The sequence below is a fragment of the Capricornis sumatraensis genome, chromosome 15 (genome assembly GCF_032405125.1).
Source record: "Capricornis sumatraensis isolate serow.1 chromosome 15, serow.2, whole genome shotgun sequence".
NCBI classification, from domain to species: Eukaryota; Metazoa; Chordata; class Mammalia; order Artiodactyla; family Bovidae; genus Capricornis; species Capricornis sumatraensis.
Genome location: NC_091083.1, coordinates 40202368 through 40490725, shown reverse-complemented (window position 1 = coordinate 40490725; position 288358 = coordinate 40202368). Strand labels below are relative to the sequence as shown.

Genomic DNA, 288358 nt, shown 5'->3' with positions numbered 1-288358 from the left:
CAATAGGCAGCAAAAAATAATAAATAACATTAAATCCTTAAAGAAAAAAAGAAATGGTTATCACTAAATTAATGTACTTTAAAAAAATTGATCAATAAAGTTTCTTTATTTCTTTTTAAATTAGTGTACCTTAAGAAAATATAAATTCTATTTAATTATCAAAATTTCTCAGAAAAGCAACTTCCAAAGGGTCATGAATGATACCACTGGAAATCAAATAATAGGCCAAAATGGAAAGAAGCTTGACGAGGGATTTTATGAATGACAAAGATGACGGTGGAAACTCAAAAGCAAATGAATGAGGCAGGAGCATGTCAGGGCTGGATGGTGGTCATGTTAGGAAGCCAGTGGAGGGTCTAGGAAAGAAGCTATGAGGCTGCTAATTCTCTAAGAATAAATGAAATGGGAACCACTACACAGAGAAACACACATGATTTAATAAATTACCTATAGTTTTTGTGAACTCACAGACTTCCACATGAAAAGTCCTCTGATTTTGTTTTTGATTCAATTCAATGATTGAAATTTAATTTTCAATCTAGATCAAATTGTTAATTGTAACTTTTAGACACTATGGGGATACACATGAGACATAAAACTGGGTTTCTCTGCCCAGAGCTTGATTTTATTGTGCAGTTAAGACATGCACATCAGCAGACCATCCAGCCTGACAAGATGGTCTGGCTTGCCCAAAAGCAGAGTTGATAACAAAGACTGCGTCAGAAAAACCTCTCCCCTGGTTTCTCAGCACCGGTAGTTTAGAGGACTTTCTTGTTGTTGTTGTTCAGCTGCTAAGTTGTGTCAGAAGACCAGGAAGAAAAGCAAACAGCCTTTGTAGGTCAAATTAAAGAGTCATTTCCCCATGACCTGAGATGTATTAATAAAGATGAATGGCTAACACCAGATAACAATTTTACATCATCAAATTATGTCTATTAAACTACATTTCATGCTTCTCAGTTGTCGAATTAAAGAGGTCTGTTAGAATAGCAATAACACACTCAAATTGGTTGAGATACGTGCTTCAACATCCATTTTATTAGAGTGATAACTTGTGAGGCTGAACTAATGACTTATTAATTAATACTTAAAACTCCCTGAGATGGAGCAGGCCAGGTGTCCCATGAGTAATCTTCAAGTGGTTTGTGGAACATGCACCAGAGGTGGTACCTTGTTGGGGCACTTCTTTCAAATGGGCTTCCCTGGGGACTCAGATGGTAAAGAATCCTCCTGCAATGCAGGAGACCTGGGTTTGATCCCTGGGTCAGGAAGACCCCCTGGCTACCCACTCCAGTGTTCTGGCCTGGAGAATTCCATGGACTATAGTCCATGGGGTCACAACGAGTCAGACACAACTGAGCTACTTTCACTCACTTGGTATGTTTATTCAGTCATGTCTCTGCTTACCTGTGGCCTTTCCCTAAAATACTTGTCCATTATCAGAGATTCAGTGGAGCATTACAAAGCAATGAATTTCCCAAAAAGAGTGATCTGTGGTCAAGATTACATATCCCTTCCTTTTCTGAAGTCTAGAGAGAGTAGGGGGAACAAACATCAGGGAAGCAGGTGGAGATCATGGTAAAAAGGATGAAACAAAGTCAAAAAAAGAACCAGAAAATGAGAAAAAAGAGGGGACAGAGTTTCCACGCTCTCTTTGAGTTTACCACTCTCCCCAAATTTCTGCATGTTTGGAGAGGGGGCTCTCCAAACCCTTTCCTTTTGAGTTTTTGTGGAGGCTTCATTATTTCGTAGGTATGTTTGATTGAGTCATCTGCTACTGGTGATTGAGTCAAACTCAGTTTGCTCTCTCCACTCCCAGAAAGGGTGGACTTAAAGGTCGAAACTTCTATTCCTGGTTGGTTTCCCTGACAACCAGCCCCCCTCTTTAGATGTGTTCCAAAAGTCAACTCATTACCATAAACGTTATGGTGGAAATGGGCTTCTTACGAATAACAAATAAAGACACTTCTCACCTTTATCATTCTGAAGTCATTCCAGAAACTGAAGACAAGAGATAGAATATTAGGGCAAAAGCTGCTCCCATTGTTCTTTTGCTTAGGAAATGCTAAAGGTCTGGGAATCTGTGGACCATGAACCATGAATGAAGATCAAATACATATGAGAAATATATTTTGATCACCTGAATGACCAGAGATATAATTCTTCTAAATCATAAAATTTCAGATGGCCAGTTCCCTGGTGGCTCAGATGGTAAAGCGTCTGCCTACAATGCGGGAGATCCGGGTTCGATCCCTGGGTTGGGAAGATCCTCTGGAGAAGGAAATGGCAACCTACTCCAGTACTCTTGCCTGGAAAATCCCATGGATGGAGGAGCCTGGTAGGCTACAGTCTATGGGGTCGCAAAGAGTCGGACACAACTGAGCGACTTCACTACACTACGACTAGTTTTTTCGTCATTTGTTGAAAAGATTTTCTTTATTGAGTCTTTTGTTTAGGATCATTCCACGATATATGTACCATTGTGCTTCTAGGCTGTCTATTTTGTACCATTTATTTATATGTCACTCATTTCTTGAGTGCTGTAGGTTGATATTAATAATGTCTTGAAGTCAAGTAGTGTAAATCTTCCAATTTTACTCATTTAGACAAAATTATAAGATTTTTCATTTTCATAAAAGTTTTGAGTTTATAAGCTATAAAAATTGTGTTTGAATCTTAATATTGCCTCAGAGCTATAAATCAGTTTCGAGAGAATTATCATTTTAAACAATATTGAGTCTTCCAGTTCATAACATGGTATTTCACTTTTACTTATTTAGTTCAATTCAGTTGCTCAGTCATGTCCAACTCTATTTATTTAGGACATCTTCAATTTCTCTCAGCAATATTTGTAGCTTTAGGCATAGAGATCTTGCACATCTTTTATTAGATTTCATATTTTTATACTAATATGAATATTGTTATTTTTACTATCATTTTCTCATTATTTGTTTCTGGCATAGAAATACATTTGACCTTTTTATATTCACCTCTATCTTGTGACCTTGACTTTGATAAATTAACTAATTTTTTTCTAGAAGTCAATTCCTTTAGATTTTCTATATACACAACATGTTTTCTGCAAATAAAGTCTTATTCCTTTTTCCCAATGGTGATATCTTTTATTTCCTTTTTTTACTTTAATGCATTTTCCTAGCTCAAATCTCAAAATATCCAAGCTAATTAAGCCAGAAAGAAAGAGAAGGCAAAATACTGTACAGTGGGTTTGTTGTTGCTGTTGTTTCTGCCTTTACTACCTGAACAATGATTTTTTTTTTTAAAGGACACCATTTCTCACAGAATCAAAATACATTACAGCTGGGACAACTCCTGCTGGTGAACTTCATCCAATGCTTCCTTAGACCCATGAAACTAAAGGCCAGAAAACAGATATGAATTATCTAAGATCACACAGCTGAGATGATGCCTTTATTTCTGGATTCCTTAGTGTTCAGTTTACAAACCCTTGGGTGTTCTCCAAAAGGTGAACCATGGAACACAAGTTCTCCAGGATATCAGAAAGTGTTTGGGGTGGGGCAGAGGTCAGAGGGAGGAGAGACAGTGTCTGTGATCAAATATGTAGGAAATGCTAGTTTAAGTCATGTTGTCTTGTCTCCTAGTGAGACTTCTCAGAAGCTTACTTATGTTGGGATCCAGTCAAGACAGCAGCAACCACATGAGGATTTCAGTAGAAAAGGGCTGACTGTGGTCCATGGGGTCGCAAAGAGTCAGACACAACTGAGCAACTGAACTGAACTGAAGGGAGAGCGGGAACTTACAATCCCCTGAAAGGGCTGGAGCTGCCAAGGTCAGGTGAAGGTTCCAAGAGATCCAAGGGTCATCAGAGTTTGAAAGCTGGAGATGCCACCACCATCTCCAGCCCTGAGACAAAAGTTCAGAAAGCTGTCTGGAAACCTTAGATCCCTTTGCATGTGATCCTGCTGCTAGCTGGAAAGACAACAGTAGAGCTTCTCTCCCTTCTGCCTTTTCTTTCTTAGATAATTGTCTTTCCAGGGCAGCATCTTATCAGAGCTCTGTCCTTTCAGTTCAGTTCAGTTCAGTTGCTCAGTCGTGTTTGACTCTTTGCAACCCCATGAATCGCAGCACACCAGGCCTCCCTGTCCATCATCAACTCCCAGAACTCACTCAGACTCACGTCCATCGAGTCTGTGATGCCATCCAGCCATCTCATCCTCGGTCGTCCCCTTCTCCTCCTGCCTCCAATCCCTCCCAGCATCAGAGTCTTTTCCAATGAGTCAACTCTTCGCATGAGGTGGCCAAAGTACTGGAGTTTCAGCTTTAGCATTATTCCTTCCAAAGAAATCCCAGGGTTGATTTCCTTCAGAATGGACTGGTTGGATCTCCTTGCAGTCCAAGGGACTCTCAAGAGTCTTCTCCAACACCATAGTTCAAAAGCATCAATTCTTTGGCAGTCAGCCTTCTTCACAGTCCAACTCTCACATCCATACATGACCACAGGAAAAACCATAGCCTTGACTAGACGGACCTTAGTTGGCAAAGTAATGTCTCTGCTTTTGAATATGCTATCTAGGTTGGTCATAACTTTTCTTCCAAGGAGTAAGCGTCTTTTAATTTCATGGCTGCAGTCACCATCTGCAGTGATATTGGAGCCCCACAAAATAAAGTCTGACACTGTTTCCACTGTTTCCCCATCTATTTCCCATGAAATGATGGGACCAGATGCCATGATCTTTGTTTTCTGAATGTTGAGCTTTAAGCCAACTTTTTAGGGACTCAGTAATGTAGTTACTGGGCTGCTAGACCCTAAATTTTACAGAGATCACAAAAGAGACTGATATATTTTGCTGCTATTGCTTTTAGAATTTGGAAGACCTGGCTAGAGGCCGGTCAGTTTCCCCTGATGAAGTCCACATCTCAAGCCTTTTCCCTACCAGGATCTCACACATTTGGCCATCGCACACTCATCCCAGTTGTCCAGGGTCAGGTGCCAAACAATGGACAACCCCTAGGTTCCAGAGCCCACAAAGTTATTCAAACTAACCAGTTCACAGAAAGTCTGTGAAACTTTGCAAACTGCTTTTCGCATATAAGCTGCCCCAACATCTCTAGTTTCCTGTCATCCTGGCATGAGTGCAACCTGCCACACAGTCCTGCACGGCAGCCTTGTCTCCTTCGGAGCTGTGTGTGACAGAATTTTGCTTTCATTCAGCTGAGAGCTTCTGTGTTTCATCCTGCAGAATCTTTCAAAGTGTTAGTTGCTCAGTGTCCGACTTTTTGTGACCCACCCCATGGACTATAGCCTGCCCAGCTTCTCTATCCATGGGATTTCCCAGCCAAGAATACTGGAATGAGTTGCCATTTTCTTCTCCAGGGGTTTTCCCAACCCAGGGATTGAACCCAGGTCTCCTGCATTGCAGGCAGGTTGTTTACTGTCTGAACCACCAGGGAAGCCTGTAGCCCACCAGACTCCTCTGTCCATAAAATTTTCCAACCAAGAATACTGGAGTGGGTAGCCGTTCCCTTCTCCAGGGGATCTTCTTGACCCGGGTATTGAACCCACATCTCCTGCATTGCAGATGAATTCTTTATCATCTGAGCCATGGGGGAAGCCCCAGAGAATTTTTAAATCTTATAAAAAGGGATAAGGAATGGTTCAGAGTTACCAAAATCAATCTGGTGAATCTACTTACGTGTATTGAACATCTCTGTATATCATGTTTCCTAAATTATTCTGGCCATATGTTTTTATTTTGGGGGCAAGACCTACTGATCTTCAAAACGTAACAAATGAAAGTCACTCAGTGAATTCTGCTGGCCAGAATACTGGAGTGGTATTCCCTTACCACTGGTAACCATTCCCTTCTTCAGGGGATCTTCCCAACCCAGGGATCAAACCCAGCTCTCCTGCATTGCAGGTGGATTTTTTACCAGCTGAGCCACCAGGGAAGTCCCCAGAAAGTATCAAGGTCCCATGGAAGTCATTGTGGGCATGGTTGGATGGTATCACCGACTCAATGGACATGAGTTTGCGTAAGCTCCGGTAGTTGGTGATGGACAGGGAGGCCCGGCATGTTGCAGTCCATGGGGTCGCAAAGAGTCGGACAGGACTGAGCAACTGAACTGAACTGAACTGAAGGGCTCATGCACTTTGAAGACCCTGTGACCTAAAAGGAAGCAGCAGTGAGGACTGTGGCCTCAGCTCTTTTAGCAGGGTCTTCAAGAGCCCAGACTGAAGCCAGCTATGTTGTGGTTGTACACTCCATGAAGGCTCCTCCCAGCCCATTCCAGCTAGTTGATGTGACTTCCTGACCACTATGCCTTCCCCTTGCAAAGCCAGCCTGGTTCTCTTTTCCCATCCGAATCCTAGTCAGTCATCAAGACACAACTCCAGTCCCTTCTTTTCAACAAGAAATTCAATGACGGGTTCAGCCTTCACTCCTCTCTTCCTTCTCTGAAATCCCGACATCCTGTCAGCACTTGTCACGCATCTGCCAGTGACATCGCTTCTACGACTTCCAGCTCTATTTAGCAGTGCTTGGTGTCATTCTCTTGTTCTCAGCTGCATTGTTATCTTCTCAAAGGCAGGAATTTGACCTTACGCCTCCTCAAACATTTCCAACAATTCTCAGCACATAATGGAGACACAGATACATGTGGACAGGATAAATTAATTTGTTAGCCACTTCACTTTCTAACTTTTCTTTTTTTTCCCCCTAGAATTTCAGCTGAAGCTGGACGTAGTTTGCATAGGGGCATATTTGTCATCCAGATGACAGTAAAAATGGAGTTCCATAAAAGCGACTATTATCAAGTGGTGGGAACGAATTTCCTTAGTAACATGTCTTAGTTCCTCTGGTGTTCTTGAACCATAAAGAGCAATGTGACACTTATCAAGTCCCAAATGACTTTCTTGCTTCCAAGAATTATTTCAGGCTTGGATTCCCAGCAATTCAGAAGCAATTTCTATTTCTGCCGTGTTCATACTTTGCATCTATATAGCCTTTTAACTTTTTTATTTTTACATCTGCGGTCCGTTCATTTCACAGCAAAGACCCTATGATCCGGGTTGAGCTGACACAACATTATTTTCCTCGCTTAATCCTTGAGGGACTGAAGCACAAAGGTACCAGTTAGCTGGTGGCAAATTGGGGCTTGAGCACAAATCACCTGCCTCCAAAGTCATTGCTCTTTTTAATGTGTTTCAAAATCGGGAGAGGTGTTTGAATGTGAACGTGTTTGTGTTTAATTAATTAAAGGAAATAATTCAGATAAGAAAATACCTGACTGTTTTTCATCACGTAATTTTTTTGGTAGAAAGATGACCATATATCCAATACCCAAAATGACTTTTATCCCAATCAAAACAAAAAAAAAGTTGTCTTTCTGAGTCTTCTTTGAAATCACCTTTAAAAAATTTAGAGTCTGCATACTGCCTTAGTCTGCTCAGGTTGCCATAACAAGATACCATAGACCTAGAGACTTAAACAACAAAAATGTATATTTTTACAGTTCTGGAGTCTAGAAGTCCAGGATCAAGGAGGCAGCATGGTAGATTTCTCATGAGAACTCTCTTCTGGCTTACAGACAGCTGCCTTCACCGTGTCCTCACATGGTAGAAAGAGAGAGACAGCCTTTTCTATATGGCTGCTAAAGCCATGATGAGATGAGGTGGTCGGATGGCATCATCAACTCTATGGACATGAGTTTGAGCAAGCTCCTGGAATTGGTGATGGACAGGGAAGCCTGGCATGCTGCAGTCCATAGGGTTGCAAAGAGTTGGACACGACTGAGCGACTGAACTGAACTGAACTGAATGCCGTAATGAAGGCTTCCTCATGGCCACATTCAAATCAAATTATCTCCCAAAGGCCATACCTCCTACTACCATCACATCTGAGGTTGGAGTTTCAATGTCTGAATTCAGAGTAGGGGACACAATTCAGTCCATAACACACACAGGATCATACTTTCAGAAGTCTATGTGAACCTACAAGTTGTGTGTGGCTGGCTGATGTAGGTAAAATGTATCTGGAGAGTAATTTTAAACCCGACTCCATTTGCCAAGATCCTTCTTCTGATCCTTTCTTCTCACAGGCACCAGAATTTAAAATCTAGGCCTGGTCCTGCCCTACTGTTGGAGAAAATTCCCTGCTTGTGTCTCTCCAGCTCCTCCCATTGCGTCCAACCCCAAACTGTGCTTCACACCGAAATGTAGTCAGTTCTTGCTATTTGCTGGAGTTGTGTTCTATAAAGTCACTATGAACAATGAATTACAGAATACTGAACCATTGCTCCTGGGGAAATACAGGGTTCAGTTCCCGGGAGCCTCTGGTCACAATATTTTCATTAGCCAATCAACAGGTCCTTGTTTCATGTGACTTTGTTTTAAAACACCTTATTTAACATATATCGTTGATTTGTTAACACTGAACACATAGCCGGCAGCACTGTAATTCATGCCTGAATGATGCTTATCCAACACTGCATGTCTCCCCAAGGCACATCATGGGCTTCTTGCCCTTAGGAAAGTGAGACGGCTCTTCAGTGCTGTTCTGAGAGCTATTCTGAACTGAAGAGTGTGCTTAGTCCCTCAGTCATGTCCAGCTCTTTGCAGCCCCATGGACTGTAGCCTGCCAGGCTCCTCTGCTCATGGAATTTTCCAGGCAAGAATTCTGAAGTGGGGTGCCATTTCCTTCTCCAGGGCATCTTCCTGACCCAAGGATCAAACCTGCATCTCCTATGTCTCCTGAATTGCAGGTGGATTCTTTACCCACTGAGCCAGTCGTTCGGAAGCCTCATTCTGAACAGAAAAATCACCATCAAAAAGCACAGAAATGGGGAAAATGTGGCACAGTACACAGGTCATGAAAAGGACCCATGTTCATAGTGTGAGAGCTGAAACAGCACCTCGTTCACCTCACCTGGCAATGTGCGTGTTGAGGGATTCACATGTCTTCCCTGCTCTGCACACATGTGTGAGTGATCAGGAAAACGGGGATCAAGGTGGAGGTAATAAGTTTCAGTGAGTCAGTGCACTTGCCTGTGTGGAATCCAGGCAGGGTGAGGGTCACTGTGCCCACAGCTCCCGATCTCTGGCTCCCAGCCCTGGTTTGTGACTGTCTGTGCTACAATAGAGTAACCCTGAAGGTTGGGGTCACACTGCTCTGTGGATCCGCAGGGAGCCACCATGTGTTAAGTAGCTGCTGAACTGAGTGGAACTTCATGTGATGGAGCCAGGTTGGCCTTTCCAGCTGGTACCCCTTTGGGCTCAGACAGCGAGGCTCTCACCCGGGGTCTGGAGCTCTCATCTCAGCTCTGACGACTGGAACTCCTGAGTCTCTCTCCTGACTCCATGCTTCTCAGCACGCTTACCTCCTAGGAAGGGTGAGGAACTGGCTTCTTACCCACAAGCTGAGGGATGCTGGTAGGCTCTTCAGATGGAGCTTCCTGCAGAGGTAGGTGTCCCCACTCCAAGGCCTCTGATGCTTAACATTCTCGTTAGAACTTTATTTCTTCAGGTTAAGCACTTCCATTCTGATAACTACAAAGGAGAAGGGAAACTAACATTTTAAATGTTAAAGGGTCTTTGCATGTGTTACCTTCTCTAATGCATGTGTGTGTGTGTTAGTTGCTCAGCTGTGTCCAACTCTTTGTGATCCTATGGACTGTAACCTGCCAGGCTCCTCTGTTCATGGAATTCTCCTGGCAAGAATACTGGAATGGGTAGCCATGCCCTGCTCCAGGGGATCTTCCTTACCCAGGGATCGAACCCAGAGCTCTTGCATTGTAGGCAGATTCTTAAACATCTGAGCCACTAGTGAAGCCCTCCCTAATCCATACCAGAATTCTATACAATAGGTAGAAATATCCCTTTAGAGATTAGTGAAATAAAGACAATACATTAGAGTCTGTGGTCTAGCTGGCATTCGTAGCCAGATTTGTCTGATCAGAGAGTCTTGGTTATTTTGGTCACCCCATGCCACCTTTCAAGTGCGTGTAAAATGAAAATGCTCCTTGCCAGGAGGTCACACAGTCATTATCAATCAAAAGTTATTTCTTTGATTCACTCAGCAAATGTTGGTAGAGAACTCACAATGTGCCAAGCAATGTTCTGGGTAGAAGAAACCGAATTTGAATCTGGCATGGTTCTGAGCTTCACAGGATATTTAGGATGTGAAATAGAAACTACATGTGCCACCAAAAGGAATATAAGAATGAGGAGGGGCTTCCCAGGTAGCTCAGTGGTAAAGAATCTACCTCCAGAGCAGGAGATGCAAGAGATGCCGCTTCAATCCTGGGTCGGGAAGATCCCCTGAAGTAGGAAATGGCAACCCCTTCTAGTATTCTTGCCGTGGACAGAGGAGCCTGACAGGCTACAGTTCATGGGGTCTTAAAGAATTGGACAGGACTGAGTACATGAGCTGTGAGACGAGCAGGAGATGTCTTCTTAGCCCAGAGAGCAAGGAGAGCTTCATGGAGAAGGGGGCCCATATCTGCCTGGGGACCATGATTGTGGGAAGAACAGGGAGGGGACATCACGGCAGGCAACTGGGGATAGACTGTGAGGGCAGCAGGGAGCACATTTAGTCCGACGGCCTTCCCCTTTGGAAGATGGAAGACGGCCACAACCAAAGTTCTGGAAAGGATGCAATAAGAGAAAAGGAAAGACAGTCAGATGAAACTTGGCAAATTTTCCTCAACCCATAGCACCATCCCCGAAGCCATCTCTTCCCCCTGCCTCCCTGTAGAGAGGGAGCTGCTTCTGGTTCCCAGCCCACGCAGGACCAAATGTCTCATTACTCTAGTGTCTCACAGCACTTACATCACATTCTTTCACACCCAGAGTCTGAATCACAGCCAGGACCTTCCTGCATGACAGTTCCCATGAACTAATTATTAATGTTCTTGGCGTGAAGTCTGGGTGGGCATTTATTTCCATTATCCAAGCCTGGTGATGAATTGAGCTTTGCGCAGGCTGTATAATTTCTTCGTTTTGCCATAAGTCTGTGCCTTCTGCTGGCATTTTAAGGAATGTATTTTTATGGAGTTGGGTGCTGTTCAGTAATTTTCCAGGAGGGCACATTGCCCAGGCCAGATGGGCAGATTTGTTTCTAGTTCCAGCTGGTGAAGTCCTGTCTGATAAGATTCTATCCCATCCTACTTGAACACAACACCCAGTTTGCTTGCAAAGTGGGTGGTGAAGAATTAATCAGCAGTTCATTATGGTGGTTTGGGGTGAAAGGGCCACCCACCCTGGTGGCTTCAATCTCCCTAATCAAGCAGTGCCACTGAAGGATATCTTTTTTAAAGAAGAACTGTTATCATGATATGGAACATAATAAAACAGGATGTAGAGAAACCATTCTGTCTCAAAAAGAATTCTTGGTGATAGTGACCAAGAATCCTGTATTTCTCTCTGGATCCACTTGTCTTTAGAAAAAGAAAGAAGGCTGGTATGTTGACATGTGATAAAGACGAATGAACTTTGGCCTTCTGAAGATGATCCTTTAATTTGTCAGTCCTGCTGCAAGGAAATCACTCATAATCGATTCCATCTTCAGTCATTGGACTGAGACTCCTTGCAAGTTGACTCCTCACCTGGGAGGTGTGAGCACCCAGAGAGAGAGGTGTGCAAAGTTTCTTATTCAAGAATCCTCAGATCCAGTATCTGGGATCGTCTTGTTTTACTTTTTTATTAACCTTCTAGAGGGAACTACTGAGAAGGCAATGGCACCCCACTCCAGTACTCTTGCCTGGAAAATCCCATGGATGGAGGAGCCTGGTAGGCTGCAGTCCATGGGGTAGCTAAGAGTCAGACACGACTAAGCGACTTCACTTTCACTTTTCACTTTCATGCATTGGAGAAGGAAATGGCAACCCACTCCAGTGTTCTTGCCTGGAGAATCCCAGGGACGGGGGAGCCTGGTGGGCTTCTGTCTATGGGGTTGCACAGAGTTGGACACGACTGAAGCGACTTAGCAGCAGCAGCAGAGGGAACTAAGGCCAGGCAATATTTCCACAGAAAAGTACCTTTCCATAGGACGTGGTAATGACATCATCAAAGAATAAAAACATCTGTCTTGTCATACAAAATGAAGTAAGTCAGAAAGAGAAAAATAAATATTGTATATTGATGCCTGTATATAGAATCTAGAAAAATGGTATTGATGAACCTATTTGCAGGGCAGGAATAGAGACACAGATGTACAGAAGGGATGTGTAGACACAATGGGGAAAGGAGAGAGTGGGATGAACTGAGAGAGTAGCACTGATGAATATACACTACCACGTGTAAAGTAGATAGCTGGTAGGAAGCTGCCGTATAGCGTAGGGAGCTCAGTTAGGTGCTCTGTGATGACCTAGAGGGGTGGGATAGGCTGGGGTGGGAGAGAGGCTCAAGAGGGAAAGAATATATATATACGTATAGCTGATTCACATTGTTATACGGCAGAAAATAACACAACATTGTAAGCAATTGTACTCCAATCAAAAATAATAAAAACAAAAACATTTTTAACCCCCCCTTTTTTTAACCTTTTAATTTTTGGTCTTCCTCTTAAAAGCACTGAATATTAATCATTTTTAATTTTTTAAAAGCTGCTTCCTAGACTTCCCTTTTCCTGCTCTAGAGTCCAGCCAAGTCAAGGGGGAAGCCTCTGGGCTTACTGCTTCTCCATGTCTTCCTATGGATAAGGATCCATCATTTCTTCCCCTGTAAACCCTCACTTCCTTCTTGCCTCTTCAACCTGTTGCAGCTAGCATAAAACTCTCAAAGCCCGATCAGCTCTTTTCCTTTTCACTTCAGGTAAGCGTCTTCTAGCGTTTATCCTGGAGGTGACACAAGTGTTTCCAAGAAAGACAGCCCTGTTGTTTCCATTTAACAGAGAAGAAAACCAAGTTACTCAAAGGCTAAGTGACCTGTCCTGCCTATGGCTTTAGAAATCAAGACTTGTACTTTTTTCCAGAAATTCTATCAGAAGAAAATAATCTGGACAAAGAAGTTTAACCTACTACCAATCAAGCAGAACAAATAAATGTTAGCATGAACCATAAAAAAAAAAAACAACGATAAGTTGGACTTTATCAAAAGGTTGAAGTTCTGCTTTTCAAAAGACTCTGTTAAGATAATGAAAAAAGAAACCACAGGCTTGGAGGAAATATTTATAAGTCATATATCTGACAAAGATATTATATCTAGAATATATGTAATGAACTCTCAAAAGTCAATAATAGGGAAATAAAAAAACCAATAAGAAATGCACAAAGATTTGAGTAGACACTTCAGTAGAAAAGGTATACAAATGGCAAATAAGCACATGAAAAGATGCTCACCCTCACTAGTCTCAAGTAATGGGATGAAAGCCTCAGTTGAAAGCCTCAGCCTGCAGTTACTGAGTGTTCTGAGGAGGACAAGGAGGAACGCTCACGCATTGCTGGTCAGAATGCAAAAAGATACAGACGCTCTAGGAAAAGGTTTGTGCACCATACACTTATCATACGACCCAGCGATTCTACCCCTGGGCATGTTCCCAGGACAAATAAAGACATGAGTCCACACAAAAACTAGTTCATGAATATTTATGGTAGCTTACTCATAAGCCCCCAAACTGAAATCAATTCAATGTCCAGTGGCTGGTGAATAAATAATCTGTGATAAATCTATAAAAGGGGATACTTCCAAACAATGAAAAGAACTGCTGTCCTCATAGCAACAACAAGAGTGAATTTTACAAGCTTTTTAGTAAGTGAAAGGAGTCAGATTCCAAAGGCTACATGTTTCGTGCTTACGTGTATATGACATCCTGGAAAAGGCAGAACTAAAAACAGAGAGAATAAATCAGTCAGGGGCTAAGTGGGGGAGGGGATGACCACAGAGGACACAGGGGACTTTGTGGGAGGACAAGAGATTTCCATCTCTTGGTGAGGTAGTGATTACCTAAGAGCGTGAGTGGTGGTGATGGTCTAGTAGCTAAGTCGTGTCCGACTCTTGTAACCTCTGTCCATGGGATTTCCCAGGCAAGAATATTGGAATGGGTTGCCATTTCTTTCTATGAGGGATCTTTCCCACCCAGGGATCAAACCCGCATCTCCTGTGGCTCCGGCTCGGCAGGCAATTCTTTACCCTGGAGCCACCAGGGAAGTCCCACCTGAGAGTATACATTTGTCAAAATTCATAGAATGATACATCAAAATAATGAACTTAACTGTATACAAATGATACCTCAAATTATTTTTTTTAATGCTAAGTGTAAGGAAGGATTTTGTGACAAATACTCTATCTTACTTTCATTCCTTCTCTATTAGATCCTCCCCCAGGGAGATCCTGTTTGTCAGATGTCGCCCAACAGCTCAAAAATCTAGAGGTAAATTGTGAGTTCTTTACTCACAGTGTGATGGGGGACGTAAAGGAAAAATCTGGCTGCTGTAGGATAGCATACTTTTTGCTGTGACAGAATCAGCCCAGAGAAGTGCTAAGGTTGTGGAGGGAGAATAAGGAAGCTCCCTACTAAGTCTTCCCCGGAGCTGAGGCTGTTGAACAATTAGAAGGTGAATGGGGAGGGCATCTGGTGTAGGTAACAGCAGGAGCCGCGCAGAGGGCAGCATAGAGCAAAGGAAGTAAGCCCTCTCCTCCTCCCTCTGCAGCTGCCGTCATGGGGATCAAACAACCCACTGGAGCTTAACTGACCAGCCCTGAACGCTCCACGAACAGAAGGAGGGCTGGTTCCCTGACCTCCTTCCCTCACAGCACAGACATTTAGAAAATGCTCACTAAATTCTGCCTGAGTCAAATCCCGATGGCTGAACATTGAAAATGTACCTCTACACGATTAAAATAGAAAATCATCTTAGGGAGACACCGCAGCGATAATTGTTGACAGTGAGACTCTTCCTTGGGCTCTAAAGTTAAATGAAGAGGGACGGGAATATTTCCATAGTCTCAAAGAATTTCCTTACAACAATTTACCGAAGGGAAAACAGGAGGAACTACAATGAAAAAAACTCTGTAGACACCACGATCAAGTGATGAGAGTAAGCCTCACCAGAAATAAGAACGATTGATGCCACGTTTCTTCAACATGAAACTCTGACAGGACAAAGCACACACAAAGTATCGCCCCACTGGTGGTTAAGATTTCAACATAAAACTTGGGGGACACAAACATTCAGTCCATAACAAATGCATCACCTAACTAATTCTAAGAGAAACATTGGAAAAATTCAAATCAAAGGCTATTCCATGAAATGACTGATCAATATCTTTCAAAAGATTCCATATATATGTATTAATATATGATATTTTTAATGCATGTACATGGAATCTAAAAAATGGTACTGATGAACTTATTTGCAGGGCAAGAATAGAGACTCAAATATAGAGAACAGACTTATGGACACAGTGGAGGAAGGAGAGGGTGGGACAAATTGAGTACCTTGAAATGTATACATTACCATGGGTAAAAGAGATAGCTAGTGAGAAGTTGCTATATAGTGCAGGGAACTCAGCCTTGTGCTCTGTGATAACATAGAGGGGGTGGGATGGGGTGGGAGGTGGGAGGAAGGTTTGGGAGGGAAGAGACATGTATATACCTATGGCTGATTCATGTTGATGTATGGCAGAAACCAGCACTAAAGCTCAACTTTCAGCAAACGAAGATCATGGCATCTGGTCCCATCACTTCATGGGAAATAGATGGGGAAACAGTGGAAACAGTGTCAGACTATTTTTTTGAGCTCCGAAATCTCTGCAGATGGTGATTGCAGCCATGAAATTAAAAGACGCTTACTCCTTGGAAGAAAAGTTATGACCAACCTAGATAGTATATTCAAAAGCAGAGACATTACTTTGCCGACTAAGGTCTGGCTAGTCAAGGCTATGGTTTTTCCTGTGGTCATGTACGGATGTGAGAGTTGGACTGTGAAGAAGGCTGACCGCCGAAGAATTGATGCTTTTGAACTGTGGTGTTGGAGAAGACTCTTGAGAGTCCCTTGGACTGCAAGGAGGTCCAACCAGTCCATTCTGAAGGAGATCAGCCCTGGGATTTCTTTGGAAGGAATGATCCTAAACTGAAACTCCAGTACTTTGGCCACCTCATGCAAAGAGTTGACTCATTGGAAAAGACTTTGATGCTGGGAGGGATTGGGGGCAGGAGGAGAAGGGGACGACCGAGGATGAGATGGCTGGATGGCATCACTGACTCGAAGGACGTGAGTTTGAGTGAACTCCAGGAGAAGGTGATGGACAGGGAGGCCTGGCGTGATGCAATTCATGGGGTCACAAAGAGTCGGACACGACTGAGGGACTGAACTGAACTGACTGAACTGAACTGAACACAAAATTAGCTACAGATTTAATGTAATCTCTTTCAAAATACCTGTAGCATTTTTCACAGGACAAGGACAAATAATACTAAAATTTAGATGAAATCACAAAAGACTCAGAATTGCCAAAGCAATCCTGAGGGGGAAAGAACAAAGCTGGAGGCATAACCCTTTCAGATTTCAGACAATTACCACAAAGCTACTTTAGTCAAAAGGGCATGGTACTTGCACAAAAACAGACATGTAGATCAATGGAACAGAATAGAGAGCCCAGAAATAAACCCATACATGTATGGTCAATTAATCTACAACAAAAAAATCAAGAATATACAATGGAGAAAACACAGTCTCTTCAGCACGGGGGTTTGGAAAGCTGGACAGCTCCATGTAAATCAATGAAATTAGAACACTCTCTCATGCCATATACAAAAATAAACCCAAAATGGTTTAAAGACCTAAATATAAGACATGATACCACCAAAAATTCCTAGAGGAGAACATAGGCAAATCATTCTTGGACATAAACTGTAGCAATATTTTCTTAGATCAGTCTCCCAAGGCAAAAGAAAGAAAAGCAAAACTAAACAAATGGGATTTAATCAAACTTAAAAGATATTGCACAGGGAATGAAACCATAAGCAAGACAAAAAGGCAACCTACAGAATGGCGGAAAATTTTTGCAAACAGGCAACTGACAAGAGATCGATATCCAAACTATACAAACCACTCATACAAACTCAATATCAAAGCAAACAAAACTCAATCAAAAATGCGCAGAAGACCTCAAAGGACATTTCTCCAAGGACACAGATTACCAATAGTCACATAAAAAGATGCTTAGCACTGCTAATGATTAGAGAAATGCAAATCAAAACTACAATCAAGTATCAACTCACTGGTCAGAATAGCCATCATCAAAAAGTCTGCAAATAATTAATATTAGAGGGGCTGCAGGAACACTCCTGTGCTGTTGGTGGGAATGCAAATTGGTATAGCTACTGTGGAGAACAGTAAGGAGGTTCCATACAGGCACCATTTGATCCAGCAATCCCACTCCTGGCATACATCCTGAAAAGATAAAAACTCTAATTTGAAAAGATTTATGCACTTCAGCGTTCATAGCAGTACTATTTACAACAGCCAAGACATAGAAACAACCCAAGTGTCCATCAACACACACCTGGTTTCAGATGTGATGCAGACCGTGAATGAAATAGTGCCCTCCAGCACACTGAAAAATACTCTATTTTATTTTTTGCCAAGTTCAGTGCAAATTCCTTTAAATCAATTGCTTCTTTTTTAAGCTATTAGTGAAAGTTTACTGTTTTTATTTTCTTGTGCTTGATTATATGTTAGAAGTATTGGTGGGAATAGATCTGAGAGGTTGGGAAAAAAAATGAAAAAAATTTGCCAAGAAGAGAAAGTTGTTTCTTTAATTGAACTTGGTTTAAAAAAAAAAAAAAAAAAGTAATTTAGCTCTGTGAAAAGGGCTTTTGCTTTCTCTGACCTGAATTTTATTTTAATAATCCAGGAGCAGCGTCATGGACACATGCTTATGACCAAGCTTAATTTAAATTTATTTCCACCAGCTCAAAGCACAATATGAGTGCTACCATTAGGGCTGCTGGTGTGATGAGCTCAGGAATGAACATGTTGGGAAGAGTACTCTGCTGTGATTCAAGAGGTCATGACTTTTACAAGATTTTATACAACTTTTATGGTCAATTAAAATAAAACCAGGTGCTTATCTCTCCTACTTCTGATTCTCTACCTCCCCAGGTACAACAAAGGTTGAAGTGACCTAACCTCAGTGTCCATCTCTTCCACAGGAATCCATATACATAAGCGACCTCTGTCAACAAGGGCTTTTTTTTTTAATAAAGTTTTTTTTTTTTTTAATGTGGACCAGTTTTTAAAGTCTTTTTTGAATTTGTTACAATATTGCTTCTGTTGTTCATGTTCTGGTTTTTTGGTCATGAGGCATGGGGGATCTCACCTCCTCAACTGAAGATCAAACCCACACTCCATGCATTGGAAGGCGAAGTCTTAACCATTGGACCACCAGGGAAATCTCAACAATGGCTTCTATAAGTAAGACTCATACATGCACAGAAAGCTGCTGCTGCTGTTCCTGATGCTGCTAAGTCGCTTCAGTTGTGTCTGACTCTGTGCGACCCCATAGACGGCAGCCCACCAGGCTCCCCCGTCCCTGAGATTCTCCAAGCAAGAACACTGGAGTGAGTTGCCATTTCCTTCTCCAATGTATAAAAGTGAAAAGTGAAAGTGAAGTCGCACAGAAAGCAGGCTAAGCATATTTAAAGGATTACAACAAAAGCTCTGTGATGTTTTTCCTTCTATATTTTGTATCATATGGAAAGAGGGGAGGGAGAGCTGTCACTCCACACCTAGCCTCAGACCTGGGAGCAAAGCACAGAGGTCTGGGGTCTCTTCTTGAATCCCACCAGGGCACGGAGCACCAAAGAGAGAATTGACGACTGAGCTGACCAAAGTGGGGAGGACAGGTGAAGGGCTGGACGAGTGTAGCTTGGGGGAATATGGTAAAGAGCTCTTACCTTTCTTCTCTTGGTAGTGTGGAGGTGGCAGGGGACAACCATTTGAGAGAAGGCAAAAGAGCAGTGAGCGCTTAGGACAGCTGCCATGTAAAATGGACTAAAGGAGGGAGCCCTGACACTGAGAAAATCAATGCTGGACAGTGTGGTGGCTCTGGTTGGAAGTCAGGTCTAGAAGGCTGCTGGCCAGTCAGATAGGGGAGACTCTCCTGCAGAAAACTTGGGTGGATTGAACCCAGGTGAAGGAGACGGTCCCAGAGCAGAGGGTGCGATGAGGCAGGAGGAACGGCAGGAATCAGAGAGCCTGATGACAGAGTGCTCCATCCTGTTTCCCATGAGCCACTCTGAGAAGTCAGGGATGATTTCAGCAGAGAACTCTTGCCAACCTTACTCATCCCCGAGGTGTGAAAGCTGAAGCCGCAGCTGAGTCATGCCGTGAGCAACAGCCTCCCATGCTGGCTGAGCCCAGCCTTTCTCACTCGATGCAGATCAGTGCCTCCCTGAGTTGGCATCTCTGTTGCCTTGCCTCACACATAAAACTCTGAGTCCAAAATCTGTCTTTCTTGTTCACTGACCATGTTTTTACACACATGATACATCTATATGAGACCTTAAGGTCTCATATTTGAAACTTGAGGTCAAACAAGGCTTGAATTACCATGTAGAGAAGGGCACCATCTCGCTCCCCCAATCCTCTACCAAATGCAATAATTGAGAAGTTGGAAATTGACCTGATGCATCCCTGAGCAAGGTACTCCCCAAACCTGAATGAATAACAGCGGAATAAAAACTGCTGTTAATAGCGATAGCCTCTTCATAAGGTGGTTATTCAATGGCATATAAAGCACTTTGAAAAACCTTGGGGTACTTAGGTGCTCAGTAATGGATAGCTATAAATCAGGTAATGAACACATACAGTGCAATGTATCCACCTCTACCTCACCTGTTGAGATGGTTGTCTTTGCATGCATTCTCCAGAAAACAGAGCTTGAGTCAATAGCTTTTCTGCAATTCTTCTATCAGGGAGTATAATCCCAGGAAAGCAGAAGTGAGGGCAAGGAATAGATCAAGGAAGACCCAGTGTGAGGGCTGCACCCCAGAGATGGCCAGTGTTTCATGTTAAGATCAACTAATTGCATCACCCTTCTTCTGAGAGGCCATGAGGGCTGTTGCATCTTAAGACAGTCTATAGATAGGAGGTGAAGTGTGAAGCAAGAGGGAAGAAGATTTATCCACCAAATTTCTCAGTTCCCGCAGATCAAAGGTTCGTGCCCTGGGGCATTAATTACCCTGCACTTTGGTGTGTGCCCCTGTGAGTTTCAAGCAGGTCCTGATGTATCTTGAGTCTCAATGGCAACAGGGAAACCCTAGGTTGTAGACAAGAGGCTCAAGCCATGGACTTGAGACAAGCTACTGTCAGGTAATTTTTGCATAGGAAGTATTGTGTGAGGCCATGACAATTATGAGAACCTACATGAAACTGGTCTCCAAGTGAAAGCTGGAGAGAAAAAAAAGGCCAAGGGTCTGGAGGTGACCCTGGGATGATCTGAAAAGGAACTAAAATTTCCTGACCTACCTAGGTTTTGAAAAGCCCTTTTAACATATTGAATTGTATTTCTTCACTTAAACAGTTCAAGAAATGGAGCTAGAATCCCAACCTTCATGGACCCCCTAATGTTCAGCTTCTGTTTACTTGGCAGCTCCCCTTCAACTGTATCAAATAGCTGCCAGTACAAAAATCAAGAATTAAGTACTAGAGGGGACCTTCACAAATCAAACGTTTTGTAAGAAAAAGCCTTTATTCTGTGAATAATTGCCCTTTAACGATTCTGTATTATTATATTAGATTTTCTACAAATAAAATGCTCTTGTACAATGCCTTTCTCTGGAGAGACTACTTTTGTTCCGTTTGCTATTAGATTTTGTAACATTGGAATCCTTAGTCTCTTCTGCTGGAATGTGAAGGCTACACAATCTCTCCAACTCACATATTCAGTCTCAAACTCCGCAAGAGAAGAAGTAGCTCCTTATATATCTTATACTCCTCCACAGCATCTCTAGAGAATAACAAGTTCCAATTAATATCTGTTGAGTGGGAAACAACCAAAATACCAGACAGTAGGAGAATATTAAACAAATGGTAGAGCAGCCACACAATGGACTCTCACAGAACGCAGTTGTTGAAAAAAAATTAGAAGTTTCCCTCTAATACATACCTGCAGAGAGAGAACACAGTTATTTTTTAAATATATTTTTATTATTTGTTTGGCTATGAGAGGGATCTTTTTTAAATTGTGGCAAGGGGGATCTAGTTCTCAGAGGGGTTTGAACCCATGCTCCCTGCATTGGGAGTATGTATCTTAGCCCCTGGACCACCAGGAAAGTCCCAGAAGGTTATTTTAGGTGAAATAAGCAAGTTTCAGAACTATGTGTAGAGAATAATCCCATTTTGCTTGTATATCCATGCACACCTGTACATGGATATGCCCATTTAGAAATACAGAAAGTAAGTGTATATATTTAGTTATTAAAGGCTGTTTTCTTGAAGAATGAGATTGGCAGAGGAGAAACAACTTTCTCTTTTTACTTGTATTGCTTGTGGGTTTTTTTTTAAACATTTATTAATTATGCAATCTAAAAGAAGAACAAGTAAAACAAGCAATGCTTTGAATGAATCATGGTTGTTTGATGACACAGTAGGAAAAAAAATAATCTACTGGGTACAAATGATTCCTTAGTTTTGACACTAAATTAGTCAGGTATCATCCTTTATTTAATCCTGCAGGGAGAAAATGCTAGTTTCATTTTTTGCAGTCCCTAGGAGAGCCATTGGAACTTCTGCATTCTCAATTTCCCCCAAAATAACAGTGTTCTTGGCTGACTTGCTTGGCCATACATCATTGTACTTGTAGCATCACTCTTTCTTCTGCAGAGAGTCCTGCTTGCAACTCTACTAAGGAAATTTTAAAAACTCCTTAGCCAATACTGGTCATCAGCTATACATAATCAGCATGGTCTTTTGCTTTTTAAAATTTTTATGTTTTCATTGCCCAGGTGTACTCTACATAGAAATATTCTTGTATATTGCAGACAGTTCAACAGTAACATAGAAGTCAGATGTACTGGCATAAATGGTCTCCACACCATAATGAACCCCACATAGCAAAGCATGATAAATACCTACTAAAACCCTTTGAAACAAAGGATCAATTATTTCAGGCTCTTTTCATTCCTTAGATCTTTTGTGATGTCCCCCACAATGCTTAGAGAATTACTCAGAAAGAGCAGAGGAATGGGAGGAAATATAGGTGCTTTCTGGGTTTGCTTCAGCAGCCCTAACACCCAGCATCTCCAACATTTCCTAAACACTGTTGTCATCCAAGAAGAACCAGAATTTCATCTCATCCATCATCCCTCTCTGTATATACTTCCTAATCTCACTCCTCCTCACACATTCCCACCTACACACACACATACCACTTTCATTCTCAGGCTACCAACTACAAACAGGGTGGTAGGTACTTACCTCAGGCATCAGAGAATCTTTTGGAAATATTTAGGAATGGATAATGTCAACGAGGGCTTCCCAGGTGACTCAATGGTAAAGAATCCACCTGCCAATGCAGGAGATACAGGAGACACAAGTTCGATCCCTGGGTCAAGAAGATCCCCTGGAGAAGGGAATGGCAATCCACTCCAGTATTCTTGCCTAGAGAGTTCCATGGATTAGAGGAGCCTGTACTGTCCATGGCGTTGCAAAGAGTCAGACACAACTGAGTGACTGAGCACAAACACAGTGTCAAGGAAGGCAAAGTCCTGTCAAAATAAGAGAAGGGTCAAAGATAGCTCCTTGGAGCTTTAGCAGAATGCCAAGGAACCTCAGATTAGAATCAGAAGGAACACTTGGCTATGCAAGATACTGGAAGAGAACACATAACCCATTAAAAATCTTAAGTAATACGAGCCAATGAGAATTTGAAAAACATACTCATCAAAATGAAATCATTATTTCCTCAGATTTTTTGACATACCTTTGCTTTTCTTAAGGAAAAAAGAATGAAGATGAGTGCAGCTATAACCCATAAGTGGATTTCCCCTTTTATGGAGAGGAAAACAAGGAACTTGAATGGATAAAAGAAATGTACATTTTGATTTTTCACTATCTTCTGAAATATTTACCATTTCTGTTATGAATACAGGTAACAGATAGCAGTCATATTGTTAGAATCATGACTTTGGAACCAATAGAAATAATAGATATACTTATCCCATATTAAAGCTTTTGCAGAGATCTCAAAATACTGTTGACATTCATCACTATTCAAAATTATAGTAGTTTCATGTTTGGGAACACATGTAAGAATTAAAGATTTTAAAATTTAATAAAAAAAATAAATAAATAAAAAAAAATAAAAAAATAAAAAAAAAATTATAGTAGTTGATGGACCTGCCACTGGATCTTGTCATTTCATGTGTTAATAAAGAATCAATATTCTGCTATATAAAAACTTTTGTAGTATTTTGACACTTGTATTTCAAAAATAATTGGTTTCTTTTGTAGTTTCATATATTTTATGCCTCAAGAGACACTATTTTGAGAAAGAATCCATGGACTTTAACTAATTGCAAATACATGAGAGTTTCAGCTGGGACCAGAGGAATCACTCAACTGAGTACAGCCAACACTGTCCACCCACATCATAGTAAAAATGGAATGGTTCTAGTCTGAGCTGCTGACTTTCAGAATGGTTTGTCATATAGCAATAAATAACCAATAAACACCCCTTCCTGGATCACAGGCTTGTCACGGTGAAGGAACTTGTGTAACTCGATGACACTATGAGCCATGCTGTGCAGGGCCACCTAGACAGACAGGTCAAAGGGAAGAGTTCTAACAAAACGTAGACCACTGGAGGAGGACATGGTAGCCCACTCCTGTCTTCTTGCCATGAGAACCCCATGGATAGTATGAAAAGGCAAAGAGATATGACACTGGAAGATGAGCCTCCCAGGTCAGAAAGTGTCCCAGAAGACAATTACCAAAAACTCCAGAAAGAATGAAGCAACGGGGCCAAAGCAGAAATGATGCTTAGCTGTGGATTTTTCTGGTGGTGAAAGTAAAGTCCGATGTCATAAAGAACAATATTGCATAGGAATCTGGAATGTTAGGTCCATGAATCAAGGTAAATTGGATGTGGTCAAGCAGGAGATGGCAAGACTGAACATTGACATCTTAGGAATCAGTGAACTAAAATGGACCAGAATAGGTGAACTTAATTCAGATGGCCATTATATCTACTACTGTGGGCAAGAATCCCTTAGAAGAAATGGAGTAGCCTTCACAGTCATCAAAAGAGTTTGAAATGCAGTACTTGGGTACAATCTTGAAAATGACAAAATGATCTCTGTTCATTTCCAAGGCAAACCATTCAACGTCACAGTAATCCAAGTCTGGCCCAACTGCTGATGTGAAGAAGTTGAAGCTGACTAGTTCTATGAAGATCCATAAGAACTTCTAGAACTAACACCAAAAAAAGATGTCCTTTTCATCATAGGGGATTGGAATGCAAAAGTAGGACGTCAAGAGGTAACAGGAATAGCTGGTAAGTTTGGTCTTGGAGTACAAAATGAAGCAGGGCAAAAGCTAACAGAGTTTTGACAAGAGAACATGCTGGTCATATAGCAAACATGGTTTTCCAACCACTGAGAAGATGACTCTACACATGGACATCACCAGATGGTCAATACCAGAATCAGATTGATTATGTTTTTTGCAGCCGAAGATGGAGAAGCTCTATACAGTCAGCAAAAACAAGATTTGGAGCTGACTTTGGCTCAGATCATGAGCTCCTTATTGCAAATTGAGGCTTAAATTGGAGAAAGTAGGGAAAACCACTAGGCCATTCAGGTATGACCTAAATCAAATCCCTTATGATTACATGGTAAAGGTGACAAATAGATTTGGTAGACAGAGTGCCTGAAGAACTCTGGACAGAGGTTCATAACACTGTACAGGAGGCAGTGATCAAAACCATCTCCAAGAAAAAAAAATGCAAAACGGCAAAGTGGTTGTCTGAGGAGCCTTTACAAATAGCTGAGGAAGTAAGAGAAGCAAAAGGCAAGGGGGAACGGGAAAGATATACCCAACTGAATTTAGAGTTACAGAGAATCGCAAGGAGAGATAAGAAGGCTTTCTTAAATGAACAATGCAAAGAAACAGAGGAAAACAATAGAATGGGAAAGACTAGAAATCTCTTCAAGAAAATTGGAGGTATCAACGGAACATTTCATGTAAGGATGGGCAAGATAAAGGACAGAAACATTAAGGACATAACAGAAGCAGATGAGATTAAGGAGAAGTGGCAAGAATGCATGGAAGAATTATACAAAAAAAGGTTTTAATGACCTGGATAACCATGAAGGTGTGGTGACTTGCCTAGAGCCCGACATCCTGGAGTATGAAGTCAAGTGGGCCTTAGGAAGCATCACTATGAACAAAGGTAGTGGAAGTGACAAAATTCCAGCTGAGATATTTAAAATCCTAAAAGATGATGCTATTAAAGTGATGATCTCAATATATCAGCAAATTTGAAAAATTCAGCAGTGGCCACAGGCCAAAGAAGGACAATGCCAAAGAATGTTCAAACTACCATTCAGTTATGCTCATTTCATGTGCTAGCAAGGTTATTCTCAAAATCCTTCAAGCTACACTTTAGCAGTATGTGAACTGAGAGCTTTCAGATGTGCAAGCTGGATTTAGAAAAGGCAGAGGAACCAGAGTTCAAATTACCACGTATCTGTTGGATCAGAGTAAGCAACGAAATTCCAGAAAAACATCTATTTCTGCTTCATTGATTACACTAAAGCATTTGACTGTGTGAATCACAGCAAACCAGAAAATTCTTAAAGAGATGGAGCTACTAGACCACCTTATCTGTCTCCTGAGAAATATGTATGCAGGTCAAGAAACAACAGTTAGAACCGAACAGAGAACAACTGACTGGTTCAAACCAGGAAAAGAGTGTGATAAGGCTATATATTGTCATCCTGCTTATTTAACTTCTATGCAGAGTACATCATGAGAAATACTGGGCTGGATGAATCACAAGATGGAATCAAGATTGCCAGGAGAAATATCAACAGCCTCAGATATGCAGATGATACCACTCTAAACGGCAGAAAGTGAAGAGAAACTAAAGAGCCTCTTGATGAAGGTGAAAGAGACAGTGAAAAAGCTGGCTTAAACCTTAACATTAAAAAGTAAGGTCATGGCATCTAGCCCCATCCCTTCATGGCAAATAGAAGAGGAAAAATTGGAAGCTGTGACAAATTTTATTTTCTTGGGCTCCAAAATCACTGCAGATGGTGACTGCAGCCATGAAATTAAAAGACGCTTGCTCCTTGGAAGAAAAGCTGTGACAAACCTAGACAGGTTGTATTAAAAAGCAAAGACATCATTTTGTCAACAAAGGTCTGTATATTCAAAGCTATGGTTTTTCCATTAGTCACATACTGACTGAGAATTGGATCATAAAGAAAACTGAACACTGAAGAATTGTTGCTTTTGAATTGTGGTGCTGAAGAAGACTCCCGAGAGTCCCTTGGACTGCAAAGAAATCAAGCCAGTCAATCCTAAAGGAAATAAATCCTGAGTATTCACTGGAAGGACTAATGCCTAAGTTGAAGCTCCAATACTTTGGCCACCTGATGTGAAGAGCTGACTCATTGGGAAAGTCCCCAATGCTGGAAAGGGTTGAAGGCAAAAGGAGAAGGAGGCAGCTGAGAATGAGATGGTTAAATAACATCACCAACTCAATGGAAATGAATTTCCACAAACTCCGGGAAATAGTGGAGGATAGAGGATCCTGATGTGTTACAGGCCATGGGGTTGCAAAGAGCTGGACATGACTGAGTGACTGAACCTACTGCTGTGTGTTTAACATTTTTCTCTAAAGCAACTTTTCCACTTAATTTTTAGTCTTCATAGCACTGTGCAAATAGAAAATAATTTCGCTTGACACAAATGGAAACTAACCAAAAACAAATACAACAAAATCACAAAGAATGTTACTACATTTTGGCTAGATATGTTGTCGGGGAAGTTTTTTGCTTTTTGGTTTTATTTTAGAAAAGAGAAATGAGTGCTAGAGGAGTGATTAAGACACATCACCTTCAAAGTAAGACTTTCTCCTTGATGAGGGCAGAGAGACCAAAAGAGAAAGATGTAATTCCATGTCATTGAATTCCTGTCCCTTTCTTCTTTATAATCAGAACTCTCCATGGGTGATCTTAGCCCATACTTGGAGAAGCACTGGTCAGGACAGGATAATCTGATTAGACTTACAGAACAATGAAATCTTTGTAGAAGTGAGTGCTTTCAGTTCAGTCCAGTTCAGTCGCCCAGTCGTGTCTGACTCTTTGTGACCCCATGAATCGCAGCACACCAGGCCTCCCTGTCCATCACCATCTCCCGGAGTTCACTCAAACTCATGTCCATTGAGTCAGTGATGCCATCCAGCCATCTCATCCTCTGTCATCCCCTTTTCCTCCTGCCCCCAATCCCTCCCAGCATCAGAGTCTTTCCCAATGAGTCAACTCTTCGCATCAGGTGGCCAAAGTATTGGAGCTTCAGCCTCAGCATCAGTCCTTCCAATGAACACCCAGGACTGGTCTCCTTTAGGATGGACTGGTTGGATCTCCTTGCAGTCCAAGGGACTCCCAAGAGTCTTCCCCAGCACCACAGTTCAAAAGCATCAATTCTTTGGCGCTCAGCTTTCTTCACAGTCCAACTCTCACATCCATACGTGACCAGTGGAAAAACCATAGCCTAGTGAGTGCTTTATCTCCTAATATTAGGATGAAATAGCCACACCACAGACATTCCACCCAGACAATGGCTATGAAGAATCTGAGATGTCATGGGTCAGCCAGTTCCTCACATGCATGAGAAAAGCATGGCCTCGTAACACTAGACACTTTGGCCAGTGTTGCAGTGAGTCAGGGGCACAGAACCTGGTATATGAGAATGATTTTGAATAATTTCACTCCTGCTCCCAGGGGACAGAGAGCACAGTTCTCATGATATATCGATGTTCAGATCTCATCTGTTAAATTAAGGAGCTAGTAGAAAAGGCATAGTTCTGGCTTTCTGTGAACCTATGAGTTCAAACGTTGTAACAAGGAAGGACCCCAAAGGATTCATTAAGGAGCAGTAAGGAAAGAGGCAAGGAATTATGTAACACTGACTCACACATTGAGGAAAAACATCTCCTTTTCACTCTTCTTCATTCTTCTGGATTGGTCAAGGCTTTGCATCTAGCCTGGCACATATATCAATAAATAATAATTATAATTAATAATGATTATGCTAATATTAATGGGACTTCTCAGATGGCTTAGTGAGTAAAGAATATGCCTGCAATGCAGGAGACACAGGCGACATGGGTTCAATCCCTGGGTGGGGCAGATCCCCTGGAGGAAGGCATGGCAACCCACTTCAGTATTCTTGCCTGGAGAATCCCATGGAGAGAGGAACTTGGCAGGCTACAGTTCATGAGGTTGCAAAGAGCCTGATACGACTGAAGTGACTGAGCAGGCACTCATACTAATATTAATAACATTCATAAATAACTGAGAACTTAAGAACATGGGCTCTGGATTTGAATTCTGTCTCCTTGCACATTCCAGATTTCCTGCCCTGGCAGCTAATGGGCCTCTCTGAGCTTCAGTGTCATCTTTCATAGAACACACATTCAAAAGTATTTACAGCATACTTTGTTTTGAGTTTTAAAGGAGAGAATACAAGAAAACTATTAAGAATTCTACCTGGTTCATAGTAAGTATATAACACAGTAACATTATTGCATATTAAGTTCAGTTCAGTTCAGTCACTCCACTCGTGTCCGACTCTTTGCAACCCCATGGACTGCAGCATGCCAGGCTTCCTTGTCCATCATCAACTCCCAGAGCTTGCTCAAATTCATGTCCATTGAGTCGGTGATGCCATCCAACCATCTCATCTTCTGTAATCCCTTTCTCCTCCTGCCTTCAATCTTTCCCAGCATCAGGGTCTTTTCCAGTGAGTCAGTTCTTCACATCAGGTGGCCAAAGTATTGGAGTTTCAGCTTCAGCATCAGTCGTTCCAATGAATATTCAGGGCTGATTTCCTTTAGGATGTGCTCAACAAGTTAACTGATGATGGCAAGGATGACACCGATGGGGAGGTAAACCAGTTAGTTTGTCAGCACCAAATCACAGTAAAGAAGAGAAATAAGCCTTCCTTTTCTAAAATAAAATTTCCCCATTCCTCCATGTGACAAAGGTAGAACACTGACATTATCTTTTGGTTCATAATATTGCTTCCAGGGTACACACTTAGATAAAATATGACTTCTGCTGTTGGTGTTTATCATATACATTGAGATGTCATCTGAACCCAGGCTGATGGATGAAATTCACATGCAAATTTACTTCTGCATGGAGTCTCTGCTCACCCTCCCCCACCCCACTCTGTTACTCAGCTTCTCTCTCCTCATTTCCATGAGCTGGAAACCTCTACAAATACACGCAATACAACTACACTCTGGTTCCAAGAGTGACTCTGGCATTTGAACAAGATTCATCCATGGCATGCTATTTTGGTAAGAAATCATTTTTCCCAAACAGCACTATGAGAAAGTGAGGCTAGAAAGAACTTGCTGTTCTCGCTCACACTGGCACAGTGAGATGTCTGCTCACCCTGCCCGTGGGCTCAGGTATTCAAAACCTATGGTACGATTTTTTTTCTCTCTCTTTTGCTTTAAATGGCACTGCAACTTTGCCTGCTGCCAAGTTTGATCTAAAATAAACCTCAACACGCAAAAGGATGGCACAATTTCCTTAGGTCCTTGTGTGAGACGAGGTAGGTTAATGAGTTGCTATGGTGATCCCTTTTTAGAGTGAAATTGAATAATGGTAAAGAGGATCAGGCTTGGAGTCAGACTTAAGTTCAAATTCACATTCTGCCTTTTGGTATATGCTTGACTAACTTTGTGTAAATTAATTGACCTTCCCTGGTACATGTTCTCATGGATGAAAAAGAGCCTAACAATACTACCTTGGAGAGGTATTATTTTGGCTAATAATACAGCCCCTTGGTGTAGATATTATTAGCACCTTATAATAGATAAGTTATATAATCTGCCCAAAGTCACACAGCTTGTCAATGGCAGAGCTTGGAGGCCCAGCTCAAGATTTCTGGGGATCAACTGGGCTTAACTAAATGGTTTTCACATAGGGTTCCCTCATATAGTTGCATCAGACAGTGGCTGCACTGGGGGCATCTCAAAGGCTTCCTTACTCTCCTGTTGGCTACTGCTTGCTGGTGGCTGGGACCTTGTATTGGCACCATTGGCTGGACTACTGAGTATATGGCCTCATCACGTGTCCTGGCTTCCTCACAGTATGGTGGCAGAGTTCCAAGAGCAAGCATCCCAACAGAGGTCAGATGGAGGCTGTATCACTTTCAATAATACAAAAAGCAGTTGGGCAGCATCAACTTCTACTCATTACAAGCAAGTCAGCAAAGCTGGTCCATATTCAGACGGACAGACATCCAAATGCAAACTGACAGTAGATGAATATCATCCAAGTGTTGATGGAAAATAGATTTTAGAATTTTATATACAGCTAACATCAAATTACAGTTTTCTTTTCTAAACAGATGCAATCTAAGATGTCTGAAATTGGTCATGAAATTTATCTAGTAGAACATTCAGGTCCCTCAGTTTATTGACTTGTCCCTTAGTAGGTTTTGCAGCTTGGTCTGGAAATATGATTTCTTCATCAATACTAGGAGGTAGACTAAAAGTACAACAATGAAGAGTAGAGGCAGAAAATAATAAAGATAAAGGCAGAAAGTAGTAAGATGCTGTAATGGCTAATTTTATGTGTCAACCTGACTGAGGTAAAGGGCCCAGAAAGCTGGTAAGACATTGTTTCAAGGTGTGTCTGTGAGGGAGTTTCCAGGAGAGGTGAGCTCACCCAGCATGGGTGGGCATCATCCAATCCTTTGAAGGCCTGAATAGAAAGAACAAAAAGACTGAGGAAGAGCACATCTGCTCTCTGTTGAGCTGGGACCTCCACTTTCTCCTGCCCTCCATCCTTGGTGCTCCCAGTTCTCAGGTCTTTAGACTCAAACTGAATTACACAGGCAGGTGTCCTGCTTCTCTAGTTTGCAGATAGCAGATTCATGGTACTTCTTAGCCTCCATCATCTCAGCCAATTTCTGTAATAGATCTGTTTATATCTCTCTGTTTATGTTTTATATATTTTCTCTGAAGAATCTTAACTAATACAAGTGCTAAACAAAACAAAAATGCAATATAGTTAAGATAATTAAAACTCACAATTTTGAAAACTAATAAAATAGATGCATCTTTGGCTGGTATGATTCAAAAAGATAGAGAAAGAGAATAAGAGGAGAAATACACACCCATGAGAAAAAATTGTAATTAACAAATATAGAAAACATAAACATAAGAAAATACTACATACAAATTTATATCGATGATTGATACAATATAAAGTAAAAAAAAAAAAATGAACCATCAAACTTGGCAGGAAAACTAGAAAATCTGAATAGATCAATGATTACAGAAGAAAATGTTACTGTAGTGGAAGATTTATTCCCTGGAAAGGGAGTAGATCCAGGAGTATTCCACTAAACTTGTAAGATCAGATAATCCTCATTTTAAATACATTATTTCTGAGTCGTGTCTACCCATTTCATTTGGTAAGACAAGTACAATTCTCAATGCATAAACTATAAAATGGTTGCAAAGGATGGGCAAAACCATAGGCCAATCTCACATATGAATATGGATGGGAGAAATTTTACATAAGCTTACTGACTACGTATTAAGACAAAATGATCATAACTGAGAGTTACCCAAGAAAAGTAAGAATTATTCAATATTAAAAAGCATTCATGTAGATTACTATATTTACAGTTTAAAGAAGAAAAATCCTGTAACAAATGCCACAGATGCCAGGAAAATATTAGGAAAAAAAATGAATTCTTCACAAACCATAATGAGAAAGATATTTATTTAGGTTGGTATGAACGTAATTGCAGCTTACCATGAAACTTATATCATTATACCTAGGCTCAAACATATTTTCATTAATCAAAATAGGAAACATAACAATCACACATTTTTGCCAATGAGAAATAAGTTTGTTTATTTCTGTAGCATAGAAACCCATGTTTAGGGATTTGACAAACTGTTGGAAAACATTTTCTGCCTCCTGCTGTTTGGGAAAGCATTTTTGCTGCAAAAAGTTGTCAAGATGCTCGAAGAAGTGGTGGTCAGTTTGTGAGAGGTCAGGTGAATATGGCGGATGAGGCAAAACTTTGTAGCCTAATTCATTCAACTTTTGAAGGTTGGTTGTGCAATATGCAGTCAGTCATTGTCGAGGACAAGAACTGGGCCCTTTCTGTTGACCAATACTGGCTACAGGAGTTGCAGTTTTGGGTGCATCTCATTGATTTGCTAAGTATACTTCTTAGATGTAATGGTTTTGCCAGGATTCAGAGAGCTGCAGTGAATCAGACCAGCAGCAGACCACCCAATAGCGACCATGACTTTTTTTGGGTGCAAGTTTGACTTTGGGAAATGCTTTGGAATTTCTCTTCAATCCAACCAGTAAGCTAGTCATATCTGGCTGTCATAAAATTCACTTTTCATTGCACGTCACAATCCAATTGGGAAATGGTTTGTTATTGTTGCATAGCGTGTGAGATGACACTTCAAAATGATGATTTTTTTTTTTTACAATTTTTGGTCAGCTCATGAGGCACCCACTTATTGAGCTTTTTTACCTGTCTGATTTGCTGCAAATGCCCAACAGCCATAGAATGGTGGATGTTGAGCTCCTGGGCAACTTCTTGTTTAGTTGTAAGAGGATCAGCTTCAATGATGGATCTCATTTGGTCGTTATCAACTTCCGATGGCTGGCCACTGTGCTCCTCATCTTCAACGCTCCTGTCTCCTCTGCAAAACTCCTTGAACCACCACTGCACTGTACATTCATTAGCAGTTTCTGGGGCAAATGTGTTGTGGATGTTGCGAGCTGTCTCTGCTGCTTTACAAGCAATTTTGTACTCAAATAAGAAAATCTCTTGAATTTGCATTTTGTCTAACATCATTTCCATAGTCTAAAATATATACAAAATATATAGCTAGTAATGTCATTAGCAAAAATAATAAATAAATAAAGCAATAAATGAGCATTAAATGATGTCTAACATAACCACCTTTATTCAAGAATGTGTTCCAATACCAAATGGCAAATTTCAACAATGCAAAAAACCTCAATCACTTTTACCAGACCATTTCAACAGACACCACACTAAATGTGGAAACATCATAAGCAATTCCACTGAAGCAGGAACAAAGAAAAGATGCCAGCTGTCACTACTACTATGCAAAACTGTTCTGGGGTTTCAAGCGAATCAATTTTTAAAAGGGGGATGAGAGACAAGTAATTAATACTTTCAATTATATATTCATCCACCTACAAAACTCAATAGAGTCCACTTCAAACCATACAAATTTTATGAAAATTGGGTAAGATGTTTAGAAATATGAATGGCACACTAAAATTGAATGACTTCCTATAGAGCAATACAGAGTGAGCTCATTACATAATCTGCATGAAATGCCCATCCCCAGCTTCCCTGGTGGCTCAGTGATAAATAATCTGCCTGCAGTGCAGGAGACCCAGGTTCAACCCTTGGGTTGGGAAGGTGCCCTCGAGAAGGGAATGCAACCCACTCCAGCATTCTTGCCTGGAGAATTCCATGGACAGAGGAGCCCGGTGGGCTACAGTCCACGGAGTCACAAAGAGTTGGACACAACTGCTCGACTAACACTGGGTTGGCTGCTTTGTATTGAGGCTGCAACCCATGTTCACCCCACTATAAAGCCCCTACTCTTCCTGGACACTTTGATGTAGTCACCTCCCTTTACTTCCTTCACTTTCTCTACCACACCTTAAATCATCATCTTTCATTTCTTACTGGCATTTTTATCACCCTCTGCTGCTGCTACTGCTAAGTCGCTTCAGTCATGTTTGACTCTGGGCGACCGCATAGACGGCAGCCCACCAGGCTCCACCGTCCCTGGGCTTCTCCAGGCAAGAACACTGGAGTGGGTTGCCATTTCCTTCTCCAATGCATGAAAGTGAAAAGAGAAAGTGAAGTTGCTCAGTTGTGTCTGACTCTTCGTGACCCCATGGACTGCAGCCTACCAGGCTCCTCCATCCATGGGATCTTCCAGGCAAGAGTACTGGAGTGGGGTGCCATTGCCTTCTGCGGTTATCACCCTCTACTAGAAAGTAAATACTACCAGCCCAATGCATAGGACATGTTCCACAAATATTCGTTGAATGAAAGAATGGATGAGTCTGGGTATGCTTGTGTGCAAGCATACTCAGTTGTGCTCAATTCTTTGTGACCCCCTGGACCATAGTAGCCCATCAAGCTCCTCTGGAATTCTCCAGGCAAAAACGCTGGAGGGGATCTTCCTGACTGAGGGATCGAACCAGCATCTCCTGCATTGGGACGTGGATTCTTTACCACTGTGCCACCTGGGAAGCAAGCCAGAGTATGTCCGACCTCAAATCCACTCTTCTCACCAGACTGAGTTGCCTCCTAATGGAGTCCACACATTTTTCCTTTGTCATCCAATGTGGCTAAAGGCATCAGTGACAAAAATGCTTTTTGAAATGGTGATGTCTGAGTCAAAATGGCACCACATAGCTTGGCGATTTTTGTAAACATTCATATCCATGGAGGACAAGAGTCACAAAATGGAGATTTGAATCATTAGCAGAACTGGCAACATGATGAGATTTGATTTTCTCGTCTATGTAGAACACATCATCCCCTTACTGAAGACTCATTTATGGCTATCTGCTGTTCTTGCTACCTTAGTTCCTTGGTGGATAGATTGACTACAGATTCGTACAAGAAGAACAGCTTTGTGCTGTCCAGCTTGAAGTCAAAAGCTGGTTTAGAAGGCTCAGAGCACTCCTGGATCCGATCCCACTGGAGGTCACATTCTCCTCTCCCTACTCTGTGGTTCAGACATATCATCCCTGACCTTGGGTGGCATCACTCAGCCTTCACCTGTTCTGCTTGAGCCTTGGTCCTTCTGCAGCTCCTCCCTCCATCACCTGCAACCCTCTCTCCCTCGAAACCCTCCTTCTCTTGGCTTTGCTCTGCCTCTCACCCTTTCCCAAAGCCACCTGTGGCCGCTGCCTTGGGTTTGTCTTCCCTCCCGCTCCCGTTCCACCCCCCTTTACTGGATACTTGAAGCACTCACACATCACAAGGTAGGGGAAGACAGGCGGGCTTTCATAAACACCCAGAAAGATCTTACTTGGATGTTTCTTTTATGGTGTCTCAAATGCACCCATTGATTTGGGGTGGGTGGTGGTGGAGGGGAGATTCTGCTGGTTGTTCTGACCCCTGCAGAAAACATCTTTCAGCCTGGCAAAAGATGGATATTTTTTCCCATCTCCAAAGTCTGTCACATGGAAGCTTTAAAAATAAATTGGATGTCAGAATGCTGAGTATTTGATATGCTTACCAAGTGCCATGTTCTGTGTTTATTTACTTCTCACAGCAAGCTCATAAAATACGATTTATTATTCCTATTTTATGGTGAAGGGAATGTTCTGAGAGAGATTAAGCAAGCGGTCTGTGGTGTTTCGCTGTAAATCTTTCTTTCCCCAGATTATGGAAGGCAGTATGTTGTAAATTCATAAAACCAGTCTCCTGGCCTTCCTCCCATCCTGCCCCCACATTCCAGCCACAGAATCCTGGTCTGGAAGGATCCCAGGACCAAAAGCCTCATTAATAATTTACATATCAGATGGGTATCACACTGCAGCTTCTCTTGCATATCAAAAAGAAAGTTTGAATGGCCAAGGAGAATACAAATGAGCAAGACAGCCTTCTCATTATCAGATGGAAGTTTTTTTTAATGCATCCTGCAAAGTTTTTAATTATGAAATATTCCAAGCATGCAGACCACCTCTGTTCTGCCTACGCGCATGTACACACACACGCGCACACACACACACCCCTACACACCACCATGGTCACCACCAGAGGTAACCACTATCTGGAAGATGCCATGTGCATTACCCGAACATGAACATGAACATGCTGTTGTGCTTTCCAAAACGCACACGCACGTTTTTGGGATTTATCCTCACTGAACATATAAATCTACATATTTATTCATTTTATCCTTGAATAGTAATAGTGATGATTATGATTTTTAGTGCTTTCTGCCAATCAGGCTGTGCTTCAGTATTTTGTATATATTGTCTCATTTAATCCTGACAATGGTGCCACGAGGGAAACACCAATACTACATTCTCCAGGGGAAGAAGCTGGAGGTAGATGGTTAAGTGGGTCCTTGGAGGTCACAGCCTTGACCATTGATTCATCAGGATCTGACCAGAGCCCAAGACCCTAGCCTGCAGGCCATTCTGCCTGCTCTACCGACAGCCTCAAGCTCCCCGGTATAGACACAAGTGGATTTAGGGAGACTTTTAAAGGAAGGAGAGAACCCAGATTGGCAGCCTAGGTTCCCCCTTCTCAGCTGTTCCATCCAGCACACATCTAGCAGAAAGCTTTACTCCTTTTTTTAAACTGAAGTATTGTTGCTGTACAATCTTATGCAAGTTACAGGTATACAACGTTGTGATTCACAACTTTTAAAGGTTGTGCTCCGTCTATAGTTGTTCATGCTCTGTACACTGTACCCTGATAGCTCATATTAGACCTGAGCATTTGCACCTCTTCCTTCCCACCTCTGTGTTGCCCCACTTCCCTCTCCCCACTGTGATCACTAAGTTTGCCCTCTATAGTGTTTCATTCACTAGCTAGCTGCATGTTCTAGATTCCACATGTAAATGAGATCATACAGTATTTGTCTTTCTCTGCCTGACATTTCACTTAGCCTCGTGTCCTCCAAGTCCATCCAGGTTGCTGCAAATGGCAAAATGTTGTTCTTTTTTATGACCAAGTACTATCTCATTGAGGCAGCATTACTCTTAAATGAAAAAACAAGGGCTACTAAAACTGCAAAACAAAGGTTGAAGGGAGACATGCATGCTTAGCCATCAGCCGTGTTTTGGTGGAATTTTCTTTTCTTTTAATCTGAAATCATGTGCAAAAGGGATACTGAGACCAGAAGATATAGCAAGAGTCGGGACAGAGGAAGCCCTGCTCTGGGGGTCTGTGTGCACCCTGGTAAAGGGCACGACAAGACGACCACAGTTACATTAGAAAGTACCATCCTTTCAGTACATGTGCCAGGCTGGCCTTCCTCCTTGACAAAAATATCTCTTCCACCCCCATAAAGTGCATGAGATTCCACCAATAGAAATCCTTCCAGGTCATGAAATGTTTTAGGTCATTAAGGTTTCCTCTAACAACCTTCAAATATCCCTCTGTATGAAATATGGGACGTGTTTTTTCTACCCTTTGGGCTTTTGTGAAGATCACATAAATAACTCATCAAAGGTGCCAAGCGCAAGTGCCTGTCACATTCATGGATGCTCAATACATTTTGATTCCTTTTCTTATTTTTGAATACAGGAACTCCTAGGGGGAAAAAAAATAAAACCCACTCTCAAATGACACCTGGGAAGGGAGCATGATTGAGAGGGGGTGGGGCTGAGTTACTTGGCAGAACAGTGTTGCCTGAGAAGGGAGGAGTCTAGGATGGGAAAGTCCCATTCATCTTCAGGATTGTTGCCCAGGGCAGACCTGACCTGAAAACCCATCCTTAAGCCTGGGTACCCTTGAGGGTCATGTGAATCCCTCAGTGGGGTTTTCAAAACACAGAAGTCTGTGCCTACCCCCAAGCATTTCTGGTTCAAGAGGCCGGGATGGGGCCTGGGGATCTGCATTACTCACAAGTTCCCAAGGGATACTGATGCTGCTGGCTTGGGACCACACTGAATCTCCTTCCCATAACTCAGAGATTCTCTGTAGCCTTTCCCTGGATTTTCCTTAGAAGCAATTCACTCTGACAGAGCAGACAAAAGATAATTTCAGGCAACCAGAGTGAGCCAAAAGCAGATCTCAGTGATAGGAACAAGCCAAGATACACCCAAAGCTTTCATGTGATGTATTCTCTTAATATGAAAACTTGGCACACAGATTTTTATTTTTAGATTTTAGGCTGGATGGGCAAATTCCCCTCCCTTATGTGTTTGAGCCTATCACTCTCTTCCTACGTTTATTTTTCGATGGGAACGTTTTCTGAGCAGACAGCTCACTTTCTGAGGGCTATCAGGTATTAGAGGGCCTGGTGTTCTCATCTGACACAGCTCTTCTGGGGTCTGTCCTGGGCATCAGGCCTTCTTTGTACTGTGCCTGCATCATTTCAGAACTGGACTCTATTTCAATCTTCTCAGTTTATACAAGCAAACTCACCAGCAAGAACACTGAGAAAGAACCACGTGGCAGTACACAAAGCCCCAGAATTGATGTCTGGAGAGGACCCGGGTTTGAACTCAGCCTGTGCCACTCTTCATCAAACTTCATTAAGCTTCAGACAACCAGACCTGGGGCATACATCAACCCCCGCCAACCTCAACTTTCCTCTCTATATGGAATGGATATCAAAATACTTGCTGTCCCATAGAAAACAAACTTTGAATTATTGGAAAGTGTAGGGGTCAGCTATTGTCATCAGAGGAGGGGAGGATGTTGCAGAATGGAAAACACTGTAACCCTAGACGTTCTACAGGCATCTCAAGAATTAGGCAAAAAAGTGTTCCTTTTTATAAAGGGAGGAATGAATAAAGCTAGAAAGAAAGATGTGGGGAAGTGGGGTGAAAGGGACATGTAATGGGGACAGCAGATCAGAGAACTGTTCTCCCTAAGGACAGGGCTAGAGTCTCTCAGCCCTGAAGACCACCTCCTGCCTCTCTTTTCTTACTGTTGTTCCCATTTCTCTTTTTCTTCTCACCTCTTAAAATAAATTCTTCCTGGAAAAGAAAAGTCATGCTAGTTCCAAGTCACTCTGGCAGAAACAGGTTTGAAATATTAACTTGAATCATGCAAATAAATCAAATTTATTTATTACCCAGCTGAGTTGGGAGACTGACATATATATATATATATATATATATATATATATATATATGTTTCTTTCCTTATTTCTACATCTGTCATGTCTGTGGTTTCATGGTACAATTAAAGCCCTGAGAATATGCTTAGAAGGTGTAGTCTCTCCCTTGGCTGCCCTGAGTGAATACAGAGCTGTATTCACTGTGGTGTATCTTCCTGCCAATTGAGGCTAATAAATAAAACTTGTCACTTTCACTCCATAACCCAGAATTACTCAAATATGTCCTTGTCAAAATAAACTATGTTGAACAAGCTCTGGTTTTAAAAAAATGTATTTTTTTCCCCTTTAATCAAGAAGAATTTCCCTTCTGGAACATTGAACAGCAGCAGTACAATCAGAACCAACACAGAGAGGCACTTACCTTTCATGCAGCTCCTTGGGTCCCTCTCAAGTCCCCTCTCCTGGAGCCTGATCATTTCTCTGTGATCAGGTCAGAATTTTTGTGAGTTTGACTAAAGTCTTATGAGATCCAGAGCTCAAGGAAAAAAGATAAAATGACCTTCTTTAAAAGTCACACGTTAAAACAAGGGTTAGTGTGAATGTCTCATGATTAGACCTGGTAATGTTTGAGAGTAAACATCAAAAAGCGATGTGACCAATACATCATGTTTGTTCCCACTGAGATTCTGAAGTATGTGTTACTCTAATTTTGTTTAGCCAGACATTGAAAGCAGAGTCAGTAGGTTATGTCACAGACAACATGACTTTAGTGCAAAGTGGATGAAGTATAAAGCTTTTGTGCAAAGTGGATGAGGAGAATACATGAGTGGATGAGGAGACATGTACATGTCTGGCTGAGTCCCTTCGCTCTTTGCCTGAAACCATCACAACGTTGTTAATTGGCTATGCATGCATGCTATGTCGCTTCAGTCATGTCTGACACCTTGCGACCCTCCAGGCTCCTCTGTTCATGGGATTCTCCAGGCAAGAATACCAGAGTGGGTTGCCATGCCCTTCTCCAGGGGGTCTTCTCGACCAAGGGCTCGAACTTGTGTCTCTCTGTCTCCTACATTGCACTCAGTTTCTTTACTATCTGAGTTGCCGGGTCTCCCACATGACTGCTATGTCTGTCCTAAATTGGATATAGGAAGCTGTGGATAATAGGACTTCATAAAAGTCAATTCAATTGATTTAATGGGAAAGGGTGAGATATTAGTGGTTATTGGATGTCTCAGGGAGAGTCTTCAAATGTAGGAGTGTACTAAGTTCACTCTGGAAAAGTCATGCTATACCAAGGCAAGATGGCAGTTTGCCTCCTCTTGTTCCACTCTCAAGCATTCCGAACTGTCGGGAAGACAGTGTGATATCCTGCAAGGGAAATGCCCCTTGACAAGTCCAAATTTAGACACCAAATTTATGCTCAGAAAGAGGCCGTTCCTAATATCTATTTTCTCTGAGAATCTTAAGAAAGGGGTGTCTTCTGGCAAAGCAACTCCAGTCCTGCACACACGAAAGCTAGACATCTTTGAGGACACAACGCTGATGAGAGAGAGAGACCTAGAACTCGACTTAATGTGGGATATCACATTTGTAGGGGAAAACCAGGTCATCCACCCAGTGTAGGCTAAAGAAGGGACTACAGTGAGAAGGCTCCAGGACAGGGAGTCCAGATGGAGTAAAGAATCTGAGACAATGAATGCATGTGACCCACAAGAAGTGCTTACTCAGATTCATGGCACCTCTGAACTGTCGAAGTGAAAGTACCTTGAAGGTTACAGAACTGTGATGCTAGTCCATGGTATCCCATTTTGGGTCAAACACCAGTCTAGATATTGCTTGTAAAGACACTTTAAGCCATGATAAGATTTAAATCGGTGGGCTCTGAGTAAAGCAGGCTCCCCTCCGCAGTGAGGGACCTCATCCAATCAGTTCAGTCACTCAGTCATGTCTGACTCTTTGCAACCCCATGGACTGTAGCATGCCAGGCTTCCCTGTCCATCACCAGCTCCTGGAACTTGCTCCAACTCGTGTCCATCGATTCATTGATGCCATCCAACCATCTCGTCCTCTGTCGTCCCCTTCCTCTCTTGCCTTCAATCTTTCCCAGCATCAGGGTTTTATCCAATGAGTCAGTTCTTCACATCAGGTGGCCAAAGAATCCATCCAATCAGGGGAAAGCCTTAATAGAAGAGAATGAGGTCCCCTGAGGAAGAAGGCATTGCATCTCTGGAATGCCTTCAGATTCATACTGCAGCATCAAAATTTCCCTGCTCCACAACCATAAGAATCAATTTTTGCAATAAGTCTTTCAGCCTCTCTCTGTCTCTTTGTCTGCCTCTATCTTTCTCTCTCTCTCTCTCTGCCCCTGTTTCTCTGTCACTCAGTCTGTTTCTTTCTGTTTGTCTCTCTCTCTGTGTGTATGTTTACACATTCTATTGCTTGTTTCTCTGGAGGAATTAAGTCCAACAACCAGAAGGTTAATATGATTATATCTATCTGTTCCGTCGCTCAGTTCTGTCCAACTCTTTGTGACCCTATGGACTATAGCCCACAAGGTTCCTCTGTCCATGGAATTCTCCAGGCAAGAATACTGGAGTGGGTTGCCATTCCCTTCTCTGGGGGATCTTCTCGACCCAGGGATGGAACCCAGGTATCCTGAATTGCAAGCCGATGGTTTACCATCTGAGCTCTAGTTTGCTCAAATTCATGTCCATTGAGCCAGTGATGCTATCTAACCAACTTATCCTCTGCTGCCCCCTTCCCCTCCTGCCTTCAAACTTTCCAAGCATCAGGGTCTTTTCCAATGAGTCAGCTCTTCACATCAGGTGGCCAAAGTATTGGAGTTTCAGTTTCAGCATCAGTTCTTCCAATGAATATTCAGGATTGACTATCTATTTAACAAATTAGAAAACTGGGGGCTGGGGAGGTTCAGCAACTTCTCAAGGGCCACCTAGTTAACTTGGCAGCATACCTGGGGTGTGGTTCTCTGAGCTGTGTGTTCTCTTTCCATTGTGTAACTCTTAAGAGCCTCACACTGGAATAAAAGAGTTGTATGGTTTAAAATCATATGATAAAAACCCTACTTGGTATTGTAGCTTTTCAGTAATTAAGAAGTTGGGGTATCAACACGAGACCCGTGGAAGCATAGCTGAAGCCCTGAGGAAGAGCCTAGAATTTTTAAGAACTTAGGATACAGTAATGGAGAAGACAATGGCACCCCACTCCAGTACTCTTGCCTGGAAAATCCCATGGGTGGAGGAGCCTGGTAGGCTGCAGTCCGTGGGGTTGCACAGAGTCGGACACGACTGAGCGACTTCACTTTCGCTTTTCACTTTCATGCATTGGAGAAGGACATGGCAACCCACTCCAGCGTTCTTGCCTGGAGAATCCCAGGGACGGGGGAGCCTAACAGTTGCCGTCTATGGGATCGCACCGAGTCGGACACGACTGAAGCGACTTAGCAGCAGCAGCAGCAGGATACGGTAAAGGAAGCACCAGCAAAACAGAAACAAATAGATGATTCACAGCTGGCATTTAGAAGTCGACGGTTTGAAAGAGAAGATTAAGTTAGTTCTTTGTGTCACACCTTACACAAATTATATCCTGGATGTGATATGAGTTAATACAAAATTAAATAAATCATAAATGACTCTAAAGGAAAATATTTCTTTCATCCAGGCAAAAGAGCTGCTTTTTTCAGTCTATAAGTAAGGCAAGATATCAAAAAGAAAAAAATCCTCTAGATTTGATAAATTAAGAAATTCAATTTCTATCCATTTCAAAGCTAAAATGAAAAGGTAAAAATCCTTAAATGGTTATCGATCTTTTCAAATTTTCTATATGAGTTAACTGAAAATTCATGTTCTCATATAAAATTGCCATTTCACTTACAGTTTCAAGTTATTAGCATAGAGTTATACACAGTTTTCTCTAAACATTTTCAAATGTCTGTATTTCTCATCTTGTGATTATTTTACAGACTCAAGTGTATGTATTTATTTTATGATAAAGATAGCATCAGATCAGTTGAGAAAAGAAAGATGATTAGAAAATAAAACTTTGATCAAGATAAAACTGATTTATGTTGAAAGCAAATATCTTAAATATATGGTGAACATGCACTTACACATTCTAGTTGAAAAACATAAAATATCTTTAACTAGACAGATTTTATATGATAAACTTAAACTCTCATGCATTGTTATAAACAAAATTTTAAAATAAGCAACAATGGTGAAAATATATATTTATATATATATTTGCAAAGGGCTAAACTCCTTATTATATAAAGAATTTGTTCAAATAAATATGAAAAATATTCTGGCACACTCACTAAAAAAAGAACAAAAGATATAAATGGGAAATCCATAGAAGAAAAAATTATGATGGCCAATAAGTACATCTTTAAATATTCTGTTCCAGGTTAAAATGTTCACATCAGAAATAAGCAACTGAGATCTCATTTCCTATCTAGGAAAAATGGAAAAGAATAGTAATATGCCACTTAGGAAGCAATATACATTCCCATACACTACCCAAAAGCATGTAACTTAGTATAAATTTCTGTAGGAATATGTGATAATCTGCACCAAAATCTTTGACTTAGCCATTTCAGTTTTACAATTTATCCTAGGGAAATCAGCTATGTTTGCAAAGGTAATGCACAGGGACATTTCAAAATGCTGTTTTTAACAGAAAAAAGAATGGGATCAACATAAATACTAAACAATGGGAAATGGATAAGCAAATTATGACTTATCACAAAGATGGAAACCTGCAGTTGAGTTGTAAAAAAAAAAAATCACACTTTGATAGCATCTGTGCGTGTACCTGGACTCTTCTCAGAGCCCCACCCCTGACCTTAGACTCACTCTTCCAGACAGATTCCCTGCATACGCCCTAGCACAGGTTCTCTTTCGAGGATGTAATCCCAGCTGAGAAAATTGTATGTCATTTCCCCTCAAGAATGCGGGCTTCATGGCTCTCCAGAAATTCACTTGTCATCTTCAAAAAAGACCCGCATTAAAGTACCTCCATTAGATGGCTTTGTACCTAAAACCCTAGTTTAGGCAGACTCTGCCTTATTTCTGACTGAGTTTTTAGGTGGCATCAGTTCATCTTACTTTTTTTTTTTTTTTTTTGCCATAAAATTCCTCCTCTTTATTCTACATGACATCTAATACTTTCTTAATTACATAGCTATTGAGTGACTGCTCTGGGCTAGCCGGGCCCATTAGCTGGAGCCAGCAACTGAAATATCAGAGGAAGCCTTTTAAGCCCCGAGTAAATGGGAAATTGCCGTTCAGGAAAATAATCCATTGTGACCTATGCAATAAGGCAGCAGGAACTTGCCAGGTCAAATCATCCACAGTTTACCCTCCTATTTGTGGAGGAGGTGCAGTGCAGCCATGAAGGCTTTGGAAGTCTCCAGCCATGCATCCTCTTTGCAGAGCGAGAGTAGAGTAAAGGCCACGGCCAGCCGTGATGAGGCTTCCATCTTGAAGTTTCCTCGGGAGACTTCAGAGTGGCTGATCAAATGTCAGCAAGACATAAGATCTGGATTTATTTTTACTGTCACAGTGATGGATTTTTGCTTCTCTTTCCAGTGGCCCTTATTATCAAGAGCACAAACCCAATTTGAGAGAGGCAGCAAGGCCTTGAACTTGGAATGATTGCCATCAACCCAACGTGCTTTCTCCCATTAGTGAGTTTCCTAGAACACTGACCTTACCATGAATCACACCATTGTCTGCCCTTCCCTCCTATTTGAACTCTGGATGTTCCAGTATTGACTGGTAAATTCTCTGGCCACAGAGGAACCACTCAGCCTAGCACACATTTACCTAATAAACACAAAGCACAGGGATTCAACAGGCCAGGAGCTGTTCTCAGCCCTTCGCCATTGTCAACTCACTCAGTCCTAACCACTCCTTGTTAGGTAGACTTTATAGGTCCCACCATCTGGGGTTAGTGGGTAGTTTATTTCCTTATATCTTGTTCAAATATCACACCCAGCTGCAGATTTGCTTCCCTGCTGCTAGTCTCTCCATTTTCTCCACCATTCATTCTGTTTCCAGAATGTTCTTCTGGCCCCCAAACCTTCAGTAGCCCCTCTCCCCCAACTGCCTATACAATAAAAGTTATATTTTATGAGCCTGGTTTAGAAAACCTCCTGTCTCACTCCCCATCACATTCACTGCCATAAATCAGCTTCCCTACACTCAGCTGCAATAAATTATTCAGCATCGCTCTGAAAAAGCCAGCCCTGTAATATCAACATGCCTTTTCTTTCTCTCTTGGGATGGATTTCCCAGGAAACAGACTCTGAGGCAGAGATCTGCAGGCAAGACGTCCCCTGGAGAGTTCTCTCAAGGACATTTGTAAGGGAGTGTATTCACTATCTATTACGTAGGAAATTACCCCAAACTCTGCAGCTTAAAGCAATGAACATTCATTGTCTCATACAGTTTCTGTGGGTTAGGGATTCAGGAAACCTTAGAAGTGTGGTTTTGGCTTTTACAAGGATTCATCAAGCTGTCCATTGGTGGATCCACTCTGAAGCTCATTGCCTTCCCAGTGCTTGGAAGATGGCAGCTGGCCTCCTTGAAAGAGTGTAAGAGTGAGAGGGAGGGATAGGGTGTACTTGAGGCTGAATCAATCTTCCCATAAGCTAATCCACGGTATAATGCTCCACGCATGGCTTCTGTGAATCTGTGAGTTCCGAGTCTTGTCCACACACAAAGGAAGGGGAATTCAGCTCCACCTTTTGAGGGAAGAAATGCCAAACAGTTTCTGAACAAACCTTAAAAGCCACAGCAGAGAATGAGGGAAACAGGCATGGGCAAAGGGAGAGGTTAAAAGGATTCAGTCTCAACAGAGACTCAGCTGACCCTAGAAGATGTTCTGAAGCTTAGATGGTCCTTCAGAAATATCACAAGTCGAGAGTAAGAAGGCAGCTTTTTTATGCTTGCCTCTCCCAGTCATGGCTGCAGATTGGCCCCTGGAGGGGTTTGCCAAAGTCTACATAGTGACTTTGTCACACTATGTAGACTACATACTATCTTTTGCCCCCAAAGACTCCTCTAATGCCTTAGGATTTGATGGGCCAAGCAGCAGGACTATTTATGTCAGAGTCTAGACCTGCTGTAGAGTCCTTTCCTCTTCTGCCGTTGGCGCCACACTGGCAGTCTCCCATGTCATCTAGAAAATGGGTCAGAAACACATGATGTGTTGGACATGCTACTCTAGAATCTGAAAAGTCCTACCAGGAATCGTGCTTCCTTCTTAGTGATCAAAGTTTTGCGAAGACCCAATAATTTGCATAGAATATCCTCCATGTTCCCAGCCCACTGTACCCCTAACAATGTCACTGATGTAGGAGGACCTGAATCCTTTGTAGGGTTTACCCGTTCATCTGGGACACATGACTCTTACCAAGACCTCGGTACTCTTGCCCATCCTTGTTAATTTAGTCCAACCAACATACAGGATGTCCAGATGGTAATAACTAGACCACTTTCTCTGGAATTCTGCCATGTTTTAAATTATATTCTAGGCCTGGTCCTTGGATTTGTATGCCTTCCAGCTGCAGGATATGACATTTCCTTCACACAATGGTAAGGAAGTCCTCTGACTTTCACATTTTGCCTTAAATCTATGATTAATCACTCCTGACCTTTTATTAAATTTTTCCAACAAATCACTTGTACTTAGCAAGAGGCACCCAATTCCATAGTCATTGTAATTACTACTTCCCCTGTGTCTCTCAAATGCATGACATGTCTCACCTGCCACAGCTCTCTGATCTACAGAATCACACTGCAGGTGGCCAAGGAGAACACAGACTCTTATTTTTCAATTTATTTACTTATAATTGAAAGATAATTTCTTTACAGGTTTGTGTTGGTTTTTACCAAATATCAACATGAATCAGCCATAGGTTTACCCATGTCTCTTCCTTCTTCCTCTCTTCCACCTCCCTCCCCATCCCACCGGTCTAGGCTGTTACCGAGCCCTCATTTGAGTTCCTTGAGTCATACAACAAATCCCCATTGGCTATGTATTTTACATATGGTAATGTATGTTTCCATGTTACTCTCTCCATGTATCCCACCCTCTCCTTCATTCCCCACACCACCTCTGCAGCCATATCCATGAGTTTGTTCTCTATGTCTGAAGAACACAGACTCCTATGGGGAAAGATGTGGGGGCCTCTTCTCCACTGCAGCCTAGCTCTTAGAACACAGCTTGGCATTCCGTCCTCCCTCAAGGTGTGCGTGCATACTTAGTCATTCAGTCAAGTCATACTCTTTGTGGCCCCATGGACTGTAACCTGTCAGGTTCCTCTGTCCATGAAATTTTTCAGGCAACAATACTGGAGTGGGTTGTCATTTCCTCCTCCAGAGGATCTTCCCAACCCAGGGGTCAAACCACGTCTCCTGTGTCACCTGCATTGCAGGCAGATTCTTTACCCACTGAGCCATGCAAATCTGTGGATAACTTCACTGACTGTGACATCACACACTTCTGGTATCCTGTCTAGATTATGCTATTCTATCTTTCTGAAATATTCCTACTCAGCCACTAAATATGGTCTCTCTCTCCTCTTTCGAATACTTCAGTCATTCTAAGCATCGAAGTACTTCTCATTTCTTTCTCCTTCCAGAAAGTGTTGACCTCTATCCTTCTGTGACAGTAAAATACCACATATATCATTCTTCAATGGTTTCTCATAAGATATCTTGTGTCTTACCTTGATTCTCCCAGCACAGACACCAAGACAGGACTGGCTGCAGTTAGCTTCTATTCCAGAAGGATAGTGACGAAAAGGGGAGAAAGAAATAGAGAAAAAGAAAAGCCAAGTGAGTGCATTAATAAGTTAGTTATTTCCATGGGAAATCTGAACTCCATTCAGCTGGGAACTTTGTGAGATACTGTGTCCAGGACACCTCAGAATCAACTCCTCAGAGGCTGGGGCGCTGGAGGGGCTGAGGCATTGTCCGCCAACTTCTACACTTTAGAGTCTGAAAGTCACCCCAAGGGCATTCATTCCCTTGCCTATCAGACTACAACATTACTAGTATTTAATTTTTTAAGTGAATAAAGCTCATATACCTAGAAGTTAAAAATAATTCTGCTTACAATTTTTTTTGAATATCTGGAAAAGTAACAGTAAAATCATTTGTCTACTATATAAATAAATGTGACTATGGATATAAGTATATATATGATTTATATATATCAGAAAATATAGGATTCAGCTGAACCAAAGCTTAGCAGAAACTTTATAGTCATACACCTAAATGAAGAAAAAAAGAAAACCAATTAGATAGAATTAGAAAAAATGCGATACTAAGGAAATCAGAAAATGAAATTAATAAAATTAAAATTCATTAATAAGTTAGAAAATATAAGAATAAGTAGAAAAACTTTAAAGTTGATTTTCTTGGAGGGGAACACAGTAAAGTATTTCCCTCCATCCAGGAAAAAAAAAAAATCACAAGAATGCATAAATAGTCAAAACAAGAAACAAGGTCAGGTAAATAATACAAATGAAAAAAATTAAAAGACTAATAAAAGATAGCTTCTTTCAATCATAAAATTTTTAAATGTAGGGGAAATGGCACCTTTCTAGAAAATAGAAATTATCAACAGTGACCCAACAGTGACCCCAAAAGAACTAGAAAAATCCAAAGAGACTAAAAATCCTGGAAACAATTGAGAAAAATCTCAAAAAATTATGTCCTTTCTAACTCAAAAAATTGAAGTTCTGAGCTTTTTCACAGAGGCATTCTATCAAATCATTAAAAAATAGATACCTCAGCGTGTACTTATATTGTTTCAAATCTACTTACAAATAACAATGATGCCAAAACCCTATACATAAATCCTAATAAAATCTTGCACTGTAGAAGCTGGAAGCACATTTTAAGAGTAACAAGATATGGAGAAGTGGTGCATGTTTTAGGTTTTCAAAGATGTTTCAATATTAGGAGATCTATTATTATATTTCAACATATTAATAGATCCAAAGAAAATATGACTCTCTCTGAGTCTGAAAAGCATTTATTAAAATTCTATATTTATTCTTAACAGTAAACAAACAGTCCCTTAGTTAAATAAGACTAGAAAACTACATTCTTAATATTATGTGTCTCCTGCAAACATTGAGACTTCTGTTTAGTGGGGAAATAATAAAGTGTGGTGTTGGAGAAGACTCTATTTTAGAGTCCCTTGGACTGCAAGGAGATCAAACCAGTCAATCCTAAAGGAAATCAATTCTGAATATTCATTGGAAGGACTGATGCTGAAATGCCAATTCTTTGGCTACCTGATGTGAAGAACTGAATCATTGGAAAAGACCCTGATGCTGGGAAAGATTGAGGACAGAGCAGAATGAGAAGTGGTTGACAGAGGATGTTATGGTTAGATGACATCACCAACACGATGGACATGAGCTTGAACAAACTCTGGGAGATAGCGAAGGACAGGGAAGACTGGCGTGCTGCAGTCCACATGATCAGAGAGTTAGACACAACTTAGCGACTGAACAACAACATCAATAAAGTGTGACTAGACGAGGATGTCCACAATTACTGCTATTATTTGTTCTGGAGGTCCTACTCATTACATTTAGTGGGAGAAAGAAATAATAGGTGTTTTAAAAGTTGGAGAGGAGATGGTGAAATTATTATGAATTATGTATTATATACTGTATACCCTGGGAAACCCAAGACAATAAACTGAAAAGTTGTTACAACCAGAATTCAGCAAGCTGCTTGGGTACATAAATATACAGAAATCAATACTCAGTCTTATATAAACAACTACCAAATGGAAAATAAGAGGAATAAAAGAGAATTTATGAGAAAAAATAAATTAAAATACTAATAAATATAGATTATAGAAAAAGCATGCAGTATACGAAAGTAAACAACAAAATGTATAGGATTTACATGGAAAAAACAGTAAAATGCCACATGAGAACATGAAAAAAATGCATGCCCTGTTTTGTGATAGAAAGGATCAGTAATAATTTTAATTAATTAAAAAATATACAGAAAGATTTTTTTAAAAGAATGAAGTCTAAATTATTTAAAACTGCTTCTAAAGTTTGAAGGAAAAAAAAAATGTAAAAATAGCCAGAATGTGAATGAAGGGGAACTATCCCAAGGAGATATAAGAACATACTATTTATAGGTGCAAGACAGCCCTCAAATGCAAGACCACAGTGAAACAGACAAATGTTACAAAGTAAACCTAAATTTTACTGATAAAGACAATACTGCGTGTCAGAGATGGGAGAAATGAATTATCTATGAATGGTGCAAAACATCCAAGCAGCTTCCGGGTAAGATATGTGTTTGTGTCTCTGCCTGTGCTAAATCAATTTTGGACAGATTAAAAAACAAAACCAAACATAAAAGCAGAAACAAAGTCCCCAAAGCACTAAGCTAAAACATGGGACATTTTTCCTAACCTGGAAGTGCAGAAAGTCCTTTTAAGCATAAAGAAAGAAAAGAAGGAAACAGGAAGGGAGTGTTAGGAGGAGGGAAGGATGGAGGAAGTTCAGCATCACAAAAACATTCTTTAAAAAGCCAAAGTGCAAATGACAATCTCTGAAAAATAAAAGCTGCCACCCATATCACAAGAACTATCTTCCTAAATATGTAAAGAAATCACCAAAATCAAGTAGATAAGTGAGCAAGACCTCATAGAAAAGATGAAGAAGGGACATGAACCACAAAAACCTCATAGAAAAGATAAAGAAGGGACATGAAACAAAGAACATAAGAAATAGTGAAGTCCCTAAATCACATGAAATGATGTTAAACATCATTTCCAATAGGAGAGGGACAAATTCACATGCCATGAAATTTCATTTTCTCAAATATCAGATTGGATAATTCATCACGTTTGACAACAGACTTAGGGAGGATTTGGAGGAGCTGGCCTGCTGGGGGTCATGCAAATGAAAACATCTAATGAGGTCCTGCTGCCTCTACTAGAAGTCAATGGCACATACCCATTGACTCAGAAAATCACAGCTAAAAATTTATCTTTAGATATTTTACAGATATGAGAAATGATGTGTGTAAGGATATTAATTGTAGGACTGCTTGTAATAGTGAAACAGCCTGAGTGATTATCAGCAGAGGCAGGTTCAACAAATGACAGTTGAGCTGCATGGTGGAAAGTTACACCCCTTCATTAGAAAGAATACGCCAGGTCTGTATATTACTGTGTAATAGTACCTCTAAGACCTAGCGTCAGTAGACACAATCAAGATGCATGGCAGCATGTGCCGTTTGGAAAATATTCATATAGGTAAAGTATGTCTAGAACTAGAACAGAACTGCGTGCATACTCAGTTGGGGCCACTCTTTGTGACCACATGTTCTGTAGCCCCCCAGGCTCCCTCTTGCCATGGAATTTTCCAGGCAAGAATACTGGCATGGAATTGTCATTTCCTACTCCAGGAGATCTTCCTGACCCAGGGATTGAAACTGCATCTCTTGTATCTCTTGCACTGGCAGCAGATTCTTTACCACCGGTGCTAAGAATATATAAAATTTAGCTGTGAGAATACATAAGAAACCTCCAACAGTGTTTACATCTGGGAAAGGGAACAGGACTGGGAAATAGTTACACTCTCCCCTGTATAACAGTTTACACTTTTTATATTTTGTTGTGTTTTAGCTATCCAGAATGGTTTTTAATTAAATAAACAAAAAACTAAATTAACCTCAAACTGTTTGATGATGTGGCTTTCTTCTAAGTAGGAATGTGGCTGCTGGTGTCAAGCAGAGAGTGGAGGGTGAAAGTCAGTCGGTGTCACTGTTCTTCTCCAAACTAGATGGATGTTTTATAAAGGCAACACATCTCAAGCTGAGAAGACCCTTTTGTTTACTTGCTTCTGAATTGAAAACGATGCCTTCAAGTATCGCTCTAACTGTAAACACCATCAGCGGCTCTAAAAATATTTTCTGAGTAAATGCCACTTGTACCTTCTGGCATTTACTCAAGGCATCTTTTTAAGCAGCTGGGAATCTTGTTAGCAAGGCTCTGGATTAGGGAGCAATAGAATAAAAGAGCAAAGTAAATGGAGGCTCAAATTCTGGAAACAGCACAAAGGAGAAAAATCAGCTTCCAAGAGAGGCCATGATAGTTTTTATTGAGCATTAGAGATGGACAAGGGGCTTCCTAGGTGGCGCCAGTGGTAAAGAACCCGCCTGCTAATGCAGGAAACATTAGAGATGCAGGTTCAATCCCCGGGTTAGGAAGATCCCCTGGAGGAGGGCATAGCAACTCACTCAAGTATTCTTGCCTGGAGAATTCCATGGATTCTCCACTAGCCCCTTTTCATAAGATAAAAACAAAAGTGACTAGAATATTACACAGGGCAAGAGAAAAAAAATTTTACCACAATTTCAAGTATTTCACACACACACATATACACAAAATCTTTTGGAGCAAGGAAGAAGAGTTGAGACAAATAATCCTGAAGGCATACCAACCCAACAGTTATCAAATCCAAGGTGCCCTGACCGTTTGTGCCCAGTGCACCAGGAAAGTGGTAGTGTCATTTAGAAGAAGAATTCAGTGCAGAATTAACCAGAATGTATTCAGAAGAGAAACAGTTGAGCTGCTGACAGTCTCAGCCTCTCCTTCCAAATACACACACCTCTACATCATAAGCATCTTCCTCTTTAAAAATCAGCAGCCCTGCATGGATGAACCTAGAGCCTGTTATACAGAGTGAAGTAAGTCAGAAAGAGGAAAAACAGATATCACATATTAACGCATATATATGGAATCTAGAAAAATGGTATCGATGACCCTATTTTCAGGGAAGGAATGGAGACGCAGATGTAGAGAATGGACTTGTGGAGACAGTAGGGTAGAGAGAGAGTGGAATGAGTGGAGAAAGCAGCATCAGCGAATATAAAAACACGACCATGTGTGAAACAGACAGCTCGTGGGAAGCTGCTGTATAACACAGCGAACCCAGTCTGGCCCTCCATGATGACCTTCGGGAATGGGATGTGGGGAGGGAAGGGAGGCTCAAAAAGAAGAGGGTGTATGTTTAAGTATGGCTGATTCAAGTTGCTGTGTGGCAGAAACCGACACAGCACTCTAAAACTTAAAAAAACTTAATTTTTAAAAATTAAAAAACATTTCCATTTTTAAAAATGAAAAAATAATTTAAACTTTATAAAATTAAAAATCAACCGCCCAAATGCCCACATGATTGCATCCAGGAGCCATTTTAAGAATGAGCTTGTCACCAAAGCCTTTTATCCACTGCTCCACCCAAGCTGATTTCTCCTGTTGGTTTCTAATACTTTTATGGTCATGCATGAGCGCTCAATCAGATGCTACTTTCTGTGTGAATTATCATCTTTAGGGGATTAGAAGATGTTCGATAAAAGAGATAGCCTTATGCTTCATCTAAATTGAATGGTTACTCCATAGACATGTCCATTCACCTTGCAGAAGACTCAAAAATGTTACATTATACTTTTTCTTTGAAAATTATAAAACAAAAACCAAATACCACCGTTTCCTGAAGACTTTATGAGAAGTGAAACACTAAAGGTAGCTGAGGTGGGTAAGAGGTATGAGTGCCCTCATATTCTCTAAAGTTCTCTTGATGAATTCATTAAACTACAGCTCCTATACATAAATGGGCTGTATTGGTCCCGGAGACAAAATGCTGGGACTTTTCTGGTGCTCTAGTGGTGAAGACTCTGCCCTTTCAATGCAGGGGTGAAGTGAATGTCGATCAGTCGTGTCCGACGCTTTGTGACCCCAAGGACTGTACAGTTCACCGAATTCTCCCAGGCCAGACTACTGGAGTGGGTAGCCATTCACTTCTCCAGGAGATCTTCCCAACCCAGGGATTGAGCCCAGGTCTCCTGCATTGCAGTTGGATTCTTTACCAGCTGAGCCACCAGGGAAGCCCTCAAAGCAGGGGACATGAGTTCAATACCTGGTTGGGGAACTAAGGTCCCACAGGTCTCAGCCAAAAAAAAAGAAAAAGACAAAGTACTCATTTAAATGACCTGGAGTCCCTTGAATACATGGAACTTTGCTAACTATTTTCTAGGCATCAGATCTCATTCTCAAAATGCCTTGAAAGGTAGATGTTATTAAAAGTCCCACGTAATCTATGAATAAACGAAGGCAGGGAGAGTTTACGTCATGGTGTGAACCTTTTTTAGAACTTTGGTTATCCAGTGTCTCTGCAATCTCCCTAAGTTTAGGAAAGTCTGTTGTATGAATTCAGATGGGAGACTACCTCACCACCCATCAGTAAAGACTGAGTTAGCGGTGATCATTTCTATGCAAGGACCCTGGCATGCTTACTTAGCTTTCCTTAATAGAAAAAAAAAAAGCATATATATATATATATAATTCATAAATAACCATGATAGCTTTCTAATGGGATTACTTTCAGGTGCCTAGTTAAGCATGCAACAACTTTCAGATCCTTGGAACTGGATTAGGAAAGAACTATCTCATTTCTTGTTTTATGTTAATTTTCATTCAGTGCTTCCTTGTTAACTTCCAAGATTATTATTTTTTCCCCCCACAGCTGGGATGTCAAAGAAAGTAATGTGATACAACCTAATGCTGGAACTGCTAAGAACCTGAAGTTAGTAGTTTGTGGTATGTCCAGCAGATGTCACTGTATTTCCCTTTATTGTTAAAAATAAAATAATACATGTAAATCTGACTGTTCTGCTGTTCACCTTAAGCTTATACAGTGATGGATGCCAATTACATCTCAATAAAGCTGTGGAAAATAACCCTCAGCACCTCTGTGAGTTGGATTTGATGCCACAGGCACCTGAGTACTCATCCAAAGATCCATGGACCCAGAGGAAAATCATTCACATAGAGGCAGCGGTCCACACCAATGCCCTGGGGATAGCAGAATGGCAGTGAGAAGCAAGCGTGAGACCAGCAAGGACTGACATTTAACGTGACCACTCTGGCTTCTGTGCCAAGAGCAGGGTGCGGTGGGGCGGTGGGTCAAGGGCAGAGGCAGGAGGACTGAACAGGGGCTCGTGCAATAATCCAGATGAGAGATGATGGTGCCTCACATCAGAGTGGGAGCAGGAACAAAGAGCAGAGGTCAGATTCTGCACATATTTTAAATATGGAATGAGGAGAATTTCCCAATGGATTGAAAGTAGAATGTGAGAGAAAGGAAGAATGAGTTTTCATTGAAATGAGAGAGCACAGAAGTCTAGTTTTGGACATGTTGTGTTGAGCTCTCTCTCTAGGGCATCCCAGTGTTGGGCAGGCGACAGGGTAAGGGTCTAGGGTTCAGGAAAGAGGAGAAGGAAAGATGTAAGCTGGGGGGTTAGCATCATAGGGATACTGTTTAGAGCCGTGAGCCAGGTGAGATGAAGGGACTGTGTGTAGATGGTGATGAGAAGACCAAGGACTGACCTGGGCCTCTTCAGCACTGTCACTGCTATGACACCCAAGTCCAGGGTGACCATGGGGGTGTCCGGGGTGGTGGGGGCACTAGGGTCCAGGCACAGTGACTGCAGCCCCTCAGTAGATGCTTACGGGGCAGGATGTAGGCTGTGGTTCCAGCTAGTTTTCCTGTTCTTCTGTGCTTTCCCCTCCCTGGTTTCCCAGCCTTCCTGTCTGTTATCCTTTTAGTTAACTCCCTCCCTGTCTAAGTAAGCCACAGTCTTAGTTGCTGCTTATAACCAAGAACCCTCATCAAAACCTCGTAATTCACCCAAGTTTATTTTGCTAGTAAGCGGTGGGGCCAGATTGGAGAAAGACAGCATCTGTCATCAAAGGAAAGACTTGCTTTTTAGCACTAGATGTGTCATGCTATATCCCCTTAACTATAAATGGCTAAATTTTAGGGTGAAATTCCCCAAAGAGATGTTTATTATTGTAACATCATTCTTGTAACAAGTTACTGTCACTTTGTAGACTTCAGCAGGCATGGGTGCATGCTAAGTCCCTTCAGTCATGTCCAACTCTTTGCAACCCTACAGACTAGAGCCCACCAAGCTCCTCTGTCCATAAGATTCTCCAGGCAAGAATACTGGAGTAGGTTGCCATTTCCTCCTCCAGGGGATCTTCCTGACCCAGGGCTTGAACCCTTGTCTCTTGCGTCTCCTGCATTGGCAGGGGGATTCTTTACCACTAATGCCAGCTGGGAAGGCTTTAGAGATATGATGAAATGATTTGAGATATGCCTAAAGTTCTATACATACCTGTATGCCTCCAATCATTTTAGAGCTAGGGCTATGATATCTAAACTAGCATGGACTTAAAAGAAATTCATGTATCAATGAAATATCTGCTTTGCTACTTTTTACATTTGCAATAAAATAGGAATTTGTTACTTCATAAGATTTTACCTCAGACTTCTTTTTGTTATTCTGATGACCTGATTATCTGTCCTATTTACTTGATGGCAGAATAATGAAGGGGAAAAAGAAAGAAACCCTCAGTTCAGTTCAGTCGCTCAGTCGTGTCCGACTCTTTGCGACCCCATGAACCACAGAACGCCAGGCCTCCCTGTCCATCACCAACTTCCAGAGTCTACCCAAACCCATGTCCATTAAGTCAGTGATGCCATCCAACCGTCTCATCCTCTAGTTGATTGTTAAAATAATTGAAATATGGCTTGAAACATTAGTTCTATTTCTTTCTTTACATATGAAGCGTCTTTAGTTCTCATGAGATGTCCTACCAGAAAATCTCAAAAGAGAAAAGAAGATGTCCCTGTATCTCTATTACTCCCTTTGGTGATTAAAAAGTAAATGCTGTCAGATGAGTGAAAGAATAAATATATAAAGAAACAAATGTTTGTGTGTTCCACGCAAGGTGGTATTTCCTTTGTGGATGTATCCTCCGCATTCACATAATAGAACCAGGGACATCACAGGCACCTTCTACAGCAACTGTTCTTTTTTGCTACAAACATTTGTCTAAAACTTTGAGAACTGGAAAATGAAAGCTAGTATTTTAGGATGAACAAACACCCCCAAAGAACAGGACTGGTGTGACTCATGCATGTGTGTGAAGTCGCTTCAGCCATGTCTGACTCTGCCACCCTATGGACTGTAGCCCACCAGGGTCCTCTGTCCACAGGATTCTCCAGGCAAGAATCCTGGGGTGAGTTGCCATGCCCTTCTCCAAGGGATCTTCCCAACCCAGGGACCAAACCCATGTCTCTTATGTCTCCTGCATTGGCAGGCAGGTTCTTTATCACTTAGGCCACCTGTGACTCAGGACCTGTAAATAAGATCATATCAACAGAATGTGCCAGAGGATGCAGAGGTCAGTGGAAGCTGGCAGAACTGGTCAGAGCATGAGATTGGAAGACGCCCCCACACAGCTCTCTGTTTTGAAGACGGTGAAGATTCACCAGATGTTTTGGGGTTAGAAAAGGGACATCAAGCCATATCAGTTTTAGAAGAGCAACTGTGATGAAATAGTAAACAGACAGACTGGAGAATGGACCTGCTTACACCAGAAAGTGCTACAGTAGCTCAAGAGAGACATAAGTAAAGGTGCAAAGGTGAGCAGAGGTCTAGTGTATGACAGGGAAGGAAAATGCACTTCCAAAGGAGACTTGGGAGACTCCGCTTCTCAGTTCGTGCCCAACAAAGAAATGCTCTGTTTCCTTCAGAAGACACATTCATAAGAACCCCAGCCAGAAATCCACCCAAATGCTAGTCAATGTCTGAAAAACAGAACTGGAAACTAAACTGTGGTATATTAAACCAAAGGACACTCTACAGCTGCTACAGGTACCAGTGATTTAAGCAGCCGATTAAACATAATGTTGAGGGAGAAAAAGCCAGACTCCGTAAAGCATATGCTATACAATTCCACCCGGAAAGAGTTCAAAAGCAGGCAAAACCAATGACCCAGTTTCATTCCATTTTACTCCACTTAATGTTCTGTGGTGACCTGAATGAGAAGTCCAAAAGGGAGGGGACATTTGTATAGGGGCTTCCCAGGTGCCACTAGTGATAAAGAATCCCCCTGCCAATGCGGGAGCTGCTGGAGACGTGGGTTCAGTCCTGGGTTGGGAGGATTCCCTGGAGAAGGAAATGGCAGCCCACTCCAGTATTCTTGCCTGGAGAATCCCATGGACAGAGGAGTCTGGAGGGCTACCCTCCACAGGGTCACAGTGAGTTTGACACAACTGAGCACAGATGAGAGATATGTGTATGCATGGCTGATCCACTTTGCTGTAGAGTAGAAACCAACACAACATTGTAAAGCAACTATACTCCAATAAAAATTCATTTTTTTAAAAAAGCAGGCAAAACCAATCTATGGGGTTAGAAGTCATGGGAGTGGTAGCCCTCGGGAGAGGGGTAGCAGTTAGGATGAGGGAACATGGTGTTTTCTGGGGTGACTGTTAATGTTTTGTTTCTTCATCTCAGAGCTAGACAGGCATGTTCATTAACAGTGCTTGTATTCAACACCGTGTGTCAGAGTTTCTAAACAGCCTCAGTGATAAATGAGTCCAACACGATGATTTTCTATAACACAATAATAGTGACTTTCCATCTCCATCCTTCACTGGCAAGCATTAAATGCCAGGTCTTCCAGCTTGATCCTCAACTGGGCTGAGAAAAACCCTGTGGCCAGAGAAAACTCTTGGGCAGAGAGTAATGAATGATTGCAGGAAGAGGCCATCAGAATACACAGAAAGATGTGTATCCAGAGCTAAATATAATAGTGTATAATGAGGAACCTGAGTCTGAATTATCCCTAGCATTTATAACCCAGGAGTTAGTCTCTATAATCAAATAAATATGGCCACAAATTCTCAGATACTCCTTTCATGAAGAGGTCAGTTCTCACTCTTTTCCCTTTCAGACTGGGCTGCACTTGGTGAGCTGCTTGACCAATGATAGAATGTGGTAGAATTGATGTTCTGGGACTGAGGGCTGAGCTTTCATGTGTGAATGCTTTCAGCTATGACTCATGATATTTGATCCTCACTCCAGAAGCTCTAATTCACCAAGGAAGAAATCTGACTGTCCTGAGACTGCCTTTGGGGCTATGCCATGTGTCGGCGTTCCATTCCAGAGTCCCAGTGGAGCTCAGCCCTCCAGTGGCCCCAGCCAAGATGCATGAGTGAGGCCACCTTGGACCTTCCAGACTAGCCCTTCTGCTAGATGGGTACAAGTGACTACAGACAATGCCACATGGCACAGAACTACCCAGATGCACCTATCCTGAAGTATCTAAGGAATTATAAGATATGATAGACAGTTAATTGTTTTCAGCCAATGAAGACTGGGATTATTTCTCTCATGTGTGCATGCTAAGTCATTTCAGTTGTGTCCGACTCTTTGAGATGCCATGGACTGTAGCCCACCAGGCTCCTCTGTCCATGGGATTCTCTGGCAAGAATCCTGGAGTGGGTTGCCATGCCCTCCTCCAGCAGATCTTCCTGAACCAGGGATTAAACCCACATCTCCTCCATCTCCTGCATTGGCAGGCAGGTTCTTTACTGCTAGCGCTATCTGGGAAGCCTGGGATTGTTTCTTACATAGAATTAAATCCTTGGAACCATCAAGACCATGAATGCTGGTCTATGGCATGTGGGACCACACAGCACTATTGGATTCATTTAGAATAAACCAGCTTCAAAAATTTTCCTTTCCAACTTCAATTCCATTCTTTATTTTCTGAGAAGAAGGAAAGGTTGTAGCTTAATTTTTCTTGCTTTTGAAAGCAGTGAACACTAGCCCCACACTGTCATCAAGCTCCCATTTGGGAGAATAATTTATGGTCATTTTTTTCTGCTGTTAAGCTTTGGGTTGGTTTTTTTACTTAACAGATTGGCTTCTATGGAGTCAGTTTCATATTTCCTTTCTGTGACTCATTTAATAAAAATCTAGGAAGGAGTACACAGAAATATTTTGCCTGGTTCACAATCACTCATTCACTGTGGCTTCCTGAGTCATCACTCATTTAACTTCACATACAAATATCATAAAACTTTCTATTAGTCAGCACCCAGTGTGCCTGAGTGCAAGGAAGAAGGCTCCTTACTCCTCCATCCATTCAAAAGAGTTACAAGTTCTCTTTCTTTTCACATTCGCAGAGTGTAGGTAATTTTCCATTTGCAGACAAAAGCACTCCCTTGAGAGTGAAGAGGGTTTCTAACTTATTTTCCACTCCTCCTGCTACATCTGACATAAACGGAGGAGGAGCAACAGCAATGACAATAAAACTAAGATGCTTTTACAAAGGTTCAGTCCCACCTTGGAACTACAGGGAGTGGTTCTGTCTATGCCACATGGCAGCCCTGAGTTTCAAGGTTTGACACTCACCCTAGCTAACATCTGTGACAGGACCAGACCTCCCCGACTCTAATGTTCAGGCTGCTATCGTGTCTCCCAAAACCTGAAGACTGAACACCAGGATTCAAGGGACCTTTTTTTCCACTAGCCTCTTGGAAAACCATGTCTTCACACTGGTTTGGGTTGTAAATCCCCTACTGCTTGTGCCCTCTCTCTTGCAGGTGCAGCTGAGCGACAACCATGCTGTTCTTGCCCCATTGGTGGCATGTCACTGCACAGGATTCCAAATTTTGGCCTCTTCCCGTGTGTGTCACACTCTTGTAACATCTCATCAGTTTATTGTTGCATTAGCTATTCTTTCAGCACTTGTGTGCTACTGAAGCAGTCTTTGAATGTTTGTGAATGAATACATGAATCTATCAATAACCCACTGCTCCTTAGGGCAGTTTGTGTGTGTGTGTGTGTGTGTGTGTGTGTGTGTGTGTGTGTGCATGTGTGCATGCTAAATCATTACAGTCGTGTCCAACTCTTTGCAACCCCATGGACTGTAGCCCCTCAGGCTCCTCTGTCCATGGGATTCTCCTGGCGAGACTACTGGAGCGGTTTGCCATGTCCTCCTCCAGGGGATCTTCCAGACCCAGGGATCAAACCTGCATTTTTTATGTCTCCTACACTGGCAGGTCAGTTCTTTACCACTAGCACCACCTGTGAAGCTCTCCTAAGGGCAGTACTTGGCTAATAAATGGCAGCACTGGGATTCAAGCCCCAGTATGTTTGGCTCCCACACCAAATTGCCTCACAAACTGTCTTTGTCTTGTACTCTGAGCACCTAGCCCATATCCTAACACAGTGTAGATACATGATAAAAAATTTAATAGAAGAAAGATGGTAAATCAAGTATCTTTGCTTGATGACTTAATGCAGTCCTGTTAAGCAAGTTGACAGCAAAATCAAGGATAAGATCAGTGGATGCTTTAAGTGATGCTCTGTCAACTGCTTCTGTTTCAATAAAAAAGATCAAGAGTATATGCAATAAAGCTTTAAATATTAGCTGAAGGTGATGAAAGAGCACTGGGTCATGAAGCTTCAGAGCTTCAAGTCAAGTCCTAATCTCTGAAGGAAACTCATGCCTCCTCCGGGCTTTACATTCCTCACCTGGATGGTCACTGCTATCTCTCAAGTTCTGGAGTTCTATAGACCTTAAACGATGGCGTCCTTGATGATCTGGAATTTCTTGTGGCAACTGACTATAATGGGAAAGAGCAGGCAAAATGTACAGACCCAAATACTCATATCTGGAATCTTGTTGACATGGTTATGCATGCAAAAGGGAGCCGTGGGTTCTGGAGCAAATCTTCAAATTTTGTCATATTGTGGCCCCTCTACTGCAATGGCGGGGATGATATTCCAGCTGCACGGTGTCCAGAATGACAGCAGGCAGGTCTACATGGCCCCCTCTCAAAGGGGGCAGATTACATTCACCACGTGAGGGACTATTTGTGGCGCTGCCCTGACACGGAGAGACACATGGATTTACACACAGTGTAAAGGAACAAGTGTTTTCTTTCTACAAATCCAAGATACATGATTTAAAATAGGATATCATGAAAACAGAAGACAAAGAGGGCGACAGAGGATGAGACGTTTGGATGGCATCACTGATTCAATGGACATGCACCTGGGCAAACTCTGGGAGATGGTGAGGGACAGGGAAGACTGGTGTGCTGCAGTCCATGGGGTCGCGAAGAGTCGTGCATGACTTGGTGACAAAACAACAGCAACATCATCATGAAAATAGTTTTTTAACCTCTACATATATGCTAATAATAACAGCAGTAGCAACTATCAGGAAATTCGATAAACTTGAACACTTTCCCCTCAACTATTCTTGTTTAATCAAGGTCTTTTTGGATTTTCTCAAATTCCTTTTTATAAACAAACTTCATTTTTAGACTTGAGTGGCCCTCATGGTGCCATGTTTCAATTCTATTTTCCCAGAAAGCCAATCAGTAGGAAGTGTATGCCTTAAACACAACAGGCTAATGGCATTATATTCATGTATAAAAGACACTAATAAACAATTACACAGCTAGTGACATCTTTAGTAACCCATTAGGGAGTCAAATGATAGCTTGTGTCTTTACTGAAATGCAAACAAAGCCCGTCTTTATATCATATCTACAATAGTGTGAATATAATAATAAAATGACCGAAAGTTCAATAAGAGAAGGCCTGGAAAATTACAGTACATCATACCCTGTGATATTATGTCACAGAGTTGTTACAAACAACCATGAGAAATGGGAAAAGGTGTTTACAACACAAAGTTAACTGAAAACCACAGACTATGAAGCCAACAACAGTTGGATTATTCTATAAATACCTCTGTAAAATACGTATGTACCATATATAATGCACATAAGGATCAGAAGAAAGCACAACAGTACAAAATAATTGATACCTTAGGGTGAGATCATATTTCTTCAGTTAAAAGGGGCACCTTCTTGAGACATCCGAGGCAGTTCAGTGGCTAAGACTCCACTTCCACTGCTGAGGATGCCTTCAATCCTTGGTGAGGAAACGAAGATTCCACGTGCTGTGTGGTCAGTTCAGTTCAGTTGCACAGTTGTGTCTGACTCTTTGCAACGCCATGGACTGCCGAACGCCAGGCTTCCCTGTCCATCACCAACCCCTGGAGCTCACTCAAACTCATGTCCATCGAGTCCGTGATGCCATCCATCCATTTCATCCTCCCTTGTCCCCTTCTCCTCCTGCGTCAGGGTCTTATCTAGTGAGTCAGTTGCTCGCATCTGGTGGCCAAAGTATTGGAGTTTTAGCTTCAGCATCAGTCCTTTCAATGGATATTTAGGACGGACTGGTTGGATCTCTTTGCAGCCCAAGGGACTCTCAAGAGTCTTCTCCATCAACACAACGCAAAAGCATCAATTCTTCGGCATTCGGCTTTCCTTATAGTCCAAATCTCACATCCATACATGACTATTGGAAAAACCATAGCTCTGACTAGATGGACCTTTGTCGGAAAAGTGATGTCTCTGCTTTTTGATATGCTGTCTAGGTTGGTCATAGCTTTTCTTCCAAGGAGCAAGCGTCTTTTAATTTCATGGTTGCAGTCACCATCTGCAGTGGTTTTGGAGCCTCCAAAAATAAAAAATAAAGTCTGTCACTGATTCTATTGTTGTCCCATCTATTTGCCATGAAGTGATAGGACTGGATGCCATATCTTAGTTTTCTGGATGTTGAGTTTTAAGTCGACTTTTTCACTCTCTTCTTTCACTTTCATCAAGAGGCTCCTTAGTTCTTCACTTTCTGCCATAATGGTGGTGTCATCTGGATATCTCAGGTTACTGATATTTCTCCCAGCAATCTTGATTCCAGCTTGTGCTTCATCCAGCCCAGCGTTTCGCATGATGTACCCTGCATATAAGTTAAATAAGCAGGGTGGCAATAAAATGCCTTGACATACTCCTTTCCTGATTTGGAACCATTGTGTTGTTCCATGTCCAGTTCTAACTGTTACTTCATATCCTATATACAGATTTCTTAGGAGGCAGGTCAGGTGGTCTGGTATTCCCATCTCTTGAAGAATTTTCCACAGTTTGTTGTGATCCACACAGTCAACAGCTTTGGACTAGTCAATAAAGCAAAAGTAGATGTTTTTCTAGAACTCTCTTGCTTTTTCCATGATCCTGCAATTATTGGCAATTTGATCTCTGGTTCCTCTGCCTTTTCTAAATCCAGCTTGAACATCTGGAAGTTCAGGGTTCACATACTGTTGAAGCCTGGCTTGAAGAATTTTGAGCATTACTTTGCTAGTGTGTGAGATGAGTGCAATTGTGCAGCAGTTTGAACATTCTTTGGCATTGCCTTTCTTTGGAATTGGAATGAAAACTGAACTTTTCCAGTCCTGTGGCCACTGCTAAGTTTTCCAGACTTGCTGGCATATTGAGTACAGCACTTTGACAGCATCATCTTTCAGGATTTGAAATAGCTCCACTGGAATTCCATCACCTCCACTAGCTTTGTTTGTAGTGATGCTTCCTAAGGCCCACCTGACTTTGCATTCAGGATGTCTGGCTCTAGGTAAGTGATCACACCATCATGGTTATCTGGGTCATGAAGATCTTTTTTGTACAGTTCTTCTGTGTATTCTTGCCACCTCTTCTTAATATCTTCTGCTTCTGTTAGGTCCTTACCATTTCTGTCCTTTATTGTGCCCATTTTTGCATGACATGTTTCCTTGGTATATCTAATTTTCTTAAAGAGATCTCTAGTCTTTCCCATTCTATTGTTTTTCCTATATTTCTTTGCATTGATCAGTGAGCAAGGCTGTGTAGTAGGTCAAAAAAGCAAATAAATAAAAGGTGCCTTCCTTCCCATCACAATATTGTCTGTGTAATAATTTTATATGGAAGGGGAAAATGAAAAACGAATCCTTCACAAAGATTTAGATATGAAAAGACTGCTACTTGAGTTCAAAAAGCTGGTTTAAGACAATCAGTGAACAGAGTTAAAACTGAGGCCTTTGAAGCCCTGTACAATCGAAAAGCCCATCATCAAAGCTAGACACAAGACACAGAACAAATATCCTGCAATTAGCAAAACCCCTGTCATACTGCCCTTCTCACCTAACGATAACAAAAATGGCAAAGAAAACCATGATGAAAAAATCTCTCTTAGTGGTTGAACTTCATCTTTTTTCTTAAGAAATGATCCCTGAAGAAGCGTGGGGTTACTTAGGAGGAGACGCCCTCTCTGCTGACTAAATTCTGCACAGCAGCAATCGCTAACCTCCTCATTATTTCTGAAAAGTCACTTGGGACAAGCAGAAGACCAGTGAACATCTAGAGAAATGGTAGGTATGGGGCCAGGGAGCCTTCAGGTCCTACCAGCCTAACGAACTGTCCTAAGAGAGAAAAAAAAAAAGGAGGAAGGTGAAGAAAATGTACTCGGTGTTTTGTGTCTTTCTTTCATGAGTTGGGGTTTCTATTCACAGAGTTCCTTTCATTTCACAAGGTGAGACGCAGGAGACCCATGAAATGGATAAAGTCTTCTGACGAGATCCCTCCGCTCCTGTCTGCCCCATGAGGAAGCGTTGCTTTGATCCTCCACAAATAGCTTTTCTCATTTCTATAGAAAAGTGTTTGCTCCAGCCACAGAAACTGAACAAGGGCCCCCATGGACAGGCCCTATTGTGGGGTCTTCCCTTTCTTTTAAAAGCCTGTCTGGATAGGAGGATGACTGCCTGTTAAAATGTTTTCTAGCTTTTTTTTTTTTTTTAAAGATAGACTGCATTGTGCCAGGAAAATCTGGGTTATCTTTTATTTGTCAATTATTTTATTTACTTCATCAAGAAGTTAGCGATCTGCCATTAAGTGACCGCTAACTTGGCTTCCTTCAGGGATAATGAAATGGGGTTGCCAGAAGGAGGCAGGTCTGCATGAGGGGTGCTGACAGTTACTATGCAACCAGCCCAGTCTCTATACAAAATGGTGCCCTTTTCACTTTGCTGAAAAAAATACATACCGAGGATATTTGAGATTTAACACTGGCTAAAAATATCTTAGCAGTCTCTTCACTTCATGCGACCAGGAGCCATGACTGTCAGAGTATTGGTAATTGGCTTGGAAAAATAGAGCCCACATGAGAGGAATTCTGAGTTACAGACCTTGGGGCTGAGCTGGGGATTAGAGGCTATCTTTGCCCAGTGGCAACTAAGTGGCAGGCTCTCTTTCTATGGAATTTCTATCAATTAACCATCTCACTTTTGCTCATTTCCTTGGCTAATGAATGCTTTATTGCCTTATACCCGGCCCCATCTCTGAACAGCTCTGACTATCGGTAAGTCCTTTTGTTCTATATGACTATTTTTATGACACAATAAATGCAGGCTTGTGGATACATATTAGAAAACGTAGGTTAAAAGGAAGAAAAATATTACTATTATTTTAAACTCAGTCTTATCAAACTTTTTTTACTGTGCATATATGCATGTTTCCCTTTTGATAAAAATAGTATTGTGCTATAAAGACTGCTCTAGGACTTCCTTGGTGGTCCAGTGGTTAAACATGCACCTGCCGATGAAGGAGACAGGGGTCTGACCCCTGGCCCGGGAAGATTCCACATGCCGCAGGGAAACTAGCCTGGTGCATGGCAGCTACTGAACCCGTGTGCCCTGGAGCCTGTGTTCCGCAACAAGAGAAGCGACTGCAGTGAAAAGCGCGCGCACTGCAATTAGAGAAGGGCCACAGGCAGCAACCAGGACACAGCACAGTCGAAAATTAATCAACTAATTAAAGAAAAGACTGCTCTAAAATCTGAGATTCTAAAAACTGAGAACAGAGTGTATTATGAATATGTAGTCATGTCCTCATTGTAAGAAAGCTCCTTTTTCATATATCAGGTTGAAGCCAGCCCCCTAAAATGACTTCCACTCACTAGTCTCAGGGTTCCTCTAGACCAGCACAGGATTATCTTCTCCTTCTTCTACAAAATAGATTCTAGGCCTTGGTGCCGAATCTCAAGAGCTTTATTCAGAAAACGTGATATAAGGTCCTAAGCAAGTAATGTTACCATTTAGATGACTTGACATTTGTTTGTTTGCATGTGTGTTTATGGGTATGTGTGTGTTCATTTTTTAAAGAATTAGCCCAGCATTCCATAGGATAAGGCTGCATCTTACTACATCTTAGTTAATTAAAGGGAAAAGGGGAGGTCAAATTTTTTTTTTCTGGTAAAAAAAGAAGAGAAAAAATATTTCCTATTCATCTATATCTGATCTGAGAGTAACTTTCCTCTTCAGCAGAGATGATCATCCTACCCATCCAAGATAAGCAGGGGGCAGACAGAGGATGAGATGGTTAGATAGCATCACTGACTCAGTGGACATGAATTTCAGCAAACTCCAGGAGATAGCAGAGGACAGAGGAGCTTGGTGTGTTCCTCTACAGTCCATGGGGTCACAAAGAAACTGACACAGCTTAGAGAATGAACAATAACAACGACAGGGATGCCCAATGTCAATCTCCAGAATGGTATAACAGACTTGGAAGTGTTATGACAAGGCTCAGAAAGAACTTATCTTAGAGACACATACACAATTAACAAGGGTCAAAACAATTATCTACAACATAGCTTCTATTTCCCAGGCCCCTGATGACACTGACTATAGATTTCCACTCTAGCATCAGGCTAGCCCAGGAAGCTGAGAGTTTTGCAGTTAGAGTTGGACTATAAAGAAAGCTGAGCACCAAAGAATTGATGCTTTGGCACTGTGGTATTGGAGAAGACTCTTGAGAGTCCCTTGGACTGCAAGGAGATCCAGCCAGTCAATCTTAAAGGAAATCAGTCCTGAATATTCACTGGAAGGACTGATGCTGAAGCTGAAACTCCAATCCTTTGGCCACCTGATGCAAGCAACTGACTCATTGGAAAAGACCCTGATGCTGGAGGAGATTGAAGGCTGGAGGAGAAGGGGACAACAGAGGATGAGATGGTTGGATGTCATCACTGACTTCATGGACATGAATTTGAGCAAGCTCCAGAAGTTGGTGAAGGACAGGAAAGCCTGGCTTGCTGCAGTCCATGGATCACAAAGAATCGGACATGACTGAGCAACTGAACTGAACTGAAACCCAATTAAATCAGTGATAGAAAAACCTCTAAAAAGCATGTCCAATAAAACTGGAGAGCCATGCACTTTAATCACTGCAGCAGGTATTTGTGGCCCACAGTATTTAAGTAGATGAATTACCCTATGTCTTTATTCTCTAAAACAAGGTAAACATTATTTGGAGAAACTAAGGGAAACTCACGTTCATGTATGGGAAGAACAATTTGACATGACAAAGATGTAAAACTGATTTATAGATTCAATGCAATTCCAGTCCAAACCCCAGAAGTTTTTCCTATAGAAAACTGACAAACTAGTTATAATATTTACATGGAAATTCTGAATAATCTAGAAGAAAACAACCAAAGCTGAAGGACTTACCAGATATTAAGGTTTACTATGGAGCTGTAGTAGGTACCAGGTGGTGTTAGTGGTTAAAAAAAAAATAGAACCCAGCTGCCGAATGCAGGAGACCTGAGACTTGGGTTCAATCCCTGGATCAGGAAGATCCCCTGGAGAAGGAAACGGCAACCTGCTCCAGTAATCTTGCCTAGAGAATCCCATGGACAGAGAAGCCTGGCGGGCCATGCATGGTCCACTGGGTGGCAAGAGCTGGACACGACTGAAGCGACTTAGCACACACCTGGAGCTGTGATAATTAAGCAAGTATGAAACTGGCACAGAAACAAACAAATGGATCAAGGGAACAGAATGAAGTTGAGAACAGATCTGTGAAAGAAAAATCAAGATAAGCCTGGCTTTCAGATTCCATTTGCTAGGACCAGTAAGATGTCCATGAGATGTCAGTCCTTATCGTGGCTCCCTCATTCCATCTCTCCGGCCATAGACAAACCAGAGGTTTTCTAATATGGCTTCAAGAAAGAAGTCTGGCTCAGGAAAACCACAAATGTGTCCCTCTTAATGTCCACCCCACTGACCACTGGCTGGATCCTTGAGGTTCCTCTCCTCTCATCCGCAGGTCCAATGCTTACTTCCCAGACTTCAGAAACATCCAGGCTGGCACTCTCCAGGTCCTGCCATCCCTTGGGGGGCTAGAGTCCTGGTTGTCTGCATGCCCCAAGTTACCATCTTCCCATCCAAAAGCTGAGGAGGCCATCTTCTCTCCTTCTCAGATAGTTTATCTGATTTTATAAAGACAAACCAAATTCCATCTCAAAAAAGAGTATGTTGCTGCTGCATACTCAGTCGTGTCCAGCTCTTTGCAACCCCATGGACTGTAGCAGGAATACTGGAGTGGGTTGCCGTTTCCTCATCCAGGGGATCTTCCTAACCCAGAGAAGGAATCTTTGTCTCCTGCATCTCTTGCATTGGAAGGTGGATTCTTTACCACTGAGCCACCTGGGGAGCCCTAAAAAGAATATATCCAATGTTAAAAGGCTGCCCCCTTACTTTTATATAAAACTAGAGCCTTCTCACTGATTACCTGGAAGGAAGGAGTGCTGTCACCTGTGGAATAGAGGGCACGGAAAGCATTAGGGTAGCAGAGGCTGGCAGACACCCAGCATTTCTCGGGAGGACTTTCCAGCACTGTAAATAACTGCGTGTGGGACTCTTTTAATGAGGTCCTGACTCAGAGATGGACAGACAGGATGTGGCATTTCTGAACTCTCTGTGGCTCCTTCCTTTCACCTCCTCACACGAGGAGCTGCTGTGTCACTGACCCCGACTCCTTCAATGTCTCCCCAGCATGTTAATTCATCTCTGTTCCCAGTACTGGGTGAAAGTGAAAGTATTAGTCACTCAGTCGTGTCTGACTCAACGTGACCTCATGGACTGTAGCCCACCAGGCTCCTCTGTCCATGGAATTCTCCAAGCGAGAACACTGGAGTGGGTTGCCATTCCCTTCACAAGGGGATCTTCCCACACCAGGGGTCAAACCCAGGTCTCCTGCATTGCAGGCAGATTCTTTACCATCTGAACCCCCAGGAATCCCCTGGTACTGGGTAAGCTTGACTTATTTCTTACCCAGACAATCTTCAAGAGCTTCCAGATTATCCTTTCTACTTCTAATCACCAACCCCATCACTACCAGTTCTTAGATAATTAATCCATCTATCACCACTATAAATTTCTTGAAAGCAAATGTTGGTTTTATCAATACTCCACGCACAAACTTTTAGTGACCGACTCCTGTGGTCAGCTGAATTCAGTGCAAATTTCTGGGCTCTGTGGTTAAAGTTTCTCTCTCTGTCTCTGTCTCTATTTGTTTATCTCTATCCTTTCTCTCTTTTCATTCCAAGTGTGTGAATGCACATGTATACACTTGATATCTGACATCTTGCTTATATACACACTATATATAGCAAAGATGTTATGCAATAAAATCTGAAAGCTAAAACTATTTGCACAAGATCTTTTCAAGGGCTGGGGATGCTGTGCAAAAACTCAGGATGTATCAGGTATGAATCCTGGACCCAAGCAGCTTGGTGTCTACTGTGGTTGAAGAAACAGGCTGCCATGATCTATCAAAAGAATAAGTGATTCACTTCAGCTTCTTAGCTTTTAATCATCTGCATCTCAAATTCCATTTGTCTATTTAAAATCTGCCCTGATCTTCCTGACCCACTGTCACATTCCATTACTCAGCCAGGAGCCAGAAAGATGGACTCACTGGCTCATACAGGCTCTTTTGAGCCAAGACCAAGTTGAAGGATGAAATGACAGATAAAGCACACTTTGCTATCCACAGCACCATACTTCAAATTACATGTAAAATTTCCTCAGAAGAAAGATGCCATCCTTTCAGTCTGAACTCATAAAAACTGTCATTTAAAATTCTTTTAAATTACAAAATGTGATTTGCCACTCTAAACGTGTTTGTTTGAGATTCTCTTGCATTTCATGCTTTCTTCATCTCCTCTGTCTTCCTCCTTTTCTGTCCTTTGGATGCATCTGCCTGTAGCAAATGTTCTTAAAAATACATCTCCCCTGACAGAGCTTGCTTGAAAATTCACACAGAGTAGAGGAGAAGGAAGAGGCAGTTCCATTGATCACCTCTCCCCATCCGCACCACTTGTCCGATTGTTTCAATATCTTGTTTTCAGTTGGAAGGGGAGACTTGCTGAGCAAGAAATTCTGAAATTAATTGAGAGATTTTTTTTATTTCTTTCTCTACTGTATAGAATTTTATCTTAACCATAAATAAATTAAAAGGTCCATCGTCAAACAAACCAGTGAATGCCAGGCATGTCATTAATACTTCTGAGATAACTGATCAGATTAATAAAAATGCAAGCCCACTTCCTGGGTGAGACGAGGAGGGAGGAGAAGGCAAGATCAGGTTGTTAGATAATCAATGAGGCCATCTTCTCCACTCAGAACTCAGCTGCTGAAACCGAATATGTTATACGGTTATAGAAGGCGCTGTGGGAGGAGGATTTTTAAATCCCAGGAGATAAGCAGGACGGCTCAAAGCATCCGAGGCCACCACCCACGGTTTTACTGTCAGTCGGATTCTCTAAGAGGGAAAGCTGCATCTGTGGGGAGTAGAGACGCTGTCCGCCCACTCACCCAGAGGATCACCAGGTGGATGCGAACCCCTCGTCTGTGAGTTTCATGGACTGACACTTTCATTCTCTCCTCTGCCTTCTTCCTTCCTCCTCCCAGGTTGCCACCAGCCTCAAGGGAGGACCAGGGACTACACTCTGCTGAGCTCTGGAACCCACTGCAGGCTCTGGCCCTGGGGTGCCTCTGGAATAGGAGTCCATCTCGGTGATAACTGGGAAATAGGTAGGTGGGTCCCCTAGTTCTGGTGCAAAAATGGAGCCGAGGAGACTGATCCACTCCTGGGGCGCCCCGAGGGTGAGGGGCAGGCTGGGATTTGAAAGCATGCCTTAAGGTGAGTTCAGTTTCCTCCACAAAACAGCCCCTGCTGCAAGCGCTGGGGAAGGAGTCATTTTCTTTGGAAGGTGAGAGGAGAGATAAGAGGGTGAGACAGGAAAGGCAGAGACGGCAGGTAAAGTGGGATGCAGCCTGAATGTCCGTGCCCTGGGAGACAGGCTCTCAGCCACATAGAAGCAGGTGGTGCAAGAACAGTGAGGCTGGGAATGTGTTCTGAGACCTCGATGGGAAGACACTGCCAACCAGGGCACCCCTCTCCTGGTGTGCAGGGGCACAGACCCCGGTGATGCGGGGGACAGGCCTGGCTCCAGGCAACGTCAGCAAGCTGGAGGGTGACCACAGAGCGAGGTGGGATGTCCAAGTCATCTGCCACCCGGCTCCATCTCCAGCGTCTACACACAGCCCCTCCCCAAGGCTGTCCACCCTCAAAGCCCCCTCATGTCACAAGCACACACAGCAGCTCTTCCTGCTTCCCCTGGGCTACCTCCTTCCCAGGTGGTCACTCGTCCAATTCAAACTCTCAGCATGTCAGAAGGGCAAATTCTTATAAGGGAGTGGCACTCTGATGGGCACCCCACACCAGCAGCATCGCCTGGATGCTTGCTGGAAATGAAGATGTTCAGTGCTTACCTGCCTCAGGTGAGCCATTCCTGGCCTCTGGGCTGAACATTCCCCCTGATTCCTATGCTTAGGTCTAAGCACCACTGATATTGGTCTCAGGTTATCCGTGGGACCTTATACTCAAAGGTGCTGCCACTGCTGCTGCTAAGTCACTTCAGTCGTGTCTGACTCTGTGCAGCCCCATAGACAACAGCCCACCAGGCTCTTCTGTTCATGGGGTTCTCCAGGCAACAATGCTGGAGTGGGTTGCCATTTCCTTCTCCAATACCCAAAGGTAGCAGCTTAGAAAGTTTTCTGAAGATTAGAATTTTTTTAATAAAAAGAAAATGAAAGAGAATTCGTTTGATCATTAAAGAAAAACACACACTTCACTTATCATGTTACAAGAGAGGTTTTTAACTTGGAGACACCACAGACCCCTCCTGGCACCAAAGGTTTCTAGACAGAATGGATCTGTGAGCATATCTGGGGAGAAATTACATCTTCATGCTCACTAAATTCTGCCACAATTTGACACGTTTTTTCAACCCTGAACATCGCTTGATAAACCAGAGTGGCATTGGTGGCTCTTACGACTATGTCACCAGTAACATCACGGCTCTGTGCAGAATGCTTGAGAGTTGTTGTAAATACCTTGGCTATTGTGCCTGTCTCTGCTTCAGTCTTGTTATTGAATGTGTTAATAAAGCTCAAGGAGAACCATTTCTCCCCTCATAAAACTTCTGACACTAATGTATAGGGTTTTTCTTCTCGCTGATAACCATTCTCTCGACCTCAGTGGTAAGGGGTGACCTACAACTTAATTCAGTGCTGACACTAGCTACCCAGAGTCAGCACAGAACCCACATGTTAGGGAATTGGCCTGCAAGGCTGATCCCACTTCCTGAGCTGTCACATCACCTGTACTTCTGACTACCCGGGTCTAGACTGGAGTGTGTTCCCACGACTCCCTTCCAGGTTCCATTATTTGTGAAAATGGCTCACAGAACTCAGGAAAGCACTTACATTTACATTGGTTTATTGTTGTCTTTCAGTCGCTCAGTTGTATACAACTCTTTGCAACCCCATGGACTGCAGCACACCAGGCTTCCCTGTCCCTCCACCATCTCCCAGAGTTTGCTCAACTCATGTCCATCAAGGCAGTGATGCCATCTAAGCATCTCATCCTCTGTCGTCCCCTTCTCCTCTTGCCCTCAATCTTTCCCAGCATCAGGGTCTTTTCTAATGAGTCAACTCTTCGTATCAGGTGGCGAGAGTATCGGAGCTTCAGCATCAGTCCTTCCAATGAATACCCGGGACTGATTTCCTTTAGGACTGACTGGTTCATGACAAAGGATGTGAATGAATAGCCAGATGAAGAGGTGCGTAGGGTGATGTCTGGAGAAGTCCCATGTTGCGGAGCTTCTGTCCCTACGGAGTTGGTGTGCATCACCCCACACCTGTGGATGTGTTCACAGATCCAGAAACTCCCCAAACCCCATAGTTTAGGGATTTTTTAAAAGGAGGCTTCACCATGAAGGCATGACCTCTCACTAACTCAGTCTCTATCCTCTCGCTCTTCCTGGAGGATGGAGGATGGAGCTGGAAGTCCTAAGCTTCTAATCACATCTTTGTCTTTCTGGTGACCACCTTCCATTCAGAAGCCATCCGAGAGCCCATCCAGAGTGACTTCATTAGAACAAAAGATGTTGCTATCACCCCTGAAATTCCAATGAATTCGGGAGCTCTGTGTCAGGAACTGGGAATCAAAAACAAATATTAAACCAAGAGGTGTTCCTGGCACCATCACTCAGAATGTTACAAAGGTTTTGCAAGCTCTGTGCCAGAAACTGGGGGCAGAGACCAAACCTGGGTTTCTTAGCCTATCACAGACGCACATGTAACAGAGAGAGGAGAGGGGAAGAGAGGGGAGGTAGGAGGAGGGAAGGAAAAGCAGCAGCCCAGGGCCAGATTGCACCAAGCTGTCTCTTGGAAAAAAGAGAAGGAGGGAAAAGAGGAGGAGGGAAAAGATTTAGCTTAAAGCAAGGAAATATTGAACGTGGACGCATTAATCTCAAGGCAATGATCATATATCAAGCACCTGCACTGTTCCAGGCAGGATGTTAAGCACAAGGGTTAAGGATCGTAAAATGTAGCTCTTTTCTTGGGAAGTTCACTTTAAGTTCATCTAATCATAACAAAATTTTTCATCAAGTAAATATGATCAATCACCTACATGCAACACTACCAAAGATTATTAAATTAAAAGGGAGTGGGGCTCCAGGACTCAAAGATCCTTCCCATATGGTCAGTCGGACAAGGAATGAAGCAATTCAGGATTACAGGGGGTGTCCTCTAATGAGTGGGTCTTCTCAGGTGGCTCAGTGGTAAAGAATCCTCTTGCCAGTGTAGGAGATGCAGGAGATGTGGGTTCGATCCCTGGGTGGGGAAGATACCCTGGAGTAGGGAATGGCAATCCACCCCAGTATTCTTGCCTGGAAAATTCCACGGCCAGAGGAGCCTGGCAGGCTAGAGTTCATGGGGTTGCAAAGAGCTAGATATGACTGAGCATGCACACACGCTTGCAATAAACTCGCAGCAAGGAAGAAGAGGTCTTAGTGGACTCTGAGGAGGAGCAGTCCCTGAGGGCTGGAGGGAAACAGAGGACATCCTGGGGAGGAGGACTGGGGCCTCAAAGGTCAGAGTGGGGCGGTCCTCAAGTTGGGAAAGAGGTGATTAGACTAGACCAATGTGGCTGAAACAGAGGGTTTATGTAGGAGTCTGGGAAAGCTTCGAAGAGCGTGGACGTTTAAACTAGAGCCAAGTTTGATAAGGTTTCAAGCGCCAGGCTAAGTCTAAAATTCTATCAGCCAGCAACATGTGTAGGTAGTAGGTGCTACTTTTTACATCAGGATGCCATCAATCACCACCGAATCAAAAACTAATCTAGGCAGGCTCAGTCCCCATGCCCAGTGAATATTTAGTGCATTTTTTAAAGTACTACCAGAGGTAGTAAGCATCTGTCTTATTTTCTTTATTCTTTCCTCTTCCCCCTCTTCCCCACATTATCTGATTATCTGAAAAAATTATGCAGTGTCAGTTCGACCCTCTGTTGTGATGCAAATACAATACCCCAGCAGTCCTAAGCTTAGGCTGCCCCCTAATGGTCTCATGAAATATGTTCACTTAAGAATCTTAAATTTTCAGAGAAGTCTGAACAGAGGAATTCAGTTCAGTTCAGTTCAGTTCAGTCGATCAGTCGTGTCCGACTCTGCGACCCCATGAATCGCAGCACGCCAGGCCTCCCTGTCCATCACCAACTCCCGGAGTTTATTCAGACTCACGTGCATCGAGTTAGCACACAGGAATTAGGGAGACTTAAACTTCCTGGAGAAGGCAATGGCACCCTACTCCAGTATTATTGCCTGGAAAACCCCATGGGTGGAGGAGCCTGGTGGGCTGCAGTCCATGGGGTCGCGAAGAGTCAGACACGACAGCGACTTCACTTTCACTTTTCACTTTCATGCATTGGAGAAGGAAATGGCAACGCACTCCAGTGTTCTTGCCTGGAGAATCCCAGGGACAGGGGAGCCTGGTGGGCTGCAGTCTATGGGGTCGCACAGAGTCGGACACGACTGAAGTGACTTAGCAGTAGCAGCAAGCTTCCTGCTGCTCAGCACCACCCCAGCTGACCATGGGCCAGGCCTCAGAACTTTTAAACATTGCCCAGATTTATGAGAATTCTTGAAATCAGGTGAAATTATCACTTAACTCTGCTGTTCTTTTCTCAAAGTTATTTTGTCTGTCCCACGGCTTTTGCATTGCTGGCTTAAGTGGTAAAGAATCCACCTGCAATGCAGGAGATGCAGGACATGTGGGTTTGATCCATGGGTGGGGAGGATCCCTTGGAGGAGGGCATGGCAAACCATTCCAAAATTCTTGCCTGGAGAATCTCATGGACAGAGGAGCCTGGCAGGCTATAGTCCATGGTGTCGCAAAGAGTTAGACATAAATGAAGCACTTCAGTTCAATGAGTTGACTCATTGGAAAAGACCCTGATGCTGGGAGGGATTGGGGGCAGGAGGAGAAGGGGATGACAGAGGATAAGATGGCTGGATGGAATCCCCGATGGACATGAGTTTGAGTAGGCTCCAGGAGTTGGTGATGAACAGGGAGGCCTGGTGTGCTGCGATTCATGGGGTTGCAAAGAGTCGGACACAACTGAGCGACTGAACTGAACTGAACTGAACTGAAGCACTTGGCACATATGCACTGCTTATCATTTTTGGCATACAGATCTTGGAAAACTCCATGGGTGGAGGAGCCTGGTGGGCTGCAGTCCACCAGGCCAATGTAAAAGGTCACAGACACTTTGGAAAAGTTTGACAATTTCCTAAAAAATTAAACCTGCATCTGGCATATGACCCACCCATGTGCTGCCAGGCATTTCCCAGGAGGAATGGAAGCCCAGGTCCCAGAAAGACCCACACAGGAGCATTCCAGCACCGTCACGGTAAGTGCTGCACTGCTCTGACTGCTTTTCCTCCCCTTCACGGTCACCTCCCAAGTAAGGCACTCTTGGGAAAACTCTTGACTTGGGGTCTGCTGCGGGATCCCAATTTACTAGAAACTGAAAGCTAAAATAACAATGAGCTAGAAAAATTGTCATCCGTTATTTAACCAAAAGAGCTTCTCTTGTTTTGTTTTGGTTTGGTTTTCTAAATATAACTTGATACATCCTGGGATGAACAGTGAGAATTTAAAGGACAGGGTCCTTCCTGGGACCCGGCCACAGAAGAGAAGGTAAAAGCAGCCTTTCTTCCTAAACAAAGAGAAGTATTGATACTTATGATTCAGGAAGACAAAGGAGAGATGAAAGCAAAGGAAGGATGGGGAAAAAGGAACAAGCAAGTTGGATGCAACTGGGACCAGGGGAGGGGGACCCAGCAGAGGAGCCTGGTAAAACCTGCAGCCCCATGACAGCGTGATTTCTATCGGTGTCCTCCTGTGAACTCGCCTAAGGTTCCACAAGTGCACAGGCTCACCAGTGCTGTGAGTGGGTGCATGTGCTGTGCTAAGTTGCTTCAGTTGTGTCCAACTCTTTGTGACCCTATGGACTGTAGCTCGCCAGGCTTCTCTGTCAGTGAGATTTTTCCAGGCAAGGATACTGGAATGAGTTGCCATTTCCTTCTGCAGGGGATCTTTCCAACTCAGGGATCAAACCTGCGTCTCTTACGTTTCTTGCATTGGCAGGCGGGTTCTTTATCACTAGCAGCGCCTGTGAATGGGTGGACTTCTGCACAAAGAAGGTATTGAGGTTCCTACGTCATAAGACAGAACAGAGACCGGGAGGAATGGAAGTAGAGCCCAGAGGCTGAGACGATGCCTTACAGATTTGGTTTTGGATATCCACCAGCTGGGCTTCCCTCGTGGCTCAGTTGGTTAAGAATCCACCTGCAATGTGGGAGACCTGGGTTCGATCCCTGGGTTGGGAAGATCCCCAGAGGAGGGCATGGCAACCTACTCCAGGATTCTTGCCTGGAGAATCCCCATGGACAGAGAAGCCTGGGAGGCTACAGTCCATGGGGTCGCAAATCAGAGGGGTGGCTCTGATGGTCAAGTCCACGTGGCTCTCTGGAAAGCAGGGTAGTAGTAAGTGAGAGACCCTAAGAAATCATGCCTCATCTCCTATCCATGCTGGATCTAGATGGGGTTCTCCTTCCGCAGGTGAAGACACAGCTACTGCCTTTTCTTGTCTGATGGAGGGCAGTGAGAGCAAGGCCAGGGGGTGTGACATCAGCTCAAGGCACGGGGATTTCCTTGAGGGACAGAGAAATGAAAATCAGGAGGAACGAAGTGAGCCTGTGCCAGCCCAGCAAGGAGGATGCAGACACAGAACGGGGAACAGAGAAGGAAGGTCGGGAAAGGAAGTGACGCTGCTCCAGAACTGAAGCTCGGGACAGTAATAGCCTCACATTTCATAGTTAAGAGCAGCTGTAAGTTAGAAGGGGTGGATGATCTCTGAGCACAGTGACCTCAGTCCATGGAGGGGACATCAACCTTTCAGAGCGTTCCTCATGGGGCTGGGTGATTAGCAATGAAGAATTGGCAGAGTCTAACCTTACAATAACCACAATTACATTCCGGGGGGTGGGTACCACATTTTTGAAATAATGTGGCTTTTCTAGAACAAATTTCCCAAGGAACAAATCACGTGAATATATGTTATATCAAATAATTTTTCATGATGCTAGGAAATTGGCATTTCTAGGTATACACTAGCTACAGGGTTGTGACTTGCCACGCAGAGAACTGCTTCTGTTAATTTGGTGAGGGAAATTGAATTTGTGGACAGTAAACAATTAAGTCAGGGCCAAGTCTCACAGTAACTTGATGTTCACAGTAAGAAATCGTTCTCTGGGTGTAAAGAGCAACCAGAGAAGTGGAAGCATTTCCTTCGGGGAAAAGTCTGGTCTCATTAACAGCTGGGCATGCAAAGACGCTTTCCCGGTTCAAGGTGCAGGTGAGCCAGCATCATTAATGTAGGCGCTGCCGCTAAAACGCGCTCACTTCACCCCTGCAGATTTCCGACCCTCTGGTTTTCTTCCTTCCCTCCTTAAGGACGATCACAGATTCTTTTAGGGCTTTAATAAGACTTGGAGTCGATTTTCCTCTCGTTTTCGTCTCCTTCCTCACCATCAACTCATGTAGAGTCTTAGACTCCTTAGGTCTTTGGTGCAAGGTTGTATGTGCTAGGGAAATTGAAGCGTTCAGTTTAAGCCACGGCCAGGGAGAGTGCAACGTGTGCTCATGACGCCACCTCCTGGTGATGTATTGAACCGCACACTAAAGCAGTTCTCAAGGTTTTTGTTCACAGAAACCCTGTACACCCCCAAATTATTGAGGATCAACAGCAATACGTGAACCGTGAACTTCCAGACTTTCAAGCTGGTTTTAGAAAAGGCAGAGGAACCAGAGATCGAATTGCCAACATCTGCTGGATCATCGAAAAAGCAAGAGAGTTCCAGAAAAACATCTATTTATGCTTTATTGACTATGCCAAAACCTTTGACTGTATGGATCACAATAAACTGTGGAAAATTCTGAAAGAGATGGGAATACCAGACCACCTGACCTTCCTCTTGAGAAACCTATATGCAGGTCAGGAAGCAGCAGTTAGAACTGGACTTGGAACAACAGACTGGTTCCAAACAGGAAAAGGAGTATGTCAAGGCTGTATATTGTCACCCTGCTTATTTAACTTATATGCAAAGTACATCATGAGAAACGCTGGGCTGGAAGAAGCACAAGCTGGAATCAAGTTTGCTGGGAGAAATATCAATAACCTCAGATAGGCAGATGACACCACCCTTATGGCAGAAAGTGAAGAGGAGCTAAAAAGCCTCTTGATGAAAGTGAAAGAGGAGAGTGAAAAAGTTGGCTTAAAGCTCAACATTCAGAAAACGAAGATCATGGCATCTGGTCCCATCACTTCATGGCAAATAGATGGGGCAACAGTGGAAACAGTGTCAGATTGTATTTTTTTGGGCTCCAAAATCACAGCAGATGGTGACTGCAGCCATGAAATTAAAAGACGCTTGTTCCTTGGAAGAAAAGTTATGAGCAACCTAGATAGTATATTCAGAAGCAGAGACATTACTTTGCCAACTAAGGTCCGTCTAGTCAAGGCTATGGTTTTTCCTGTGGTCATGTATGGATGTGAGAGTTGGACTGTGAAGAAGGCTGAGCACCGAAGAGTTGATGCTTTTGAACTGTGGTATTGGAGAAGACTCTTGAGAGTCCCTTGTACTGCAAGGAGATCCAACCAGTCCATTCTGAAGGAGATCAACCCTGGGATTTGTTTGGAAAGAATGATGCTAAAGCTGAAACTCCAGTACTTTGGCCACTTCATGCAAAGGGTTGACTCATTGGAAAGACTCTGATGCTGGGAAGGATTGGGGGCAGGGGGAAAAGGGCACGACAGAGGATGAGATGGCTGGATGGCATCACTGACTCGATGGACGTGAGTCTGAGTGAACTCCGGGAGATGGTGATGGACAGGGAGGCCTGGTGTGCTGCAACAATTCATGGGGTCGCAAAGAATCGGACACAACTGAGCGACTGAACTGAACTGAACTGATTGAGGATATTTATCATCTTATAAATTGCAAACAAAAATGTTAACATTCCTTAAAGCATTAAAATAGCAATAATAAAGTCATTACATATTAATATAAATAACATCTTTATGAAAAAGATCATTGTTTCCCAAAACAAAAAATTGGTGAGAATAATTGCCTTGTTTTAAATTGCTGCATATCTAATATAGAACTTAATAAAAGACACCTAGATTCTCATGTCCGCTTCTACATTCAGTCAATTTCAAGGCAGTGCTTTGGCTGAAGTACATGAAGAAAATCCACCCTCACAGTTATATGGCCTTTTCAAATAATTGGGTATATTCTTGTCTGACACTACATTGAAATCTGACAACTAGCAGTTCCTTAAAGTTTAGCTGCTCTGTGAAATCTTAAAGCCCATCAGTGAACTTCTTTTCTGTTACATTAAAATATGTTGTCTCTATGGCAGTTTGAATCCACACCTGATTTTGTAACACTGACCTGTGACCATCTGGAAAGCCACTGGCTGCTGAGTTATGTGTTTTAACATATTCCACTACATTCCACAATGGGAAAAAATGTACTTAGTATATTTACCACCAATGTCATCAGAAAAGTGTTTAAGTTGAGAAAATGTCAAGTCCACTGTGGTAGACACAAATTTCCCAAAATTTTACTTTTTGCTTTGAAAGTTTATCTTGTGTAATTCACAACAACTGCCAAGTGACTTTCCTTGCAATGACAAGCTTATTTTGTGCATTTTTGAGAAAATATCTGCCAATACCCGAATCTCAATAAACTTGCTTTGCCTGTCATTTGTTATTTAGAGTAAAAATGATGTTTTGTGAAAAAGAAAATAGTTCATTTCACAACTCAACAACCTTCCAAGTGTTTTTCCTTTAGACAAGCACGACTTGGCATGAAGCAAAAGTACTTTATGCTTACCTCCCATTTCATCATGCAAAAAATTTTAAAGACATGTATTTTAAGGGTAAATAGTAAAATTAATAATTGTTACTACTGCTTCAATGCCATTCTTCAGTGAAACTGGCATTTTAAAACCTGCTCAAGGCATTTAACAGTGACTCCCTGACACTGTTTATTGTTACTTTGTTCATGAGGGCTTGGTGTAAGAACAGAATCCACTCTGCATATTTTAAGCAAGAAAGGGTTGAACATAGTCTTAGGTGATTACACAGTTACTGTGGAGTCTAACACAAGTTCTAGGCTGGGATTCCAGGATCTTTGTTGTCAGAACACTCTAGAACTGACCACCAGCAGAACTACCTCCTTGGAGACCACCCCTGGAGTTGTCCCCACATCAACAAACCTCTGGTGTCTATACACCAAGAAACTGGGGACGTATAACAGGAAGATGTTTCAGAGTCCCCTGGCTTAGCAGCAGAGAGCATGGAAAGACAGTCTTCACTGAGCTCCTGTGATCCATGTATCATGTGAGTCGATCCAATTCGCAGAATCGAATTTTCATCCGTTATCTCCAACAGCAAAGAAGCCTGGGAAATAGAGTGTTCGGCTTTCTAACCTCTCAAACTTAGAAGGAAAGTGAAATGAAGATTGAATGAGCCAGTTCTGGTTTGGACCTAGTCAACAGGAATTAGTCTAGTGATGACAACTGGCAGGTAGCTTACTTTCTCTGCAAGCGATGGAAAATCTGCCTAGACACTGTGCAGATTTCTCTCTTGCACTTTTACCCATTGATTGTGAGCAAATGGGCCAACTGCTGCCGTGAAGCCAGACAGAATGGCAGGGGGTGTGAAGGGTAGGGAGTGGGATCGGATAGGGAGTGGCATCAGGCAGGGATCAGTCAGAGAACCTGCACTGTCCTTAACCAGAAACCCACGTCTTTCTGTGGGTGACCCTGGGATGTCACAACAGGGACCATGGAATGTTCTGACATCTCTGTTCAAAAGCCCTCCTTCTAGTCCACTTAGCAATGTTTCTTTTTAACCCAGCAATTCTCAAAACTTGATACTGTGTTTGAAATGTGGGTTAAAATAGCGTCTTGAGCTGTACTGCCAGAGACTTGAATTCGGTTTAAGATAGAATCTAAATTTCTTTTAAATCTTTTTTTAAATTATATCTTCTTTCCTCCTCTTATCTTCCCTCTCTTCCTCCCTCCTGTCCTTCCTTCTCTCCTTCCTCCTCCTTCCTTCCTTGATTCCTTCATTCATAGTTTATCTCGGGAGTTTGGATGCAGTTGGTCTACTGACCTCAGTGAAAGAAATACAGTCTTGACCCATCAGGTCCTGATCCTGAGAACAGATCCGCCTGTTTCAGGAGACCATTGCCACAGATGCAAGGAAGTCAGCTCTCACTCTGTGATCAGTTAGCTCTCCCCTGGGTGGAGGGACACAACAAGGCTGAGCAACTGTGACTTCTTCCCCTGCTTTTACATTAAGGAAGTTATTTCCCAACCAAATTTAGCTAAAGTCCAACTACTAGTTTACCTGAAAAGTATTATTTCTTTCCTCTGTTTCATTTCCATTAGATTCCTCTTCCTGGATTTTATTTGGACATATATTGTAAATCAAAGATCTATCTTTCCCCCATCCTATTTCATCACTGCTTTGTGATATTTCCTGTATCTTATTTTCAGTTTTTTTTTAAGAGTCTCTTTCTCATTATTTTGCTTTATTGCTTTGTTTGTTAGGTGTTTGACCAGTGCACCGCCCCTTTAATTCTTGTAAGCATCTAGTTTATTTTTATATTAAATATATAATATTTACATTATATTTTACATTAGGAGAAACCCATTATTCTCTTTCTATTTTCACCAATTATTGATATTTTTATTTTTCTTCCAGATGAACTTAAGGAATAAATCTGTATTGATTTTGCCTTCCCTTTATTTTTTCTTTTAAATTGGCCAAACAGGCTTCTCACACTCCTCATTTATTTCTTCTTATTTTTCAGCAATCTTTCTTTCCTTCCCTTATACTTAGAATTCACCACTCACAGCATACATAATAAACTGGTTTCTTCTTTTGTCTTTAAGACTGTCTTCAATAGTCATATTTCCTCAAAACACACTGACTTTCTCTCACACCTAGAAAATTTTCCATCTTCTTGACCTTGAAATAAGGACAATGAAAACAAACCTCAATCCTCAGAGTTTAAAAAAATCAATTTTGGAAAACGACTTCTCTCTTCCTTATCCTCTAAAAGCAACAAAAGTTATTCTTTTTTTATGTCAGCACAACAACAGAGGCTAAAATTATCTACGCAGCACCATTTAAATCATGCCTTTCTCTGCCTCATACTGACACAGCTTAAATATTTAAATACAGTTTCTTTGTTGTGAACACAAATCACCAGCCTTTCTCCATCACTCTATAATCCACACGGCACCAATACACTAAGCAAATTGTAAGCAAGTACACTGAAATTTGTCCGGATTGACTTGGGCCATCAGTATTGTCTATGTACACAACTAAGAAATAATAGGCTGCCCAGGTGGCTCTAGTGGTAAAGAATCTGCCTGCAGATGCAGGACATGCAAGAGACTAGGGTTCAATTCCTGGGTCAGAAAGATCCCTTGGAGTAGGAAATGGCAACGCACTCCAGTATTCTTGCCTGGAAAATTCAATGGTCAGAGGAGCCTGGTGGGCTACAGTCCACAGGGTCACAAAGAGTTGGACACACTGAGCCACTGAGCAGACACACACATGTAATATACAAAGATGTTGTGGTGCCCTTCGGTGTGTTTTCAGTTCTCAGTGTGTGCTCTGTCCATAGCCTGCAAAGCCATAGCCACCGCCACCGCCACCACCTGCATAGCCACTGATGTTTGGGTCCAGGTTTACCAATAAAGCCCAACTGAACCAATGAGACAGTTTCTCTTGTAAGAATTTGGACCTGAAAGACAAAGATGTCATGAATCCCTGCTGGAGATTAAATCATAGGATGTGTAAATTCTGAAGCTCTGACATTTTCACCATTAGCCATAAACCTGAGAGAACAGATGTCCGCAGAGAAACAGTGATGAAGCAGACAGGCTGACAAGAGGGACGAGGGTGAGGGAGGAGAATTAGAGAAAGTGGCCCACACTTCTTGTATCTTCTACAGATATTTTCTTTGTGAAATTCTCCTTTAGACTATTCCTCCTTTCAGTTTTTGGAAGCACTTGAGAAGGGCTTGCTTCCCTTGTGGCTCATCTGGTAAAGAATCCACCTGCAGTGCAGGAGACCTGGGTTTGATCCCTAGGTCAGGAAGATCTGCTGAAGAAGGGATGGGCTACCCATTCCAGTATTCTTGGGCTTCCCTTTTGGCCCAGCTGGTAAAGAATCCCCCTGCAATGTGGGAGACATTGTTTGAGGTTGGGAAGATCCCTTAGAGAAGGGAAAGATTACCCACCCCAGTATTCTGGCCTGGAGAATTTCATGGACTATATAGTCCATGGGGTTGCAAAGAGTCAGACACGACTGAGTATAAGAATTTGGACCTGAAATGCATGAGAAGGACTAGCATTCATTCTTCTTTACGTGTTTGGTAGAATTGAAACATGGTTCAGTGAAATCATCTGATTCTGACCTTTTTTTGTTGGGAAGTTTTGTGTTTTTTAACGACTGTTTCAGCCTCCTGCTCATTATTGGTGTGTTCCAATTTCCTACTTCTTCATGATTCAGTCTTCAGAGGCTGTTTCTAGGAATCTCTCCATTTCTTCCAGGCTGTCTGTTTTTTAAATATCTATTTATTTGGATATTTTGGGATGCATGGTGTCTTAGTTACAGCACATGGAATCTCAGGCTCATTCCTTGCAGCATGAAGGCTTCTCTCTCGTTGTGGCACACGGGCTTCGCTGCACCAGGCATGGAGCTCTTGTGGGCAGGCATCCAGCAGCCTACTGGGTTCACATGGCCAGGCCCCTTCTCTGGCAAGACGCCCATCTGGACGGACACCAAGGCAAGGCTCAGCGAACATGAACCATGCACATAACCCTTGTTGCAGAACATCCCTAATGCATTTCTTGGTCAGAGTGAACCCTGAGCCCCTCAGAGCAGGATCTGAACTAACAAACAGCAGCTCCTGGACAGGTCTGTGACCCTGGGCTTCCCTCTGTGCGTCTTCCTTCCAGCAGATCTTCAAGATGCTTCCATGGACCCTGGGGCAGTAGGCACCTGTTTGTACCCACCACCCCTCCTCTCCCGGACTCCTGGGTTCCTCCCATGCAGAGAAGGGTTTGGGGAAGTTGCTTCCTACTTATGGATCAGTTAAAATGGTTAGAAAACAAAACCAGAGCTGCAGTCACATGTCCATCCTGACCCTGAGGACCCAAACCTGATCCTTGGAACTGGCCAGTGTGGCAAGACCCATTTTCTGCAACTATGAGCCCCTGATGGGTGAAGATTGGCTGACCCAGGCCCGTCAGTGAGCCCTTCTTACATGTGTCTGGATTGAGTCTTTATAACGCTCCCCTCCAGGCCAAGAAGAGTGCTTGCAGCTGTACCTGATGCCAGGCTTTCTGCCCTGGGACTGGGCTGGAGAAGGAGTAAGGACCTTGCGGGCAGCCCGTGCTGAGTGGGGCTCTGCAGGACAGTCTACAGGAGTTGTCAGGCTGCTACCTGTTAAGGAACAGGACGTGTCACCTGTACCTGCTGTTGGAAGCTCTCCCTCAGACAGCGGTGAGGAAGCAAGTGAGAGGGTAACAGGCAGGAAGGCCAGGGGTCTCCAAATGGAGGAAATAGGCTGCAAGTGTCAGATATTTTTTTCTCTCTCCCTTAAGTGGCAGGAGGAAACAAACTCTCTATGGAAATGTTTTTCTTAAGCAATGTTAATGAAACTATGTATTTGCTTTGGAATTTGCCTTTCTTCAAAATGGTTCCACCTAAGACTAACTTTTGCCTGATAATAGCTCAATAAACCAGTATTCATATCAATCATTTTGTGGCTGGGGGATGACACACCTCGTGCCATCCTGTCTCAAAAATGCATATTGTGGAAGAGGAGCCTGGTGAAACTCCATCAGCCTTGACGTGTCTCTCTTATCTGATTACTAACTTTCTAACAAACATAAAACAGCTTGCTAAAACTAGCAGAGGGGCACTCTCCATCCTCCTTCTGATGTCTATGTCAGAAGCCTTCTCTGTCCCTTTTCGTACTTTAATAAAACTCTGCTATACAAAAGCTCTGGAGTGACCAAGCCTGGTCCCTGGTGCCAAAGCTAAATGTTCTTCTTTGGAGATCACGAATCCGACACTGTTCACCATAAGCTCTCACAATAAAAAAGGCAGTGGGAGGAAGGACGGGAGGAGTAACTCAAGTAAGGGAATGGAAGCTTCCAGAAGCTCACCCAGGGCTAGGAGCAATCTGCTTGGCCTGCACGAGCCAACCGGGCAAGCATGCTGTGGCTCAAGAGGGTCCAAGCCCTTTCCTTCAGCCTATGAGGTATTGAGAATCCCTTGGACTGCAAGGAGATCAAACCAGTCGATTCTAAAGGAAATCAACCCCAAATATTTATTGGAAGGACTGATGCTGAAACTGAAGCTCCAATACTTTGGATACTTGATGCAAAGAGCCAAATCATTGGAAAAAACCCTGATGCTGGGAAAGACTGAAGGCAGGAGGAGAAGAGGATGACAGAAGATGAGATGGTTGGATGACATCACTGACTCAATGGACGAGTTGGAGCAAACTCCAAGAGATGGTCAAGGACAGGGAAGGCTGGCATGCTGCAGTCCATGGGGCTGCAAGCAGTTGGACACAATTGGGCAACTGAACAACAGGGCGTTTTACCTGAGAAGGGTGGAGCAGCTGGCCTGGGGGGTCAGCTCATAGTTACTCAGAGATGCTTCCGTGTGGTCTACCAGCTTCCCACTGAGTTCGCTCATTTTGAGGGGCTGCTGGCTGCATGTAAGAGAAGTTCCCAACACTGACCATATTTAGAATTATTCATTCAGTAGAGAAAGAGTGTTGATATAGGATTAGCTTGTTTTTGCTTTTTCTCTTTTAAATCACACTGAAATTAACATACTTATTCTATTTTGTTATCACCTGTCCAATAATTAGGACAAATTCCCAAAAGTGAAGTTGGCTGGTCAAAGGTATTCTGTTCTAAATTTTTAAGTCTTTTGATTTGTTCCAAAGTTATATTTTAAAAGTGTATCAATTTATAAATTTCCTTCAGCAGAATATGTGTTTGTTTGCATACAACCTTCCCCAAACCTTCAGTCTTGCTATAATATTAATTAATCTAATAAGAAGACAAGATGTCTCACTTTTGGTTGAACTTGCATCCCTTGATTAATCAAAAAAGACAAATATTTCTTTCTTATATTTTCAATGATTAGCATTTTGGATTCTGTGTGTGTGTGTGTGTGTGTGTGTGTGTGTGTGTGAACTGCCTATTCATGTCCCTGGTGTGTGTTTTTCCATTTGGGGTACTAGATTTTTCCAACTCTTAAAAGCACATAATTCCATTTGATTTTCTTTTTCTCCTGATTCCTTATTTTGGATCTGTGGAGTCACCTATATATAATTATTTTGCTTAATCTAACACAATACCCTTCTTTTACATACCCTGTACTACCTCCCCCCCCCCCCCACACACACACAGTGTGGATTCTCACACTTTGTTTTACTCACCAAGAATAAGAAATGGTGAACTTGCAACTATGATCATAAATGGCAGCCCAGTGTACAACATCAGGCCAAAGCTGCTCACCACTGCCAAGGCAGCAGAAATGACTCCAAAGGCTACGACCCACATTTTGTTTCGTATACAGTCACACCTGTAAATTTGGAGGGAAAAGTCATGGAACTTGTGGTGGTAGCTTCCATACTGAAATTCCAGCAATTCATAACATTCTTGACTCAGACACCTCTTCAGAGTCCTCAGGGGTAATGATTCCCATACTTGTCTGCAGGAGAACGTTAATTTCCAGTCACTAGCCCATTCCAACTGAACCAAAACAAAGGTGGGGAGGGGACAGAAAAGCTGGGAATCTGTTCAGTTCAGTCGCTCAGTCATGTCTGACTCTTTGCGACCCCATGGACTTCAGCACCCAAGGATTCCCTGTCCATCACCAACTCCCGGAGCCCACTCAAACTCAAGTCCATCGTGTCAGTGATGCCATCTAACCATCTCATCCTCTGTTGTCTGCCGGGGCCAGCGTGAGGAACTCCGCCCATGGCAAAGGTCATGAGGAAGGAGGCTTGGCATACGCAAAGGCGTGATCAAGCCTCAGGAAACCCCCTGTTCCCGAGCATCTAACCCCAAAACCAGAGTCTGTTTTATGCTCTCACCTACACCTCTGACTTTACAGGGGGCTCTCCCCCATAACCATTTCTCTCGGAAGAGGAGTAAATGTGCAGCTCCAAGGCAATAAAAATTCCTGGGCATGACAAGACTGTTTCAGCTTACAGACTCCTCTGAAGGTTATCTAGCCCAACTGTATAGGTTCGTCCAGCCACATGTGATTGTTTACAGCCTCCCAATCTGAGAGGCACGAGATGTTTTAGACTTACTAAAGGCAAATTCTTTTGGGGAGTTGGAAATTATTAATATAGTGGGTTGGTTAGGAATTATATTGGTGAAGGGTTTTTCATTTGTTGTGTCAATAATTGCTGCTAATTCCCTGCTCTGGGTGGGACAAGGATGTCTCAGGTCAAACCTCTCTGCTGACAGACTAGCTTGTGTGACAGGATTATCCATACTGCTGCCACTAGGCACATGATTGTTTACTACCTCTCAACCATAAACAGCACAGAGAGTTTTGGAGTATTTTGAGAGTCTTAATTAGCATAGGACTTTTTCTTCTTGTTGAGTCAATGATTGCCGCCAGGCCTCCATATCCTTAGGCACCTGGGAATATATTAATCAATGTATTTGGAATATAGAAAAGGAAATAAAGTAGTTTTTAAGGTTAGCAATACTAGACTTTTTGAGTTAATGGATTTTCTCTTTTGTAATAGATCACTGTACTTTGTTATAAATCACTGTGTCCTTGCTATGTAAAAATGTAACTTTATCATATCTTAAGACTAAATAGATCTTAAGGGGAACATTGGTGAAAGGATTTTCACTTGTTGGGCTGATGTTTGCTGCTAAATCTCCATGTTCCCTGCCCTTATAATGAATATAACTAACATATAGGAGAAATAAGTATTAACCTTTAAGCATATAGGAGAAATAAGTATTAACCTTTAAGACTAATCATGTTAACCTTGGGTTAAATAAATTCCTTTCTTAACTGTAACTCACTACACCCTCACCCTATAGGAATGTAACTTTATTTGGAGGGTGGTGCCTAGTTTAAGAAAAAAAACCCTTGGAAGAAATAAGTTTTTTGGTTATCAGAAAGAAAGGATCATAAAATGTCAGCAGGTCTCACTCATGGCCAGAAGATGATGTACTTTTTTTTATACATTTATGTGAAGCACCTGCTGACTCCCACGTGACTCTGTATTCATCCCTATGTGTAACAAAAGGTATATAAGCAAACCCCAATATAAAGAAATAGGATCAGTTTCCAGAAAGACTGATTCCCCCATGTCGCTTCTTTCTTGCTCCCGTTTTTCTGGCTGAATTCCCATCTGGAGCATGGATGCTATTCCACATAATCCAAGTTATTCAGGCTCTTTTTCTCCACTAATCTTCCTACTACACTATCCATTTCTAATCTCTTTATATCTGTGATTAAATATGTATTTTTCCAAAGACGCCGACTCCGTCCCCACCTTCAAATCACCCTGGATCCATCGGGGCTGGACCCCGGCAGTTGCCCCCTTCTCCTCCTGCCTTCAATCTTTTCTAGCATCAGGGTCTTTTCAAATGAGTCAGTTCTTCCCATCAGGTGGCCAAAGTATTGGAGTTTCAGTTCAGCAGCAGTCTTTTCAATGAATGTTCAGGACTGATTTCCTTTAGGATTAACTGATTGGATCACCTTGTAGTCCAAGGGACTCTCAAAAGCCTTCTCCAACACTACAGTCCAAAAGCATCAATTCTTTGGCACTCAGCTTTCTTTATAGTCCAACTCTCACATCCATACATGACTACTGGAAAAACCATAGCTTTGATTAGATGGACTGATGTTGGCAAAGTAATGTCTCTGCTTTTTAATATGCTATCTAGGTTGGTGATAGCTTTTCTCCCAAGGAGCAAACATCTTTTAATTTCATGGCTGCAGTCATCATCTTCAGTGATTTTGGTGCTCCCCCAAAATAAAGTCTCTCACTGTTTCCATTGTTTTCCCATCTATTTGCCATGAAGTGATGGGATCGAATGCCATGATCTTAGTTTTCTGAGAGCTGAGTTTTAAGCCAACTTTTTCACTCTCCTCTTTCACTTTCATCAAGAGGCTCTTTAGTTTTTCACTTCCTGCTATAAATGTGGTATCATCTGTATATCTAAGGTTACTGATATTTCTCCCAGCAATCTTGATTCCAGCTTGTGCTTCATCCAGCCTGGTATTTTGCATGACGTACTCTACATATAACTTAAATAAACAGGGTGACATTATACAGCCTTGATGTACTCCTTTCCTGATTTGGAACCAGTCTGTTGTTTCGTATCCAGTTCTAACTGTTACTTCTTGACCTGCATACAGATTTCTCAGGAAGCAGGTCAGGTGGTCTGGAAGAATTTTCCAGTTTGTTGTGATCTACACAAAGGCTTTGGAGTCGTCAATAAAGCAGAAGTAGATGTTTTTCTGGAACTCTCTTGCTGTTTTGATGATCCAGCAGATGTTGGCAATCTGATCTTTGGTTCCTCTGCCTTTTCTAAATTTAGCTTGAACATCTGGAAGTTCATGGTTCACATACTGTTGAAGCCTGGCTTGGAGAATTTTGAGCATTATTTTGCTAGTGTGTGAGATGAGTGCAATTTTGAAGTAGTTTGAACATTCTTTGGCATTGCCTTCCTTTGGGATTGGAATGAAAACTGACCTTTTCCAGTCCTGTGGCCACTGCTCCATTTTCCAAATTTGCTGGCATATTGAGTGCAGCACTTTCACAGCATCATCTTTTAGGATTTGAAAAAGCTCAACTGCAATTCCATCACCTCCACTAGCTTTGTTCGTATTGATGCTTCCTAAGGCCCACTTGACTTAGCATTCCAGAATGTCTGGCTCTAGGTGAGTGATCAGATCATCGTGCTTATCTGGGTCATGAAGATCTTTTTTGTACAGTTCTTCTGTGTATTCTTGCCACCTCTTCTTAATATCTTCTGCTTCCATTAGGTCCATACCATTTCTGTCCTTTATTGTGCTCATCTTTGCATGAAATGCAACTATTCTGATTGATTCTTATGTAATGAGCCAAGCATGAATCCACTGACTGGGCTTTCAGAACCACAAAGATATACTAAAACATTGCAAAGAGCTAATTCCCCTTTGATCTTCAAAGGAGTGTGAATGGAAGCAAGCAGTATGAAAGTGCCCACGTCTAGGGATCTTCTCACCCACTTATGACTCCAATTAGCCATAAATACAATCCTAAATATCTCCTGTATGTCAAAACTTGTTTAATATATATTGTGGCTAACAAAAAGAATAAAAGCCTCCTTCTAGAAGATATCCATGGTTCTCCTCTGCTAGAGAAGTGTGCTCTAGAAAAGAGGCTGCATGTGTGTGCTCAGTCGATTCAGTCATGTCTGTGATCCTATGGACTGTAGCCCACTATGCTCCTCTCAATGGGATTCTCCAGGCAAGAATAGTGGAGTAGGTGGCCGTGCCCTCCCTCTAGGGGATCTTCCTAACCTAGGGATCAAACCTGCATTGCAGGAGGATTCTTTACCGCTGAGTACCGAGGAAGCCCAAGAAAAGTGGCTGCTAATTGCAAAAAAAAGTAATACGTGCTCCATTTTGAATAATACAACTTATGCCTGTTTCTAGGTTGGACCAATAAAAATGGGAATATATACACAGCATTTAAAAAAAATTTTTAAATAAAGATTTAATACTTTAACTCCCTAACAACCACAACTTTACATCTTAAAATATTGATGACAATCTCTAGGTTTCTGTTTTACTTCATCGCTAACTGCTTCAAACCAAATGACTGATAACTGCCTCTAGAAATTTTTAGTAGGAGAGAGAAACTAAGTTTGGTTTGAAGACTAAGAAATTCAGCTATGGAAATGGAGTTACTGATTCCCAAAGAGCAAGAATATAACTAAACACCTTATTCATGCAAGACTACATTAAAATAATTAAACTTTCTTCTTATTAAAACAACTATGTGTGTCTGTATTTCACCTTTTCTCAAACTGCTGGTGCTATTAGTTAAACTCAGGGCCCCAAATCAACACACACACACACACATGCACAAAAATAAAAGCAATTTTCTTTATCACAACAAAATTTGATTACAACTAATACCTTCTTAAAGTGACAATATTGATTTACAAGCATTTAAGATAAAAGACACTTACTCCTTGGCAGGAATGTTGTGACCAACCTAGACAGAATATTAAAAAGCAGAGACATTACTTTGCCAACAAAGGTCCATCTAGTCAAGGCTATGGTTTTTCCAGTAGTCATGTATGAATGTGAGAGTTGGACTGTGAAGAAAGGTGAGCACCGAAGAATCGATGCTTTTGAACTGTGGTGTTTGAGAAGACTCTTGAGAGTCCCTTGGACTGCAAGGAGATCCAACCAGAGCATCCTAAAGGAGATCAGTCCTGGGTGTTCATTGGAAGGACTGACGTTGAAGCTGAAACTCCAATACTTTGGCCACCTGATTTGAAGAGCTGATTCATTTGAAAAGACCCTGATGCTGGAAAAGATTGAAGGTGGGAGAAGAAGAGGATGACAGGGATGAGATGGCTGGATGGCATCACAGACTCAATGGACATGAGTTTGAGTAAACTGCAGGAGTTGGTGATGGACAGGGAAGCCTGGCATGCTGCCAGTCCATGGGGTCACAAAGAGTTGAACACGACTGAGTGACTGAACTGAACTGAACTGAAGATAAAAGTAACAAGATGAACCTTGAAATCAGAAAGATTAACAGGATAAAAGCTACATATGACATGTTTAGCCCTATTCCCTCTTTCAGGTTTCTGGATTGGTGATATAAATTTTTCAGAGGATGGGGGAAGTGAAGTACATTATTGGCTAGAATGATTTGACTTTGACTAGTCACTGTGTTGACTCTAAATGACCTTTATTTTAATGTTCAATAGGCAATGGAAGGAAAGATGTGAATGTAGAACACTAGTGAACACACTTGCAGATTTTCTAGTCCCCAAGAAGGAACTTAGTTAAGCAGTTTCTCAGAATTACACTTAGGAGAGTCTTAGAACTTTAGATTCCTGCAGTCCTGGAACACAGCTCTGCAGAGTCTGATCTATGGTTTATAGAGGAGTTGCAGAATCCACGTGTCTAAAAATGTCTTCATGTGATTCCGGTGCTCAGGCTGACTTGGGCATCACTGGCAGCAAAATGACCAATCGCAGCAGCTCACTAACTACACATTAAAGAAAGCATAAATCAGGAGTTCCCTGGTGGTCCAGTGGTTAGGACGCTTTAGCACTTTCACTGTTGGGGCCTGGGTTTGGCCACAAAAAAAAGGCATAAATGAATGAAATGAGGATAATAGGCTATAATATATACAGAATGTAACTACCAAAACAATAGAAGTAAGTCTTTCCTAGTCAGCAATTATTTTAAACATAAACAGATTAAACTTTCCAATCAAAATGCAGGTATTGTTAGAATGGATAAAATAGCATGATTCAACTATATACCATTCACAAGAGATTCACTTTAAATCCAAAGACATAAATAGATTGAAAGTTAAGAGGACTGAAAAAGATACTCCCTATGAATAGTAACCAAAAAAGGCTAGGAGTGCCTGTACTGATAACAGACAACATAGACTATTTCAAAAACTGTTAAAAGAGAGAGAACGACATTATATATTTATAAAAGGGCCGATAATCAAGAAGATATAATAACTATAAACATAAAAACTTATACATTGCAAGTGGGATATAAAATGGTGTCGCCTCTGCGAAAAATAGTTTGGTGGTTCTTGCTGTTCAAAAACAAGTTAATCTTATGTCAACATGGGATTGGTCAGCTCAGAGCATATTAAAGTTTTGGAATTCTATTCAGTCTTTCAAAAGAGGTAGATATAAAGTGTTAAATGAAAAATGCTGGTTATGAAACAAGACGTTTAAAATTGAGCAATATACAAATATATATTGTATATTGTATATTTGTATAGCACATTCTGTATAGATAACACTTAAAATATAGCAAGGATTATCCCTGACAGGTGGAATTGCAGTTGTTTAAAGTTTTTCTTTGTATTTTCCTGTACTTTCAGGGTTTATTTTACAATAAGAAGGTAAATATGTTTATATTTTGGAAAGTAAACAGCTTGAAAGAATTAATAATTGGTTTCCTAGGGGAGATAGGGGAGGAACTGTGCACTGGATGTATACCTTCCTAGAACACACTCACACTTATTCAATGTCCCCACAGCCATAAACAGCTCAAGTGTAGACAACTGATTTCATACCAACCATCTTCTTATTGTCTGTATATACATAGACATGTGAGTGTAGGGGTGAACGTGGTGGCGGGGGTGGGGGTGGGGCTGTGATTTAAGAAGCTCAAGAAATGTGTGAGGACAATTTCTGAGCCAAGTTCCATAAATAATAAAACCGATTTTTAAATACCTATTCCATATCAATGAGTTTATTTGTGGTCCTTAGTAGTTCGAATTCTTGCCCTTTGTCCAGCTGAATGCAAGTGAAATCCACAAAGCTGGCAGCAGGGGGCATGTCAGGATGCAGTTTGTGACAGTCTGCACAAGCCTGTGTCACTAGGCCCTTCTCCCAGATCATACACACAGAACATCGGAATTAGTGGCAAACTGCGATTCCCAGTACTTTCCCATGTAATCCATGGAGAAGATATTACAAGGCTGGTACTAAAATCAATCAGCATTTCAGTTGCAAGCTTCCCTGGTGGCTCAGAGGGTAAAGTGGCTGCCTGCAATGCTGGAGACCTGGGTTCGATCCCTGGGTCAGGAAGATCTACTGGAGAAGGAAATGGCGATCCACTCCTGTATTCTTGCCTGGAAAATCCCATGGACGGAAAAGCCTGGTGCAGGCTATAGTCCATGGGGTCGCAAAGAGTCAGACATGACTGAGCGACGTCAGTTTCTTTTCACTTTTCAGTTCCAAGTATTGATTTTGTATCAATACACACAGAAACAGAGGTGTACAGGAGTGAAAGCGGTAGGAAGCTTGGAAGCTTGAGGGAAGTGAAATTTACCTGCAACATGCTTAGGATCCTTTGTAATCTCCTTTCTTCTCTGTAGTCCTTCTCTCCTAACCTTCAGTGACAATTTCAGAGTCCTCAAATGTTCCCCAGTCCTCTTTATTACAAATCAATCAGGAAACATCACTGTGGAAGAGACTGGTTACTTTAGTATTCACTTAATATGTAAAGGATTCTTAAGGTTTACTTTGGTACATATTTCTGATCTCAAGAGTACCTACATTTTACTGACATAATGCTTTAACTTGGGCAGGTGGTTTGAATGATAGCATTCTCGGTATCAGAAACAGACTAACAGGAAAACTACATGTATGTAGATATCCGTGTGTGTATAAACTACGAGGTGCCTTTAAAATCATACCACATTGATAGCTAGATGCCAACTGGAGAACAGATAAATCCAGCTTATATTTTAAACAACAGGATGTCTCCTCGATATTAGTGCCTTAGAATAAAGTGGTTTATAAAAGAAAATGGTCTCTCAAATGTTCTGATGGAATCAGAGATACATTGCTAATCCTGCTTCACCTAATACCCTGTCGGCCAGGTTTCCTGACTCTTCATTGAATACCCTGAATGATGACTAGGAGTAGAGTGTACTGAGCTATGTGTACAAATAGGAGTGTGTACAAAGCACAGAGTTGTCACAGAGCAAGGAGTGATGAGTTGTCTTGTGGACTCAGAGGCAACCAGAGAAGGTGTCAGAAAAAGCTGTATTCAAACACAGACTCCTCAAGATCAATGAGAACTTGAGAGACAGGCAAAGAAAACAGTTTGAGTTGATCTGGTTAACTTTTAATGGATGTTTAAAAAGTACGAATACTCTGCTTCTTTCTCTAACAGGTGTTGGGATCAATGACATGTTTACCATGATTCTGCCTGGCAGAAGACAGCATGGATAGCATGAGCAAGTGGATGTCTGATGTCTATGCAAAAGTGGTAGTACCCATTACAATCACCACCATCACCAATGTCCTGGCCTTCTATACAGGAACCTCTTTCAGGTCTGTACAATACTTTTGCATCTATACAGGAACAACCCTGCTCTTTTGTTATTTTTATAACATCACCTGTTTTAGAGCATTTATGGCCCTGGATGGTAAAAGAGAAGTAGTCTGTCTATGCTGGTTGAAGAAGCCGGAAACAACTGACCAAAAATTTTCCTCATTAAATAGTCCTGGTGCCTCCCATGTAATTCTCTCCAAGATGAATATAAAGCTGATATCCATCCAGTGAATCTATTCTTTAGAGACTAATTTGGTCCTTTTCTCATAAGCACCGAGTCCAAGATTTTGTACATCATAAGTAGTATATATGGGTGTTTCTGAGTCCAGGAAGGTTTAGATCTCTGAAATCTGGCAAGTGATGACTCCTACATCACACCATATTTTAATGTAGAAGAACGGTTTTCAAGTTATGGTCCCAGGGTTATGGTTATCCCAGAGATGGACCTTGCCCATCTCTTAAGGTCTCATTAACCTTGCGGAGTCTGTGTCTGGATACTGCTTTCTCTAACACCTTCTCTGGTTGCCTCTGAGTCCATAAGACAACTCATCACTCCTTGTTCTGTAATAACTCTGCACTTTGTACAGACTCTTGACTACTGGGATAAAGTTACTGGGCAAAAACTGGAAAAATGTCTGGCAGAGTTTGAAAACGATGAGTATGTAGATTAAAATCTTACAGAGTTTTTGTTACGAGAATATATAAAATATATAGAAAAACTCCATCAAGATTTAAATAAGACAGCTTTTCCAAGCAATATTCCCACTTTTTAATGGGATTTCCACTTTTTGTGTATGATATTAATATTACATCATCACAGGATATCATTTGCTCCCAGGCCTTCATTCAAACCATCGGTATTTCTCCTTCAACCAATAAGAAGCCCATGTTACTCCAGTTCCAGACATGACAGAGAAGTGTGAAGCTTCCCTAATGGTGTATAACCAGGCATTCATGTATTTTAATCAGTATTCTGCAATATTAGAAAACACTGTTCAAAATGTGACTGTTGCATCAACAGCTATGTTCATTGTTTCCTTATTGTTAATTCCTCATCTCCTGTGTTCTTTGTGGATAACTTTTGCTATTGCTTCTGTGATTGTGGGCGTCATGAGTTTTATGGCCTTCTGGAATGTCAATCTTGATTGCATAGCCATGATTAATCTTGTTATTTGTATAGGGTTTTCTTTTGACTTTTCTGGTCACATTTCCTATGCATTTGTTTCCAGTTCAGAGCCCTCCGTAAACCAAAAAGCCGCTGAAATATTGCATCTGCTAGGCTACCCTACGTGACAAAGTGCAATTTCAACAATAGTAAGGATGTGAAGCATACATCTTCAGGATATTTTCTAAGACTATGTTTCTTGTGATGTTATTTAGAGCTGCTCATGGTCTAATTTTTATCCGGTATTCTTAACCTTTTTTTTTGAAAGTGAGTTTGAATAGCCACTAACAAACCAAAGACCAATTATAGAATTCCTTATTGGCCCAATCCAATCTGATGAAAATGCACTATTAAGAATAGTCAATAAACTAAAATCAAAGACATGCTTCCTTGGCTTATAAATACTGTTTAAAAATGTTATTTAACACCCTGCTTATTTAACTTATATGCAGAGTACATCAAGAGAAACACTGGGCTGGATGAAGCACAAGCTGGAATCAAGATTGAAGGGAGAAATATGCCGGAATTAGCCATTTGCAATATTTTAGTATATCTTTGTGGTTCTGAAAGCCCAGTCAGTGGATTCATTCTTGGCTCGTTGCATAAGAGTCAACCAGAATAGTTGCATTTCATGCAAAGATGAGCACAACAAAGGACAGAGATGGTATGGACCTAATGGAAGCAGAAGATATTAAGAAGAGGTGGCAAGAATACACAGAAGAACTGTACAGAAAACATCTTCACAACCAAGAGAATCACAATGGTGTGATCACTCACCTAGAGCCAGACATCCTGGAATGTGAAGTCAAGTGGGCCTTAGGAAGCATCACTACAAACAAAGCTAGTGGAGGTGATGGAATTGCAGTTGAGCTTTTTCAAATCCTAAAAGATGATGCTGTGAAAGTGCTGCACTCAATATGCCAGCAAATTTGGAAAACGGAGCAGTGGCCACAGGACTGGAAAAGGTCAGTTTTCATTCCAATCCCAAAGGAAGGCAATGCCAAAGAATGTTCAAACTACTGCACAATTGCACTCATCACACTCAGGTAAAGTAATGCTCAAAATTCTCCAAGCCAGGCTTCAGCTATACATGAACCATGAACTTCCAAATGTTCAGCTGGTTTTAGAAAAGGCAGAGGAACCAGAGATCAAATTGCCAACACACACTGAATCATGGAAAAAGCAAGAGAGTTCCAGAAAAACATCTATTTCTGCTTTATTGACTATGCCAAAGCCTTTGACTGTGTGGATCACACTAAACTGTAGAAAATTTTGAAAGAAATGGGAATACCAGACCACCTGACCTGCCTCTTGAGAAATCTGTTTGCAGGTTAGTAACCAACAGTTGGATGTGGACGTGGAACAACAGACTGGTTCCAAATAGGAAAAGGAGTACGTCAAGGCTGTATGTTGTAACCGTGCTTATTTAACTTATATGCAAAGTACATCATGAGAAGCTCTGCACTGGATAAAGTACAAGTTGGAGTCAAGATTGCTGGGAGAAAAATCAATAACCTCAGTTATACAGATAACACCACCCTTATGGCAGAAAGTGAAGAAGAACTAAAGAGCCCCTTGATGAAAGTGAAAGAGGAGAGTGAAAAAGTTGGCTTAAAGCTCAACATTCAGAAAACGAAGATCATGGCATCTGTTCCCATCATTTCATGGCAAATAGATGGGGAAACAGTAGAAACAGTGAGAGATTTTTTTTTTTTTTGACTCAAAAATCACTGCAGATTGTGACTGCAGCCATGAAATTAAAAGACGCTTGCTCCTTGGAAGAAAAAAGAAAAATTAATTTGTCTTACATTAAAATATCTTAACTAAATTAGGAAGTGTTGTCATCTTTATTATGGTCTATACAATCAAGCATAACTTTCCAATTATTTGTCCTTTTATTTCATCATTAGTAGTTTATGCCTGGAATTCAAGTATTTTATGTATTGTACTCTAAAATAGAATATTATTTTCATTGTACTTCTCATATGTATTATTATGTAAAAGTGCAACTGACTATTGTTTATTTTCCTAGTCTGGGATTTTTCTATGCATTTTCTTAATGGTGTATTTTGATGAACAGAAGTTTTTAAAGTTTTAGAATCAAATTTATCTCTTTTTTTATGGTTAATATTTTCTGAGAAATTTTTGCCTAATCCAAGATTACAAAAGATCATCTATATTTTCTTCTCAAAGCTAATAGTTTTATTGTTAGGTGGCTCAGATGGTAAAGCACCTGTCTGTAATGCAGGAGACCTGGGTTCAATCCCTGGGTTGGGAAGATCCCCTGGAGAAGGAAATGGCAGCCCACTCCAGTAGTCTTGACTGGAAAATTCCATGAACAGAGGAGCCTGGTAGGCTACAGTTCATGGGGTCGCAAAGAGTCAGACATGACTGAGCAACTCCACTTTCTTAAGTCTATGATTCATAGACCTGTGTTTATTGGGAAGTATGGATAGAGGTTCATTTTCTTCCCATTGTATTTATTCAGTTGTCCCAGCATTTTTAATGAAAAGACTGTCCTTTCACCAGACGGGCTAACTTGACACCTCTGTCAGAGAACCAAGTGACAGTTTATGTGTGGCTCTATTTTTGTGCATTGATCTGTTTTTCTGTAATACAGTGGATACCATACTGTGCTGATTCCTGAAGCTTAAATTAATTATGGAAATTAGGTTAGGTAAGTTATCCAGCATTTTCCCTGTTTTCCAAATTATTTTGGCTGTTATAGGTTCTTTGCATTTGGATACTAATTTTAGAATCACTTGTCCATTTATCAAAAAAATTAAAAAAAAGGCTTCTGGGATCAGAATTGGGTTATGGTGTCTACAGATCAATTTGGGGAAAACAGATGTAATAGCAATATGGAATCTTCCAATTTGTTAACATGGTTTATCTCTTACTTATTATCTTATTTAATGTCTCTCAGAAGTATCTTATAGATATACATGGATTTACTTTCTAAGTATATTAATTTTTTAACATTGTAAATATTTTAAAACCCTTTTTCATTTTTTTTTCACTAGCATATAAAAACTCAGTTGGTTTTGGTATACCTGCGTTATACTGTATAATCTTTTTAGATTCGTTTATTAGTTCATGTAGATTTTTGTAGGTTTTTTTAGTAGTTTTTATCTGTGCAATTATATAAAGATCACATAAAGACCATTTTATTTCTCCCTACATAAACTTTATCTCTTACTTAAACACTGGCTTTAAACGTCCAGGAAAATGTAGGAAAACATAGAGACACCATTGCCTTGTTGTCAACTTTGTAAGGAACAGAATCAATATTTCATCAAATATAATGATTACCTGGAAGTTTTTCACAACCATCTTCTGTCAGATTGTGGAAGCTCTGTTCTACTTCTAGTTTTCTGGGATATTTTAAGATGAATGAGTATTAAATTTTGTCAAATTTCTGTCTGTCAACTGAGATTATCATGTCTATTTTTCTATTTTAGTCTGTGGAATGTGGCAACTTATACTGAATGATTTTTTTAAATCAAATTGGCTTACATGGAATCACTTTATACTAACCTTGCATTCCTAGAATAATTCACATTTGGTCATGGCACGTTGTTATTTTCACATATTGCTGTTTTTGTTAATATTTTGTCAGTGATATTTGTTCCTATGTTCATGAGGCATATTGGTTACAATTCCCTTTTTTGTAATGCCTTTCTCAGGTCTTGATATCAGGATTATACTGCCCTCAGGAAACAAGCCAGTAAATATTCCTCTTCTTTGGTTTTCTGAAATATATGATGTATGGTTGATATCACTTTTCATTTCTTATCAAATGTTTGGTAGAGTTCAGTAGTGAAGTCTTTGGGCATGGAGTTTTTCTGAGAAGAATTTTTATTTCAGATTCCCTTTCTTTAACAAATAGAAGGCCATTAAGATGTTCTTTTTCTTCTTGGGTCAATTTTGGTATGTTTGTTTTATATGGAATTTGCCCACTTTGCTAATTGGCTAATTGATTATTTTCTTGTTGTTTAGTCATGTCAGACTCTTTGTGACCCCATGGACTGTAGCCCACCAGGCTCCTCTGTCCATGGGATTTCCCAGGCAAGAATGCTGGAGTGGGTTGCTGTTTCCTTCTCCAGAGTGTCTTCCTGACCCTGGGATTGAATCTGGCCCTCCTTTGGCAGGCCAGTTCTTACTGATGTGTCACCAGGGACCCAAATGTCTTATCATTTAAGTGTCTTATCATTTAAATGTCTCTAAGGAAGTCCCCAATGCAATTCTTGATATTGGTAATTTGCATTATATACCTTTCATTTCTCAAGGAATTATCAATTTTATTAAATTTCTCCAAGAAGCAACCTTTGGCTCTGTTTTCTCTTTTGTTTCTTTATTTGCTAATTGATTAATTTCTACTTTTTATTCTTTCTAGTTTTTTTGAGTTTAACTTTCTCTACATTTTCTAGTTTTTTAAGGCAGTAGGATAAGTCACATTCATTCTCTTCTAAGAAAACTTTTAATGCTATCAATTTCCTTCTGCTGCTGCTGCTAAGTCACTTCAGTCATGTCTGACTCTGTGCGACACCATAGACGGCAGCCCACCAGGCTCCCCATCCCTGGGATTCTCCAGGCAAGAACACTGAAGTGGGTTGCCATTTCCTTCTCCAGTGCATAAAAGTGCAAAGTGAAAGTGAAGTCACTCAGTCATGTCCAACCCTTAGCAACCCCATAGACTGCAGCCTACCAGGCCCCTCCGTCCATGGGATTTTCCAGGCAAGAGTACTGGAGTGGGGTGCCATTGCCTTCTCTGAATTTCCTTCTAGCTACTGTTTTAACTGTATCCATAAAAACTTTTTTATTAGGGATGTTCCTTATTATTCATTCCAAAATAAGCTCCTATTTCCCTTGTGATATCTTCTCTGACCATGAATTAAACAATACCTTTATTTTCTCTTCATTTTTGAAGAATAGTTTAAACAGATATAGAACTCTAGGTTGAGAAGAATTTTTTTCCTTCAACACTTTAAAAATGTCATTGCATTGTCTTCTTGATGCAGTGCTGATTAGAATTCAGTCTTCACTTTCATATTGATCTTTTCTATGGTATATGCCTTTTTTCCCTCTATATTCATTTAATATTTTTTTATTACTGGCTTTCAGCAATTTGACTATGATGAGATTATATGTGGTGTTTTTTTCTATTCAATCCTCTTAGATATCTTTAAGCACTTAGGACCTGTGGCTTGATATTTTCCATCATATTTGGAAATATTTTAGCTTTTATTTCTTCAAATGTTTTTCTGCCACATTGTCTCTCCCCTTTCATTCAGTGGCCTTAATTACAAATATGCTCTCATTATTTTCAGTTGTCATAAAATTGTAATAGTCCCCAAGATTGCATTTTAGCATTAATAAATAGAAATTTATTTACACTTTCAAAAAGCTCTTCTCTGTAGCCCATATTTTGTTGAAAAAATTAACTCTTTCTACATATGTTGAGATTCCTGGTAAGCTCAGTAAAATTCTCAGTGAAGGTACATAATTATGCTTTTATGTATGGAAATGTTTAAATATTTTAGTCCAAATATTTTCATCATATTATCATTTTTATTTCATTAAAACTCATTTTAGACAAATATTTTATAACACAAAACTCCTCAACAGTGCTGTCTCTGTTTCTAATTATCTTGAATACTTTGTCAAACAAAATAAAGATGTCACAAAAATAGGGCTTTTCAATTTCATTCTATTCATCATAGAGCGTAAATTTACCCTACAAATGGAAGCTCATTCAAAAATTCTTCTCACAATTTATGAAATTACAAACTAGTTATAAAAGTTCAGTCAGGTACGCTGAACTCCTCTTCTTTGACTTTCTCATTTTGTTCCTCACTTTTGAATTAACAAATTCATTACTTCCTGTTTATGCACCATGTTTTCAAGAATTCCACTTTGCTAAAGTCTTCAAAACTTTATGTTTCTATGGTGTTCCCTTCATTGAACATTTTGATTAAAGAATCACAACTAATTTTGAACAAATTGCAACAAAAAAGAGTAGAGGACTCTATTTAGAAAGTGGTCACAGTTTTACAAATTAGCTCAATAACTTTGCAGGGCAGCAGCTTGATTTTCAAAGTAGTTCCACAAAGAATCAAGTATTTGTAAACTCTGCCTGATACTGGGCAGCTAAGAGGAACAACTGTGTGCTATCGTGCTTGAATATTTTTAAATCAACCTCACCTTAACTGCCAAATATTTGTTGTTCAGTAACTTTAGGTATTTTATTAGCTCATCTCCTCCTTTCATGTATTCCTCCAGATGTAATCTTGGGTTATCCATTCATATTTACAGATGAAGCCTATTTTGCTTAATAGAGGTGATTGATAAATTTCCTGCACAGTTGTGAATTCTGTCTCCAGAAGCCAAAATTGTTTCCTACTGTCATCCTGGTATACCACCTATTTTAAGTTTGTACCGGATGCCTTGTTTTAAATGAAGTATTATTATTAAGAGATAAATGAAAATAAGCCTGGATTGGTTTGATTTACCTCTGCTTTTTACATTCAGATTTTTCCACGGTCTAGTTTAGTGATGATGACACAAATGCACTGAATAGAATTTTCAGTTTAACATGTAGTTAATTGTGAAAGTCACCCACTGACAAACCGCTCCCACCCCCTTCCCAGATCCTCTACAAATATTATGTAACTAACATTTCCTGTTCATTGGCATTGGGCAGAGTGCTCACTGAATACAATGAAGTGTGCTCAGACACAAGTGCTCAGGGAATGTTAGCTTCTCTCTGGATTCTGTACTGGTGAAGCCATACTGGCCAGTTCAATAAATAAACCCCAACTTTGTAGTGGCTTACCACAATTCTCACTTGTGTAACAGTCACTGTTGATGTTCTTGGTCAGTGAGTGGCTATCTTGATCTTGGTAATTCAGGGACCCAGGTTCCTGCCAAACTTCTGGTGTCAGAATCCAATTGCCTCTTCTGTTGCCTGTGTTTAGATGGCAAATGGGACAGAGAACTTCTTAAAAGTCTTGGCCTACAGGTGACACACATCACTTTCAGGTACATCTTCTAATGACTACTGGTTACATGGCCACACATGTAAGTTAAAGAACTTAGAAAATGAGGTCCTTGACTGGACAGTCATATTTCAATTAAATTCCGTATTATAAAAAGGGGGCACAATTTTTGTTTGAAGCAAGCATTCAATATCATGGATTCTCAACCTCTTTACATTACTTTAAAATAAGTTTCCAGATGGCTCAATATTTAAGTGTAAAAAAGTAGATAATTATAATCTCAGAAAGAAAAAAGTCTGTCTACTGTGACACAAAATCCCAAATTCATTAAAAAAAAAAAAAAAAAGCATTAGTTGATTCAGATCCATAGCAACCAGAATAAAGAGGTTAAGGAAGGGAGTCCCCGTGACTCAAAAGAAAAAGTCAAGAAGAAAATTCTAACTGTCCAAAAAGGAAGCCAGGAAAATATGTAGGATGGTAGTTCACCCAAAGAGATGTATGGTTAGTCTAAGCAACAAGTTAAAAAAATAAAATCAGAATGAAGTACTGACGGCATGAATCACTTCAGAAAGACCTGAACGCAGGAAAATGTACTGGATGAAAGAAAGCAAAGGTGATGCAAGTGCAGAGACATACCATGTTCGTGGACTGGAAGAATCAATGTTGTGAAAATGACTACAATACCCAAAGCAATATACCAAATCCAGAAAGACACCAAACAAAATGAGTAAAGACTTAACTAGGAAAGCAAGCACATTTCAGTATAAAAATGTCTGTCAACCATCAGTCAGTGCTGAAAAGCACATGAAAAAAAAAAAAAAAATCACAACCTTTCCTAATAAAGCCTCTAAGTAGAATGGAAAAAAGAAACAATTTATATATGATGAACACCATTTGCCATTATTCTAAATAAAGAAATGTCAGAACCATATTTATAGCTTTACTCCATTTAAAATGTTTACCTGAATGAAATTATATGAAATAGAATAGTTCTATTTTTCCTTAGGTTATCTCACATTTCCAAATATTTTAACAAGGTTATGTTATGACATTAAACAGGAGGTATTAGCTGCTTTCTATTTTCATTAAGTTATCTTTCTGTTGCTGCTGCTGCTGCTAAGTCGCTTCAGTCGTGTCCAACTCTGTGCGACTGCATAGATGGCAGCCCATCAGGCTCCACCATTCCTGGGATTCTCGAGGCAAGAGCATTGGAGTGGGTTGCCATTTCCTTCTCCAATGCATGAAAGTGAAAAGTGAAAGTGAAGTCGCTCAATCGTGTCCAACTCTTAGCGACCCCATGGACTGCAGCCTACCAGGCTCCTCCACCCATGGGATTTTCCAGGCAAGAGTACTGGAGTGGGGTGCCATTGCCTTCTCCGATCTTTCTATTATGTAAGCCCAAATGATAAAGTAACATGTGGATGGAGATCTTGTATCTTTAAAAACTTACTAAGGGAGAGATAAGAATCACTGGCCTAAGTCCACCACCAACAACCAAAATTTGTCTAACTTAAGCTGAAATGTATCAACCCCCCCAAAATATTTCTGCATTTGTAACAATTATAAGTCTTACAAATTAAGAAATAGCTTGTGAACCTGTCTTAAGTAGAGAACCAGTTCTAAATTTTCTCTTTATTTGAAAAGTTTTACTTAAAGCACTCTTTTTGCATTCAAAGGTTTCTTTAGAAAGGGTAAACTTAAAAAAACATAAACAGAATACATGAAGAAAATTTTGGCTATTTACTCAGACTAGATCTAATATCCATGCTCAAAGTCAACCAACTGTATCTAATGCAGCTGATTAAATACTTCAGTAAAGACGTGATTAAGCATCATCTTATGGCCTGGTGATGGAAAAAAGAAAAATCTAATTTTTTTCCCCAAAAAACACTCCCATGTTACAAACACAAACATGGTCAAAATATTCTTACACTTTTCTCTGTGTGTGTGTGTTCATTTTTAAGTCAGAAATATTACCTTGGATTATATCATTAAATATTGGCTGTTTAATTGTGTTTCTTCTTTAAGATGAAAACAGACTATATAACAACCTTCTTTTGTGATTCCCATGTTTTCTCATTCGAATTTGTTTTAACATTCTTGTTCATTTTGGTAAATTCTACCCACTCATCCATTTCTAGCTTATTGTTCTTTACTGTGTTTTCCACAGTCTCTACTGTCCCTTGTGAGCCCTCCAATTTCATCTTCACTTTAGCCATAGTTTTATTTTCTTATTTATCTTTCCACTCAGCCAGCTTACACTGCACTTTCTCATGTAGTCACACTGTCTCTTCCCTGACCTCATACCACTGTTTTGAGCTCTCACTGATAAATATTTCCATTAAGGGTCTTAAATTCATGGCAAAATGCTTGGTCATTCTTTTCATCTTCTTTACAGCAATATTGTTTTTTGATGAATATTCTTCACCTGTCCTTTGTTTTTTCATTCCTTTCGCCTTTTTCGATTTTTGAATGGCAGTAGTGGCCTTGAGCTGGATTCTTTCTGCCAAGTCATCACTGAAAATGATGACGTTTTCCTGGACAAGCTGTCCACAGGAAACAAATGCAAAAGGCCATAGTGGTTCAGTTCTGCATCAGCAAAATTCTGCTTTGATTCAGGGTTTTACATGAGAATCAGTTAGCTATTTACTTTTCAGCAACCAGAGGAGATAGAAGGTCTTGACATTTGTCAAAGACCTCTCCTTTCCTTGACGGTGTGACTCCCTGTTTGGTTTCACTTCCCAACTTCTCAAAATCAAACCAGACACAGGGAAACCCCTGCCATTGGCTTGAGAAGCCACCCTGCTTTTACAAACAAAGGCTAACAGGTTTTGCACCTCAAGGTGGGCCTCTCAACTTCATGAAGCATCTCCTGCTGGCCCCAAGCTCTGCAGCCATGGCACCGTCCACTTTCTCCCACAGGCGGCCTGCCTGGTCTCTGCTGCTTCAGACAACCATTCCAGTTTTGTGGCTTAGTAGACCATGGGGTCTGTATTTTAGTTTTTCCCTCTATGTTGTTGTTATCCAATTGCCAGAAAGCAGAAGGAAATGCCAACTTAATAGTACCATCTTCAAACCCAAAATCCAATAATTAACCTTAATACAGTATTTTATATACGATTGAAACGTCAATGTCTCATTGTACTACTGAAAGACAAAGGTGTGCTTTACTTACTATTACACTGTGAGGTAAAACACTAATTTTCCATAAAATACTAATTTTCATATTGCCATTAACAATTGAGATAATTATTTTTATTTCAAAGCTTCTTGTATGTATTGGTTATAACCTAGGGCAGAAAATTATCTGATGCCAAAATGTAAAAGGCTCTTTTCAAGACCCAGGGTTGACTGGGGGAATAAATTATGAATGTTCTCTCAGTATGCTACAATCTTAGTATTTGTTTTTAAAGCAGAACCTTTTTGATAATAAAGATAAATCATCTGTCAATCTGCAAGACCCCAATGACATTTGGGTTTGAAATGAAGACAGTTTATATTATGAGCTTCCCTGTTGGCTCAGCGGTAAAGAATCTGCCTGCCAGTGTGGGAGACAAGGGTTTGATCCCTGGGTCAGGAAGATCCCCTGGAGAAGGAATGGCAACATATTCCAGTATTCTTACCTGGGGAATCCCATGCATAGAGGAGCATGACGGGCCACATCCATGGGGTCTCAAAGAGTCAGACATGACTTAGAGACTAAGTAACAAGTTTATGTTATATGTAGGTTCGTTCCCTTAGTAAAAATTTAACTCTAGGCAAGTTTATTTGCCTGATACTCACTATTCTCTACTCTTTGCTTATCCAATACCAGGGATGTTCTGAGTAAAATCAAGTTTTACTAATAGGTCATTTTTTAAAGAAGCAAATAATACATCAAAACCAAATTAAACAGATTTTGAACTAATAGTGTTTTAAATGATCCCATTTTCATACATAATAGTAAATCTGTCAATGCTAACATGTCATTCAAAAGTGTAGTAATGCCTGATATAATGTATTAAATTTAGAGGCACCATGAGATCATATTGGCAGAAACGAAGGAGAGCCTTTCCTCTGTTGCTGTTTAGTCACTAAGTCCTGTCCGACTCTTTGTGACCTCAAGGACTGTAGCCCGTCAGGCTTCTCTGTCCTCCACCATCTCTCGGAGTTTGCTTAGACTCACATCCAAAGCTCTTCCTTGCAGAATTCTAAGAAATGTAAATGGAATGATAGAATTTGAAAAACCATGGTTCAACCACCACTGGAGTTGGAATGACAGTGGACAGAAAGAGACATGGTGCACTCCATCTAAGTAACCGAGTCCAATCACCACTAACGGCACCAACACACACCACACTCTGAGAAGCACCGCTGAGGAATTCCTGCCCAAAGTGCACAACCTGAGTCTAACCATGAGGACACGTGGACAACTGCAGTGGAAACATATTCCACAGGACGACTGGCCTGCACAGGCCCTTCAAAAATGCCAAGGCCACAAAGAGACAGAGAAAGAATGAAGAACTGTTCAGATTAAAAGAGACTAAGGAAAAATGACAGCAAAATTCAATGTAGGATCCTGGACTGGACTCTGGACCAGAAACAATTCTTTCCTTTGGTATATACGATATTAGCGGGGCAACTGATAAAAATCTATCTGTATACAGGAGAACTGTATCCATGCTCATCAAGGAAATATACATTGAAGTACTTAGAGTTAAAGCCACTGAAGATACTGAATGCAATTTTCTCTCAAACAATTCAAAAAAAGCAGAAATATGGTATATGTGTATGTGGAGAGAATGCTAAAGCATATGTTATAAATGTGAACATTTCAGGAATCCGATTAAGATACTTTCCCTAATAGTAATACAAGATCAGATCTTTACTACATTCTCCTCATCAGATCATGAAATTTTAGAGCTGGAAGAAAAATATATTCTCACCCAAATTACTCCCAACTTACAGATGAGGACAAAGAAGTTAATGACTTGCTCAAGGTGACAACGTTCAAGGCAGAGCCAAGATGTTCAAACTACTCTGACTCAGCTCTTCCTACTACTGCCAGTTGTCTCTTGTACCTTTACATTGTCATCTACTCCCTAAACATGTGATACCAAATCATCTAGCTCTGTCTTCTCATATATTCTAATAAGCTGGTGTGGCAAACCACTTTCAGGCAATCTAAACTTCAATTTTTAAAAGGTATTTATGTGCACAGTCTTTAATAACTAATATCAAAAAAATATGTTGCCAGAATACATGTCAGATACTATACGAAATGCTAAAACTACAAAATCAACACGCTCTACTGTGGGTGACACTGCTAGGTCCATTACGACAGGCAACCAAGCCCGTGCTATTGATCGCCATAACCCACCTCTTAGGACGGGGCCCCACTGCTTACATGTCTGTCAAAATCTTACTTCTCTTTCAAGTGTTACCTTTGGTAGTCATTCAGGTTCCAAAGACTTTGTAGATCTCACCAAGCAAAAATATAACTTCCTTTGCTGCTGTCTCATGGTCCTATGTTACCACTGAATATGTTACGATTATCTGTATGCACATGCCTGTGCTGTGGGATGTCTTTTGTTTGGCAGCATGCAAAGACTTCGGAAACTGAATGACTACCAAAGGTAACATTGAAAGACAAGTTAAGATTTTGACAGACACAGAAGCAGTGGGGTAGTGAGAGGATGGGGAGGGGGAGTTAGAGAAAACAGCCTGAAGGCAAGAAAGTATTTGGCATTTCTACTAAATGTTTAAACATGGGCTTACCTATTGTTGCTACAACTTCTGGATCAAAAGTATCATCTGTGAACCTCAAGAGCAGACTAAAAGAGATGTCAAAAAGGCAGATTAGTAATTCTGACTTTTCTTTCTAAACAGTTGGTAAATCTTCCTGATGTTGTATTTTGTCACAAGTTAGATACAACTTAAGAAGAGCTAATGTAGTCAGCTTCTAGAAATATGGCCTCATTGCAGGTATATTCAGAGGAATGACGTTATTGGAAAGGCAATTAAAGAATCCCCAAAGGAAAGTAGTTTACTAGCAAATATATTTCCCAAGTGTGAAAAGCATTTTTTTTAAAAAAATATAACTGTACTGGTATGCCCTTTTGAGAAAATGATATTAGCAAACATGTAATGCTTTAACTGACATGGACAATAAGGGGAAAGGAAGTCTCTTGGAATGCAACAAATTAATTTTTTAAGAAATCTAATGTGTCATCCACTCCGAATTCAGGTAAAAACAGAAAGGTGTGAAGTTGAGCATTTTGAAACAAGAAATCTGACCATTACTGAAGTGCAAAGAAGAGATACAATAAAAAGTGAAGGCTGAAGGTCACACGCTGGCCAGAGTAGGTTTCCTCTGGCAATGCTAGGTAAGGTGCATGAAATCTAGTCAGCAATATGCAGCTGCCAAAGGCTGCCAAAGAAAGGAATGGCGGGAACTGCTCTGTATATTGAAAAGTTAATGCCAGCCAAAAAGAAAAAACTATGAAAATCAACAGAAGACAACTGCCATGATTATAATACGGGATAATGAAGAACTACACCTAAGAAATGGTAAAGAAAGGAAGGAGGGCATGAAATGAAAGGAAAAGATAATCACAAAGTATTTCAAGATTTTGTCTTCCAGAATTATTTTATTTAATATAAGGCATAAATGTCAGTTATTAGAAGCTCTTCAAAAAAGTTTTCATTAAAGCTCTTTAGATTTATGGAATTAATAAATCTCTCCTCACATTATCTCCTCAGTAGGATGAACCATTCTATTGACCTACTTGCTTTGATAAAATCAAGGCAGTAACTATCTCATGTCTGAATTGCAGGGGACAAAAAAAATGTATGGCTATTTCTATAGACTGTAATTATTGCTGCTAAAGATATTTTTTGTCCACAGGGCATATTGCGAAACATAATGGCCTCTTGGTACTTTCCAAACCCAGTGTCATTAATTCTATTGAAGTCTAACTTTCCCTTTCCTGGTTTTGCTTTCTGGTGATCATAAAACCAGCACGACAAAAGCAAAGTAAAACAAAAGAATCAAATTGGAGATTTTTCTGCTTCGCATTGAACTATAACTAATTTTATTTAATTCCAACGTGAATTAGGTGACAGCACTAATAAGAATCTTAAAAGAGTACTCATAAAAATTTTCTTCTCTCCCCAACATTAAGCTTCAAATTAGGGAAGCCCCAAAATTTCAATTACTCAATTTAAGAATAGAAAAGTTGTATATTTATACTCAAGTCACCAAAGACAATATTACAAAAATGTTGACCCTTATTGAGCAGTAGTAGTAATGATACCATAACAATAACATAAATGATAGCAACAGTATGGGCTATTATTATTGAACTTTGAAAACAAGCCAGATACTGAGCCAGAGGGTTATCTTACATAATTACTAATCCTTAAAACATCACTTGTCATTAATGCTATTTTGTCAGGAAAGGCAAGAATGTAAAACAACAAATTTTAATACAAGCACTGAGGATAAGGCAGGAGATTTCAGCTATGGGTACATTGTCAGATCAAAATGTATTCTAAGTTCTACGTGTGCATTTATCTAGGTTGGGAGTCTAAACTTCTCTATTAGATTTTGAAAGGAATTCACAACCCAAAAATGATTCAGCAATACTGTTCCAAAGGACGTATGGTTAAGCCTTTGTTTTCAATGTTTAAGGAGCAAAGTACTGAGCTGTAGATGGAAGGAGTAACTCCTGCCGTTCCACTTGGAAGAGACCAAATCTATAATTAATCAGTGCAATTATAACTAACGTGCATTTCTCAGTTTATAAATGAAACTGGTCAAAAAGAACAGGGATGTAAGAGGCACAGGAGGGACAGCAAATTAAATAATAGCAGGTGTCTATAATCCCTTCCAGTTCTGAAACACCTTGCTGCTTCTTTACTTCACCACAGTCAGCCACAGTTTCAAAGAATATTACACATTCAACACAAGATAAGTTTGAGAGATTTCTACTCCAACCTCACTTTTCAAACAAAGGGATGAAAGCCTACAGTGTCTGAGTGTCACACACAAGGTCACACAAATGGCAGCACCAGTTTCATCATTCTGATCTCCTGGCTGCTCTCACGCATGTTCATTAACTCCGAGTATAAAATAAACTGGAAAAATAACCCACTAGTTTGAGTGAGTCAAGATCTCCTTTGTTGTGCAATGATTTCTCAACAACACACGTGATACCTCACTTTCATTAACTCTAGATTTACAGAGAAATAGAAACTATTGGTTAGAACAATCCTGTGAGATTATATCCCTGTCAAATGTTTTTGTACTAACTCACCTTGAAAAGCATGCTACATGCCAAATCGCTTCAGTCATGTCCAACTCTTCTGCAACACATGGGCTGTAGCCCACCAGGCACCTCTGTCCATGGAATTCTTCAGGCAAGAATACTAGAGTGGGTTGCCATTTCCTCCTCCAGGGGATCTTCCCAACCAAGGGATTAAACCCAAGTCTCTTGCATGTCCTGTATTGGCAGGCAGATTCTTTACCACTGTGCCACCTAGGAAGCCCATTTAAATCAATAAATGTCTCTGAAATTTTCTATTTTCTTTTCCTTTAAAGGTTTTGTATATTCTTAGTCTGATTTATTCATGGATAATTGACTTTGTTTGATGCTATTGTAAGTCATAATTTTAAGAAAATGCTACTTTACAGAAATACAATTGGAATTTGTGTACTGATTTTATGTAGAGCTACCTTACTAAACTCTCTTACTGACTCTAATATTGTATTTCTGAATTACATTGTTTCGTCTACAAACACAACCATCATATGTGAATTATGCCAGTTTTATTTCTTCCTTTCCAGTCATCAAACTTTTGTGCCTTTCTCTTGCTTTAATCCTCTGCCTAGGAACACTACTAAAATGCTGAACTGAAAAAGTAGTAATGAACATTCCTGTCTTTTCTTGAACTCAAAGGGCAACTTCCAATGACTCATCATTATATCTGAGATTTATGGAAGGTTTTTGGGTTGTCTACAAATAATTTTCCTTCTATTCACAATTGCTGGGAATTTTTAATCATAAATGGAAATGAATTTTATCAGATACATTTTTCTGGATATGTTGAGGTGATTATAGGATTTATTTCATTTGTTAATTAATTCCATTTATTGGTTTTCTAATGTTAAATCTACATCTTTGGGCTTCCCTGGTGGCTCAGTGGGAAAGAAACTGCTTGCCAGTGCAGAAGGCATGGGTTTGATCCCTAGTCTGGGAAGATTCCACATACTGTGGAGCAACTAAGCCCATGTGTCACAACTATTGAGCCTGTGCTCTAGAGCCCAGGAAATACAAATACTAAGCCCTGAGCCACAGCTACTGAAATGCATGCATCCTAGAGTCCATGCTCTGCAACAAGAGAAGCCACTGCAATGAGAAGCCCGTGCACTGCAAGAAGAGTGGCCCCTGCTCGCCGCAACCAGAGAAAGCCTGCATGCAGCAGTGAAGACCCAGCACAGCCAAAAATAAATACAAAAATAATTGGTGATGATGGATGATCCTTTTTACATGTATGTTACTCACCTTGATTTGCATGTGAGTGTCCTTTCCTGTATTGCCCGTATCAGACTTTACTATCAAAGTTAAGCTACTCTCAGAAAGTAAGTCTTCCCTCTTCTTACTCCTATTATCTGGAAGTTTGTGCAGTATTTCCTTGGAGGCAACTTCAGTTGTATCCCATTATATTAATGCATCACATGAGTTGTCATGACAGCTTGAAATCCCAAGGAGCCTTATTCATAGATCAAGTCTTCACAGTCCTGTCGACTCTATCCCATGGGCTTTCGCTGAATACACACTGGTGCTGAGCCAAGGCCTGGGAGCAGGCAGGGAGAGCTGAGAGAAACTCCTGAAGGTTTCATTCAGTGCAAGGCGTTGGCTGCCAGCTTCCTATGGCTAAGGGATGTCAGAGCATTGACACCAGTCCCTCACTGAGAGCACTGCATAGGCTTCCAAAGCCTGAGGGTAGGCTGCAGAGAGACCTCCTGAGGCCCTGATTGGGAATCATAGATGAAAAGCAAAGAGTACTTCGCATGGACCCCAAAAGCTAGCAGCTAGCCTATAGAGCAGAGAGCGATCTCCCATGATTTAGCAAGCTGGGTAACTTGGCTACAGAACAAGAGAACTGTAGGATCCCATGCCCTGCTGAAGGGAAAGTGCTAGTTATTCTCTCTAAACATCTGAAGCTAGTAACCTGAATCTAGCAAACCTGAAACAAAGTTCATACTCAGCTCAACTACAGATTAGACAGTAGTGCAGACAGTAAAGAATCTGCCTGCAATGCAGGAGACCTGGGTTCAATCCCTGAGTCGAGAAGATACCCTGGAGAAGGGAATGGCAACCCACTCAAGTATTCTTGCCTGGAGAATTCCTTGGATAGAAGAGCCTGGCCACTTATAGTCCATGGGGTCGCAAAGAGTCAGACACTCCTGAGTGACTAACTCACACACAGGTTAGAGAAATTCAGGCTCCCAACCTTAGAGTCATGTTGAATAATTGAAACGCACTTTTCTGGAAACAATTATTAACTTCCCTCTTCATTTATCTTTTATGTACAATATCTTGTCTAATGTCAAAAGTTAAGACACATTCAAAGAAATAAGAAAATATGAGCTAGGGTTGAAAAAAGAAACAGTCAATAAAAGCAAACCCTGAGATGGCCTAGATGTTGGGCTTCTCTGACAGGGACTTTACATAACTATAATAAATAATAAATGTTAAGGGCTCTAGTGGGGAGAAAATGGACATTGCACAAGTCCAAGAAATATTAATATATATATAACAGATATGAGACTCATTCAATGAACTTAGCTGACTGGACACAGCAGAGAAATAAAATGTTAATGAAGCCTATAGACAAGTCAATTGAAATGATTCAAAATTAAATAAAGGGAGGGAAGGATATTTAAAAGCCATGGAATCTGAGTTCTGCAAAGCAATAGCAACAGTAGTCGAATACTCTACATGTAATTCAAATCCAAGGATAGGACAGTGGAGCACAGGAAAAATTTGAAGAAATAATGATTGAGAAATCTCTTCAGCTGATTAGTGATACCAACCCACAAAGTCAAGAATCTCAGTGGACTCCAAGCAGAATAAACACAAAGAAAACAGCTGGGGTGGGACTGTTGGACAGTCATGTCCAACTCTTTGTGGCCTCATGGACTGTAGCCCACCAGGGTCCTCTGTCCATGGAGGTTTCCAGGCAAGAATACTGGAGCAGGTTGCCATTTCCTACTCCAGGGGATCTTCCTGACCCAGGGATTGAACCTGAATCCCTTGCATCTCCTGCAGGTAGATTCTTTACTGCTGATACCACCTGGGAAACCCTAACATATGAGAGTCAAACTGTGCTAAAAAGCAAAGAGCAAGAACAGATCTTAAGAGCACCCAGATAGTGAAAAATCTTTACTTTCAGGGAAACAATGGTAAGAATGAAGGCTAATTCTATCAGAAATCATGAAGACCAGAAAACACTAGAACAATATCTTCAGTCCTGAAAGGACAATTAAGGGGTAAAAAGCTGTCAAGCTAAACTATTATATCCTTTGAAAACCTCCTTTAAAAATGAAGGTAAAGACATTACAGAGTACCACTGGGAGAACTCTTTGCCAACAGACAGTAACTGAAATAAAATAAAAAAGTAACAGGTTTTATGTTGAAGGGAAATGATACCAAGCAGAAGCAAGACTCTTAAGACAAAATGAAGGGATCAAAAGGATAATAAATATGTAGCTTTAGACTTGCTTGGCATAAAAACTTGGATTTAAAACCCAAGTCATGGTTACCAGTCCTTTGCCCTAAGGGAACCAGAGCCCTTTCTTCTCAGAGTGCAGCCTCTCCAGCTGCAACAAAGAGTTGGCCCCTGTCTCCAGCTCTCTGGTGACCTTGGGAAGGTGGCACAGTGGTAAAGAATCTGCCAGAAGCAGGAAACGTGGGTTCAATTCCTGGGTTAGGAAGATCCTCTGGAATCAAAAATGGCAACCTACTCCAGTATCCTTGCCTGGAAAATTCCATGGACAGAGGAGCCTGGCTGGCTACATTCCATGGGGGTCACAAAGAATCAGGGCTGTGTCAACTGAGCACAGCCCCTACAGATGTTATCCTTGGGGCTCTTTCTTTCTTTCTTCTTGACTGTATTCTTTAAAAAATCATTTTATATTGAAACAGATTACTACCTGCCTGCACTGTGGCAGAAGTTCTACCTCTGGGTAGATATAGAAAGAAAAGAGTGGTTGGTGGGGCTGAGAGTGGGTCAGTGGGAAAGCTCTGTCCAGCTCACAACAGAGCTCATATGGAGAAGTCAATGGCTGAATGCTTCTTTGGTGTTTTAGTCCAAGAGAGTTCCTTGTTCTGGGCAGGCAGATGAGGTGAATCAATGCCTTTTGCTTTATTGCTGTTAGCCCTGCTGCTTTAGTTTAGAATTCACAGCACACAAAGCCCTAGAGTGTGTCTCTCAGCCCATCGCCAGGAACACAACAGTGCACTTGTCTTTCAATGCTGCAAACAGGATTTTCTTTCCCCCAGAGTTTCCAGCACTGTTTCCAGTTGTTGGCCTTTTGTGTATCTTCTCAGGTATTTTAACAAAAAGTTAGAGAGGTTACATCAGGTAAGTCTAGTTTTTTGGACAACTTTTTATTACTTAAATTCATATATATAAGAAAGTTGGAAGAATTTTACAGGAAATATCCATACAACTTCCACCTAGACTCAAAAGTACTGATTTTGCTTATTAATGACAAATTTTAATCTTGAAATGCACAAAAAATAGTTTAATTTAAGCAGATTGTTATTATATACATTCCTAGGACTTATGAGCATTAAATATGCTTTATAATGTTAATAATAAAAATATTTAACCAAAGAAAAACTGGAGTATAAATAATTTTTCTATAAATGATATGTCAGCATTACATTAATAAATGGAGAACTGAAGCAATCATTTTAACAATTCATGTTTTATAAAGTTTTAATGAGACTTACTTGGATAATTTTTTACAATGATCCACCTCATTCTATAGATTAAAATTGGTTGAATGATGGAAAAGGAGAAATAAATGACCTTGATGTTGATTTGGGCCTATGTTGTCTTAAGTAAAAATTTACCTAAACTATAAATCAATTTGGGCTCTCCTGGTGGCTCGGACAGTAAAGAATCCTCTTGCAGTGTGGGAGACCTGGGTTCAGTCCTTGGATTGGCACTATCTCTTGGAGGAGGGCATGGCAACCCACTCCAGTATTCTTACCTGGAGAATCCCCATGGATAGTGGAGTCTGATGGGCTACAGTCCATGGGGTCACAAATGGTTGGACATGACTGAGAGACTAAGCACAGCACATAAATAAATTTAGAGCTCAAGACATCTCCTTTTATACCTAATTTCTTTTAAAGGATATTATTTATATTATTATATTATATTATACAGTGATACGGGCTCCCCTGATGACTCAGATGGTAAAGAGTCAGCCTGTAATAGTTTCTCACCAGAGGATGAGAACAAGAATGCGAAGATTCTTCTTGGCTTTGTAATTCATCACCCTCCAACATGCTCACAACATGGGAGAAACTAACATCAGCCATCGGGCTGACTTCTTGAGAAGCTGAAGGATGATGGCCTCAGAGTCCTTTACAAGGAGCACTTCAACTCCAACTTCCTTTAAAGGGCTATGTTTTTATACCAAAACTTAGTTGTAATATGCCTCCACTTTACACTTTTCTTCACAATATAGCATTTTAAACAGCCCAGCCAAGGGACCCTAAAGCAGTCTTAGGTCTTATGTAACAATTCCCTGCATATTATTATTATTTTTTAAATTGCTTTTCCCTGGCACACATTACAAAGTTTTCCTGCAGATCAAAACCAAAGGCTTGGACCAAGCCCATGTTTGTTTCAACTTGAATCACCACCCACCTGGGTCTGAGTCAGGCTGGCAGTCCAAAGAGAAAATACTGCCTAAGTGTATTACAGCCTCTGGATCTGTCCCCATGCTCAGGAGCACAGAAGCAGATCAACTGGGAGAGGCCACAAGGCAACTTTGCCTGGAGATGAATTCTGGGAGGCAGCAGTGTTCAGAGTAGCCCAGCCATTTGGCAGGGAGTAAATAGCAATGACTTCTGAGTGGAACCATTTGAGAAAGAGCAAGGTTGCTCATGATTCCTAAATAAAGGCTTGCTGAAGCATTGTTTTAAGCTAGAAAGGCTTTCAAGGCAAGCCTTTTCCTCTTGGAGAAGTTTAACACCTGAAAACCAGCCACCTTTCTTTATTATAAAACTTCAAAATGTATACAACATTTTAAAACAAAGGCTCACATTCAAGAATTCACTTAAAATAAAAAGTAACTAGAATTGATCCGTTCTTTGCTTCTAGAGGTCCTTTCTTATTCTAGATTTTACATATTCTAAAAGTAGAATCCTTTTCCAATATAACTTTCAGGAAAAAGAAAGGTGGTTTTTATTCACTAATTGTGGCTCTTTCTTTTTTCCCATAGACCAGATTCTGCCAGGTGAGTAAACTGACAGTTGGCTGAGTCCAGCTGTCAAATATCTTTAATTCTCTAAACCTCTAGGACATTGCTCATCAAGGACAGGCATTAATTCCTCTCCGTCAAAGAGTCTAGCAATATGCTGGGTCTCCTGAGAAGCTGGTGAGGAGGAGGTATTCTATGCCTTATTTGGGGTTAGTCAAGAGCCCGAAAGCCTGGGAGACCATGCCGGCTGCTCTAGGAGGTTTTATGGCTGTGACCGGAGAACATCATTTCCAGCTGCCCCACTGAGTGGCTGGATAGATTGGGACACGTTACTTCATCTCTAAGGCCTATTTCCTCATCTGTAAACGGGGCTGATGGTAACAACCACATCAATGCGCTGCTTTGTGTTTTATAACTTACTTTTATTTTGGGCTGTGCTGGGTCTCCGTTGCTATGCAGGCTTTCCTTTAGTTGCAACAAGTAGGGGCTTCTCTCTAGTGCAGTGCTTAGGCTTTTCATCGCAGTGGCTTCTCTCACGGAGCACAGGCTCCATAAGAGCCTGGGGAGGGTGGGCTGCAGCAGTTGCGGCTCCCGGGTTCTAGAGCACAGGCTCAGTGGTTGTGGTGCATGGGTTTAGGTGTTCCTCCTCATGTGGGATCTTCCTGGACCAGAGATGGAACCCGTGTCTCCTGCAATGGCAGGCAGATTCTTTACCACTGAGCCACCAGGGAAGCCCCAGTGAGCTGTTTTTCAGATTAATTAAAATAGAAAGAGCACAAAGTAAATGTTAAACCTATGTCAGCCATTACTATCAGACATCTGAATGTGTGTTTGATGCATGTAACTGTACTACGACCAAATGTCATTTGTGCCAGTAGAACTGCATTGTCAACTCTAGTCAGATAGATCTAGTCAGATATAAACTTCTTTCATGATTGTGAAAAGATCACCAAGAGGAAACAGTGAACCGACTGCTGAGGCTGGGGAAGAGCCGGAATCTCTAGGGCATTTGCCCCCACCCTCCCTTGCAGCTCTGGCCACCAGTGAGATTTACCTTCTTTGGACCAAGAGAAAGCACTCCTGGGAACCTCTTAGAGCCGGGTCCCCAGCCTCTGGGATTTAATGCCTGATGATCTCAAGTGGAGCTGATGCAATAAAAATAGAAAGAAAGTGCACAATAAATGTAGCGCACTTGAATCATCCCGAAACCATCCACCCCTCCATCCACAGAAAAACTGTCTTCTATAAAAGTGATCCCTGTTGCCCAAAAGGCTGGGGACCATTGCTCTATGGAGCAGGCTGTCTGTGTGTGTGTGCACACATGTGTGGGTTTAAAGTTCTTCAACAAATACACTAAGTTCTGCTTTGGGGATACATCATGGATCCACAAAGAAAACCCTGTTGAAAGAAACATTATGCAAAAAACATTGAGACCTCACTAATGCTTGAGTACTTTTGCTGCCTGCATTTACAGACAGACCCTTGAAAGGACCCAAAAAGGTGGCCCAAATAGTCACTACGTGACAGTGCTTTTAATTTCACTAGTGTCCACATGGCTACAGTTTAGTTTCAGATAAATTCACATTAAATAAAATTACAAAATGCAATTTTTCTCCCCAAGGGATGATTTTATTGCTTTAGCATCCATTTTGCTAAGTATATTTTCAAAGTAGAGGTGTGTATACCTGGTAACAGAAAATAAAATGAATAGATATTAGGAAATGGGCATCACCCTGGGAGCTGGTGATGGACAGGGAGGCCTGGCATGCTGCAATTCATGGGGTTGCAAAGAGTCGGACATGACTGAGTGACTGAACTGAGCTGAACTGAACTGAAAGATATTTAGATTCTTTCATATCGTCTACTTTCTAAGTGAAATGTAATTAGTTTTTGCTCCTATTGCCAGAAAAACACAGGAGAACTCTTTCTTTCATTCCCATTTGAAAACAAAAAATCTGATTTCTCTTTCTGTGCCCAATAGCAGACAGTTGTTTAACTTGTCCCTTGTTAATGAATATGTCTACTAAAGGAAACAGTTTAATCCCATTTCACAGGTGAAGACTAGAAGGAAGTACAGGGAAATGAAGTAATTCACCTAATCTCATTCATGTAGAAAGTGGAAAAGGTAGAATTCTGATTCAAAGCCTATCTCCTTTACTACTTCCATTGTCTTCCTGCCAACAAATGAAACTATAGTAATAGTTTTCTACTGTATTAAGTAAGGTGTCAGAGGCTCCCCTGGTAAAGAATCTGCCTCAAATGCCAGAGACCTGGATTTGATCCCTGGGTGGGGAAGATCTGGAGAAGGGAATGGCTCCACACTCCAGTATCCTTGCCTGGAGAATCCCATGGAGAGCAGATCCTGGTGGGCTATAGTCCATGGGGTTGTAGAGTTGGACGTGACTAAGCAACTAACATTTCACTTCACTTTTTTGAGGAAGGTTACAGAGTGTACACACTGCAGGTTTAGCCGTGTTTATAATATGTTATTTCCTCAACTTAGGTCATGGATTCACAGGGATTTATTTTTATGTTTCCTAATTTACATCAATGTCACTTATGAACTTTTATATGTATCATCTACTACACAATTAAAAATTGTAATTGCATAATTCCTGTTAAAAATCCCAGCACTGGTATAAAGATGTGTGGGTAAAATTTAAAGACTAATTTGCTTTAAATTCTCTGACTTATTCCTACATGTCTGGGGAAAGGAGAGATTGGAATGGTGACTTAAGAAAATATGGAGAGCAAATCTCGAGTCTGGTCACACACTGACCCATAAGACAACTGTTCCTCCAGAATCCACTTTTCTTGGAACTACTCTTTCTCCAGTAATTCATGGTTCTGGTGGAAGATGAATGATCTTACTTCCTGGATACCACTGATTGGAGCCAAGAGTGCTCCCTGGAGACAAGATGCTGTAACTCCAGTAATTCATCTCCTGGCCTGAGTTGACCTGTCTGTAAGCAGGTATGTGATTGAGGCTAAGCCAGTCAGTGTCCTTTATCTAGAATTTTATGACCAGAATTGGAATACTCAAACATGATAGTGTATTTTTGGAGAAAAATTCGTTTGTATTCAGAAAGAAGGAATGCAAGGCCGACCAAAAAAAAGAAAAGGACAAGCCACTGGAAATCTTGATGGCATTCAAAGTTTGGTTCCAGAAGTTTCCAAGGCCCACCTACACCCAAGACCTTCCAAACATAAGTTGTTTTGTAAGAGTCTACAGTGTACATTTAATAAAGTACCTTTTTTAAGGTACTTTTTCAAAAGTTTTTTTTTTTTAACCTAACAGAGTTCTAATTTCTTTATGTTAATTAACCAGCAGGTAGTACTACAAAGGTATAAGAAGACAGTTATCCAGATAATAAGGACTTTCTCTGCTAGTCACTGAGAATTCAACAGGTTATAGACTCACAGCAGCAATTTCTACTGAACAGCCTAAAGAAAATTACAAATAGCAAACCAAGAAGTGTACGTGTGTGTGTATGTGCATCCGACTTGACTCTGTGATCCCATGGTCTGTAGTCCACCAGGTTCCTCTGTCCATGGGATTCTCCAGGCAAGAATACTGGTGTGGGTTGCCATTTCCTCCTGCAGGGGATCTTCCCATCTCAGGGATTGAACTCTGGCATCTGCTGGATCTTCAGGCAGATTCTTTACCACTGAGCCACCTGGAAAGCTATTAGTCATATCAAAAAATAGACAAAAGAAAAATCACCAGAGTTTCAGAATTTCTTTTGCAAAAAAGAGGATAAAAAAAAATCAAGAGGCAAAGTAGAAATAACAACTTCCAATCAACATGGAAAAACCATTTAAATTCTGTGCAAATGCATCAGTTTGGTATAAAATAAAAGGTGTGGACCAGATGACTGCCTGTCTTCTTACTAGCTCTAAAATTCTTTAGCTCTGACGTTAAAAACATCAATGGTAATTTATAACATTTTAAAAATCCTCAAACTATGACAAAGATTAAAAATGGAGGCCTTAGCTAATTTAGTACCAATGATAGAATTGGACCAACTGGTTCAGAATCTGCTTTATCAGCTAGTTATCAAGTTTGCATTGATGAAAAATTGTCACTAGCTCTCAGAGGTGATTTGTGAAGTATCAGATATAGCCCAGGCTCTGTGGATGGTAAAAATACATAGAAATGTTGTATAAGGACACAAGAATACAAAATCCAATCTTATTTCTCATGGTTTTTAATTTGAAATTACTACTCAAGATCCAGCTCATATTTATTTTCCTTTTAAAGTCTATCTAGTTTATTTTTCCTTTCACACCAGTGGTCCACTTATGATGAATATTTTCTCTATTGTGATTTAGTACAAGAAGTATATACAGAGTAATGATTACAAAATATTTTTGACAAGTATGGAAAATAGTAGTTAATGTTTTCCATCTGCTTGCTGTATGCTATGTCATGAAAAGAACCACTGATCCTATAGACTCAGGAAATACCTATGCAAGTACATGACAGAAATACAAATACTTAATGAATTAATTTTAATCACTTACACATTTTTGTAAATGTTACCACATGTTGTTTAAATTACCCATTATCAAAACTAGTGCCCAAATGCTATCACTTCCCAGAGCTTCACTCTGGAAAGTTTTAAACGTTATATTTTAAATTTATTTGTGGAAAATGAGCTATCATTTCTTTCTAGATATCTGATTTCTAAAGCTGAAGTTCAAGTTCTGAAATCTTCCTTCTAAGAGCTTTCATGGAGCTGTCACAAAGGATTTTGTTTGATAGACTTAAATTCTCCAAAAAAGCCAAAACCAAGAACTCTATCTAACGATCTCAAATTCAAACTACAGATTGCAAAGGGGAATACAAAATATGTCACAATTTCAATCTGCAGGCTTGGAAGGCACTGCAGATAGTCCATGTTCTTAGGAAGTCAGGTAATGCTAGTGGTGAAGAATCCTCCTGTCAATGCAGGAGACGCAATAGATGCAAGTTTGATCCCTGGGTCAGAGAGATTCCCCTGGAGAAAGAAATGACAACCCTCTCCAGTATTCTTGCCTGGGAAATGCCATGGACAGAGGAGCATGGTGGGCTATTCTCTTTCACCTTCATCAAGAGGCCCTAGTTTTTCCTCATTTTCTGCCATTAGAGTGGTATCATTTTCTACATTCACCTTTATGGCAGAATGTGAAGCAGAACTAAAGAGCCTCTTGATGAAAGTGAAGGAGGAGAGTGGAAAAGCTAGCTTAAAACTCAACATTCAAAAAACTAACATCATGGCTTCCCGTCCCATCACTTCATGGCAAATAAATAGCGAAACAATGGAAACAGTGAGAGACTTTATTTTCTTGGGCTCCCAAAATCACTGCAGATGGTGACCGCAGCCATGAAATTAAAAGACACTTGCACCTTGGAAGAAAGCTATGATCAACCTAGACAACATATTAAAAAACAGAGATATTACTTTTCTGACAAAGCTCCATCTAATCAAAGCTATGGTTTTTCCAGTAGTCATGTATGAATGTGACAGTTGGACCATAAAGAAAGCTGAGCACCAGAGAACTGTGGTGTTGGGGAAGACTCTTGAGAGTTCCTTGGACTGCAAGGAGATCAAACCAGTCAATCCTAAAGGAAATCAGTCCTGAATATTCATTGGAAGGACTGCTGTTGAAGCTGAAGCTCCAACACTTTAGCCACTTGATGGGAAGCACTGGATCATTAGAAAAGACCCTGATGCTGGGAAAGGTTGAAGGCAGGAGGAGAAGGGGCAACAGAGGGTGAGATGGTTGGAAGGCATTACCAACTCCATGGACATGGGTTTAAGCAAGCTCCAGGAGATGGTGAAGGGCAGGGTAGCCTGGAGTGCTGCAGTCGCAAAGAGTCAGATACAACTGAGTGACTAAACAACAACACATCTGCATATCTGAGGTTGTTGATATTTCTTGCAGAAATCTTGATTCCAGCTTGTGATTCATCCAGCCTGGCATTTCAGATGACATACTCTGCACAGAAGTTAAATAAACAAGTTGACAATATGTAGCCTTGTCATACTCCTTTCCCAATTTTCAATCAGTTGCATGTTTGATTCTAACTGTTGCTTCCTGACCCACATACAGGTTTCTCAGGAGACAGAGAGTTTATAATAATCTTATGATAAATATAGTAATTTGCTAATTATTTAGTTCAGTTCAGTCATGCAGTTGTGTCCAGCTCTTTGTGACCCCATGCACTGGCAGCATGCCAGTACTCCTTGTCCATCCCCAACTCCCAGACTTTACCCAAACTCATGTCCATTGAGTCGGTGATACTATCCAACCATCTCATCGTTCATCATCCCCTTCTCCTCCTGCTCTCAATATTTCCCAGCATCAGGGTCTTTTCAAATGAGTCAGTTCTTCACATCAAGTGGCCAAAGTATTGGAGTTTCAGCTTCAATGTCAGTCCTTCCAATGAACACTCGGGACTGATCTCTTTTAGGATGGACAGGTTGGATCTCCTTGCAGTCCAAGGGACTCTCAAGAGTCTTCTCCAACACCACAGTTCAAAAGCATCAATTCTTTGGCACTCGGCTTTCTTTATAGTCCAATTCTCACATCCATACATGACTACTGGAAAAACCATAGCCTTGACTAGGTGGACCTTTGTTGACAAAGTACTGTCTCTGCTTTTTAATATGCTATCTAGGTTGGTCATAACCTACCTTTCAATGAGTAAGCTTCTTTTAATTTCATGGACGCAGTCACTATCTGCCGTGATGTTGGAGCCCCAAAATATAGTCAGCCACTGTTTCCACTGTTTCCCCATCTATTTCCCATGAAGTGATGGGACCAGATGCCATAATCTTCGTTTTCTGAATGTTGAGCTTTAAGCCAACTTTTTGACTCTCCTCTTTCACTTTCATCAAGAGACTCTTTTGTTCTTCTTCATTTTCTGCCATAAGGGTGGTGTCATCTGCATATCTGAGGTTATTGATTTTTCTCCTAGCAATCTTGATTCCGGCTTGTGCTTCATCCAGCTGATTGATTATTAGAAAAATGCAAATCAAAACTATAATGCGATATCACCTCACACTGATCAGAATAGCCATCATCAAAAAATCTACAAACAATACATTATGGAGAGGATGTGGAGAACAGGCAACCCTCCTGCACGGTTGGTAGGAATGCAAATTTATACAGCTACCATGTAGAATAGCATGGAGATTCCTTAACAAACTAGGCATAAAACTACCACATCACTCAGCAATCCCAGTACTGTGCATACACCCTGAGAAAAACCACAGTTCAAAGACACATGCACCCCAATGTTCACTGCAGCACTATTTACAATAGCCAGGACACGGAAATGATCTTGATGTTCATGGACAGATGAGTGGATAAAGAAGTTGTGGCATGTATATAACAATGGAATATTATTACTCAGCCATAAAAGGGAATGGATTTAACTCAGCTGTAGTGAGGTGGATGAACCTAGAGCTTGTTACACAGAGCTAAGTAAGTTCAAAAGAGAAAAATATTGTATGTTAACACATGTTCAATCTAGAAAAATTGTACTGATAACGCTATCTGTAGGGAAGGAATGGAGATGCAGACATAAAGGACTTATGAACACAGCGGGGGAAGAAGAGTGTGGGATAAATTGAGAAAGTAACGTTGACCTATAAACAGTACCATGTATGAAGTAGATAGCAAGTGGGAAGCTGCCATATGACACAGGGAGACCAGCTTGACACTCTACAATGACCTAGAGCGGTAGGATGGATGAGGTGGGAGAGAGGCTCAAGATGGAGGGGATATATATATGCAGTTATGCCTGATTCACATTGCTATACAGCAGAAAGTGTTTTGGAATCTGTAGTTGCACAACATACCTCAGAGGACACTCAAGACAGTGGAGTAGAGTTTATTACACCAGCAGGGTCTAAGGGGAATCAGTTCCCAACAAGGAACCCTGATGTTTCTTAGAGGCCCAGTTTTATATCCCGTGCTGTTGCAGGAAGGGGGACCCCTTCCAGGGCTTGAAACTGGGCTCTTGTCTAACACTCAGAAATGGATTGTCTAGGAGACACATGTGCTGACAAAGCAAGAGATCGAATGGGAAAGGGTACCCAGGTGGGGTTAAGGGGACCCAGGAGAACATCTCTGCCAGGCTCACAGTCTCAGGTTTTTATGGTGAAGGGATTAGCTTCCGGATTGTCTTTAGCCAGTCATTCTGACTCAGATTCCTTCCTGGTGATGCATGCCTTGTTCAGCCAAGATGGATGCTAGAGATTCTGTGAGGTGGTCAGACATGTGGTGTCTCCTTTTAACCTTTCCTGAACTCTTCCAGTTGGTGGTGGTTTATTAATTCTGTGTTCCTTACCAGGACCTCCTGTCTTAAAACAACTCATGCAAATAGTTACTATAGCGCCTGGCCAGGGTGGGTTGTTTCAGTCAGTGTGCTTCTACTAATACTGCTATGTGACTGGTTACATGTTAGCAACCTCTTTGTTGTATATGACTGAGTTTTACAACAAGTAGGTGCTAGGAGAACAAACAATTAAGGTGAAAGGGGGGAAACACTGATTATACATCACAGGGGGATGTCTCCATGGTTAATGTAACAGGGGCAGCCTGACCTCAACCACAGTCTCTGTTTGCCATCTGTAGGGAGGGAAGTCTCCAGGAGACCTGGTTTTCATTAGCAACGGTTTCCTTACTCTTGGGCAGGGCTCAGGCCCAGTTTGCATCCTGTCTTTAAGATGGATGACAGGCTTCAAGATGGAGTCTCTCCTGCTTTCCTCACACTAGCCCCAACAAAAGTAACACAACATTGTAAAGCAATTATTCTCCAAGTAAATAAATAAATAGAAACCTCCTGAAAGATTGTTGCTTAGCTGTGAAAGATGCCAGGATTCTTGGCCTCCAGAAGAGAGGAATTGAATCTGGGACCAGTGACGAGTCTTGATCACTCGGAGCTTTTGTGTGATAAAGTTTTATTGAAGTAAAAAAGGGATAGACAAAGCTTCTGACGTAGATATCAGAAGAGGGCAGAAAGAGTGCCCTCCTGCTAGCCTTCAGCACTATGTTATATTCCTATCAGCAGGCTACTAATTAGAAAAATGAAATATCTCAAAACTCAGAGTAGCACCAGGCCCCTCACCCACAACATGCGTTTTGAGATAACATTAGCACAAGGTGAGTTGTCCTGGGCCATAAAATGATTGACATGAATCTTGAAGAAAGGCAGGTTTCCAAGCAAAGACATAGTCTCATTAACATAGCTTAAGAGAGCATTTGCATGAATAAAATATACTGGCTTGTCAAGTTGGTTCTAGGTCTTAGGCAGAACAGACTTGAAGAAAGACAGGGTCAAGGTAAGTACATAGTTCATTAACATGGCTTAAGAAAAACATTTCCATAAGAAAAAACCCATTGGTTAGCTCAAGGTTTGAGAAAAGTTAAGTTCAGTTGGAACCAGGTGTAGTCATGGCAACACAGAATTTCAAAAGAAATCTTCTTTTAAATTTGCATAGAGAAGGAAAAAAATCTGACACTTGTAGTTTGTTTCCTCATTCCCCTTAAGAGAGAGATAAAAATGTCTGACACTTGCAGCCTATTTCCTCCATTTGGAGACCCCTCACCTTCCTGCCTGCTACCCTCTTACTCCCATCTTTTGTTTCAGCAAAGATGAGCTAAGCTTACACTGAAGTTTCTCTGCTACTGCAATAGCTGAATAAAATGTTTGACGATCTTAAAAAACAAAAAGTAAACTTACATGTATAGTTGAATCACTTTGCTATACACCAGAAATTAACACAATTATAAATCAACTATACTTCAACAATTTAAAAAAGGAATATAAGTAAATTTTAAAGTAGATTATAATTACTGCAATGGAAAGTGAAAGTGAAAGTTGCTCAGCTGTGTCTGCCTTTTTGCAAATGGTATTCTCCAGGCCAGAATACTGGTGTGGGTAGCCTTTTGCTTCTCCAGGGGTCTTCTCAACCCAGGGATCAAACCCAGGTCTCCCAAACTGCAGGCAGATTCTTTACCAGCTGAGCCACAAGGAAAGCCATAGTGCAAGGGAAACGAGTGTCTAATATGCAACAAAATCTAGAATTCATTTTAAAAATTAAGTTAATTCAACTACAAACTTAAGGCATGGCAACCAGCAGAATGGGGGTGGGAGAGCAAGGTAGGGGGATATTCATCACTCAAAATACAGGAACAAGTGATTATTTCCTTAGTACATGAATAGTTTCTACCAGTTCAGTTCAGTCACTCAGTTGTGTCCGACTCTTGGCGACCCCATAGACTGCAGCATGCCAGGCCTCCCTTGTCCATCACCAACTCCCAGAGTTTACTCAGACTCATGTCCATTGAGCTGGTGATGCCATCCAACCATTTCACCCTCTGTCATCCCCTTCTCTTTGTGCCTTTAATTGTTCCCAGCATCAGGGTCTTTTCAAGTGAGTCAGCTCTTGGCAACAGGTGGCCAAAGTATTGGAGTTTCAGCTGCAACATCAGTCCTTCCAAAGAACATTCAGGACTGATTTCCTTTAGGATGGACTGGTTGGATCTCCTTGCCGTCCAAGGGATTCTCAAGAGTCTTCTCCAACATCACAGTTCAAAAGTATCAATTCTTCGGTACTCAGCTTTCTTTATAGTCCAACTCTCACATCCATACATGACTACTGGAGAAACCATAGCTTTGACTAGATGGACCTTTGTTGGCAAAGTAATGTCTCTGCTTTTTAATATGCTGTCTAGATTGGTCATAACTTTCCTTCCAGGGAACAAGCATCTTTTAATTTCATAGTTTCAACAGTGAAGAAGAAAGTTTGAATTGTCCAAAAGGGAAACCAGGAAAAGCTATGACAATTCACCCAAAGAGGAAATATGGTGAGTCTAAGCAATAAATTTTAAAAAGTCAAATCAAATTGAGAGACCAATGACACAAATCAAACACTTTAATGACATTCTGGAATAGGCTGTGACAAAAAACTTCATACACTGCTTATGAGGGTGTAAATTGATACAACTTCAGTGAGTGAGTGAGTGAAGTTGCTCAGTCGTGTCTGACTCTTTGCAACCCTGTGGACTGTAGCCTGCCAGCCTCTTCTGTCCATGGGATTTTCCAGGCAAGGATACTGTGGGTTTGCATGTCCTTCTCCAGGATATCTTCCCCACCCAGGGATCAGACCCACTTCTCCTGTGTCTCCCGCATTGCAAACAGATTCTTTACCTGCTGAGCCACTGGGTAAGCTCCAATTCTATGGATTTTATCAATAACTAAGAAAATTAAAATGGGATATTCTTTGGTCCAATAAATCCCCTTCTACAAAATCATCTCACAGATACAGTTCTTGTGCTCTAAGAAAAAGACATTTGTTAGCTTGCTGCTGCTTAGTCGCTTCAGTTGTGTCCGACTCTGCAACCCCATAAACGGCAGCCCACCAGGCTCCCCCATCCCTGGTATTCTCCAAGCAAGAATATTGGAATGGGTTGCCATTTCCTTCTCCAGTGCATGAAAGTGGAAAGTGAAAAGTGAAAGTGAAGTCAGTCATGTCTGACTCTTAGTGACCCCATGGACTGCTCCTCCGTCCATGGGATTTTCCAGGCAAGAGTACTGGAATGGAGCACTGAAGAACTGATGCTTTTGAACTGTGGTGTTGGAGAAGACTCTTGACTCCCTTGGACTGCAAGGAGATCCAACCAGTCCATCCTAAAGGAAATCAGTCCTGAATATTTATTGGAAGGGCTATTGCTGAAGCTGAAACTTCAATACTTTGGCCACCTGATGCGAAGAGCTGACTCATTGGAAAAGACCCTAATAATGGGAAGGACTGAAGGTGGGAGGAGAAGGGGCTGACAGAAGATGAGATAGTTGGGTGGCATCACTGACTCGATGGACATGAGTTTGAGCAAGTTCAGGGAGTTGGTGAAGTACAGGGAGGCCTGGCATGCTGCAGCCCATGGGGTCGCAAAGAGTCAGACATGACTGAGGGACTCACTTGACCTGACCTGAACTGAGGCTACCACGTGACCACCAAGAACACTCTAGCATTCGGTAGCGAATAGCCCGGGTTCAAACAGACTCGCTTGGAACTTCTCCAGGAAACTCTTGGGTGGAGAGGGGCGCTCAGTCCAACAGCTCCTTTCTGATCATTTGTGCTGTTTGAGAATGTGGTCTTTATTCCTGGAAATGAGCCTTAATCCCTCAAGGTTGCACAGGAGGCGGAGTGGGAGTTAGGGCAAAAGCCTGTGTGCGAATCCCAGGGACCCAGGTAGGAGACGGGGCCTGACCTGGAGAGAAAGATCTGTACCCCCGCAGGGCCTGGCCTAGAGCCTGAGCCGCCCTCGGCCTCCAGTCAAGACCGGGAACCGAGCTTGGCTGGGCGGCGGGGCAGAAGGCAGAGCCCCTTCCGAGTCGCGGCGGAGGCTCAACTACCTCCGCCAGCATCGCGGTCTGAGAACCAACTGGCCCAGCAGCCCTGCTGCCACACCAACTGCCTGGAGGCACCGCTGTCCTGGGCCTTCAGGCAGTTGGGCTGGAAGGTGGGCTCGCACCCCTGGGTCTTCCTACCATGGTGTTAACGGCCATGGTGTTAACGGCCGTTCTCGGCACTGGCCTGATTTACCTGCCCCAGGATGAAGACGACGACCTCAAGGGAGGTCGTCCAGTAGGGAGACCCGCCAAGGGTGAGTGACGCTTTGCGCAGGAACATTTCCCTGCCAACGACTCTCTCATCTTCTCCATCTCCAGGAAGAGCACCGAGGTCAATTATGCCTCTATCCTAGTGGTCTCCAACACTGAGACACTGCTGGAGCCGGAAATCTTAGAAGAAATTAGCAAGGTGGAAGGTGCGGTGCAGGCTTTGACCGTGACACAGGACAATGGAACCCAGATCCCCTACATCAAGGTGTGTGCTAAGAACCAGGGCTCCTGTGTCCCCCCTCCTCCCAACCCATTCTTGTTCCGGCGAGAAAAGGAACAAGGGCCTCAACCTGAAAACCATCACCTTCCCCGTCTACAGCCTAGCCTGTCAGATCATCTACCTAGCCAACATCCTGGGAGGAACTGTCTTAGCTGAGAGCATGCAGCTGAGCCAGGCCAAAGCCATGTGGCTGCAGTACTATCTGAAGACAGGTGAAGGAGAGGAAAATGAACGTAGCAAGGCTGGTTGATCCATTTCCTGAGGAAGGTTGACAGCCTTGAAAAGAGTCTGGCCTTGAAGGTGATCAAGGGACCTAGCTGCTGGTGTTTATAGGGAGGCCTGGAGAAGGTGGGAGGGGTAGGAGGACTTGTTCCAGGGACCATAGCAGCAGCACTCCCAGATTATCAGAGTCCTTGACTGGAAGCTAAGTGTGCTCTGCTTTATTTGATCCTTGATCCAATTTTCTTAAACTAGAACACTGAAGAAAGCCACAGTAGATTCTAAAGAAGAGTGGATATGTGAATAACTGATTCACTTTGCTGTACACATGAAACTAACACAACATTGTAAAGCAACTACACTACAATAACTTTTTAAAAAATAAAGTAAAAAGAGATAGGACCTTAAAAAAAGAGAGAGAAAGAGAGAAGAATGCCACAAATCTTAAATCCTTGGTAACATTCTGGTTAAAAACACAAATTGGACATTCTCAGGGGAGGTCTGTTCAGTCCAGATGTTGATCTTCAGGTTTAGTTTGGTTTTCTGGTCAAGTTACTCTGAAATTCTTACTCAAGTTTAAGCCTTTGCTGTTTCTAGGAGCCCCCTCAACTTTCTTTGGAGTTCATTGGAATAAAAAAGAAAAACTTTAAACAAAAGTTCCATGATGTTTTTGAGAAAGAAAGACGAACATTTTAAAAGTAAATTATAGCATAGTGCCAGGCACATATTAGCTGTTCAGTAATTTTTGTGCTGGCAAACCTAATACTCTGAATAAAACTGATGAAGATGAGAAGACATCTTCTTAAAAAATTATTTTAATATTCAGGCCTGTCTGAAATGATGTTTATACAGCTAAAATAGTAAAATATAGTGAATAAATAGTTTAGGAAAATTCATATGTCTATAGTTATTAATGCTTTCACTCTTTTATATAAGATTCAGATTTTGTATATTCAGGAGTTTTAAACTTTAGATTTTTGAAAGCAACATTGAAAAGCATGAGATTTGTGGGAAGAATCAAATCTTTATTATCTTCTTTATTCTAAAACCATAATCCATATATTTTGATTTTTTACTGAATTTTAATGTTTAGATCAATAAGTTGTAGTGTTTCAATATCATATGTAACTCACACACAATATCAGAATTGAATATTATTTACCTGAATATATTTTTGTGGCAGGTCCTCTACTTTTCATCACTTTCTAGACAACTGGAATTTGAGGCAACTTCTATGACCGTGGTCCCCTTGTTTCACTTAATAATAATCATATTATTTGCAATTGTATCATGCTACAGGTAAAACAATTTTATTAGTCTTATAAACTCTAAAAAATATTTTATTATAGTAATAGTTATAATGTGTATATAACATTTATGACATAAAATGTACCATTTCCAAAGCCATTTTTAAGTGTACAGATCAGTGGTGTTAATTACATGCACAGTGTTGTGCAACCATCACAACTATCACTTTATGAATGTTTTCTATCACCTCAAACAAACTCTGTAACCATTAAGTAATAACCCCCCATTGTCTCCCCCAAAACTTGGCTAATTTTTAATCCAGTTTCTGTTTCTATGAATTTGATTATTCTAGAAATTTCCTATAAGTGGGATCACACCATATTTGTCCTTTTGTGATTGACTTATTTCACTTATCATAATGTTTTCAAGGTTGATCCATGTTGTAGCAGGAGTTCCTTTACATGGCTGAATAATATTCCATTATATATATATAACACACTTGTTCATCTACCTATCTGTTTATGGGCACTTGAAATATTTTTGACTGTAGTGAATAATGCTGCAGTTAACCATGGTGTCCAAATCTCTGTTCAAGCTCCTGTTTTCAGTTCTTTTCAGTATATACCTAGGAGTGGAATTAGTGGGTTGTAAAATAATTCACTGGTTAGCTTTTTGAAGAACAACCAAACTATTTTCCGTAGAGGATAGACCATTTTATCTCCTACCAGCAATGTATAAGTTTCCCAATTTCTCCACATTCTAACCATGATTATCTTTTTTAATGTGTTTATTCATTATTTGTATATCCTTTGGAACTCCCCCAGGTGGCACAGTGGTATAGAAGCTGCCTGCCAGTGCAGGAGATGCAAGAGACTTCGTTTTGATCCTTATGCTGGGAAGACACCCTGAAGAAGGAAATGGTAACCCACTCCAGTGTTCTTGCCTGGAAAATTTCATGAAGAGAAGACTGAGTGCGCGCGCACACACACACACACAGCCCCTTTTCTAGAGCACATGTCTTTAGCAGAGGAGGACCACGAACATCTTCTAGAAGGAGGCTTTCATTCTTTTTGTTAGCCACAATACTTTAAACTAGCGTTGACATACAGGATATATTTAGGGTTGTGTTTATGGCTAATTGGACTCATAAGTGGGTGAGAAGATACCTAGACATGGGCACTTTCATATTGCTTGCTTCCATTCACACTCCTTTGCAGATTAGAGTGGAAGTAGCTATTTTCAATGCTTTAGTATATCTTTGTAGTTCTGAAAGGCCAGTGGGTGGATTCAAGTTTGGCTCACTGCATAAGAATTAACCAGTATAGTTTGGCAACAGCACAGATTCCCAACTTCTCTGTTCCCACTCCTCTGCCTCTCTTCTGTTCAGTTCATCTAGGTTAGTGCCTGGAAATTGAAGTTCTTCAGCAGACAGGTATGGGAATTATTGCGCAAGAGGGCTCTGAAGAGGTGTCTGGGTCAAGAATGTTATGAATTGATGGAATTTCAGTATGGAAGTTACCACCACAAGTTTCATAACTTTTCCCTCTAAATGTACAAGTGTGACTGTATATGAAACAAAATGTGGGTTGCAGCCTTTGGAGTCATTTCTGCTGCCTTGACAATGGTGAGCAGCTTTGGCCTGATGTCGTACATTGGGGTGCCATTTACTATCATAGTTGCAAATTCACCATTTCTTATTCTAGGTGAGTAAAACAAACGGTGAGGCTGCACACTGTGTATGTGGCGGGGGGCGGGGGGGCGGGGTGGGTAAAGGAAGGGTATTGTATTAGAGTAAGCAGAATAATTGTATATAGGTGACTCTACAGATCCAAAATGAGGAATCAGGAAAACAGAAAATCAAATAGAATTATGTGCCTTTAAGAGTTGGAAAAATCTAGTACCCCATATGGAAAAACAGACCAGGGACATAAACAGGTGGTTCACATACACACAGAGAATCCAAAATGCTAATCATTCGAAATATATGAAAGAAATATTTGACTTTTTGATTAATCAAGGGATGCAAGTTAAACCAAAAGTGATACACCTTGTCTTCTTATTAGATTAATCAATATTATAGCAAGACTGAAGGTTTGGGGAAAGTGAAAGTGAAGTCACTCAGTCGTGTCTGACTCTTTGTGACCTGATGGACTGTAGCCTACCAAGCTCCTCTGTCCATGGGATTCTCCAGGCAAGAATACTGGAGTGGGTTGCCATTTCTTTCTCCAGGGGATCTTCCTGACCCAGGGATCGAACCCAGGTTTCCCACATTGGAGGCAGACGCTTTAACCTCTGAGCCACCAGGGAAGCCCTGGTTTGGGGAAGGTTGCATGGTTTGGGGAAAGTTGTGTGCAAATAAACACATATTCTGCTGAGGAAAATTTGTAAATTGGTACACTTTTAAAATATAACTTTGCAACAAATCAAAAGATTTTAAAATTTAAAATGGAGTACCTTTGACCTGCCCACTACACTTCTGGGAATTTGTCCTAATTATTGGACAGGTGCTCACAAAGTAGAATAAGTATGTTCATTTCAGTGTGATTTAGAATAGGAAAAAACAAAAACAGGCCAATCAGATGATAGCTTATGGTAGTGATGTTGGATTTGTGATCTCTGAAGAAGAAAATTCAGCTTCTTCTGGACCAGGGACCAGGCTTGATCACACAAGAGCTTTTGTGATGCATAGTTTTATTAAAGTATAAAAAAAAGACAGAGAAAGCTTCTGACATAGACTTCAGAAGGGGGAGGCAGAGTGCCCCCCTAGCTAGTCTTATCAAGGCTTTATATACTTTTTTCAAACCCACTCCCACAACATACATCTTAACTGAACAAGATTAGAACAAACAATAGAAATATCTTACCAGACGCACTCCCATAATATACATTTTAAGATGACAGGATTAGTCAGAAGTTCTTGTTAAGGAGAAACATGTTCTCAAGCAAGATACATTGTTATATTCACTAAGACAAAGCAATGTAGAAAATAACCTTTGTCCTTTTCTCCTAGGGACTGCCTGACCCCTTTCTCCTTCTAGAGGGCTCTGGACCCGTTTCTCCTCCTTGGGGACCCTAGACTTCTTATCATTCTACCTAGGAATTGACTCTCTCTCAATCCCCCTTTTCTTTTAGGATGATTATGTTGCCAAGGGAAAGGGCTGTCATTTTCATTCCATAATTACTTCCTGCTATTGAGGGGCATCATCCTTAAGTTGTTGAGACAAAATATCCTCCTAACCTTCATATTGAGGGTCTCTGATCCAGGGGCCCCAAGTAATAGTTGGAGGAGGATGTGGCACTCATAGGAGCTTGGACAACTATTTGTAACTTAAAAGCTTTAAGATGGTTAGAGACAAATCCCATTTTACAGTTACAGATGTAAGGCAAATTAACAATTAAAGCAAGCTAAAACATAGTCAAAATTAAAAGTTACATTATTTCCATTGTTACATCAGTCCATTTTAGGACTGTTAGATGTCATCAGATCAAGATGAGACATCACATAAAGATGAGACATCACATATGATTGTTGTTGGTGAAGGTATGCACAGAGCTGAAGAAAGTCCTCCCTTTGAAGCAGAGAAACCCACCACATGAAGCCTTTCCCTGATGAGAAGGTTGAGAAGCTAAAAGGTGAGTCACATAGTCAATTCTAAGGTTTTAGGATCTATTACAATATCTGTGCATGAAAACAGTCTCATAGACATAGTCCCTTCTTCTTAGAGGCAGTTCTAGCCCTCATTAAAACCATGGGTAAAACTTTAAACCAACTGTCTTGTGTTTCCTGAGTTAGCTTACATGGATGTCCTTTAATAATGACATTAGCCTTTTCAACCTTTCCAGAAGATTGTGGTCTCCAGGAACAGTGCAGGTGATATTCTATTCCTGGAATTTTTGATACCCCTTGAGTTACAGCAGCTTTAAGATGGAGCATTGTTGCTCTGAACTATAGAGTTTAAGATCCCACTTACAACATAAGAAGTCAGTACATTAAGGTTTCGCCCATTCCTTCACTCAGGCTTTAGTGGATACTGCTTTTGATGTGAAAATAGGTGAGGGCCTTTGACCTTGATAACAACAGGAACAATAGCATTTTGTGCACAACCCATAGTTTTCCCATCAGCCCACAGTCTAGGATTTACATTTTGTTCAATTAGAAGAGTAGGCTCCGTATTTGTGAAAACAGAGGCCTGGACCATGTTCAGTATGTTCCTCCCTAGAAGGAGTGAGGGAGACTCCAGCATGATCAGAAACTTGTGAGAAAACAGCAGAGTCCCAGTTGCAGCTTAAAGGATGACTGAAATAATACCGTTTGGCTCATCCTGACAGTCTGATAACAGTAGTGGATCATGAGGAAAGCAGACCAGGCGCTTCCATGAGCACAGACAAAGTTGCCCCAGTGTCCAAAAGAACTGATTGGCACACCACAGTTGTTAATCCCGAGTGTTCCACACGTGTAATTAGGATGGGAGCTTCTGTGGCAATCCCCAGGCACTTTCAGTCCCAATTGCCTTGAGTGTCTGACCCAGGGGCCTGTGTCTTAGAGGGCAGTCTCTCTCCAGGTGCGGTCATTTTACAAATGGGACATGGAGCTGGGTGTGGCTTAGATGCCTGATGGCAATTCCGCTTGTGATGTCTCTCCTTTCCACCATAATAACAAGTCCACCCCTTTTCACCTGGGTTACTCTGGGCACTTTTCATCAGGCTGTTTCAGAGTGGATCTAACAGCCATTGTCAGGGATTAGGTCTTTTGCCAGGTTTTTTTTTTTTCTCCTCCTTTCCTCCTCATATACTTTACCATGATATACCATCTGAGTGAGCTGTAACAGTTTTTAAATACTGATTTGGTCCAAACGTCTGTTTTCATAAATTACGGCAGATATCTGAAGCTGACTGAGTGAGAAATCTATCTTTAAGATCATTGCTTCTTCTGTACTTTCAGAGTCAACATAAGTAAACTTCCAGAGAGCCTCTTGTAGTCTGTCTAGGAATTTATCAGGAGTTTTCTTCTCTCCCTGTTCTATGTCAGCTGACATAGCATAGTTTAAAGTCCTAGTGTGCTCTCGCTTGAGTCCTTCAGAATACACCTGGCAAAATGGTTCTGATCCCACCTTCTTTTAGCCATGCTATAGCCTCAGTATGGCTCTGTCATGGAAACTGCTTGGCTGCCAGTAGGGAGAAGGGCTATTTCATGCTCCCCCTTTACCCTTGTCTCACACTCAAGCCATTCATCTCCAAAAGTAGCTCAGTTCAGTTCAATTAAGTCACTCAGTCATGCCTGACAGTTTGTGACCCCATGGAGTGCAGCACTCCAGTCTTCCCTGTCCATCACCAACTCCTAGAATCTACCCAAACTCATGTCCATTGAGTCAGTGATGCCATCCAACCATCTCATCCTCTGTCGTCCCCTTCTCCTCCTGACTTTAATCCTTCCCAGTATCAGGGTCTTTTCCAATGAGTCAGTTCTTTGCATCAGGTGGCCAAAGTATTGGAGTTTCAGCTTCAACATCAGTCCTTATAATGAATATTCAGGACTGATTTCCTATAGGATGGACTGGTTGGATCTCCCTGTTGTGCAAGGGACTCTCAAGAGTCTTCTCTAACACCACAGTTCAAAAGCATCACTTTTTCAGTGCTCAGCTTTCTTTATAGTCCAACTCGCACATCCATGCATGACTACTGGAAAAACCATGTGAAAATGAAAGTGAAGTTGCTCAGTCGTGTCCGACTCTTTGCTACCCCATGGACACTAGGCTCCTCCGTCCGTGGGATTTTTTAAGCAAGAGTACTGGAGTGGGTTGCCATTTCCTTCTCCAGGGATCGAACCCAGGTCTCCCACATTGTAGAGAGACACTTTACCGTCTAAATGGACCTTTGTTAGCAAAGTAATGTCTCTGCTTTTTAATATGCTGTCTTGGTTGGTCATAACTTTTCTTCTAAGTAGCAAGTGTCTTATAATTTCATGGCTGCAGTCACCATCTGCAGTGATTTTGGAGCCCCAAAACATAAAGTCCATCACTGTTTCCCCATATATTTGCCATGAAGTTTTGGGACCAGATGCCATGATCTTAGTTTCCTGAATGTTGACTTTTAAGCCAACTTTTTCACTCCTCTTTCACTTTCATCAAGGGGCTCTTTAGTTCTTCTTCACTTTCAGCCATAAGGGTGGTGTCATCTGTATATCTGAGATTATTGATATTTCTCCCAGGAGTCTTGATTTCAGCTTGTGAAATACAGTCCAGAATTTTCCTTGATGTCCTCTGCATATAAGTTAAATAAGCAGGGTGACAGTGTACAGCCTTGATGTAACCCTTTCCCAATTTGGAACCAGTCTGTTGTTCCTTGTCCAGTTCTAACTGTTGCTTCTTGACCTGCTACAGATTGCTTCGGAGGCAGTTCAGGTGATCTGGTATTCCCATCTCTTTGAGAATTTTCCACACTTTGTTGTGTTTCACACAGTCAAAGTGTTTGGCACAATCAGTAAAGCAGGAATAGATGTTTTTCTGGAACTCTCTTGCTTTCTCGATGCTCCAACAAATGTTTGCAGTTTGATCTCTGGTTCCTCTGCCCTTTCTAAATCCAGCTTGAACATCTGGAAGTTCATGGTTCATGTACTGTTAAAGCCTGACTTGGAGGAATTTGAGCATCACTTTGCTAGCATCTGAGATGAGTGCAATTGTGTGGTAGTTTGAGCATTCTTTGGCACTGCCTTTCTTTGGGATTGGAATGAAAGCTGATCTTCTCCAGTCCTGTGGCCACTGATGAGTCTTCCAAATTAGCTGGCATATTGAATGCAGCACTTTCTCAGCATCATCTTTTAGGATTTGGTAAAGCTCAACTGCAATTCCATCACCTCCACTAACTTTGTTCATAGTGATTCTTCCTAAAGCCCACTTGACTCCACATTCCAGGATGTCTGGCTCTAGGTGAGTGATCACACCACTGTGATTATCTGAGACACAAAGATCTTTTTTCTATAGTTATTCTAGGTATTCGTGCCACCTCTTCTTTATGTCTTCTGATTCTGTTCGGTCCATACAATTTCTGTCCTTTATTGATCCCATCTTTGCATGAAATGTTCCTTAGTATCTCTAATTTTCTTGAAGAGATCTCTAGTCTTTCCCATTCTATTGTTTTCCTCTGTTTCTTTGCATTGGTCACTGAGGAAGGCTTTCTTATCTCTCCTTGCTATTCTTTGGAACTCTGCATTCAAATGAGTATATCTTGCCTTTTCTCCTTTGCCTTTCACTTCTCTTCTTTTCACAGCTATTGTAAGGCCTCCTCAGACAGCCATTTTTCCTTTCTACATTTCTTTTTTGGGGGGATGATCTTGACCACTGCATCCTGTACGATGTCATAAACCTCCATCCATAGTTCTTCAGGCACTCTATCAGATCTAATTCCTTGAGTCTACTTGTCACTTCCACCATATAATTGTAAGGGATTTGATTTAGGTCATAACTGAATGGTCTAGTGGTTTCCCCAACTTTCATCAATTTAAGTCTGAATTTGGCAATAAGGAGTTCATGATCTGAGCCACAGTCAGTTCCCAGTCTTGTTTTTGCTGACTGTATAGTGTTTCTCCATCTTTGGCTGCAAAGAATATAATCAGTCTGCTTTCAGTATTGACCATCTGGTGATATCCATGTGTAGAGTCTTCTCTTGTATTGTTGGAAGAGGGTGTTTGCTATGACCAGTGCATTTTCTTGGCAAAACTATATTAGCCTTTGCCCTGCTTCATTCTGTACTCCAAAGCCAAATTGACTGATTACTACAGGTATCTCTTGACTTCCTACTTCTACATTCCAGTCCCCTATAAAGAAAAGGACGTCTTTTGGGGGTGTTTGTTCTAGAAGGTCTTGTAGGTCTTCATAGAACCGTTCTACTTCAGCTTCTTCAGAATTACTTGTGTTATGTGGCTCTGTGGTGCTGCAGCAGGTGTGAGTAGATACCCCATGTCTAGGGGCAAAGGGGAAGCCCCAGAAAGATGGTAGGAGGGGCAAAATCACATTTAAAATCAAACCCCACACTCGACAGAGATGCTCAGTGGGCTCAAACATACCTTGTGTGCACCACGACCCAGAGGCCCACAGAGACTGAGACAGAACTGTCTGAGTGTCTCTTGTGGAGGTACACATCAGCAGTGGACTCCTGCAGGGACCCGAGGCTCTGGGTGCAGCAGACCTGTGGTATGGCATAAGTCCTCTTGGAGGAGGTTGCCATGGACCCCACCATAGAGCCACCAAAACTTACACAGGATTGGAGAAACAGACTCTTGGATGGCACAAATAAAAATTTGTGAGCACAAGGACCTAGGAAAAAGGAGCCGTGACCCCACAAGAGACTGATCCAGACTTGCCCATGAGTGTCCTGGAGTCTCTGGCAGAGGCATGCGTTGGCAGTGGCCTGCTGAAGGGTAGGGGCACTAAGTGTAGCAGTGTGTCCATGGGACCTATTGAAGAAGGTCAACATTATCTCATTACTTCCACCATAGTTTGACCTCAGCTCAAATAACAGGGAGGGAACACAGTCTCACCCATTGACAGAAAATTGGATTGAAGATTACTGAGCATGGCCCCGCCCATCAGAACAAAATCCAGTTTCCCCCTCAGTCAGTCTCTCCCATTAGGAAGCTTCCATAAACCTCTTATCCTTCTCCATCAGAGGGCAGACAGATTGAAAACCACATCACAGAAAACTAACCAATCTGATCACATGGACCACAGAGTGTTGTCTAACTCAATGAGACTATGAGCTATGCCCTGAAGGGCCACCCAAGATGGAGGGGTCATGTTGGATAGTTCTGACAAAACGTGGTCCACTGGAAAAGGGAATGGCAAATTACTTCAGTATTCTTGCCTTGAGAACCCCATGAACAGTATGAAAAAGCAAAAAGGACACTGAAAGATGAACTCCCCAGGTCGATAGGTGCCCAATATAATACTGGGGATCAGTGGAGAAATAACTCCAAAAAGAATGAAGAGATGGAGCCAAAGCAAAACCAACACCCAGTTGTGGATGTGACTGATGATGGAAGTAAAGTTCAATGCTGTAAAGAGCAATATTGCATAGGAACCTGGAATGTTAGGTCCATGAATTGAGGCAAATTGGAAGTGGTCAAACAGGAGATAGCAAGAGTGAACATCAACATTTTAAGAAGCAGCCAACTAAAATGGAGTAGCATGGGTGAATTTAACTCAGATGACCATTATATTTTCTACTGTGGGCAAGAATCCCTTAGAAGAAATGGATTAGCCATCATACTCAACAAAAGAGTCCAAAATGCAGTACTTGAATGTAATCTCAAAAACGACAGAATGATCTCTGTTCATTTCCAAGGCAGACCATTCAATATCACAGTAATCCATGTCCTCATGAGTAGTTCTCCATTATTTGAGACCTGGTGCCCAGTCTCTCCTCCTTTATGGAGCTTTCCTGACTGTCCAGCTCTTATTGAGGCTTTTCACTTCAGCCCTTCTCATCTAGTCTCTGAGGAACAGTTTAGACCCTAATTTTACACTGTTGTTGTTTTTTTCATGGGGGAGAATCTTGGCTAAGTATACATTGGTCTAACAGGGAATATTTATTGATATGCACAGCCCTTGTTTTGCATAAATGGACAGTAACAAAGGATTACAAGAATGAGGCATTTTTTTTGTTGCTGTTCAGAAAAATGTGTGGATTATCTCTGTAAACTATTAGGAGATGAGATTTCTCTTTGAAATGCAATTCAAATTAGCAGAAAGCCTTTGTAGTTCAGAAAAAGGCTGATGGGATTAGAATCCATATTTATAAGATTTATGAAACAGAGTCTTCTCACAGTCTTCTTTTGGGAGGCATGTATTAACTTAGCCCTAGATAACTCAATACAGTACCCCTAAAACTTCTTTAAAACTCTGGGACATTAAGATGGGAGGAAAGAGTAAGAAACACTCTATTAAGAGGTGACCTGTCATCATTTTATGGAGGAAAGATAGAAAAACATTATTGTAGAACAATAAAAGAGTGTAAAATCAAGTGCAAATGTTGTGTGACAAAGAGGATAGTGAAGAATATATCTTGTGCTTCTTGGTGGTTTGAACTTATTTCTTGATTCTCTGAGTCATTCCTGGTCCTATATTCTACAATACAGATACCATTGTATTTATTTGATCCTGGGTTTGAGTTAGGCTGTGCTCAGTCCACTTTCTTCATTACCAGATGGTATTGTTTATGCTTGAAGATTGATGATCTTTCAGCAGAGCTGGACACTGTATTTCCAAAATGTCTCCACTGAATGCAGAAAAAAACAAGTGTTTCAATAGGAGGTATTATTTATGAAACTAATGCAAAAGAAATGTGAAAAACTAGAGACGAGAAAAAGAAGTTGGAACAAGAAGTAGTGAACCTCAAAAGTCATATAGATATTAACATAATAGAACACAGTCAAGTTGAGCAGTATAAATAGGAGACTGAGAAAAGAGCGAGACAGGATCTAGTAGAGAAATTAAAAGAAATCAACCTAACTTTGCTGGTTAATTTGTTGATTGGTCATGTGCTTGAATTCACTTTCACTGTACATTATATTTCGGATGTATACAGCTTGTGTGTTTCCTCTACTTCCCTTAGAACACTTTGCTTTGTAGATTTCTGGAAGGAAGGGGGGCACTTGTTCTCCCTTTAGATATTTCAGTTACTATCACACTTATCATGAAATTGACTTATCAGAATGATTCTCACAAGAGAATCCTGACATGACCAATTGGTATAAAACAGGACTATGAGGAAGAAAAGAAAGCATTGTGATTTAGAACTGGTACCATCTTCTTGAATTATTCTTAAGTTGTCTTGTTCAATTTTTAAAATTTTAAGTTGATCCTCATATTCTTTGAATTATCAGATTATATAAGTACTAATATAACAATTTCACTATAATTTTATAATTCAGATTTAATTCACCTCACATTGATGATAATTGTTTTAAACTTCTGCTCTTTTTTTTTTTCACCTTTAAATCTCTCTCTGAATCACTGACTCAAAACTAAAGGGAACAAATATAATTTTCCAGGTTATAATTATTTTGGAAATGTTATCTTTTAAAATTTGCCTTAGATACAAGCAGCATCTTAAGAGAACTTAGAGCAACTAGTTACAAGAGAAGAATGATGCTTCAATGAGAAAGTGAAAGTGAAGTCACTCAGTCGTCTCTGACTCTTTGTGACCCCATGGACACCAGGCTCCTCTGTCCATGGGATTTTCTAGGCAAGAGTACTGGAGTGGGTTGCATTTCCTTCTCCAGGGAATTCCCGACCCAGGGATCGAATCCAGGTCTCTCACATTGTAGACAGACACTTTACCGTCTGAGCCACCAGGGAAGTCAGTGCTTCAATGAGAAGTCAGATGGAACTCAGAATTAAAGACTTGGAATCTGAACTCTCCAAGATGAAAACTTTGCAAGAAGATTCTAATAAAGCAGAGTTGGAAAAATATAAGAAACTCTACTTAGTAAAACTAGACGTTAGAAAGTCGTTCGAAGATAAACTAGACAAGGAAGTCAAAACACAAAATCACAGAAAATAAATTTAGGTCATTAATTTGTCTCTAAAGCCTAATTTTTATACAGTGAGGTTCTTGAGATTGGTAGGAAGTGAAAGCTAACTAGATAGTCACTGCTAAGTGGGTGCCCTTAGACAAACTATTAATAACGTATCAACATTTTCTACACTATGTAAAGGCATGCTTGCGAAATAGGGGGAAATTAACACAGGGCTGAAAGGCAGGATAATTGACAAAGTGGCTAAAAATAACATGGTGTCCTGACTGAGGGGGTGTGTGGAAGATGGAAAGGGCAGATCCCACCTGCAGTGCCTAGTCCAGCTTTCCCCACTATCTGAAAGCAGAGCATTCCTAGGAAGCCTTTCATAAGCCAAAACAGCATAAAGCAAAGAAGCAGGTACCTGAGTCGATGCTAAAATGAATATGCCCAAGTGAAGCACAGGTGCTGCCAGACAAGTTTCAGGGCTGTGGTGACTTGATGCTGATGTGGGGTGTGGCTTCTGGGGAAGGAGCATGGTGGGGCCAGTCTCCCTGCTTGGGGAGCGTGATGCCTCTCACTGTAAAACATACATTGAAGAGTGTTTTGACTTGACTTTTTGCCTTTTTAAATGAAACCAAAACTTGTCTTCATTTTTTTGTTTATTTTTTGGACCATCAAAAACGGCCTACAAAACATAGGCCTTTTGTAGAAGTGAAGTAACATGAAGTAAACCCTGGAAAAGCAGGGGATACTTGTAATTGTTCTGCAGCTGTTTTAGCTCTTTTCAGTCTTACCCAATGACTTTCTGATTCTCCCCTTGAGATTGTGGCTCTAGATGATTCCTCAGAGCCAAAAGCTTAATTTCTCCCAGGTCATGAGTGCAATGTATATACAAGGGAGGTGAAAGCAAATGCTTGAAAATGGCTTTGTGGGATAGTGTGTTTCTTCATCCCTGAACTGTTTCCTGGAGGCAGGTGTGTCCCAGAGGCAGCAGGTGTCACTGTGAGGCCAGCTCCAGTTCTCTCTGATGTCATTTCTCTCCTCTCCCGACTGTCACTTGTTACTTGTGGAGCCCCAGACACATGTGTATTTCTTTAGAACAAGGCTACAATTGTCATTGATTACAGTAGCTCTGCTCTGTGTTTTCAGTATTCAAAAAGTTGAATGGGAATTCCATTTACTATATGACTACTTAACAAATGCCAATCATTTAGGAAAACATGAACGAAATTGGTATTTTCCAACTTCCCCAGGACTAATGAGAAGCTGGCAGAGATCAGCACCAAACTTGAAGTGGAGAAACAGGAGAACAGATCTTTACTCAGCATTCTTGGCACCAGTCCAGTCCTGCAGCACCTCGGGTTAGAAATTGCAATACTATGTCAGTGTTCAATATGAATCTTACTCCAACAGGAAAGTTAGGGTTTTCTACCTCACTTCCATGCACTTCAATTAATGGCATGGAGACCTACTTGATCAAGGTTAGTTCTATTATCTTTTTTCATTGGGTTTCAGATTTATGATATAAATGATCCTTGGTTTCAATTTGGTGAACTTCTGAGTTATTTGACTTATGCACACTAAGTAAAAGTCATAATTAACTGTGCTAATCAAGGAGACACAAATTTAATGATCTCTTTTCCTAGATTTCTTGTTTGTAAGAGAAATTAAATTATTAAAGTGGATTCAAGTCCCAAGCAGGGTTTTGGCTGGGTTTGAGTCCCAAGTAGGGTTTTTGTCAGGTTTGAGTTTGGCCATGTGGATTTGAGTCCCAAGCAGGATTTTGCTAGGGTTCCAGTCCCAGGCACGTGGTTTCAAATCCCAAGGAAGGTTTTGGACGGGTTCAATTCCCGGCCATGTGGCTTCAAGTCCCAAGAATGGTTGAGGCTCAGATCGAGTCCCAAGCAGGGTTTTGGCAAGGTTCAACTCCAGGCCACGTGGGATGAAGACACAGGCAGGATTTTGGCCCGGTGGAGTCCTAGCCATGTGGGTTTGAGTTCCAAGCAGGGTGTTTCCTGAGTTCAAGAGCCAACCAGGGCTTTGTCTGGGTTAAAGTCCCAACCACCGTGGGTATGAGTCCCAGCAGGGTTTTGGGTGCATTTGAGTCTCAGTCACGTGGGTTCAAGTATCCAGCATGATTTTGGCTGAGTTTGAGTCCCAGCCACATGCTTTCAAGTCCCAAGAGGGCTTTTGGCCAGGTTCTAGTCCCGATCACTTGGGTTCAACTCCCAAGCAGGGTTTTCAATGGGTTTGAGTCCCAAACAGGGTTTGGGCAGGGTTTAAGTTGTGGAAACATGGGATCAAGTCCCAGGGAGGGTTTTGGTGGGGTTTGAGGCCCAGTCACGTAGGTTTGAGTCCCAAACTGGGTGTTGGCCGGGTTCGAGTCTCAGCCACGTGGGATCAAGTCCCAAGGAAGGCTTTGGCCAGCTTTCAGTCCCAGACACATGGGTTCAAGTCCCAAGAAGGGTTTCAGCTCGGTTTGAGGCCCAGCCACATGGATTTGAATCCCAAGCAGGGATTTTGCTAGGTATGAGTCTCGGCCATGTGGGTGTAAGTCCCAAGCAGGGTTTTGGTCCTGTTACAGTCTCAGAAACGTGGGTTCAGATCCCAGGCCAGGTTTGATCGCCAACCATGAGTGTTCAAGTCCCAAGAATGGTTTTGGCCAGGTTTGAGTCCCAAGCAGGATTTTTGACAGGTTCAAGTCCAGGCCAGGTGGGATCAAGTCCCAGGTAGGAGCTTTGGCTGGGTTCGAGTTCTGGCCATGTGAGTTCAAGTCCCAAGGAGGGTTTTGGCCCAGTTTGAGTCCCAGCCACAGGGGTTGAGCCCCAAACTGAGTTTAGGCTGGGTTCGAGTCCCAGCCACGTGGGTTCTAATACTTAGTTAACTCAAGTATTTTTGATAAAGAATGTAATCCTTTGATTTTCTTCCCAGCTGCTGCAGCATTTGAATCTAAATCCTGAAGAGTGTCTCCTCTAGGAGCTGCAGATGAGTCACATCTGTATGAGGACCTACTTTTGCAAACAGAAGAATATGCACGGATTTTGAAGAAAGAAATATATCATTTGAAAGATAAATAGTAAAAATCTCCTCTAGTTCCTAAAAGTACATAACAAAGTTTTACATTATCATTTTCTCTAAGTTATAGTTAAAAATCTGTGTGATCTTTCCTAATCTGAAGAGGTAACTGAGGACTCTAGGACTCTAGCCTCAAAAGAAGGCCATTGGCTTTGTTACTTCTTTTGTAGAATTAGGAACTTTGACTAAATCAGTAAGTCTCATACCTTAAAAATTTTTTTTCAAAGAAAACGACCTTTCTGTAAAAAGACAACTTTTGTGTGGAACTGTATTATACAAAGGACAGACATGTACAGGGCTCTTTAGCTAAGGGAGTGGCCAGAGACCCTGCAGTGGTGACTTCTCAGTTCCGCAACCCTGAGGTGATCCCTGTGGGACCTTTCACTTCGATTGTACATAGTTCATTCAGAAATGACCCCTTCATACAAGGGGTATGAAGGATTCTGAGAGAATCCCTCTCACTGAATGTCTTTAGAATTACAACTTGCTTATACATTGTTTTCTAGTGTATAATTTTCTTCTGTAAAATATAATGTGATGTTTTCCTGGTTGGGGAAGCTTTTGCCTGCCTTCTGGGTGACAGAGCTGGATCTCGTGTCTGAAGGGCAGTGCTGTGTCCAGTAGTAGGATTTAGGGTATCTAAGGGTTCAGTATGCCTTTGGACCGTCCTTCTGGCTTTGGCAATGTTCAGTTCAATTCAGTTCAGTCTCTCAGTCTTGTCTGACTCTTTGCGACCCCATGAATCGCAGCACGCCAGGCCTCCCTGTCCATCATCAACTCCCAGAGTTCAGTCAGACTCACGTCCATCGAGTCAGTGATACCATCCAGCCACCTCATCCTCTGTTGGCCCCTTTTCCACCTGCCCCAATCCCTCCCAGCATCAGAGTCTTTTCCAATGAGTCAACTCCTCTCATGAGGTGGCCAAAGTATTGGAGTTTCAGCTTTAGCATCATTCCCTCCAAAGAAATCCCAGGGCTGATCTCCTTCAGAATGGACTGGTTGAATCTCCTTGCAGTCCAAGGGACTCTCAAGAGTCTTCTCCAACACCACAGTTCAAAAGCATCAATTCTTCAGTGCTCAGCTTTCTTCACAGTCCAACTCTCACATCCATACATGACTACTGGAAAAACCATAGTGTTGACTAGACGGACCTTTGCTGGCAAAGTAATGTCTCTGCTTCTGAATATACTATCTAGGTTGCTCATAATTTTTCTTCCAAAGAGTAAGCGTCTTTTAATTTCATGGCTGCAATCACCATCTGCAGTGATTTTGGAGCCCCAAAAAATAAAGTCTGACACTGTTTCCACTGTTTCCCCATCTATTTCTTGAAGTGATGGGACCAGATGCCATGATCTTCATTTTCTGAACGTTGAGCTTTAAGCCAACTTTTTCACTCTCCTCTTTTACTTTCATCAAGAGGATTTTTAGTTCCTCTTCACTTTCTGTCATAAGGGTGGTGTCATCTGCATATCTGAGGTTATTGATATTTCTCTCGGCAATCTTGATTCCAGCGTTTGCTTCTTCCAGTCCAGCATTTCTCATGATGTACTCTGCATAGAAGTTAAATAAGCAGGGTGACAATATACAGCCTTGACGTACTCCTTTTCCTATTTGGAACCAGTCTGTTGTTCCATGTCCAGTTCTAACTGTTGCTTCTTGACCTGCATATAGGTTTCTCAAGAGGCAGGTCAGGTGGTCTGGTATTCCCAGCTCTTAGAGAATTTCCCACAGTTTGTTGTGGTCCACACAGTCAAAGGCTTTGGCAATGTTAGATGGGTCTATTCCACATCCACTTCAAAGTGGCCCTCTCAGCATGTCTTCACTGCCACCAGCCCCTCCCCCTCCTTGAAGGAGGTTTGAAGTCTGAGGTTTCTATCGCACCTTATTTTTTCCATTTGGAGACCCACTTGTTGCAGGCTTTTCGTGGTATAAACTTATAAGTTAGTCTTTCATTTCAGAGGAAAACATGAAATGTCACTTTACTGAGCCCCAACTAAAAGTCTCCTTTGTTTCACTTAGGTTTCTGATAGTGTTGAAAACGCAGAAGATCTATCTGTTGCACTAAAAGCACATGCTACAGGATTAAATTGCCATGCTAAGGCTGGAAATAGATGCAGTGCAAAATCAAAACCAGCACAAGGAAAAGAAATACTTGCAGATATTGAGACCGTAAAAGGAAAGGATGATGATCTTCATTCTGGATTGACTCAAGACTGGGCAGACTGATCTGACTCAACATGGCTCTGTGGAAGAGAAAAATAATAACATGTAAAGAATTTTCACTTGAAAAAATGTGTCTACAAGAGTGGAGTGCAGCACTACCGTGCTTGAGCTAATAAAAGAGTTAATGATATATGCCTTAATGATTGAGTCCCAGCCATGTGGGTTGGAGTCACAAGCAGTGTGTTGCCAGGGTTTGAATCCAGGCTAAGTGAGTTCAAATCCCAAGGAGGGTTTTGCCTGGGTTCCAGTCCCAGACTCGTGGGTTCGAGTCCCAGTCAAGGTTTTGGTGGGTTTTGAGGCCCAGTCACATAGGTTTGAGTCCCAAACTGGGTGCTGGCCAGGTTTGAGTCTCAGCCACATGGGATCAAGTCCCAGGGAGGGCTTTGGCTGGTTTCCAATCCCAGACACACGTGTTCGAGTCCGAAGCAGGGTTTCAGCTGCGTTTGAGGCCCAGCCACATGGGTTTGAGTCCCAAGCAGGGATTTTGCCAGGTTCAGGTCCTGGCCACATGGGTTCAAGTCCAAAGCAAGGTTTTATTTGTGCTCCAGTCTGAGGTACGTGGGTTCAGTTCCCAATCAATTCACAGCTACAAGTGTGGCTCTAAGTAAACTTAAAAGGTTTGACACAGCACAAGATATCATAAACAAGAAAATGACAACCCACAGAAATAGGGACAATATTTGCAAATGATGCAACTGAGAAAGGATTAATCGCCAACATATTCAAGCAGCTCAAAGAGCTCAACATCAAAAAACAAACAACCCAATCACAAAATGAGTATAAGATCTAGATAGACATTTCTCTAAAGGAAATCTACAGAGGACCAAAAAGCACATGAAAGCATGCTCAGAAAGGATGTGCCACATCACTAATTATTAGAGAAATGCAGAAATACAATGAGGCATCATTTCACACCAGTCAGAATAGCCACCATCAAAAAGTCTATGAACAATAAATGCTGGAGAGTGTGTAGAAAAGGGAACCCTCCTACATCACTTAGAGAATGTAACTAAGTACACCCACTGTGGAGAACTCTATGGAGGTTTCTTTAAAAACTAACTGCAGACTTGCCATATGATTCAGCAATCCCAGTCCTGGGCATATATCTGGAGAAAACCATAATTCAAATAGATACATGCACCAACAATGTCACTGCAGACCTATTTGACAATAGTCAAGACACGGAAGCAACCTAAGTGTCCATCAACAGAAGAATGAATAAAGAAGATGAGGTACACACAGACAGACGCACACCACACACACACAAAATGGAACATTACTCGACTATAAAAAGGAAATTATGCCATTCACAGTAACATAAATGGATCTAGAAATTACAATACTAAGTGAAGTAACTCAGAGAAAAATATCACATCACTTACATGTGGATTCTAATAAATATAAGCTTATTTAAAAAATAGAAACCAACTCACAGATCTCAAAATCAAATTATGGTTATGAAAGGGAAAACATAGGGGGAGGGATAAATTAGGAGATTGCAGTTAACATACACTATTTTCCAGTAGTCATGTATGAATATGAGAATTGGACCATAAAGAAGGCTAAGTGCCAAAGAATTGATGCTTTTGAACTGTGATGTTGGAGTAGACTCATAACAGTCCTTGGATTGAAAGATTAAACCAGTCAATCCTAAAGGAAATCAATCCTGAATATTCATCAGAAGGACTGATGCTGAGGCTGAAGTTCCAGTACTTTGGCCACCCAATGCAAAGAGCCAGCTCATCAGAGAAGAACCTGATGCTGGGAAAGATTGAAGGCAGCAGAAGAAAGGACAACAGAGGATGAGATGATTGGATAGCATCACCAACTCAACGGACATGAATTCGGGCTAACTCCACAAGATAGTGGAAGACAGAGGAGTGTGGTGGGCTGCAGTCCATTGCACAGAGTTGGACACGACTGAGTAACACTTTCACTTTGAATATGGAAAACATAACAGTGCTGGTTTTTAAATCTGCTTAAAAGTAAGTAAGGTGCAGAGAAAACACTTAATATCAAAAGTACTTAGGTACAACTGCTTAAAAGTATTAATACAACTTAACAGTACTATTTTTTAAATGCCATTTAAATTTTCATCATACACACAAAAATATTTCCCTTTAATACTTCCTCATCATGTTTAATGGGAAATAACTAAAATGTCATAAAAACAGTCCAGAAGGGAAATTTTTACTATTTATCTTTCAGATCATATATTGTTTCTTCAAAACCTGTACATATTCTTGTGATGTTTTCAAAAGTAGGTCTTGATACAGATTTGATCCATCTGTATGTAGATCCTAGAGGAGATATTCCATAGGACTTAGATTCAAATTCAGCAGCAGCTGGAAAGAAAAAGGATTACATTCTTTATCTAGAATACATGAGTTAGTTATTAGTTTTAAAAAAAACAATAACACCTGAGATATTTCTAAGTGTTTCAAAAAATGAAACATATCTATAGATGTCAGGAAACAAAATACAAGATTACAATTACATAATCTGCCCATGGTCTCACATGTGGCTGAATGTCAGAGCTTCTGGTTTTCTCATTCTTCATTCATTTACTCAATAACTATGTGCAAAGGTGCTGTGACAAACACTGTAATAAGATGAAGGTGACTCAGTCCACCCTGAAAAATGATACCCCATAAACTGGAAAAACAGACAAACAGGCAATTTCCATACAGAGTCATAAATACTAAGATATAAAAGACGGCACAAGGGACAGCCAGCTTTGTGTCAATACTGTGGAGGAGGAGGTGCTATGGAGGAGGTGTTACAGAAGTAGATACATGAAGGACAGGAAAAAGTACAGGAGATAGAGGGAAGAAGCACGTACAAAGACCGGAGGTGAGGAAGCGCACCTGTGGGATCCTACAGTCTGTCTGGTTAGATGCAGAGCTAAGAGGCAGAGGAAGGTGGTAAAGAGATAAGGCCAAATACGTTAGCAGGACCCATATTTATGTGGGTGATTGGAATTTTTCCTGAGGGCAAAAGAAAAACTAGTGACAAAATCAATGACTGGGAAATTTTAAGGTCACCCACCAAGTGACAACAACACAGACCTGATTGCTTGAGTCTAGGTTTCCTAGCCTTAAGGACTACAGAAACTTGACAAGTTGATGAACTATGTTTTCTGAGAATAGTGTCAGGGTGAAGGAGGATAGTTCTACAGAGATGGCAGAAGTAGAGGCAAGATATAGCCAGGAAGAAAAAGAAATATATACTGTCCTGATGACTACAGTTTTGTGGCATACTCTGAAGTCAGGCAGGTTGATTCTTCCAGTTCCATTCTTCTTTCTCAAGATTGTTTTGGCTATTGAAGATTTTTTGGGTTTCCATACAAATTGTGAAATTATTTGTTCCAGGGCTGCAAAAAATCCATTGGCATCTTAATAGGGATTTCACCGAATCTATAGATTGCTTTGGGTAGTATACTCATTTTCACTATATTGATTCTTCCAATCCATGAACATCATATATTTCTCCATCTATTTATGTCATCTTTGATTTTTCATAAGTGTTTTATAGTTTTATATGAGTCTTTTGTTTCTTTAGTTAAATTTATTTCTAAGTATTTCATTTTTGTTGCAATGGTGAATGGGATTGTTTCCTTCATTTCTCAGTTTTCTCATTGTTAGTGTATAGGAGTGCAAGGGATTACTGTGTATTAATTTTATATCTTGCAATTTTACTGTATTCATTGATTCACTCTAGTAATTTTCTGGTGGTGTCTTTAGAGTTTTCTACATAGAGAACCATGTCATCTGCAAACAGAGAGAATTTTATTTTTTCATTTCCAATCTGGATTCTTTAAATTTCTTTTTCTTCTCTCATTGCTGTGGCTAGGACTTCCAAAGCTATGTTGAATACTAGTAGTGAGAGTGGGAACGGTTATCTTGTTCCTGATTTTAGAGGAAATGTTTTCAGTTTTTCACCATTGAAGATAATGTTTGCTGTGAGATGGTCTATATTGGATTTTATTATGTTGAGGTATGTTCTTTCTATCCCTGCTTTCTGGAGAGGTCTGATCATAAATGCATGTTGAATTTTGTCAAAGGTTTCTCTGCATCTTTTGAGATAACCATATAGTTTTTAATCTTTCAGTCTGTTGATATGGTGTATTCATTGATTGATTTTTGAATATTGAAGAATCCTTGCATCCCTGGGATAAAGCACACTTGGTCATGATGAATGATCTTTTTAATATGTTGTTGGATTCTGTTTGCTAGAATTCTGTTCAGAATTTTTGCATCTATGTTCATGAGTGATATTGGACTGTAGTTTTCCTTTTTTGTAGCATCTTTGTCAGGTTTTGGGATTAAGGTGATGGTAGCCTCACAGAATGAGTTTGGGGGTTTACCTTCCTCTGCAATTTTCTGAAAGAGTTGTGTAGGATAAGTGTTAGCACTTCTCTAAATTCTTGGAAGAATTCACCTGTAAAGCTATCTGGTCCTTGACTTTTGTTTGTTTCAAAATGTTTGATTACAGTTTCAATTTCTGTGCTTGTGATAGGTCTGTTAAGATTTTCTATTTCTTCCTCGTTCAGTTTCAGAAGGTTCCACTTTTCTAAGAATTTGTCCATTTCTTCCAAGTTGTCCACACTTCTGGGCAAGGAAACCAAAATTGAAAGAGACTCATGTACCCCAGTGCTCATTGCAGCCTTGTTTACAATAGCTAGGACATGGAAGCTACCTATATGTCCATTGGCAGATAAATGGATAAGGATGTTTTGATACATATACACAATGGAATATTACTCAGCTATAAAAACAATGCATTTGAGTCAGTTCTAATGAAGTGGATAAAACTGGAGCCTATTATACAGATTGAAGTAAGTCAGAAAGAGAAACACCAATACAGCATATTAATGCATATACATGGAATTTAGAAAGATGTTAACGATGATCCTACATGCAAGATAGCAAAAGAGACACAGATGTAGAAACAGACTTTTGGACTCTTTGGGAGAAGGTGCGCAGGTGGCTGGGGGTGGGGGATGATTTGAGAGAATAGCATTGAAACATGTATATTACCAGACATAAAATAGATATCTAGTGCAAGTTTGATGCATGAAAGCTGGAGCACTGGGACAACCCAGAGGGATGGGGTGGGGAGGAAGGTAGGAGGGGGTGTACAAGACAAGGGGACACATGTATACCCGTGGCTGATTCATGTCGATGTACAGCAAAAACTACCACAATACTGTAAAGTAATTAGCCTCCAAATAAAATAAATAACTGAAAAAAAACCAAATTTTTTTTAAATCCAAGAAATATATAGACATTTTGAGATTTTTTTAAAGCTATGGAACATGATGAATAAATGAGGAAGAAGGATATTTTTCACTATGACCGCTCATGCCTACACATTTTTCACTAGCTATGTACAAGAAAAAAATATTTAACATAGCAGCTGTTACCCAAGCAATAGAAAGAGATACCATTTACTGTTCACAGTGTAATTCAGAAATCAATATCTAAATTTAATTCATATGTTTTGGCAGCATACCTTTTCTTAGTTCTCTAGTTATACTCCTGTCCAACTCCCACCACATCTGAAATAAGTCAAATACAATTTATTTTTAAGTTAAACAAGAGATATTATCATAGGAATGATATAGAGCTGGCTAAATGTGACATTTAAATTATACTTTTCGAGACTAGACCTAGCTTGTAGATTATGTAGGCAGAAGAAACACCACAGAAATAAAAGAAAATGAAATCCCACTTATTCTGCTTTTAGATAACAGAGAACATATACATGGAGTGCTATTTAGATTAATATGATAAAAAGTACATTAGATACCAGTCTATCCAGAATACACAGTTTCAGAAAATTAGGGAGTGACGCATAGTCCTAGAAATGACCCACATGATTACTATCTTCTCCCCCTAAAAGCTCCTGCCCTAAATACATACTTCTGAGACTTTTATTTTGATTTCTATTTCTTTTTATTTGATTTCTTTGACTTTGATTTTGATTGAGTTCAAATGGAGGAAGTAGTTTGAACTCAAATTTTTAATAAGGAGAACACATCTGCGATTTTCTTTAAACTTCTTTTCCATTTAACAAAAACACAGAAAGGTGAGAAAATTACACACTATAAAACAATGTACCAGCAAGTTTTAATTCTAATGACGTTTAGTGAGAAGGATTCTCTCATAACTGTTAGTTTCCATACTATGTCCCATAAAACTGGAAGGCCCCACAGGGGTCACTGCAGGGTTGAAGAACAGAGAAGTTACAGCTGCAGGGTCTCTGGCCGCTCCTTTAGCTAAAGGACTCTATACTTGTCTCCGTTTTATATAATATGGTTCCATGGAAAAGTTTGTTTGTTTGTTTGTTTGAAAAAAAAGGTTATTTTCTTTGTTTTGTTTTTTTTTTACTACCTAATAGTACAATTTTATTTTGAATATAAATGTATTTATTTTAATTGGAAGCTAATTACTTTACAATATTGTACTGGTTTTTGCCATACATTGACATGAATCTGCCACGGGTGTACATGTGTTCCCATCCTGAACTCCCCTCCCAACTCCCTCCCCATACCATCCCTATGGGTCATCCCAGTGTACCAGCCCCAAGCATCCTGTATCATGCATCAAACCTGGACTGGTGTGATTCGTTTCACATATGATAATATACATGTATCAATGTCATTCTCCTAAATCATCCCACCCTTGCCCTATCCCACAGAGTCCAAAAGACTGTTCTATACATCTGTGTCTCTTTTGCTGTCTTGCATACAGCGTTACCGTTACCATCTTTCTAAATTCCATATATATGTGTTAGTATACTGTATTGGTGTTTTTATTTCTGGCTTACTTCACTCTGTATAATTGGCTCCAGTTTCATCCACCTCATTAGAACTGATTCAAATGTATTCTTTTTAATGGCTGAGTAATACTCAATTGTGTATATGTACCACAGCATCTAGGTTGCTTCTATGTCCTGGCTATTATAAACAGTGCTGCGATGAACATTGGGGTACATGTGTCTCTTTCAATTCTGGTTTCCTCGGTGTGTATACCCAGAAGTGGGATTGCTGGGTCATAAGGCAATTCTATTTCCAGTTTTTAAAGGAATCTCCACACTGTTCTCCATAGTGGCTGTACTAGTTTGCATTCCCACCAACAGTGTAAGAGGGTTACCTTTTCTCCATACTCTCTCCAGCGTTTATTGCTTGTAGACTTTTGGATAGCAGCCATTCTGACTGGCGTGAAATGGTACCTCATTGTGGTTTTGATTTGCATTTCTCTGGTAATGAATGATGTTGAGCATCTTTCCATGTGTTTGTTAGCCATCTGTATGTCTTCTTTGGAGAAATGTCTGTTTAGTTCCTTGGCCCATTTTTTGATTGGGTCGTTTATTTTTTGAAATTGAACTGCAGGAGTTGCTTGTATATTTTTGAGATTAGTTCTTTGTCAGTTGCTTCATTTGCTATTATTTTCTCCCATTCTGAAGGCTGTCTTTTCACCTTGTTTATAGTTTCCTTTGTTGTGCAGAAGTTTTTAATTTTAATTGGGTCCCATTTGTTTATTTTTGCTTTTATTTCCAATATTCTGAGAGGTGGGTCATAGAGGATCCTGCTGCAATTTATGTCACAGAGTGTTTTGCCTATGTTCTCCTCTATGAGTTTTATAGTTTCTGGTCTTACGTTTAGATCTTTAATCCATTTTGAGTTTATTTCTGTGTATGGTGTTAGAGAGTGTTCTAGTTTCATTCTTTTACAGGTGGTTGACCAGTTTTCCCAGCACTTGTTAAAGAGACTGTCTTTTCTCCATTGCATATTCTTCCCTCCTTTGTCAAAGATAAGGTGCCCATAGGTGCATGGATTTACCTCTGGGCTTTCTATTTTGTTCCACTTATCTATATTTCTGTCTTTGTGCCAGTACCATCCTGTCTTGATGACTGTGGCTTTGTAGTACAGCCTGAAGTCAGGCAGGTTGATTCCTCCAGTTACATTCTTCTATCTCAAGATTGCATTGGCTATTCGAGGTTTTTTTGTATTTCCCTACAAATTGTGAAATTATTTGTTCTAGCTCTGTGAAAAATACCATTGGTAGCTTGATAGGGATTGCATTGAATCCGTAGATTGCTTTGGGTAGTATACTCATTTTCACTATATTGATTCTTCTGATCCATCAACATGGTTTATTTCTCCATTTATTAGTGTCCTCTTTTATTTCTTTCACCAGTGTTTTATAGTTTTCTACACATAGGTCTTTTGTTTCTTTAGGTAGATATATTCCTAAGTATTTTATTCTTTTCATTGCAATGGTGAATGGAATTGTTTCCTTAATTTCTCTTTCTATTTTCTCATTAGTAGTGTATAGGAATGCAAGGGATTTCTGTGTGTTGATTTTATATCCTGCAATTTTGATATATTCATTGATTAGCTCTAGTAATTTTCTGGTGGAATCTTTAGGGTTTTCTATGTAGAGGATCATGTCATCTGCAAACAGTGAGAGTTTTACTTCTTCTTTTCCAGTTGGGATTCCTTTTATTTCTTTTTCTGCTCTGATTGCTGTGGCCAAAACTTCCAAAACTATGTTGAATAGTAGTGGTGAGAGTGGGCACCCTTGTCTTGTTCCTGACTTTAGGGGAAATGCTTTCAATTTTTCACCATTGAGGATAATGTTTGCTGTGGGTTTGTCATATTTAGCTTTTATTATGTTGAGCTATGTTCCTTCTATTCTTGCTTTCTGGAGGGTTTTTATCATAAATGGATGTTGAATTTTGTTGAGAGGCTTTCTCTGCATCTATTGAGATAATCATATGGTTTTTATTTTTCAATTTGTTAATGTGGTGTATTACATTGATTGATTTGCAGATTTTGAAGAATCCTTGCATCCCAGGGATAAAGCCCACTTGGTCATGAGGTATGATCTTTTTAATGTGTTGTTGGATTCTGATTTCTAGAATTTTGTTAAGGATTTTTGCATCTATGTTCATCAGTGATATTGGCCTGTAGTTTTCTTTTTTTGTGGCATCTTTGTCAGGTTTTGGTATTAGGGTGATGGTGGCCTCATAGAATGAGTTTGGAAGTTTACCTTCCTCTGCAATTTTCTGGAAGAGTTTGAGTAGGATAGGTGTTAGCTCTTCTCTAAATTTTTGGTGGAATTCAGCTGTGAAGCCATCTGGACCTGGGCTTTTATTTGCTGGAAGACTTCTGATTACAGTTTCAATTTCCGTGCTTGTGATGGGTCTGTTAAGATTTTCTATTTCTTCCTGGTTCAGTTTTGGAAAGTTGTACTTTTCTAAGAATTTGTCCATTTCTTCCAAGTTGTCCATTTTATTGGCATATAATTGCTGATAGTAGTCTCTTATGAATCCTTTGTATTTTTGTGTTGTCTGTTGTGATCTCTCCATTTTCATTTCTAATTTTATTGATTTGATTTTTTTCCCTTTGTTTCTTGATGAGTCTGGCTAATGGTTTGTCAATTGTATTTATCCTCTCAAAAAACCAGCTTTTGGCTTTGTTGATTTTTTGCTATGGTCTCTTTTGTTTCTTTTACATTTATTTCTGCCCTAATTTTTAAGATTTCTTTCCTTCTATTAACGCTAGAGTTTTTCATTTCTTCCTTTTCATGTTGTATTAGGTGTAGAGTTAGGTTATTTATTTGACTTTTTTCTTGTTTCTTGAGGTATGCCTGTATTGCTATGAACCTTCCCCTTAGCACTGCTTTTACAGTGTCCCACAGGTTTGGGGTTGTTGTGTTTTCATTTTCATTTGTTTCTATGCATATTTTGATTTCTTCTGTGATTTGTTCATTATTCAGCAGCGTGTTGTTCAGCCTCCATATGTTGGAATTTTTAATAGTTTTTCTCCTGTAATTTAGATCTAATCTAACTGTATTGTGGTCAGAAAAGATGCTTGGAATGATTTCAATTTTTTTAAATTTACCAAAGCTAGATTTATGGCCCAGGATGTGATCTATCCTGGAGAAGGTTTCGTGTGCGTGTGAGAAAAAGGTGAAATTCATTGTTTTGGGGTGAAATGTCCTATAGATATCAATTAGGTCTAATTGGTCTATTGTATCATTTCAAGTTTGTGTTTCCTTGTTAATTTTCTGTTTAGTTGATCTATCCATAGGTGTGAGTGGAATATTAAAGTCTCCCACTATTATTGTGTTATTGTTAATTTCCCCTTTCATACTTGTTAGCATTTGTCTTATATATTGTGGTGCTCCTATGTTGGGTACATATTTATTTATAATTGTTATATCTTCTTCTTGGATTGATCCTTTCTCATTATGTAGTGTCCTTCTTTGTCTCTTTTCACAGCCATTGTTTTAAAGTCTATTTTATCTGATCTGAGTATTGCTATTCCTGGTTTCTTTTAGTCTCTATTTGCATGGAATATCTTTTTCCAGCCCTTCAGTTTCAGTCCGCATGTGTCCCCTGTTTTGAGGTGGGTCTCTTGTAGACAACATATATAGGGGTCTTGTTTTTGTATCCATTCAGCCAGTCTTTGTCTTTTGTTTGGGGCATTCAACCCATTTACATTTAAGGTAATTATTGATAAGTATGATCCCGTTGCCATTTACTTTATTGTTTTGAGTTTGAGTTTATACACCCTTTCTGTGTTTCCTGTCTAGAGAAGATCCTTTAGGATTTGTTGGAGAGCTGGTTTGGTGGTGCTGAATTCTCTCAGCCTTTGCTTGTCTGTAAAGCTTTTGATTTCTCCTTCATATTTGAATGAGATCCTTGCTGGGTACAGTAATCTGGGCTGTAGGTTACTTTCTTTCATCACTTTAAGTATGTCCTGCCATTCCTTCCTGGCCTGAAGAGTTTCTATTGAAAGATCACCTGTTATCCTTATGGGAATCCTATTGTGTGTTATTTGTTGTTTTTCCCTTGCTGCTTTTAATATTTGTTCTTTGTGTTTGATCTTTGTTAATTTGATTAATGTTAGGTAGGTAGAACAGGGAAAAGAAGTCCAAAATGGCAGTGGCTAAAAAAAACAAGGAAGGTCAAGGGAAGGTCCAAGGACCAGAGTGAAGACTTCAAGTAGAAAAAACAGCACTCCCAGCTAAGCCCAATTTGCATAGGGCAGGCCCAGGTGGAGGCAAAAACATATAAAAGGAGGAGCCAAAGTGCTCTCTCTCTCTCTCTCTTTCTCTCCCACGTGCGTGTGTTCTTTCTCTCTCTCTCTCCCCCTCCCTCTCTCTCTCTCTCTCTCCCTCCCCCCACCCCCACCCCCACCTCCCCCAGCCACACGCTCCTCCACTCTCTTCTCTTCAAGTCTTTGGGTTGGCATGCCCTCATGCTTCAAGGATGGATTGTCCTACTATCTTCTAAATAAAATAGAGCTGTAACACTGATTTGCCTAAGAGCTATAACACGGTTTGTCCAAGACCCAAGAGTTGTGACGTGCTGAGGGCTTTAATGTCTGTCGCTCCAAATCTTTGTTGTGATGAGACAAAGAACTGAGGAACATACACTCACGTGACATCTATGGTGCTGTGACTCGGATGTAACCTGGCTGAAACAACCTCCACCCAGAAGAGGCCAGGCACAGCAGGAGCCCAACTCAGCGAAGCTCCCGCGGTAGAGGTGGAATGTGAAGAAAATCCAGAGCAGGGGAAGGCCCATCGTGCTGGAAACTGGGACAGCGAAAAACAAACTCAGCAGAAAGCTCACGTGGCCCAGTCTCAGATCCCAGAAAACCTGTGGTTAAGGTAAGAGGTCCTCGCTGGAGGGACATGCCTAACGAAATCTTAATTCCTTTACAATCTCTTGTTTCTTGTTCCCTCAAACCTCCTGCGAACTGGCAGGCCACAGGTGGCACAATTGAGGGACTCTGGAGAGGCTACCCCTCAGCATGTCCCAAAGGCACTATCTGCTGAGCCCAGCAGCTGTTACACAAGCCAGTGGGGGTTCTTCTGTCCTTTCTCTTCTCTGTGCCAAGGATCAGACCAATGAAATTGTGAGCACCAGTCAGATATTTAGCAAATTTTCCAGTGGGCTATGAAGGGGATTCCTTGGCACGGTTTTCGCACTGCTTTTTCCTCCTGTCCTTCAACTCTCTCCCAGGACTCAAGCTCGGCCAAAACTAATGAAACTCAGGCCCTGATGTCTCATTGCAAAACTTTATTGAGAGACAAAGTGATAAGAGGTGGATTTGTTAGGATCCAGAGAGAAGCCACTCTTCAGGGTATGAACCATTGCCAAGGGCAAGGACTGGGGCCATGGAATTAGGCCTGGCTAGGTAGAGTTGGACTGTGAAGAAGGCTGAGCACCAAAGAATTGATGCGTTTGAACTGTGGTGTTGGAGAAGACTCTTGAGGGTCCCTTGGACTGCAAGGAGATCCAACCAGTACATTCTGAACGAGATCAACTCTGGGATTTCTTTAGAAGGAATGATCCTAAAGCTGAAGCTCCAGTACTTTGGACACCTCATGCAAAGAGGTGACTCATTGGAAAAGACTCTGATGCTGGGAGAGACTGGGGGCAGGAGGAGAAGGAGACGACCCAGAATGAGATGGCTGGATGGCATCACGGACTCGATGGACATGAGTCTGAGTGAACTCCGGGAGATGGTGATGGACAGGGAGGCCTGGCGTGCTGCAATTCATGGGGTCGCAAAGAGTCGGACACGACTGAGCGACTGAACTGAACTGAACTGAACTGAACTGAAGGTTTTGTGAAGGGATGGAATTCATATGCTAATGAGTGGGAGGATCATCCCTACCATTAGGAAACCGCCCACTCCTCCTTCTCTTTCACAGTGCCTTGGAGCCATCCCCAAGCCAGGCCTCACCAATACGTGAACCGTGAACTCCCTGACGTTCAAGCTGGTTTTAGAAAAGGCAGAGGAACCAGAGATCAAATTGCCAACACCCGCTGGATCATCGAAAAAGCAAGAGAGTTCCAGAAAAACATCTACTTCTGCTTTATTGACTATGCCAAAGCCTTTGACTGTGTGGATCACAATAAACTGTGGAAAATTCTGAAAGAGATGGGAATACCAGACCACCTGACCTGCCTCTTGAGAAATCTGTATGCAGGTCAGGAAGCAACAGTTAGAACTGGACATGGAACAACAGACTGGTTCCAAATTGGAAAAGGAGTCCGTCAAGGCTGTATCTTGTCACCCTGCTTATTTAACTTCTATGCAGAGTACATCATGAGAAACGCTGGACTGGAAGAAACACAAGCTGGAATCAAGATTGCCAGGAGAAATATCAATAACCTCAGATATGCAGATGACTCCACCCTTATGGCAGAAAGTGAAGAGGAGCTAAAAAGCCTCTTGATGAAAGTGAAAGAGGAGAGCGAAAAAGTTGGCTTAAAGCTCAACATTCAGAAAATGAAGATCATGGCCTCCAGTCCCATCACTTCATGGGAAATAGACGGGGAAACAGTGGAAACAGTGTCAGACTTTATTTTGGGGGGCTCCAAAATCACTGCAGATGGTGATTGCAGCCATGAAATTAAAAGACGCTTACTCCTTGGAAGAAAAGTTAGGACCAACCTAGATAGTATATTCTAAAGCAGAGACATTACTTTGCTGACTAACGTCCATCTAGGCAAGGCTATAGTTTTTCCAGTAGTCATGTATGGATGTGAGAGTTGGACTGTGAAGAAGGCTGAGCGCCGAAGAATTGATGCTTTTGAACTGTGGTGTTGGAGAAGACTCTTGAGAGTCCCTTGGACTGCAAGGAAATCCAACCAGTCCATTCTGAAGGAGATCAACCCTGGGATTTCTTTGGAAGGAATGATGCTAAAGCTGAAACTCCAGTACTTTGTCCACCTCATGCAAAGAGTTGACTCATTGGAAAAGACTCTGATTCTGGGAGGGATTGGGTGCAGGAGGAGAAGGGGACGACCCAGAATGAGATGGCTGGATGGCATCACGGACTCGATGGACATGAGTCTGAGTGAACTCCGGGAGATGGTGATGGACAGGGAGGCCTGGCGTGCTGCAATTCATGGGGTCGCAAAGAGTCGGACATGACTGAGCGACTGAACTGAACTGAACTTGGTGCTGTCCTGCCACCTCTGGGTGTGTCTGTTGCCTTATAGACTGGAGATTAAGTATTTGAATTTGACTTGTCATCTTGGACCCAATTGATTTTAATTGGTTTACATTATACCCTTGTGCTATGCTCTGCCCCCTTCCCTCCTGTTTCTTGCTCTTTGCCTGAGCCCCATCCAGACCCACAAGGTTGCCTCTACAATCTTCTGGAGAGACAACCAGAAAATAGCTGGCCTTGGGAGAGAAATACTCTATAATATCTAACCCCCTAATCCTACCCAGTACTGGTTACACTGGAGACCTTGGGGACGCCCAAGCTCCAGTCCAGGGGTCCCAGGAGGTCCTCACACCTTGGCCTGCCTAGGGATCTGGTCCTCGAAAGATTGTCACGCCTCAACCTGCTCGGGGATCCGCTAGTCCCAGGGGTCCCAGGAGGTCATCACGCCTTGGCCTGCCTAGGGATCTGGTCCTCGAAAGGTTTTCATGCCTCAACCTGCTCAGGGATCTGCTAGTCCCAGGGGTCCCAGGAGGTCGTCACACCTCGACCTGCTCAGGGACCCAATTCTTGGGAGGCCGTCATGCCTCTGCCTGCCTGGGGATTCGATCTCTAGGAGGCTGTCACTCTTCAGCCTGCCTGGGGATCTGCACCCTGACCCAGGGACGCCTAGCTCTCAGGTTGCAACAGTTCTGGGTAGGATAAGCTTCAGAAAGACTCACCCCTAAGGAAGTCCACCCATGGAAACAGAAGGAAGCCTATTACTTGTGGGACTGTGCCCAGTCTCAGCAAAAACTCAGGAGCCCAATGAGAACCCCCTTGCCTTTCTGGAAAGGCTAAAAGAGGCACTCCAAAAGTTTACCAATCTGGACTTAGACTCTTATGAGGGACAGGTGATTTTAAAGGACAAATTCCTGTCCCAATGTGCATCAGATATCAGAATTAAGTTACAATAGCTACAACAGCAGGACCCCACTGCCTCTTTAGATGAGATGGTCCAGACAGTCACCAATACCTTTTATAATAGAGAACAGGAAAAGGAGGCCAAGGCCCAGGAGAAGGAGAGAAAGAAAGAGACAAGGCATGCCCAGATGCTGGCCACCCTCCAGAGAAGCCTTATGGCAAACCCTGAGTCCTTGAAGGACAAGGCACGAGACAAATGCCTGATCTGTAGACAGGTAGGGCAGTGGGCCAAAGAGTGTCCAAACCACAGGTCTCCTAGAACGGCTTGCCACAAATGCCATCAACTGGGACATTGGGCAGCACTCTGCCCTCGGGACCCAAGAGCCTCAAGGTCAAGCGCCAAGCCTACCCTCATGATGTTTCAAGAGGACTGAAGCAGCCCACTCCAGCCAGCCCGCCTGTCACAGATAACCATCACGGGGCTGGAGCCAAGGGTGCAACTGGATGTGGCAGGTAGGTCCGAGAATTTCTTGGTTGACACAGGGGCTACCTACTCTGTCTTGATCTCCTACTCTGGAGCCTTCTCCTCCCAAACTTGTACCATTTTGGGTGCTACAGGAAAAGCAACTACTAAAAGATTCACCCGAGCACTTCTTTGTTGCTGGGATGGACAAATATTTTCCCACCAGTTTCTGGTGGTCCCTGAGTGTCCTACTCCCTTATTGGGAAGAGATATACTCACTAAACTGGGGACCACCCTTGTGATGGGAAGTTTTTCAGCCCCTAGAGCTCTACAGCTCCTGGTTACTACTGAGGAACCCATTACACCTTCAATAGAGAGGGACCAAAAACCAGGGGAAGACAAAATTAACCCCCAGGTGTGGGACCAGGGGGTTCCTGGACAAGCCTACCAAGCCGAACCGGTCATCATTTTCCTCCCAGATCCCACTCGGTTTCCTAACCGGAAACAATACCCTCTCAAAAGAGAGGCTTGGGAGGGACTACAGCCTTTAATAAATAAATTCCTTGCTTGTGGGCTGTTGGTCCCCACCAGTTTGCCATGAAACACTCCAATCCTCTCAGTAAAGAAAGAAGACATAACCTGGTGAATGGTTCAAGATCTCCGGATCATGAATGAAGCTGTAGTCCCCCTCCATCCCACAGTACCCAATCTCTATGTAATCTTGGGAGAAATCCCACCAAGTGCCAAGTGGTTTACAGTCTTGGATCTCAAAGATGCATTTTTTTGCATACCACTGGCTAAAGAATCCCAATATCTTTTTGCCTTTGAGTGGGAGGTCCCAGGAGAAAAACGACAACAGATGACTTGGACAGTATTACCTCAGGGGTTCAGAGATAACCCCCACCTGTTTGGACAGGCCCTTAGCTGGGATCTCCTAGATCTGGACCTGGGACCTAATGGAAAAATATTACAATACGTAGAAAACCTACTAATCTGCTCTCCAGATGAGAAAAGTGCTCAACAACATGCAATTCAGGTTCTAAACTTCTTGGCAGAAAGGGGATATAAAGTCTCCCGTGCTAAGGCACAGATGGTCGAGACAAAGGTCACTTACCTGGGAGTTCAGATTACACACGGGTCCAAGAGGCTGTCCTCTGATCGGGTACAAGGAATCCTCCAGTTGCTCTCTCCCACGACTTGAAAACAATTGCGAGCTTTCCTGGGGCTAACTGGATATTGTAGAATCTGGATACCCAACTATGGTCTAATTGCCCACCCCTTATATGAAAGCTTAAAGGGACGAGATGATTCAATCCCACTGATGTGGGGAACTCCTCAAAAGAAGGCAGAGGCTACACTAAAACAGGCCTTAACTCAGGCACCTGCCTTGAGGTTGCCAGGCCCAGAAAAAGCATTCCAACTTTATGTCCATGAAAGAGAGGGAGTAGCTTTGGGAGTGTTAACTCAAAGGTTGGGATCTGAGCCCCAGCCTGTAGCTTACTTATCCAAAAAGCTCAATCCAACTACCCGAGGCAGGCCCCCTTGCCTTCAAAATCTTGCAGCTATTGCAATCATGATAGAAGATGCTTTAAAACTCTCCTTTGGGGCAAACTAACTATTTTTACCAGCCACCAAGTAAAACAACTCCTAAATGGGAGAGGCCATTTATGGATGTCTGATCAAAGAATCCTCAGATATCAAGTAATGCTGATGGAAAATCCAGGCCTCACTATATCCCCTTGTGAGGTTCTTAACCCAGCCACCCTCCTGCCTACCCCCGAGGGCTCTCTCCCCTTTCACTCTTGTCTAGAAACCTTGAACACCCTGGGCAAAACCCCGAGAGGCATTGTCAGAATATCCTTTGACCAATCCTGAGGAAATCTGGTACACTGATGGAAGCAGCTTTGTCTTCGATGGAAAAAGAAGAGCTGGCTATGCAGTAGTCTCCAATTTTGAGACCATAGAGGCTAAGCCTCTGCCACCAGGTACTTCAGCCCAATTAGCTGAGCTCATGGCCCTGACTTGAACTTTAGAGCTGGGAAAAGGAAAAAGAATAGCCATTTACACTGATTCCAAGTATGCCTTTCTGGTCCTACATACACATGCTGCTATTTGGAAAGAAAGGGGCCACTTGACCACCCGAGGGTCCCCAATCAAATATGGTGATCAGATTCTTCGACTCTTGGAGGCAGTCCATCTGCCCACTGAGGTTTCAGTCTCCCATTGTAAAGGACACCAAAAAGGGGACACAGAAGTGGCACGAGGGAACCAAGCAGCTGATCAGGCAGCTAGGAGAGCAGTGTTACAGAACCATGACCTAATAGGGGTTGCCACCTTAGTTCCACAGACTAATTTGCCAGAAACTCATTCCTATACTGAAGGTGAGACTCTTAAAGCTGAGTGAGGGCTTTCAAGAAGATCATATGGGGTGGCTCCAAAAGGAGGGACTCCTTTTTCTGCCTGGGAACCTCCAACGGAAGTTGGCTAACTCCTTACATGCCACTACTCATTTAGGAGAAAAGGCCCTCCAAAGATTACTAGAAAGGTCCTTCAGAGGAACAGGCTTCCAAACAACTATAAGACAGGTGGTCTCCTCTTGTCCCACTTGCCAATTAAACAACCCCCAAGGAGCTCGAAGACCCCAGCTGGCCCAGCCCATCCAGCGATGTGGAGCCTACCCCGGAGAGGACTGGCAGATGGATTTCACCCAGATGCCAGTTTCTCAAGGGTATAAATACCTATTAGTTATGATAGATACATTCACAGGATGGATTGAAGGCTTTCCCACTCGGACTGAGAAGGCTGAGGAGGTGGTAAAAAAACTGCTTCATGAAATCATTCCAAGATTTGGTCTGCCCAGGTCATTACAAAGTGACAATGGGACATCATTTACTTCCAAGGTCACCCAAGGGGTCTCAAAAGCATTGGGCATTACTTATTATCTCCATTGTGCCTGAAGGCCTCAATCTTCAGGAAAAGTAGAAAGAGCCAATCAATTCTTAAAATCAGCTATAAAAAAGATAACCCAGGAGACCTCCCTGGGATGGAAGGAGGCTTTACCAATAGCTCTCCTCTGCACCCGCATTGCCCCTAAGGAACAGCTTGGTGTTAGTTCTTATGAGATGCTATATGGGAGACCTTTTGTTTATGTCAATGACCTCTTCCTAGATCCAGAGGTTCAGACCCTCCAGTCTTATACCATGGCCATTGGGCAATTCCAACAGGATATACACTTGTGGGGTATAAAACAGGACCCAAAAGATTCTAAGGAGTCACCACTATATGCTCCAGGGACTCAAGTCCTAATTAAAGTCTGGAAAGATGGGTCCCCAAAAGCTCACCTCCAGCCCACATGGAAGGGCCCTTACCCTGTAATACTTTCTACCCCCACAGCAGTCAGGGTACCAGGACATGACTCCTGGAATCACTATTCATGAGTCAAGCCATGGAAGAAGACAGAAGAGGACACTCAATACACCTGTGAGCCCCTGGGAGATCTCTGATACCTATTCAGGACTACCAATGAGTGCCATTCTAATGAACACCCCCAAAATCTAGTTTCTGGGGATAAGATTTCTCAGGATAGCTCTAAAGAGTCAACCCAGCTTGACAGAGATTGTATTCCAAAACAGACAAGAGATAGATCTTCTGATCCCTGAACAAGGAGGGACTTGAGCCATCCTGGCGATGTGAATTTAAAATTGACTAATGCCCCTCCTTGTTATGCTATATTGATGATGCTTATATTCCATGAACTGTCAATTGTCTAACCCGTTTTGTCTCTGCCCAGGTCAACAAGCTACAACATGCAGTGCCAGTTCAACAAAGATATAAAACTACAGCCGACCACGAAAAATATCACACCCTTAGATGGACACTGCTATAAGGACTCTGAGGCTTGAGACTAGCAAGAAGGGGAGGCCCAATACCCCTCACTACCCCAGTTCAGCAGGAAGTAGCCAGAAAGACCTCGACGCCCTTATTCCCAAAGAATTGGGCCTCCCATCTCTTTTTTTTTTTTTTTTTTGATCAAAGATGAATATATTTAGGTATACATATATTTATGTATATACACACATAAAAACATGTACAGAAACATACACACATATAAATCTCTTGAGCTGTAAGTTCAGATGGCAATACTTCAGTCAGCAAGGGGCTATTTAGTTACCCAAATCTAGTTTCTGAGTTTCAGATACTTAGTAGTAATGATGACAAATATTTTAATTGAAAATATATCCAAATATATTCAATTCCTGAGTTTAAAGAGCACAGGATACGTGAATATGTTTATGTGCACACATACACACACAGATTCATTTTAAAAAGTCAATCCATCAGAGTTCCTAGGTAGGAAAATATTAACAGAAACCAATGAAGCTATAAATACTGGGCAGTATGGTACAATACAAAGAATGCTTCTGGACTCAGCAAAATATGGATATGAAACAGTGTTGTGGTCCAGCCCAGCTCCAGACTCAAAAACTGGCGACACCAAATACAGGGTGTTTTGGTGGGGGAACTGAATGGCATAATCTGTAAGAAGAAATCAGATCTCCTATACCACTCTGTGAAAAAATGTATCTCTATACTCCCTTTGTTCTCAAGAAGTTACTTGATAATGATCCACACAAATGAAGCAGTAAATCTTAGGACATGAGACACAGAAAATGGGCCATCAGGGAACCCAATATAGGGGTGTGTGCTAGTTTTGCCTGACTCTTGGACTATGGCCTCTATGCCCCTCTGTCCACAGGATTATCCTGGCAATAACACTGCAGTGGGTTGCCATTTCCTCCTCCAGGGCATCTTCCTGACTCAGAGACTGAACTGCATCTCCTGCACCGGCAGGTGGATTCTTTACCACTGAGCCACCTGGTGAACTGCCAACATAAGGGAGACAGAAGTAATTCCTAGGACGATGGTGAAAAGAGATCCCAGGATGACAGCTGTGCACTAGCCACAGAAGGCAAAAAGTTCAGAATGGACAAAACAGATTATTGCTTCAGGAGCAACTTCTTCAAGATGGATAAAAGTGATAAACAACTGGTATGTCTGAAAGTAGAGTTTTGGGTTTAATTAGCAATAAGTACACAGAAACCTACACAAACAAAGTTAATTATTAAGTCAAGGAAATAAAAAGGCAGTACAGGGTAAGAGTAACGTATCACTTAGCTGTACAGTGTTACATAATCTCAATCGTGCATACATTCTTAATCACAGTCAATAATGAAAGCACTGAAGTACATACACTGGGAAAAGGGGAGCAGGACGGGAAAGTGTAATGGCTGGGAAGCAGCAGAACAAAGTCTTATATTAGAAATTAAAGAAACGCCTCAAACTGGAAACAGGTAAAGCAAGATAAGCATGCTATTTAGAGATACGGTAATAAATAACAACAAAAAAATCAGTGAAACAGCTCACTCTGGGGACAGGAAATAGGAAGTGGTCAAGGAAATGGTAATTTTTATTAGAAAAAAAGATTTTTATAGACCTACTTGAATCTAAACTATGTGTATTTATTTGATTCTGACTATGTGAAACCTTAAGACAACAGATCTCCACCCACTGCCCGCCCCACCCCACCCCCGCCCCACCCCCGCCCCACCCCCGGAAACGCAGCATGGTGCCTGATCCATAAAAGTTCAGAAATGTTATAATGACAAGACAGACGGCAGCGTTTTCATATCACCATTACACTCATGCTACGGATAACAATGCTTCCTCTGCTACAAATGCTACTTGATCCTTTTAAAACAAGTTATTTACTATGCTTGGAACATCTGTGCATGCTTAACGAGGTAAAAAATAAAATGTTCAAAATTTTTGTTGTACTTAAGCAAAATACCTAATTTTATACAATTTAAACACAACTTTTCACTTTAGTAATAGAAACAATGAAACTATTTCACTTCTGACATTTAACAATTATTAATGTAAGACTTCAAACTCCCCAAGACATGCACTACAACCATAGAATAGATTCTGTCATCAATATGATGGTCTTGCATCTTGCATATTATGTTTGTACTTTAAATCTTATTTACCAAAATAAAAACAGGTTAAGATAATGATCAGGCAGTTCATACAAAAAAAAAAAAATAAACAGCCAATAATAACACTGCCATAGTAACCTTGTTTGCAATGAAAGAAACACACTTTTAAAATATAAGGTACCATTTTTAACCTATATTGGCAAAGATTAAATTTTTTTTTTTTTTAAAGATACTATCTATGATGACCTACAGATGACCAAGTCTGTAGGCTGATGGAGGGTGGGGGTGGTGAGAAAATGATCAAACATCTAACACTAACTGGAAATAATTATGCAGCCTTTTTGGAGAAAAATTTGGCAATACTTATTGAGGCTCTGAATATATTTAATTCTTTTGGACATAATTAAACATGTACTTCAAAATGTAACTACAAAGGATATTCAATAAACCACTGCTTACAGTAAAAACTGCAGACATTCAAAATGCCTAGCAGAGAGGACAGAATCAGTCAGCTGTGGCACACCTTCCTCATGGCAGGCAGGGGGCCTCCCCTAGGTATCACTCCCCCAGACTCTGCCTTAGGCTTCTTCCTTACTAAGAGTTTTCTTTCCACAGAAGCCAAGAGTGTCAAGTTCAGCTTTCTCAGTGATCTGATCAGGGTCACCAGAAACTTTGTGGAAATTTTCTGGGGGCTCTTAAGAGGAAAAAAACCTTCCTCACTAACAAAACTGAGATGTGAGAGACAAAACAGCCTTTTCTGCCTTTCAGATGCTTGAGGCAGACCAGGCTGAAGCAAAACAAATAAGCTAAGATGGAGGCAAAAGAAAAAAAGGCCTTAATGGGCAACTTTAAATTGTTATGTGACACAATAAATGTCCTTGGTTACTAAGTCAATTACAGTTGAACTGTATTACCTCTGGTCAATTGCATCTTGATAGTAGCTGGAAAACAGAATACTTAAGCAGCACTAAAAGTTATGCTACACCAGTATATTTATGGACCTCAGATGTAGAGTCAAGACAAAAATTAAATACAGTATTTTCTATTAAAAAAAAAAGTATATTAATAGGGTATCATTTGCCAAGAAAAAGATCTGGGAAGATACTCCATGTTTTAAGGATAGGTACCTCTAAAATAGTTCTCTCTGAAAAACACGAATTTGAACATTCTCTATTTTGTGTATTCTGTTCTATCACTGTAGGACTCTATTTTTTTTTTTAGCAAATCCAATATGATTTTGGGGAGGAAGAAGAGGTAAACATGTATTCTAGTCGTCTATCTTGATCTGAGAGTCTGCCTTTTTAATAGGAAAAGTTGTTTCTTCTTTTTAAAAATGTTTTGTGAAATAAAATTTGATACTCTCAGGCATTTATTTTAGTGAATACAGAAGACTACAGTTTTCACTTCCCTTTGTTACTCAGAAAATCGTATCATGACTTTGTACCATTTCTTATTGAAATCTCTTCTGTAAAGCAAAAACAGTCCCAAAATGAAGGATCTTCAGGGGTCATAGGAACTGCAGATGATATTAAATCATTAAAGGTGAGAATAGTAAACTGCCTCTGGGTTGCTTTAGAATCATCTTGAGATGTAACCTCAAATGCCCATTCTTTTTCTTCTTCTCCATCCAAAAATAAACGTGTTTCTTTATAAACTTGGCCTATATCCAGGTTTAATGGGGATATATCGAATTCAAGCCGCTGCAATTCAAATCCTAATCCAACACCTACTGCTTTTATGAAGCTTTCTTTCAGTGCCCAATTCCTATAAAACATATCCAGCTGAGTCCATTCATCCTTAAAGCTTCTGATTGTTTCCCATTCTTTGTTGGTGAACTTTCTTTTCATGATATGAAAAAATTCTGGAATTGAACCACGACCTGGAAAACTAGTCTTCATTATATCAATTCCAACTTGTAGCTCAGATTCTGCAGCAAGTACAGCATAGTCTCCTTGATGAGAGATGTTAAAGTTGAAATTGGGGTAAGGATTCAATGAGTCTTTTGCAAGAACTGGTTTTCCTTTTGCAGTTCTTTGCAAACGAATATTATTCCAAGGTATATTCAATTTTTCTGCAACTAATTTCCTTATCATCAGACGACCAGCCAGGGCGGCCTTAGCGTCCCGGGCGAAGACGAACTGGCCGATGCGCTCCTTCTCCTCGGGCTGGATCGATCGGACCGCTAGCAGCCATTCGGCGCGGCTGGGTAGCCACGTGCCACAGGGAAAAGCCCAGCGCACGCCCTCCATCGCCGGCAGCACGCAGAGTCGCTGGGCAAGGAGAACCATCCACCAAAGGCCCTCGCCGCCGCCCCGGGCTCGATGGCGCGGACGCGGGCGGAGAGCCTCCCAGCTGCCCCAGCGCCGCGTGCGCGGACTGGGCGCCGCGTGCGTCCGCAGGACCTGGGTCACGGGGGGCGGGGCGCCGCGTGCGTCCTCCCGCGCGGGGGCGGGGCGTCGCGTGCGTGGGAGGGGCGCCGCGCGCGTCCGCGGGACGTGCCTCACCGGTGACCCTCACTTCACATCACCCGCGCGGCCGCCCCTCCTCTGTAGCGGGAGCCGGGACTCTGCTCTGCGCTCTGCGTCCTCTGCGTTCTGCGGCAGCGCGTGACCGCGCGCGGGGCGGGGCCTCGGGGGCCCTCCCATCTCTTGAGGGGGGAATGTTAGGTAGGTAGAACAGGGAAAAGAAATCCAAAATGGTGGTGGCTAAAAAAGGCAAGGAAGGTCAAAGGAAGGTCCGAGGACCAGAGTGAAGACTTCAGGTAGAACAAACAGCACTCCTGGCTAAGCCCAATTTGCATAGAGCAGGCCCAGGTGGAGGAAAAAACATATAAAAAGAGGAGCCAAAGCGCTCTCTTTCTCTCCCATATGCGTGCGCTCTCTCTCTCCCTCTCTCCACCTCTCTCTCCCTCCTCCCTCTCTCTCTCCCTACCCTGCCCACCCGCCCCACACCAGGCGCTCCTCCACTCTCTTCTCTTCAAGTCTTTGGGTTAGCATGCCCTCACACTTTGAGGATGGATTGTCCTGCTATCTTCTAAATAAAATAGAGCTGTAACACTGATTTACCTAAGAGCTATAACACAGTTTGTCCAAAACCCGAGAGCTGTGACACGTCGAGGGCTTTAACGTCCATCGATCCAAATCTTTGTTGTGATGAGACAAAGAACCAAGGAACATACACTCACATGACAGTTAATATGTGTCTTGGGCTGTTTCACCTTGGGTTTATCCTGTTTGGGACTCTCTGGGTTTCTTGGACTTGGGTAATTATTTCCTTCCCCACTTTAGGGAAGTTTTCAACTATTATCTCCTCAAGTATTTTCTCATGGTCTTTCTTTTTGTCTTCTTCTTCTGGGACTCCTATGATCCGAATATTGCGGCATTTAACATTGTCTCAGAGGCCTCTGAGATTGCCCTCAATTCTTTTAATTAGTCTTTCTTTTTTCATCTCTGTTGCATTTATTTCTACATTCTATTTTCTACCTCACTTATCCTTTCTTCTGCCTCCATTATTCTACTGTTGGTTCCCTCCAGAGTGTTTTTGATCTCATTTATTGCATTATTCATCATATATTGACTCTTTTTTATTTCTTCTAGGTCCTTGTCAAACCTTTCTTGCATCTTCTCAATCCTTGTCTCCAGGCTATTTATCTGTAACTCCATTTTGTTTTCAAGATTTTGGATCATTTTCACTATTATTATTTGGAATTCTTTATCAGGTAGATTCCTTATCTCTTCCTCTTTTGTTTGGTTTGGTGGGCATTTATCCTGTTCCTTTCAGTTCAGTTCAGTCACTCAGTCATGTCTGACTCTTTGCGACCCCATGAATCACAGCACGCCAGGCCTCCCTGTCCATCACCAACTCCCAGAGTTCACTGAGGCTCACGTCCATCGAGTCCGTGATGCCATCCAGCCATCTCATCCTCGGTCGTCCCCTTCTCCTCCTACCCCCAATCCCTCCCAGCATCAAAGTCTTTTCCAATGAGTCAACTCTTCGCATGAGGTGGCCAGAGTATTGGAGTTTCAGCTTTAGCATCATTCCTTCCAAAGAAATCCCAGGGTTGATCTCCTTCAGAATGGACTGGTTGGATCTCCTTGCAGTCCAAGGGACTCTCGAGTCTTCTCCAACACCACAGTTCAAAAGCATCAATTCTTCGGGGCTCAGCCTTCTTCACAGTCCAACTCTCACATCCATACATGACTACTGGAAAAACCATAGACTTGCCTAGATGGACCTTAGTTGGCAAAGTAATGTCTCTGCTTTTGAATATGCTATCGAGGTTGGTCATACTTTTCTTCCAAGGAGTAAGCATCTTTCAATTTCATGGCTGCAGTCACCATCTGCAGTGATTTTGGAGCCCCCAAAAATAAAGTCTGACACTGTTTCCACTGTTTCCCCATCTATTTCCCATGGAGTGATGGAACTGGATGCCATGATCTTAGTTTTCTGAATGTTGAGCTTTAAGCCAACTTTTTCACTCTCCTCTTTTACTTTCATCAAGAGGCTTTTTAGTTCCTCTCACTTTCTGCCATAAGGGTGGTGTCATCTGCATATCTGAGGTTATTGATATTTCTCCCGGCAATCTTGATTCCAGCTTGTATTTCTTCCAGTCCAGCATTTCTCATGATGTACACTGCATAGAAGTTAAATTAGCAGGGTGACAATATACAGCCTTGACATACTCCTTTTCCTATTTGGAACCAGTCTGTTGTTCCATGTCCAGTTCTAACTGTTGCTTCCTGACCTGCATACAGATTTCTCAAGAGGCAGGTTAGGTGGTCTGATATTCCCATCTCTTTCAGAATTTTCCACAGTTTATTGTGATCCACACAGTCAAAGGCTTTGGCATAGTCAATAAAGCAGAAATAGATGTTTTTCTGGAACTCTCTTGCTTTTTTGATGATCCAGTGGATGTTGGCAATTTGATCTCTGGTTCTTCTTCCTTTTCTAAAACCAGCTTGAACATCGGGAAGTTCACGGTTCACGTATTACCTGCTGCGTATTTCTCTGCCTCTTCATCTTGTTTGTATTACTGTGTTTGGGGTGGCCTTTCCGTATTCCGGCCATTTGTGTTCTCTTTATTGTGGAGTTTCCTCACTGTGGGTGGGGTTGGACAGGTGGCTTGTCAAGGTTTCCTGGTTAGGGAAGCTTGTGTCAGTGTTCTGGTGGGTGGAGCTGGATTTCTTCTCTCTGGAGTGCAATGAAGTGTCCAGTAATGAGTTATGAGATGTCAGTGGGTTTGGAGTGACTTTGGGCAGCCTGTATATTGAAGCTCAGGGCTATGTTCCTGTGTTTCTGGAGAATTTGTGTGATATGTCTTGCTCTGGAACTTGTTGGCCCTTGGGTGGTGCTTGGTTTCAGTGTAGGTATGGAGGCGTTTGATGAGTTCCTATCAATTAATGTTCCCTGGAGTCCGGAGTTCTGTGGTGTTCTCAGGATTTGGACTTAAGCCTCCTGCCTCTGGTTTTCAGTCTTATTCTTACAGTAGCCTCAAGACTTCTCCATCTGTCCCTTCCAAGGCAGTTCCCTCTGTTTTAGCTTCTTCTGTTTGCGGGTCTCTTCAGTGTCTCATTTCCACCCTGACACAAGGGGGCGGTGGTGGACACTTTTATAGGCTCTCTTGTTCAGTAGTGCTGTGGGGAGGGAGGAACACTGCAAACAAATAACACTGGTGTTTGCTCACAGTGTCTCAGCCACACTGGTTTTGCCCCCGCTCACAGTGTGCAAACTGTCTACACTGCCTAAGCTCTAGATTCCTCTGCCGGGAACGGTCTGAGGCTGGCCCTGGGTTGTATGCACTTCCCAGGTCTAAGCCGCTCAGGTTCAGGTACTCGGGTACTCCACAAAGGCGCAGACTTGGTTGGGCCTACGTTTTGTGCCCTTCCCAGATCTGAGCAGCTCAGGTGACCAGGTGTTTGGCGAGCGCGGTCTCTGTGACTTATCACCTCCCCCGTCCCTGCCGCTAAGTTTTCTGGGTGTACAACCAGCACAATTTCTCAGGCAGATGTCGACCGTCCAGAATCCCAATAAGTCTTGGTTAGCAACAAAGCCTGCTTGCAATTTGGTAGATGATGCCTCTCTGGGGCTGCGATTGGCCCCTTCTGGCTCTGGCTGCCCTTGCCTGCCTGTCTCCAGCGGGGGATGGGCCTTTGTTCTGTGAGCAGGCCTGGCAGTGTTTTGTGAAGTTGTTCAGTCATGTTGGACTCTGCAACCCCATGGACTGCAGCCTGGCAGGCTTCTCCACCCAGGGGGTTTTCCAGGCAAGAATACTGGAGTGAGTTGCCATGCAGTGTCTTAGGTTAGGGCTTTTCACGGGGTAGCTGTCCCACAGTCTGGTTTGCTATCTCAAGTTAGTTCCCTCAGATTGCCCTTGGGGCATTCAGGCCCAGTCCTTACTCTAAGCAATGCACCCTGTGCCTCCCTGCCCAGCCCCCACTTGCTAGTGGCTGATGCGGGCATCCAAGCGGCTTCTCTGCTGGGAGTTACTGTTGGGCACGTATTCTGTGGGTTTTAATTATTTATTTATTTTTCCTCCCGGTTATGTTGCCCTCTGAGGTTCCAAGGCTCACCACAGACTCACCAGTGAGAGTGTTTCCTGGTGTTTGGAAACTTCTCTTTTTTTTAAGACTCGCTTCCCGGGACAGATCTCCATCTCTACCTCTTTTGTCTCTCTTTTTATGTTTTATATTTTTTCCTACCTCCTTTCGAAGACAATGGGCTGATTTCTGGGTGCCTGATGTCCTCTGCCAGCATTCAGAAGTTGTTTTGTGGAATTTACTCAGCGTTCAAATGTTCTTTTGATGAATTTGTGAGGGAGAAAGTGGTCTCCCCGTCCTATTCCTCCACCATCTTAGGACTGCCTCTGGTTGTTTTCCTTGCGGGGGGGGGAACAGAAAAATTTCTTAAGGTATGTGAGTCATTGATTTACTCAAATTTCCTAATTCTACAAAAGAAGTAACAAAGCCAATGGCCTTCTTACTGACTCCAGAGCCCTATGCCAGCTACTTCCTCAGATTAAGAAAAAACACATATATTTTTAACTATAACATAGAAAAAATGAATAGGTAAAACCTTGTTTATAGTTTAATAATGCTGTGGCATGACATGACATAGTAGCATTCTAACAAAATTATATGCTTTAAAGGCACGAACGAGAAAAAATTATTATCAAACTCCTATTTGGAGAAGTAAATGTATTCAATTTATAAAGCAAACTTTTTTTTTAAACGCAAGACAGGGAACTTGAAGGAGAAAATCTTATCTGAATCAAGCAGGCCAAAACTGAAGAGATTCATCCTTAAAAGTATGTTTCTTCCCCCAGATAAAACCTGGTTTATTAAAATGAGTCCACAAATGAATTATCCACATTTTGGGTTCAGTTCAGTTCAGTTGCTTCGTCGTGTCTGACTCTTTGCCACCCCATGTACTGCAGTACGCCAGGCCTCCCTGTCCATCACCAACTCCCGGAGTCCACCCAAACCCATGTCCATTGAGTCGGTTATGCCATCCAACCATCTCATCCTCTGTCGTCCCCTTCTCCTTCTGTCCTCAATCTTTCCCAGCATCAGAGTCTTTTCAAATGAGTCAGCTCTTCCCATCAGGTGGCCAAAGTACTGGAGTTTCAGCTTCAACATCAGTCCTTCCAATGAACACCCAGGACTCATCTCCTCTAGGATGGACAGGTTGGATCTCCTTGTAGTCCAAGGGACTCTCAAGAGTCTTCTCCAACACCATAGTTCAAAAGCATCAATTCTCTGGCACTCAGCTTTCTTTATAGTCCAACTCTCACATTCGTACATGACCACTCGAAAAACCATAGCCTTGACTAGACGGACCTTTGTTGACAAAGTAATGTCTCTGCTTTTTAATATGCTGTCTAGGTTGGTCATAACTTTCCTTCCAAGGAGTAAGCGTCTTTTAATTTCATGGATGCAATCACTCTCCGCAGTGTTTTCGGAGCCCAGAAAAATGAAGTCAGCCACTGTTTCCACTGTTTCCCCATCATTTGCCATGAAGTGATGGGACCGGATGCCATGATCTTAGTTTTCTGAATGTTGAGCTTTAAGCCAACTTTTTCACTCTCCTCTTTTACTTTCATCAACAGGCTCTTTAGCTATCCTTCACTTTCTGCCGTAAAAGTGGTGTCATCTTCATATCTGAGGTTATTGATATTTCTCCTGGCAATCTTGATTCAAGCTTGTGTTTCTTCCAGTCCAGCATTTCTCATGATGTACTCTGCATAGAAGTTAAATAAGCAGGGTGACAATATACAGCCTTGATGTACTCTTTTTCCTATTTGGAACCAGTCTGTTGTTCCATGTCCAGTTCTAACTGTTGCTTTCTGACTTACATATAGGTTTCTCAAGAGGCAGGTCAGGTGGTCTGGTATTCCCATCTCTTTCAGAATTTTCCACAGTTTATTGTGATCCACACAGTCAAAGGCTTCAGCATAGTCAATAAAGCAGAAATAGATGTTTTTCTGGAATTCCCTTGCTTTTTCAATGATCCAGCGGATGTTGGCAATTTGATCTCTGGTTCTTCTGCCTTCCCTAAGGCCAGCTTGAACATCTGGAAGTTCACAGTTCACATATTGCTGAAGCCTGGCTTGGAGAATTTTGAGCATTACTTTACTAGCGTCTGAGATGAGCACAATTGTGCAGTAGTTTGAGCATTTTTGGCATTGCCTTTCTTTGGGATTGGAATGAAAACACCTTTTCCAGTCCTGTGGCCACTGCTGAGTTTTCCAAGTTTGCTGGCATATTGAGTGCAGCACTTTCACAGGATCATCTTTTAGAATTTGAAATAGCTCAACTGGAATTTCATCACCTCCACTAACTTTGCTCATAATCATGCTTTATATATATGGCATAATATATATTTAATGATGATAAGTGTTTTTCATTGTCTTTTGCCCTATATCACTATTTTAAACACTACAAAAGTTATTGAAAGTTATGGAAGCAGCAAATAATCTCATGACTGTCTGAGAAAAACTCTCTAAATTTTACCTTATTTACCATTAGCGTATGTACCATGAGTGAAATAAGAGGTTTATTTTGTATTTATATGTTTGTACTAGAGAAGTAACTGGGGTTTGATGTAAGAGGACTAGTAGAGTCAGAAGACCTGGTGAAAAACCTGAAACTTACTTATATTTCTAGCTTCTTCCTTTCTAGAATCATTATAGCTAATGAGTTAGTTGATATTTGTAGAAGTGCTTAGTGCAGTTATCAATAGGTTAATTCTTGTAATTGACTATTACAGTGTTAGACCTGTAGCATATTCTCCAGAAAAAATTTTTTTACAAACTTTATTCTGTTTAAATATGTACAGAGCTATGGCTCTTACTTTGGGGTAGCTGTATAGCTTAGTTATCAGATTTTTTTTTTTTTTTTAACTAGCAAGGGGTGGTGTTTATTGGAGGTATTTGTCATATTTGTTGGGATAATTTTCTTTTTCTTCATGCCAATTTAAATTAATTTTCAAACATTTCAGCCTTGAATCATTTATTCGTATGGCTTCTCAACTATTTAAAGGCATCTACCTGTCATTAAATCATAATTTGGGACTCAAATGGTGAGCTTTACCCAAACTCTTATTGATTTACTCTTCTGTCTGCTCTTTATGATTTACTTAGAACATTTTTGGAAACAATTTGCTCATAATTCTCATTTTCAGTTCAATCAGATCAGTTCAGTTCAGTTCAGTTCAGTCACTCAGTTGTGTCCAACTGTTTGCAACCCCATGGACTGCAGCACTCTAGGCCTCCCTGTCCATCACCAACTCTTGGAGTTTACTCAGACTCATGTTCATTGAGTCGGTGATGCCATCCAATCATCTCATCCCCTGTCATCTCCTCCTCCTGCCTTCAATCTTTCCCAGCATCAAGGTCTTTTCAAATCAATCAGTTCTTTGCAACAGGTGGCCAAAGTATTGGAGTTTCAGCTTGAGCATCAGTCCTTTCAATATATATTCAGGACTGATTTCCTTTAGTATGGACTGGTTGGATCTCCTTGCAGTCGAAGGGACTCTCAAGAGTCTTCTCCAACACCACAGTTCAAAAGCATCGTACAGTATGTGATCCTTTGGGATTAGCTTTTCCCATTTGATGTCATGTTTTCGAGGTTCATCCATGTGATAGTGCATATCAGTTCTTCTGTTTCTGTTGATTGTCAAACAATAAACAGTATGTGACTAAGCCATGTATCTATCATCAGTTGATTGAGCTTTGGGTTGGTTCCACATTGGGACTATTAATAATGTTGCTATGAACATTGATTTATATGTTTCTGTGTGTCATCTTTTTATTTCCCTGTGGTGGGATTTTATCCTCAGAGTTCTTGGCCTTTGCTCAGACTATCCTGTCTTTACAGTTTCTTTTCCTCTTGGGTAGTCCTCCATTTATTCAGACCTGGTGCCCAGTCTCTCCTCCTTCATGGATCTTTTCTGACTGTTCAGCTTTCATGGAACCTTTTCTCTTCAGCCCTTGTCATCTGGTGTGTGAAGAGCAGTTTAGCCCTTAATTCTACACTGTCATCATTTTTTCCACAAGGGAGAATCTTGTTTAAGTACACACTGGTCTAACAGAGAATATTCATTGATACGCACAGCACTTGTCTTGCATAAATGCAAAGTAAAAAAGGATTACAAGAATGTGGCATTTTTCTTTTCAGAAAAATGTATAGATCATCTCAGTAAACTATTGGGAAATGGAATTTCTTTAACTGCTTTGGAATGTAGTTCAAATGAGCAAAATGTCTTTGTAGTTCAGGAAAAGGCACATGGGGTTAACATCCATATTTACAGATTTAGTAATTAGAGTTTTGTTGTCACAGTCTTCCTTTGGGAGGGATTTATTGACTCAGTCTAGATAACCCAATACAGTATACCTCGCACTTCCTTGAAAACCATGTGGCCTTAAGATGGGGGGTGGGGAGGTGAGGAGGAGTAAGAGATGTCCTACTAAGAGGGAACTCGCAGTCATTTTATGGAGGAAAGGTAGAAAAATATTTATTGTAGAGCAATAAATAGTATGAAATCAAATGCCAATGTTGTGTGACAAAGATGATGGCAGTGAAGAGTATATTTTCTGATTCTCAGTGGTTTGAATTTCTTCCTTGATTCTCTGAGTAATACCATACATTCTACAATACAGACACCATCATACTTATTTGATCCTCTGTTTGAGTTAGGCTGTGCTCAGTCCACTTGCCTCATTAGCAATGGTAATGTTTTCTTCTTGAAGATTGGTGATCTTCCAGCAGAGCTGGGAACTGCATCTTCAAAATGTCCGCACCTGGATGCAGAAAAATCAAGTTCTTTGAGAGGAGTTATTATCTATGAAAGGAATGTGAAAGAAATGTGAAAAACTAAAGAAAAAGAAAAAGAAGTTGGAGCAAGAAGTAGTGAACCTCAAAAGTCACAAAGAAGTGAATATGATAGTACACAGTCAAGTAGAGCAGTGTATACTGGAAAGTGAAGAAAGAGCGACACAGGATCTCGTAGAGAAATTAAAAGAAGTCAGCCTATTTTACACGTTAATTTGTTGATCTGTCATGTGCTTGAATTCACCTCACTGTACATTACATTTCGGAGGTATACAGCTTATGTGTTCCCTTTACTTCCCTTAGAGCAGTTTGTTTTGTAGATTTCTGGAAGGAAGGGAGCACTTGTTTCTCCTTTGAAATATTTCTGTTTCCATCACAGTTACCAGTAAACTGACCTTTCAGAATGATTCTCACTAGAGAATCATTTTACTTTTAAGACCAGTTGGCATACAGCAAGACTATTAGGAGGAAAAGACAATACTGTGGTTTAGAACCAGTACCATCCTCTTGAATTATTCTTGCCTTGTTCAGTGTTTAAAATTTTAAGTTGATCTTCATAGTCTTTGAATTATCAAATTATTTAAGTACCCCTATAACATTGATTCCCACTTCACATTGACGATAATTTTTTTAAACTTCCACTCTTATTTTTAACATTTAAAATTACTCTCTGAACCACTGACTCAAAATTTAAAGGAACAAGTATAATTATCCAAGTTATAATTATTTTTAAAATGTTATCTTTTTACATTTGCCTTAGGTACAAGCAGCATCTCAAGAGAACTTAGAGTAGTTACGAGAGAAGAATAATGTTTCCATAAGAAGTCAGATGGAACTCAGAAGTGAAGGCTTGCAATCTGAAGTCTTCAAAATGAAAATTTTGCCAGAAGATTATAATAAAGCAGAGTGGGAAAAATATAAGCAACTCTACCTAAAAGAACTAGGAGACAGAAAGTCATTGGAAAATAAAGTAAACAAGTAAGCAAAGACACAGAATCACAGAAAATAAATTTAGTTCATTACTTTGTCTGGAGAGCCAATTTTTATACAGCCAGGTGCATGAGCTTAGTAGGAAGTGAAAGCTAACTAAATAGTCCCTCCTAGAGGCCACTCTAAGACAATCTATGTAAATACTATATCAAGTTTTTCTACACTACTTAAAAGCATGCTTGTGAAATAGAGGGAAATTAACACAGGGTTGAAAGGAGGGTAATTCACAAAGTGGCTGAAACTAACATGGTGACCTGACTTGAGCAGGTGTGTGGAGAATGGAAAGGGCAGATCCCACCTGCAGTGCCTAGTCAGGTTTCCCCACAGTCTGAAAGTAAAACATTCCTAGGAAGCCTTTCATAAGTCAAAACAGCATAAAGCAAAGAAGCAGTTAACAGAGGACACATTCTGCTAGTTGGTGCATAAAATAAGTATACACAAGAGAGACACAGATGTTCACAGAGAGGATTCAGGGCTGTGACAACTTGATGCTGAGATGTGGGGTGTGGCTTCCAGGGAAGCAGTACAGTGGAGTCACTTTCCCTACTTGGGGAGCACAATGCCTCTCACTATAAAAAGTTTTGACTTTTTGCCTTTTGAAATTAAACCAAAAATTCTTTTCAGCTTTTTTTTTTTTTTTTCAATCAAAAGCAGTTGCTGACATAGGCCCCTCCTGGAAGTGAAGTAACATAAAGTGAACTTTGGAAAAGCAGGGAATACTTGTAATTGTTCCTGGGGCTGTTTTAGCTCTCTTCAGACAAACCCATTGACTTTCTTGTACTCAAGATGGGGGCTCTAGGTGATTCCTCAGAGCCAAATGCTTAATTTCTCCGAGGTCATGAGTGAAACATATATACAAGGGTGGTAAAAGGAAACACTAGAACGTGGCTTTGTGAGATGGTGGCTTTCTTCAACCCTGAACTGTTTCCTAGAGGAAGGTGTGTCCCAGCGGCAGCAGGTGTCACTGTGAGGCCACCTCCCTTTCTCTCTGATGCCCTTTCTCTCCTCTCCCAACTGTGGCTTGTTACTTGAGGAGCCCTAGACATATGTGTACTTCTTTAGAGCAAGGTTACAGCTGTCATTGATTATAGTAGGTCTGCTCTGTGTTTTCAGTGTTCAAACAGTTTAATGGGAATTCCGTTTACTCTATGGCAACCTTAAAAATGCAAATCACTTAGGGAAACATGAATGAAATTGGTGTTTTCCATCTTCCCCAGGACTAATGAGAGGCTGGCAGAGATCAGCATCCAACTTGAGGTGGAGAAACAACAGAATAGATCTTTATTCAGCACTCTCACTATGAGGCTAGTCCCGGAGCCCCCTTGTGTTAGAAATTTCTATAATAACTTTAGTGTTCAACTGAGATCTTACTCCAAGAGCAAATGTAGTGGTTTCTACCTCAATTCCATGCCCTTTACATAACAGCTTTGAAAGTTACTTGACTAACAGTAGTTCTATTATCTTTTTGCCTTGAGTTTCAGATTTCTGTTAAGTGATTCTTGTTTTTAATTTGGTGAACTTCTGAGCTGTTTATTTGACTTATGCACACTAAGTAAAAGCCATAAGTAACTGTGATAATCAAGGACACAGAAATTTTGTGATATTTTTTGGTCCTATATTTCTCATTTTTTAAAAGATACTTATTAAATTCTTAAATTTCTTGAAAAGCTGCATTTAAATTCCAATTTAGAAATGGAATCTTATTGCCTAGTAACTGAAAATATACATTCAGATGTTTAACTTACTCTAATTGATTTCACTTTGGCTGTGCTTCCTAATCATTTCTAAGCTCTACTGTACCCACACCAGTTTTTCTACCCCTAAGCATAAGTGAATGACTGGCATCTAAACAATAACCACATATGGATTTTTTTTTCATTTGAAGGAATCATAAGAGAAATCCTTTTCATGAATTAGACAAACTTGTGATACTAAGTCAGAAGATTAATTTCTGGTTCTAGTTTATGATTTTTTGTTATTTTCTTATACAAGAGTACATCTTTAACTGCTATTTTACTGATAGCCTTTTAATTAAATTTCTAAAAAATATCTCGCTGAGCAGTTGTAGAAAGTTTCTAAATTTATAGTTAAATCAAATATTTAAAACTTGTAACTGAAGCTCACTTTCATCTCTGTCTTGACATCACCTGGATGAATGATGACTTAGATAGCAACTATGGGGAGTCTTTAAATTGCAACTAGTTATCATTGTGTAGTCATTGTGATTAAAATATCCATATCACTCAATGCACTCAGGTTTATGGTTTTGATGGTATTTTCATGATGTTTGTGGTACAGATAAAAATAGCCCTTGTTAAATACAGTCTCAACCTGTTTTCTCATTTGGCTTCTTGCCATCACAGAAGAGCAATCTAAGGTATCTTCAACAGCACTGTGGCTATGTTGGGTCTTAGTACTTGAGAGCCATGAACCTGGAGGATGTACTTTAGCTGTGCAGTCACAGCAGGCCTCTCTGAACACTTAATCCCAAGTCAGAGACTTGACCATGCAGGCCTAAGAGGAGGAAGCGAATGCTTAACCCCCGTCCCAGAGGTGGGCTGCCTACTGCAGACCCAAGTTCATGGTGTTGTGGGCACATATATCTTTTCAAAGAAGAGATTCGGAACCAAGCAAGCACTCTGGGAGAAGTTCCCTGTCCCGAACTTAAGTGTTAAGTAAATCTCCTCACTTCTCATCCCACAGCAAATATTATTCTTAATGGTGAAAAATTGAAAGCATTCCCTCTAAAATCAGGAACAAGATAAGCGTCCCCATTTTCACCACTACTATTCAACATAGTTTTGGCAGTTCTAGCCACAGCATTCAGAGAAGAAAGAGAGATAAAAAGAATCCATATTGGAAAAGAAAAAGTAAAATTCTCGCTGTTTGCAGATGACATGGTTCTCTACATAGAAAACCCTAAAGACACCACAAGAAAATTACTAGAGTGAATCAATGAATATAATAAAGTTGCAAGATGTAAAATTAACACACAGAGATCCCTTGCATTCCTATACACTAACAATGAGAAAACAGAAATGAAGGAAACTATCCCATTCACCATTGCAGCAAAAATGAAATACTTAGAAATAAATTTAACTAAAGAAACAAAAGACTTATATAAAACTATAAAACACTGATGAAAGAAATCAAAGATGACACAAATAGATGGAGAAATATATGATGTTCATGGATTGGAAGAGTCAATATAGTGCAAATGAATATACTACCCAAAGCAATCCATAGATTCAATGCAATCCCTATCAAGCTGTCAATGGTATTTGTCACAGACCTAGAACAGATAGTTTCATAATTTGTATGGAAACCCAAAAAACCTTGAATAGCCAAGCAATCTTGAGAAAGAAGAATGGAACTGGAGGAATCAACCTGCTTGACTTCAGACTATACTACAGAGCTACAGTCATCATGACAGTATGTATTTCTTTTTGTTCCTGGCTATATCTTGCTTCTACTTCTGCCATCTCTGTAGAACTATCTGCCTGCACCCTGACACTATTCTCAGAAAACACGGATTTCATCAACTTGTCAAGTTTCTGGTAGACGTTAAGGCTAGGAAACCCAGACTCAAGCAATCATGTCTGTATTGCTGTCACTTGGTGGGTGACCTTAAAATTTCCCAGTCATTGATTTTGTCACTAGTTTACATTTTGCCCTCAGGAAGAATTCCAATCACCCACATCAATATGGATCCTGCCAAAGTATTTGGCCTTATCTCTTTACTGCCCTCCTCTGCTGTTTATCTCTGCATCTAATCTAACCAGACAGACTGTAGGATCCCACAGGTGTGCCTCCTCACCTCCGGTCTTTGTGCGTGCTTCTCCCCTCTATCTCCTGTACTTTTTTCCTGTCCTTCAAGTATCTACTTCCACGGCACCTCCACCAAAAAGCTGACAGTATTGACACAAAGCTGGCTGTCCCTTGTGAGTGTTCCTTGTGCCGTCTTTTATATCTTAGTACTTATGACTCTGTATGGAAATTGCCTGTTTGTCTATTTTTCCAGTTTATGGGATATCACTTTTCAGGGTGGACTGGGTCACCTTCATCTTGTAATTCCAGTGTTTGTCACAGCAGCTTTGCACATAGTTATTGAGTAAATGAATGAAGAGTGAGAAAATCAGAAGCTCTGATACTCAGCCACATGTGGGACCAAGGACAGATTATGTAATTGTAATCTTGTATTTTGTTTCCCATCATCTATAGATATATTTCATTTTTTGGAACACTTAGAAATATCTGGGTTTTTTTGTTTGTTTGTTTGTTTTTAACTAATACTTAGGTAATTCAAGTATTGTAGATAAAGAATGTAATCCTTTTTCTTTCCAACTGCTGCTGAATTTGAATCTGAGTCCTGTGGAGTGTCTCCTCTAGGATCTACAGATGGGTCAAATCTGTATCAGGATCTACTTTTGAAAACATCACAAGAATATGTACAGGTTTTGAAGAAAAAATATATGATCTGAAAGATAAATAGTAAAAATTTCCCTTCTGGACTATTTTCATGACATTTTAGTTGTTTCCCATTAAACATGATGAGAAAGTCTTTATTAAAGGGAAATATTTTTGTTGTATGATGAAACTTCATATGGTATTTTAAAAATACTAATTTTAAGTAGTATTTATACTACTTTTAAGCAATAGTATCTAAGTACTTTTGATACTAAATATTTTCTCTGCACCTAACTTACTTTTCAGTACAGTCACTCAGTCGTGTCCAACTCTTTGAGACCCCATGAATCACAGTACGCCAGGCCTCCCTGTCCATCACCAACTCCCAGAGTTCACTCAAACTCATGTCCATCAAGTCGGTGATGCCATCCAGCCATCTCATCCTCTGTCATCCCCTTCTCCTCCTGCTCTCAATCCCTCCCAGCATCAGGGTCTTTTCCAATGAGTCAACTCTTTGCATGAGGTGGCCAGAGTATTGGAGTTTCAGCTTTAGCATCAGTCCTTCCAATGAACACCCAGGACTGATCTCCTTTAGGATGGACTGGTTGGATCTCCTTGCAGTCCAAGGGACTCTCAAGAGTCTTCTCCAACACCACAGTTCAAAAGCATCAATTCTTCAGTGCTCAGCCTTCTTCACAGTCCAACTCTCACATCCATACATGATCACCGGAAAAGCCATAGCCTTGACTAGATGGACCTTTGTTGGCAAAGTAATCTTTGCCTTTTAATATGCTGTCTTGGTTGGTCATAACTTTTCTTCGAAGGAGTAAGCGTCTTTTAATTTCATGGCTGCAGTCACCATCTGCAGTAATTCTGGAGCCCTCAAAAACAAAGTTAGCCATTGTTTCCACTGTTCCCCCATCTATTTCTCATGAAGTGATTGGACTGGATGCCATGATCTTGGTTTTCTGAATGTTGAGCTTTAAGCCAACTTTTTCGCTCTCCTCTTTCACTTTCATCAAGAGGCTTTTTAGTTCCTCTTCACTTTCTGCCATAAGGGTGGTGTCATCTGCTTATCTGGGATTATTAATATTTCTCCCGACAATCTTGATTCCAGCTTGTGCTTCTTCCAGCCCAGCGTTTCTCATGATGTACTCTGCATATAAGTTAAATAAGCAGGGTCGAAATATACAGCCTTGACATACTCCTTTTCCTATTTGGAACCAGTCTGTTGTTCCATGTCCAGTTCTAACTGTTGCTTCCTGACCTGCATACAGATTTCTCAAGAGGCAGGTCAGGTGGTCTGGTATTCCCATCTCTTTCAGAATTTTCCACAGTTTATTGATATCCATAAAATCAAAGGCTTTGGCATAGTCAATAAAGCAGAAATAGATGTTTTTCTGGAACTCTCTTGCTTTTTCAATGATCCAGCGGATGTTGGCTATTTGATCTCTGGTTCCTCTGCCTTCCCTAAGGCCAGCTTGAACATCTGGAAGTTCACGGTTCACATATTGCTGAAGCCTGGCTTGGAGAATTCTGAGCATTACTTTACTAGTGTGTGAGATGAGTGCAATTGTGCAGTAGTTTGAGCATTCTTTGACATTGCCTTTCTTTGGAATTGGAATGAAAACTGACCATTTCCAGTCCTGTGGCCACTGCTGAGTTTTCCAAGTTTGCTGGCATATTGAGTGCAGCACTTTCACAGCATCACTTTTCAGGATTTGAAACAGCTCAACTGGAATTCCATCACCTCCACTAGCTTTGTTCATAGTGATGCTTTCTAAGGCCTACTTGACTTCACATTCCAGGATGTCTGGCTCTAGGTGAGTGATCACACCATTGTGATTATCTTGGTTGTGAAGATCTTTTTTGTACAGTTCTTCTGTGTATTCTTGCCACCTCTTCTTAATATCTTCTGCTTCTGTTAGGTCCATACCATTTCTGTCCTTTATCGAGCCCATCTTTGCATGAAATGTTTCCTTGGTATCTCTGATTTTCTTGAAGAGATCTCTAGTCTTTCCCATTCTGTTGTTTTCCTCTATTTCTTTGCACTGATTGCTGAGAAAGGCTTTCTTATCTCTCCTTGCTATTCTTTGGAACTCTGCATTCAAATGCTTATTTCTTTCCTTTTCTCCTTTGCTTTTCGCTTTTCTTCTTTTCACAGCTATTTGTAAGGCCTCCTCAGACAGCCGTTTTGCTTTTTTGCATTTCTTTTCCATGGGGATGGTCTTGATCCCTGTCTCCTGTACAGTGTCACAAACCTTATTTTTAGGCATATTTAAAACCCAGCACTGTTAAGTTTTCCAATTTCAAATTCAAAGTGTTAGTCACTTAGTCATGTCTGTCTGTGACCAATGGACTGCAGCCTGCCAGACTCCTCTGTCCTCCACTATCTTGTGGAATTAGCTCAAATTCATGTCTATTGAGTCAGTGATGCTCTCCAACCTTCTCATCCTCTGTTGTCCCCTTTCTCCTCCTGCCTTCAGTCTTTCCCAGCATCAGGGTCTTCTCTGATGAGTGAGCTCTTCACATCAGGTGGCTGAAGTATTGGAGCTTTAGCCTCAGCATCAGGCCTTCTGATGAATATTCAAACTTGATTTCCTCTAGGATTGACTGGTTTAATCTCTTTGCAGTCCAAGGACTCTCAGGAGTCTACTCCAACATCACAGTTTAAAAGCATCAATCCTTCAGCACTCAGCCTTCTTTATGATCCAACTCTCATATATCCATACATCACTACTGGAAAAATAGTATCTATGTTTTAACCCCAATCTCCTAATTTATCCCTCTCTTCATGTTTCCTCTTTCATAAACATAATTTGATTTTGAGATCTGTGAGTTGGTTTCTGTTTTGTAAATAAGCTTATTTTGATTAGATTCCACATGTAAGTGATGTGATATTTGTTTTTCTCTGAGTTACTTCACTTAGGATTGTAATTTTGAGACCCTTCTGTGTTGCTGCAAATGGCATTATTTCATTCTTTTTATAGCAGAGTTATATTCCATTTTTTGTGTGTGTCTGTGTGTACACTGCATCTTCTTTACCCATTCTTCTGTTGGTGGACACTTAGGTTGCTTCCGTGTCTTGGCTATTGTCAATAGTTCTGCAGTGAACACTGGGGTGCATGTACCTATTTGAATTATGGTTTTCTCCAGGACTTCCCTGGTGGCTCAGATGGTAAAGCATCTTGCTTACAATGCGGGAGACCTGGGTTTGATCCCTGGGTTGGGAAGATCCTCTGGAGAAGGAAATGGCAACCCACTCCAGTATTCTTGCCTGGAAAATCCCATGGACAGAGGAGCATGGTGGGCTACAGTCCACTGGGTCGCAAAGAGTCGGACACGACTGAGCAACTTCACTTTCACTTTTTCCACTTTTCTCCAGATATATGCCAAGGACTGGGATTGCTGAATCATACGGCAAGTTTATACTTAGTTTTTAAAGAAACCTCATAGAGTTCTCCACAGTGGGTGTACCTACTTACATTCCATAAACAGTGTAGGAGGGTTCCCTTTCTCCACACTCTCTCAAACATTTATTGTTTGTAGATTTTTTGATGGTGGCTATTCTGATTGGTGTGAAATGATACCTCATTGTAGTATTTCTGCATTTCTCTAATAATTAGTGATGTGAGCATCCTTTCTGAACATCTTTTCATGTGCTTTTTGGTCATCTGTAGACGTTCCTTACAGAAATGTATGTTTAGATCCTACACTCATTTTGTGATCGGGTTGTTTGTTTTTTGATATTGAGCTCTTTGAGCTGTTTGAAAATGTTGGAGATTAATCTTTTGTTAGTTGCATCATTTACAAATATTGTTGCCCATCATGTGGGTTGTGGTCTGTCCTGTTTATGATTTCCTGCACTGTGCCAAAGCTTTTAAGTTTGATTAAATCCCATTTGCTTATTTCTGTTTTTATTTTCATTATTCTAAGAGGTGGATGAAAAAAGATACTGCTTTAATTTAGGTGAGAGAGTGTTGTGCCTATATTTTCCTCTAAGGTTTTATAGGGCCTGTCCTTATATTTAAGTCTTTAGTCCATTTTGAGTTTGTTTCTGTGTATGATGTTAGGGAGTGTTCTAATTTCCTTCTTATACCTGTAGCTGTTGAGTTTTCTTATCACCACTTGTTGAAGAGGCTGTCTTTGTGCCTTTGTATAGTCTTGCCTCCTTTATCATAGATTAATTGACCATTGGGCATAGGTTTCTCCCTGGAGTTTCTGTCTTGTTTCATTGATCAGTCAGTATATTTCTGTTTTTGTGCTAGGACCAGTGTTTTGATTACTGTAGCTTGCAGAGTAGGCTGAAGTCAGGGTACCTGATTCTGTCAGCTCTTGCTTTTCTTTCTCAAGATTGCTTTGAATATTTTGGGCCTTCTGTTTCCATATACACTGTAAAATTTTTAAATTCTGGTTCTGTGGAAAAGTCCATTGGTAATTTGATAGAAATTGCACTGAATCTGTAGATTGTTTTGGGTAGTATAGTTATTTTGGCAGTTATATAGCTATAACGTAGCTTTGATTTCTGTTTATTTCAGTTTGCTGTCTTTCCCTCTTAGTTTAGGTAAGGGATTATTGATATTGTTTCTTTCAGAAAATGAGCTTATAGTTCTTGCACATGCACACTTGTCAGTCTGGCAGGCCAAGCCTCTGTGCGCATGGGCAATGTGTTTCGAGGTGTTGCTTAGCAACAATCATTCTGGGATGAAAGATTCTAAACTGTTGAGCTTCCCAGTTTGGACATTGTGGCAGGGCTGCTCTAGCTTACCTGTAGTGTTTGTGTTGGGTTTAGGGGACTCTGAAGAGCTGAGGGGGAGGTGAGGTGTGTTGGAGCTTGTAGGCTCTGCAATGAAGAAGAGTTTTGGCTTCAGGAGGAAGAAGGGCATCTCGCCCTTTGGCTCCTCCGTCAACCCAGTGAGAGACAGCGGTCATAGAATCAACTTCCGAGGTCCTTGCATCCAAGACAAGGACCTCGGAAAGATCCACAAAGCTGCCAGTGTCAGCAACGTAGCCAAAGTGCAGCAGGTTCTGTTGCCCAGGAGGAATGGCCTGAATGACAGGGAGAAGATGAACAGGTAAGCGGGGTGAAGGGCCTGGCAGGGGTCCCTCCTGTGTTTCCCCTCGAAGGCTCTTGGACACCTTCCTGAGATCCAGCACCCCACAGACTTTGTAGTCAGCAGAAAGCCTTAGCTGGTTTCAGACCCACTTGTAATTCCCCTTATAGGGCACTTTGCTGATGGTTTTGAAGTCATTTAACTGAATGTCAGTAATCACAGAAACGAAATGAAACATGAATAACATCTGTTTTTTCTGTCTTCCTCCTACTTTTTATTTGCATGGGTTAGCATGATGTACTCATGAGTAAGAGCTCTCAAGTTCTATAGCCTTCAAGAAATCTTCTGGAACCTCCTGGCTCTCACATTTTTTCTCATGTGATTTATGAAAACACTTCTTCATAGATCGCCAATCCATGGATCATGGCAGTGGACAGATTTCTGATGGTGTTGTGTCAGCATCTTATTTTTAATTTACCTATTTTTATACCATAGATATATATTACAGAAAACTGCATAGTGAGCAAAATAATTCCCATGAGAGGTCAACTTCTGGATTAAAAATTCCTCAGATACAATTCAATATCTGTTTTATATCAGTGTATACTTAGGTGTATATGTTCTTTGCTGAAGGACATTAGAAGACAGCTTGCTGTGTCCTGAATAGGAAGACATTTTCTTAGGATGTATGATTTTTCTATACTTAAACCAAATCAATATATCATGATTTTAAACATTTTGGGTTATGTATGCTGTCTTTAATTATTGTGATGAAATTTAAATTGTACATAGTAGACTAAGACTTGCCCTTCTTGATATAAAAATGTGCCATAAGTGCCCACAAAATATTCATTCCCTAACAACTGTAAAGGGGGTAGATAAATGAATGGAACAGAATAGAAAACGCCCAAACACCCAAATGTAGGTAAAACTTTAGAACTTGATACTGATGGCATTTTCTGTTAGGAAAGATAAATTGTGTGTAGATGGTGGAGAAATAACCTGATAAAAGAGAAAAGTGATTATATTTTTATCTTACCAAAAAGTTTCAGATGGAGTGTGGATCAAACATTTTAAATATGCACAGAGAGAAAAGTACCAGAAGAAAACTCAAATTCTTATTTATACATTGTTTTGCTTGCTGACAGTGACCTTCTTTTTTTTCCATTTCTATTGTTTCTTAACCTTAATTTCTTAAATTGGAGAATAATTGCTTTACAATGTTGTGTTGTTTTCTGCTGTATAACATCATAGATCAGTTCTAAGTATACATATATCCCCTTCCTCATGAGCCTCCTTCCCACCCCAAAGGCCTCACTAAGAATTATTTCAAAAGCAAGAATTCTTGAGTTTCCTGGATTTGGGCACGCACAAAAAAATGAAAAGAAATCTGGAGGTTGAATTAACATTTTAACAACCCCAAAAAAATGTAAAACTCTGTGTCAATCAAGATGTCTATAGGCAAGTTGGATTAGCAGACAGGGTTGGTCTTTTTGGCACTAATAGGAGTGTAGTACAGATAAAAATAATTTGGTGGTTTCAAATTTTTTTAGAATTTTTTTTGAGGATTAATATCTTCTGACAACTTTATCTGAAATGGTCTAAAAATTTGGTAGTTGTTTTTAACATTAGTGTTAAAATATTATTTATCACATTTTTAATACATAGCACTCACCAACTGATTTCTGAATATAAAGAAAAGAGACCTGAAACTTCTCCTGAAAATAGCAACTCAGGTACATCATCTGATACCAAATTACTCTTGGTTGATTCTACCATAGATAAAGTAGGGGTGAGGAAGTTTCAGTAATGAAAGAACTATGAAAAAATTGGTGTAAATTGCATGTGTGTTTTATTTTCTAAATTAATTTTTTAATACTCTAGTATTCATAATTCTTTCAGAGGTTAATTGTAGGTGATTTAACATCAAAGACAGTATTGTCTGAAAAGAAATCCATGTATTTAATATGGCCCCTAAAGTCCTATATTAGATCTTTGTGTAAATAAGAAAAAAAAATTTAACTTAATATGACGTATATTTCTATAGTCGTATTATATCAAATTGGACTTCTTATGAGACTGAGCATTCATTTTTAGAAATAGTTTGCATTTAGTGAATGAATAGTTAGTAGTTACTGTATAGTGATTAGTCTCAATAAAATAGTTACCTGAGAACCTGAATAATCCCTTCCTGGTAGGATAAGAAATGATAAACAATAAGAACTGCAAACCAGAGCCCGTGTGCGGCATAATAGTGAGAGATTATTTCTGAAAGATACCTACCAACAGTACAGAAGGCGGAAAAGCAATGCCTGGTTGAGATCCAGTTATTTCGCCTATTGTTGTACCAAGCAGGTCTCTATTACCAACTTCATTCCTTACAGATCCAAAGAGAGTGAGGTAGGTTGACTTCATTAGGGCCAGATGTTTTCTTCTCTGTGTTAGATAATTGTCATGACAGTATAGTTTTTTAAGAACAAGATGTTCTCTTGCCATCAGTTAAAAGATTATCATAATCAATATTCAAATATTCAACTTGGGACTCTGCAGGTTCTACCAAAAGCACAAAAAATACTTTGGATTAACAAAAATAGCATTAGGCCTGCTCGATGTGGCACATTGCACAGGGTGTCTAAGGATACCTTTAACTGAGTAGACCTCTATCTAATCAAAGGGGGCTTCCCAGATGGCTCACTAGTAAAGAATCCACCTGCCAATGCAAGAGATACGGTTTGATCCCTGTGTCGGTAAGATCCCCTGGAGAAGGAAATGGCAATCCACTCCACTACTTTTGCCTGGGAAATCCCATGGACAGAAGAGCCTGGTGAGCTGCAGTCCATGGGGTTGCAAGAGTCAGACACGACTTGGTAACTGAACAACAAAAACATCTATCAAAGAACTGTAGATTAGTTTAATACATTAGTCAGAGGAGATACAGAGATGACAGAGTCTTAGTCTTCAATATATTCATAATAGAAAAGAGTTGTCTGTGGTTAATTTCTGTATTTTTCCAAACAAAATTTGCAAAGAAAACATGCTTATTTAGTTGTTCATTTGTTCACTAAACAGATAACTTTCAAGAGTCTTTTATGTACATTGTTCTGATGTCACAGGGTGCAAACATTTAAAAATCACTGCCCCTGCTCTTCAGGCTCAAGCTTGCAGGCTCCTCTCCCCATGGAGTCACTGCATGTGAGTCATCCCTCTAGCATCAGATCATGACGACCCCTGGGAAATGTTGTCCAAAGGCACCAGAGTCCGTGGCTCCCTCCATCCTTCCCTCCTTCCCCTTGTTCATCAGCTTAGGATGTGATGATGTATGACTTCCAAGCTGAAAAAGCATGATTTCTATAAATATTTACCATATAATGGGAAGGATTGGTATAATGATATCCCTCATTAGTACACAGCACTCTTTGGACCATCCTGCTCTATGTGGTCCAGATACTCCTGAGCAATGGAAGGAGAGAATATCAAGAGATTCTTTTTAAACATATTAGTGTGTGTATATATATATATATGTGTAAGTATTTAGACATTTTTTAAAAGTTCAGCTTCTGTGTACCCTACTGCATGCTCACCACTACAGTTCCAGTCCCCATTCTCACAACCGAGTTGACCCCCTTTACCTGTTTGCCCTCCCCCACCTCCCTTTCAAGAGTTTATCCTTTCTAAATCTGGAATCACTACATTTTTCATACTTCTCTTGCCTTTGGAAAGCGGGCCAGGAAGAGAAGACTTTGCTTCCTATTTTTTACCACACTGTGAAGTTCAGTGCCTGTAGACCTAGCTTCCCTGTGATAGGGCATTTTCATTGTGAACTGAAGAGTCAGAGAAGTTATGTCCCTGCAAGACACCTATAGTCTCTGTTCGCTGCTCCAGGCAATGGAAGTCCAGAAACACTGAGCTGTTTAAGTGCGCTATTGTCAGTTTATGGTACTGATTCTATTAATGGTATAATATCATTTTCTGTCAGTCTCCTGGAGTTTGGTTAGAATTATGGTCATTGTAAACAGAAGTTCTTTGTTTTTTGTTTTGCATTTGATGACTATAAAGGGGAGGAGTGGTTCTTAGGCATTAGTGGCCTACGAGTGTAGTACAATCACTGTTCCCTCTAGTGTGGCCCGAAAGGAATACTTTTAAACACAGCATCAGTCTTGAGGTTTTATATTCTGTATTTTTCTTTTGTTGATTTAAAATGCGTCTTGTTTTTTTCTTTAATATTGGATGAGAGTTCTGAAGAAGACTCTTTAAGCAGGTAGGATTTTCAGGATGTTTTAAATTATATGTTTAACTAAGGGAACATGGAGAAGAGAAACTAATGTTTGTTGAGCGTTCTACTCTGGGTTAGACACTGCATTACGTGCTTAACATTTGTGACCTCATAGAGTCATTACAGCAGCTTTGTAAAGTAGATGTGTCCTACTTTTACTTAATTAGGCAACTCTGGTTTCAGGAGGTTAATGAATTGACCCGTGATTCCGTGGTTAAAATGAGTTGGCCTGTGATTTGACAGTTGGCCTTCCTGGCTCCCACATCCACTCCCATGTCCCTCAGCAGAGACCGAGAAGTACCCGTATAGCATATAAGTTAAAGATAGATATAAATTAGTTCTTTGACTTGTCTACATTTTAAGTTTTGGCATTGTGGGGAAACTCTCTGTACTCCCTTTTAGAGTAAAGGAGAGAACTGGGGCCTTCTCAATAAGTGGTTTCCCTGATGACGGACCTAGACTCCCCTTTCGGATGGACTCAGATTAGTCTCTGAACCAGGAACAGACAGTGGAGAAGGAAAAGCCTATTCTTCCACTTTGTTTTAAGTTATCAGGTTTATTCCAGTTTGGGCAAACAAAAATTATTTCAATCCATCAATTGGATTTTCTGTTCAGCTATTAGAACTTTTGGTGAAAACAGATTATTTTTAGGCTCTGCCGATATACTGGCTGTCACTCTCTGTTATGGAAAGTAAGAATGAGTGTTAACTGGATATCTCATAGGTTGGGAGAGATGGAAGCAGAAATAGGTAACTAAAAACTTTTTTGGAGACTTGCCTGGGGTTGCAGTGGTTAAGATGGTTAATAAGACTTCTTCCAGTGTAGGCAGTGTGGGTTTGATATTCAGTCAGGGAAGCTAAGGTCTCACATGTTTCAGGGTCAGACAGCCAAAACATAACATAGAAGCACCATTGGAACAAATTCAATAAAGACTTTAAAACTGGTCCACATCAAAAAACCTTAAAAAAAAAAAAAGCTGTATTAAAACAGGCCAAATTTTATTCATGTCAAGAAAGTTCATTTAATATATAAAAAACTTTCACTTGTTTTGTTGTTGTTGTTGTTATTCAAAGAAATGAACTCACTCATTTTTATTGTATGTTTTTGCTTTAAAGGTTTCCCAATAAACATGGTGTTGACTCAGGGCCTACATCAGACGATGAAGTCTTAGATTTTAAAACCAAGGTAAAGTGTTCCATTGTGAAATTAGTTTTCCTGTTCTGAATTTAGTTTCATATAGTATTTACTCTTATGATTAAACAATGAAAGTGAAAAATAGATTCAAGGGATTAGATCTGATTAACAGAGTGCCTGATGAACTATGGATGGATATTCATGACATTGTACAGGAGGCAGTGATCAAGACCATCCCCAAGAAAAAGAAATGCAGAAAGGCAAAATGGTTGTCTGAGGAGGCTTTACAAATAGCTGAGAAAAGAAGAGAAGCAAAAGGCAAAGGAGAAAAGGAAAGATATACCCATTTGAATGCAGAGTTCCAAAGAATAGCAAGGAGAGATAAGAAAGCCTTTCTCAGCAATCAGTGCAAAGAAATAGAGGAAAACAACAGAATGGGAAAGACTAGAGATCTCTTCAAGAAAATCAGAGATACCGTGGGAACATTTCATGCAAAGATGGGCACAATAAAGGACAGAAATGGTATGGACCTAACAGAAGCAGAATATATTAAGATGAGGTGGCAAGAATACACAGAACTATACAAAAAAGATCTTCATGACCCAGATAACCAGGATGGTGTGATCACTCACCTAGAGCCAAACATCCTGGAATGCGAAGTCAAGTGGGCCTTACGAAGCATCACTAGGAACAAAGCAGGTGGAGGTGATGGAATTGCAGTTTAGCTATGTCAAATCCTAAAAGATGATGCTGTGTAAGTGCTGCACTCAATATGCCAGAAAATCTGGAAAACTGAGCAGTGGCCACAGGACAGGAAAAGTCAGTTTTCATTCCAATCCCAAAGAAAAACAATGCCAAAGAATGTTAAAACTACCGCATAATTGCATTAATCTCACATGCTAGCAAAGTGATGCTCAAAATTCTTCAAGCCAGGCTTCAGTAGTACGTGAACCATAAACTTCCAGATGCTCAAACTGGATTTAGAAAAGGCAGAGGAACCAGAGATCAAATTGCCAACATCCTCTGGGTCATAAAAAAAGCAACAGATTTCCAGAAAAGCATCTACTTCTGCTTTATTGACTGTGCCAAACCATTTGACTTTGTGGATCACAATAAAGTGTAGAAAATTCTTAAAAGAGATGGGAATACCAGACCACCTGACCTGCCTCTTGAGAAATCTGTATATAGGACAAGAAGCAACAGTTAGAACTGGATATGGAACAACACACTGGTTCCAAATCGGGAAAGGAGTACACATCTTTTGGTTTCCATTCGAATGGAATATCTTTTTCCACCCTTACTTTCAGTGTGTATGTGTCTCTAGGTCTGAAGTGGGTCTCTTGTAGGCAACATAAATGGCTCTTGTTATCGTTATCTATTCAGTTACTCTGTATCTTTTAGTTGGTGCATTCAATCCATTTACATTTATAGTAATTATTGATATGCTTGTTCCTATAGGCATTTTCTTAATTGTTTTGGGTTTGTTTTTGTAGGTCTTTCCTTTCTCTTGTGTTTACTGGCTATGTAAGTCCCTTGAGTATTTGTTGTAAGGCTGGTTTGGTGGTGCTAAATTCTCTTAACTTCTGCTTGTCTGTAAAGCTTTTGATTTCTCTATCAATTTTGTATGAGTTCTTTTCAAATAGGATTTTCTATTTCTTTCTTATAGCATAATAGTACTTTAAAATGATTCATAATTACATCCTCACATAAGCATTTCTCTTCTACAATTTCAAACTTGTCGTTTAAGATCAATTTTAAAAAGAAGTCTTCTTATCACATCTCGAATTGGTGTTTTACAACTAAATTTTTTCACTAAACTTAAAAATGCTTATTATTGTAATATCCCATAAGTGAATAATTCATATATTTATACAGCTTTATATCCTTGAAACAGATGTTGAAATATATAATTGACAACTTTAATCTCATAGTTTTCTTCCCCTGGTATTGTTTTATTTTCAAAAGTTCAGAATTCTGCCTTTTATACTAATTATACCAGCTTAGTATATTTTACAAATAATTATCCCAAGTATATATGCTTTTCCTGAAAAAGTTTCTCTATTTCTAACCCAACGGTATTTATCCAAATCTTTTCAAGTCCCTTGCATGCCTCAAATTCATTTATTACACCCCAAACTGAAGCCATTGTCCTTTCTCGCGTCCCTCCTTCCTGCCTCTTTGTAAGCAACCCTGTCATCTGTCCTCCCATCCTAGTAGACAGAATCACTGAAATGCTACAGGAGGAAAAGCTCTGGGCTCCACCTTCCTTGAAATTACTGTATCCAGTCACTCAGCAAGTTCAGTATTTTCTACCTGCTTAACATTTTTCATATCTTATTACCCTAATTCATTTTTCACCTATGATCTTGAAATATTCTTTTCCAGTTTTGCTCTCCTGATGTTCATCTTTATGTTGCTGCCAGAGTAATTATTCTAAAACATACTTGCCAATCTTTTCTTTCCTCTTGACTCTGCAGTTGGTTGTAGAATGACTCTTACCATCTTTATTTGGCTGTTTTTTGCAGCTAAATTTGCTTTTCAATTGCACTTTCATACATACATGTACAGTGTGTAGTGTGCTTAATGTCCTCTGTGGAGTAATGCTTATCGGTTTTTGTTTTTTCCATGATGCTGTCTTTAAAATCCTGTCATATTTACTACTTCCTGGTGTAAATATGAATATATTTGAATAAAAGCATGGCACCAAATAAAATAAAATATATTTGTGATGATGTAACACCTTTACTCATCTCGCATGCTAGTAAAGTGATGCTTTAAATTCTCCAAGCCAGGCTTCAGCAATACATGAACTGTGAACTTCCAAATGTTCAAGCTGGTTTTAGAAAAGGCAGAGGAACCAGAGATCAAATTGCCAACATCTGCTGGATCATCGAAAAAGCAAGAGAGTTCCAGAAAAACATCTATTTCTGCTTTATTGACTATGCCAAAGCCTTTGACTGTGTGGATCACAAGAAACTGTGGAAAATTCTGAAAGAGATGGGAATATCAGACCACCTGACCTGCCTCTTGAGAAATCTGTATGCAGGTCAGGAAGCAACAGTTAGAACTGGACATGAAACAACAGACTGGGAAAAGGAGTACGTCAAAGCTGTATATTGTCACCCTGCTTATTTAACTTATATGCAGAGTACATCATGAGAAACGCTGGGCTGGAGGAAGCACAAGCTGGAATCAAGATTGCCAGGAGAAATATCAATAACCACAGATATGCAGATGATACCACCCTTATGGCAGAAAGTGAAGAAGAACTATAGAGCATTTTGGTGAAAGGGAAAGAGGAGAGAGAAAAAGTTGGCTTAAAGCTCAACATTCAGAAAACTAAGATCATGGCATCCAGTCCCATCACTTCATGGCAAATAGATGGGGAAACAGTGGAAACAGTGGCTGACTTTATTTTTCTGGGCTCCAAAATCACTGCAGATTGTGATTGCAGCCGTGAAATTAAAAGATGCTTACTCCTTGGAAGGAAAGTTATGACCAACCTAGACAGCATATTAAAAGCAGAGACATTACTTTGCCAACAAAGGTCCATCTAGTCAAGGCTATGGTTTTTCCAGTGGTCACGTATGGATGTGAGATTTGGACTATAAGGAAAGCTGAACATAAAAGAACTGATGCTTTTGAACTATGGTGTTGGAAAAGATTCTTGAGAGTCCCTTGGACTGCAAGGAGGTCCAAGCAGTCTATCCTAAAGGAGATGAGTCTTGGGTGTTCATTGGAAGGACTGATGTTGAAGCTGAAACTCCAATACTTTGCCCACCTGATGGGAAGAGCTGACTCATTTGAAAAGACCCTGTTGCTGGGAAAGATTGAGGGCAGGAGGAGAAGGGGACGACAGAGAATGAGATGGTTGGATGGCATCACTGACTCAATGGACATGGGTTTGGGTGGACTCTGGGAGTTGGTGATGGACAGGAAGGCCTGATGTGCTGTGGTACATGGGGTTACAAAGAGTCAGACATGACTGAGCGACTGAACTGAACTGAATACCTTTACTTGCGTAGTAGATCCCCATCATGTGAAGGAAAAGGATGACACTTGCTTTCTCCCATTTGAACCTGATTCTCCAGTTTTGTCTCTCTGTATGGTTCCCAGTAACTCTGCTCTAGTTTTCTACATGACTGGTGAACATTGTTTCACACCTCACCCATGTGCTCGGGCCGCCCTTCCTAGAATCCCCCTCATGTCCTGGCTCTGTCTTCTGAGACACAGCCCTGTGTCCCAGCATTCCTTGAGCTTCACAGGTTCACCTGCCTCCTTTCTCCTTTGTGCCTTTCCTGTGCTTTGTCTGCTTCAGTTACAGAGCTGTTCAAGGATACTTTTCTGCTCTTGTTTGTTTTCATGTGTCTCTACCTCGCCTAGAACACAATGTAGAATCACTCTTTTCTTTACATTTCTAACTTCTCCCAGAACAGTCTATGATTTCCTAGACACAGTGAACGTTTGTCATCTTACTGATTGAGTGAGTGACCAAATGAATGAATATGTTTTCTGAAGTTGGGTTTTTGTTTTGTTTTGTCTTGTTTGTATAGGAAGGAGCCACAAAGTCAGAACTTGTTGCAGAAAAAAGTGATACTGATATTATTGACAGGGCTCCCCAAGAGCAAACAAATCATGACCATTTGACTTCTGTTGATGGAGCACACAAAAATACTAGAAGTGGTAAGTTAGTGAACATCTGTGAATTTTTCCTATGCTTAAAAGCTCATATAAAACCATCTAAAGAGTATGCATCCAAATATGATATGCATTTCTTTTGAAGTATATTTCTTTTGCTCTCTTTCTTCAAACTATCCCACCTACTACCAACCTTTTCTTCCTGAGAATGCTTCAACTCTCTGAAATTCTTTTCCACTACTTTATTTTATTGAAACATTCATGGATAGAGATAGGCTTATATATGTCTTTAAAATTCATAGTTAGTAAATGTTCTCATTAATGTATCTGTGACACCGTTTTCCAGATATGCTGTCAGCCTTAGGATTGGGAGAAGAGGAAGATATAGAATCACCTTGGGATTCTGAGGTATTGTCTTCTATTATCATTTTGAAATGTAAGCACCAAGTGATGTAAGAACATAAAAGCAAGAGATGCTATGACTTTCTCACCTTTGCATTTCCCCATCAAAACTTGGTTCTTACTTTAAACCTGTATTGAATAAAATAATTCTGTGCTAAATACTACCAAATAGTACACTTTTGTTCATTTGCAAGATTCACCTAATGAAATCAGTGTTGTACAGAAACCAAGGCTTAGAAGTCCTAAGGAATCCATTGGGGTTCTGAAGTTACATTTATCTAAAAACTGTAGCATTACTCCAGGTCAGTCTATGATCAAATGTTTCTTTCTTTCTTCCTCTGTTCCTTCCTTTCTTCTTTCAATTTTTATTGAAGTACAGTTGATATACCATATTGTGTCAGTTTCCTGTGTGCAGCAAAGTGAATCAGTTACATATATATACATATATATTTAAATCAACCCTTTTTTATATTCATTTCCCATATGCGCTTTTACCGAATATTGAGTAGAGTTCCTGGTGCTATCAGTAGGTCCTTATTATTTATCTATTTTATACACAGTAGTGTGTATGTGTCAGTCCCAATCTCCGAACCAAATGTATGTTTCTTTGGTACATACGCATGTGTAAAACTGTTAGAGTCAGAGAGAAACAGGTTGAATTGTGGGTTTTTGTGACACCGACATTGAAAAGTAAGTGCGTGAAACTTGAACCTATTACTACATTTGGATTGTCAGGTTGATTTGCAAGTAACATTTCAAGAGAAGCAAAAGCATGGGAAATAGTAATAAATATGTGGGGTTATAATAGCAGCAGTTAGCTTTAGTGATGTTTTAGTAAGTGCAAACCATTTTGGATCGCTTAAGTAGCACATGCAGAGTACATTTATGGCATCCGTACTTGAAGTAACATAAAGTAACAATGTTCTGTTTGAAGGTGGGAGCTATGGAGGGAGATAAGAAGGGCCTGATCTCTTAGATGCAGGCAGCCACTGCCTGGTGATCCAGCACCGTGTTTGAATTCAGCATCCTGGTTCTGTCACATAGCAGCTGTGGGATATTGGCAAAACCTGTCTTAACCGGGTTAAAAGTAGGCAGTTTTTAAAAGTACGGTATTTTCTTCAAAAGGGATTAGGAACTCTTTGTGCAACTCATTATTATCATTAATTCTAGCAGAGTATCTCCGAGAGCCTTCCACAGAAGTATGTGGATCATTTATCTGGAACTGCTGGTGAAAGGGGAAAAAAGACATTAAATGGACAAGTAGAAGGTAAGAACTGTATTTTACAGAAAAGTCATTTGACAGAACCTTGATTGAAAATGGGAATGCTGATATATTCTAATAGGCAAAGAAAATCACCTGTTGGACGGGTCGTGAGAAAAAAAGAGAAAACCAGGGCAATTTCGTGTATCTTATCAGGTGCCAATGACAGATTACATTGAGAATCCAGTTTAAGAAGCTAAATTATTAGTTATTAAGCTTACTTCACTGTCCAATGTTTAAGACTTTGTTTGGTTAAGGCTCTCCAATGCAGGGGGTGCAGGTTCTATCCCTGGTCAGGGAACTAAGATTCCATGTGACACATGACCAAAAAAATATATATATATATATATATATATATATATATATATATATATATATATATATATATATATAAGTTCTGTTTCAAGATACTCTATACCCTAAGGAAGGTCAAGAAATAAGAAGCAAGAGGGAATGAAGAATGAGAGAGGCAGAGGGCACAGGGAGGAAAAGAAGAAAGGGAAGCATGGGTCTGTGGGGGAAGGTAGCAATAAGTAATAAAGGTCTTTAGATAAACGGAGAGTATTTGACATGGACGATGAATCTGAAGTGAGCTTCCGGCACCAAAACTCATCAGAGAAGAACAGCAAAGTTCTCCCCCTCTTCCTGTTTTACTCGTTATTAGGAAGACATTGAGAACTGAGGTCTCGGCAGCAGAGCTGTGCTTTATCCTCTGTGGGGGAGCATGGGCATAGGTGCTCAGCTGTAAATGTTTCAGATTGATGTCATACGAAATGTTGCTGCTTTCTAGGATGGTGTCACATAGGCCACAACAAGAGAACTGGAAAGAAGGAGAGAGCAGGGGGTGTGATGGGGAGACAAGGAACACACAGCATGAAAGCAAGTTCACTGGAAAGTTTCCAACTTCTAATGCAATTTCAGTATCTAATGCAGTGTTACTTCAACTTAATTCACTCTCCTGAAAACTTAGCCTCCGTTTCCTCACTCTAACACTTCCCCCCAAACTGAAACTGCATTAGAAGTTGGAAACTTTCCAGTGGACTTGCTTTCATGCCTGTAGAAGCACTCCGGGAGTTGGTGATGGATAGGGAGACCTGGCGTGCTGCAATTCATGGAGTCGCAAAGAGTCGGACATGACTGAGTGACTGAACTGAACTGAATGTAGAAGCAGACTCCTTATAGACTGGAGTTTCTCAAATTTTAATTAGTAGCTTGAGGACCAAGTGTGAAGTATACATGCTGAGCAGGAGGTCTGGGAATCTGCATTTCTAACAAGCTCTCAGAGTAGCAAGGGTGTAGCCTTGCATTTAGAGAAATCTGGAAGAAGAGCTTTGGATAGTGGAGAACATAACAGGATCAAGGAAAAGCATTATTTTGTTTTTCTTTCTGAGCATGTTTATAACCAGAGGGAAACAAAGAGTTGAAGTAGCAATTATAGGTGTAAAATACCATTGCTAAGCAAAGAGGGAGAAAGAAATGGTAGGGATGATCCATAGAAAGGATGTAAAGGGGGAAGCTTTAAGACCACAGATCCAGAGATTACCATTTGGAGAGGAGAGAATCTACTGAAAGGACAAAGAGAGGAAAGTAAGGCCTTAGGGAGGTGTTTGGAGTTGATGAGGACCCTTGAGAGAACTCCTTCTAGATGGCTTCAGTGTATTTACAGGGAAAAGAGATAAGATCACTGTTGCTCCAGAGAATCCTGGAGGTTGGAGGGGATGCTAGAAGTGGGGAAAACTACAGGCTCTCAGGCATCAAAGATATATGTTGTACCAGTATTTGTTATTCAAATTAGATTAATTTGAAAAAGGATTCATTTTTTTAAAACATAGCTGATTTTTTGAAAGTTGTTTCATAGAAATCCTTTGTAGCATTAGCATGATGCACCATACCAAACTAAGTTTTGAAGCCAAACAGATTAATCAGGTTCATTCCCTAAATGCTAGAAATACTTTTAATAAATACTACACTGATTTTGAAACATGCAAATTTTTAATTTCTAATAATTCTCTGGCAATTGAGTTTATTATTTCCTTTTTGATAATTGTATTTCAATATTGAGAATTTATTATACATTATTTCCTAGATGTGTCTTATATACCTTCTTGTATGAGTGGATCAAGAAACTTTAAGATGGCTAAACTAGAGGAGACAAGACATGTGGGCAAACCAGTAGCCCACATGGATATGGGAAAAAAATGAATATTTTTATGAGCCATTTTCTACAAGTATATATCCAGACTAATCAGTTCATTACTCTGTCTCTGATGAGAAATGAATTATACATTTTAGTGAACTGTCACCCCACCTGTGCAATCCTTAAATGACTGGACAGATTGAAGAACATGATAAATACTTGTAATATAATGGTGCAAATGATAACTGCTGTGTTGCATTCAGGATATGCTGTTGCATTTTACCATCAGCTTTCACATTTATTTTCTTGGGTTCATGATTTGCTCCTCTGATTAAGATCCATTTTCTCCTCATCAGTCAACATGTTCACATCGATCCGTATGCACTTTAATATTTTATAAAGCCATTGAAAATGAATGTTGCTTTTGAAGTATTAACTGCATGTTTTGGTAAACCTGTATTCCTATTTTTTCTTCACTATCTTTAGTGGATTCATAAGTCTGTCTTACCAGTGTCCTAAGATCCCCCTAAAAACAAGACACTAAAACGAAATGTATTCAGTGCAAAGACAAGGACTCTGCTCATTACTAACTCTGCATGAATATGCAGCTGCTGCTGCGGCTAAGTCACTTCAGTCATGTCCGACTCTGTGCGACCCCCATAGATGGCAGCCCATCAGGCTCCCCCATCCCTGGGATTCTCCAGGCAAGAACACTAGAGTGGGTTGCCATTTCCTTAGCTGGCTTTCATATTTACATGTAATTAAGTCTATGTCCCTTTTCCCTTTTAGATTCTCCTGAGAAATATCCTAACATGAAGGTAAAAATGTTAATGATTTTATCTTGAATTATGAACTGTGGATTGTATCATATATGCATTATTTAGTAATCAACTTGTTTCCAAACCCCATTCAGCCTGCAGTCAGAATGAAAGATTATGTTCCTAATAAAACAGTCAGAATGAAGGATTTACGAACATCCGGTTCAGGTAAATTTTTCAGTACACAGTTAACTCTGGAAAGAAGGACACTGAAATATTTGAAATGCTCAGTCTTCAAAGTTCTAACTTATTTTTGCAAATTTAACGTAAGAATTTAACATAAATAAGACAAATGTTATTGTTGATACCTGTGCTTTGAAACAAAAGATATTTACAAGCATAAGAAAAAGAAATTTTTAAAATGTAAGCTTGAACTCAAGATGTTTCTGTATATGTTTCAGTACCCTGAAGTTCTCAGTTTGGAACCTCTATACTTCTCAGGAATTCTCAGAGATTAAATGTTAGACTCTTAAGATTTTTCCAATGTCCAAAAATGTTTGTTTGAACTCTGAACTTTCCCTAGAGTAAAACTTCACTTGCTACTATATCAGTTATATTTCAGCTTATAATTATTTCATTATAGTGCTGTTACACAGATGAAAGTAGGCCAATCAGATATTTTGATTAGCAGACTGTATGTGTCTATGTTTGTGTATGTGTGTGTGAGTTTGTGGTGTCTTTGATTATTAAAAGTAGGGGAAGTAATCATACTTTAATAAATATTTGATAGATATAATCTTTTTAAACAATGATTCTGAAAGTTGTTTGCTTTAGGATCCTTTTATGCTTTTAGAAATTATTGAGAATTCCAAGGAACATTTGTTTATGTGTACTGATGTTTACTATATTGAGTTCAGTTCAGTTTAGTTGCTGAGTCGTGTCTGACTCTGTGACCCCATGGACGGCTGCACACCAGGCTTCCTTGTTCATCACCAACTCCCGGAGTTTACTCAGACTCACATCCATCAAATTAGTGATGCCATCCAACAATCTCATCCTCTGTTGTCCCCTTCTCTTCCTGCCTTCAGTTTTTCCCAGCATCAGGGTCTTTTCCAGTGAGTCAGCTCTTCACATCAGGTGGCCAAAGTATTGGAGTTTCAGCTTCAGCATCAGTCCTTTCAATGAATATTCAGGACTGATTTCCCTTAGGATGGACTGGTTGGATCTCTTTGCAGTCCAAGGGACTCTCAAGAGTCTTCTCCAACACCACAGTTCAAAAGCATCATTCCTCAGTGTGCAGGTTTCTGTATACAGTTCAACTCTCACATCCATACAAGACTACTGGAAAAACCATAGCTTTGACGAGTCAGACCGATATTGGCAAAGTAATGTCTCTGCTCTTTAATATGCTGTCAAGGTTGGTCATAGCTTTTCTTCCAAGGAGCAAGCGTCTTTTAATTTCATAGGTGCAGTCACCTGCTGCAGTGATTTTGGAGTACCCCCCAAAATAAAGTCTGTCACTGTTTCCACTATTTCTCCATCTATTTCCCATGAAGAGATGGGACCAGATTCCATGATCTTCGTTTTCTGAATGTTGAGTTTTAAACCAACTTTGTCACTCTCCTCTTTCATTTTCATCAAAAGGCTCTTGAGTTCTTTGATTTCTACTATAAGGGTGGTGTCATCTGCATATTTGTGGTTATTGATTTTTCTCCTGGCTATCTTGATTTCAGCTTGTGCTTCATCTAGCCCAGCATTTCGCATGATGTACTCTGCATATAAGCTAAATAAGCAGGGTGACAGTATACAGCCTCGACATACTCCTTTCCCTATTTGGAATCAGTCTGTTGTTTCATGTCCAGTTCTAACTGTTGCTTCTTGACCTGCATACAGATTTCTCAGGAGACCGGTCAGGTGGTCTGGTATTCCCATCACTTTAAGAATTTTCCAGTTTGTTGTGATCCACACAGTTAAAAGCTTTGGGATGATCAATAAAGCTGAAGTAGATGTTTTTCTGGAACTCTCTTGCTTTTTTATGACAATGGATGTTGGCAATTTGATCTTGGTTCCTTTGCCTTTTCTAAATCTGGCTTGAATATCTGGAAGTTCGTGTTTCATGTACTGATGAAGCCTGGTTTTGGAGAATTATGACCTTGCTAACATGTAAAGCGAGTGCAATTGTGCGGTAATTTGAACATTTTTTGGCATTCCCTTTCATTGGGATTGAAATGAAAACTGACCATTTCCAGTCCTGTGGCCACTACTGAGTTTTCCAGATTTCCTGCATATTGAGTGCAGCACTTTCATAGCATCATCGTTTAGGATTTGAAATAGCTCAACTGGAATTCCATCACCTCTACTAGCTTTGTTCGTAGTGATGCTTCCTAAGGCCCACTTGACTTCACATTCCAGGATGTCTGGCTCTAAGTGAGGGATCACACCATCATGCTTATCTGGGTCATGAAGATCTTTTCTGTATAGTTCTTTTGTGTGTTCTTACCACCTCTTCTGAATATCTTCTGCATCTGTTAGGTCCATACCATTTCTGTCCTTTATTGTGCCCATTTTTGCATGAAATGGTCCCTTGGTATATTTCACTTTCTTGAGGAGATCTCTATTCTTTTTCATTCTATTGTTTTCCTCTATTTCTTTGCATTGATCACTGAGCAAGGCTTTCTTATCTCTCCTTGCTATTCTTTGGAACTCTGCATTCAAATGGATATATCTTTCCTTTTCTCCTTTGCCTTTAGCTCCTCTTCTTTTCTCAGATATTTGTAAGGCCTCCTCAGACAACCATTTTGCATTTTTGCATTTCTTTTTCTTGGAAATGTTCTTGATCACTGCCTCCTCTGCAATGTCACGAATCTCTGTCCATAGTTCTTCAGGCACTCTATCAAATCTACTCCCTTGAATCTACTTGTCAGTTCCACTGTATCATCCTAAGGGATTTGATTTAGGTTATACCTGAATGATCTAGTGGTTTTCCCTACTTTTCTTCAATTTAAGTTTGAAGTTGGCAATAAGGAGTTCAGGATCTGAGCCGCAGTCAGCTCCCAGTCTTGTTTTTGCTGACTGTATAGAGCTTCTGCATCTTTGGCTGCAAAGATATAATCAATCCGATTTTATCATTGACCATCTGGTGATGTCCATGTGTAGAGTCTTCTCTTGTGTTGTTGGAAGAGGGTGTTTGCTGTGACCAGTACGTTCTCTTGGCAAAGCTCTGTTCACCTTTGCCCTGCTTCATTCTGTACTCCAAGGCCAATTTTGCCTGTTATTTCAGGGATCTCGTGACTTCCTACATTTGCATTCCAGTCCCCTATAACGAAAAGAACATCTTTTTTGGGTGTTAGTTCTAGAAGGTCTTGTAGGTCATCACAGAACCGTTCAACTTCAGCCTCTTCAACATAACTGGACGGGGCATAGACTTGGATTACCGTGATATTGAATGGTTTGCTGTGGAAATGAACAGAGATCATTCTGTCATTTTTGAGATTGCATCCAAGTACTCTTTCGGACTCTTGTTGACTGCGATGGCTACACCATTTCCTCTAATGGACTCTTGCCCACGGTACTAGATACAATGGTCATCTGAGTTAAATTCACCCACTCCAGTCCATTTGGGTGCTTCCCTGGTAGCTCAGTCGGTAAAGAATCTGCCTGTAGTGCAGGAGATCCAGATTCGATGCCCGGGTCAGGAAGATCCCCTGGGGAGGGAAATGGCAACCCATTCCAGCATTCTTGCTTGGAAAATCCTATCACCAGAGGAGCCTGGCAAGCTACAGTCCATGGGGTCATGAAAGTCGGACCCGACTTAGGACTAAACCACAAACCAGTCCATTTTAGTTCACTGAGTCCTAAAATGTCTCTGAAGAACTTCACTGTGCACTCAGAAAGAATGAGGATGGAAGTAATGTTTAGAGCTGTGAAAATAGTTTTGACCTCTTGGACCCCCTGGCCCAGTGGATCTCTGGATTTCAGGGATTCTCAGGTCACACTTCAGAACCAATTTTAAACCATTGACCCGGTTGGATGTGAAATGATAAAGGGGCCCTTGTGTTGACATGGAGTTTAAAGTTTCACTTTTACATTTCTTGCTTGTTTCTTTGATTTCTCTTAAGTAATTTAGACCTGACAAGTCCTTTTTTCTAAAGCGAATATTTCTGTGTTGTATTCATTCTTGCCTCATTGCACTCTGTGCTCTCTAGATCCAGTGTGGTCCTAGACTTATCGTATTTTCACATGGAAATAATTAGTCACCCACAAGACTCATTTCTTATGTAAGTTTATGATGTCTATCTAAGGCTTAAAACATCAGTTCTAAAGATATTGATGATTTGAGGAAAGATGTCTCATTGTAATTAAAGAAGTTGTTGTTGGTGGTGTTCAGTCACTAAGTCAGGTCCAACTCTTTGTGACCCATTGCGCGGCAGCACTCTAGCCCTCCTTGTGCCTCACCATCTCCCGGAGTTTGCCCGAGTTCATATCCATTGAATCAGCAATACTATCCAACCATCTCATTCTCTGCTGTCCCCTTCTCCTCCTATCCTCAATCTTTCCCAGCATCAGGGTCTTCTCCAGTGAGTCAGCTCTTCACATCATGTGGCCACGGTATTGGAGCTTTAGTTTCAGCATCAGTCCTTCTAGTGAACATTCAGGGTTGATATCCCTTAGGATTGACTAGTTTGATGTCTTTGCTGTCCAAGGGACTCTCAGATGTCTTCTCTAGTACTTCTCTTTGAAAGCATCAGTTCTTCAGTGCTCAGCCTTCTTTATGGTCCAACTCTCACACCTGTACATCACTACTGAAAAAACCATGGCTTTGGTTATATGGACCTTTGTCAACAAAGTGATATCTTTGCTTTTTAACGTTGCCTAGGTTTGTAACATTAATTAAAGTAGTAGCATTCATTAAAAGTGTTTTTAAAACCATGGTCTCTAGAACATAATTAAGGCATAATCTCTAGACATAATTAAGTGCAAAATAAGGGAGACATAGATTTTCTTAATAATTTTTTGTATGTTGAAAAAAATAATTATTGGTAAAATTCTTTTGGAATACAGAATATGTAATAGAAATTGAGTGAATCAAAATCAGTAATACTAGAAAGTTAAAAAGTAGAACAAATGAGACACACTAGTTAACATCTCTTCATGAATGACAGTGATGTGTAAGATACAGTAAGCTGTGAAGGACTAGTGAGTTTCAGGGGCGAGGAGGACATGGAACTGATTCTCTGAAGAAAAACTTTGTACAAGTTAGTCAGAATTGTATTCTTACTCACGTTCTAATAAATGGAGACTTTGTTTTCACATTTTTCAGATTGGGCTTCTACTGCTTTGAGCCTCAATAATGAGACTTGTCAAAGAGGCGGGCATTTGAAAGTTGTGGATCAGTTTGCATTGGTGTCCCAATCAATGACCAAAAATCAGTCAGCATCCACAGAATCTGGACAGAAGACAGTAATAAATAAAGTAAAGATGATGACTGCAGCAGTGCTCATGGTAGGGAATTACACACTCCATCAGCTGTGCAAGTCGCAGGTGCCAGAAAACAGAGGAAGCAAAGAAGGTAATGCAGAAGCCCAGAGCAGTCAGCTGTGGGCCACCTGGGCATGGCCTTACCATCCTTCTGATGGTTCCAAATTATATTTTGTGGCAAAATCTACCTTGTGCTGACTGCTTTTATGCAACCTATAGCAAATCAATATCTCTTAGCAAGGGTTTTGCATTCTTTTTCTGACCATAGTAATACAATAAATAACAGAGTTAGGAAAAAGTGAGTTCATTTAGGCTAGTATTTAGCATATACCTGAGAGTGGGTAGCAGGATTATGTTTAGAACTCTGGGACTAGTTGGGAAACTAAATAGACATCTAGAGATTGCCTTCTAAAAATATGACTTCCTAGCAATATTTTTATATAGCTGTCAATTCATACGTATTAGTTATGATTATATCAGTATAACTGCAAAAGCAACTGTGATACCAAATACTAAACTATTTCTTGTGTTTTCTCTGACTTCATATATTTTAGAATTGGCTTTGCCAATGGTAATGGGGGTCATGGGAAATTTGCTACATAGTACCTCGTTCTCAGCTGTGTCCACATAGTATATCAACTTGTTTTATTATTTGTAATGAATTAAGAGTTCACAAGGGATGTTGGTATAAAGGAGAGCTGTATTATTTAAAAGCAGTATATAGAAAGTCAATTCTGACTCTACTAGAATGCCAAATCTATTGAGTAACCACATCTAATAATGTGTTGTCCATAAATACTAATTAATTTAGCACCTTTAAACAGTCATATGGTCAGGGCTGAAACTCCCGTACTTTGGCCACCTCATGCAAAGAGTTGACTCATTGGAAAAGACTCTGATGCTGGGAGGGGTTGGGGGCAGGAGGAGAAGGGGACGACAGAGGATGAGATGGCTGGATGGCATCACTGACTTGATGGACGTGAGTCTGAGTGAACTCCAGGAGTTGGTGATGGACAGGGAGGCCTGGCGTGTTGTGATTCATGGGGTCACAAAGAGTCGGACACGACTGAACGACTGACGACTGAACAACTGAACTGAACTGATTATAAGAAATTATACATTGTTTCTTTTTTCACTCCTGTATTTTTTTCTTTTCTATCCTTACCTTTGCATTTACTGAAGATTCTCAGTTACCTCCTAGAATAGTGACTACAAGCTCTAAACTCAAAGTGTTTGTCTTTTTCTTCTTTTAATCTATACAACTGAGTCGTTTGCTCCTGTTTCTCCATGAGCTTGGTAGGTCCAGGAAAAGCAAATTCAAATAAAACACCTACACGAGTCCCTTCAACACTGGACAATGTGAAATAGGAAAACTACGAAATAAATAGAAGCAAATTCAGTCAGTTCATGTTGATCATTTCCCTTCTCATTTGATACCTTTTATAAAATAAGCAGAATCTACTTTTTCAGAGTCCCTGGATTTGTACATTTATTGGTTTCTTAAAAACTTATCTATATTGTACCCTGAAAGTTTTATATCCTAAAATATTTCTGTAAACACTCCCTCAGTTCAGGCCTGCATCACCTTTTTTCCCCCAGTATTAATGCCTTCAGATTTGTCTTCCTCCAGTTATTTGTATGCCCTTCAAATTCATCCCTCCCATAGCATTTAGAGTCACCAATCTCAAAAGCACACGTGACCATGAAGCACTCTAAATCATATTAATGTCTAGACCTCCTAAAGTGCCACTGGTGCCCATCAACTGCTGTGGATGCCCTCCTCACCTCTCGCTGTTGTTGTTGGTCAGTTGCTCAGTCATGTCTAATTTGATGCAACCCCGTGGACTACAGCACACCAGGCTTCTGTGTCCTTCACCATCTCCCGGAGCTTGCTCCACTCACGTTCATGGAGTCAGTGATGCCATGCAACCATCTCATCCTCTGTCATTCCCTTCTCCACCCGACTTCAATCTTTCCCAGCATCAGGGTCTTTTCTAATGAGTCAGTTCTTCGAATCTGGTGGCCAAAGTACTGGAGCTTCAGCATCAGCGTCAGTCCTTCCAGTGAATATTCAAAACTGATTTTGTTTAGGATTGACTGGTTTGATCTCCTTGCAGAGTCCCCTGGACTCTCAAGAGCATTTTCCAACACCACAGTTGCAAAGCATCCGTTCTTCCATGCTCAGTCTTCTTTTTGGTCCAACTCTCACATCCATACATGACTACCGGAAAAGCTTTAGCTTTAACTAGACAGACCTTTGTCAGCAAAGTAATATCTGTTTTTTAATACGCTGTCTAAGTTTGTCATATCTTTTCTTCAAAGAAGCAGGAATCCTCTAATTTCATGACTGCAGTCATCATCGGCATTGATTTTGGAGCCCAGGAAAATAAAGTCTGTCCCTGTTTCCATTGTTTCCCCATCTCTTTGCCACGAAGTGATGGGACTGGATGCCATGATCTCTATCAGCCCGTGTCCCTTTACTTTGGACAAGAATCTACCCTGTTGTGAGTGTGCTTCTCTCCCCGTCTTGCTCCAGCCTTAAGTGCTCTCCCCCTCCTGCCCTCTGTGCCCTTGAACTGTGTCAGTCTGCACTCAGTCATTATCTCTAGAAAAGCCATCCCTGACACCTTTTATCTACATTTTTCTTTAAACTCCAGGGTCTAGTACTGAGCAGAAACCTGAGAAATAATTATTGAATAAGAAACACAGGGGCTCTGTATCAACCTAGAGGGGTGGGATGGGGAGGGAGATGGGAAGGAGGTTCAAAAGGGAGGGGATACATGTATACCTATGGCTGATTCACGTTGAGGTTTGACAGAAAACAACAAAATTCTGTAATGCAATTATCCTTCAGTAAAATAACAAATGGGAAAAAAGGACAATTTATACCCACATGATTTTTAAGAGCTTCTCCTGTGTAGTCTAGGAGACAAGGGGATAGACGTGTGAAGAAATAATTTACAGTTCAGATGTTTATCTATCACTAGGAAAATCTAGAAAGATACACTAGAAAAATCTTTAAAGTAAGGTAGCTACAAGGAAAGAGATACCGGTTTATCAGGGGAAAGATAGCAGTAATCAAAGAAAACTTCACAAAGCAGGTTGAGCTTTAAAAGATGAAAAGTAATTTGTCGGAAGAGCACAGGGAAGCATTTTGGATTAAAGAACTGATAAAAGCATAAAAAGTAAGAGGAATTTTATAAACCATGGATAATGTTACAGTTGAAGCTTGGTGTATTGTTAAAAAGGTCCTGTTATGAAATAGAGACGAGACTATATGGTGACTTTATATGTCTGTCCTGTATTTTGACATTTCGTTTTGTTCACTGATATTTGGATGAATCTGTGAATGAATCTTTGAGCTGTTTGCCTGTAACCTGGTGACATCTGGTATATCCCAAATGGTTTGCTGAAGTTTTTAGATCATTGGAAGTAGTTCTTAAAGAAGTAAATATTGGGGAAAATGGCATTGAAACATGTATACTATCATGCAAGAAACGAATCGCCAGTCTAGGTTCGATACAGGATACAGGATGCTTGGGGCTGGTGCACTGGGATGACTCAGAGAGATGATATGGGGAGGGTGGTGGGAGGGGGGTTCGGGATTGGGAACTCATGTACACCCGTGGCGGATTCATGTCAATGTACGGCAAAACCAATACAGTATTGTAAAGTAAAATAAATAAATAAATAAAAAATAAAGAGCACCCAAAAAAAGAAGTAAATATTCAGCTGAAGATTGAGATTGACTTAATCTGTCATTTGATACAATGTTGTAGATCTATGTTTTAAATGAAGATTATGTCTTTTATCTAAACATTCTAAGTAATTTTAACTAAACATGCAGAATTGTTAACAAAACTAGACTTGGAAATGATATCAGAGGAAGAACAAGAAAAACTTGATGGAGATGAAAATAACCATTCACAGGTATGTAAAACTGTAAATTTCAATTTCTGGTTTAATACTGTATGAGAAAATGTGTATCAAACAAGGCAAATTAGAATGGAAAGATAAGTTAAAACCCATCACAAGTGAGTTAAAGCAGAAGTTCGGTGAAATTTGTGAGGAATATCAAATTATCGTTTGTCCTGAGGAAGATCTACTATGTGATAACCCTAAAGAAGGAGCAAACCAAAAGGAAATATCTCCTTATCTCAAAAATAATATACCTGATTGTGAGGAAAAAGATGCATTTGGAGTATCTGTCTCTCTAATATTCTAAGCATTTTCTGAACAAAAAGAACCCAGTCTCAAAAATGTTTTCCCATCATCTGTAAATTCTGGGTCCCTGGGATAGACTTGTCGGTCATCTTCAAAACTTTGTTTCCCTGAAAATAAAGTAGACTTTGAAAATGATCAGCTAGACATTGAACATGTGTTTATCAAAATTGAGGAGAGTTTTTATAATGATACAGAAAATAAAAATGTAGGGGACCCAGTAATTACATTTGAAGTGAAAGAAGACCAAGAGTTTGATATGTGAATGTCACAAAATATGAGGCAAGATCCCACTAATCGGAAATTAGACATGGGACAGGCATGTCAATAGTCTGCAGCTTGTCTGCTCTGGTAAGATGAAACACATAGTTCAAATAAAAATTCACAGTCCTCCTGCTGTTGTTAAAATACTGATCTGAAAAATAAAGCAATACAGGACTGGTTCCAGAAGCCACTGCATGCAGATAATTGCAGCGCTAGTGACAACAAAAGAGTGGAACCCAAATTAGAAAATGCAAATTCTTCTCCACCTGGTAGTCACAGAGCATCTGAAGTGTATGTAAATGAAGAATTAGAGAAGGATATGCAGAGGTTTAAGAATGAAACAGACAAGTTACAAGTAGAGTTGCTGGCTCTGGAAAAAGAGAAAATTCAACTTCCAAAAGAGGTAGAGGTTCATTTACTCTTGCTTTGGTTCTTCTCTTTCTCGATGATCTGGTCCATTTTGATTTTCCACTTATGAATAAAGCGGGGTCATCTAAATAGGTAACTGTGTAGAAATCAATTGTTATCTCAATAATAGGAATTCAGGAAACTATTTTCATGACTTTTGTCCTTCAATCAATCTAATATCTAATTCTGTCTCTATCAGTCTTTACTATGGACTGGGAAACTCATTTAACTATCTACCATGTGATCTTCTGAGCCAGAATAACACCAAGGAAATTGCTTAAGAAGTATAATCAGCTAGGGTTTTGTGGGGTTTTTTCCTTTAGCTCTGTTGGGTTAAATATAAGTTGTATTTCCATAGAATGGGAAGAAAGTAGTGACTGAGAGAAGGGACATGAACACATGTTCCCTCTAATCTCTTCGTTGTGGTTGAATATGTGTGATCTTCTCTGCTTTCCACAGTCCCTGGGCGCTTAGATTTCCAGCATGACCGCTTTAGGATCTTTTTAATAACAAATACACGTGCTCCCACATATGCTTTAATCACCACTCTTAGATGTTTCTTTTGAGACAGACCATTCCATCATGTTGCTTACTAAAATGTAGAAAGTTTTGACATGTATGATTTTGTGTGTGTGTGTGTGTGTCTGTGTGTGTGTGTGTGTGTGTGTGTGTGTAAAAGTTGCTCACTCATGTCCAACTCCTTGCGAACGCTTGGACTGTAGCCTGCCAGGCTCCTCTGTCCATAGAATTCTCCAGGCCAGAAAGAATACCACAGTGGATAGCCATTCCCATCTCCAGGGGAACTTCCCAACCCAGGGCTCAAACTCAGATCTCCCACATTGAAGGTGGATTCTTTAACATTTGAGCCACCAGGGAAACCCAAAGGTAGTATAAACGCTGAGAAAAAAAGGAAAAATTAAAAAATTTTAAGTGTTTATCTCCAAAGGAGAAAACTGAGTTTTGAGATAATGTGAAATTTTTCTTTCCTCAGTAATAGGTTTTTAAAGTTGTTTGTTTGCTCTTTTGTGTAAGAGGTGCTTTGACTGACTTTGAACAATAGATGGGAAAAAAAAGAAAAAACTATATTCTCCTGTAAAAAAAAAAAAAAAAAAGGATGAGCCCTACCCCCAACTAAGGCATTGAATTACTGTGCCAAAGTCATGGTTTTAACTTATCTGATTAATCTGATGAATTAATTCATTTGGTAATTTATCACATTCAATGTCACATAATTGTATCATCTCTTTTGGTGCCATAAAATGCTAGGGAGTACTGCTTTAGGGGCTTTGAACAAAACCTTGAACATTTTTTTATTTTATTACTGTTTTTTTTAAATAGTGGGGCAATAATAGGCAATTATTTCTATACCTTCTAGCTGTAAGGTTTGATGGTTATTGAATGTGGAATTGGGAAGCATTACTTATTTTCCAGAATTCCACACTAACTAACAACTTCTCAGTTTCTTTCTGCTCCTTGTGTTTTGGTAAACTTTGGTTCATTTATTTTAGTGAACACCATCACCTTTTTGCTATCTCCCAGATCCAAGTGAAAAAAAAATTGTAAAAGGCAGTGGGGAAAGAACAGCTTTAGTGCAGAAAGAATGTTTCCTTTCTGAGGCACTACGGTGTCACATTCTCTACGTCTGGCTGTTTAATGGAGAATCCAGGTGGTAAAGACCAAAGAGAACAGATTTTGCATCTCTGTCTTTTTATTTCTCTGTCTCTGCCAGTCAGATGGGGAAGACTGAATTTGAATAATTGCATCTTATTAAGAAAGCCGTTTTTGAAATTTTGAGAATTTTGTTTCTTTTCCTCAAACAGAAAGGAGCAGATTTTACAAAAATTCCACTGACTTGTAAGTGATAAAATAAACAGAAAAATATTTTTGTCAGTTAAATTCAGGGCAAACACTGAGTCAAATAATAAAATTGAAAACAAAGATCTTTATAATAAAGAAGTAGCAATTATTCTTAGTGTCAAACTTTCATTAAAGATTGAAGAAGAAAAGAAGCACAAAAGTAGTGAAGTGGAAGTATCAGACAATGTATGCAATGCTGCTGATGAGAGTGGATTGATTCAGCAGAGAAAGAGTGGAGGAAACAGCAACCAGGAGTTTCCTGCTATGGAGAATGAAGATTCTGATAGGTAATCCTATATCAATATTTAACAGCAAGTCACTTGTTATTTTCCTATAAAATAATTTCTAACTTGAGCTAATGTTTGTGATTTACAGATTTTCTATTTTACTAGAGATATAGTTATTTTTAATACTCTTGTTCTTTAGCCTTCATACTAGAGTTCCTTTGTTAACATACCACCATGTTACATATTAGAGTATTCTGGATTGGACTGCATATTTGCCTTAACCAGTGTGTTGTATATTTAAATTTATTTTATGTCACTAATGAACATCCTTTCATTTCAGTTTGAGGACTTCTTTCAGCATTTATTATGAGGCGAGACTAGTGGTGATGAACTCCATCAGGTTTGCTTTGTCTGGGAAAGTTTTTATTGATCCTTCATTTCTGAAAGACTTTTCTGGATAGAGTACCCTTGGTTGGCAGCGTTTTTCCTCCTTTGAATATGTCCATGGATGGAGGCCAAATTGTTGTGGTGGCGAGAAAACTGATGAGGCACCTGTCTTTCAGCCATGATGCTGATCTCACCCCATCGTGTTTAAAAGTAAACTCCCCTCCCCTGGCCAAATATTTCCTTGATTTCTTCTTTCATGGTATATATGCCTCACGTCATTTAAAATATCATCTAAATTATTGTTACTTTTTTCTTTGAATCCGTTTTTAATTTATTTTTGGCTGCACTGGTTCTTTGCTGCTGTAGTGCTTGGGCTCCTCAGTGTGGTGGCTTCTCTTGATGCTGAGCATGGGCTCTAGGGTGCTGACTTCAGTAGTTGCAGAGCATGGGTTTAGTTGCACCGTGGCATGTGGGATCTTCCCTGACCAGGAATTGAACCCATGCCCCCTGTATTGGCAGGTGGATTCCTAAGCACTGGACCACCAAGGAAATCCCTAAATTCACCATTGTTATATTTAGAAGCAAAATAACAAATATAGTGTAAATCTAATTATGACTCCCATGTCTAAGAGTCAAGGTGCTTAGCCAGTGGGCTCCATCCCGGTTTTCAGTATAGCTCTTGAGGTTCTTCTCAATGTCTTTCCAGATCCATCTCTCTACTTTCTTCCATGTATTTTGTACTCTTCCTTCCAGGTTCCTAGGAAACAACCTAGATGCCATGTGCCTGATGTTTGCACTCATATTCGAATCTTCAAGTACAATGATTTTCTTCCTTTTCTGTTTCTCACGACCTCCTGTCTTCACTTCTGCAAATTCTTCCTTATTTCACTTATCACTTTCATATGTCAACTTTCACATATTATATTGTATCATAATTGTATATCTGTGTTTGAAGGAAGAATTTGTTTTCTTGCATATGGTTGGTACTTCATAATTGTTTTGTGAATTAATCAATGACTTTAGATGGGTAAGAGTTGGAATTTTATTAAAAATTTTTTTCTACTCTTTATCAGTCAAATGATTAGAAAACATTGGCTTTTTTGTGGATTTTTTAAAGTAGCAATCCTGGTGTGCACAAGAAAGAAGTAAAGAAAAAGAACAATGACAAACGGACACCAGAAGAATGTGTGATTGCACCAGTATTTGAAAAGACCGATTCGCTGACTGGTGGTCTGCTGCACGTGAATGATGACAGCATTTTAAGGGAGGTGGATCAGGATGATGACAGGTACATTCTACAGATTCTTTGTTTGTAGGGGAAGAAATATTAGCATTAAATACTTCTTCTGGAAATAGAGCAGCATAATACAGTGCTCAGGCCAAGACAAGAGATTCCTCAACTATAGTGGATGAACACTGCTGAAAGGTTAAGGTGAGGACCAGTGCCTTTGGCCAGAAGTCATTTCAGTAAATGGTCCATTTGGAAGCTGGACTGTAGTGAATACATGTAAACATTCCCTGGGGAATATTATTGGGACAGGCAATGAAGAACTGGATGGTAACTGAAGAGGAATGTGGAGTTCAAAGGTGTTTCTTGTTTTATGTTAAGAAGGAAGCTTTTAGAGTATGTATGTTATTGGAAATGAGCCAGCAGAGCATGTGTTTATTTAGTTTCATGTTGTTTGCATTTCCAGTACCAGAAAGCTTATTGATTGTATGACATTATCTTTAAACTATTACAGTAAACTAATTGTACATAATAACTTCTGTTCATGTATTAGTTTTATGATAAGGGCTTGTTCATTGGTTCTGAAGAGTAATATTGCTATGCAGTAGAATATGCAGATGATTACTTAAGTTAGTTCTATCATATAAAGATTTTTAAAAATTACGTAATTGTGAATTTACAAACATTTAGGCTATACTGAATAGGATTTGATCATTCTTGATGATTCAGTTGATAGTAACATCGTGAATAGCTTTGATTTGGTAAGATACTCTGAAACATCACATCATATTAACTTCATAGTTGTTTATAGATTCCAGACAAAAGGGGAAGATTTTGTTTATATTCAATAGAAAAAAATTACTAACAGTCTTTCACAAATTATTCCTTTTGGATGATGAAGATCTAAATAACAAAAACCGTGCTTCCTGTACTAAGAGTGTCATTAACACATATTGTGTGCTCAATAAGTGTATGTCAGATGAATGAAGAAACAGCAGAATGGTTGAATGAAGGCTTATTGATGAATTTCTGTACAAAAAATGAAACTTTATTAAAGTAGGTTTCCAGTCTTGCCTACCTCTGAAGTCTTTATAATTTTTGAGAAATATGTTTTAAGATTCAGAAATTATTGTTTATAGCTATAGCTAGACATGGAATAATACTATAGATTCGTTTGCTCTTACTTAAAAAGACTTCAATATTCCTTTCTCAGCATATTTTGGAAAAGCAGTGTTGAAGCCAGATTTCCTGGGCTTGAATTCTGGGTCTGTTGGTGACATGCTGAGTGGGTTTGGGCAAGTTCCTCAGCCTTTGAGTGCTCCATTTCTTCCTATACCTATCTCCCAGAATGACTGTGAGGATTAAAATGCCTTTAAGACATGTCAGATGTTTCTAATAATGCATAACCGATGCCTACGAAGTCCTCAAAAAGCTAATATCTTGGTTATTCAAATGAGTTTCTTTCTTAGAAGGACTGAAGGAATACCTCCCAGATAGGTTTTATTGCCATGAAAGTTAGTTCTTATTGAAAAGGACAGGTGCAAAAAACACTGGTATACTGTTTCCTATCATATAATGCAAGTAATATTATGTTTTTCCTTTTCCTGGATCTAACTTTAATACCTTATTAATATTACTGACATATTTTCTTTGTGCTTTAATGCTCCTCTTGTTTATTGTTGCGTCTTTTTATAGAAAATTACTTGCCAATGCAAAGAGTTTATATAAAAAAATAAAAGTTTAGGTATTATTTGTATTTTTGAATATTTACTATTAGCCTGACAAGAAACATCTGTTCTTTTAGGCTTGCAAGGAAAACACCGTATGAAAAGAAGAAGGTATAGTAAAAAAAATGAACTTTCAAAAATATTATTATCCTTGTCAAAAATACTTTGTAAAAGGAATAGTGGTAAAGTAAAAAATTTTCCTTTGTTGTAGAGAAGTTTATTTTGAACACATCTTTTAGAAACACTGTTGGTAAATTTACCCTTTTGATAAAACTCTCTTCTTTTACGAAATGCCTGTGTTTGCTTTGATAAAGAGATATTTACCACCTCTGTACACTTAGTATATTTTATACATATTTTAAGGACATTGTGAAACAGTATTATTTATGTGTAGGTCAAAGAACAAATGAATTACGTGAACGACCTGGATGACTTAACTCAGTCATCTGAGATGGTTTCTGAGGATGGCGACGCTCTTTACTCTACAAATTCCACGTTGCAAGCAGAACCTCTTGACTTGGGGTGTGAAGGTAGGACTACAGTGTAAATGTTAACAGAAAGCCTGTCTGTGTATAGAGTAGTGATATATGCACACATTGTCAGTACTGCTCTAGAGCCAGGGATGTGTTACAGTGCTGTGCACCTCAGAAGTATGTTTTGCATTAAAGGAACATGGAAGTGAGTGTATACTCTGAGCCACAGGCCTATGATCCCCTCACTCACTGTACCTTCTGTTGACTTTTATTCTTTCCTGTACCTTCACCCATGGTCAGGTCAGCATCATTTTCCTCCTAGAATAACTGAAATAATCAAGACTTCTTTCTCTGCCACTCCACCTCATGGAACCTCGGTCTTCACAGCAACTGTGATTATTACCTATTTTTAAAAATTCAGGTCTCATCATGTTACCCCTTTGCTTAAAGCCCAACTGTTGATTCTTTTTGCTGCATGCTTAAAGGTCACAACTGTCTAGCTTCATTTGGTTTTATTTTTTATCCTTCTTTCTACATGAATTTTAGAATCAGCTTGTCAATGTCCTAATATGTCTGCTGGTCTTAACGTTTTCATTTTCCTTCATTTCAAAATACTTTGTACTTTCTCTTTTCGTTACCTCTTTGATAAGGGTTATTTAGATCCATATGATTTAGTTTCCAAATATTGAGAGTTTTCCAGAGATCCTTCTGTGCTCTTGCTTCTCATGATTTGTTAGGTGCATCCAAAGGGGGCCTGGGACTAGCGCCAGTTATTTCCTGCCTTGGAGGCAAGACCTTGCTGACTACCATGTTCATTCTGCTATAAGTAGGAGTTTTTCCAGGCTGGCTCAGGAGAATAGATAGAATTCCTCGTGAGCACCAAGCACGGTTTTCTTTCCATGTGGTTTTCCCTGTTCTCAGGTGGTTTTTCACGTGCACTGTTTGTTCCTCTGCTGAATACCCAAGGGGCTCCTCCTCAGTTCTCCTGGGTCCTTTTTCTCTGTTCCACTCTTTCCTCTCCGTGGTTCTGTCCTGTGATCTCTGCCCACGTTGGTTTCACCAGATTCTCAGCTTCATCACCTCCACTGGGGGAGTCCAGTGGACTGTGCTTCTGTTCCTTCCCCCCATGTCGGGGCTTAGAAATTCTCTCAAGGCAGTGAGCTGGGGTCCTTAGGATAACCTTGTGTGTTTCCAGGATCATTGTCCTTCATTCCCTGAAGTTCTTGTCATGAAAATCATTGTTTAATGTATTTTGTCCGTGTCGTGTTTGCTTGCTCCGCTAAGGAAGGTAGATCGGTAGCTGTTCACTCTGTCTTGGTTAGAAACATATGGCAGCTGGAGACTGTCCACAGGGTTGTTCTTCCTACTCTGCTTACTACTTCCTGCTCATCCTCCATTTCTCAACATGACATCTCTTCCCCAGGGAAATTTTTCCTGGACCCAGTCTATTTTAAGTTCTGTTATCGTAGAACTCTCTTTTCTTATAGTATCTATCTGAGATCATAATTATTTGATTTCTCTTTCTCTTGTACTAGACTTCAAGCTAAACAAGAGCCAGGGATGTCTGTTTTATCGTCAGGACTTAGAATAATGTCTTCCGCACTATAGACACTTAATATTTGTTCAGTGCGTGAATGAGTGACCGTGAAAGGCACTGTTCTTTATATTCAAAACTTACTCACATAATTTTTTTTGTTTGTTTCTAGCTTTGTTTTCTCATCATGCAGACTCTGATAGCTTGTTGAAAATTCAGGATGCAATTTTTTCACATGACAGCTTAATAGATTTTCAAAGAAAACACTGTGAACTACTTAGAGGAGAAATTCACAGAATGAAAAGCAAGTTTTGTGAGCTACAAAAAGAGCTATCAGAAACCAAAAAAGTGAAATCACAGTTAGAGCATCAGAAAGTGGGATGGGAACAAGAGCACAGAAGCTTGAGGTACTGTACATCTCGCTTTTAAAGAAATATTTGAACTGTTGTTTCCCTTAATACTGCAGAGATGTAGATGAATTATAAGGACTAACTTGCCTTCTCAGATTTTACAGGGGAGAAAACATCATTAGTATTGTGGAGTGTGAAATTCTTGGAAATACTATAACAGGTTCTTAATAGTGAATGCTTCTAATAACTTAATGTATATTTTTTTCCAAAACATCATTTTGATGACCATACAGAAGTCCACCATAATGGAAACCCCATTAATTATTTACCAAATTGACTTTCGCTTGTTTTCCACTTTTGTGTATTCTATTTAATACTGCAAGGAACATCTTTTCTATAAATTCATTTCTACCTTTCTAATTATTTTGAATACATTTTCTTTAATAATATTGTGTTATTTGGTTAAAATATGAGAAGTTTTAAAAAGATCTGTGACCTATATTTCTAAACTATTCTTAGGAAAGCTTATATTGCTTTACATTCTGACCCCCAGATATATGAAGTAGCCATTTTTCTCCAGACAAAATAAAAACAAAATTTTATGCAATTTTATTCTTAACCCTCTGTATGAAAACAGTGATCATTATCAAGTGTTTTTCAGTGTATTCCCCCCATTTTTACTATTTTAAACATTGTGAAGAGGGAACAAAAGTTATTGCAGCAGCAGTGAATAATCTCATAATTTTCTAAAAAGAGGTCTCTAAATTTTGCAGATTCACCTTAAAGCAAGAAGAAGAGAATAGAAGAAATACCAATATGTTGTATGAAAAAATTAGGGAGCAGTTAAGAAGAAATGAAGATAAATATAGTAAAGAAGTTGAAATGAAGCAGCAACTTGAACTCAGTCTCCGAGCACTAGAAATGGAACTGAAGACTGTGACAAATAATCAGAGTCAGGTAGGGTTATCTGTGGTGAAAATTTCAAATTTCTAACACTATTTCATCAGTATTATATCTGATATCCCCCTTTTTTTGAAAAAATACCATTTTATTTTGTGTTGTACCTGTTATTTAGTGTCATTTTATTTAGTGTTATAGGAAATTTTAGGCTGCATCTTAAAAACCAAAGCAAAGAAATTAAAAATTCCCAAAGTAACAGGGCTGGAAATAAGAATTCTATAATCCTAAAATGCTGGATGCACTTTTATGATCAGAGGGATGAAAAGGTCATGGTCAGTAGCTCACACAATAGATACTGAAAAATCACAGGGTTGAGATTGGTGTAGAAACTAGAGGTTAAGCTCTCTGCCCACTTCAGGCAACAGATCCTTCTGCCTTGAGGGACAATTCATGAGTGAATAGGTCTAGAAGAGAATGGGAACTGGGAGGGAAGTTGATACCTAATTTTACATCAAGTTACCTCTGGCCTTCAATCTGGCAGATGGCTGAGGGTCATGGACCACACCCCTCCCTCTGTGCTGTCCAGCCCTCCAATCCACCTTCCCCGTGAACAGCTCAGAGCTGGCTCCAGCTTTCCCAGCTGAGTTCTCCCTCACAATAGAGTCAAGGATAGGTGTTAACTGGCATCCTCGAGAGGAGCAGGAATACTCCCTGGGGAATTTTTTTCCAGCAGTTGGTAGAAACCAGTCACTACTGAAGTTGATTGTCTTTCATTCTGAAGAGTTGTCCAGTGGCATCTCAGAGCAGAGGAATTCACTCCCCTGCCTGATATCCCTCTCAAATACAGACTGGGTCTCATCCCCAAGGTCCTAGCAGATCTCCTACAATGAAAAGCTCTCAGGGAGAGCTCAGGAAAAGTACTATTTGTAATTCAAATCCATTTGTCTACAGCAGTCAGGTAGGGACATACAATGGCTTTGTCCAAGGAGAGGCCTTTAATATTTTCCATAGGAAATGATCTCAAATCTTTTGCGACTGTCTCCAAGGACCCGGAACCCTGATTGTGGTTTAGGCCAGGAAGACCACATGTGCTCCCCCATCGACTGAGCTACCCAACAAAGTCCCTCTGCATTGGGGTGAGCGTCACTCAGTGCTCGTCATCACCATCAGTGTCTAAATCAGAGTCCATTCTTGGCTCCACTGTCATTTCTTTAACCAATACCCTGTCAATGACCTTTTCACATCATTTATTGTTTTTCAATTTGTAAAAAGTGAGACATCCATTGTAAAAACACTTTTGAACACTTTAAAAAGTTGTTTCTTTAGAATAAACTTATAAAAGTGTCTCTCCCCCACCAAGGGCAGGGGGAAAAAAACACTTGCTACAAATAATAGATATTCCGGGTTTTGGTAGTGAATTCACTTCCTTGATCGATCATTAGGATAGTTCATCACTTCCACTGATGGTAAGGAGGAAACTATAGGCAGTTCAGAGATCATATTTTAGAAGTCATTCTGCTACTTATGAGAAAATGAACACTCTGCTCTGTGTAGTGTCTTATTTCAGTACAAGGAACTTTTGAAAACAGTGATAGATATGCCATAATATATATTTAGTGATAGCTATTAAGTGTTTTTCATTGTATTTCCCCCATCTCACTATGTTAAACATTATGGAAAGATAATGAAATTTGTTGCAGCAGCAAATAATCTCATGGTTTTCTAAGAAGAGCTCTCTAAATTTCACCTTATTTACCATTCGTGTATGTGCCATGAATGAAATAGGAGGCTTATTTTGAATTTATATGTTTGTACTAGAGAAGTAACTGTAGTTTGATGTAAGAGAACTAGTAGAGTCAAAAGACCTGGTGAAATGCCTGCAGCTTACTTATATTTTTAACTTCTCCCTTTCCAGAATCATTATAGCTAGTGAGTTAATTGATGTTTGTAGAAGTACTTAGTACAGTTGTCAATAGGTATAAATCTTATAATTGCCTATGAAAATGTTAGAAGGTAGCATATTCTCAAGGAAAATCTTTGTATGAAATTTAACCTATTTAAGTCTATTAAATTTAAATATTAAATTTAATATATTTGATATATTTAAATAAATTTAAATATATACACAGTAATCACTCTTACTGTGAAGTGGCTGTATAGGAGGTATCAGATGCAGTATTTATAAAGCCAGCAAGTGCTATTGTTTATTGAATTATAGTTGATTTACAATATTGCATTAGTTTCAGGTATACAGCACAGTGATTCAGATGTATTTGTATATGTGTGTGTATAAATGAGGCTTCCCTGCTGGCTCAGACTGTAAAGAATCTGCCTGCAATGCAGGAGACCTGGGTTCAATCCCTGGGTTGGGAAGATCCCCTGGAGAAGGAAATGGCTACCCACTCCCATATTCTTGCCTGGGAAATTCCATGGACAGAGGAGCCTGGTGGACTACAGTCCATGGGGTCGCAAAGAGTCAAACATGACTGAGTGACTAACACACATACACATCCACACTCACTCACACACACACAGTCATACATACACACATTTTCCTTTTCAGATTCTTCTTACAGAATATTAATTGTAGCTCCTTATGTTGCGCAGTAGATCCTTGCTGGTTATTTCACATCTACTAGTGTGTATATGTTAATCCCAACCTCCTAATTTATCCCCTCCCCTAACCCCCCATCCCATATGATGACCATAAGTTTTTTTTCTGTGTCTTTCTGTTTTGTGAATAAGTTCATTTTGGATTTCACATATAAGCAGTATGATATAATGCTTGTCTTTGTCTGACTTTCTTCACTTAGGGTGATAATGTCTAGGTCCATCCCTGTTGCTGCAAATAGCATTATATCATTCTTTTTTATGACTTAGTAGTTTTCCATTGTATAAATATTCACATCACATGCCATTTTTAAGTGTAGTCAGATCTGTAAATCTTATATTTTAAGCCTTTTGGGTTTATTGTAGTTCAGAGAAAAGCCTCTCCAGGTCTGAGCTTCTTGAAAAGTCTCTTGGGATTTCTTTTTGACTTTCATGGATTCATTGCCTTCAATTAACTTTTTGAACATTTGAAAATTTCTGCTTTTCTAAAGTCTGAGGTTTGTATATAGCCTTATTTTTTCTGTTTGGAGACACACTTGGTGCAGCCTTTCATTGTATAAGCATACATGATCTTCTTTCATTTCAGAGGAAATCATGAAATGTTACTTTATTGTGTACTAGCTAAAAATCTCCTTTGTTTCACTTAGGCTTCTGCTGGTCCTGAAGAACCAAAAGACCTGTTGTGCAAAAACCAAATGCTGCAGGATGAAATTGCCATGCTAAAACAGGAAATAGACACAGTGAAAAACCAGAACTTGGAAAAGGAAAAGAACTATTTTGAGGACACTGAAATTGTCAAAGCAAAGAATGATGATGCTCAAAAGGCAATAAAATTGAATGAGGAAAGGTTAACAAAAACTATATCCCAGTATACAGGCCAGCTTAATGTTCTGACAGCTGAGAATACAATGCTAAAGTCTAAGCTGGAGAACGAAAAAGAAAACAAACAAAGACTGGAAACAGAAGTGGAATCCTACCGTTCTAGACTGGCTGCTGCCTTTCACGATCATGATCAAGATCAAACATCACAAAGAGACCTGGAGCTTGCCTTCCAGAAAGCAAAAGATGAGTGGTTATGCTTGCAGGACAAAATGAAGTCTGATGTGGCTAACCTAAAAGAAAAGAATGAGGCACTTTCCCAGCAACTTTCTACAGCGGAAAGTAAATTCCATCAGGTAAAAATCAAGTTGCAGCACGCAAGAGATAATCTTAGAGAAAAGACTTTGATGTTAGAATGTGTCCAAAGAGACCTTCACCAAGCAGAGTGTCAAAAGCAGGAAACTGAACACATGTATCAGAATGAACAAGGCAAAGTGAATCAATACCTTGGAAAGCAGGACTCCTTAGAGGAAACATTATCTCAACTCCAGAGTGAAAACATGTTGCTCCGACAGCAACTGGATGATACACAAAACAAAGCCAACAGTAAGGAGAAGACAGACATTAGCATACAAGACCAGTTTCAGCAGATCGTGAGAAAACTTCATGCTGAAAATGAGAAACAAGGTCTGATGCTGGAGGAAAGAAACAAGGAGTTAATCCAGGAACGTAATCATTTAAAAGAGAGAATGTATCAGTACGAAAATGAAAAAACAGAAAGAGAAGTAAGTATCCAGAAGGAGAAATAATTCTCAGACTTCCTGAAAGAAGTTGAATCTAGTTGAATATAAAAAATACATAGGCTATGAATCTATAGTCTCTAAACCAGCCTGAAAGCACAACTTGTATCCAGCAAATAAAAATTAGACCCAGGAAATGCTTTACTTTGAGTAGAGACATCGTGTCTTATGAAATATTAAGAGATTCAGTCCTAAATTGTTAATACAGACAGATATTAGTAATTTACTCTTTTATTATTAAGGTAATCATTTTAATCTTTATGTTACCACATGTCAGTATCGTGATGAAGCAGATAAATAAAATGCTCAAACCTAAAATGAACATTTCAAAATTAAGCTTCAGTTACATGGATTACCTTGACAGTCAATTCCAGGTTTCCCAGAGGCTATATCGTACTTTGGCTTTGGTAGCTTGTCACAGCTTTGTGTCGTATTTGTTGGTATAATTTTATGTTTATTCACGTCAATTTGCGTTAATATGGGAAACATTTTAGCCTTAAATCATTTATTCTTAAAGCCTCTCAACTCTTTAAATGCATCTGCTTATCATTAAAACATAATTTGGGACTCAAGTGGTGAGCTTTAGCAAAATTCTTCTTGATTTAATCTTCCCACCGCTATTTATGATTTACTTAGAATATTTTTACAACAACTTGCTCATAATTCTCATTTTCAGTATCAATTAATATCATTTAGATACAAGCTTGTCCACTAAAAATGAAGGGTGTCAGGATTCATGATCAGCAGGAATGGAGTGAGTCAGGGAGAGGATTGTAGGGCCTGCAGTCTGGAGACAGGAAGAAGAGGCCACTTTAACGAGGCTCCTTGAAGGCCATGGGAGCAACCTCATTTTTAAAATTTTATTTTTCTTTTATATTGGAGTGTAGTTGATTTACAATTTTGTGTTAGTTTCAGATGTACAGGAAATTGATTCAGTTATACTTATACATATATCCATTCTTTTTCAGTTCCTTTTCCCATATAGGTGACTACAGAATATTGAGTAGAGTTCACTGTGCTCTACAGTAGGTCCTTATGATTAGCCAAGGGCAAAGGTGGGGAGGAGGGATAAATTAGGAGTTAGGGATTAACATAGACATACTACTAGATAGATAATAGTTAAGCCACAAGGGAATGGCCTCAGTTTTCTGCTGAGCTAGGAATCTGTTGGGAAGATCTGAGCACTGGTTGGAATATGTGAAGATCTCTGAAGTTAATAGAAGCCTCTAATAAAGAAAAAGGGAAAATGTTCCATTGCGTGGAATTTTCCACCACTTGTCCCACATTCAAACCTATTTCTTTCTGGTTGTGAGGTAATGAAGCTCTGCAGATCTATTGGGAGGAGCAGGGCGTGCACAGCAGGTCTGCATCTTTTGTCCGAATAACTTAATATCAGAAAGGCCAGAAGGTGGCCCCTTCCGTGTCTGTAACCAAATTCAGTGAGGAGGGGAAAGAAGGTGAGTTGCTGTCTGTGGTGATAGTTTTCAAAGTACATATGTTGGAGTTATCTCTTCTTAACGTAACGGAATAGTAAAGTGATTTGATAAACTCAGTGACAGAGTGTCTTACTAGGCAGTTGTGAGACAACTTCAACAAGAACTGGCTGATGCCCTGCAAAAGAAGTCTATGTCAGAGGCTTCACTGGAAATCATGTCAAGTTATTGGGCTAAATTAGAGGCTGAGACACAGGATTTAAAGAACAACTTACATCAACCCACAAGTCAGGTATGTATGAAATTGACGTGTCAACAGTTGATATGTAGGATGAAGTGTTTTAGGACCCTCATTTTCATGGTCAGCTTTCTTTTGTATTTTTGTTACAAGTAATTAACTACAATTTTCTTATCTTTATAATGCACTCATTTCTTAAACTCTGACTTTCATTCTACCCTTTGCATTATACATATTTTTTCTTATATTATTTACCCTTAGGAAAGTTGAGAATTGTGCCTCACTGTTCACACAAGTTGAGAGACATTTTTTTATTTGAAATAATACTTTTTTTTTGTAGTGATAGCTGTATTACATAATGAGGCTAGCCAGATAAAATCAAAGGATAATGTTTAATGGAAGGTTCCAGAAAATTATCATTTCTCATCTTTCTTTTTATGACTGGCTGTAGAGTTCTGTATTTATTTATTTCATGGATTTTAGAATAACTTGTGCAGAAAGGGTATTACAAAAACCAGGTGAAATATAGGCATTGCCTTCTTTCCTTTTCATTTTAAGTATATTGCAAAAGCATGGAGGTTCTCAGATGATGTATAGTACGTACATCCAAACTAGAGAATTAAGAAGATTATCTAGATCCTACCATTGGATTTTTTTAAGCTATTGAGAAATAATTCACATATCATAGAATTCACCCCCTCAACATGTGTAGTTCAATATCTCTTAGTCTAGAGATGTGTCACCTGTGACCACAGTCAATTTTAGAGCCTTTCCATCACCCCACAAAAGAAACCCTGTATCCCTTAGCCACCACCTATGGCCTTCCATCCCTCAGCCCCAGGCAACCCCTAGTCTAATATCTGTCTCTGTAGACATGCCTGTTCTGGGTATTTTATATAAATGCAATCATACAATATGTGCTTCTTTGGGATTAGCTTTTCTCATCTGACGTCATGTTTTCAAGGTTCACCTGTGTGATTGCACGTATCAGTTCTGTTTGTTGTTTGTCAATCAATCAATAGTATGTTACTAAGCCATGTGTCCATCATCAGTTGATGGAGCTTTGGGTTGTTTCCACTTTGGGGCAATTAATAATGCTGCTGTGAATACTGATTTACACATTTTTGTGTGGACATGTTTTTATTTCCCTGTGGTTGAATTTTATCCTCAGAGGTAACTGGCTGATTTCAGCTTTCTCGGCCCTTGCTCAGGCTATCCTTACAGTTTCTTTTCCTCTTGACTGCTGCTGCTGCTGCTGCTAAGTCGCTTCGGTCGTGTCCGGCTCTGTGTGACCCCATAGACGGCAGCCCACCAGGCTCCCCTGTCCCTGGAATTCTCCAGGCAAGAACACTGGAGTGGGTTGCCATTTCCTTCTCCAATGCATGAAAGTGAAAAGTGAAAGTGAAGTCACTCAGTCGTGTCTGACTCTTCGCAACCCCATGGACTGCAGCCTATCAGGCTCCTCTATCCATGGGATTTTCCAGGCAAGAGTACTGGAGTGGGGTGCCATCATCTTCTCCATTTCCTCTTGACTAGGCCTCCATTATTTGAGACTTGGTGCCCTGTCTCTCCTCCTTCGTGGAGCTTTCCTGAATGTCCACCTCTCATGGAGCCTTTTCACTTCAGCCATTGTTATCTAGTCTCTGAGGAAGAATTTAACCCCTAATTTTACACTGCTGCCATTTTTTTCCATGAGGGGGAATCTTGTCTAAGTATACATTGGTGTTGTAGGGAATATTTTAAGATATGCATCGCACTTGTCTTGCATAAAAGGACAGTAACAAAGGATTACAAGAATAAGGCATTTTTTGTTGTTGCTGTTCAGAAAAATGTATGGATCATCTCTGTAAACTATTAGGAGATGGGATATCTTTATCTTTGCAAATCATTTCTCTTTGGATTGCAATTCAAATTAGCAAAAAGTCTTTGTAGTTCAGAAAAAGGCTTATGGGATTAGACTCTGTATTTATAAGATTTATTAATTAGAGCCTTATTCTCACAGACTTCTTTTGGGAGGCATTTATTAACTTAGCCCTAGATAACTCAATATAGTATCCCTTAAACTACTTTAAAACCCTGGGTCATTAAGATGGGGGAAGGATTAAGAGACGTTCTACTAAGAGGGGCCTTGTAGTCATTTTATGGAGGAAAGATAGAAAAATATTATTGTAGAACAATAAAAGAGTATAAAATCAAGTGCAAATGTTGTTTGACAAAGATGACAGTGAAGAATATATTTTGTGAATCTTGGTGGTGTGAACATCTTTCTTGATTCTCTGAGTAATCCCTGGTCCTACATTCTACAATACACCTACCATCCTTTTAGTTTGATCCTGGGTTTGAATTAGGCTGTGCTTAATCCACATTCCTCATTACCGAATAGTCTCATTTTCTTCTTGAAGAGTGATGATTTTCCAGCAGAGCTGGAAACTGCATCTTCAAAATGTCTGCACGTGGATGCAGAAAAATCAAGGATTTCAACAGAAGTTAATTTTCTATGAAATGAATGCAAAAGAAATGTGAAAAAACTAGAAAGAAGAAAAAAAAGTTGGAGCAAGATGTAGTGGCTCTCAAAAGTCATATAAACATGAATATGATAGGACACAGTCAAGTAGAGCAGTATCAGCAGGCTACTGAAGAAAGAGTAAGACATAATCTTAAGCAGAGAAATGAAAAGAAGTCAACCTATCTTTGTAGGTTAATTTGTTGCCCTGTCATGTGCTTGAAGTCACTTTCGCTGTATATTACATTTCAGACATATACAACTTGTGTGTTTCCTCTGCCTCCCTTAGAGCAGTATGTTTTGTAGGTTTCTGGAAGGGGAGGGCACTTGCTTTCCCTTTAAATATTTCAGTTTCCCCCACAGTTTTCACTGAATTGTCCTATCAGAATGATTCTTACTAGAGAATCCTCTTACTTATAAGACCAGTTGGTATAAAATAAGACCATCAGGAAGAAAAGAAAATATTGTGGTTTAGAACTGATACCATCCTCTTGAATTATTCTAAAGTTGTCTCGTTCAATTTTTAAAATTTTAAGTTGATCCTCCTATTCTTTGAATTATCAGATTATATAAATACTACTATAACAGTCATTCCACTTTAATTTTATAATTCATATTTAATTCACTTCACATTGATGATAATTGTTTTAAACTTCTGCTCTTTTTGTTTTCACCTTTGTAATCACTCTCTGAATCACTGACTCAAAACTAAAGGAAACAAATATAATTTTCCAGGTTATAATTATTTTAAAAATGTTATCTATTTCAACTTGCCTTAGATACAAGCAGGATCTCAACAGATGGAACTCAGAATTAAAGACTTGGAATCTGAACTGTCTAAGATGAAAACTTTGCAAGAAGATTCTAATAAAGCTGAGTTGGAAAAATATAAGCATCTCTACCTAGTAGAACTTGAAGTTAGAAAGTCATTGCAAGATAAACTAGACAAGTAAGTCAAAACACAGAATCACAGAAAATAAATTTAGGTCATTAATTTGTCTCTAAAGCCTATTTTTATAGAGTGTGGTTTCTGAGATTACTAGGAAGTGAAAGCTAACTGGATAGTCACTGCTAAGGGGGCGCTTTAAGACAAACTATTATTACTGTATCAAGTTTTTCCACACTATGTAGAGGCATGCTTGTGAAAAGGGGGGAAATTAACACAGGGGTGAAAGGCAGGATAAATCACAAAGTGGCTAGAAATAATATAGTGACCTTACCCAGGGAGTGTGTGGAAGATGGAAAGGGCAGATCCCACCTGCAGTGCCTAGTCCAGCTTTCCCCACTATCTGAAAGCAGAGCATTCCTAGAACGCCTTTCATAAGCCAAAACAACATAAAGCAAAGAAGCAGGTACCTGAGGACACATCCTGCTAGTCGATGCTAAAATGAATATGCCCAAGTGAAGCACAGGTGATCCCAGACAAGGTTCAGGGCTGTGGCAACTTGATGCTGAGATGTGGGGTGTGGCTCCCAGGGAAGGAGCACGGTGGGGCCAGTTTCCCTGCTTGGGGAGCACGATGCCTCTCACTCTGAAACGTACACTACTGTTTAGAGTTTTGACTTTTTAAATGAGACCAAAATTTGTCTTCAGATTTTTTTTTTTGTTTGGACCATCAGAAACAGGTGCTGACATAGGCCCATAGTAGAAGTGAAGTAACATAAAGTGGACTTTGGGAAAGCAGGGGATACTTATAATTATTCCTGGGGCTGTTTTAGCTCTTTTCAGTCTCACCCACTGACTTTCTCATCCTCCCCTTGACATTGTGGCTCTAGATGATATCCCAGAGCCAAATGCTTAATTTCTCCAAGGTCATGAGTGAAACATATATACAAGCGTGGTGAAAGGAAACACTTGAAAGTAACTTTGTGGGAAGGTGCGTTTCTTTGTCCCTGAACTGTTTCCTGGAGGCAGGTGTGTCCCAGCGGCAGCAGGTGTCACTGTGAGGCCACCTCCCTTTCTCTCTGATGCCCTTTCTCTCCTCTCCCAGCTGTGGCTTGTTACTGGAGGAGCCCCAGACACATGTGTACTTTTTTAGAACAAGGTTACAGCTGTCATTGTTTACAGGACGTCTGTGCTTTCAGTGTTCAGTTTAATGGGAATTCCGTTTACTCTATGGCAACCTTAAAAATGCAAATCACTTAGGGAAACATGAACGAAATTGGTGTTTTCCATCTTCCCCAGGACTGATGAGAGGCTGATAGAGACCAGGGCTGAACTTGAGGTGGAGAAGCAGCAGAACAGATCTATACACAGCACTCTTGGCACAAGGCCAGTCCTGGAGTCCTCTTCTGTTGGAAATTTCAATCCTGCTTCAGGGTTCAACACAAATGTTATTTCAAGAGCAAACAGAGGGTTTTCTACCTCAATCCCATGCCCTTCAAATGACAGCATGGAGACTTACTTGACCAAGGTTAGTTCTATTCTATTTTATTCATTGGGTTTCCGAATTCTGATATGAATGATCCTTGTTTAAAATTTGGTGAACCTCTGCGTTGTTTTTTTTGACTTATGCACACTAAGTAAAACCATACTTAACTGTGATAATCAAGGAGACATTTAGTGATTTTTTTGTCCTAGATCTCTCATTTTTAAGAGATACTTATTAAATTCTTAAATTTCTTGAAAAGCTGCATTTAAATTCAACTTTAGAAATGAAACCTTATTGTCTAGTAACCAAAAGTATCCGTTCAGATGTTTGATTTACTTTCTAAATTATTTCACTTCGGCAGTGGTTCATAATCATTTCCAGGCTCTGCTGCACCCACCACAGTTTTTCTACCCCTAAGCATAAGTGAATGACTGGCATCTAAACACTAACCACATATAGATGTTTTTTATTTGAAGGAATCCTAGATAAATCCTTTTTGTGAATTAAACAAACTTGTAATACTTAATCAAAGATTAATTTCTGGTTTTAGGTTAACATTTTTTGGTATTTTCTTATACAAGAGTACATCTTTAACTGCTATTTTACTTACAGAACTTTGATTTAAATTTCTAAAAAAAATCTTGCTAAGCAGTTTTAGAATGTTTCTAAGTTTGTAGTTAAATCAAATATTTAAAAATTGTAAATGAAGCTCACTTTTGTCTCTGTTTTGACATCACCTGAATGAATGATGACTGAGATAGCAATGATGGGGAGTCTTTAAATTGCAACTAGTTTTCATTGTGTAGTCATTATGATTAAAATATCCATTTCAGTCAGTGCACACGGGTTTTATGGTTTTGATGGTGTTTTCATGATGTTGATGATGCAGAGAAAAATAGCCTTTGTTAAATGCAGTCTCAACCTGTTTTCTCATTTGGCTTCTTGCCATCATAGAAGAGCAGTCTAAGGTTTCTTCGAAAGCACTGCAGCTACGTTGGGTCTTAGTACTTGAGAGCCTTGAACCTGGAGGACGTGCTTTAGCTGTGCAGTCACAGCGGGCCTCCAAACACTTCATACCAAGTCAGACACTTCCCCACGCAGGCCTAAGAGGAGGAAGCACATGCTTGACCCCATCCCAGGGGCAGGCTGCCTACTGTAGACCCAAGTTCACGGTGCTGTGGAAACACATCTTTTCAAAAAGAGATTCGGAACCAAGCAAGCACTTTGTAGTTCCTTCTCCCAAACTCACCTGTTAGGTAAATCTCCTTGCTTCTCATAAGGAGGGTAGGAGTATAAGTCCTCCCCTTGAAACTTCAGGCTGAGGAAATGAAGTTCAACTGCAATTTCTGACCAGATTTAGATTATAATTGAGATTACATGCATACTTTTTGTATATACCAACTGATGATGAGAGCTTGGATAGAAGTATGCTAAACAGTAAACAGAGATCTGTTGTGTGTTTTAAATTTTGTCCTCAATAACCCAAAATGTGGATAATTCATTCTTGACTCATTTTAGCAAGCCAGGTTTTATCTAAAGAAAATGAACAAACATCCTTTTAAGGTTGAATCTCTTCAGTTTTGGCCTGCTTGATCAACTAAAGATTCCTTCAAGTTCCCTGTCCTGTGTCTAAAAAATATTTATGCTTTCTAAATTAACTATATCAATTGCTACAAATAGGAATTTGATATTGATTTTATTCTTGTTCATGCATTTAAAACACATTTACTTAGAAAGTCATGTCATGCCACAAGCATTATTGAACTATATAGCATGGTTTTACATATTCATTTTATCTATGTTATAGTTTAAAATCTATGTGTTTTTTTCCTTAATCTGAGGAAGTAGCTGCCATAGGACTCTGGACTCAGTAAGAAGGACATTGCCTTTGTTACTTCTTTTGTAGAATTAGGAACTTTGACTAAATCAATGACTCTCATACCTTAAAAAAAGTTTGTTGTTGTTTTTTTTTTTTCCCCAAAGAAAACAACCTTTCTTTGGAAAAAAAAAAAAAAAACCTGCGTGGAACCGTGTTATATAAAACAGAGGCGAGTATAGAGCTTTTTAGCTAAAGAGTGGCCGAGGCACTGCAGCTGTGACTTCTCTGGTCCTCAACCCTGCAGTGACCCCTGTGGGACCTTCCCTTTCTGTGAGACATAGTTCGGAAACTAACACTTATGAGAGAATCCTTCTTGCTAAACATCTTCAGAACTGAAACTTGCTGGTACATCGTTTCTTGTGTGTAACTTTCTCACCTTTCTGTCTTTTCGTTAAATGGAGAAGTGTAAAGAAAATCACAGATGTGTTCTCCTGATTAACATTTGACTTCAGACTTCCTCCATTTGAACACGATCCTCACCAAAAATCAAAGGTCTCAGAAGTACATGTTTAGGGCAGGAGCTGTTGGGGGAGAAGATAGTAATCTTGTGGGTCATTCCTAGGATTATGGGTCATTCCCTAATTCTCTGAAATTATGTGTACTATAGACTGATATTTATTGTACTTTTTATCAGATTAATCTAAATAGCATTCCATATATATGGTTCTTTTATCTATAAGCAGAATAAGTAGGAATTCATTTTCTTTTATTTATGTGATTTTTTTTCTACTGAAGTAATCTTGAAGTTAAGTCTAGTCTCTAAAAGTATTATTTCAAAGTCACATTTAGTAAGTTTTATGTCATTCCTATGATAATATCTCGTTTATCTTAAACATAAATAATATTTGACTTATTTCAGATGCAGCAGGAGTTGGACAGGAGTATAACTAGAGAAATAAGAAAAGGTATGTTGCCAAAACATATGAATTAAATTTAGACATTGATTTCTGAAATACTCTGTAAGCAGTAAATGGGATCTCTGTCCACTGTTTGGATAACAGATGGCATATTAAATATTTTTTCTTATACATAGCTAATGAAAAATGTGAAAGTATGAGCAGTCATAGTGAAAAATATCCTTCTTCCTCATTTATTCATCATGTTCCATAGCTTGAAAAACAATCTCTAAAGATCTATATATTTCTTTTTATTTCTGGTTATATCCTTCTTCTACTTCATCCCTGTGAAACTATCCGCCTACACCTGACACTATTCTCAGAAAACGTGGAGTTCATCAATTTCTCAAGTGTTGGTAGTGGTTAAGGCTAAGAAATCCAGACTCAAGCAGTCACATTTGTGCAGCTGCCACTGGGTTGGGTGACTTTAAAATTTCTGTCACTGACTTTGTCACCAGTTTATATTTTATTCTCAGGAAAAGCCCCAAACACCCACATCAATTTGGGTCCCGCCAAAGAAGCTGACCTTATCTCTTTACCACCCTCCTCTGCCCCTCAGCTCTGCGTCTAACCAGCCAGACTGTGTAGGATCCCACAGGTGCGCTTCCTCTCTCCGGTCCTTGTATGTGCTGCTCCCCTCTATCTCTTGCACGTTTCCCTGTCCTTCAGGTAGCTGCATATATATCACTTCCACCAGAAAGCTGGCAGTATTGACACAAAGCTGGCTCTCCCTTCTGAGTGTTCCTTGTGCCATCTTTTATATCTGTCTTTGTATTCATGACTCCGTATGGAGATTACCTGTTCGTCTATTTTTCCAGTTTGCATTTCATTTTTCAGGGTGGACTGGGTCACCTTCATCTTATAATTCCAGTGCTTGTCACTATGCGCACCTTTGCACATAGTTACTGAGTAAATGAATGGAGGATGAGAAACCTAGAAACTCTGGTACTCAGTCATATGTGCGACCATGAGCAGATTATAAAATTGTAATCTTGTATTTTATGTCATGCGATCTATAGATATATTTCATTTTCCAGAACACTAGGAAAGGCCTCAGGTTTTTGGCGGTTGTTTTGTTTTGTTTTGTTTTGTTTTTACTAATACTTAGTTAACTCAAGTATTTTGGGTAAAGAATATAATTCTTTCCTTTTCTTTCCAGTTGATGCTGAATTTGCATCTGATGCCTTTACAGTGTCTCAAGTATCTGCAGATGGGTCAAATGTGTACGATGACCAAATTTTGAAAACAAAAGCACAGTATACACAGATTTTGAAGGAAAAATTTATGATTTAGAATGATAAATCGTGAAAGTTTCCCTACTGGACTGTTTCCATGACATTTCATTGTTTCCCATTAAAGATGATGAGAAAAATCTTTATTAAAGGAAAGTATTTTTGTATTACCTCTCTATGATGAAAATTTATATAGCATTTTAAGTGATGTTTCTCTGCATCTAACTTACTTTTAAGCAGATTTAAAAACCAACACTGCTGAGTCTTCCATATCCTAAGCAATAGTGTAGTCATTCAATTACGTCCGTCTGTTTGCAACCCCATGGACTGTAGCCCACCAGGCTCCTCTGTCCATGGAACTCTCCAGGCAGGAATATTGGAGCAGGGAGCCATTCCCTCTCCAGGGAGATCTTCCAGACCCTGGGATCAAACCCGGGTCACGTGCATTGCAGGTGGATTCCTTACCATTTGAGCCTCCAGGGATACCGTTTACAAACTCAGACTGAGCCCTAATACCAGCTGTTTAAACAGCACCCAAAGAGCCAGACTTGTCATTAATTTTTAGTGATGTTGATTGATAGCTTTTTTGTATGTCCCACTTTTTATCACTATATATAAACCAAAGATTTAGATACTGATATTATGGCTACCATCAATGTTTTGATGTATTACAATTGTTTATAGAGGCATAAAACTTACTATATGTAACTTTAAGCACAGATTCATAGGTCCTTCCTCATGGATAAATAATGTTTGCCTGAGTTTTCACCTTTTAAATGAATGAACTTAAAAATTTTTTTTAGTTTTAATTAGAGGATAATTACTCTACAATATTGTGATGATTTTCCGCCATACATTTACTTGAATCGGCCATAGGTATGCACATGCCCCCTCCCTCTTGAACCTCCCTCCCACTTCCCTCCCCTTTCCACCCCTCTAGGTTGTCACAAAGCACCAGCTTTGAGTTCCCTGCATCATACAGCAAATTCCAAAAAGACACATGTGCCCCAGTGTTTATTGCAGCACTATTTACAACAGCTAGGACATGGAAGTAACCTGCTGCTGCTGTTGCTGCTGCTAAGTTGCTTCTGTCGTGTCCCACTCTGTGCAACCCCATAGACGGCAGCTCACCAGGCTCCTCTGTCCCTGGGATTCTGCAGGCAAGAATACGGGAGTGGGTTGCCATGTCCTTCTCCAATGCATGAAAGTGAAAAGTGAAAGTGAAGTCGCTCAGTTGTGTCCGGCTCTAACAGACCGCATGGACTGCAGCCTACCAGGCTCTCTGTCCATGGGATTTTCCAGGCAAGAGTACTGGAGCGGGTTACCATTGCCTTCTCCAGTGGAAGTAACCTAGATGACCATTAACAGATGAATGGATAAAGAAGCTGTGTATTATTCAGCTATAAAAAGGAATGCATTTGAGTCAGTTTTAATTGACTTTTGATTTACTTTTGGAGACAGTGTTAAAATTAGAGAAAGTTCCTCATGGATAAATAAGATTTGCTTAAGAATTTCGCCTTTTCTTTACCTATCTACCTATCTAGCTATCTATTTTTGCTTTGCTTTTTGGAAAAAGTCTTGGAAAAAGACTTTTCATTTTGGAAAAAGCACCAGACAAACAAACATTTTCACAAAACTCCCTTATCTCCCATATATCCACCTGAGGTACCATTTATCTTTCCTATATGTTATTTGTTCTCCCATAAGTATCCCTCCTCACCCAAATCACCTGTTTTTTACAAGATGCCTTTTTCTCCTGCTCCCTGTCATTTGTTAAGTAGTATATCAACTCCCAGTAATTGCAGTAATGCTGAAGAAGCTGAAGTTGAACAGTTCTATGAAGACCTACAAGACCTTCTAGATAATTCTAGATAATTTGGGTATTAATACAAACACCCAAAAACGATGTCCTTTTCAGTATAGGGGACTGGAATGCAAAAGTAGAAAGTCATGAGATGCATGGAGTAACAGGCAAATTTGGCCTTGGAGTACAAAATGAAGCAGGGCAAAGGCTAACAGAGTTTAACCAAGAGAACGCAGTGATCATAGCAAACACCTTCTTCCAACAACACAAGAAAAGACTCTACACATGGACATCACCAGATGGTCACTACCGAAATCAGACTGTTTACATTCTTTGCAGCCATTCAGGTATGATCTAAATCAAATACCTTATGATTATACAGTAGAAGTGTCAAATAGATGCAAAGGATTAGATCTGATAGACAGAGTGCCTGAAGATTATGAATGGAGGTTTGTGACATCGTACAGCCCCAAGAAAAGGAAATGCAAAAAGGCAAAATGGTTGTCTGAGGAGGCCTTACAAATAGCTGAGAAAAGACAAGAAGCTAAAGGCAAGGGAGAAAAGGAAAGATATACCTATTTGAATGCAGAGTTCCAAAGAATAGCAAGGAGAGATAAGAAAGACTTCCTCAGTGATCAATGCCAAGAAATAGAAGAAAACAATAGAATGGGAAAGAATACAGATCTCTCAAGAAAATTAGAGATATAAAAGGAACATCTCATGCAAAGATGGGCACAATAAAGGACAGAAATGGTATGGACCAAAGAGAAGCAGAAGATACTAAGAAGAGGTGGCAAGAACACACAGAAGAACAATACAAAAAAGATCTTCATGACCCAGATAAGCATGATAGTGTGATCACTCACCTAGAGCTAGACATCCTGGATGTGAAATCAAGTGGGCCTTAGGAAGCATCAATATGAACAAAACTAGTGGAGGTGATGGAATTGCAGTTGAACTATTTCAAATCCTAACATGATTCTGTGATAGTGCTGCACTCAATACACCAGCAAATTTGGACAACTCAGCAGTGGCCACAGGACTGGAAAAGGTCAGTTTTCATTCCAATCCCAGTGAAAGGCAATGCCAAAAAATGTTCAAACTAATGCACATTTGCACTCATCTCACACACTAGCAAGTAATGCTCAAAATTCTCCAAGCCAGGCTTCAACAGTACTTGAACCATGAACTTCCAGATATTCAAGCTGGATTTAGAAAAGGCAGAGGAACCAGAGATCAAATTGCCAACATCCATTGGATTATCAAAAAAGCAAGCAAGTTCCAGAAATACATCTACTTCTGCTTTATTGCCTACACCAAAGCCTTTGACTGTGGGAATCACAACAAACTGTGGAAAATTCCTAAAGAGATGGGAATACCAGTCCACCTGACCTACCTCCTAAAAATCTGTATGCAGGTCAAGAAGCAACAATTAGAACTGGATGTGGAACAACAGACTGCTTCCAAATCAGGAAAAGAGTACGTCAAGGCTGTATATTGTCACCATGCAAATTTAACTTATATACAGAGTACATCATGTGAAATGCCCGGCTGGATGAAGCACAAGCTGGAATCAAGATTGCTGGGAGAAATATCAATAATCTCAGGTATGCAGATGACACCACCCTTATGGCAGAAAATGAAGAAAAACTAAAGAGCCTCTTGATGAAAATGAAAGAGGAGAGTGAAAATATTGGCTTAAAACTCAACATTCAGAAAACTAAGATCACAACATCTGGTCCCATCACTTCATGGCAAATAAATGGGGAAACAATGGAAACAGTAAGAGACTTTATCTTTGGGGCTCCAAAATCTCTGTAGATGTTGACTAAAGATGTTTACTCCTTGGAAGAAAAGCTAGACCAACCTAGTTATCATATTAAAAAGCAGAGAGATTACTTTGCCAACAAAGGGCCGTCTAGTCAAAGCTATGGTTTTTCCAGTAGTCATGTATGGATGTGAGAGTTGAACTATAAAGAAAGCTGCTACTGCTAAGTCACTTCAGTTGTGTCCGACTCTGTGTGACCCCACAGACGGCAGCCCATCAGGCTCCCCTGTCCCTGGGATTCTCCAGGCAAGAACACTGGAGTGGGTTGCCATTTCCTTCTCCTATGCATGAAAGTGAAAAGTGAAAGTGAGGTCGCTCAGTCATCTCCGACTCTTCACGATCCCATGGACTGCAGCCTTCCAGGCTCCTCCATCCATGGGATTTTCCAGGCAAGAGTCTTGGAATGGGGTGCCATCGCCTTCTCCAAAGAAAGCTGAGCACCGAAGAATTGAAGCTTTTGAACTGTGGTGTTGGAGAAGACTCTTGAGAGTCCCTTGGACTATAAGAAGATCCAACCAGTCAATCCTAAAGGAAATCAGCCCTGAATATTCATTGGAAGGACTGATGCTGAAGCTGAAACTCCTAATACTTTGGCCACACGATGTGCAGAACTTACTCATTGGAAAAGACCTTGATGCTGGAAAAGATTGAAGGCAGGAGAAGGGAATGACAGAGGATGAGATGGTTGGATGGCATCACTGACTCAATGAACATGAGTTTGAGTAAGCTCCAGGAGTTGGTGATGGACAGGGTGGCCTGGCATGCTGCAGCCCATGGGGTCACAAAGAGTCTGACAGGACTGAGCGACTGAGCTGAACTGACTGATATCAACTCCCAGTTGTAGTCACCCCTTCCAGTCACATTTCTTTGTGAACCTCTGCGTGTTATTGTTATTGTTACCTTGCTCAGTCACATCCAACTCTTTGCAACCCCATGGATTGCAACACACCCTGCTTCCCTGTCCTTCACCATGTCCTGGAGTGTGCTCAAACTCACAGCCATCAAGTTGAAGATGCTGTCTAACCATCTCATTGTCTGCCGCCCCCTTCTCCTCTGTCCCTCAGTCTTTCGCAGCATCAGGGTCTTTTCCAGTAAGTAGGCTCTTCACATCAAGTATCCAAAGTATTACAGCTTCAGCATCAGTCGTTCCAATGAATATTCAGGGTTGATTTCTTTTAAGATTGACTGGTTCATTCTCGCTGCTGTCCAAGGGACTCTCAAGAGTCTTCTCCAGCACCACAGTATAAAAGCATCAATTCTTCAGCACTCACTCTAGTTTATAGTCCAACTCTCACATATGTACATGACTTCTGGAAAGCCTGAATATTTTGGAGAGTAATCTCTTGTCAGTTGCATCATTTGGAAATATTGTCCCCCTTTCTGTTGATTGTCTTCTGTCTTGTTTATGATATCTTTGCAAAAGCCTTTAAGTTTAACTAGGTCCCATTTGCTTATTTTTGTTTTCATATTCCTTACTCAAAGACGTGGGTCAAAAAAGATGTTGCTGTGGTTTGTGGCAGAGAGTGTTCTGCCTATGTTCTCCTCTAAGAATTTTATAGTGTCTGTCCTTACATTTAGGTCTTTAATCCATTTAGAGTTTATTTTTGTGGATGGTGTTAGGGAGTGTTCTGATTTCATTCCTATACATGTAGCTGTCCAGCTTTCTCATCTCAGCTTATTGAGGAGGCTGTCTTTTCTCCATTGCATCATCTTGCTTCCTTTGTCCTAGAATAATTGACCATAGGTGTGTGGGTTTCTTTCCGAACTTTCTATCCTGTTCCACTGAACTATGCCATATATTTTGGGTTTTGTGTCAGTACCAGTATTTTGATTACTGTAGCTTGTAGTATAGTCTGAACTCAGGGAGCCTGATTCTGTCAGCTCCTGCTTTTCTTTCTCAAGATTGCTTTGGCTCTTCAGGATGTTTTGTATACACACTGTAAAATTTTTTGTTCTAGTTCTGTGAAAAACGCCATTGGTAATTTGATAGAAATTGCATCAAAACTGTAGATTGCTTTGGGTAGTATAGTTATTTTGACAGCAGGAAACAGTTTATTCAGAGGTTCTAGGAATGTGGTGGCCACCTTGATATTCATTAAATCAGATCTGATTTTCCAGCCTGTGGCTCTTTGTGTCCTGCAGAAGGCGCCAAATGACTGGCCAGAGCTCTGATGCACGGGCTCGTCTTTGGAAAATATGAAATGTAATGATAAAAGGCCAGCATCTTAAACAAAGCATTCAATGGTCTGTCTGCAACCCTTTCTTTTGCTTCATTTTAGCGTGACATGGGTCAAAATGAGAAGCAGACAGGAAAATGTTTGCCTCGCCTGGCATGTGGTAATATTGTGAAATATGAAAATGTAAGTCAAACACAGAGACAACCCAGTCAAACAGCTCCTAAACACAGAGCTGGTGTGAGGGTGGGAGTGTGTACTTTGTCTTCTGAGAAACATTATACAGTAAGAATGGAAGTTATGAAACATATTTCAAAATAAAAAGGTAAAGAGAAAATATTGTACAAAAACCTATAAAAAGAATAAAAAGTTGGAGATGAAAGAGAGAGGAGAGTTCAAAGGTGCATGAGACCAGGGAACATGTACCGACGTGGGACCTCTAGGAGGTAAGATCCTATTCCTCTATTTCTTGCAGTTCTAATAATAATTGAATTTCAGATGAATATCATACAAACAGAGGACAAGAAAAATACACCAAGTCATCTGAAACCAATTCAATGGAATTCTTTATTTCAAAGGACTCTATATAATTGTTATATATTATATTTTACATATATCTTACATACTGCATTTTATATATTATATGTCTATGTATATAAATGACAATGTCAGGTGGTAAGTTTTGAATTTTCAGCGATACCAAAGAGAGTGTTGCAGGAATTTAGGAGGAAGTTGCGTGGATGTGCACTAGTGTGGTCAGGAGAGGACAACTCTGGGAGGGACTGGGACATGGCTTGGGCCCTGATTGATGGGGAGTGAACCAGATATTTGAGATGAATGAACAGAATTTGCTTCCTATGACAGTTGTTAACCAAGGACATTATGAACATCCATAAACCTACACTAAAGATAGCAGAGTGGCAAAGCATGGCCAGGGATTAAAAGAAGAATCTTGCTAACTACCTTCAGAGGAGTTATACAGGATGAGAAGCCAGAAGTTTCTGGTTCAGCAACATATCTCCTTGTTTTTTCGGTGTTCTGAAGCTAATTGTACCATTTTTATAAAAATTTAATAAGTTGGTAAATGATAGGAAAGCTTGACATGACATATTTATTGTGTATATATACATATATGTATATAGTATTGTATATATATTCTGCTTTTCACAGATTCGTATTTACATCGTCCAGCTGCTTTAAAAAGTTAAAATTACGGTCATAAGACACATGAAAGATGTAGACAATTAGCATTTTAAGAAGAGAATCAGAATTTGGAAATAAAAGCAAAAATAAACAAATGGGATCTAATTAAAATTAAAAGCTTCTGCACAACAAAGGAAAATATAAGCAAGGTGAAAAGACAGCCTTCTGAATGGGAGAAAATAATAGCAAATGAAGCAACTGACAAACAACTAATCTCAAAAATATACAAGCAACTTATGCAGTTCAATTCCAGAAAAATAAACGACCCAATCAAAAAATGGGCCAAAGAACTAAATAGACATTTCTCCAAAGAAGACATATGGATGGCTAACAAACACATGAAAAGATGCTCAACACCACTCATTATTAGAGAAATGCAAATCAAGTCCACAGTGAGGTACCACTTCACACCAGTCAGAATGGCTGCGATCCAAAAGTCTGCAAGCAATAAATGCTGGAGAGGGTGTGGAGAAAAGGGAACCCTCTTACACTGTTGGTGGGAATGCAAACTAGTACAGCCACTATGGAGAACAGTGTGGAGATTCCTTAAAAAATTGCAAATAGAACTGCCTTATGAGCCAGCAATCCCACTGCTGGGCATACACACCGAGGAAACCAGAATAGAAAGAGACACATGTACCCCAATGTTCATCGCAGCACTGTTTATAATAGCCAGGACATGGAAACAACCTAGATGTCCATCAGCAGATGACTGGATAAGAAAGCTGTGGTACATGTACATAATGGAGTATTACTCAGCCGTTAAAAAGAATTCATTTGAATCAGTTCTAATGAGATGGATGAAACTGGAGCCAATTATACAGAGTGAAGTAAGCCAGAAAGAAAAATACCAATACAGTATACTAACACATATATATGGAATTTAGAAAGATGGTAATGATGACCCTGTATGCGAGACAGCAAAAGAGACACAGATATGTAGAGCGGACTTTTGAACTCTGAGGGAAAGGGAGAGGGTGGGATGATTTGGGAGAATGGCATTGAAACATGTATACTATCATGTAAGAAATGAATTGCCAGTCTATGTTCAATGCAGGATACAGGATGCTTGGGGCTGGTGCATGGGGATGACCCAGAGAGATGGTATGGGGAGGGAGGTGGGAGGGGGGTTCATGTTTGGGAACTCAGGTACACCCGTGGTGGATTCATGTCAATGTATGGCAAAACCAATAGAGTATTGTAAAGTAAAATAAAGTAAAAATAAAAATTTTAAAACAGTTTAAAAAAAAAAAGAAGAAGAAGAGAATCAGGACTATTTGAAACCAAAGGAGGAACGTTAGTCTAATTAAAAGTTACTTCTTATTAATAAAAAGAGCTGTATTCCTCAAGATTTATGCTTAGACATATTATTATTTTTAGCTATAGTTTGCCTATCTCATTACATGAAAGAAATTTTAATCTAGCTACTTTGTTTTCCTCACCCCACTCTCCTTCCCCAGCCCTTCTACAAAGCATTAAAGATAAAATATTTAAGCCAGATTTGTCCAGGAGTTTTCACTGAGCACATAGGGTATCCTGCTCATGGCCTCGCTGTGTGGTGTTTATTTCCTGGCCCTTCACTGGCATGTTTCCCTGAACCTTAACATCTAGAACTCATGACCTGAAATGCTGAGAGCTCTCCCCCGTCACCAAACCAAACCATTTGATTTCTGCTCTCCTGTCTTCCCATAAATGGGAGTTTGGGAGGATAATTTCCCAGGAAACCTCCAGTGGTTTTAAGATCAAAAACTAGTTTTGATGCCTTATCTTGTTTCTTCCAGCTGTTTTGATTTCTGTTCTCCTCAGTTTGCAGAGGCTTATAAAAATGCATCGGTTATTTTGCAGCTTCACAGGTGAGAACACAGGCTTCCCAAGGGCCAAGCCAGTTCTGGTTGAGGCCGGACCAGTCATCCATGTGGTTGGCCTCTGGCTCTCACCAGCACTCTCATTCTGGGTTGAGTGAAGGCAGTGTGCAGAATAAAGGTACAGGCAGACACACTTCACGGTTCCTGTGTTCCAAGAGCAGAGATGCTCCACCAGCTTGCTCTCCAACCTTCTTTCCCAGCAGATATGACTGATTTGTTTGAGTTCTGAGCTGCAGTCAGAGTGGAGAGTGTGACTGGATCTCCATGCTAACCAAAATGTTCAACATTGGTGCATAGCATATCGACTGATTTCTAATTTGAAGTCCTAGAGTCTTCCTGGAGGAAAGGCTGTCAGGGACTTGTTCTTGTGTATTGTCAGTGGTGGTGTCTTAGATCATATGCCTGTGATGTTCCAAAATGTGACCCAAGTCAGGGGACCCGGCCCTCTTTCCATGTAGTGAACAGCTTCGGGGACATCTCTCCCTAAAAGTGGTACTTGAACTGTGTTTTCTCATCTTCATCATAATGTAGCCAACTCTTTGTGCTTGGCAATGAAAAGATGGGCAATTCAAACCAGATGATTACAATCCACGTGGCTCTGGATGTAACAAAAAGCAGTCATTTGATGAGACACAGTCTCTTTCTCACACACACATACCACTCATGTATGTTTGGATTTTAATTGTACTCTGCCTCTAATCATAGTCCTCTCTTGACTTGGCCTACACCGTCATGGACCATGGGGCCCAGAAAGACAGCTTAGGGAGGCACCAAACTGACCATCCACTGGTGGTTATTTGAGAGCTGATCATAAGGCTTCAAGTTCATGGCTGCAGTGGGTGTTGCCCACATATCAGTAGCACAGACACCTTCCTGTTGTACCAAAACGTCCATCTAAAAATGGATAATGTGAGTATATCAGCCCTAGCAGGTAACAGTCCATGAAAAACAACCAATCTCAGGTCCCATGAAGACTAGAGAGGCCTGTAGTTGTCATGAACAGGTCAGGCTACATATGAACTCACAGGAGACTCAGTTTGGAGCTCTGGGGACCAGAGCAGAGGACTTAAAGTCTCTTTCTATACAACTGTGTATTCTTCGGGGGAAAAGATTGGGGTCGGGGAGCAAACTGGTTTCAGAAATTCTATGATAAAGTGAAACAGCTTTCTTTAGATTTTAATATTCTAGTTTGATTGCAAATCTCTAAGAGGGGGAAATAAAAAGGAGCTTTTCCTAAACGTTTTTCAAGTGGGTAGCCTTCACAGTTGGGCCCCCACATGCTTAGTGCTATGTGAATGCTTGCTAAGGTTACATCAGTACATGGATTAAAAAGAAATCGAAGATCTCCAGCCTGCCTGTGCCCACTTTCCAGAGGTTGCTCTGCCAAGGGCTGAGAGGTGGTGAGCGGTCCCAGTGGGGTGGAGGGTCTTGCTTTCTACAAAGACCTCTCCATAAAGGTGAGACCTGCCTCTCTCCCTCTGCTTACTGTGATGAGTTTCTCCAGGGCCCACAGATTTCGCACGTGCCAGACGGAGTGCTGTTTTTGAGAAAATAATGAGTCTATTCATTTAGTATTAAATCTTTTTGCACCTCAGATGATTTCTAATACTTTGCTTTCATGAAAATTGATGGACAGCCTAATTGAGCCTCAGAAATTAGATCATTAAAAATCATGTTGAGGATAAATCACCCTATCAGAGGAAGCTCAGTAATGGACATTGCTATGATAGAGTTCATTTCATTTTCATGTTCATTTTCATAAAAAAGATTTCATAGTGTGTCCTATAACTGTAACAACAATAAATGTAAAATGAGAATAATGTTGGTGAGGCTTGAAATCTATTTTAAGAAATAGATGCATCTTAATTTAGTAAGTCTAATAAAAAGTGGTTTTCCAATAAAATTGCACTTTTTATATTTAATCAGTTTAGTCGTGCAATCATGTCAGACTCTTTGTAACCCCTTGGACTGCAGCACGCCAGGCCTCCCTGTAAATCACCAACTTCCAGAATTTAGTCAAACTCATGTCCATTGAGTCGGTGATGCCATCCAACCATCTCATTCTCTGTCATCCCCTTCTCTTCCTGCCTTCAATCTTTCCCAGCATCAGGGTCTTCTCAAATGAGTCAGCTCTTCATTGGAGTTTCAGCTTCAATATCAGTCCTTCCAATGAATATTCAGGACTGATTTCCTGTAAGATGGACTGATTGGATCTCCTTGCAGTCCAAGGGACTCTCAAGAGCCTTCTCCAACACCATAGTTCAAAAGCATCAATTCTTCGGCACCCAGCTTTATAGTCCAACTCTCACATCCATACATGACCACTGGAAAAACCACAGCCTTGACTAGACAGATGTTTGTTGGCAAAGTAATATCTCTGCTTTTTAATATGCTGTTCAGGTTGGTCATAACGTTTCTTCCAAGGAGCAAGCGTCTTTTAATCTCATGGGTGTAGTCACCATCTGCAATGATTTTGGAGCCCCCAAAAATAAAGTCTGCCACTGTTTCCACTGTTTGCCCATCTACTTGCCATGAAGTGATGGGACCAGATGCCATGACCTTAGTTTTCTGAATGTTGAGCTTTACGCCAACTTTTTCACTCTCCTCTTTCACTTTCATCAAGAGGCTCTTTAGTTTTTCTTCATTTTCTGCCATAAGGGTGGTATCATCTGCATATCTAAGGTTATTGATATTCCTCCCAGCAGTCTTGGATTCAGCTTGTGCTTCATCAAGCCCAGTACTTCTCTTCATGTGCTCTGCATTTAAGTTAAATAAGCAAGGTGACAATATACAGCCTTGATGTACTCCTTTTCCTATTTGGAACCAATCTGCTATTCCATGTCCAGTTCCTACTGTTGCTTCCTGACCTGCATACAGATTTCTCAAGAGGCAGGTTAGGTGGTCTGGTTTCCCACCTCTTTAAGAATTTTCCACAGTTTGTGGTGATCCACACAGTCAAAGGCTATGGCATAGTCAATAAAGCAGAAATAGATATTTATCTGGAACTCGCTTCCTTTTTCGATGATCCAGTGGATGTTGGCAATTTGATGTCTGGCTCCTCTGCCTTTTCTAAATCCAGCTTGAACATATGGAAGTTCATGGTTCACATTCTGTTGAAGGCTGGCTTGGAGAATTTTGAGCTTTATTTTGCTAGCATGTGAGATGAGTGCAATTGTGCAGTAGTTTGAGCATTCTTTGTCATTGCCTTTCTTTGGGATTGGAATGAAACTCACCTTTTCCAGTCCTGAGTTTTCCAAATTTGCTGGCACATTGAGTGCAACACTTTCACAGTATCATCTTTTAGGATTTGAAAGAGCTCAACTGGAATTCCATCAACTCCATTAGCTTTGGTCGTAATGATGCTTCCTAAGGCCCACTTGACTTCACATTCCAGGATGCCTGGCTCTAGGTGAGTGATCACACCATCGTGATTATCTGGGTTATGAGGATCTTTTTTGTATAGTTCTTCTGTATATTCTTGCTACCTCTTCTTAATATCTTCTCCTTCTGTTAAGTCCATACCATTTCCATCCTTTATTGTGCCCATCTTTGCATGAAATGTTCCCTTGCTATCTCTAATTTTTTCGAAGAGATCTAGTCTTTCCCGTTCTATTGTTTCCCTCTATTTCTTTACACTAATTGCTGAGGAAGGCTTTCTTATTTCTCCTTGCTATTCTTTGGAACTCTGCATTCAAATGGGTATATTTTTTGTTTTCTCTTCTTTTCACTTCTCTTCTTTTCACAGCTATTTGTAAGGCTTCCTCAGACAGCCATTTTGCTTTTTTGCATTTCTTTTTCTTGGGCATGGTCTTGATCCCTGTCTCCTGTACAGTGTCACAAACCTCTGTCCATAGTTCTTCAGGTACTCTGTCTATCAGGTCTAATCCCTTCAATCTATTTCTCACTTCCACTTATAATCATAAGGGGTTTGATTTAGGTCATACCTGAATGGTCTAGTGGTTTTCCTACTTTCTTCAATTTAAGTCTAAATTTGCAATAAGGATTTCATGATCTGAGCCACAGTCAGCTCCCAGTCTTGTTTTTGCTGACTGTATACAGCAAAAGCTCTATTGTCAAAGGCTAATTGCCCAGAGAACGCAGTGGTCATAGCAAACACCCTTTTCCAACAACACAAGAGAAGACTCTACACATGGACATCACATCTTTGAATATCACCAATGAAAGTGGGCATCCTTATCTTGTTCCTGATCTTAGAGAGAAAGCTTTCTTTTTTTTCACCATTGAGTATAACATTAGCCATACAGTTTTCATAATTGCCTTTATAGTTTTGAGGAACTTTCCTTCCATTCCTTGTTCTTGAGAGTTCTTATCATGAAAAGACATTGAGTTTTGTCAAGTGCCTTGTCTTACCTTTTGAGAGATTCATATGGTTTTTATCCTTTTTCTGTTAGTGTGCTGTATTGCATTGATTGATGCTCTCATGTTGAACCACTCTTTCATTCCTGGGGTAAATCCCATATGGTCATGACGTATACTCCTTTTAATATGCTTATTAAATTGTGTTTGCTAGAATTTTGTTGAGGATTTTTGTATCTATATTAATAAGAGGTATTATCTGCAGCTTCCTTGTGATGTCTTAGTCTGGCATTGCTATCAGTGTAATCATGGCCTCATCAAAAGAGTTAGGAAGTGTTCCCTTCCTTTCAGTTTTTTGGAAGGGTTTGAAAAGAATTGGTGTTAATTCTTCTTTACATATTTGACAAAATTCACTAGTGAAGCCATCAATCCTGGACTTTATTTTGAAGGTAGGGGGAGGTTTTTGACTATGGATCAATCCTTTTACTTGTTACATGTTCTATTGAGAGTTTCATCTTGAGTCAGTGTATGTCTTTGTGTATTTCTAGGAATTTGTGTATTTTATCTATGTGATCCAGTTTCTTGGCATAGGTTGCTTATGGTAATCTCTTAAATCCTTTCTATTTCTGTAAATTCAGTAGGGAAATCCCCATTCATCATGTCTGATTTAGTTATTTGCATCTTTCTTTCCCCTTTATCACTCTAGATAAATGTCTTTCAATTTTGTTGATTTTTTAGATAACCAACTTTTGGCTTTGTTGGTTTTCTCTATTGTTTTTCTATTCTCAATTTTATTTATCACTGTTCTTGTTTTACTCCTTCCATTAGTTTTGTGTTTTGCCTTCTCTGCTTTTTCTGGTTCCACAAGGTGTCTAAATCCACAAGGTGGTTTGAGATTTTTTCTGTTTTTTGTAACGTAGTATAAATTTGCCTCTGGGCACTGGTGGCACTACATCTCATAAGTTTTATGGCATTTTGTATGTTGTCCTTTTCCTTATAGATTATCTGCCTAGATGTTTTCTCCATTATTGAAAGTGATGTATTGAATTTCCCAACTATTATTGAAGAGCTATATATTTCTCTCTATAATACTGTTAATATTTGCTTCATATATATTGGATCTCTGTTATGAAGTCCATTTATGTTTATAATTTTTATATCTTCTTGATTAATTGGCCCGTTTATAAATATATAATGCCCTTATGTCTCAAAACTTCTAACAGTTTTTGAAATAGTCTATGTTGTCTGTTATCAATATAGGCACTCCTAGTCTCTTCTGGTTACTATTCATATGGAGTATCTTTTTCAGTCCTCTTAACCTTCAGTCTTTTTATGTCTTTTATGTCTTTGGTGTCTTTGGCTCTAAAGGGAATATCTTGTAAATAGCATATAGCTGAATCATGCGGTTTTATCCATTCTGAAAATATATCCTTTTGATCGGAAAGTTTAATCTGTTTAGATTTAAAATAATTGCTGACAAGGAAGGACTTACTTCTATTGTTTGGGTATTTAATATTCTGTATAAATTATAGCTTATTATCCTTCATTTCATCCATTGATGCCTTTTGGGGGGCCAAACCCAGGCCCCAGAATTGAAAGCACTGAGATGTCCTAACCATTGGACCACCCGGGAACTCCTGATTTACGCTTTCTTTAATGTGTGCTTTCTGTTTTTAATAGTGAGCTGTTTTGATTGGTCATTTTTCTGCCAGTGATGCCCAGGTCAGCCTGAGCACTGGAATCACATGAAGACATTTCTAGACACATGGATTCTGCAACTTCTCTACAAACTGTAGATCAGAGTCTGCAGAGCTGTGTTCCAGGACTGCAGGAATCTAAAGTTCTAAGACTTTCCAAAGTCATTCTGATAAATGACTTCTTGGGGACTAGAAAGTCCTTCTTGGGGACTAGAAAATCTGCAAGTGTGTTCACTAGTGTTCTACATTCATATCTTTCCTTCCACTGCCTATTGATTATTAAAATAAAGGTCATTTAGGGAGAATCAACACAGCAGCTAGTCAAAGTCAAATATCTCTAGCCAATCATATACTTCACTCCCCTCATCCTCTGAAAAATTTATACCACCAATCCAGAAACCTGAAAGACATAATAGGGCTAAACATGTCTTATGTAGCTTTTATCCTGTTAATCTTTCTGATTTTAAGGTTTAGTTAGTTAAGTCACTCAGTCTTCATGACCCCATGGACTGTAGCCCACCAGGCTCCTCCGTCCATGGGATTCTCCAGGCAAGAATATCTGTGTTACTTTTATCTTAAACTCCTATTAACCAATACTGTTGCTTTAAAAACGTATTGTGTGTTTGTGCGTGATAGTCACTTAATCATGTCTGACTCTTTGTGACCCCATGGTCTGTACCTGCCAGGCCTCTCTGTCCATAGGATTCTCCAGGCAAGAATACTGGAGTGGATTGCCATTTCCTTTTTCAGGAGATCTTCCTGACCCAGGGATCAAACCCAGATCTCCTGCATTGAAGGCAGATTCTTTACCATCTTCAGCTCAGTTCAGTTCAGTCACTCAGTCGTGTCCAACTCTTTGCAACCCCATGAATCGCAGCACGCCAGACCTCCCTGTCCATTACCATCTCCCAGAGTTCACTCAGACTCACGTCCATCGAGTCAATGATGCCATCCAGCCATCTCATCCTAGGTCATCCCCTGCTCCTTCTGCCCCCAATCCCTCCCAGAATCAGAGTCTTTTCCAACGAGTCAACTCTTCACATGAGGTGGCCAAAGTACTGGAGCTTCAGCTTTAGCATCAGTCCTTCCAAACAAATCCCAGGGTTGATTTCCTTCAGAATGGACTGGTTGGATCTCCCTGCAGTCCAATGGACTCTCAAGAGTCTTCTCCAACACCACAGTTCAAAAGCATCAATTCTTCGGTGCCCAGCTTTCTTTATAGTCCAACTCTCACATCCATACATGACCACAGGAAAAACCATAGCCTTGACTAGACAGACCTTAGTCAGCAAAGTAATGTCTCTGCTTTTCAATATGCTATCTAGGTTGGTCATAACTTTTCTTCCAAGGAGTAAGCGCCTTTTAATTTCATGGCTGCAGTCACCATCTGCAGTGATTTCGGAGCCCAAAAAAATAAAGTCTGACACTGTTTCCACTGTTTCCCCATCTATTTCCCATGAAGTCATGGGACCGGATGCCATGATCTTAGTTTTCTGAATGTTGAGCTTTAAGCCAACTTTTTCACTCTCCTCTTTCACTTTCATCAAGAGCCTTTTTAGCTCCTCTTCCCTTTCTGCCATAAGGATGGTGTCATCTGCATATCTGAGGTTATTGATCTTTCTCCCGGCAATCTTGATTCCAGCTTGTGTTTCTTCCAGTCCAGCGTTTCTCATGATGTACACTGCATATAAGTTAAATAAGCAGGGTGACAACATACAGCCTTGACATACTCCTTTTCCTATTTGGAACCAGTCTGTTGTTCCATGTCCAGTTCTAACTGTTGCTTCCTGACCTGCATACAGATTTCTCAAGAGGCAGGTTAGGTGGTCTGGTATTCCCATCTCTTTCAGAATTTTCCACAGTTTATTGTGATCCACACAGTCAAAGGCTTTGGCATAGTCAATAAAGCAGAAATAGATGTTTTTCTGGAACTCTCTTGCTTTAGCTATAGGGAAGTCCACAGAAAGTATTGGTTGTAATCAAATTTTTTTCTGTAATAAAAAAAAAACCCTTTTGTTTTGATGTGTGTGTGTGTGTGTGTGTGTGTGTGTGTGTGTGTGTATGCTGATTTGGGGCCCTGAGTTTAACTAATAGCACCAGCAGTTTGAGAAAAAGTGAAATACAGGCACACATAGCTGTTTTAATAAGAAGAAAGTTTAGTTATTTTAATGTGGCCCGCAGGTATAAGGTCTTTAGTTATATTCTTGCTCTTTGGGAATCAGTAGCTCCTTTTCCATAACTGACTTTGCTAGTCTTCAAATCAAATTGAGTTTCCCTCTCCTACTAAAAATTTCTAGATGCAATTATCTGTCATTTGTTCTGAAGCAGTTAGCAATGAAGTAAAACAGAAACCTAGAGATTGTTGTCAATATTTTAAGATGTAAAGTTGTGGTTGTTGGGGAGTTAAAGTATTAAATCCAGTCTTTTTAAAATGTTGTATATATATATATTCCCATTTTTGTTGGTCCAACCAAGAAACAGGCATAAGACGTGTTATGCAAAATGGAGCACGTTACTTTTTTTCTTTTTTTTTTTTTTTTGCAGTTAGTAGCCACCTTTCTTGGGCTCCCCTGGTGGCTCAACAGTAAAGATTCCACCTGCAATGCATTGCGGGAGACGTGGGTTTGATCCCTGGGTGGGGAAGATCCACTAGAGGGAGGGCATGGCAACCTACTCCACTATTTTGCCTGGAGACCCCCATGGACAGACGAGCCTAGTGGGCTACAGTCCGTAGGGTCACAAACCAAACAGTTGGACATGACTGAATCAACTGAGCACACACACACACAGCCTCTTTTCTAGAGCACACTTCTCTAGCAGAGGAGAACCACGAAAATCTTCTAGAAGGAGGCGTTCATTCTTTTTGTTAGCCACAATATATATTAAACAAGGGTTGACATACAGGAGATATTTAGGATTGTGTTTATGGCTAAGTGGACTCATAAGTAGGTGAGAAGATACCTAGATGTGGGCACTTTCATATTGCCTGCTTCCATTCACACTCCTTTGAAGATCAGAGTGGAAGTAGCTATTTGCAATGCTTTAGTATATCTTTGTGGTTGTGAAAGGTCAGTGGGTGGATTCATGCTTGGCTCGCTGCATAAGAATCAACCAGTGTAATTTGTTAACAGCACAGATTCCCAACTTTTCTGTCCCCTCCTCCCTCTCCTCCTTCTGTTCAGATGGTCTGGGCTGGTGCCTGGAAATTAAAGTTCTCCAGCAGACAGGTATGGGAATTATTGCGTAAGAGGACTCTGAGGAGGTGTCTGAGTCAAGATGTTATGAATTCCTAGAATTTGAATATGGAAGCTACCATCACAAGTTCCATGACTTTTCCCTCGAAATTTACAGGTGTGACTGTATACAAAACAAAATGTGGGTCGCAGCCTTTGGAGTCATTTCTGCTGTCTTGGCAGTGGTCAGCGGCTTTGGCCTGATATTGTATGTTGTGTTACCATATGAGATCATAGTTGCAAATTCACCATTTCTTATTCTAGGTGAGTAAAACAAAGGATGAGGCTGCACACTGCATATGTGGGGGGGGGGGGGCGGTAAAGGAAGGGTATTGTGTTAGAGTAAGCAAAATAATTATATATAGGTGACTCTACAGATCCAAAATGAGGAATCAGGAGATAATGCAAATCAAATGGAATTATGTGCCTTTAAGAGTTGGAAAAATCTAGTACCCCAAATGGAAAAACACAGACCAGGGACATGAACAGGCATTTCACACACACACAGAATCCAAAATACTAATCATTCAAAATATAAGAAAGAAATACTTGACCTTTTGATTAATGAAGGGATTCAAGTTAAACCAAAAGTGAGACACCTTTTCTTATCAGATTAATGAATATTATAGCAAGACTGAAGGTTTGGGGAAGGTTGTATGCAAATGAACACATATTCTGCTGAGGAAAATTTGTAAATTGGTACAGTTTTAAAATATAACTTTGCAACAAATCAAAAGACTTAAAAGTTTTAAATGGAGTACCTTTGACCCACCAACTACATTTCTGGGAATTTGTCCTATTTATTGGAAAGGTGCTCACAAAATAGAATAAGTATGTTCATTTCAGTGTGACATAGAATAGGAAAAAACAAAAACAGGCTAATCCTATGATAGCTTTTAGTGAACGATGTTGGATTTGTGATCTCTGAAGAAAATTCAGCTTATTGTGGACCAGGGACCAGGTTTGATCGCTCAAGAGCTATTGTGTAGCAGAGTTTTATTAAAGCATAAAAAGGGACAGAGAAAGCTTCTGACATAGACATCAGAAGAGGGAAGCAGAGTGCCCCCCTAGCTAGTCTTATCAAGGCCTTATATACTTTCTCCAGACCCACTCCCACAATATACATCTTAAATTAATTAGATTAGAATGAACAATGGAAAGATCTTACCAGATCCACTCCCATAATAAACATTTAAGATTACAGGATTAGTCAGAAGGTTCTTGTTAAGGAGACACATGTCCTCGAGCAAGATATATTGTTATATTCACTAAGAGAAAGCAATGTAGAAAAGAATGTTTGTCCTTTTCTCCTTGAGAGCCCCAGACCCCTTCCTCCTCCTCCTCAGGGACCCTGGACTTCTTATCAACCTACCTAGGAATTGACTCTAGCATTCCCCCTTTTCTTTTAAGAGAATCATGTTGCCAAGGGAAAAGGCTGTCGTTTTCATTCCATAATTACTTCCTGCTGTTGAGGGGTGCCATCCCTAAGTTGTTGAGGCAACATATTCTCCTAACCCTCATAGTGAGGGTCTCTGATCCAGGGGCCCCAAGTAATAGTTGGAGGAGGCTGTGGCACTTGTAGGAGCCTGGACAACCTTTTTCAACTTAAAAGCTTTCAGATGGTTAGAGATAAACCCCATTTTACCGTTACAGATGTAAGGCAAAATAGCCATTAAACCAAGTTAAAACATAATCAAAATTAAGTTACATTATGTCCATAGTTACATCAGTCCATTTTAGGATTGTTCAATGTCATCAGATCAAGAACAGGCATCATATTCAATTGTTGTCAGTGAAGGTATTCACAGAGTTGAAGAAAGTCCTTTCCTTGAAGCAGAGAAACCCACCACATGAAGCCTTTCCCTGACAAGGAGGTTGAAAAGCTGAAAGCCGAGTCATATAGTTAATTCTAAGTTTTTAGGATCTATTACAATATCTGTGCACAAGAACAGTCTGTCATAGACACAGTCCCCCCTTCTTAGGGGCAGTTCAAGCCTTCATTAAAGCCATGAGTAAAACTTTAAACCAACTGTCTTGTGTTTCCTGATTTAGCTTACATGGATGTCTTTTAAAAACAGCATTAACCTTTTCAACCTTTCCTGAAGATTGGCATCTCCAGGATCAGTGGAAGTGATATTCTATTTCTAGAACTTTTGACACTCTTTAAGTTACAGTAGCTTTAAGATGGACCATTGTTGCTCTGAACTTTAGAGTTTAAGATCCCACTTTCTTCATGAGAATTCAGTACAGTAAGGCTTTAGTGGATACTGCTTTTGATGTGAAAATAAGTGAGGATCTTTGATCTTGATAATGTTAGGTAGATAGAATAGGGAAACGGAGTCCAAAATGGCGGTGGCTAAAAAACAAGGAAGGTCAAAGGAAGGTCCAAGGACCAGAGTGAAGACTTCAGGTAGACCAAACAGCACCCCTGGCTAAGCCCAATTTGCATAGGGCAGGCCCAGGTGGAGGAAAAAACATATAAAAGGAGGAGCCAAAGCCTTGCTCTCTCTTCCTGTCCTGCATGCATGTGCTTCTCTCTCTCTCTCTCTCTCTCTCTCTCTTCCTCTCTCTCTCTCTCTCTCTCTCTCCCACGCTCTTCTCCACTCTCTTCTCTTCAAGTCTTTGGGTTGGCATGCCCTCACGCTTCGAGGATGTATTCTCCTGCTATCTTCTAAATAAAATAGAGCTGTAACACTGATTTGCCTAAGAGCTATAACACGGTTTGTCCAAGACCTGAGAGCTGTGACGCGCCGAGGGCTCTAATGTCTGTCGCTCCAAATCTTTGTTGTGACGAGACAAAGAACCGAGGAACATACACTCGCATGACAATAAAAACAGGAACAGCATTTTGTGCTCAACCCCCAGTTTTTCCATCAACCCATACTCTAGGATTTACATTTTGTTCAACGAAAAGAGCAGGCTCCATATTCGTGAAAACAGAAGCCTGGACCATGTTCAGTATATCCCTCCCTAGAAGGGGTGGGGGAGACTCCAGCACAGTCAGAAACTCCTGAGAAAACAGCACAGAGGAAAGCAGGCCGGGGGCTTCAGTGAGCACAGAGAAATTTGTCCCAGTGTCCAAAAGAAAGTCGACTGATTGGGCCCCCACAGTTATTAATACCCAGGGTTTCACAGGTATAATTGGGATGGGAGCTTGTGTGGGGACTCCCAAGCACTTTCAGCCCGAATTGCCTTGAGAGTCCAACCCCTGGGTACTATGTCTTAGAGGGCAGTCTCTCCTCAGGTGTGGTTGTTTTACAGACCAGACAGACATGGAGCCAGGTGCAGATTAGATGCCTGAGGGCAATCCTGCTTGAGATGCCTCTCCTTTCCACCATAATAATAAGTCCACCCCTTTTCACCTAGGTTACTCTGGGCACTTCTCCTCAGGCCATTTCAGGGAGGATCTAACAGCCATTTTGGGGGCTTCAGTCTTTTGCCAGGTCTTTTTTTTTTTTTCTTTTCCTCCTCTTATTCTTTACCATAATATACCATCTGAGCCAGCTGTAACAGTTTTTTGAAGACCGATTTGGTCTAAACGCTTGTTTTTGTAACTTACGACAGATATCTGGAGCTGACTACAAAATCTATCTTTAAGATCATTCCTTTCACTGTACTTTCGGGATCAGCAGAGAGCCTCTTGTAGTCTCTCTAGGAATTTATCAGGAGTTTTCTTCTCTCCCTGTTCTATGTCAGCCAACTTAGCATAGTTTAAAGACTTAGTGTGCGTTCCCCTGAGTCCTTCAAGAATACACCTGGCAAAGTGGTTCTGATCCTACCTTTTAGCCATGCTATAGTCCCAGTCTGGCTCTGTTGTGGGAACTGCTTGCCTCTCAGTAGGGAGGAGGGCTATTTTGTGTTCCCTCTTTCCCCTTGTCTCTTGCTCAAGCCATTCATCTCCAAAAGTAGTAGCTTCTCCCAAAACTTGAGATCTCAGGTCAGGAGTCAGCATCTGTCCCAAGACATACATTATATCACTCCAAGTAAGCTCATAAAGTTAGTCCTGTAAAGGCTTCTATGAATTGGGACTGTTTGAATTTCTACTGAGACTGAGGCAACCTGTTCTGGAAGGGCACCATGACTCAGCCTGTTTAGTTGGGAGCCCCAGATACAGGGGCAAAGTAAGAGAAGAGGAGGCAGCTGAAGGTGTCACACCCAAATCTGCACCCTTAGGACATAAGTCTGGCATGCCCTGCAGAGAGATAAGGAGCAACACATATGGCATTTCTTCCCATTTCTCTTTTCTCCAGGACTGATCTAATTGTAAAACAGTATTATAATTGAGACCATTCAACTGGCCAGTGTTCCCCATCTTCCAAAGGATACCATGGTCATTCAGTATCACAGAAAAAGATCAGGCATATCTGTTTTTAAACTCTGGGGATCAAACTTGTCCCAGTTTTTTAGAATATATTTTAAAGAAGTGATTCTGGAACTTCTAGCTCCCATCTGTAAAAGAGAAAAATGTGGCATCCACAGCCATGGCTTCTTTCCACCGGAGGCGTCCCTCCCTGCTCTAATTGGGGGTGTAGGCAGACTTTCCACCGAAGCTTTCCTTCCATGCTCAGACTTAGTCTGTCCCTTACTGACACAGGTGCCTTACTCAGACCTCCCAGTTCTACCACCGAGGTGGGGTGGAGATGCACCGGGGGTACACCTGATGGCATCTCATATTGATGTCCAGTTCCTCACCATTAAGACCTTTGTCTGATTTTCACTCCTCCTCTGATGCCACCCAGGGTGGAGCAGAGTAGCTTTCCTGGAATGTTTCCCAAGCTAGGACTACTAGGGGAAGCATCAATGTTCCATGTGCCTGCGCACATTCCCGAGTATAGTCCTGATGACAGTAGAAGCGTCGAGTTATAAAGAGATGAACAAAAGACCCAAGATGTCTCTTCTGAGTGTTGCCACACCAGTATACGTGATAGCAAAAGAGGGAGTGGAGGGTCACCAGCGAGGAAAAAGTTATTTCTGTCCTCAAGCTACTAGGGCCAATCCTTCCAGTTTATTCCCAGTGATTTCACAAAAGGAATATCTATGGAGTTGAGAGACAAGCCATTGGAGAGATTTCTTTGGTCTGCTAAGAGCTAGCCCTACCAAAGGAAGAAACCCACCCTACTTCCAATCTGACCAGATCCTGCAATTACCGATCTGTGTCTGCAAAAACCTCATGGTCACCAGCAATGCTGCGACCCACATAGATCAGAGGCACAGCCATGACAAAGACTTACTTTTAGGACCCTGGGCCCTGAGGCAGCCAGCCAAGAGAATGGCCTCTAGCCTGAGAGACGTTCCTGGAACTAGAGCTCCACCACACTCCCAAACATGCTCTTGTAACTTTCAGCTCCTAGCAAGGCTAGGCACTTCCATCCATATAGTTTGAGGTCTAAGTAAAAGTACAGAGTGACAGCATGGATCACAAGTCCCTTGAAAGTCTATGATCCAACAGATTAGGTTAGTAGTTCTAATTCCCCATGCAATTATGGAATGGTCAAAGAGACCAGGAAAAGGTGACCGAGAAAAGAAAGCTCAGTCCACACGCTTCGCCCATTTCTGGCCGCTGCCCTTGCAGGGATGTTGGGTGTCTCTTGCCATTGGGAGGTCGGTATATAAACCCCAACAAGGCTCCCATTTGGGGGTCTGCCTTCAGTCATTTCAAGGCACTGCAAAACCCCAGAGCAGGGCTCATCACTTGCTTTGCTCAGGACATGTCATTCATTCACACAAGAACACTGCAAGATCAGTGAAACCTTGAGAGACAGGCAAGGAAAACGGTTTGAGTTGATCTTGTTAGTTTTTAATGGATGTTAAAAATGTACGGAGACTGTGTTTCTTTCTCTAACAGGTGTTGGGGTTGATGACATGGATAGCATAAGTGAGCAGATGTCCAATGTCTATTCAAAAGTGGCAGTATCCATGACAATCACCACCATCACCAATGTGCTGGCCTTCTATACAGGAATTATGACCTCTTTCGGGTCTGTACAATACTTTTGCATTTATATAGGAACAACCCTGCTCTTTTGTAATTTTCATAACTTCGCCTGTTTTGGAGCATTTATGGCCATGGATGATAAAAGAGAAGTAGTCTGTCCACACTGGCTGAAGAAGCAGGAAACTCCTGACCAAAAACGTTCCTGATTAAAAAAGTCCTTCTGCCTCCCATGTAATTTTCTCCAAGATGAACATAAAGCTGATATCCATCCAATGAGTCTATCCTTTTTTTAATTTATTTTTTTGTTGAAGGATAATTGCTTTACAGAATTTTGTTGTTTTCTGTCAAACCTCAACATGAATCAGCCATAGGTATACATATATCCCCCCCTTTATGAACCTCTCTCCCATCTCCCTCCACATCCCACCCTTCTAGGTTGATACAGAGCCCCTATTTGAGTTTCCTGAGACACACAGCAAATTCCCGTTGGGTATCTATTTTACATATGGAATCCAGTGAATGTATTCTTTAGAGAATGTATCCTTTTCTCACAAGCACTGAGTCCAACTTTTTTGTAGTGCTCCTATACATTTTGTACATCATAAGTAGTATATATGGATGTTTCCAAGTATACGAAGCTTTAGGCCTCCAAAGTTTGACAAGTTATGACTCCTATATCACACCATATTGTAATGTAGAAGAAGAACATTTGTCAAGTTATGGTCCCAGGGTTATGGTTATCGTTACTGAGACTCTTGACTACTGGGATAAAGAAACAAGGCAAAAGTTGGGAAAATCTCATTTGGCAGATTTTGAAAACAGTGAGTATGTAGATAAAAACCTTACAGAGTTTTGGTTACAAGAATATATAAAATATATGGAAACCCTCCGTCAAGATATAAATAAGACAGTTTTCTAAGCAATAAACCCACCTTTTAAATGGAATTTCCACTTTTTTGGTATAACATTAATATTACATCATCACAGGAAATCATTTGTTCCCAGGCCTTCATTCAAACTACAGATATTTCTTCTTCAATAAAAAACTGATGTTACACCAGTTCTGAGACATGGCCAAGAAGTGTGAAGTTCCCCTAATGGTATACAACCAGGCATTCATATATTTTGATCAGTATTCTGCAATATTAGAAACACTTCAAAATGTGACTGTTGCATCAACAGCTATGTTCATTGTTTCCTTATTGTTAATTCCTCATCCCCTGTGTTCTTTGTGGGTAACTTTTGCTATTGCTTCTGTGATTATGAGCCTCATGGGTTTTATGGCCTTCTGGAATGACAATCTTGATATCATAGCCATGATTAATCTTGTCATTTGTATAGGGTTTTCTTTTGACTTTTCTGCTCACATTTCTTATGCATTTGTTTCCAGTTCAGAGACCTCAGTAAACTGAAAACCCACTGAGGCATTGTATCTGCTAGGCTACACTGTGTTACAAAGTGCAGTTTCAACAATAATAGGGATGTGTGTCCTATCTGCAGCTAAAGCATACATCTTCAGGACATTTTTTTCAGATTGTTTCTTGTGATGGTATTTGGAGCTGCTTATGGTCTAATTTTTTCTCAGTATTCTTAACCTTTTTTTTAAAGTTAGTTTGAAAAGCCACTAACAAAGACCAATTGCAGTATTCCTGATTGGCCCAATCCAATATGATGAAAACACGCTATTAAGAATAGTCAATAGACTAAAACCAAAGGCACATTTCCTTGGCTTGGAAATACCATTAAAAAAATGTTATTTAAAATATCCTGAGAGAGGAGAGAACAAGATGGCAGAGGAGTAGGTGGACGTGGAGTACACCTCTCTGTGCAGATACATCAGGAATATACCTTCAGACACAGAAGTGCATGCAGAACACCAGCTGAGAGCGGACAGGATTACCTGACCAGTGGAAAAGAATATACAGAACCAGGCAAAACTCAGTAGAATGAAGGAACTAGGGGGGAAAACAGGAGTCTTAGGAGGACTGGACCTGCCCTCGGCTGGTGGGGGAACTGAAGCAGGGGTCTGATCAATTACCTGATCAATTACCTGAGTCAGGGGACAATTACCTGAGTCAGAGGAGAGACACTGAAGGCTGAGAGTGAAACAGCTGATCTGTTGCAGCCTAAATGGAATGAGAATCAGACAGTCCTTGTGGCAGCCATACAAACCCTGGACAGGGACGCAGGTCCCCTGGAAGGTACAGCAGCTGGGAGCTGGAGTTTAGGGATTGTGGAGCAATCCCAGGGCGAGGGCTGCTGTTGACTGCAGAGAGACAGATCGAGGGGATGTGAGGGAGGAGATTGTGGTGGGAAAAGCCTGTGGTGAGAAATTCCTGAGCCATACAGCAAATTCCCATTGGCTATCTATTTTACATATGAAATCCAGTGAATCTATTCTTTAGAGAATATTTTAGTCCTTTTCTCACAAGCACTGAGTCCAAGTTTTTTGTAGTGCTCCTATACATTTTGTACATCATAAGTAGTATATATGGATGTTTCCAAGTGCAGGAAGCTTTCAGTTCAGTTCAGTTCAGTTCAGTTGCTCAGTCATGTCTAACTCTCTGCAACCCCATGAATCACAGCACGCCAGGCCTCCCTGTCCATCATAAACTCTCAGAGTTTACTCAAACTCATGTCCATCGAGTTGGTGACACCATCCAGCCATCTCATCCTCTGTCGTCCCTTCTCCTGCCCCCAATCCCTCCCAGCATCAGGGTCTTTTCCAATGAGTCAACTCTTCATATGAGGTGGCCAAAGTATTGGAGTTTCAGCTTTAGCATCAGTTCTTCCAATGAACACCCAGGACTTGGGCCTCCAAAATTTGGCAAGTTATGACTCCTATATCACACCATATTGTAATGTAGAAGAAGAACATTTGTCAAGTTACGGTCCCAGGGTTATGGTTATCGTTACTGAGACTCTTGACTACTGGGATAAAGAAACAAGGCAAAAGTTGGGAAAATCTCATTTGGCAGATTTTGAAAACAGTGAGTATGTAGATAAAAACCTTACAGAGTTTTGGTTACAAGAATATATAAAATATATGGAAACCCTCCGTCAATATATAAATAAGACAGTTTTCTAAGCAATAAACCCACCTTTTAAATGGAATTTCCACTTTTTTGGTATAACATTAATATTACATCATCACAGGAAATCATTTGTTCCCAGGCCTTCATTCAAACCACGGATATTTCTTCTTCAATAAGAAACTGATGTTACACCAGTTCTGAGACATGGCCAAGAAGTGTGAAGTTCCCTAATGGTGTACTACCAGGCATTCATATATTTTGGTCAGTATTCTGCAATATTAGAAAACACTGTTCAAAATGTGACTGTTGCATCAACAGTTATGTTCATTGTTTCCTTATTGTTAATTCCTCATCCCCTGTGTTCTTTGTGGGTAACTTTTGCTATTGCTTCTGTGATTATGGGCATCAAAGTGAAGTGAGTGAAGTCGCCCAGTCATGTCTGACTCTGCGACCCCATGGACTAGTAGCCTACCAGGCTCCTCCCTCCATGGGATTCTCCAGGCAAGAGTACTGGAGTGGGTTGCCATTTCCTTCTCCAGGGGATCTTCCCAACCCAGGGATTGAACCCGTGTCTCCCGCATTCCAGGCAGACGCTTTAACCTCTGAGCCACGGGGGAAGCCAGTATGGGCATCAAACGGTTGAAATATTTCAAATGCCCATCAAGAGATAGGTAGATAAACAATGTGGTATTTACATAAAATAAAACATTATGATAAGTGAAATTAGTCAATCACAAAAGGACAAATACTGAATGATTCCACTTATATGAAATCTCTAGAATAGGCAAATTCATGGAAACAGAAACTAGATTAAAAATTAGCCGAGACTTGGGGAAGACAATGGGGAAATATTACTTAATGGTTACTGAGTTTGTTTGGAGTGACGGAAAATATTCATAGATAGTGTGATGGTTGCACAACACTGAATGTAGTTAATGCCACTGATCTGTCTACTTTAAAATGGTTTTTGAAATGGTACATTTTATATTAGAAATATTATATGTTAGGTAGTTAGAAGAGGAAAAGGGAATCCAAAATGGCGGTGGCTAAAAGGCAAAGAAAGGAAAACGCCCCCCAAAATGGAACAAAAGTAAATCTGAGGACCAGAGTGAGAATCTCAGATGAAACAAACAGCCCTCCTGGCTGGCCCAGTTTACATAGAGCAGACTCAGAGGGAGGAGACAAATGGATAAAAGGAGGAAGCCAAGACGGACTGAGGTCTTTCCTTTGGGCTCAGCCTGCCTTCACGCCTTGAGGGTGTACTCTCCTTTGCTTGCTGAATAAAACTCTAGGCTGTAACCAAGCTCTAACACTGGCCCACCGTTTCAAATCTTTGCTGCAGAGAGACAGAACCAAGGAAATTACACACTCCCCAGACATACCTTGTGTCGTGACTCGGATTTCACCTGGCTGAAACAACCTCGGCTCGGCCCCTGGGAGGTGGTAGCCAAGCACAGCAGAAACCAACTCTTCAAAAGCTCCCACAGTGGAAGCTGAATGCGAAGAAAATCCAGTGCAATGCAAGTGACAAGAAGCCCAGCATGCTGGAAGCCAGGACAGCAAGAACAAATGTGGCAGAAAGCTCACGTGGCTCAATCTCAGATTCCGGGAGACCTCTGGTTAAGGTAGGAGGTCCTCACCCCTATGGCTGGGAGGACATATGGCTCACAAAATCTTAATTCCTTTACAATCTCTCATTTCCTGTTTCCTTGAACCCCTTGCAAACAGGCAAGCGGCACTGGGTGCATTGAGGGACTCTGGCAGGTGTGTCCTGAAGGCTCTGCTATCTCCTGTGCCTTAGTAGCTGTTGCTACTAAGAAGGTTCTTCTGTCCTTAATCTTCTTTGTGCCAAGAATCAGACCAATGAAAACTGTGAGCACAGGTCAAGTATTTAGCAGATTTTCCAGGAGGTTTTAAAGGGGATTCCTCAGCATGTTTTTCCCACTGCTTTTTCCTCCCATCCTTCAGCTCCTCTCTCCATCTATGCCGCTGCTCACTAAGTATTGGGCCATGTCATCATCTTTCCTGAAGGGGAAAAATTGTGTTTGAAACCGTTTACCTAAGATTGGGACTCAAACCCATGTGGCTCTGTGCTGTGCTTAGCCACTCAGTCGTGACTGACTGGGACTTGTGCCCAGCAAAATCCCACAGTGCCTGGTTTCAGGACCTAATGAAGCTAGGGTTCTTGATGTCATTGCAAAAAGAATTCAGTGAGAGACACAGTGATAGGTAAGAGGTAGATTTGTTCAGATTTAAAGAGAAGCACACTCCACAGGGCATGGGCCATCACAGAGTGCAGTGGCCAGGGAATGTGGTGTGGTTAGTTTTTGAAAGCTGGGTGATTTCATATGCTAATGAGTGGGAGGATCATTCCAACAATTGGGGAACCAGCCACTCCTTGGTCTTTTGATAGTACCCTGGAACTATCCTGCCACCTCTGTGTGTGTCATTCAGCTTGCAGATTGAGAATCAAGGTTTAGTTGAATTCGACTTGTCTGCCATCTTAATCAGTTTATAATATGCCCTTGGGTTATGGCATTCTTTCAAAAGTTGCGCCCTGCCCCCTTTGCTCCTATTTCATGCTCCTTTCCTGAGCCCTGTCTGGGCCCACAGTGTTGCCTCTACAATCTTCTGGAAGGACAACCAGAAGATAGCTGGCCCTTGGGAGGGAAACACGGTGTAATATCCAATCCCTCTAGATATTCAGGCCTTCATCTTCCTCCTACAACATGTGCATCTCTCAGTGAACCTGCTAGGGCGGGAGACAGACACACAATGCCTCCTAGAAGTCCACCTGTTGGTGGCATCCCTTCAAGCGCAACTGGGCAGGCTTCCAGGGATAATGTTTGCCACTTTGGGAGTTAGCCCTGAAGGCTCTTTGGGCCCAAACCATTACCACCCTTCTCCTAGTTACAAATATACCCCCGGATCAAATCTCCACTCCACTTTTATGGAACATCTGATTTGTTGCCTCTTATCAATATGTTCTTAAGCCACTTACGAATTCCTACAACCAGGACCCCACTTACTATTAAAATACTCTTAATGCCCATAGCAGGACCAGATAACCCACTCCTGTGTCATTGCTTCTGCTATTTCCTAAAGGGGGTCTATGACAATGAAATGTTTACCATTGCAAACACCCTAAACTGCCCTTATGGCGGACTAGGGGAGGAAATCAGTGACTTATATTACCTCAGAGCAATAAGAGAATAAATAGTGAAGGCGCTCAGTCGTGTCCAACTCTTTGCGACCCGTGGAGTGTAGCCCACCAAGCTCCTCCCTCCATGGGATTCTCCAGGCAAGAATACTGGAGTGGGTTGCCATTTCCTTCTCCAGGGGATCTTCCCGACCCAGGGATCGAACCCAGGTCTCCAACATTGCAGGCAGACACTTTAAACTCTGCACCACCAGGGAAGCCCTAAGAGAATAAGGCTTATGGCTATTTCACCAGCTTCCCAGTCTCAGGGAACAGGTTTGGATTGCTTTACCTCATGGTATCTATTTCCATCCTCAGTGGACAAACCAGCAATGAGTTAAGATTACAGCCCCTTAATCCTATCCAGCACTAGTCATGCTGGAGACCTTGGGGACACCCAACTCCAGCCTGGGAGTCGCAGGAGGTCAACCTGCCTCGACCTGTCTAGGGATCCAGGCCCTGGGAGGTTGTCATGCCTCATCCTGCATGAGGACCCACCAGTCCAGCCATCCCAGGAGGTCAACACACCTCAGTCCAGCCATCCCAGGAGGTCAACACGCCTCAGTCCAGCCACCCCAGGAGGTCAACACGTCTCAACCTGCCCAGGGACTCAATTCTCAAGAGGCCAACCTGCCTCAACCTGCCCCAGGATTCCATCTCCAGGAGGCTGTCACTCCTCAACCTGCCTGGGGATCTGAACCTTGACCCAGAGATGCCTGGCTCTCAGGTTGCAACAGTACTGGGTAGGATAAGCTTCAAAAATACTTACCCCTAAGGAAGTCCACCCATGGAAATAAAAGGAAGCCTATTCATTGTGGGACTGTGCCCAGTCTCAGCAATAACTCAGGAGTCCAAAGAGAACCCCATTGCCTTTCTGGAAAGTCTAAAAGAGGCCCTCCAAAAGTTTACCAGTCTGGACTTAGACTCTTACGAGGGTGATTTTAAAGGACAAATTACTGTTCCAACGTGCATCAGACATCAAGATAAAGCTACAACAGCTACAACTGCAGGACCCTGCTGACTCTTTAAATGAGATGGTCCAGACAGTCACCAATACTTTTAATAACAGCGAACAGGAGAAGGACACCAAGGCCCAGGAAAAGGAGAAAAGGAAAGAGACAAGCCATGCCCCAGATGCTGGCCCTGCTCCAGCGGAGCCCTATGGCAAACCTCGAGTCCTTAAATGACAAGGTATGAGGCAAATGCCTAATCCCAGGCGGGACATTGGGCCAGAGAGTGTCCAAACTGTGACAAGTCTCCTAAAACTGCTTGCTACAAATGCCATTAGTTGGGACATTGGGCAGCACTCTGCCCTCAGGACCCAAGAGCCTCAAGGTCAAGTGCCAAGCCTTCCCTCATGATGGCTCAACAGGACTGAAGTGGCTCATTCCAGCCAGCCTGCCTGTCACAGACAACCATCATGGGGCTGAAGCCAAGGATGAACAGGATGTGGTAGGTAGGTCCGAGAATTTCTTGGTTGACATAGGGGCTACCTACTCTGTCCTGACCTCCTACTCCAGAGCCTTCTCCTCCCAAACCTGTACCATTTTGGTGCTATAAGAAAAACAATTATAAAAAGATTCACCTGAGCACTTCTTTGTTGCTGGGATGGACAAATATTTTCCCACCAGTTTCTGGTGGTCCCTGAGTATCCTACTCCATCATTGGTAAGAGATCTTTCTCTACCTTCGAAATCTTGCAGCTACTGCAGTCCTGATAGAGATGCTTTAAAACTTTCTCTTGGGGGCAAACTATTTTTACCAGTCACCAGGTGAAACAACTCCTGAATTGGAGAGGCCATTTATGGATGTCTGATCAAAGTATCCTCAGATATCAAGTAGTGCTGATGGAAAATCCAGGCCTGACTATATCCCCTTGTGAGGTTCTTAACCCTGCCACCCTCCTGCCTACCACCAAGGGCTTTCTCCCCTTTCATTCTTGCCTAGAAACCTTGGACCACTGGCCAAAACCCCAGGAAGGATTGTCAGAAGATCCTCTGACCAATCCTGAGGAAATCTGGTACACTGATGGAAGTAGCTTCATCTCGGGTGGAAAAAGAGCTGGGTATGCAGTAAGCTCCAAGTTTGAGACCATAGAGGCTAAGCCTCTGCCACCAGGTACTTCAGCCCAATTAGCTGAGCTCATAGCCCTGACTTGAGCTTTAGAGCTGGAAAAAGGAAAAAGAGTAGCCATTTACACTGACTCCAAGTATGCCTTTCTGGTGCTACATGCACATGCTGCTATTTGGAAAGAAAGGGGCCACTTGACCACCCGAGTGTCCCCGATCAAGTATGGTGATCAAATCCTTAGGCTTTTGGAGGCATCCACCTGCCCGCTGAGGTTTCAGTCTCCCATTGTAAAGGACACCAAAAAGGGAGTACGGAAGTGGAACAAGGAAAACAAGCAGCCAATCAATCAGCTAAGAAAGCAGCATTACAGAACCATGACCTAATAGGGGTTGCCACCCTAGTTTCACAGACTAATTTGCCAGAAACTCATTCCTATACTGAAGGTGAGACTCTTAAAGCTAAGAGTAAGTGCTTTCAAAAAGATCATATGGGGTGATTCCAAAAGAAGGGACTCCTTTTTCTGCCTGGGAACCTTCAGTGGAAGTTAGTTAACTCCTTACATGCCACCACTCATTTAGGGGAAAAGGCCCTCCAAAGATTACTAGAAAGATCCTTCAGAGGAACAGGCCTCCAAACGACTATGAGGCAAGTGGTCTCCTCTTGTCCCCTTTGCCAATTAAATGACCCCAAGGAGCTCAAAGACCCCAGCTGACCCAGCCCATCCAATGGTGTGGGACCTACCTAGGAGTGGACTGGCAGATGGACTTCACCCAGATGCCAGTTTCTCAAGGGTATGAATACCTACTAGCCATGATAGATACATTCATAGGATGGATTGAAGCCTTACCACCCAGACTGAGAAGGCTGAGGAGGTGGTAAAAAAAAAAAAAAAAAAAATCTGTTCCATGAAATCATTCTGACATTTGGTCTGCCCAGATCATTACAAAGTGACAATGGGAAATCATTTACTTCTAAGGCACCCAAGTGGTCTCTAAAGCATTGGGCATTACTTATTATCTCTATTCTGCTGGAGGCCTCAATCTTCAGAAAAAGTAGGAAGAGCCAATCAATTCTTAGAATCAGCAATAAAAAGGATAACCCCAGGAGACCTCCCTGGGATGGAAGGAGGCTTTACCAATAGCTCTCCTCTGCACCCATATTGCCTCTAAGGAAAAGGTTGGTCTTAGTCCTTATGAGAGGCTATATGGGAGACCTTTTGTTTATGTCAATGACCCCTTCCTAGATCCAGAGTCTCAGACCCTCTGGTCTTATACCTGGCCATTGGGCAACTCCAACAAGATACACACTTGTTGGGTGTCAATCAGGACCCAAAAGATTCTAAAGAGCCACCACTGTATGCTCCAGGGACTCAAGTCTTATTTAAAGTCTGGAAAGATGGATCCCCAAAGGCTCAAGTCCAGCCCACATGGAAGGGCTCCGACCTACCCTGTAATACTTTCTACCCCCACAGCAGTCAAGGTACCAGGACACAACTCCTGAATTCACTACTCTTGAGTCAAGCCATGGAATGAAAGAGACGAGGACACTCAATACACCTGTGAGCCCCTGGGAGCTCTCAGATACCTATTCAGGACTACAAATGAGCGCCATTCTAATGAATACCCCAGAAATTAAGTCTCTGGGGATAAGATTTCTCAGGATAGATCTAAAGAACCAGCAATGCTTGGCAGGGGTTGTACTCCAAAATAGACAAGAGATAGGTCTCCCGATCCCTGAACAAGGAGGGACTTGAGCCGTCTTGAATGAGATGTCTTGTTTCTGGGTAAATACCTCCAGCTAAGTTAAAGAAAGTCTCACAGTCCTCAAGAAAAACATTCAGATCCTACAGGATCTCAAAGAATGAGCTGCAGGGTTCTCAGGGTGGCTACAATCTTTCTTTGGGGGCTCCTTCTCCTGGTGATGGGGAATTTGGAATTGGCTAATGCCCCTACTAATCCCTGTTATCACCATATTGATGCTGCATATGATTGTTCCATGTATGATCAATTGTTTAACCCATTTTGTCTCTGCCCAGGTCAACAATCTGCAACAAGCAGTGCCAGTTCAACAAGGATATATAAAACTACAGCCAAACACGGAAACTATCACTCACTCTTAGATGGACACCACTATAAGGACTCTGAGGCTTCAGACTAGCAAGATGGGGAGGCCCTTTTCCCCTCACCATCACACCTCAGCAGGAAGTAGCCAGGGAGAGCTTGACATCCCAATTCCCAAAGAATTGGGCCTCCCATCTCTTGAGGTGGGAATGTTAGATAGTTAGAATGGAAAAAGGAGTCCCAAATGGTGGTGGCTAAAAGATAAGAAAGGGAAAAGCACGCAAAAATGGAACGAAAGAAAATCTGAGGACTGAAGTGAGAACCGCAGGTGAAACAAACAGCCCTCCTGGCTAGCCCAGTTTACTTAGGGCAGTCTCAGGGGGAGGAGACAAATGTATAAAAACAGGAAGCCAATATGGATTGAGGCCTCCCCATTGGGGTCAGCCTGCCCTCATGCCTCGAAAGTGTGCTTTCCTTTGCTTGCTGAATAAAACTCTGAGCTGTAATCAAGCTGTAACACTGTTCCACTGTGTTTCAAATCTTTGCTGTGGAGAGATAGAACCAAGGAAATTACATACCACCCTGACATATCTAGACATTATATTTATTACACAATAAAATATTTTTTAGAGTTTACTACTAATATTGCTTTACGTTTAACATGATACAATTGCAACTAATATAATCAGAAGGTATGCCGAGTGAAACAAGGGGACCACAGTCATAGAAGTTGCCTCAAATTCCAGTTGTCTAGAAAGTGATGTAGAGGCCCTGCCACAAAAATATATCCAGGTAAATAACCTTCAATTCTGATATTGTGTGTGAGTTACATATGATATTACAACACTATAGTTTATTGATTTGAACATTAAAATTCAGTGAAAAATCAAAATATACGGATTATGATTTTAGAATATAGAAAGTAATAAAGATTTGCTCCTTCCCACAAATCTCTGGCATGCTTTTCAAAGTTTCTTTCAAAAGTCTAAAGTTTAAAACTCCTGAATATACAAAATCTGAATCTTATACAAAACTGTGACAGCATTAATTACTATAGACATTATGACTTCTCTAAACTTCTGTTAGGTTGCTATCTTTTACTACTTTAACTGCACAAACACCATTTCAGAAACTGAGTATTAAAAGGCTTTTTCCAGAAGCTGTCTTCTCATTTTCACCAGTTTTATTCAGAGTACTAGGTCTGCCAGCACAAAAATTACTGAACAGCTAATATGTGCCTGGCACTACGCTATAATTTACTTTTTAAATGTTCATCTTTCTTTCTCAAAAATATCATGGAACTTTTGTTTAAAGTTTTGTCTTTTTATTCTAATGAACTCCAAACAAAGTTTAGGGGGCTCCCAGAAACAGCAAAGGCTTAAACTGAAAGTAAGAATTTCAGAGTAATTTGACCAGAAAACCAAATTAAACCTGAAGATCAACATCTGTACTGAACAGACCTACCCTGAGAATGTACAATTTGTGTTTTTAACCAGAATGTGATCAAGGATTTAAGATTTGAGGCATTCTTCTTTTTTTTTTTTTTAAGGACCTATCTCCTTTTACTTTATTTAAAAAAAAAATGATTGTAGTATAGTTGCTTTACAATGTTGTGTTAGTTTCATGTGTACAGCACAATGAATAAGTTATACACATATCCACTATTTTTTTAGATTCCTTCCTGGCTCTCTTCAGTGTGCTATTTTAAGAAAGTTGAATTAAGGATCAATTAGAGCAGAGTACACCAAGCTTCCAGTCAAGGACTCTATCTGATAATCTGGGAGTGCTGCTGCTATGGTCCTTGGAACAACTCCTCTTAACCCTCTCACCTTCTCCTGGCCTCCCTATAAATCCCAGCCACTAGATACCTTGATCTTCTTCAAGGCCAGACTCTTTTCAAGGCTGCCAACCTTCTCAGAAAATGGATCATTCACACCTTGCTACCTTAGTTTTCCTCTCCTTCACCTGTCTTCAGGTAGTACTGCAGCCGCATGGCTTTGGCCTGGAGGAGTAACTGGCTCAGCCCAATCCTCTCACAGTCCCTCCCAGGATGTTGGCCAGGTAGATGATCTGACCGGCTTGGCTATAGATGGGGAAGGTGATGGTTTTCAGGTTGAGGCCCTTGTTCCTTTTCCAGGCGAACAAGAGTGGATTGGGGGTGGGGAGGGGCAGGGGGTGGAGGGTTGTGGATGGGGGGACTCAGGAGCCCTGGTTCTTAGTGCACAACTCGTTGTAGGGGATCTGGTTCCACTGTCTTGTGTCACAATCAAAACCTGGACCGGGTCATCCATCTTGCAAATTTCTTCTAAGATTTCCAGCTCCATCAGTGTCTCTGTGTTGGAGACCACTAGGATGGAAGCATAATTGACCTCGGTGCTCTTCCTAGAGACGGAGAAGATGAGAGAGAGTCGTTGGCGGTGAAATGTCCTGCACGAAGCATCGCGCAGTCTTGGCGGGGCTCCCTATCAGGGTGTTCTGCTCCTCGAAGTCGTCGTCTTCATCCTAGGGCTGGTAAATCAGGTCAGTGCCGAGAAAGGCCTTTAACACCATGGGCAGCAGCAGATCCAGGGATGCGAGCCCACGTTCCAGTCCACCTGCCGGAAGGCCCGGGACAGCGGCGCCTCCAGGCAGTCGGTGTGGCAGCGGGGCCGCTGGACCAGTTGGTTCTCAGACCGCGATGCTGGCTGGAGGGGGTGGAGCCTTGGCCACAACTCGTGAGCGGGCTCTTGAGTTTTGACCCGCCGCCCAGCCAAGCTCAGTTCAGGTCCTGCGGGTAGACAGCTCTCTCTCTTCGGGTCAGGCCCCAGCTCCAACCTGGGCCCCTGGGACTCAGACCCAGGCTCTTGCCCCGCCTCCCGCTCCGGCTCTGATGCAACCTTCGAGGAATTAAGGCTCATTTCCAGGAAGGAAAGGCCACGTTCTCAAACAGCACAGATCAGAAAGGAGCTGTTGGACTGGGCACTCCTCTCCACCGACCCAACGGTTTCCTGGAGAACTTCTAAGTGAGTCTGTTTGAACCTGGGCTGCTCGTGCCCGAATGCTAGAACGTCGTTGGTGGTCACGTGGTAGCCTCAGTTCAGTTCAGTTCAGTCACTCAGTCTTGTCCGACTCTTGACAACCCCACGGACTGCAGCATGCCAGGCCTCCCTGTCCTTCACCAACACCTGGAGCTTGCTCAAACTCATGTCCATGGAGTCGGTGATGCCTTCCAACCATCTCATCCTCTGTCTTCCCCTTCTCCTCCTGCCTTCAATCTTTCCCAGCATCAGGGTCCTTTCGAAGGAGTCAGTTCTTCACATCAGGTGGCCAAAGTATTGCAGCTTCAGCTTCAGCATCAGTCTTTCCAATGAATATTCAGGACTGATTTCCTTTAGGATGGACTAGTTGGATCTCCTTGAAGTCCAAGAGTCTTATTCAGCACTACACTTCAAAATCTTTAATTCTTCAGTGCTCAGCTTTCTTTATAGTAACTCTCACATTCATACATTACTATTGGAAAAACCATAGCTTTGACTAGACAGACCTTTGATAGCAAAGTAATATCTCTGTTTTTTAATATGCTGTCTAGGTTGGTCATAGCTTTTCTTCCAAGGAGCAAGTGTCTCTTAATTTCACAGCTGCAGTCACCATCTGCAGTGACTTTGGAACCCCCTAAAATAAAGTCTGTCACTGTTTCCGTTGTTTCCCCATCTATTTGCCATGATGTGATGGGACCAAATGCCATGATCTAACTGGCCCCCCAATTTGTCCCTGGCACCCATCCTTTCAGAATTCAGTTAATACAAGAGGCACTTCTTAAAGGAGAATGAAATGAGTGCTTACGTGACTCACAATTGACTGGGAGAATTTGGCTTGTTCAGGTACACACACACTCACACTCACACACACACACTCACACACACACAGAAAAGGCATAGATTTTCTCTGTGTTCTAAGTGGCAGATTTTACCTTTGAGAGGATCATCCAGAAGCATGGTTCTCAGGTAAGGCTTTGGTGAACCTGGTCCAGCACAGTTTGTTATTTTTATTCTTTACAGACGTAACGTTCTCCTTGTAAAAGTTAGAAGTAAATGCATAAAATAAAAAGTGGGAAAGGAAGAACCCAAAGCCCAGTTCTAAAACTTCCTTCTATCACATTCCTCTTCTTAACAGAAGTGTTAAAAAGTGGGCACTTATGCTTACAAACCGTTTTCTTTGCATTTGCAAGCATATTCAGATTTATGCAAGTATATCTTTTTCATAAATATTATTGCACTATCTGTGTTTGCGAGACCTAGGTTTGCTCCCTGGGTTGGGAAGATCCCCTGGAGAATGGAAAGGCTACCCACTCCAGTATTCTGGCCTGGAGAATTCCATGGAATGTACAGTCCATGGGGTGGCAAAGAGTCAGATAGGACTGAGCGAAAAAGGAAAAAAAAATCTGTGTATGCAGATTACATTTTTCACCAAATACATCAAAGGATCTTAACATGTAACTGTATGTAGATTTACCTTTTTCTTTTGAATTGCTTTATAATTTTCCACTGTATGGCTGGAACATAAATTAGCCATAACACTATTGATAGATCTGTAGGTTGTTTAGAATGTTTTGCTGATATGAACAGTGCTAAGTGAACAAATCTTTTTCTTAGACCACAAGAACTGTATTTGTGAGATGATTTTGTAGAAGGGGATTTACTGGACCAAAGGATATCCCATTTTAAATTTCAGAGTTATTGATAAAATTCATAGAAGTTGGACTTTCCTAATTGCTCAGCAGGTAAAAAATCTGCTTGCAATGCAGGAGACACTGGAGATGTGGGTTTGATCCCTGGGTGGGGAAGATGCCCTGGAGAAAAGAATGCCAACCCACTCCAGTATCTGCCTAGAAAATCCAATGGACAGAGGAGGCTGGCAGGCTATAGTCCACAGGGTCACAAAGAGTTGGACACCACTGAGTGACTTCACTCTCTCACTCATGCAGGTTGTATCAATTTACACCCTCATGAAGTTCTTTTTTGTCACAGCCTATCCCAGAATGTCATTAAAGTGATTTGTGTCATTGGTATCTTGTTTTGATTTTCCTTTTGTAATTTGTTACCTAGACTCGCCATATTTCCTCTTTGGGTAAATTGTCACCTTATACCTTTTCCTGGCTTCCCTTTTGGCCAATTTGCATTTTCTTCATCACTATAGAAGCTATCCCTGTGCTGAAATAATCGCTTGTTTCTGTGCTTCGAGCGATGAACATCCCCTACCCTGTTCTCCCACCCCCATGTTGCTGGTTGCCATGCCTTATGTTTGTAGTTGAATTAACTTAATTTTTTAAATGAGTTCTGGATTTTGTTACATAATAAACAGTCGTTTCCCTTGCACTAGGGCTTCCCTTGTGTCTCAGCTGGTAAAGAATCTGCCTGCAATGTGAGACACCTGGGTTTGATCCCTGGGTTGGGAAGATCCCCTAGAGAAGGGAAAGGCTACTCCAGTATTCTGGCCTGGAGAATTCATGAACTATATAGTCCATGGGGTTAAAAAAAGTCAGACACCACTGAGCAACTTTCACTTTCACTTTCCCTTGCAGTAATTATAATCTGATATAATTATATATTTTTATATAAATAATTATATATAATTATAATCTACTAGAATATAATCTTTAAATTTTCCATATATTCCTTTTTTAAATTGTTGAAGTATAGTTGATTTGTAGTTGTGTTAATTTCTGGTGTACAGCAAAGTGATTCAGCTATACATATAAGTATACTTTTTATTTTTTAAGGTGGCCAAACATTTTATTCAGGCTACTGCAGTAGCAGAGAGACTTCAGTGTAAGATGAGCTCACCTTTGCTGAAACAAAAGGTGGGAGTGAGAGGGTAACAGGCAGGAAGGCTAGGGGTCTCCAAAGGGAGAAAATAGGCTGCAAGTGTTAGACATTTTTATCTCTCTCTTAAGGGGCAGAAGGAAACAAACTACAAGTGTCAGATTTTTTTTCTTCTCTATGCAAATTTAAACAGAGATATCTTTTAAAATTCTGTGTTGCCATGACTACACCTGGTTCCACCTGAACTTAACTTTTCTCAAACCTTGAGCTAAGCAATGCATTTTTCTTATGGAAACGTTTTTCTTAAGCTTTGTTAATGAACTATGTACTTACCCTAGACTCTTTCTTTCTTCACGACAGAGATCTTCACAACCCACATAATCAGGATGGTGTGATCACTCACCTAGAGCCAGACATCCTGGAATGCAAAAGCTAGCAGAGGTGATGGAATTCCAGTTGAGCTATTTCAGATCCTAAAACATGATGCTGTGAAAGTGCTACATTCAATATGCCAGCAAATCTGAAAAACTGAGCAGGGGCCACTGCTCAGGACTGGAAAAGTCAGTTTTCATTCCAATCCCAAAGAAAGGCAATGACAAAGAATGCTCAAACTACCACAGAATTGCACTCATCTCACATGCTAGCAAAGTAATGCTCAAAATTCTCCAAGCCAGCCTTCAACAGTACATGAACTGTGAACTTCCAAATGCTCAAGCGGGATTTAGAAAAGACAGAGGAACCAGAGACCAAATTGCCAACATCCGTTGGATCATTGAGAAAGCAAGAGAGTTCCAGAAAAACATCTACTTTTGCTTTATTGACTATGCCAAAGCCTTTGACTGTGTGGAGCACAACCAACTGTGGAAAATTCTTAAAGAGATGGGAAATCAGAGCACCTCACCTGCCTCTTGAGAAATCTGTATGCAGGTCAGGAAGCAACAGTTAGAATTGGACATGGAACAACAGACTGACTCCAAATCAGGAAAGGTGTACGTCAAGGCTGTATATTGTCACCCTGCCTATTTAACTTATATGCAGAGTACATAATGAGAAATGCTGGACTGGATGAAGCACAAGCTGGAATCAAGATAACTGGGAGAAATATAAATAACCTCAGATACGCAGAGGACACCATCCTTATGGCAGAAAGCAAAGAACTAAAGAGCCTCTTGATGAAAGTGAAAGAGGAGAGTGAAAAAGTTGGCTTAAAGCTCAGCATTCAGAAAATGAAGATCATGACATCTGGTCCCATCACTTCATGGGAAATAGATGGGGAAACAGTGGAAACAGTGTCAGACTTTATTTGGGGGGGGGCTCCAACATCACTGCAGATGGTGACTGCAGCCATGAAATTAAAAGACGCTTACTCCTTGGAAGAAAAGTTATGACCAACCAAGACAGCATATTAAAAAGCAGAGACACAAATGTCTGTCTAGTCAAAGCTATGGTTTTTCCAGTAGTCATGTATGGATGTGAGAGCTGGACTATAAAGAAAGCTGGGCACCGAAGAATTGATGCTTTTGAACTGTGGTGTTGGAGGAGACTCTTGAGAGTCCCTTGGACTGCAAGGAGATCCAACCAGTCCATCCTAAAGGAGATCAGTCCTGAATATTCATTGGAAGGACTGATGCTGAAGCTAAAGCTGCAGTACTTTGGCTACCTGATGCAAATAACTGACTCATTTGAAAAGACCCTGATGCTTGGAAAGATTGGCGGGGGAGTGGAGAAGGGGACAACAGAGGGTGAGATGGTTGGAAAGCATCACCAACTCAATGGACATGAGTTTGAGTAAACTCCGGGAGGTGGTATTTGGTCCAGGCCTGGCATGCTACAGTCCATGGGGTCATAAAGAATCAGACACGACTGAGAGACTGAACTGAACTGAACATTCTTTCTTCAGGTTGGTTCCACCTAAGACTCAGAACCCGCTTGACAAACCAGTATGTTTTACTCTTGCAAATGTTCTCTTAAGTTATGGTAATGAGAGTATGTCTTTGCTTGGAAACCAGCCTTTCTTCAAAATTTATGTCAATCATTTTATGGCCTGAGACAACTCACCTTGTGCCAATGTTATCTCAAAATGTATGTTGTGGATGAGGGGCCTGATACCACTCTGAGTTTTGAGACATTTCCTTTCTCTAATTAACAGCCTGCTGATAGGAATATAACATACTGCTGAAGACTAGTAGGGGGGCACTCTTTCTGTCTCCTTCTGATTTCTATGTCAGAACCTTTGTGTATCTCTTTTATACTTTAATAAAACTTTATCACACAAAATCTCTGAATGATCAAACCTTGTCACTGGCCCTGGATTGAATTCCTCTCCTCTGGAGGCCAAGAATTCCAGCCTCTTTCACAGCTCAGCAACAACTTTTCAGGAGGTTTCTATTTATTTACTTACTTGGAGGTTAATTGCTTTACAATGTTGTGTTACTTTTGTTGGGGCTAGTGTGAGGAAAGCAGGAGAGACTCCATCTTGAAGCCTGTCATCCGTCTTAAAGACAGGATGCAAACTGGGCCTGAGCCCTGCCCAAGAGTAAGGAAACCGTTGCTAATGAAAACCAGGTCTCCTGGAGACTTCCCTCCCTACAGATGGAAAGTGGAGATTGTAGTTGAGGTCAGGCTGCCCCTGTCACATTAACCATGGAGACATCCCCCTGTGATGTATAATCAGTGGTTCCCCCCTTTCACCTTAATTGTTTGTTCTCCTAGCACCTACTTGTTATAAAATTCAGTCATATACAACAAAGAGGTTGCTAACATGTAACTGATCACATAGCAGGGGTATAAAACTGGGCCTCAGAAACATCAGGGTTCCTTGTTGGGAACTGATTCCCCTTGGACTCACTGGTGTAATAAACTGTACTCCACTGTCTTGAGAGTCCTCCGAGGTGTGTTTTGGAGCTCCAGATTCCACAATACTTTCTGCCGTATAGCAATGTGAATCAGGTATGACTATATATATTATGTGTATATATATACACATCTCCTCCCTCTCGAGCCTCTCTCCCACCTCACCCCTCCTGTGCTTCTAGGCTGTCACAGAGTGCCAGGCTGGCCTCCCTGTGTTATACAGCACCTTCCCACTAGCTATCTGTTTCGTACATGGTAGTGCATATGGGTCAACGTTGTTTTCTCAATTTAGCTCAACCGCGTCTTCCTCTACTGTGTTCATAAATCCTCTATGTCTGTATCTCCATTCCTTCCCTACAAAGAGGATCATCAGTACAATTTTTCTAGATTCCATATATATGTGTTCAGTTCAGTTCAGTAACTCAGTCGTGTCTGACTCTTTGCAACCCCATGAATCGCAGCACGCCAGGCCTCCCTGTCTATCACCAACTCCCGGAGTTCACTCAGACTCACGTCCATCGAGTCAGTGATGCCATCCAGACATCTCATCCTCTGCCGTCCCCTTTTCCTCCTGCCCCCAATCCCTCCCAGCATTAGTCTTTTCCAATGAGTCAACTCTTTGCGTGAGGTGGCCAAAGTACTGGAGTTTCAGCTTTAGCATCATTCCTTCCAAAGAACACCCAGGGCTGATTTCCTTTAGGATGGACTGGTTGGATCTCCTTGCAGTCCAAGGGACTCTCAAGAAGTTTCTTCCAACACCACTGTTCAAAAGCATCAATTCTTTTCATGATGGCCATTCTGAGCAGTGTGAGGTGATACCTCATTATAGTTTGATTTGCATTTCTCTAATAATTAGCAAATTATTATAATTATCATATAATTATTATAAATCCTCTTTCTCCTGAGAAACCTGTATATGGGTCAAGAAGCAACAGTTAGAATCAGACATGCAACAATAGATTGGTTGAAAATTGGGAAAGGAGTACCATAAGGCTATATATTGTCACCTTGCTTATTTAACTTATGTGCAGAGTACATCATCTGAAATGCCAGGCTGGATGAATCACAAGCTGGAATCAAGGAGAAATATCAACAACCTCAAATATGCAGATTTGTTGTTGTTGAGTTGCTCAGTTGCTCAGTTCAGAGACGGCAATGGCAACCCACTCCAGTACTCTTGCCTGGAAAATCCTATGGATGGAGGAGCCTGGTAGGCTGCAGTCCTTGGGCTCGCGAAGAGTCGGACACGACTGAGTGACTTCACTTTCACTTTTCACTTCCATGCATTGAAGAAGGCAATGGCAACCTACTCCAGTGTTCTTGCCTGGAGAATCCCAGGAATGGAGGAACCTGGTAGGCTGCCATCTCTGGGGTTGCACAGAGTCGGACACTACTGAAGCAACTTAACAGCAGCAGCAGCAGTCACTCAGTTATATCCGATTCTTAGTGACTCTTTGCGACTACAGCACTCCAGGCTTCCTTGTCCTTCACCATCTCGCAGAGCTTGCTCAAACTCATGTTCATTGAGATAGTGATGCCTTCCAACCATCTCATCCTCTGTCATCCCGTTCTCTTGCCTTCAGTCTTTCTCAGCATCAGAGTCTTTTCTAATGATCCTATGCTTTGCATCAAGTGGCCAAAGCATTGGACTTGCAGCTTCAACATCAGTCCTTCCAATGAATATTCAGGAGGGATTTCCTTTAGGATTGACTGGTTGGATCTCCTGGCAGTCCAAGGGACTCTCAAGAGTCTTCTCCAATACCTTAGTTCAAAAGCATCAATTCTTCAGTGCTCAGATTTCTTTAAGGTCCAATTCTCACATTCATACTTGACTACTGAAAAAACTATAGCTTTGATTAGACGGTCCTTTATCAGAAAAGTAAAGTCTCTGCTTTTTAATATGGTGTCTAGGTTGGTCATTGCTGTCTTCCAAGGAGCAAGAGTCTTTTAATTTCATGGCTGCAGTCACCATCTGCAGTGATTTTGGAGCCCAAGGAAAAAAAGTCTGTCACTTTTTCCATTGTTTTCCTATTTGCCATGAATTGATGGGACTGGATGCCATGATGTTAGTTTTTGAATGTTGAGTTTTAAGCCAGCTTTTTCACTCTCCTCTTTCACTTTCATCAAGAGGCTCTTTAGTTCCACTTTGTTTTCTGCCATAAGGGTGAATGTAGAAAATGATACCACTCTAATGGCAGAAAGTGAGAAGAAACTAGAGTCTCTTGATGAGGGTGAGAGAGGAAAGTGAAAAAGCTAGTTTAAAGCTCAACATTCAAAAAACAAAGATCATGGCATCTGGTCCTATCACTTCATGGCAAATAGAAGGGGAAAAAATGGAAACAGTGACAGATTTTATTTCTTAGACTCTAAAATCATTGAGGACAGTGACTGTAACCATGAAGTTATAGATGTTTGCTCCTTGGAAGGAAAGCTATGACAAACCTAGACAGTGTATTATAAAGCAGAGGCATCTCTTTGCTGACAAAAGTCCATGTAGTCATGTACAGATGTGAGAGTTGGACCATAAAGAAGGCTGAGTGCTGGTTAATTGATGCTTTAGAATTGTGGTGCTAAAAGAAGACTCTTGAGAGTCCCTTGGACTGCAAGGAGATCACACCAATCAATCCTAAAGGAAATCAACCCTGAATATTCATTGGAAGGACTGATGCTGAAGCTGAAGATCCAATGCTTTGGCCTCCTGATTGGGAAAGACTCTGATGCTGGGAAAGATTGAAGGTGAGAGGAGAAGTGGGTAACAGGGGATGAGATGGTTAGATAACATCACTGTCTCGATGGACATGAATTTGAACAAACTCCGGGAGATAGTGAAGGACGGGGAAGCCTGGCAGGCTGTAGTCCACGGGATAGGAAAGAGTAGGATAGGACTTAGCAACTAAACAAATAATTAGCAATGTTGAACATCTTTTCATGTGCCTATTGGCCATCTGTGTCTTTTTTTTTTTTTTTTTTTTTGAGAAATGTCTATTTAGGTCTTCTGCCCATTTTTTGATTGGATTTCTTTGTTATTATATGAGCTATTTGTATTTTTTGAAATAAGTCATTTGACAGTCACATCTTTTGCAAATATTTTTTTA

The 288358-nt window shown here is 40.8% G+C and overlaps 1 protein-coding gene and 4 pseudogenes across 1 annotated transcript; 3 read left to right on the top strand and 2 right to left on the bottom strand.

The window, feature by feature from the left end:
- Positions 1-78305: 78305 nt before the first annotated feature.
- LOC138091096 (patched domain-containing protein 3-like) lies at positions 78306-98243 on the top strand (annotated as a pseudogene).
- Positions 98244-128576: 30333 nt separating this feature from the next.
- Positions 128577-269465, top strand: LOC138091095 (patched domain-containing protein 3-like; annotated as a pseudogene).
- On the bottom strand, positions 173330-174262 carry LOC138091302 (L-aminoadipate-semialdehyde dehydrogenase-phosphopantetheinyl transferase pseudogene; annotated as a pseudogene).
- On the top strand, positions 193547-242251 carry LOC138091592 (ankyrin repeat domain-containing protein 26-like). Its single transcript, XM_068987511.1, has 21 exons — positions 193547-193773; positions 199141-199210; positions 203713-203842; positions 204144-204205; positions 205373-205466; positions 207547-207644; positions 208386-208415; positions 208511-208583; positions 217681-217763; positions 220719-220870; positions 222318-222485; positions 224230-224263; positions 224547-224682; positions 226353-226566; positions 227283-227466; positions 230667-231627; positions 233215-233363; positions 236592-236761; positions 237997-238225; positions 240922-240967; positions 242118-242251. Exons 1-21 carry the CDS (start codon positions 193547-193549, stop codon positions 242249-242251), a joined length of 3444 nt encoding a protein of 1147 aa, XP_068843612.1.
- Positions 269466-278554: 9089 nt separating the features above from the next.
- On the bottom strand, positions 278555-279506 carry LOC138091094 (patched domain-containing protein 3-like; annotated as a pseudogene).
- Between the last annotated feature and the right edge of the window lie 8852 nt (positions 279507-288358).

Bases quoted from the DNA above. Each gene is read 5' to 3' on its own strand.
- LOC138091592 (XM_068987511.1), top strand. From the start codon at position 193,547: ATGAAGAAGAGTTTTGGCTTCAGGAGGAAGAAGGGCATCTCGCCCTTT. The intron at 205,467-207,546 runs GTAAGAACTGTA...ATTATTTCCTAG, and splicing joins ATTAAATGGACAAGTAGAAG to ATGTGTCTTATATACCTTCT. The intron at 224,683-226,352 runs GTAGGACTACAG...CTCATCATGCAG, and splicing joins TCTTGACTTGGGGTGTGAAG to ACTCTGATAGCTTGTTGAAA.